Source organism: Urocampus carinirostris, chromosome 13 (assembly GCF_059441175.1).
Source record: "Urocampus carinirostris isolate Australia breed hairy pipefish chromosome 13, RoL_Ucar_1.0, whole genome shotgun sequence".
Lineage (NCBI taxonomy): Eukaryota > Metazoa > Chordata > Actinopteri > Syngnathiformes > Syngnathidae > Urocampus > Urocampus carinirostris.
The window spans coordinates 21,686,089-21,974,446 of NC_142361.1; the positions used below are offsets into that span (position 1 = coordinate 21,686,089).

At 39.2% G+C, this 288,358-nt stretch overlaps 9 protein-coding genes across 14 annotated transcripts in view; 4 read left to right on the forward strand and 5 right to left on the reverse strand.

Annotated features, from left to right (window-relative positions):
* Positions 1-2,235: 2,235 nt before the first annotated feature.
* opn3 (opsin 3) lies at positions 2,236-20,029 on the forward strand. The gene is made up of 4 exons (XM_088351209.1): positions 2,236-2,661; positions 9,742-10,061; positions 15,526-15,777; positions 19,708-20,029. Exons 1-4 carry the CDS (start codon positions 2,343-2,345, stop codon positions 19,972-19,974), a joined length of 1,158 nt encoding a protein of 385 aa, XP_088207335.1. The 5' UTR covers positions 2,236-2,342; the 3' UTR covers positions 19,975-20,029.
* Positions 20,030-24,132: 4,103 nt separating this feature from the next.
* On the reverse strand, positions 24,133-51,974 carry kmo (kynurenine 3-monooxygenase). The gene is made up of 15 exons (XM_088351307.1): positions 51,828-51,974; positions 51,479-51,548; positions 51,288-51,385; positions 47,776-47,865; positions 47,178-47,226; positions 42,957-43,044; positions 39,773-39,938; positions 39,635-39,706; positions 35,019-35,140; positions 32,826-32,973; positions 32,702-32,759; positions 32,551-32,633; positions 28,168-28,269; positions 25,843-25,902; positions 24,133-24,403 (listed from the first exon to the last, which is right to left on the reverse strand). Exons 1-15 carry the CDS (start codon positions 51,888-51,890, stop codon positions 24,218-24,220), a joined length of 1,455 nt encoding a protein of 484 aa, XP_088207433.1. The 5' UTR covers positions 51,891-51,974; the 3' UTR covers positions 24,133-24,217.
* Positions 51,975-55,120: 3,146 nt separating this feature from the next.
* Positions 55,121-84,299, forward strand: ide (insulin-degrading enzyme). 2 transcript variants are annotated; one of them, XM_088351669.1, is made up of 25 exons: positions 55,121-55,434; positions 57,606-57,790; positions 57,960-58,167; positions 58,653-58,822; positions 59,987-60,109; positions 60,228-60,340; positions 60,415-60,577; positions 60,652-60,744; positions 60,837-60,928; positions 61,030-61,110; positions 61,196-61,299; positions 62,690-62,792; positions 62,890-63,012; positions 63,244-63,326; positions 64,913-65,057; positions 69,395-69,505; positions 71,338-71,458; positions 71,544-71,635; positions 72,594-72,705; positions 76,168-76,335; positions 78,798-79,070; positions 79,143-79,204; positions 81,041-81,113; positions 81,187-81,254; positions 83,686-84,299. In XM_088351669.1, exons 1-25 carry the CDS (start codon positions 55,349-55,351, stop codon positions 83,779-83,781), a joined length of 3,048 nt encoding a protein of 1,015 aa, XP_088207795.1. In that variant the 5' UTR covers positions 55,121-55,348; the 3' UTR covers positions 83,782-84,299. The 2 variants fall into 2 exon arrangements, with proteins under 2 accessions (XP_088207795.1, XP_088207796.1); XM_088351670.1 differs by having other exon boundaries at positions 55,121-55,324.
* Positions 84,300-88,750: 4,451 nt separating this feature from the next.
* marchf5 (membrane-associated ring finger (C3HC4) 5) lies at positions 88,751-99,203 on the reverse strand. 2 transcript variants are annotated; one of them, XM_088351644.1, is made up of 6 exons: positions 98,801-99,203; positions 94,511-94,713; positions 91,925-92,055; positions 91,659-91,842; positions 91,409-91,575; positions 88,751-89,293 (listed from the first exon to the last, which is right to left on the reverse strand). In XM_088351644.1, exons 1-6 carry the CDS (start codon positions 98,842-98,844, stop codon positions 89,177-89,179), a joined length of 846 nt encoding a protein of 281 aa, XP_088207770.1. In that variant the 5' UTR covers positions 98,845-99,203; the 3' UTR covers positions 88,751-89,176. The 2 variants fall into 2 exon arrangements, with proteins under 2 accessions (XP_088207770.1, XP_088207769.1); XM_088351643.1 differs by having other exon boundaries at positions 91,409-91,593.
* Positions 99,204-100,878: 1,675 nt separating this feature from the next.
* Positions 100,879-154,621, forward strand: cpeb3 (cytoplasmic polyadenylation element binding protein 3). 4 transcript variants are annotated; one of them, XM_088351173.1, is made up of 11 exons: positions 100,879-101,020; positions 102,742-103,534; positions 116,402-116,486; positions 127,519-127,575; positions 133,848-133,874; positions 138,238-138,405; positions 140,075-140,164; positions 143,147-143,265; positions 144,036-144,150; positions 144,863-145,044; positions 149,479-154,621. In XM_088351173.1, the coding sequence occupies exons 2-11, from the start codon at positions 102,755-102,757 to the stop codon at positions 149,704-149,706; spliced, it is 1,851 nt and encodes a 616-aa protein (XP_088207299.1). In that variant the 5' UTR covers positions 100,879-101,020; positions 102,742-102,754; the 3' UTR covers positions 149,707-154,621. The 4 variants fall into 4 exon arrangements, with proteins under 4 accessions (XP_088207299.1, XP_088207301.1, XP_088207302.1 ...); XM_088351176.1 differs by having other exon boundaries at positions 100,883-101,007; XM_088351174.1 differs by having other exon boundaries at positions 100,884-100,935.
* Positions 154,622-157,362: 2,741 nt separating this feature from the next.
* Positions 157,363-179,417, reverse strand: btaf1 (B-TFIID TATA-box binding protein associated factor 1). The gene is made up of 39 exons (XM_088351420.1): positions 179,180-179,417; positions 178,982-179,060; positions 177,318-177,441; positions 177,051-177,165; positions 176,651-176,782; positions 176,281-176,468; positions 176,016-176,149; positions 175,387-175,516; positions 175,233-175,301; positions 174,613-174,702; positions 174,441-174,536; positions 174,159-174,335; positions 173,308-173,448; positions 171,744-171,868; positions 171,492-171,612; positions 168,729-168,833; positions 168,460-168,609; positions 168,230-168,372; positions 167,929-168,103; positions 167,643-167,846; positions 166,346-166,766; positions 166,049-166,233; positions 165,817-165,970; positions 165,464-165,573; positions 165,111-165,312; positions 164,882-165,030; positions 164,634-164,786; positions 163,739-163,860; positions 163,495-163,662; positions 163,335-163,412; positions 163,127-163,256; positions 162,915-163,056; positions 162,711-162,841; positions 162,511-162,633; positions 162,234-162,386; positions 161,203-161,411; positions 160,952-161,111; positions 158,979-159,149; positions 157,363-158,908 (listed from the first exon to the last, which is right to left on the reverse strand). Exons 2-39 carry the CDS (start codon positions 178,993-178,995, stop codon positions 158,759-158,761), a joined length of 5,544 nt encoding a protein of 1,847 aa, XP_088207546.1. The 5' UTR covers positions 178,996-179,060; positions 179,180-179,417; the 3' UTR covers positions 157,363-158,758.
* Positions 179,418-184,030: 4,613 nt separating this feature from the next.
* Positions 184,031-193,751, reverse strand: ccnj (cyclin J). Its single transcript, XM_088351874.1, is given in 7 exon segments — positions 184,031-184,743; positions 184,746-184,957; positions 185,070-185,229; positions 190,678-190,977; positions 191,060-191,270; positions 193,391-193,471; positions 193,539-193,751. Coding segments are annotated over 7 exon segments (1,032 nt in total). The 5' UTR covers positions 193,551-193,751; the 3' UTR covers positions 184,031-184,687.
* Positions 193,752-212,166: 18,415 nt separating this feature from the next.
* znf518a (zinc finger protein 518A) lies at positions 212,167-222,472 on the forward strand. The gene is made up of 3 exons (XM_088351872.1): positions 212,167-212,264; positions 217,125-219,161; positions 221,257-222,472. The coding sequence occupies exons 2-3, from the start codon at positions 217,139-217,141 to the stop codon at positions 221,892-221,894; spliced, it is 2,661 nt and encodes an 886-aa protein (XP_088207998.1). The 5' UTR covers positions 212,167-212,264; positions 217,125-217,138; the 3' UTR covers positions 221,895-222,472.
* Positions 222,473-226,619: 4,147 nt separating this feature from the next.
* LOC148354086 (uncharacterized) overlaps positions 226,620-288,358 on the reverse strand; it is a 173,043-nt gene continuing 111,304 nt past the window's right edge. The window contains exons 3-9 of the mRNA XM_088352004.1: positions 251,386-251,657; positions 234,623-234,657; positions 232,499-232,603; positions 232,316-232,387; positions 228,727-228,751; positions 228,617-228,636; positions 226,620-226,650 (exon numbers count right to left, since the gene is read on the reverse strand). Coding sequence (XP_088208130.1) covers positions 232,351-232,387; positions 232,499-232,603; positions 234,623-234,657; positions 251,386-251,657 — 449 coding nt within the window. The 3' untranslated portion in view covers positions 226,620-226,650; positions 228,617-228,636; positions 228,727-228,751; positions 232,316-232,350. The remainder of the gene's footprint in view (positions 226,651-228,616; positions 228,637-228,726; positions 228,752-232,315; positions 232,388-232,498; positions 232,604-234,622; positions 234,658-251,385; positions 251,658-288,358) is intronic.

Consider the following 288,358-nt stretch of genomic DNA (forward strand, 5'->3'; position numbering starts at 1 on the left):
ATTGAAAATGAAATATAAATAATTAAAGTATAATATAAAACAGAGATAAAATAAATAGGATGTCCTGTTCAGATGAGACCAAAGCTGAACTTGTTCGGCTAAATGCAAAGCGTTAACGTTAGGTGCAAAAGTAACACTGCACATCGACCTGAAAACACCATTCCCACTGTCGAACATGGTAGTGGCAGCATCATGCTCAAGGGTTGCTATGGGACTGGTAAGAACGTACAAGTTAATGGCAAGATAGATGGAGCCAATTACAGGGAAATTCTGGTAGAAAATCTTCCAAGCACAATATCTGTACAATTTTTGACATTCTTTTTATGGTATTTTTAGCTTTGAGTTTTTATGACATGCTGATCCTGGAGAACCATGTGTAAACAATGTGCACAAGGGCTGTTATCAGGGGTGGTCAGCTCCCACCCACAGACACGCTTTGCCCACCCAAGGGAAAATTGGATGTACTGAGAACATTTTGGGCACTGCGTAGACGATCCCATTCATACAATAATCTGTATGTCAGTGGACTCTCCTGTGTCCTTCAGCACACAGGGTGTGCCGTAGTCCCCACGGAGGGAGCAGCTCCTCTTAGCAGGGAGATGCTAACCCTCGGGGTATAGGCTGCAAACGAATCGCGAATGTGCCAAAACGCTCCTCGCACTTTACAGTGCAAAGTGTTTGCATGTGGGGATTTTTGCGTGTGCGTGCGTTTGCACGTGTGTGTGCGCGCTGCGCATGATGGAAACGCATCATTCTGTCGTAGTGAAGCGGCTTTTTAGCTCAGCTCAACAAAAGAGCGGGCTCTTTCGGCTCCCCAGATTGTTTTAGTTACTTAATTCATTTATTACCTATTCATATGTGACACAATGCACAAAATGATGTAAAAAGCGGGAGAATAAGGCAAACAACAAAAAAACAAAAACAAAAAACTCAGAAAGAACTATGAAACAAAAGAAGGAAAAATAAGATTAAAAGGGAAAAAGGAGGGAAAAAGAAAGATACAAAGAAAAAAAGCAAGAGAAAAGAAGTAGAAAGCTCGGGAAAAAAGAGACGAAAAATAAAAGATAAAATGTAAACCTGAGAAAAGAAAAATATCACACAAAAAAAGAAAAAGAAGAAAACACAAAAAAAGAGGAAAAAAAGGTTGAGAAATAAAACATGAAAATGGAAAAAAGAAACAAGAAAAAAAAGCACGAAAAAAAGGTACTTGGGGCTTTCTTTGATCAATATATGTATATATCCACTAATAGTATAATATTATGCACAACATGAATTCAGTAATATTTTGTAATATATTGTTCTACAAAATTATATTAGCATTTATTTTCCCCTTCCACACTGAATTTTCAACATCGAACCTTTGTATACTAAGCAACGTTAAATTTAAGCACCTGGAATCCCTGCGTGACACAACAAAATGTCAATTTAAAATAGTGACCTTTCTTTTCAGGCCTGGTTAGCACACAGACCCATGAGGTCCAGGGTGTAATTCCAGCTACCGCATCCTCCCCATGCAGAGTTTGCATGTTCTTCTCGTGTCTGCATTGGTTTTCTCCTGTGTCGGATTAGCCAATTAAAAAAAAAACCTAGGTTTTAATGAGTTAGTGAATTGTCTATCTTTTCGTACCCTGCGACTGGCTAGCTTCTAAAGTTGAGGGCGTCTTACTGCCTGAAGATGGTTGGGAGGGGTTCTAGCACCTCTGCTGGTGGGGCATAAGCAGTGCAGCAAATTGTTGGAAATAAACACAAAAACATATTTACTACAAAATAGAAGAATAAAATAAACTCTTTTGTGTTATTTTCTTTTGTTTTAAAAAAGCTAACTGTCAAACGAATCCCTGAAAAACACTAGAAATATAAATTAAAATATCTACATTTTTTTCTATTATAAATTTACAAATCTAAAAAAAAAGATACAATAAAAAAACATTTTTATTCTTTCATGTACACAACATATTTAAAGTCAACATCACAGAATCCACGGGAAAAATGCGTATTGACCAAGCGTTATCAAATGTTATTATCAATGACGAAAGACTATTCTAATTCAGTGCTAATCAAATTTTCCTAAGATGAAATAAATCGGTGAAATGGGCGAAATTATAGACAATGTCACTAAAGTGTGTCACGTAACAGTGATATATTGACCCCGTTTTTGAGGAGGCGTTACTCAGTTTTGTGGGTTGGTTTGAATGAGCAGAATGACGCTTTGCTGTCATTGAGCGGAGCGCGCGACGCACGAAGGACGCGCGCGCTCCATTCGCATCCAGGACCGCAACCGTGCGCAAAAAAAGAAAACCCCAAAACAAAATGTGCGTAAAAAATACGCCAACATCCCCGCGATGAATCCCTACAATGAAACCGGAGCCGAGAAAAGTGCCCAACATTACCTGTTCGGATTGGGCACCTACAAACTTCTCGCCTGCGCCATCGGAACCATCGGCGTGTTCGGCTTTTGCAACAACGTTCTTGTGATTCTACTTTACTGCAAATTCAAGAGACTTCGGACTCCGACCAATTTGCTGCTCGTCAACATAAGTTTGAGTGATTTGTTGGTGTCTGTGCTCGGGATAAACTTTACGTTTGTTTCGTGCGTCAAAGGAGGCTGGATTTGGAGCCGAGCAACATGCGTTTGGGACGGATTCAGTAACAGTTTATTCGGTAAGATTTGCATGCATTATTTTCAAGTATGCAAGCTTTTTGTAGTTGGTTAGGTGAGGTAATGATACCACAGTAAAATACCAGTAGTAATAATAATAATAATAATCATTATAATCATGAATATTCATAATGGTCATTCAGTTTGTCAGGTATAATAAAAAATAGCATAGTGTAATAGTAGAAACAATGATAATAATAAAAACATGAATAATGATCATCTAGTTGTTTAGGTATGATAACAATATAAAACAATATGATAAAAGTAACAAAGACACTACAGTACTGATCCATTCATCCATCAATTATCTGCACCGCTTATCCTCAGTAGGGTGTTGGGTGTGCTGGAGCCCATCCCAGCCATCTTCGGGCAGTGGCCAGGGGACACCCAAATCCAGTTGCCAGCCAGTCGCAAGGCACACAGAGATGTTCAACTCACTCGCTCATTTACACCTAGTGAAAATTCGACCCGGCCAATCAACCTGACATGCATGTTTTTGGAATGTGGGAGGAAACCGGAGTGCCCGGAGAAAACCTACGCAAACACGAGGAGAACATGCAAATTCCACACAGGAAGGTTCCTACAGTACTGAGCATCATCAAGAATTTGAATTATCAAGATAATCATCTCATAGGTTAGATGTGATAATGAGAGTGTAGTAGTAGTAACAATGATAATAATACTCATCAAGATAATCATGAATAATCCTTAAATCATATATATTTTTAGATATGATAAACACAGTATAGTGTATTACTAATAGCAATGATAATAATACCACAATCATGAAAAATCATAATAATCATCTATTGTTTCCAGCTATGATAATAATATTACAGTATGATAGCAGTAACAATGAAAATGATAAGCATCATAATCGTGACTAATCATAATAATCGTATGATAATGATAGTATAGTATAATGAAGTAACAATGATAACAATAGAATAATCATGAATACCATGCGGTATGCTAATAATAAAATAGTACAATGGTGGGAACAAAGAGAACAATTATCATAATCATGAATAATCCCAGTAATGACCTCACTGGTTAGGTATGATAATAATATTGTAGTATAATAGTAGTAACAAATAACAATCATGATAATCATGAGTGATCTTATAATCATAACATGGGTTAGGTATTCTATAAATAGTATAGTATAGTATAGTATAGTATAGTATAGTATAGTATAGTATAGTATTACCGTAGTAATATTGAAAATACTAATAATTATAAATATAAACGAACATAGTAATAATTTTGTTGGTCAGGTATGACAATAACATTATAATATAATGGTAGAAACAACAATCATAATATTCATCTTCGTAATCATATATAACTATTATAATCTTGCAGTTGGTTATGTGTGATAAAAATATAAGAGTATCATGATACTAATTACATAATTATATAATAATCGTAATAATGAATAATTTAATCAGAATTACAAAAAATATTTGAAAATTAAAAAATAAAATTATATACTTTAGATATTTAAAAATGATTCATTTATTATTTTCAGTACTACGGTTAATATCTAGAACACCCATATTTTTTATTAAAAATAAAACATACATATTTAATTGTAATAATAATACTATTACTTCTCTGATCTCAAACAGCAACAGTAATATCTAAAAACCATTAGATAAATGATTTTTTTAAACTCTTTTTTATTATAGATGTTATTTTTTTAGTATTTTATCTAAAACATATTCTAATGCATGCCTTCTTTTAAACCTTGAAAAAACCTCACTCAAACATACAGTAACTATAGGCTGTGTTGGAAATAAACGTAAAAAAAAATAACACAGTAAGGATCTGACTAGAAACCTTAGAGTTATCTGCACGTAACAAGTCAGCGCAATTTTGTTTGATAAAAAAAACCTAACCCTCCAAAAACTCAGTTAATACTGTGTAAAATTAGTACAGAAGTTCAAGGCAGTATTTCCTTAACAGAATGTTGCGAATGACACTGGTAATGACCTTCATGTTTGTCTAATAAAGTATGATTAAAAGAGTAAAGATTACAGATAAAACAATGTGAAACACAGCAACAATTTCTTATTCCAGTATGTAGGAAACATTTAATGTGTTACTTTTTTTTGCGTCATGCGCAAGTTGGCACATTCACCTTACCTCCAGTGTGGTGGCAAAGTGTGAATGGAAGCAGATCTTCCCCGACTGCAAGAACGATAGTTCAAGGGTAAGACTGATGTGTGATTATAGGAAACACCCATATGCCACTGTTATTTATGAGGAGTCATGGTGCTGCAAGCTTCTTCTGTGCATTCATTTACATTTTCTATTATCTACTGATCTGAAGGAAGCTGCGGTCCACTTGCCTTCATAATTGAAAACAGACGTGCGATTCCTATGATAAACACCGACACAGATGAGAAGTTATTTTCGGCGGGGTTGCTGGGGACCGGAGCTGTAATTTACATTTCCAATCACATAGAAGGTTTCTTCAATGAAATGACATTGAAATGTCCTGGAGATTTTGGCTCACATTCAGCTCAGATAGAGGTTCTGTTTTAACGAAGCTTTAGAGAAAGATTATACAGTACATTCATTGAAATAAGCCAACCACCCGTCTCTTATCGATCATTACCTGGATAACAAGTTATCCATCTATCTATCTAACAATCTACCCTGGTCATATCCCTCGAGAGGGGTGACCGACAGCAAGAAAAACACATACACAAAAACAAAGGAAAGAAGAAAGGAAAAATAAAAAGCAAAATACACAAAAAAGTTTACCATGGCCATCCGCAAATGCCCAAACACCCAAACAAGTTTAGCACCTCGGCTCCCAATTTGGTCATGCTTTCGTCCCTCCAGATGAAACGGGACACATGAAAGCTATGTCACTCGGGTCAGGGTGACATAACACGCTCATCTGTTCAACAGCAGGGCCCGAAAGCTTTCACTGGTTTACCCCTGCCGTATCATATAGGTGCCCTGCCCATCCCTTAGATCACGTCCAAACATCCCACTATCCTTTTACAACACCTCTCGACTCATTCCTATCACCAACAAGAGCTCTTGCTTCCACTACATTTAGACCTCTTTCATGCAGTGCACTCATAACACCATCCATCCACGTCAATCACTGCTTTCATCTTGGTCTCCTTCCATTTACATCTATAACAAGTTATTATTATTTGTAGTGATCGTAGTACTTGTTGTAGTAGTGGAAATGCATTTTTATCACAGTATTACAGTACCAATGCCAAAATGATTAATACAAATGATAAGAATGTATTATTTAATTCATTCATTCATATTAATACATGGAGTATTAATCATCAAGTTTATCACTTTTACCATTAGTAAAACTAACAATAATACATTTAAATAAATTATTTTTGATTTGCTTATTTATAAAACAAAAGTGTAATACACACTGTATTGATATCATTACTAAATCTAATAATATTTCCCAATGTTTTCATACTTTTTATTTACTAAAGTTTGTATCGGAAGTTTTGTTTACTGTAAAATACTATATAATATAATGTCATTTACTACTGGGTGGAATGGGTGGAAGTGGAAAATGGAATGCCTATTAATCTGTCAGGTTTGGTTTTTGTTTCTGGTTTGTCTGTCGTCAGGTTTGGTTTCAGTGTGAACATGTTATTTGTTTTGTAACTCATTGTTTGTTTGTTACTCTGCTCCTGGTTTTGTTATGTAATACCATCCTTTTTCAATCACCCCTGCCTCTTTTCCTGCTTCCATTTACTTGGGTACACTCGCAAAATGTGACAGTATCATTGCTATTTCCACGCCCATCCATCTCGTCTTTCGTTACCTTGTCAGGTTTTTTTTTTCTCGATGGTTTGGACACTTTGCTCGTTTTTCAGGCCTGGTTTGTTTTTGTTCATTGTTCCTGGTTTTTGTAGATGAATTTCCCGTCTGATGCCTGCTTCTGTTCCAGCTTACCTGCATCTGGGTCCACCCCCTGTAAAACATGACAATATTTTGGCATCAATTGATTTATTTGTATAAATACCCAAATATTTAAAATATTATATACTATTAATAGTATATTTTTGTAAGTTATTTATTTATTTATAACAGTTTTGTTTTTTATCTTATTCATATTCTAGCAAATCATAGTACCTCATGTTATATTCTAGGTAGGTGGTAATGCAGTTTTACATTGTCATAAAGATTCAGATTCCATTCAACATACAATTCAAACATAACAATATTACTTTAACGAAGTCTTGCACTAAATCGGTTTAAACTCCATTCTGCAAGTACCCGATGGAGTCTTCACACTGTGAACGAATCCCTGCAGGGAGAGGATGGCACAAAAAACAAATCACCTTCTTCTATTGTGCCCTCAAATGTAGGACAAACGTATTATTCGTGGACAAATATGCGATATCATCATCGCATGTCATCCAAAGAATTATACAGTGGAGGTCATTGACTGACACAAAGGAAAAATGGCTGTCGGTGATGTCAAAACACGTCTGTCCCTTTGAATTTTCTGAGTTGAAAGACCAGGGCGGCTCCCTGCAAAGCTTGTCTATTGATGTAGATTGAGAGAATTTTCCATTAATGAGGACAGTAATGAATGATGACAGATTTGACAGGGGTAATTAGGGCATGTCATAATAATAATAATAATAATAATAATTTCCTTGTATTGTCATTCTGTGTAACAATGTACACAGAACGAAATGTCGATTGCATCTGACCCGATGCAGCCGCAGCCAAGAGAGGGCGCCGCCGACCACTTTTTAAGTCTTAGGAATGACTCGGCCGGGGCGCGAACCCGAACCTCCCAGTCTCAAAGCGGGCGCCTTACCATCTATCGAAGAGACGTATAGATTTTATGTACTGTACATTCCTAGTTGTGTGTGCACAGTTGTGTGGATTAAAAAATGAAACGAATCCATTAGAGATACAATTTCACGATACTGCAGGGAGGATTGCAAATTTAGACATCTCCCACTGGATTTCACAGGACACAAAAAGGACAAATATTTCATAATGGAATCTTTTTTGTCTGGTCTATTTAGCTGTCAAAATAATGAAAAATGTGAAAAGAAGGCTTTTAGTATCTAATTATTGAATAAACTATTATAAATGACGTGACAGGGCGAGTACACTCATCAAACAATTAGACCTATTAGTTTCATAGTGTTCAATTTAAATTAGAATGCTTCCTTCCCCAACCACTCGAGGCACAAGCCTGCCAAACTTTTTTGGACCTTTATTGTTTGTTTTTCATTTTGTTTAATTTTTCCACTCGTCATAATGCTGACGTAGTTCCCATGGGCCAGATTGTATTGTAAAAAGCCAATGCATGCTGCCAGAAGTCAACTGGAAAAGAAAAAAGACCCGCCGTTTTGTCACCTCTAACTTGTTGCCAAACGTGATTCTGGTCACAGCCTATCCATTGCAACCTTTGGCTCAGATTGGAGATTATACCAGCTTGAAACTGTCTCCTGTGCTCTATATTTTGGGTGTTTTTTAATCTTCCTTGACCTCCTCCCTATTGGCTGCCTAAGGAGCTTCCTAAAACATCTATATTGATCTGGTTTGAATGACGACCATTTGCCAAATTGTTACCCAAAAAGTTCAAGCAAAATGTTATGTTAACTTTTGATGCGTTTCTCCATATCTAACATGTGGCTATGTGCCTCTTCCTCTCCACCCGTCAATCGTATTACCTAGGCTCAAGTAGAGACAGGATCGGGCCTTAAAATCTAGCCGAGCCCAACCCTAACTCAACCGATTAACTTAATTTGAGTGACAAAGCCCGAAGTAAACCCAAATCTTTACGTCAGCAACAAAGTCGAGTCCCTGGAATCAAGTGTGCACTTCGAAATGCAGCGGAAAAAAAAGGACAGAAATGGCAGCAAAAAGAAAATCATATTCTGCAGATTACAAAATGCAAAGAGTTAAATATTTGGCAGAAAAGCAGAAAGAAAGTTTATACAGATTGTAAGCTATTGACAAGAAGCGAAAATTACGTCTGACATAGGCCGCGCAGAGGTGGAAAGAGGAAGCAGCGTATCTTTTACCGTGATACCAAAGATGAAAATTTCTTTGGATTTAGTGATTTAGAGTAAAATTGATTTTTGTTTGCTAGGCCTGCTCTTTATTACTGTTATCTGAATAGCTTTGGCGCAGGAGTGCGCATTTTAGTGCCCAACTGCAGCGCCAAAGTGTGTTACTTAAAAAAAAGTACAGTTACTTCACATTTGGGGCAGCACGGCGGCGCAGTGGTTAGCGCGTGTGCGGCACAGTTCTGAGGTCGTGGGAACCTCCTGAGTGGGTTCAAATCCAGCTCCCGGCCTTACTGTGCGGAGTTTGTATGTTCTCCCCGTGCTTGCGTGGGTTTCCTCCGGGCACTTCGGTTTCCTCCCACATTCCAAAAACATGCATTTCAGGTGAATTGGCCGGTCCAAATTGTCCCTAGGTGAGACTGAGCGAGTGAGTTGTCTGTCCCCGTGTGCCCTGCGATTGGCTGGCAACCAGTCCAGGGTGTCCCCTGCCCACTGCCCGATGATTGCTGGGATGGGCTCCAGCATCCCCGCGACCCTACTGAGGATAAGCGGTGCAGCTGATGAGATGAGACTTCACATTTGGGCCAGGTTCGGACCGGCTTCAGGCCGGGTTCAGGCCAGGTTCAGCCCCGGACCTAAGATCATAGCCCCAAGATCATAGTTCTACTCTCAAATGTTTTTTTTTGTAGATTTGTAGTAATGTAAACGGATTATAGTGAATATTTGAGTGTGTTTGTCTTGATTAAAACATACAGAAGCATTCAGTGGAGAAGAAGCAGTGGGTGTAGCCACACTTTAGATTGTGAGAAAGATCATAAGGTTTTTCAGGCTTGTTTTTCCTAACAATAATATCTAAAAACTGCTTTGGTGATCCAAAAGGTGTGACAAATGCACTATAACACTAAGAGTAAATATTGAGTTCGCCTCTACAAACTAATTGTCAATCAGTTATTTATAAAAAAATATTTACTGACCTGCTAAATACGCTAAAATACCATGAAACTCAGATACATGATGATGATTATTTTTCGCACCCATGTCCAGGCATCGTATCCATCATGACGCTGGCGGCGCTAGCTTATGAGCGCTACATCCGGGTGGTCCATGCCCAGGTGGTAGACTTTCCCTGGGCGTGGCGGGCCATCACCCACATTTGGCTCTACTCCCTGGCCTGGACCGGGGCTCCTCTCCTGGGCTGGAACCGCTACACGTTGGAGATCCACCAGCTGGGATGCTCCTTGGACTGGGCATCCAGGGACCCCAACGATGCTTCATTTATTCTTCTCTTCCTCCTGGGTTGTTTCTTTGTGCCTGTTGGCATCATGATCTACTGCTACGGAAACATTCTCTACTCAGTACGAATGGTGAGATACTCTAATGTGTCTTTTCTTTTTAGGGTAGGTGAGTTTTGATACCTGGTAACAAAAGCTTGTTAATGCCAAGCCTTTTTTTGTGACTGATATCAGAACCTGCAACTATTTTGTGACTGTTCTATTTTACTGGGGAGCATACATGTCTAAAGTGCTAATAGTGTCAGTACTTGGGAGGTCGCTGGTTCGCGCCTCGGCCGACTCATGCCTAATTGGTAATATGGCGGCGCCCTCTGTTGGCTGCGGCTGCATCGGCTCGCTACAACGGGTCAGGTGTATCGACATTTCGTTCTGTGTACATTGTTACAAAGAATGACAATACAAAGGAAATTATTATTATTATTATTATTTAATGAGAGTATCTGTAAATAAGGATACCATGATCTTTTAACCACCTGGGTCATTGGGGTGCCACTTCCTGTGGTGTGTCTTGAGCAAGTACAGTCTGGCGGTATACATCACTCTCCAGGCTGTATTTTTGGGTTGGGGTTTGCTCACTTGCATGCAACTTAATAAAGACCTAACTTTAGTATTTTTACGGTAAATGCATTGTTATTTCATGTTTTGTCATGGATGGGAAAACTATGGCCCATGGGCCACATACAGGCTTTTTGATGGCCTAGAGAGGGATGGGCGCCACCAGGCTGTACTTGCCCAAAACACACCACAGGAATTGGTGCCCCTACAACCCTCGTGCTTAAGGGATCCAGCCAACCAACCAACAAACCAACCACTGAACATAACCTTAAAAAAGTACTACCAGTAGACAAACTATGTAGGAGCCACTCTTGTCCACAGTATACCTTTGTGACCATATCCACACAAATATGTTTTTCATCCATCCATCCATCCATCCATCAATTTTTCTGCGCAACTTATTCTCACTAAGGTTACGGGAGTCCTGGATTCCATCCCAGCAATCTTTGGGCAGTGGGTAAGGGACACACTGAACTTGTTGCCAGACACTTGTAGGGCACACGGTGACAAATGACTCACTCGCTCATTTAAACCTAAGGACAATTGGGACCGGCCAACAAACCTGAAATGAATGTTTTTAGAATGTGGGAGGAAACGAGTGCTCTTAGGAAACTGAAGCAGTCACAGGGAGAACATGCAAACTCCACACAGGAAGGCTGCGGTAGCTGTGGGGCTGCGTGATACCTGCATGACTGAAAAGGGCCTAAATTGGCCCCAGAGCCTCAGACTATACACCCACTTACAAAAGCATGAAGAAGGAGGCCTAATTAAGGGAATACAAACATTATAAGAGACCTATGGCGCAAGTTACAAGGTCTGTACCAGTGACGTGCAGTCGGTGGGTGGCGCATCCTCAACTGTCATCTTGGAAAGATAAAATCAATTGATGCCGTTCACTCAAAAAGAGCAAAGACAACACTTCATTGAAAAAAGCAAGGTGAGAGAATAAAACTTTTTTTTTTTTTGCTCGGCCAGTCGAATAATGAATAAGATGTATGTTCATTTATTAGTAAATCTGATTATACCTCACCAGACATGAACCTTACTGCACGCATTTGGTCTGTACTCTCATTACCTTAAATTTGTTTTTTTACAGTACTTTGACTGGGTTTCACTCCATAAAGTATTCCAAAGAAGTGCTCCTTACATATCCGATGATGAAATTTGAGTCATATTTTCTTTAGAATCTCGTCCTAGCTATAATGCACACACATCATAAACGTCCCTTTGGTGAGTTCTTAAATGACTTACTTAAATGCTGCCTTTCATTTACACCTCTATTGTCTTCACTAAAAACTTCTAGGTCGATTTTGTCTGTCGCCTAGTAATAAAAAGAGCCAAGTGTGTGGGCTGTGTCGATTATGATTATATACTTGTGTTAAGACTTTTAATTCCTCCGAAAGCGCTCGACGGATGTCTGATAGACCATTTGTGAATTCAGCCGTTTTGTAGTGAAACATGGGTCACCTTCAGTGTGGTCGCGTAGGTGGAGGCTGTTCAAGGTTTCATGGAATTTGCAAGCTCAAAGCTCTGACACCCTGCAGAGCTGCAAGAGCCCGCCCTGTCTGTTAAGTCTCAGAGGCTCTCACATGCATCAATACGGATCATTACACTTCACAGCAATTGGTAGAGGTGGTGGGAACATCTTCAAATGCAAGCACAGTGTATATTGTGAACCCTTACCATAGATGGAGAGCGAAATAAAAAATTTTTTTTTTGTATACTTGATAAGTTTAAACTGACACTCAAAATAAGGAGAGGGGACATCAATGGATTTTGAACTTGCAGGGAGGACAGGGAGAAAAGCCTTCAGATAAGAAAGTCCAACCTGTTCTAAGCCCTTACTTTTCTTTAAATAGACTAGGTTACGTAAGCAGATCCACCTTAAAGGGTGTGGAAAACAAAGAACGCGGCTGTGTTGTGAACCCATATTATAGATTGAAACAAAATTAAAATCCATTGTACTGTATACTTCATGAGTTTAACTTGAGAAGACACTAAACATCAGGAGAAAGGACATCAATGGATTTTGACCTTTCAAGGATGACAGGGGGAGAAGCCTTCAGATAAAAATAGCCCAACCAGTTCAAGGACGCTCCCCAAGCCCCATTTTTTCAATACAAATACTAGGTTACAAATGTAGATCTACCCTAAAGGGTGGGAAAACGGCAAAGTGATTGGCGGACAATGATGTAACAGTCAAAACAATGAACAACAGTGTGTAATGATAGTCAAAATAATGGAATGGCATCCTATGAAATCATCTTTGCTGGTGTCCAATATCAAAACAGAATAAACTTAGTAATACTGTAATTATAAACATATTTTCGAAAGGCTTTATCTATATTTGTATTGAGTTCAACTAGTATGATTCATTTATCTAAATATTTTCAATATAAAGGCAGGACTGCACAAATAAAGTTATATTAACTAGTTTAGGGCTGTCAAAGAAACGGATGGAAGGGTCAAACAACCCAAGGGCAAGACTTAATTATGCAGTCTATTGAACCTAATTGAAACTACAGAAAAGCTAAAAAATAATTTACGTTTCTGTCAGGACCAGAACGGAAACAGGACCCAATTGCGTAGTGTTTACTACAAGTTTTATTGAAAGAAAGAGGAAGGGCTGCGCCCACGGTCCGGTGTTCGCTGGACGCGGGAAGAAAGTCGCTCTCGTACTCGGATTGTGATCCGAACACGGAAGTGGATCTTCCGTAGCGAGCGATAGTGGTGTCAGGGACAGAAAAACTGGTTGGTAGGCAGCGTGTTCGGGGTCGTAAACGAGGAGAGTAGACGTAGTCAGGCACAAAAGAGGTCATAAGCCGAGCAGACCTGGTCAGGATCAAAACAGTTCGTAGCAGGAGACAGACGGGAGCAAAAAACGGGACAAGTGGGAGTCAGGGTCGAAAAAAGGCTTGCCTAGTATACACTAAGGTTCTCAGACGGACTGACAACAGGGTACTGACAGGACTGGGTTCAAATAGTGACAGGAGCCAATCACAACCCGCGGTGGTTGGCGCCACAAAACCAGGCACAGGGGAGTCACATCAGTAATCATGACAATTTCAATTTTATAAATTCAGCAATATTTGCATATGCCTCTGTCCATCATCTTTCATTTTTAACAGAAACAATAGACACATTTCCTTGATATAAAAATCCCTATTTAATGAGCATAAAATGAAAGAATTCTGTATTTTTCAGGTACCATCAGTACCCTATATTTTCTATTACAGCAAAAATGGATGAAAGTGCAAGGAGAAGTAACGTACATTTTAAACAAACAAACAATGATTCCTGGTTTATGAAACAATGATAAATCAAGATAATCTCAGGAGCCGAAGAAAAACTTCTTGAGGGCCGGATGTGGCCCACGGAGCCTTGACTTTGACATGACTGTATGTAAACTAGATCAAAGGAGACATGTTATTCATATGGGAAGACTAGATCGTTTAAATTTGTATTATTCCTTCATTATTTTACAGATCGCCTTTCGCGTCCTCAGGGTATTGCAGCTTTTATTCAATTAATAGGTTTCATGTATAAATTAATTCTTCGTGGCATTACAGCATCATTTAACCTTTACATAAAAACATTCGAGAATTGCTTTGTTTTCTAAGCTCAGTTTGGAGCAATTTGAATGAATAGTTTACACGTCTAGTGAATAACTGTCATGATGACTTATTACATTCACCTGTGGCCGCTCGTTTGGCACCAGTTGCTGCTGGCTACCTGATTGGTTCCCCGTCCTTTCACTCGCCTGTTGTCAGTCCGTCAGCGAAACTCTGTTTTCACAAGGCAAGCATTTTGACTCTGACTCCCGTCTGTCCTGTTTTGTCACCCGTTTTCCATTCATCCGTTCCTGATTTCCCTGTTTGTCTCCTACTACCACCCATTTTTTGACCCCGACCACGTTTTGATCTCCCGTCAGGCTAACGATCTGTTTTTCCGTCTAACTACACTACGATCTCCCGCTCCGGAAGATCCACTTCCGAAACCGGCGTTCCGATCCCGTAAGCGGCTTGCTTCCCGCATCCAGCGAGCACCGGATCACTGGCGCTGTCTTTCCTCTATATTTCAATAAACTTGTGTGTAACGTTACGCATCTGGGTCCTACTTCTGTTCTGTTCTTGACAGTAACCCTGTATATATGCCTGGGTCCTACTTCTGTTCTGTTCTTGACAGTAACCCTGTATATATGCCATGCTTAGGTCAACATTTACCGTAAATAGACATTGTTTCTGCATATAACTTTGATGATTTCATTCATGTCATTCATCAAAATAATTGAAGTACTGTGCTTGTTCATTTTTGCTCCAAAAGCCCATTTTTGCGCTTGTATGTGGCTTGCTGGAAAGCGTGGACTCACTATATATGGAAGGACACTGTGACATCCACTACATATGGATGGGTTCTCCTATAGTAAAAAAAATACAACGAAAATATATATGTCCTAAAGAAATCAACCGAGACTGAAAAGTGAAAGGGTTTTTTCCCTTTCTAGTTTGTTCTATACCCGGTCTGTGTGATGGTTAAAGTAAAACCTAAGCTGAGTAGTTTCTGTGAATTTCTCAGACACAAATGAGCTACAAGACCATGGCTGTAGGATTCATGAGTGTGCATTGGATGACAATTACTTTATATTGAGATGGCAGGCCCAAGGCTGAGTAAAAATGAAACTAAAAGCAAGCTGTAGTAAAAAAAATTCCCAAACAAGAATCTTTCGTCAAGACCAGTTCTAACAGCCACGTTCAACGACAAATTAAAACCCAACTGAAAAAATGGTGAAGCCTTACAATTGCAACTGAATAAATGAATAAGTTGATTATGACAAATGTAATGAAAAAGTTATAAACGAATGAGAGTTAGGAGGTTATAAATGAAGAAATTATATAATCATGGCTATATAAAGTATGTATTGACACATTTCGGTGTTGCAACAAGACCCGCAGGTTGATTTATTTCCACCTTTTTCTTTTAGTTGCGCTCCATCCAAGATCTCCAGACTGTCCAGATCATCAAGATCCTGAGATATGAAAAAAAGGTGGCAGCAATGTTCCTTCTCATGATCTCCTGCTTCCTAGTGTGCTGGACTCCCTACGCCGTGGTTTCCATGATGGTAGCATTTGGCAGGAAGAGCATGGTCTCACCCACTGTGGCCATTATCCCCTCCTTCTTTGCCAAGTCCAGCACAGCCTACAATCCGCTCATCTATGTTTTCATGAGCATCAAGGTTGGTAATCACATATCACTTAACTTTGGCGTGTGGAAGCACATTTGCAAAAATACATTCTTGTTTGATTGGCAGAATGATTTGCTTCATTAAAGGCCCAGTCACACAGCCTTTCACGGGCGTATCGAGGCTGAATCACGGCCAGAAGTTTCTGGCCGTGAAGCAGACGCGGTGGAAACTGTGCAAAATTGGCTAAACCCGCTTGTGTTAAGACTTTTAATTCCTCCGAAAGAGCTCGACGGATGTCTGATAGACGATTTGTGAATTCAGCCGTTTTGTAGTGAAACATGGGTCACCTTCAGTCCTTATCGCGGGTAACCGCGGCTGCATCGCGTTTGTTCGTGCTTACACGCGGTACACACGCTAATGTACGTGATAACACCGCGATTCAGGCGCAGAACAAACGTGCTATGACCGTGCTCCACCCGCTAAAATTTCACGTCCTACCCACGTGTAACCACGTCTTGGCCGCGGCCGTAGCACGTCCTAGCACGTTCGTACCGCGTCTTTACCTCGTGTGTACAACGTGTGCCGCCCGCGGATACCCGTGGTCTAAAGTTTTGAGCAGCGCAAAACTTTTTCGCGCGGCCAACCGCGTGTGAATTTCTTACCGCGTGTAAAGCACGGCTGTATCTCGTCTGTATCGCGATCTCAAAGCGTCCAACAGCGTCTGCTTCACGCGCAGAAATTTCTGGCCGTGATTCAGCCACGATACGCCTGTGAAAGGCTGTGTGACCGGGTCTTTAAGTACAGTGGTACCTCTTTATACTAGTACAGTGGAACCTCGGTTCTCGACCATAATCCGTTCCAAAACCCTGTTCGAGAACCGATTTGTTCAATCACTGAAATCATTTTTCCCATTAAAAATAATGTAAATCGTTTTAATCTGTTCCAACACCCTGAATGTTTACCATGAATGTTTAACGTAAACATTAAGCTAACCCAGGCTAATCGTACGTTCGCGTTATCGTAATCTTCCGTACGAAATATTACGCTAACATGAACGTGTAAAAATAAAAAAATCAGGTCGTTTACAAGTCATTTAGCACCACAAGTGGCTAGCACTTCATTGGAAAGGGGGCTCCGTTCCAACATCCTGAATTTTGGGCTCAGTTCCAACACCCTGAATGTTTACCTGAATGTTCAACGTGATCATAGAGCTAACCCAGGCTAATCGTACGTTCACGTTATTGTAATCTTCCGTACGAAAGATTACGCTAACACGAACGTGTAAAAAAAAAAAAAAAGATAAAGAAAATAATTATGAATAGGATTTCTTACTTTTGTGGTGGTCAGCAGAAGGTGCTTGCTGTATTCCCTAGCAAGATCGGAAACTCGCACACCTCTTTCATATTTAGCTATTATGTCTTTCTTAAAGGCAATAGTTGTTCGAACAACTTTTCTTTTTTAACCTTCCTGCTTGCACCAACCTTCTTCCGAGGCATAGTTAGGGGCTAAAACACTCCGTTCACCGATATTAAAAGCGAAAGCAAAAAGAGGCAAGTGCGCACGTGATAACAGTTGGTCACGAGGGGTGGGGGCGATCTACACGATCTACACCCGTACGCCGCTCAGCATCGCACTCTAGCGTATGCACTCACGCATTACCGGCGTTCGAACTCCGAATTTTTGACCGAACAGCGAAGCAAGAATTTCTCGAAATTTTTGATCGAACGCCGATTTGTTCGAACTGAGAGGCGTTTGAAAACCGAGGTTTCACTGTACCTCTACACAAGAAAGTTCTGATGCTCAAGTTTTTTATTTTCTTACAAGATCTTGCTCGCCTTATGAAGGAAAACTTATTTCACAAGCCGTCCCAGAAGCTACCACTAGATACCGCTCTGGACAGCTCACCGAATCCCGCCATTGGTTATATCTGCAGAATACCTTTATTCCGCAGCAAATTGGTCTTGATCACTTCTCTTTAAACACATTTTATGGCATCTCCTTTTAGTGATTTTTTTTTGTGACTTGAGCCTTGAGTTCTGAAGAGGGAAACGGTAAGGTTGTCAGGGAAAAATATGAGAATGATGACAATCAAAACAAACCAAAAAATAATAGAAAAAAAACTGGAGTGCTGTGTTCTTGTACGTGACCAAACACAGGAGTAAAAGCAGGGAGTGACGATCACAAAACCGCGAAAGAATTTACACTGCGCTTCTCTGCAATGAACAGAGTAAATATTAGTCAAGTCAAGTCAAGTCATTTTTATTTGTATAGCCCTTAATCACAAATAGTCTCAAAGGGCTTCACAAGTTATTACATATAAGAAGTTTAGGTTATTCGTATGCTATAGAGTAGAAGTGAGTTTTAAGCTTAGATTTAAACATTTCCACTGAGGCTGCAGATCGGATCTCAGGAGGAAGAGCATTCCACAACACTGGTGCCCGGATGGAGAACGCTCTCGAACCAGCGGAACACTTCTTGGCTCTTGGGATCACCAGGAGACCAGCGCTCTCGGAACGAAGGCTTCGGGCCGGGACATAGGGGGAAATCAGATCTGAAAGCTATGAGGGGGAAAGTCCATGTATGATTTTGTATAGTAATAGGTGAACCTTAAAATCACATCTTAGGCTAACAGGGAGCCAATGCAGGTTAGCCAAAATTGGAGTGATGTGATCGTACTTTTTTGTCCTAGTTAAAAGCCTCGCTGCAGCATTTTGTACCAGCTGAAGACTCTTGAGTCTGGTCATCGGAAGACCGGAAAGTAGTGCATTACAGTAATCGAGACGGGAGGTAACGCGTGAATTATGATTTCCGATAGGACCAATTTTAGCAATGTTACGGAGATGGAAGAAAGCGGTTCTAGTAATTTTCTTCACATGTGTTTGAAAGGACAGATCGGGGTCGAAAATGACACCTAAATTTTTAAGTGAGTCGCTCTGTGTGATGTGGCAATTGTCGATGTTCACAGCGGTTTTAGAGAATAAGTCACGGGACTTAGATGGACCAATAACTAACATTTCAGTCTTTTCAGAGTTAAGACGCAGGAAATTGAGTGACATCCACTCTTTTATCTCAGTGAGGCAGGCCTCCAAATTTCCACAGTTTAGTGTGGCAGATTCTTCCATCGGGAGATAGAGTTGAGTGTCATCTGCGTAGCAATGGAATATTACATTATTAATTAATTATACAATATTAATTGGAATATTACAGAATGAAGAAAATGTACCTGGTAAAAAATATTCTGACAGCAAGAAAAAAAGATGTAATAAAAAGATTATGGCACATATAACAGCACCCAACCCCGGAGCAATTCACTTTTTTGACTCTTTCTGGCAGACTAATACAAAGGGGATTCCCAGACCCTTTGCTTAACCCAGCCAAGGTTCGAACCAGCAACCTCACAGTGAGGGTTGGGTAGGGTTACTTTAACTTGATTAATCCAAACAGCTTGCCAACATCACTTTTGCCATTCCATTTATAACGTTACTCCCCAAGCTTGCACAAAATTTAGTAATTTTATTCATGTTTTGTTTCTTTTTTCTTTTATTAGCATATTTGGTATTGGAGTAATCCAAAAGTAATTGAAAGTAATAAAGTTAAAGTAACCCTACCCAACCCTGCTCACAGTCTTGGGGCGGGTGCCCTACCCCCAAAGCCACCGGGCTGATACTTAGGACGAGCAATATTTTATATAAATGGAGAGATTTTTTCTTAATAGTGGTGTATTCCTCATTCAAATTCATTCTGAGCATGTTTCCTTTTTTGCGGATTGGGATTCTAAAGTAAAACAAATCGATGACATTTCAAAAGGGTATCATTTGTTGCAAAAACACAGCCCACCAGATGTTTGAAGCACACAGGCTCAACGGAATGTGGGCGGAAAATTGTCACTTTCATTCGTTTCCGGGGAGGGGAGGGCGTAGGTGTCTTGTGCTTGGCATACGAATGAATGTGCGAATGTCATTGTTGCGTTTTCCTTTTCAGTTCCGCCGTTGTCTGCTCCAGCTTCTGTGCTCAAGGTTGTCTTGGCCGCAAAACAGCTTCAAAGAGCGACCGCTGGCGCCGGTGGAGCGCCCGATCAGGCCCATTGTGGTTTCTGGCCCGTGCGGCGGCAGGAAGAGACCCAAAAAGAGGGTGACCTTCAGCTCTTCCTCCATCGTCTTCATCATTGCTAGCGATGATTTTCATCGCTTCGACGTTACGTCCCCTGTGGATTCCTCTACTAATGTAATTCAAGTCAGGCCGCTGTGATATAGTCCCTAGATTAAACTTTTTATGCGCAAAAATCGGGAAGAACTTATGTACGATTTTATCATATACAGTCATACCTCTTTATACGAGCACCTCTAAACACGAAAACTTCGGTATGCAGGTTTGTTTTTTAACAACATTATTCTTTGCTTTTCTAAGGAAAATACATCCCTCAGTTAAAATGCTCCAGGTCCAGTTTTCATGATCCCCATATTTTCATACTTTGCATATACAGTAGTACACCAAAGCCTGACAAGAGGACTAATCATGGAAAATTTGGGATTTTCACGCTGAGGTTGTACTCACTTTTGTTGCCGTGGCTTTATCTTTTAATTGTTTTTTTCAGGGGAAAATAATTTCCACTGCGACGCATTCATTGCATCAAAGTGTCACTTCTTCCGTGTTGTCCCATGAAAATAGAAAAGGACTTATACAGAGTAAAGAAAATAAGTATTTGAACACACTGCTATTTTACTATTTCTCCCACTTAGAAATCAGAGGGGGGTCTGAAATTTTCATCACAGGTGCATGTCCGCTGTGAGTGAGATAAACTAAAAAAAAAAATCCAGAAATCACAATGTATGATTTATTTTAATCAGTTGTGTGATATAGCTGCAAATGAGTATTTGAACACCTATGTATCATCAAGTTTTGTTGTCAGATGAGACCCAAATAGAACCTTTTGGTCATAATTCCACTAAGCGTGTTTGGAGGAAGAAACATGAAAAGCTTAATCTGAAGAACACCAGCCCTACTGTGAAGCATGGGGGCGGCAGCATCATGCTTTAGGGGTGTTTGTCCTCACATGGGACAGGACGAGTGCACTGCATTAAAGAGAGGATGACTGGGGCCGTGTTGTGTGAGATTTTGTGGAACGACCTCTTTCCCTCAGTCAGAGCATTGAAGATGTGGCTAGGTCTTCCAGCACAACAAGGACCTGAAACACATAGCCAGGAAAATCTTTGGATGGAGCTCAAACTCCGTGCTTCTCAGCGACAGCCAAGAAACCTGACTGATCTAGAGCATAGCTGTGTAGAGGAGTGGGCCAAGATCCTTCCTGCAGTGTCTGCAAACCTGGTAAAAAACATACTGGGAACGTTTGATCTCTGTAATAGCAAACAAAGGCTTCTGTACGAAATAATAACATTCTTTTTCTCAGGTGTTCAAATATTTGTTTGCATCTGTATCACACAAATAAATTGTTAAAATATCATGCATTGTGATTTTTAAAATTTATCCCTCTCACAGTGGACATGCACCTACGATAAAAAATTCAGACCCCTCCATGATTTAAGTGGGAGAAATAGCAAAATAGCAGGGTGTTCAAATACTTAATATCTTCACTGTACATTATATCCAGAAATCTAAGGATTATGACTTACATACATTATATCCAGGAAGCGCAAGATAAATGTACTCATTTTTGTGAGGTATTATACATACTGTTGTTACAAAAAAATCATTAAAAGGATATTTTTACTACACGACTGCAATGCTTTCAGTATATTCATCAATTGAAAATAAATCTCTCGAACAGCCATCCGATTTTACAGCCTGTACAAGGAAGACCTCATACTAGATGTTACAGGGTCTGGACCTCAAGGTGTTGTCAGATGTTCTTTCATAACTTTGGGGCACAAACAAAACGCTCCTTATTTAATGTGTGAGTTGAAGTATGACCTGGTGATAAACATCCAATATCCTCCCCCGTCAAGGTGAGGAGTGTCTAGATAAATTTTTGCCTCCCTCCTAGCTCGGAGGGGTCATTGTGAGTACCAAATTTTGTAGCTGTGAATGAAATCACCATGACAACAGAGCTGCAGAGGATGCTGAGGGCATCCGCGAGGGTGTGTTTGTGTGTAACATCTCAGCTGGATTTTTTTTTTCACTTTGTTACAAACAGCGAATAATGATTTTTATATAATGCCTGCATGCATGTAGGTAAGTATTAGGTAGTCCCCAAAGAACATCTGAAAGTAGCTCACAAAGGATACATAATTGGTATTTTCTCGGTAATTTAAAACGTGAACAATAGAAAAGAGTAAAACCAAGTCTCTGTTAGAGAATCTTAACAACTGTCAACACATGCTTCACACTCCTAGCAATACCCAGTGCAATAATCTCTTGTTGCATTGTAGTTTACCTATTGTGGTTTCGTTACTTTTCTTTATGCATTTGTTCTGCAGCAGACAACAAACAGCAAATGTCATCATAGGGTGGGAGGCTGTGTGTGTGTGTGTGTGTGTATTGAGTAGTAGTGACTGCGTGTGTGACTGGGATAGGCTGGTGTGTGCTGTCAATCAAACAGCTGGGGTGGGCGGGCACACACTTCAATTCATTCACCACCCAAAACAAACTGCGAAACACAGCTGCAGCAAGTTGCTGTTCATTACATTGAAAATAAATTTATCGATAAAATTGGACTCGGAGGAAAGTCAGAAGGGTGCAAAGTAAGGTTTAGCAGCAACTGGTGATTTGTGGATTGTTATCGGGTCCAGGAAGAGACTGAAGCGGCGCAATGGCGGCTCCACAGGTCTGGCCTACTGCAGCTAGGCTATGTAACAACTCTCACAAGCTACTCTCGCCAAGCCATCATCTCACCAATGCCAGGTCCGTTACCCATGAAACGAATGACCTGGAGCTACAACTCGTGGGAAACCGACGTCTGTATTTTTATCAGCATGAAAACCTGGCTACATTTGAGGATCCCCTATGCTAGTGTGCAACTAGCCAGCCATTTTCTACATTGCTTCCTGCTCTGAAAGGAGAAGCCCTCCAATAAAAAGCATTCATTCATTCACTCAATTCTATGTTAGGGGTTTTGATTTGTAGATCTCTAGTTGTTGTTTTGTTACAGCGCTATGTATTATACAGTATATTTGCGGTTTACATATGTGATTTTAAATTTTGCGAGTGTTCATGTCTTGGGAACCTCCTACGTGGGTTCAAATCCAGCTTCAGACTTCCTGTGCGGAGTTTGTATGTTCTCCCCGTGCTTGCGTGGGTTTCCTCCGGGCACTCCGGTTTCCTCCCACATTCCAAAAACATGCATTTCAGGTGAATTGGCCGGTCCAAATTGTCCTTAGGTGTGAATGAGCGAGTGAGTTGTCTTTCCCCGTGTGCCCTGCGATTGGCTGGCAACCAGTTCAGGGTGTCTTCGCCAACTGCCCGATGTTTGCTGGGATGGGCTCCAGCACCCCCGCGAGCCTACTGAGGAAAAGCGGTGTAGCTAATTAGATGAGATGAGATTAATCTAGACATAATTTTTAAATCCTGAGTAAATTGCAAATATATTTGTTTTTGAGACAAATCTCTACCCATATAGGCATTGGGTAGAAATGACAGTAATGTGTAGCTTAGAATTTCGGTTAGGAAGTTCTTCTTGTAACAATCTATTACTGTAGAACAGTATCTTCATTTTTAATGTAGCCCATGATAAATGTCAGTAATTTATACTTTATCCTTGCACTGATACACATTTCATAGTGTTTTTTTTTAGTGTATCATGCACCTGTCCCTTAAGGCAAGACCTGTAGGAGGCGATGACACTTCAGAGGACAAAGGCGTACAAACTAATGCTAGTTGCAGCTAATCACGGGGAAGAAGAAATGCAATAGAAAAGCGAAGCCACCAGAGAGCAATGTCTGCGTCATTTTTAAGCAGACTTGTTTCGAAACAATTTCAAGCATTCACAAGCACTTTGTCCAAAATTCAAGCACTTTTTAATCCTTAAAAACGTCTTAGAATTCAACCATTGTCAAGGATTCAAGTACCGATACGGACCCTGAGTAACGAAGTAAACAAAATAACGACTTAATAATAATATGATAAATTATTTCAGAAATTCATATCAAATGTGTAGTCCTTTACATTCAGCAATATTTAAAATAGTTCTCAGCTTCACAAATGTTAGTGAAAGCTGCTTCACACCTTCAATATATTTTCGCTGTTATGTGACCTGGAACCATTGAGTCACTAATCGAGCAATTAAGAGTTCTAACTCTTTGTTTATCTAATCGTCTTATAATGTGTTCTTCATCAATCCAAATCTCTCTCCACTTCACTCTGTTGCATTGTACAAAATGGACCACATTTTTACAACATGCACGTCCGCGTTTTAATCAACGCCAATTTCACATCATGAACCACAATCACAAATTTAATTGAGCATGATTTATTGCGTTTTGAGCCTCGCTGACGTGACTTACTTAATTTAATTGATTTAATGATTGCGGGCGCATTTCTAATTGCTGTAGTTGGATGTGAGGAGCGTTGCCAAGTATTTAGCAGGTCCCAATGATGCGATCTTGTTCCATATGTTCTCAGTAGGGATGCTGAGCTTGCTGATGTTTGGGGGATGTCTAATGAGCAGGATAGAGACTCCCAAAATCCCTCCTGTGGCAGCAAATAATAGGCCGCGGTTTATCATCTGTTGGGAAAAAAGAATTTTAAATATTTGCTGTACATTGTTTACATTGTAAAAACTACTACATTCGTTTATTGCTGTGTTTTTCAACTGGTGACCAAGGGCTCACTAGTGTACTATAAGACGTTGTCTGGTGTGCCGCAGGAATTTTTCAGAAATCATCTGATACTGTCGTTCTCAGATGGTCTGACAGCTGCATCTGCATTTGGCCTTGCTCAACATGTGTAAAGAAAAAACTTCACTAGTCTTTTTTTTGGTGTGAAATGGCTGGTGTCAACTCGCAGGGCCATCTACTGTTAAGGAGTGTAATTGACTTTCAGTTTTTTTTTTTGCTTTCCCTGGCATTATTTGCCAAGGCAAAGGACTCCGACCCACTGAAAATGGGTCCGGGACCCACTTTTGGTTGACAACGCATGATCTAATGGGTAACAATATTCTATCAACTATTTTCAACTATGTCTTTCAATCTGTAATTCACGCATCAGCAGAGTGAGTATAGTACTGTAATCACTCACTACTTCATCAGTCACAGTCTCAGCGCATCTTTGTTTGAAAAATAATTGTTTAAAAATGTAAAATATATTAAACAAAATCGCAACGGCTGACAATCACTTTTACACCGGGAGGGTTTGCTATGACTGAAAATCAAACTTTTCGAGGTAGTGGAAAATTGTTTAAGCCATGCCTGGTAAGTACTGATAAAACTCAAGGCTTTCTCCTTTCTGAATTAATTGTTATATCAATAAGTTAAACAATGATATCAGGAAGTAAATAATTAAGCTTAGATGAATGAATAATCATGAAGTGGATTGATTACGAAAAATAAGTGAAAGAGTTTTACTGAAATGATAAAAAGGTTATGAAGAGATCATACAATCATGATCGTATATGCAGTTACACATATCAATGTTCCCAAAACCACAAACCCTCATTTTTATCTGACTTCTCCCGGCATAAAACATCTTTAGATGTTGTATTATCTCTTTTTATATTCATTCAGTCCTTTCATTAATCAAGATGAAACAACTTCTAAAAAGGATAAAGCTCAAAGACATTTGCTCTATCCATTAGCAAATAATCAATCTTCCAATGGGGAGTTCAACAAATGTTTAAAATGTTTCCTTTGCTAATGAGGTTCGGAAAAATAATAAAACCAATGGATGTATTTAACATCACACTAATTAAGATGGAAAACACAAGATGGGAAGGAAAACAGAAACGTTGGCAGGAGGTGAAGTTTGTCTCTCTTGTTTGCAAACGTCTCTGCTGTCCAAACACAACACAAATGCCACAGTTTTGTTCTTTGTTCCGTTGCAAGTGCTCACGTAGTTAAACACAAACCCCTTTCTGAGCTGACTTTTTTTTTTGTAAATGGGACCAGAAGGTGTTTACTTTCAGCGAGGAGTCTATTAATGAGCTGGTGCCGGAAAGTGGGAACTTACTTTGTCTTGCCAGTGCCAGCGATTCACAGCTTCGTGGTACCGTGTTCTTGTGAACGTCACCTGAGGCAAATCAAGAATACTCATTTTTCTGAAGTTACTGTTGGCTAATTGAGTAAGTCCTGGATTCCCAAAAAACCCCATCTATCGCTCGTCTTGGGATCAAGAGATCGCAGTTCGAATCCCGGCTCCTCCGAGTTACATGTCGAAGTGTCCTTGGGTAAGAAACTGAACCCCTAATGCCCCCAAAAACCAGGTTGGCGCCTTGCATGGCTGCAGGGCTGCTATTGGTGTGTGTGTGTGAATGGGTAGAATGTGAAGCACATTGTAAAGCGCTTTGGGAAGTCCTCATTGACTTGAAAAGCACTATATAAATGCAGATCATTTCATTTCATTTAATCTACGGGCTTTTAGATCAGGGGTAGGCACACTTTTTGACTCACTTGCCACCTTGGGTTGTTGTTTAGAGGAGCCAAGAAGAAAAAGTAAAGATTGATTGATTGATTGATTGATTGATTTCATTTTAAGTGTCTGGATCCAATACATAATATATAATTATCTTTGGAACACCAAGGATTAAAGCAAAATAATATAATACAGTTTGTCTATTTTAAAAAGGGCAGTGTGTTTTATTTGGCCGCAAAATTTCACTGTTTTGTTGCGTGCAACCGCAAAATTGGTGCTAAAAAAATACAAACTACAGAGACTCAATATTATCAAATTACATCATTTGTCTTTTCATTTTGAGCCAAGCCTTTCGCAAAGTTTGTGTTTGTTCAGGTAACTATAGCAGCAAGATGGCAGAAAAATATTTAAGCTCCCTCAAGGTGTGGCCTATGTTATTTAAAACAAATGCAAATGTCTCTGTCATGATTACCGATGTGAATCACCTGTGCCCGCTCATTTGGCGCCAACATTTGCGGGCTCTGATTGGCTCCCTGTCTCTATTTGAACTCAGTCCTGTCACTCCCCTGTTGTCAGTCCATCTGCGAACCTCTGTTGCTTCAAGGCAAGCCTCATTGACCCTGACTCCCTGCGTTTTGTAATAATAGTCTGTAATTTGCAATAATCTGTGGTCTGTGCAGCCCTTTGAGACTCCTCGTGATTAAGGGTTATACAAATAAACATGACTTCATTTGACTGATAAAAATGTAACAGAGAGACTTCTTTCATTCACAAAAATGCACAATATATTTGTGAGCTTGTTAAATTCTACCAAAGATGACTACACTTGCGTGTCATGAAATATTTAGAACTCATTCAAAACGTATTTGGAGCTTAGTACATTGCAGCTGCTAATTACCGTCATGATCGTTCTTTGACCTCACCAATCATGTCGATAAATGTTTATTGAAAGGGTAAGAAGTAAAGTTGAAACAGATTAAAAACAAAACTAATAACATAAATTTTGATGGTACTATCTGTCTGTGCCTGGAAGCCTTAATTAATGTCGTCTTGGTCACCAATCGTAGAACTAAGAATGGATGGTGTATTTCCAACAACATTCAATGAGTGCACATTCGTTTGTGATATTGTCATGTCTGGCGCAGTTGCCATGGCGCCCAGCTGGCCCCGCCCATGGACACCGGCTGAATCGCATTGACTGATTGCTTCTTGACAGTATTTAAACACGTTCCTTTGAAGGGTGCGTTGCTGGATCGTTTGGCATACCTGTTAAAGTCTGGTGAGACTTCTGTGAGATTTCTGCAAGTTCTGTTTAATTCTGAGAAATGCCTAGTCTGTAAATCTGCCTGCGTTCGATCCTGTTTTGTTTTTGGTCTGATCCGTTTTGGAAAACTTTTCTTTTTTTGGATTTCTAATCCACTCCGCAAGCATCGATCCCCGGATAGAGTGTGCCCACCCTCCTCATTGTCCCCCAATAAATTGTGAGTACGTCTACGTGAATTGGTCCTTATTTCCTGTTCCCCGCTCCGTTACATGACAGATATTGCATTCGTGTGTTGTACTACGTTGTGCTTTGAGTGCGTAGAAAACTATTTTTGTTTTCTTCTCACACTGAAAACAAGCACCAAATTATGCTACATTCACAGCTAATGTTTTCTTCTTTATTGTCAAAATGTGACGTAATTTATATCAATAATTTAAGCTCATTATTTTTTACATAAACCGCAAAGTCCAGTGTGACGAAAGTATGTTTTTTTCATTTGTTTTTTTAGAGTATCCCGCATGTTCCGTCTTTTTACAAAGGATTTCTTTTTTTTCATTGACTTAAGCAAAGAATTCTGACTTATGTGGAATTTCTGGTTACATCACCAACGTAGCAGAGAATTCGCTGGTAATCAAAGACTCCCTGCGTTTTGTACTTGCCATCGTGTAAAGTGGGATGATTGTCTTTGGCATGAGAATGTGGAGGATGTCGTCAACGTGCTTCCGGAAAATGAACCATTTGGAGTTGACGTGCGCCCGCATCTGCACAGCAAAAAGCAAGTCATTTTGTAAATACTAGGTATTGGTGAGTACCGATACCAGGTATTGCAATCTGTGTTGGTATCACTCTTTTTTCAAGGTATTCATTGAACAACAAGAACCTAAAATGTTTCATATCTTCTTTTTTGCAGGGGAAAGGAAATGTGATGTACTCAAAACATACTTATCAAAAATATAAGGAGACACATATCCCACTTAACAAATGTACATTCCCCCTAAGGGACAGTATGCTTTATGTAGCGCCTTCTAGAATGCAAACCCTTATTCTTCAAAAATATGTTAATTTTAGTAACAACCAAAAGTACATGAAATATTATATCAGCATTTCCAAAATACTCATAGGTTGAGAAATTAGTATTACTTAACATAAAATGAGCCTTGCCTGAAGGGAACTGACATAATTGTCCGCCATCTTGTTGCTACGGGTACTCAAAAACCTCAAAAAGGCCGGGGGGAAAAATGACAAGGTAATGGTGCGTTTTGGTCACTTTGAAGATCCGTGAATTATATTTTTTCTAGTCCTCTTTAGTACTAATTTTTGGTGACACCAAACCATACCAAAAAAATCTAGATGTTAAATAATTCACACTCTCCCTTTAGGGCTAAAAAGGGCTGTAAGTAGAATAACAAATCAACTTTACAGAGAACCATTCATTCGACTATTCATTTTTATTTGTATTTGCATTTGTTTTTTCCTTTTTTTAGTCATGTGCAACAAACATCGCATTACAGAATTGAATAAATCACATGAAAAGAAAAAAAGGATTTTGGGAGTCTCTATCCTGCTCATTAGACATCCCCCAAACATCAGCAAGCTCAACATCCCCACTGAGAACATATGGAACAAGATCGCAACATTGAGACCTGCTAAATGTAATTAAGACATCCAAGGCAACGTATTGATAAAATAATGTTCTCACTGTACGTAATTATGTTGATTGGATGGACATTTTCAAGTACAGAACATTACGCTAATTTCTGGCTTTCTATCAAGTTTAGCAACTTCAAACACCGTCATCCGATCCTGGTGGTCTCAGATATCTGAGACCACGTCCAAAGAAGCATGATCTAGTCAAGCCTCCCTGCTCCATATAAAAAGAGTAGCTGATCGGCCGCATGGTGTGGACCTGCACTGCGGGATTAAGTTCAGCATATGGGCCAAACGTTGCGACCATTCAAAGCATGAAACTAAAACTCCAAGACAACAAGGAAGGTGACGGCTATAGATTCAACTCCACGTTCTTGGAAATAAGCGTTTCTTTCTGTACAAGGGAATCGCCCCAAATCAACTAGCATTATAGCGGAAACTTTCTTTTTGTGCTGGTAACACCCAGACTTTTAGCTGTCGGAAAACTCCTAAAATCTTTGGATCCCCCACCCCTCTTTTTTTCCTTTCTATAATTTATTCTCTGTGTTAATAAATTGTGTGTCCATGTCAATCGGCCTGGTATGTTAAAGAAAAACACTGTAACTATGACCTTTGACGGGAGCAGAATACAAATAAAATCCAGATACTGTAAATAAAAAATATGTAAAAGAAGAGTAGAAGTTTTGATTTTGTATTGTAATTTGGTTGGGTTGCAAGTTTTACATTCTTTGCTTTTACGAACTGGAAAAAGTAATAAATGAAAATGTAGCCTTTTCCTTTTTGGACTATGTTTCTTTTATTAGATAGATAGATTGTCTGTCTGTCTGTCTGTCTGACAAATAGATTTGGGGGGAGGGCAGTTTGTATTTTGGTAACTTATTAATCGTCATTCTTAATGGTGTCATATATGGTTAAAATCAACATCCATTTCTTTTGATAGGTATGTGTGGCAAATAAATTCGATTTTCTGTTCATAGAGGTATCACTTTCTGTCGATTTATGCCGGCCCACTACAGCGATGTCCTACTTTACAAGACAAAAATTGCTATCTACCTTAGAATTTCACATAATTTAGTCTATAAGATTGCATTGCATAAATTACCATAGAGAATCATTCGATTCATTACGGTTCATCAGATCCACTTTAGCAACATCTGCTGTTTAGACACATCACAAATGATTATTTGATACAATGCATATAAAATGAGGCCGCTTTGTTGTGCATTTTATAGTACCTATATTTTAAAAATCACCGTGGTTGAGCTCAAGGAGATTTGTTGGTTGAAAGCTTGTAAAACTTGCTAGTGCAATATACAAAGCCCAGGGCAATGTAACTTGTATAAGGGAAGCCCATTAAAGAGGGACGGAATAAACTGTTGCTATTTTTCATGGCTCAATGAATTCAGTTTTCATTTTTCAAAATAAGGGTGGCTATTAGTTATGGCTATTGAACCACAACGTGCTGTGCTGTTGATTGCTGTATTATTAAAATGTGTCTGTAGGGATATGCCTCATAGTCCGGGACGTGCCATCAGAGGAGGCAGATGAGGCTTTACATTAAGAAGTATTTACATACACGAGTTGCTTCAGGAAATGTAAAATTAAAACTATATAAAAGTGACATAATTACTCAGTGTTAAAGTTATTTAGTCATTCAACCTTAATTTTTTTTTAATTACATTTTTCAAAATTGTTAAATTTCCACATTAGAATTAGAATGTGAGGTATGTTTGTGCTGGGGGTCCAAAGATTTAGAGATGGGGTCTCCAACCTGGTGCCTGCAGTCTACTTAACCCTACTTCCAATAATTACTCTGGTAAAAACATATCAAACCTGTTGCGCTTATTAGTAACAAGATGCAGCTCGCAGCATGAAAAAGCTTGGAGACCCTTGATGTAGAGTGAGGCACGCAATTTCCTTGCCTCATGACAGAGGACAATCGAGAGACCAAGGATTCTGATTTGGCGCACACTTCAGTCCCAAACAATGGAATTAGTGATAGTATTAGCAAGCAAACAGTAAGGGTGGGCAGAGTGATCCAAATATCAATATTATCGATACCTCGATTACTTGGATTGGATCGATATTATTGTCATAGAATCGATACTGTCTTCCCATTTTACCAGCACAAAGATAATGTTATTAGTAGAAGCTAAGAAGTTTCAAATTGGTGCAGTTGTGTTTAAGCTGTATTTGTATCTGATGACTTGATTTTCTAAAATACTGTTCTTAGGAAGGTATTTTGGTGTGTTGTTGACATTTTTATGCAGAATTTGTATTTCCGTTACAATGCTGCTTTTTTTGTTTGACTCTCTTGACTTTTGTTCTTAATCAGTTGTTTTGTAGTACTTTATTTTTCATACTGTTAATTTTTTTTTACATTGTATTGTTTACACCAGGGGGGCAGCACGGCGGCACAGTGGTAAGCGCATGTGCGGCACTAATCTGAGGTCATGAGATCGAACCTTCCTTTGTGGAGTTTGCATGTTCTCCCCGTGCTTGCGTGGGTTTCCTCCGGGCAATCCGGTTGTGAATGAGGGAGTGATTTGTCTATCTCTGTGTGTCCTGTGACTGGCTGGCAACCAGTTCAGTGTGTGCCCTGCCACTGCCTGAAGATAGCCAGGATGGGCTCCAGCACCCCCGCGACCCTACTGAGTCCAAGCAGTGCAGATAATGGATGGATGGATGGCTGGATGTTTCAAAGGGTTGGAGATCCCTTATTCCCTTTTGACTTCCGACCCTTGATTTTATTTTTTGAAACAGCTGTAAGTAAAGTATTTTTTCATACTGTTAACGTTTTCATTTTAATCAATTAATAAAAAGTCTAACTTTATGTCTGTGTTTAACTTAATTATAATAAACTAACTCAGGAGGGATGGTGGCATACCATTAATCAACAATCAAATTTCCAAGCAGAATGTATCAGTCTTGTATCTACATAAGCAGATACTACTCCGTGTTTAATTGGTATTAGATAAATACCAAAATCCCAGTATTGCCTACACGTAGCAAACAGCAGGTCAAGGTATCCAGTATTTTGTTTCTCGTTTAATTGACTTTTTTTTCATAATAGAGGTTCACCTCTATTGATGCTTTTATGCAAAATGAACAATGCATATATTTTCTTTAAAGGTTTTGGTAGGAAAGCTATAATTTTTGTTTCTATGCTACAGTTTTTATCATGCTTTGCCAGCCCGCCAATCAAATCACGAATACGATTTAGGTTAATTTATATGTAAATCTGACTGTGCCTCACCAGACGCAAACCTCACCGCACATCACTGCTCACAATATGAACGATGGTGAATATATATCTCAATATTGCCCCCTGTCACTGCTCACCATTTGACAATTTCATATCGTTTCAGTTGCATTTTAAAGTAAACATGTCTCACCTCGATATAGTTGTACATGGCCAGGTCTGCTATGGCGTGGTCATCGGGAACACGTACTCTACTATACTCGGGCAGTACAGCACCTGAAAAGGCAGGGGAAACTTTTAATCGGGAAGTATCACCCGCCGATGTCTGTATCAAGCATACTTACTGAAATCTTCATTGAACTGCTCCATGATTTCATCAAAGACAATGCAATCCTCAAAGCCCTTCAAAAAAGAATCAAATAGTGCATTACGAATATCTATTTGTTCGATCCTGGTGCAGTTACTTACGGCGTTCATCCCCTGCCCGTAAAAAGGCACCACGGCATGCGCTGCATCGCCCATGAGAACGCATTTGTCTCCGATATGATATGGGGAGCACTTGATGGAAACCATGGCCTGGGCAGGTAATCGGAAATAATCTCTTTTGAGAGCGTTGCTGGGAAATACAGATGGGGGGGAAAAAATTGCATGGAACTCGTTTTCTTTATTTGTTTCAACATCTTGCAAATCATTCAAAAAGAGTTAGCAGGGATAGTGTGTGGAGCAAAGGGCCAGGAAGTGTAATCAAAGTACGCATGATATTGTTTGCTCCTCACATACAAAATAACCTAATATGGCTTAAGAGTGCACTGATCCATTAGCCTTTTTTGTGTTTTTTTTGTTTTGTTTTTGGGCACTAAAATTCTAGGATGTTTTTTTTTAAAGAATAATTTAATGCTTCAGTTTGAAAGCAAAAAATACCAACATCTAATGTGTTTTTTAAAAAGGAGAACGATTAGAGGGGTTCTTCAAAATCATATTGGCCACACAAAATAATGAACTTCAGGAACTTTTACTTTAGTGTGTATTCACATTTGTTACCAGGGGTTTAGCTACTAATGGCTATATTTTGAGTTTTTTGAGGAGAAAAATACATTTACACTGCTATATACTGTAAGCTGTACACAAAGTTGTTATCATAGTTTCTATGAAATGGTCACGGTTGCCATGGCGCCCAATTGGCACCAGCTGCAGCTCGTTGACAGATACCCGTTTTTTTAAGCTCAGTACTCTCACTCAACCTTTGTCAGTCCGTCAGCGAATTATTTTTTTTTTTACTTTTACACTGTAAAAACGAATAATTTTTAAAACAATATTGCATAGTTTGTGACAAAATGAACAATTGGGTAATTTGTAATAAACCAAGGGCCACCAACATGGTCCTTGTGGGCCCCAGGCAGCCCCCAATAAACACCTGGTTCTAAAAATAGCTTACCTGTGATGGGTTGTTGTGATTTTCCAGGAAATTTGAAAAGGTATAAAGAAAGTTTGTTACAATGGTGTCTTCTGTTTTCTAACTGCCATAGGAAATACTCAATTTGATCAGAATCTTTACATTAATGATCAATTCTTGACAATAAATAGAAATGCATCTTTTTAGAATTAGTCCATTATGATATAAGTATTTGTCTTGTGTCCTGTTTGAGGTTGTTTTAATAGTCGACTGAACCACTCTTATTCATTTAGTTTTAATATAGAAACAACTGTCAGAATATTGAAATATGTCACTGCATATACAGTACTGTACTGTCATAACAGTATGAGGGTTTCAGTACTTACTGTTTGATCTTTTTATCATCACATTACTATTTTCATCATTTTATTATTTTAGTTGTAATGTATGCACCTTATGAGTATTCATTTATTGAAACAAAGTAGATCCACGGCCATGAGGATTAATGTGATTCTGCAAAATCATATTGGCTGTACAACTTAAGGAACTTTTACTTTCGTGTGTACTTACTTTTGTTACCGGGAGTTTAGCTACTAATTGCTATATTTTTTAGAGCCTGCCCCCACTCTGGTAAATAAAGACAAGCCAGTATTTAGTCAATTACCATGTGACATGCACACACAACTCATTCTCTACTCATAGGTCCAGAATTGATTGTAATTTGTTTTTTGCGGGAAACATGCGGAGGAGAAGATCGGCTCTCCTCCTTCACAACATAGTAATGAAAGTTGAGAGTTTGTTTTTTTTAAATCATATCAAACTGTTAGGCCTTTACACCAATCAGTAATAGAGAAGTGGCTTCTCGGTTCAAAAGAGTTGGTGACCCCTGTACTAAAAAAATGAAAAAAAACGTGTGGCAACAGCGTTTAAAAATAGGTTTGTTTTACACAACACAATCCAAAAAGTGAGATCAAACAACTTGGGTTATTTTTGACTCCCTGATTGGAGTCTGCGCTATCAGAAAGCCTGGGGCATTTGGTTCGGTAGAGCTCATGCTGTGCGAAAGCTGCCTGTCAGCCATGACACAAACGCTTCACCTTCAATTAAATGTACAGGCGACAGACATGCAAGAGTCAGACTTGGACTCCAGACTTCACAGACCGCATTTGTCTGGATGAAGCCGACCCGACGTGGTCGAACAGGAAAACAAAAGCAGAGGAGGATAAGATGTGAATGTTAAGGAGGAAAGAGGTGAGAAAGTGGCTTACACTCCTATCAGCGGTATGGCATCGGAAAAGTATTTTTGAAAGAAGTTAATGACTTCATCTCCTGTGGTGATCTTCTCAAACTCTTCAAAGGGCATGAAAAGAGTGCAAGTAAACGTCTTGTCCTATAAAGAATGGAAAAGATTCACATGGATTTCAGAGTGCTTTATTCAGGAAGAAGCTGTGTGTGTGCCACACACTCAAAGAATACTAAACTCTCTCATCAACAGTAAGGCTGCAGTTATATTGACAGCAAAAAAAATAACATACTGACAGAGTAGTAAACAGAACTACAGGCTTGGCAACAAAAAAAATGCTCACTGTCATATTTTAGGGATATTTGTGGATATACCGTATTTTCCGCACTGTAAGGCACACGTAAAAGCCTTTATTTTTTTCAAAAGCTGACCATGCGCCTTATAATACAGTGTGCCTTATATATGGATCAATATTAAGTCGCAACTAAGGCAAGCAGCCGCCGACTAGATTTTCCCCCGATGGCGAAGTAGTCCGCGATGTATGCTGGGATTCATATACCGGCGTTTCATTTCCTAACCAATGTGTCAATCATCATTTGAATCAGTCACCATTGGCTAAAGTTATTCGGAGGTAAAGGGGGCGGATCCTTTTTATCATTTACAGGCTCGCATAGGCTAAAAGGGCAAAACAAAGCCTGCAATTGGCCGAAAAAGATGAATGTGAATCACACGTTGGGTTGCACTACGGCATGGAGAGAACATTTTTTACTATTCTGTATTTGTAAATATTTTACTCTCCTGGATTTACTACACTCACGGTTGTAAAAAGACCATGGTTACGTATCATTATTGAACGTGATGGCTGCAAGAGAACTTAGGTGAGCTACGCGGCTTTATATTTTCCCGGTATCTTGTTTTAGAACGATCTTGATGTTTTTGTGATGGGTCTATTTTTAAACTAAATTCAATTCAAAGTGTTTATTGTCATATGCACAGTAAAGAACCCCGTTTCCCTGCACAATAAAATTCTTACTTTGCTGTCCACATAGTTGCCAGCAAAAAATAAAATGGAAACTAAGAAATGTTAGGCATTTCTTGAATCCCAAGACTTTAACCTTCCGAATGATATTTGGAACGATGCATTTGAGTGATTGGTGACATCGTACAGACACTGTTTCCGTACATGTCTGAGACACGTATTTGCTTCTTTGCAATCTTTCGGAATGTTAAGGGGGTAATGAGTTTGACTGAACTATCTGACTGTTTTGTCAACGTTCCCATTGTAGCGCCTTATAATCCGGTGCGCCTTATGTATGGAAAACATACAACCAAAAACTATTTTTTTGGGGTGCGCCCTATAACCCGGTGCGCCTTATAGTGCGGAAAATACGATACGGTACGTAAAGTATCCCAACAAGCACCCAATGCTTTAATTTTGGTGTGGTATTCTTTAGACTTTATTTAGTCTAAAATTGGAAGTCTCAATTTGGGTTTATTTATAGATTGACAAATGTGGTCCAAATCTAAGTAGTTGATAATTGGGTTGTATGCAGCTTCTCCAAAAATTCATCCAAATACTGTCATGATTACTGATGTGACGCACCTGTGCCCGCTCATTTGGCACCAACCGCCGCGGATTCTGATTGGCTTCCTGTCACTATTTGAACCAAGTCCTGTCAATCCCCTGTTGTCGGTCCGTCTGCGAGCCTCTGTGTATACAAGGCTAGCTTTTTTCGACCCTGACTCCCTCCTGTCCGTTTTTTTGCTCCTGTTTGTCTCCCACTATGACTTGTTTTGATCCCGACCACGTCTGCTCTTCCGTCCCGACTTACGACCCGTATTTGATCCCGACCACGTCTGCTCTCCCGTCCCGGCTTACGACCCGTTTCTGAACCCGACCACCTTTTTGCTCTCCTGTCCTGGCTATCGACCTGTTTTTCCGTCCTTGACACCGCCATCGCTTGCTACGGAAGATCCACTTCCCGTGATCGGATCACAATCCGAGTACGAGAGCGACTTTCTTCCCACGCCTAGCGAACTTTGGATCGTGAGCGCAGCCCTTCCTCTTTCCTTTAATAAAACTTGTGAGAAACGTAACGCAATTGGGTCCTGTTTCCGTTCTGGTCCTAACAAGGTTTGGGAGTACAGCAGCTTTATTTTTATGTGCCGTGTGTTACAATGCGGGTAAATGTTAAGTAAGTGTGTTGAATTTTAATACACTGAAAGTTCAATATTGTCTTAAGCATCATTTTTCATAAAATACACTTGACATATTTCCTATCTGTTTCCATGGTGAGTCGACATGTCTCTTTTAAATTGATGCTCCATACAAGGTAAGCTTCGGATCAGCTATTCGTGATCACAAGTTTAGAGGAATACAACTCAAAGTCATTTTAGCTTAAGGTGAAGTTTTGGTATCGGGTAGTCATAACCCTGTTTTGTAGTCACTGCACCTACTTAACCGGAATGTCAGCTCCAGGAAAACGGCAATACTGGCAGTACCAATTAGCAGCGCATGACATTTAAAATTCATTACTGTCCTTTCGGAAACTGGACGATGATGATGATAGACTGCAAGGAATTGCTGAAGTGCTGATGATGAATCCTCTGCAATGATCAGGGTTTGTTCCCAATCTATTAACCTTCATTTCACCTAGTAGGTGGAAAATAATTGCTGACACACCAGTGTAATGCAGAACTGTTATCATCAGAAGCTTGCTATACAAAAAATAATGGCATGAGGGAAATGAATTGAAAAATCCCTATTATTGTTTGTAAAAAGAAAGCTAATTTTAAAACATTAACATGGCATGTACTTAAGGTGAAATTTTTAAATAAGAATCTTGCTCAATAGTAGTGCCTGTCACGGTTGCCCATGGCGCCCAATTGGCCCCGCCCGTGTGGCAACAGCTGCAGCTCGTTGACAGATTGGCTTCCCTCCTATTTAAACTCAGTGCTCTCACTTTGTCCGTCCGTCAACGAACCTCTGCACCCGCAAGACGTGTGTTTTGACTCGGTCCGTCCGGTATCGATCCCATCTATTTCGTCCTATTTTGATATCGGTCTCCTGTGTCTGGTAACGTTCCTGACTATCTCGTTCTGTCTGATCTCTGTCTCCAGTCTCCTATATATGTTTTCAATCCTGTCAATCCCGTTCTGTCCGGTATCGACACCATCTATCCGGTATTGGCTCGTGTAACTGGTATCAATCTCGTTGGTCGCTGGCTTCCTGTTGTTCCACGCCATACTTCTGTCTTTCTTCTTCTGCCCAGCGATCGCCGAATCACTGGCGTTTGTGTTAATGTGCATGATTGCCCCGTTCCCATAAAATAAAGATTGTGTGAGAAACGGTACGCATCTGGGTCCTCCTCCCGTTCCCGTTTATGACAGTACTATGTTTTCGTTTTATTCTACAGTTTTTTAACATATATTTTAATGACAAAAGAAGAAAATTGCCCTTAGATTTTTAGCTTTTTAAATCATTTTTCTTAATTGACTATATTTCAGTATTTTTTAAAATAAGGATATTCCTTACATTTAAAAAAAAAAATCATATTTAGTTAATTTTTGAAACACAAAAGGTGTGACGTGTTTGCAATACAAAAAAAATAAATTAGAATATTGACCAAATAGCAGTACTCATTTTTCATTTTACTCTACAGTTTGTTTACTTATTTTTATGATCAAATAAGAAAATAAAACTTTAATTTGTATATTTTTGTAAAGATTTTTTTTTATTTTGGTTTTTGTAAAATAGTTTTAAAAAATTGGTAAAAATGACGAAATGATCTGATTTAGTTACTTTAATAACTAAACTTAATAATGTGTGACGTGTTTGCAATGCAAGAAAATCAAATAAGAATCTTAAAGAAATAAGTCAATTTTCTCTCCTATCGAATGCTACTTTTCATTTTATCATTCCCCTTTTATACATATTGTACAAAGTGAATGTGAATAAAACAGGCCTACTCCAAATTTTGGGAACTATAATTTCTTTGTGAAATTAAGAAAATGTTCTTTAAAATTGCAGATTTTTTTGTAAGTATTTTTCTAAGTTTACAACATTTCTGACTTTTTTTGTATCTATTGCAAAATAATAATAAAAAACATTCCTTAAAAAGAACAAAATTATCAGATCTGATGGATGTCCCATGGTATTTTTCCATTTCTTGATTTTAACCAAGAGGGAAAATACAAAAACACCATAAATAAATAATCTGATAGATGTTATCTGCTTCAGTCATAAGGGAAACATAAGGTATTGTTTTCATTATTTGACCGGAAAATGAAATTTATAAATTTAAGATGTTGTTCCAGGCTCAAAGAAAAATACTTTTGGGATTAAGAAAGACAGGAGAGAAAAAAGGGGTGTCCTTGAAAAAAAAAAATACTACATTGGAATATATAAAACGTAGGTTAGGCCACAAAGTGCAAAAACATTTTCCGGTGCAGCCTTTACCAATATTAAGTCCATAATGGTAAATAAGGATAATTAAACCAGTAAAAGCATCCTTGAAGGTCAAACATCACTCAAAAGTGTGCTAAATGATAATACTGAATATGCCAAGTTCAGGCAAATAACGCCAAGTAAAACCATTTTAAATAACACATCCTGATAAGAAAAACAGAATTCCCACTAACCAAGTTGGGAAGCGCAATCATCATGAACGTATTCCGGGGCCAAATGTGGAGATAATTGGGCTGCATGGCAAACTGAAAAAGGATGGGAAAATAAATGTGACTGCACAGTGTGATTTTTGATTTGGGGGCATGACTGACCTCCCCATCGACAGGTGGCATGGTGAGTTCCATGTAGCCGTGCGGGATGTAAGTCTGGCTGTAATTAAATCGACTTTGCCGAAGGAATTGTTTCCGGATGGCTGAGAAGGCTCCGTCGCAACCCACAATCAGGTCGGCTTCTATCTGCTTTTTTGATCCATCCGACCTAAAAGAAACCAAGGTGACTTCTACACATTTCCTTTCATATTCTATAAAGTATATTCCAGAGAGAGTGAGCCTATTCCGTAAGCATCAATGCAAACCCATTTGGAAATCCACCATGCTTTACGGATAAACTTGTGTATGTGTTTCAACCTGTGACTAAATGTGATAAGTAAATCATCTAAAGTTTGTTCGGATTTTTTTTTATTCTGCTTGCTTACAATAAAGAAAATAATTCATTTTTTTACTATTTAACATCTTCAAAGTATATCTCTAAATAAGCCGGAGTTGTTGTGTAAGGATCCAACACGCCGGCACCCAGTAGAGGTTGGCAGGGGACAGAATTACTCATTAAGCACTCCTACCGCTTATAAGGATTGCACGGACGGATCTTTAGCGTTGGATCACTAATGTTTTCTATGCGTCCATGTCGTTCATCTAAAACTCTCGAAGCCTACTTAGTGGCTAGTAAAACTTCTGTATTTATCCAGCCTTGAAATGTTTCGACTGTGTTTTTGTTATTTGTAATTAAATCTCCTCCCTCTGCAGAGCACCTTTTGTTATTTCCTTTGCCTCCATTTAAACTGTCAACATGGCGCATGTGTCTGCCTTTGGATCCTCTTCAAACCAGACAACATGTTTGTTATTTTTTCTATCTGTTGTTTGAACTTTTGACTATTATACACTGTTTACATCAATGTTACTATGAGACAATCATGTTGCTTTTCTTTGATTTCCACAACCTGTTGGGCTGATCTGCATTTGTAACCTGGGAGATTTCATGAATAGAAAATGCAGGACCTTTTGCCTGCTCTCCTTGCACGCTCAAATTCATTGACGTCTTCTCTCCTTTTTCCGAGTCACAACTAAATTATAAACTCATTACGTTGGTACTACTCATTACTTTGGTAGACATTAAACCTGGTCTTAGCAATTCTCACAACTATGCCTTTTTTATTCTTTTACAATTTGTTCTAAATATAATTGCTTATAAATGATTCTTTTCTTAAAATTATATGAACATTAGAGGTAGGACTGGATACGTTCTTGCACTTTTTTCTACTTCACTTGAATATGCAAGCTATGCTTGCACTTCATTTAAAAATTATTTTATTGTTGCCTTTTTTCATATGTTTAGGTAAATGAATCAAAAGAACACTTACGCCAAAACCGTCACAGGTTCCATTACTTTGCACATTTGAGAATTGGGTCAGTTTAAACAAAATGTCGAGGCGACATACGGTAAACACTTCATACCAGACAACTTACACGATTTTAAGGTTTTTAAATGATTTTATGCTAAATATTTCAATATGATAGTATTCTAAAATAAATACAATTTTCCGTTTGCATACGATTTTTTGGCCTACCTTATGTGAAAATTATACTTTCACAGTGGGACAAATGAAGGAGTTTTCAACACCATTAGTGCTGTCCTCCTGTAATTATTTTTACTCCTATCTAACAAAGTCCGCAAAGAGAAAAATAATACGTTTTTTTTCTGGCTTGACCTGTTAGAACTTACGTTACACAGGTTTTACAGGTATTCAAAGTGAGAATACAAACTGCTCTCAAAAGCACAATTAAACCAGGTTTACCAAAGAATCGTTATCTAATTAGCAGGTTAAGACCGCTTTAAATAGGATGAATAAAAACTATTTTAAATCATTTTTACATGAGAAACAAATCTTGGTAGTTAATGGCACACTTAATATGTTGGCAAGTTCATTCTGATATACCTTAAAATGACAAAAAAGTGTTACAGTAGAATCAATTGAATCGTAATGTAATGGTGGAAAGATTTACAAACCAAATACAGAGAGACGAAGACAGACAGACAGAGAGAGAGAGAGAGAGAGAGAGAGAGAGAGAGAGAGAGAGAGAGAGAGAGAGAGAGAGAGAGAGAGAGAGAGAGAGAGAGAGAGAGAGAGAGAGAGAGAGAGAGAGAGAGAGAGAGAGAGAGAGAGAGAGAGAGAGAGAGAGAATTAGGTGGATTAGTTCATAGATAGACTGACAGACGGACGGACAGACAGTCACAGATAGAGAGAGAGAGGTAGATGCTTTGGCAAAAGAAAGAGAGAGAGTTTGAGTGATGAAAGGATAAAGAGGTAGGAATGGCTGGATTAGTGGACAGACAGACAGACAGATAGATAGATAGATAGATAGATAGATAGATAGATAGATAGATAGATAGATAGATAGATAGATAGATAGATAGATAGATAGATAGATAGATAGATAGATAGATAGATAGATAGATAGATAGATAGATAGATAGATAGATAGATAGATAGATAGATAGATAGATAGATAGATAGATAGATAGATATTGTATGTACACACTACTTGCCATACTCAATTGAATCTTATTTCCTATACTTCCACGATTGATTGTCCTACCCTATTTTCCCAAAACAGAGGAAAAGAGACTCCTGTATGTATATTGTTATATATGCTAGAGACAACAAATTAGCCATCACTGTTGATTATAAAAAGTGAGCAAAATTGTGTTTTGTGCCTCAAGTTCGTTTGATGCTCGATTTATTACACTCCCAAGCTTCAATGTCAAACATCATCTGTATGTGACTCAATCCACATTAATGCCCGTCAAACAATACATCAACCGATGAACACAAACACACACAATGTAAAAGGATGAAGCAAGAATGTTAAACATTTTCAATCAATTAAACGTGTGTTCCCCGGTCGGTTGTGCTTAATGCAACTCCCCTGAGGTCTTTCACTGTTAATATGGTTGGAAATTGTATGTTGCATTTACCTCCGAAACAACCAATTTGATAGGCTACAAAGAGTCACTTGCTTCAAACCCCGCTAAATAATTACCGCACTCGAAAAAGTAAACACATTAAAGGCCAGGCTTTACATACGCTCAATAGAATCAGAGTTAGCACAAAGACTTAAACGAGCAGCACGCTTTCCGACATGAGCCTTCATCTTTTATGCATGAAAGCTTTTGTGCAGCTGTTCACATTTTTAGATGCACATCTGTTCAGTGATTTACCTGATAAAGGTCATAGCACCAGTTTCGGCACTCCAGTCGTGCAGTTTGTGCTCAAAGTTCAACTTGGTGTTTGCATATGTCTCAGCCTCTGTTGGAGTAAAGTTGTTTTTGTTTTTAAGCAGTCATGTATTTTGAAGGGCCACAAATATATCTGCAATCTAGATGTGCAATTTTTAATCTTGCGTGTGCCCTTATCAAGAAATAACATATAGATCTTGAGCAAATTGCGAAAATATTTGTTTTTGAGACTCTCTCCATAGGGCGTGTAGGCTAAAAATGGCAGTAAAACATAGCTTACATTTTAAGTTGCAGGAAGTACTATTCTCATTCCAATTTACCACTGGGAAACATTTTTTTTGCATGCGCCATAATGAATGTACTTTTTTGATACGTAATACGTGCACCAATATATATTTCATAGCATACGTCTTAGTCCGACCCATAAGGGACGATGACGCTTTAAATGACAATGCTGTACAAACTAATGCCGGCTGTAGTTAATCACGAGGGAAGAAGAAATGCAATGACAAAGTGAGCACTGTCGGCGTCATTTTAAACAGACTTATTGAGAATCGTGGCAACAATTTTAAACACTTTACCCTAAATGTATACATTTTTTAATCCTTAAACAAATAACACTGAAATACAAGCCTTTTCAAGGATTTCAAGCATCTGCACGGACCCTGCTTATGTCAAAACACACTGAAAAGCCAAAACATGTCGTAATCCTCACGATAGTGCAATTTAATGGTTGTACAATATTTTTACACCAAATACAGGTAAAGATGTTTTTTTATTACCACATGTTTTTTAAATTAATTTTGGTAAACAATTAGGCCGGATCAAATAGAGGGATGTACACATCCAACTATCTGTCCATCCATCCATTATCTGCACCGCTTATCCTCATTTGGGTCACAGGGGTGCTCGAGCAGGGGAGCCCATCAGCTGTCTTCGGGCAGTGGGCAGGGGACACCCTGAAGTGGATGCCAGACAGTCGCAGGTCACACAGAGACAGACAACTCACTCTCTCATTCACACCTAAGGACCATTTGGACCGGCAAATTAATGCATGTTTTTGGAATGTGGGAGGAAACCGGAATGCTCGGGGGGAACCTGCAAACTCCACACGAGGAGGATGCGGTAGCTGGACTTGAACCCTGAACCTCGAGCTGCACGCTAACCACCCATCCGCCGTGCCGCCTACACATCCAATTAATAATGTACAAATGAGTTGACTAGAGTAATTTTAACATGTGCAAAATGGATAATCAAAGTTGATGACTCAATATCCTCTGATTTACCAGTGGAAGTTAGGTTGACTTCACAGTTATGATGGTAAGAAAGGCATCCACTTAACATAAAATAAATCATGTTACGTCAGCATATGACCATTGAACAAACTTTACAATCAATAATTGCTTTGAATTAATATTGAAAAATCACGTTGGTTTAACAAATGATCATGTAATGTGTAGCACACAAAGATATCATTTTGAGTAAACACAACTTTAGTATGTGGAACAATGTCCACATTATTTTCCTGTAAATTCAACAGCCTTTTTTTTCAGTGCAGTGTTTTTTCAGCTTCTTTTCTACAAAGGCACATTTTTTATCGAAGAAAAATCTCAAGGCCCACAGCTCATTCAACGTGTAGGCTGAATTGTGGGCTTTTTTATTTTTTTCATACATGCTTTAAATGATTAAGACAGGCCCAAGTTGACGATAAATTTACAATTTGAATTGTTCTCTTCATTTGAGGCAACTCTGGCTTTGGCTAAGTCATTTTGGTAATCAAAAATCTAACGATATAATGATCATACGGTATAATCATTCATAACGTTTAATCGATTATTGGGTAATATTTGATCAGTATTATGTAGTCTAACCCAAATGATTTGGTAACGGGCATGTTATTTAGCAAGCGATTTACTAGCAGTTTTCGTATTTCTCGATAATTGCAGGCTTCCTTTCCATGGTTATCATGTCTGTGCCTCTCCCTTTAGCATCACATAGCAAATACAAAAAATTGCAATATTACTGAGTCAAAAGTCTTTATCAAGCACTCGATATTCTGAATTGAATGAAGAGATGGAAAGGCAGAGTGGGGCAGGTAGATGAGCCAATAGCATATCAGCATTTTCATGTTGTGACACAAACTAAAAGCCGACCAGCATTTTAAAGGGACTCTGTATAATATTTGACCACCAGATGTCAATGTATCACTACACTACACTGTAATGCAACTGAAAACGAGTGCTAAAACCGAACTACGGAGACTCAAAGTGACCAAACCGCAGCATTTTTCTTCTTAATTGTGTTGCACAAATTTCTTGACTGATGAGTAATTCAAGCAAATAAACATGTTTGTATGATAGTTCATGTATTTTTGCGTATTATTCAATTTGAAATTGTTTTTTTTTTTATTAAAGACAAAATGGCAATGTTGCAATGTTTTATTTAACAATGTTTTAAAACTGCATATATATATATATATATATATATATATATATATATATATATATATATATATATATATATATATATATATATATATATATATATATATATATATATATATATATATATATATATATATATATATGGGGTCATGAGATCGAACCTTCCTGTGTGGAGTTTGCATGTTCTCCCCGTGCTTGCGTGGGTTTCCTCCGGGCACTCCGTTTTTTCCTCCCACATTCCAAAAACATGCATGTCAGGTTAATTGGCTGGTCCAAATTGTCCCTAGGTATGAATGAGCGAGTGAGTTGTCTGTCTCTGTGTGCCCTGCGACTGGCTCACAACCAGTTCAGGGTGTCCCCTACCCACCCGCGAAGATGGCTGGGATAGGCTCCATCACCCCCGCGACCCTACTGAGGATAAGCGGTGCAGATAATGGATGAATGGATGGATAAATTCGCCATTGCTGAACTGTTTTGTTGAAAGTGTTTAATTACACAAGATATGTGTCTTTAAAAGGGACACTGTGCAAAATGTGACAACTACATGTCAAGTCAAGTCATGCTTATTTGTATAGCCCTTTATCACAAGGAGTCTCAAAGGGCTGAACAGACCACAGATTATTGCAAACTACAGACTATTATTACACCAGCCCCTGATCCTTTCCTTTTTATTGCATCTCATGTAAATTTATTGTGTAGTGCAACCGAAAACAAGTCCTAAAAAGAGCAAGTAAGCTTACAAACTACAGAGACTCAAAGCCTTTCGCAACTATTTTATTTTTTGGGAGAACCCTTAGCATCAAGATGGCCGACAATTATGCTTCCTCTAGTTGAGCCTTATGTTATGTAAAATAATACAAATTGCTTGGCTTATGAGTATTTAAAATATTCCCCTATATATGGTAGGTCACGTATATCTGCTAAAGAAAACACAATGTCCCTTCAAGCATTTAAAGAAAACGACATACACCAGCATACTTCCAAAGGCCCTTTGTGTAAAATAATCGTGAGTGATTTGTCTTGATAAAATCCAATTAATTAAAAGAGAGCCTTGCGCTGTCACACATTTTCTCAAAGCGGAGACCAAGGCACTAATTGGGGCTGCTAGTGTTAATGAAATTAAATTAGTTTTTAACTGATTTAAAAAGAAATAACGCTTGAAAGTTAAATTCACGAAGAAAAAAATTATAACATAAGTGCGTATGGGGATATTGCTGGTATTACTTGTATTATCCTGGAGAAATGTATTGTATATCTCAACATTCATAAATTATCATAATAAGTATACGCAGTTATGTCAAAACAAACCTTACATGAAGAATCTGACTTAGGGACATTTTTTCTAATTTATGAAAAACACTAAGTGGAAAACTGATGAGCATGTCTGCCTCAAAATATGTTGAGGTTGTGAGCTCAATTCCAAGCGCGAGCTGCATGAACTTTGCACTTTCAAAAGATTTTCTCCTGTTACCAAAATGTTCGACGTAATTGATTAATGTGTACGGTTGTTTGCCTACACTGCAATTGGCTGAAACTATTTCACTGTAACCCGCCTCCAGCTCAATTTGTGTGTTATGAACGTATTGTATAACTGAATGTTTAGCCTCCATATTCAATGTATGGAAACAGTGTCACAAATTCATACTGCTTTAAATATAAAGAGCTGCCCTAATGTAGTTTTTATTTTGACAGCAGTATTTTCTCATTTCAGTTTCAATGTATTTCTGCAGAACAATGGAAAGCCAGATAATGGTCTTACCTGTTAACAACTCCTTGTTCAGATTGGCTCGGTCTACTGACAAAATATACTGAAACGAAAACAATCTCTCATTATTTTGCATTTCTGAAGCCTCTGCAAATTTGTCAGAACATAGAAAAACAGTTGCCTCCAGGCTTCAATAAGTTAATAATGATTTCAATATCCGCGCGGCTTGCCACAAACAAACTTTGTTTTGGACAAGTGCATATGACAATTGTAATATTGTTACATTTTTTACTGTGAATGAAAGCAAAGAGTTATACATTCAAAAATGTTATTTTGGCATCAATAGCTCAAATGAAAAGCAAAAAAAATCCATCAATTATTCCATTTTTAAATTGGAGTAGAACGTAACAATAAACATTGATAACCACATTTCCCTGACAGTAATTTAAAATGACATGAATACTACTCAAAAATTTGATTAATATGATCTGTTTAAATAATGTTGAGAAAAAATAAATTATCCTTGTATTTTAACCTGACTGCCAAACCATTCTAGATAACACATATTGGATTCAAATTGTTCTTTTTGGGTAGAAAAGAAAAGCAGACGATATTATTGGCAGAACATGAAAAAAGAACCTGTACGACTCACCTGGCCCTTTTTTCCATAAGGTATTGGTGACTGCACACCATTAAGTGAATGGATCATTCTTGCATGCATAGGGATTCCCTGGGAGATGATCTAAAAGATGAAGCGATGCATTAAAAGTAGAAGCACAGATCATTCAAAATAGGAACTTGCATTCTGTTGCGTTTTATTTGCCACATCTATATTATTATTAAGCTATCAATTTGATACACGATATTGAAGCAGTACTCACGGATGGGCATACGTATTACTGAGTGTTTTCTCTTTTTTTTGCAGTTCAACAAAATATTTTTTGTAGATTCCTTATAAATATTGGATCATTGTGATTAAATATAGATATTTTCCCTAAAAATATCAAAGTTATTAAGCATCGTAACACTTAAGAATTTCCGTTTTTTTTTTTTTACTGATTTTATCTTATTTTCTGGAAACATGAGTATATTTGTACTTAAAACAACTAAGCCCCATCACATCTAGACATGCTAAGCCAAATAAAATCTTAATTCATGTGTTTCTTCCGTGTGAAAGAAATGTGTTGCAAAATATCTTTAAAAGCTTTACTAATTGTCAATATCCAAAGAAATTGAAGATGACTTCGGCTAATTCAGCCCCAGATGTTAGATTTTTTTCCCATTTACACCAGCCGATCAAACTGCCTTATTTTCATTTTACTCTGTTTACATTAGATAATAAAACTGTCACGGTAGCCCATGGCGCCCAATTGGCCCCGCCCGTTTGGCGGCAGCTGCGGCTCATTGAGTGATTGGCTTCCCTCCTATTAAAGGTCAGTGCCTTCACTCACCCTTTGTCAGTCCGTCAACGAACCTCTGCACCCACAAGACGTGGCTTTTGACTGTGTCCGGTTTCCTGCTTGTGTTTCCTGTCCGGTATCCTTCCCGACTATTTTGTCCTGTTTAAATCGATCCCCAGTTTTGTTCCCGGCTATTTTTTTCTGTTTAATTTTGATCTCCATTGTCTGGTATTGTTTTCATCTATCTCGTCCTGCTTGTTATCGGACTCCAGTCTCCAGTGCCTGATATCAATCCTGTCTGTCCCGTCCTGTCCGGTATCGACCCCATAATAATAATAATAATAATTTCCTTTGTATTGTCATTCTTTGTAACAATGTACACAGAACGAAATGTCGATACACCTGACCCGTTGGCGAGCCGATGCAGCCGCAGCCAACAGAGGGCGCCGCCATTTTACCAATTAGGTATGACTCGGCCGAGGCGCGAACCAGCAACCTCCCAGTCTCAAAGCGGGCACACTACCATCTGTCCGATATCTGCTCGTGCAATTGGTATCGATCTCGTCGGCCTCTGGCTTCCTGTCATTCCACGCCAGACTGCTGCCTTACGTCTTCCGCCCAACGATCGCCAAATCACTGGCGTTTGGGTTAACGTGCATGACTGCCCCATTACCCGTAAAATAAAGCTTGTGTGAGAAACCTCACGCATCTGGGTCCTCCTCCTGTTCCGGTTCTTGACAAAAACTTTCCATGATCAGTCATAACCAACTTCAGCTTACCTTTGTTCAATTTCACTTTTCATTTTGAGTTAGCCAATCCGACTGCCTTATCTTGATTTAACTTGATTTTACTAACAAATGAAATGGCCCCACTATTGCAAGTCACTGAAAATGATAATAAAGTATAGTGAGATGAATTTATGATTTTGCAAATGAACTGTCAATATGACTGACAATCACTTTTACACAAGGAGGGCGGGCTTTGCCAAAAATGAAAATTCAAAGGTAGTGAAAGAACGTGTTTAAAACTGGTCTGAGGAGTACTGATAAAATTCAAGACCTTCTTACTTCAAACTAAAAACCCTACTTGAATCAATGTAGAATGTAGAATAACAACTGAATGTTTGGATTTTCAGTATCAAAAAGTCATGTGGTAACACAAGAAGTAAACAATTGCACTCAAATGTATGTATAAAACGTGGTTTGCAATAATTAGGACTAAACAAGTGAAGGAGTTATAATAGACTGAAATACAAAAAAAGGTTATAAATGAAGAGCTCATACAATCATTACTGTACTGTACATGCAGTGACACATTTTAATACAGTATTTCAAAATAATATAACAGTTTTAGTTTTTTTTTAAATAGAATGTTATCTCAAAAGCTTATTTTTTGTGGTTTCAATATTAATAACTTAAATTGCAAATTTGTAAAATTGTTTTGCCATAAAAAGACCTCCACATAGAAACTGTTGTCTGGTACTGTGGTAATAGATCTGGAGAAAATACAATATTTGATTAAGTTTGTTGTTATTTGCTAACACAATTTTAAACCATTGGATCACTCCAGTGATCCGATATGACAGCCAATATTCCCCCCAAAAAAGAAATATGAAACATCTGAACCATAATAAACATGTCTATGAGTGTCTGACTTCAGGATAAAATCTTTTGACAGCCAAACTTGTTGGTAGAGTGATGGTCTGGGGCTGCTTTGATTGTACAATAACTGGACAATTCATTATATAATTGACTACAAGTTTTGAACTTTGTTTCTTCAACATGGCAATTATACAAAACCAAAAATAAGTTTACGCCTCAATGTGTAACATTCGCCCACTAGATGGACTGTGTTTTCTGGTCGAGCGAAGATCAGTGATACACGGCAGAGCGTGGCAGCAGGATGCCGGAAGAACATGGCGCAGATATAAATAGGGATTCCATAGTGAAAAAGAGGTACATACATCTCAACCTAAGATTCTATTTAAATAAAATACAACATTTGTATAGTAGTTTATGTATTTTCCCCCAGTATTAAAATCAATATATATTTTTTTACTGGATGAAGGTTTTTTGTACCACTAGGAGAACTCAATATTACATACACATTGTCCCTTTAATAAAGAATGTGTTTGAGTGGTCAACGATTACAAATATATAATAATCTTTTTTTCTTACTTTCTGTTGGCCCCCCAATGCTGTGCTACCAATATCGATGCAGCCACTGGGAGTTAAATATGCCGACGTACAACAAAATACTGCACCATTGATTTTGCATGGCAGCACGGCAGCGTGGTGGTTACTGCATGAGCGGCACAGTTCTGAGGTCATGGGATAGAACCTTCCTTTGTGGAGTTTGCATGTTCTCCCTGTGCTTGCATGGGTTTCCTCCGGGCACTACGGTTTCCTCCCTCATTTCAAAAACATGCATGTCAGGTTAATTGGCTGGTTCAAAATTGTCCCTAGGTGTGAATGAGCAAGTGAATGTTTATTTGTCTCTGTGTGCCCCGCGACTGGCTGGCAACCAGTTCAGGGTGTCCCCTGCCCACTGCTGGGATTGGCTCAAGCACCCCCGCGACCCTACTGAGGATAAGCAGTGCAGATAATGGATGGATGATTTTGCATGTTGATTGATCATTCACATTCGTAGAACATGGTCTACATGGGCAGTAACCCCCGATTATTCTTAGAAATTCTAATCAAATGACACCTCAATTTAATGTCCTTTCCTGTCAGTTCTACAGCGATGAATAAAATCAACAAACCTTCTCCTCCATTCCAACATGATTGAGCGACTGGCGGCCCCTGTGAGATAAGGCCAGGTTGATACTTCTCCCTTTGACTATTTTTGCTTTCCGGATATCTGGTGTAGAGGAGACACAATTGATTTTTTGGATGATGCTTCATCACATTAGAAAAAAATATTGATCTAAGGAGATTAATATATGTAACATACCATCTCTGGTTTCAAACACATGCACATCAAAACCTCTTTTGGCGAAGAAGCAGGCGTTCAGTGCACCAACCTAAAGCAAAAGATGGGCATATTTGTGACTGATCGACATGTAAAGATGTAAAGAATCTTTTTTATATGTTTTGTAAATTATTTAGCTCTTACAATACATGAGTGTGTCAGGAACATCAATACTATTCATAGGTAATTTTGAACCGGCCCTGTTTCATTTATTCATTTGATTGAAAAGAAATGAAACCTCGAGAATACCATGAGAATTACGTTTCAAAGGTTGCCTTTTTTGTCAATGTAAAACTCAAGAAAAACAAACAGAAGTTTCATTTTGTCTTACCAATCCACCTCCCACCACTGCTACAACTTTTTTTTTCTTAGAGCCGCTGGTTAAATTCTCCATTTCAAAGTCTTTTGTCCACTAGTTGTCCTCTCCAGAGTAACAGAACGTAAACTGAGCTCAGATTATAAAAGGGGAAGAGCAAAGTAAATGACATAAACGTAACTGTTTGCAAAGTAAACAAACACGTTATGTATGCTTGCCTCTTTGTACTTTGTATTGGGGGGGATCGTGACAGTGGCTTGAAGGGCCGCAGCAGAGGTGCAGCGTGGGTTTTACTTTTCATGCATGAAATACTGTATGCATTATTTGAAATATTATGTTCAGTCCTTTTTCCCCAAACAGGATACTGTACACTTCATTTGGCGTTCTCAGACGTCAACACAAATGACAGTACACATTGAAGGGTACCCTACATGAGGATTTGTGCGACTGGAGAAATGTCTCCATCTAGTGCTTATGTTTTCGCGTACAGTATTTACATCACTCAATAACACATTTATGAATGAATGAATGAATGAATGAATGAATGAATGAATGAATGAATGAATGAATGAATGAATGAATGAATGAATGAATGAATGAATGGCCTCTATTTTCATTGTGTGATAGTACAACAAAACTAAATGGCTGTTTACTACTCTGGTCATATCCCTCGAGAGGGGTGACTGACAGCAAGACAAACATATACAAAAAAATGAAAATAAAAAGGGGAAAATGAGCAAAAAACACACACAAAAATTTTGGGACCATGGCCAACCCAAATACTCAAACATCCAAACAAGTTAAGCACCTCAGCACCCAAGTTGGTAATGCCTTTGTCCCTCCAGATGAAACGGGGCAGGGTGACACAATACACTCTTATGTTCAACAGCTTTAACTGGTTTACCCCTGACGCATCACACAGGTCCCTTAGAACATGTCCAATCATCCCACTATCCCTTTACAACACCTCTCCACTCATTCATATCACCAACAAGAGCTCGAGCTTCCATTATGTTTAGACCTCTTTCCTGCAGTGCACTCATAACACCATCCATCCACGTCAATCGCAGCCTTCCTCTTGGTCGAGTAAAGACGAATCAAAATATAAACATGTGTTAGGTTTAATGTTAGGGTTAGTGTTGGGGTTTAGGGTTAGGGTTAAAATGTCAATATGTTCAAATGTAAATTGTAAAAAACAATGGCATATTAATTCTATATAATGAACATGTGTATATTCACAAATAATTTTAATTTAACTGTCTAACCCAGTGTTTTTCAACCAGCCCTGAGACGTTGTGTAATTTTGTCTGTGCAAAAAAAAAAGCATGCCATTGTTTTGTGTCTTTTATTTTCTTTTAGTAATGTTAACTTTTAGAGCTTCAATTCACTTACCCTACAGCTGGTTTAATTGCTGGGTTGTAATTAAAAGGAACTATATAAATGCAGACCATTTGCCATTTGACTTGACTTCTATTGACCAGCTGAATAACTGTAACATTCATTCATATCAGTAGGTGGCAGCAGATAATCATTGTTTTTTGTTGGATATACTAAGTACCTTAATACTACAGGAAAAATATATCGAATATCTTATTTGTTTTGATGCAGCTATTTAAATGAAAAAAAAAATGAAAAAAAAAACTTTTAGTCGCCAAAGCTTTTTCTTTGAATATTTGAAAGTTCCACCTGTATGGATGTTCTTTGAATGCCCCAATCCGGCGCAGAACTAAAAATTAATCAAATAATGGAAAAATCTTACACACACTGTTGGTAATTTAAATTATCATATTCTCTGCGACCGTACTGAGGATCAGATAACGGATGGATGAAATTATTATTTTCTCTTTTTAACAAAAATCAAACAAAACAAACAAAAATGTAATAGAAGGTAAAGTGCTGCTCGTTTTAAGTATTTTCTTTGTTTGAAATATAATGGCCTAGAACTTGAAAAATCAAGTTAAGAATAAAGTAAAATTAAAAAGTACAGCAAAATTCACCCATAATCTCGTTATAAACATGTTTACTAAATTGTATAAAACAAAAATAAACATTTCTATCCCAAATTAATTCATCTATCCATCCATTATCTGCACTGCTTATCCTCAGTAGGGTCGCGGGGGTCCTGGAGCCCATCCCAGCTATCTTCGGGCAGTGGGCACAGGACACCCTGAACCGGTTGCCAGACAGTCGCAGGGCACACAGGGACAGACAATTCGCTCGCTCATTCACACCTAGGGACAATTTGGACCGGCCAATTAACCTGAAATGCATGTTTTTGGAATGTGGGAGGAAACCGGAGAGCCCGGAGAGAACCCACGTAAGCACGAGGAGAACATGCAAACTCCACACAGGGGGTTCAATCTCATGACCTCAGAACTGTGCCGCACACACGCTAACCACCACGCCGCCGTGCTGCTCCAATTCAATTCAATTCAATTCAATTCAATTCAATTCTATTCTATTCTATTCTATTCTATTCTATTCTATTCTATTCTATTCTATTCTATTATATTCTATTAGATTCTATTCTATTCTGTTCTATTCTATTATATGTATTATATTAATTCATAATTACAAAATAAACAAATCTATTATATAGATGGATAGATAATAATAATAATAATAATTATTATTATTATTGTTATTATTATTATTATTACTATTACAGTATAACATTTTCGGTATGCCTCGACATTTTCTTTTCTAATGAAATAATTGAATAGTTGTGCCTCGGCTTAAAAATAATTGACAAACTTTTGCTCTAACCAACCATTTTGTTTTTATTTATGTTTATGTTTCCATTAAAAGAAGTTAGGGGCAGCACGGCGGCGCAGTGGTCTTAGGTCACAGGATCGAACCTTACTGTGTGGAGTTTGCATGTTCTTTCTGTGCTTGTGGGGGTTTCCTCCGGGCACTCCAGTTTCCTCCCAAAAAAAGGTGCATGTCAGGTTAATTGGCCGGTCCAAATTATCCCTAGGTACGAATGTGCAAGTGAGTTGTCTGTCTCTGTGTGCCCTGCGACTGGCTGACAACCATTTCAGGGTGTGCCCTGCCCACTGCCCGAAGATAGCTGGGATGGGCTCCAGCACCCCCGCGACCCTACTGAGGATTAGCGGTACAGATAATGGATGGATGGATAAAAGAAGTTATACTCGAGACCTGTAATACACAATCATAGACGATAGACAATGGGAGTATTTTGTAGTAATATTTGTATTATATCTTGTCCACGTAATTTATGACGACGATACATTAGAACATAATTCAAGAAGTACGTGACTATTTGTGCTACCCGGTGAACGCAGAGGACAAAACAAAGCTTTGACACCAGATCTGCCCATTACACTTTAATTTAATACGTTAGTACATATTTTGAACGGACACAAGACAACTTTTATTGTCTTTTTGAGTTATGCCATTTTTTGTGTGCAAAAGTTGACGTTAGGCGGAAGTTCTTGTCACGCAAGTTCGATTGCTTTGGTCTGAATCAAGATGGCAGCGTAAATGGCAAGGTTTGTTGTTCATGGGCGCAAAGTATGTTTAAGTGTTTCTACAGAACGACACAGTACTCGAGATATATTCACGCAACTGGAAACGGCCACTATATCAACAAAGTAAATAAGTAAGTGTTGATGGACAAACTATGCAGTTATAAGAAGTAAATCTGTTGTTAGTTAGCTAGCTAGCCTTAGCTACCGAACTAAAAAAAGACGCCGGTTAAGCCGGGTTGTTGACCTTTGCTTCATCCGAGTTTTGTTCTTATATTGTGTTTAACCCGAATTCAACTCAGGGCAGAATAACTCGGTTCGTCTATACATTTCCTTAAAACAGTGTAAACGATTCAATTGCCCTCTCCACTTTATTTCACGCCTGCTGGCCCAAAATTTATTGGTGATGAGTCAGGTCCTCAAGCCTTAGTGGGTGAAACGCCACATCATACACTATTGCTGGAATAATCGATTATTTTATCGATTTAGTCTACGTTTGATTATTTTTTCCATTAGAGGACGAGAACCAAATATTTTGTTTTTTGATATTTTAAGCAGTGCATGGATTCATTCAGTACGTCATCGTAGCCAACACAAATGTATGACAATTTAGTTACTGGTTTGGTCCTTGTCAAAAATGGCAAGGTATCGGGGCAAATGCATCGATCACCAAAATAACATGTTTTTCAACGAAATATTCGATTTAGCTCAGCTGTGAGAGGTTAAGAATAATGACAAATATTTACTGTCGAGAAGCTGATATTTTGGGGACTTATGAGAATTTCTGATTCAAGAGGTATCTACACTATTAATTGGGATCAAGAGGTCACGGGTTCGATTCCCAGCTCCTCCGTGTTATATGTCAAAGTGTCCTTGGGCAAGACACAGAATCCATAATTCCCCCAATGAGCAGGTAGGCGCCTTGCAAGGCTGACTCTATATTGGTGTGTGAGTATGTGTGTGTGAATGGGTAAGTGTGAAGCACATTGTAAAGCGCGTTGGGAGGTCTTCCTTGACTTGAAAAGCGCTATATAAATGCAGACCATTTACCATTATTACAATGTTGATGATTAATAGTGATTTGTTGTACACCCCTATTCTACACAGTGCAGTTCTGTCCTGTCATGCCTGATTAAATATAATATTTGATTGCAATATTGCAATGACAACATAGATGGTGTGGTCTTCGATTTAATTTTGGATTTGCACTAGCCCACCCTTTCTACAGTTTTCCGTGTTGTTCAAAAATATTGTTCTCCTTTGTAGACTGATGGTGGTAGATAGCCATTAAACTTAATTGTCATTAAAAAATTTCACACATAAATGTGTCTTTATTGTAATCCTCGTAGAAATAGCAATACTTCCAAGTGTGTGTTTCTGTAATGCCATAGTAGTAAATTCCGAGGCAGCCGCTGTAGAAAATATGAATTCAGAACTTTGTCAGGTGTTATAGCAGGATTTGTGATTGAGTTTGATAAAACAAAAGGAAGGTTTGAAAAACAAAAGCAGCCTAACATGTAATTAAGAAAATATTGTGCAATATTCGGTAAGAAATTAAAATAAAGTACTCAATGGTAAGAAAAAATGAACACGAATAACATTGCTAATATTGTGTCCTATCATATAAAGGATACTCCATTTTTTTATTTCTCATAGCTAGCCAAATATTTTAATTGGGAGACAGGTCCGGCCTGCTGCAATGCTATTCTACTCTTCACACGTTTTGGCCAACAACCACAATTTGGCTTGCTTAGTTTATTATAAATGTCCCTGAACAAGACATTGAATGTCCGCATAAATCTGTCCATCCGAACATTAATGGTTCATTCGAAAGTGAACTCAAAGGTGGACTCGTCGGACCACAGTACTGTTATGTCATCACTGTTGGATAAGAAGTTTGTGCTGGTACTTGGTTTTATTGACACACACAATGACCATAGTTTTGAATTAAAACTGAGAAACAACATCTTTCTTCTAAAGTATTCCAGAACTCCGATGTTAGTTTTGTTTAAAAACCATGCTAATTTTTAATGCAGCAAAGTATCATTGAAGGTAAAAGACATTTATTTGTTGTTTACAATCTTCAAACATTTTATTTGTGTCCTCAGATTATTGTGTGTTGATACTACTGGGTGAAAAAAAAACGGAATATAAATACGTTGAAGATTGTTCGCTATTCTACACATTTATTACACAATATGCTCTTCTTGTCTTGGACTCAATTGCATATAAGTTGAAAAGTATTTGTAAAAGGTCAGTGGTTGTTTATTTTTCATAATACATTTCATGTGGTTGATTATTACAGGCTGGTGTCATCTTCTCCAATCAGAATGATTGATCCAGCTCTTAAGAGTGTGGTCACGGACATAATTCGCTCACCCGAGGACAAGCGAGTTTACAGAGGCCTAGAGTTTAACAATGGCCTGAAAGCCATGCTCATCAGTGACCCGACTACTGATAAATCTTCTGCTGCTTTGGATGTCCACATCGGTAAGAAAACTGCACGGTTTATTACTAATCGTATATAGAGTCTTGAATAGGTTTTTGTCTTTCATGATAATAACTCCCCCATACTCTCAAAATTTATATTTGCTTCAGTACAACACATCCAATTTGAAAATAATGCAACCTTGTGATCATCTCTCTTGTTGAATTTCAGGATCATTATCTGACCCGGCAAACATTGCTGGCCTGGCGCACTTTTGCGAACACATGTTGTTCCTGGGGACAAAGAAGTACCCAAAAGAGAATGAGTACAGCCAGTTCCTCAGTGAGCACGCTGGGAGCTCCAATGCCTTCACCAGTGGAGAGCACACAAACTATTACTTTGACGTGTCTCACGAGCATTTACAAGGAGCTTTGGATAGGTATTGGGAACATTTTTTAATTCATATTTTATGTTTCATAACACAATATCTTTCGGCTTTACTTTTAATTTTAGTTATTTGTCTTTGTTTTTTGTACTTTTAATAATTCATAACAACTGTTTCAGACCAATGGGATGAAGCTGATGTTCTTTCCTCTTCTCACATTTCGGCTTTGGTGGTTGGTAAATGGCACTTAGTCAAATGGGGGATATTGGATTACCTTCTTTATAAATAAGCAGTATTCTAGCTGGCCTGTTTGCAGGATAGGCTTGTTGGCTGCGGCTGCTCTAAGGAGTAGTTTATCTGCTCCCATGAAAATCATGGAAGCTACAGTTGATGATGAAATAATAATAATAATAATTCCAACTTTTAGAGGCAGATTTGTTTATTTTGTAATTTTCTTTCACCGGCTGTGAAAAAAATGATTTTTAAGTTGTTGTCATTGTTAAATTAATATCATGATCACGTCTTGTTGTGATCTTTAGGTTTGCCCAGTTTTTCCTGTGCCCACTTTTCGACGAGAGCTGTAAAGACCGTGAGGTGAACGCCGTGGACTCTGAACATGACAAGAACCTTATGAACGATGCCTGGAGGCTTTTTCAGCTAGAGAAGGCCACTGGCAATCCAAACCATCCCTTCAGTAAATTTGGAACAGGTAGCATTTTTAGTGGGCACAAACTAAATTAAACTGCAATGATGGTCAACATAACAATATAGTGACAATTATAGAAGATGATCAAGCCAAATGATAATCCATTTTACAAAAGGCACGGAAAGTCCCAAAAAAGAATACCTGTGTATAAATTCACCAATGGGTTGTTATTTATTACGTGAAGGAAAAGGTAAGTTAAAAATTGTATGAACCCCAAATTGAGGTATAAAATTAAATAGTTTCCCAAATTCTAAAGCATACAAAATTTGAGAAAATGGTTCGTTTTTGTGCATGATAGCTACGTCATTGGTATATTCCAAAGGTTTTCTGAGATGATGCATTTTGAACCCGGTCTGTCTTGTCTTTGACTTCCTGAGCTCTGACGTCATGTGAAGCACACCAGCACCGTAGAAAGCCAGTCACTTTATTAGTTTACATATTTGTTGGTTTAATGTTCCAAAAGGTTATGAGTGTTTAAACCACGTTTTGGTAGTTTTTGTGGAGAAATACTAGGCATTGTGTCTCACTGGGTACAACAAATGGCTAGCAGCCAAAATGGGGTAAACTGGCAATATTAACACACAACGAGTTAAACCAGAAGGGACTAGACAGGGTAGCCGGCTGCCAGAGAGGATGAACCGGGACGATAGGCGGAAAAAAATTGGAGGCTGGTGGACCGAATACATGGAGCAAGCAGCCAGGACAACCGCGAGCCTACAACAAAACACTTCTGCGGAAACGACACAAAACCAGCCGAGAGAAAAAACATACCTTTAAGACAAGAAAGCCCTTAATGTTTTGCACCTTGACAGCATTTGTGTTGATGTTTTTTGTACTAATATTTGCAATACAAGAAAAAAAGCTAAATGTCAGAATTTGTTCTTGTCTTGACTACCTGACATTTAGGACTAGATATACATATATAGATAGATAGATAGATAGATAGATACTTTGTTCATCCCCGAAGGGAAATTCACATTTCCAGCAGCATCCCTGAGCTGAGAACAATCGAGAACAATCGAAAATAACACGGGAGCTGCTGGAGTGGCTGCCATTCGTGACGGCCCCGGAAGAAACGATTCAATTTGAATCATGTACAAACAAACAAACAAAATATTTATATATAGCTATTTAAGAAAGAAAGGTGATCCATTCCTCTTTTTTTAGGCAATAAGTTGACCCTTGAGACAAGACCATCTAACGACTGCATTGATGTCCGCCAGGAGCTCCTGAAGTTTCACTCTACATTTTACTCTTCTAATCTAATGGGTCTCTGTGTTTTAGGAAGAGGTAAGAAAGGAGAAAGTGTGTGTATACAGGTGTATATATATTTGTATGTAAATAATATTTATATACAGTTAGGCATGGTTTAAAATGTGTGTCTGAAAAACAATATTTTTACCTACAGAATCCCTAGATGAGCTGACCTCTATGGTGGTCAACTTATTTGCAGAAGTAGAGAACAAAAATGTGCCCATCCCAGAATTTCCTGATCACCCGTTTCATGATGAATATCTCAAAGTGAGCATCCGTTCTTTCACTTTGCTGTTGATTCTTTTTCCAACAAGTTACAACAAATTATTTTTTGTTGCCAGCAATTCTACAAAGTGGTGCCTATCAAAGACATAAGGAACCTGTATGTGACGTTCCCCATCCCAGACCTGCAGAAATACTACAAGTCAAACCCGGGCCATTATTTGGGACATTTGATCGGTCATGAAGGACCTGGAAGTTTGTTATCGGAACTCAAATCGAAAGGTAGCACTTACTGAATGATCACAATATTGATACATGGCATTTCAAAAATGTCCTGAAATTGTCTTTTTGGTAAGGATGGGTGAATACACTTGTCGGCGGTCAGAAAGAAGGAGCCAAAGGATTCATGTTTTTTATCATTAATGTAGACTTGACTGAAGAAGGTCTTTGTAAGTAGCACTTGATATTTAAACGTTGAGTGTTTTTAAATTAGTTTGTGCAAAAATTGTAAACATGCTCTTGATGTGTGTGTCACCAACAGTGCATGTAGAGGACATTATCTTTCACATGTTCCAATACATACAGAAACTGCGCACAGAAGGGCCACAGGAGTGGGTGTTTCAGGAGTGCAAGGTTTTTATGATGTAGCTCTCATTGAAATGCTGTTTCTGTTATCTGACAGTGAATCTGAGGTAGTGGTATGTTTTGACACCCAATTCTGTATTTCTCTGCAGGATTTAAACAAAGTAGCCTTCCGTTTTAAAGACAAAGAGCGACCTCGCGGTTATACCTCCAAAGTGTCAGGTTTACTACACGTGGGTGTCCTCTCCTTGTGCATGATACTGATAATTTTAATACAGAGGGCCTGATATACTTTGTTCTGTTAATCTTTATTTTCAGTATTACCCGCTTGAAGAAGTTCTGGCAGCAGAGTACCTTTTAGAAGACTTCAGACCAGACTTAATTGAGATGGTTCTGGACAAGTTGAGGCCGGAATATGTCAGGTTGTTACATAATCGAGCCATCTGAGAAGTTTCATTGATTAGCAAGCTGTATACATAATTTTTAGGACATTTTAACAGATATTATTTGCAATGCAAACAAGATAATTTTCAATGGAAGATTTCAAAACCTAAATCAATTCTTGAGCAGTCAGTAATAATGGAGACTACTGCCAGTAGTACATAAAATGGTTCCCCACATATCCCCTCAAAAATTTGGGATAAGTTTAATTCCCAACATTAAATGTGTCTTTAAAATGCATAAATTTAATGGTGATATATAATTTCTCTAATTTCTACTTTCTAATTTTAAGCTGGTTGCTAAAGCTTAGTCAAGTCAAGTCAAATTTATTTATATAGCCCTTAATCACAAAAATGTCTCAAAGGACTGCACAGGATTACAGTTACAAAATTACACAATTACCTGATCTTAAACTAGCAAACCAGCATGCGGGCAAGGAAAAACTCAAAAACCTCAGTGTGAGGAGAAAAGAGAAACCTTGAGAAAGGACCTCACATGTGGTAATCCCCCTTCCAGGTTTGAACAGGGTGAATTACAATTAGCATTACTGTACACAGAACAGTAAACACTAGGTAAGATGTTGAAAATGTCCGGAAAGAGCATGACATCAACGACGACGCCAGCTGGTAAATGCAGGGGTGGACATGCTTAGTCGATTCTTTTCGGACAATATTTCGAGTACCGATGCCTCGACTCCTGGGATCAATATGCATCTATATCCTTTTCCCTTGTCAGCACAAACTTGAAATACAAGAATTCTATGGCTGCAGTGAACTCCGCTCAACTCATTTCAGAACAAACAGTATTTTGAAAAATGTTAATTAGTAATTTTAATGACACCCCCTTAAAGATTGTGGCTTTTTATGTATATACTAATCAGACATGCACACAATTTTTTTGTCTAACACGGAAAATAAAAAAGCTTGGCCAAAGTACAAAAAGATCCACAAAATGTATAACAAAAAAATTACACATTTTTAAAAAAAACATATATTCTGAACTGATCTTATAATAAAGCACCTGTTCTTTTTGAGTATATTTTTGCGGGTATTTCATTTTTAACAAAGAATAAAAAGAAACTACAGAATCACTGTTTTTTGACTGCCTTTTTTTCAGGGGTGTTATTTCTCCATTTGCTACCAAAATTTCAGTGCTTCCGCAACGATCATTTTTTGTCCAATGTTGTCTCTTAAATGATTATATCAATACTTCGAAGTAACCTGTTTTTGTAAATGTTGTTTTGCTAAAAATAATTTAGTAATTGATGTATGAACTGATATGGAAACCTCATTTGACTGCAACACTCAATTGCACACAATGAACATGAATAAAAGTATGGTACCCTGTGTATAAATTATTATCTCTTTTTAGGGTTGTTTTGGTTTCAAAGTCATTTGATGGTAAAACAGACAAGACAGAAGAATGGTATGGGACTCAATACAAACAGGAGGCAATTGCTGAGGAGACCATCAAGGTGAATCAATGCAAATCAAATGACTGCTGCCAGACAAATACATTTTCTTATGGAGAAAAGCTTGAGATGAATGACATGATTGTGAATTGTGTTTCAGAAATGGGCCGGCGCCGACCTCAACGGCAAGTTCAAGCTACCGATGAAAAATGAGTTCATCCCGAGCAACTTTGAAATTTATCCTCTTGAGAAAGACTCTCCGTCTGTCCCTGCTTTAATCAAGGCAAGTGTGTTTTGACTTCTAAGTTACCAGAGATGACTGATAGTAGATGCAGATTTAAACAAAAACACAAAGTACAATGCAATACTGATTATAGTGGAAAGTTAATTTTATTATTCATTGAGGTCTTTTTGCACAAAATTGAAATTTAAAACTATGTGTTTGGGCATTTGTGATCACAACCAATTAAAATGATTCTCACTTATGACTGTGAATGTATTTTTTTCCTTCCAGGATACAGCCATGAGCAAGTTGTGGTTCAAGCAGGATGACAAATTCTTTCTTCCCAAAGCTTGTCTAAACTTTGAGTTTTTCAGGTATGTAATTATGCACTTCCAAAAAAGCAAACTACCAACAAAAATTCCAACGATTTAAGCCAATGAAGTATTTTAATGACTGATAAGCTGGTCATAATACTCTCAGCAGGAGTGTTCAATCCTTTTCTTATCATAACATGAGTGAATATACAAGTGAATGCATCATGGAAAGCTTAGAAAGACTACAAATAAGCTACTGTATTTTCATGACCATAAGGAGCACGTAAGAGTCTCAGATTTTCTTAAACTTGTGCGGCGCACCCTATGGTGCAGTGTGCCTCGTGTGTGATGTAAAGTGGCTGACGTAGCTGAGGACACCATGAGGCTGTGTGGGAAGTTTGGGCGTCATCGCCAAAGGGTGAGGTGTTTGAGTGCCAAAAGTATCTCGCATGTGCAGAAGAGGACACGTGGTGTCACACACAATTCACCCATTGTTTGTAGAAGTACTCATGGATGCTGACGCCGTAGCATATCTAGCAATTTGAAAGTTTTTGTGCTGCCAGTGGCTGAAGAGCGTTGTCCTCCCCAAATAAATATTAAATCCAAAACTTAATTTCCTTCTATTGAATGCTTTCCGTGTTTACGTCCGCTATGGTTTTCATTTGTACACTACGCGGAAGATATGGAAACCAAGCAGCTGTGAGAGAATTGAAGATTAATAAATCGATGGTTTACAACTGCAGTAAGCTAAAAACGTAGCTGAGCTTCTGCAGAAATAAGGCAAGGTGGCCCAAGTAGGAAGAAAGAGTTGCGCAGTGGATCATCAAGCGTAGCACAACAGTAAAATACTTTTCAGACCCTGTTGTGCGTATCGCGACGGTGCGCTTGTTTAAAATTTAATCCGTGTGTTTTACTTTGTAAACCATACTTGTTTTGCTCCTGTTGTATTTTTCAAAACACACACTGGTATGCTTGTCTGTGTTGTTGCAAGGCGGCTGCAGCAGAGGGCACCTGCGTCCTATCGTGCGGTGCGCCCGGTGTATGTTATAAATACAGTGATAGAACCAGCTTTCAGAAACCGCGCCTTTTAACCAGGTGCGCTATTTGGTCGTGAAAATATGGTATTGAAAAAAATAACACATTACTATGTGAGTCCGTTTGATAACTAAATCATACTAGTTCTCAATGCTGCTTCACTATAGATTTAACAAACACAACTATACTCTCCCTCACATATTACTATAGAGTATTTCTGCATGTGTATCACTGTGTGTATGAGAGTATAGCTGTACATGTATGAAAATATAATGTTATATGTGAAAGCAAGTATGATTTACATCCCAAACGGCTTTTTATACATAACCTCATTGTTTAGAGTGCCATTGCAAATTGAAAATATTTTGGAAAATATTTGCATACATTTAAAAAAATAAAAGTAAAGACACATAACCATAAAACGTGAAAAATTTTGCTTTTTTTATTACAATGTTTTTGATGCATATATCTATTATGGCCATAGAATGTAAAATCTTATGTTGGATCTAAATTCTTATAATACTTAAATTATATAGTGTGCATAATGTATATTCTCCAATTTTGTATTACGTGCACTTTTTTACTTTGCCACCTGCTATTTTTTGTTACAGCCCGTTTGTATACGTGGACCCATTACATTGTAACATGGCTTATTTATACCTGGAGCTCCTAAAGGACTCCCTCAACGAGTATGCATATGCAGCTGAACTAGCTGGCTTGAACTATGATCTTCAAAATACCGTCTATGGGATGTATGTAAGTATTGTGATTCCCTCGCTGTAAGATCTATGTTGCATCCCAAACCTAAATAACCACCTCTAGTTCACTTCCTAGACTGTAGTGGCTCAGCCAGGTTTTGATGGGATTCATTGAGAAAAATAACCCAAAAAATTGGTGGCAAATGTGCACAAAAAAGACCTGGCTGGTGTCAGTATAGCTTTTTTTCTATGCACATTCCCTCATTCTTCATTAATCTTCTCACTTTTCTCTCAAAAGACTCCAATAAATCGTATATGCTTCAGAGTCAGGCACAATTCTCTTGTTGTACCTTTTCTGTATAATGAGAAAGTTAGAATAAGATTACTCCAGATGTTTATGTGGTACATAAAGCCAGCCAAGGGCTGCTGCATATACATACCAGTACTCTTTTTCTCATTCTTCACTTAGTTATGTTTTGCCATTCCCATCAACTTTCTATTGTTTTTGTTGTTTTCCCCATCACTCTCTCTAGTCGCTACTTGTATGTAGATCCACTGCACTGCAATATGACCTACCTGTTGCTTAGGTTACTGAAGGATGATTTAAGAGAGTATACGTATGCAGCCAGCCTTGCAGGGCTGGTGTATGGCATTGCCTCAGGGATGAATTCCATCCTAGTAAGTAAGCCGGGAGTCCTGCAGGGAAGTAGAACAAGAGTTGTGTACTGTCCTTGTGAGGAATGTGAAGCGTGGAAGCACATTTGGTCGTTTGTCCCTTATCCCCCTCTTTTTTAATAAAGTTTTCTTAATGTTGCATTACAATTATTTTGTACTATAATAATATCAAACTAATTAAAAAATGAACAAATTACATGCACAGTTTTTTTCTGGTCCGATGTACCTTATTTGTGGAACAAAATTGTTCCCACATAAATATTTTTGAAGGTGTGTCTCACCTCAGGTGCGTCTTAAAGTTTGGAAAATACAGTGAATATAACTGAATATATAAAAAACTCTTCGTAAATATGCAGTACTGCACAATATATATATATATATTGCTCTGTTAGCAAACAAGTTTTCCCATATTAAGATTTTTTTAGTTTTTCCTTTCATTTAAATAATAAATGTCATAGGTAGTTTAGTATAGTAAGAATAAACAACGTCAAATAAGAAAAAAAATAATAAGGAGCAGAATTAAATGCCGTAACATAAACAATTTTGCAAATTTTTATTATTTACCTAATTTTTCTTGTCAAAATTTAAAAACACTTTCTAGTAAAAATTATTAAAAAGTTAATTAAAATGAGAAAAATACCTCGATATGGCAGATGGAAGATCATTTTGCTCAATATTACAAAAATGACAAACAACAATTGAAAAATAATATTTAAAAGACACTGTTGCCTATATGGTGGATAAATGTGTGCCTTTTAGGAACTATTTTTGCGATAAAATGAATTAAATAAGATGAATGATATGAGAAAAATATCAGGATTTAGCAAATGGAAGACAATTTTGCTCACTTTTACAAAAATGACATCAATGACAATTGAAAACTGAAATGTAATGACACTTGCCTTATACAGTGGGGACATGTGTTCCTTTTAGGAACTATTATTGGGTTGAAATAATCAAATATAATACTCAAAAGGAGCAAAATTGCCCACGATTCTTAATTTTGACGAGTTGGCCAATTTGATTATTATTACTGTTGTTGTTGTTTCATTTTTCTTTAAAACAATTTTGTATTTTATTAAAAATAATAAATACAATTTCCAAAACAGGCTGTTTTAATCAAGTTTAAAATATGGTAGCATTAGAACAAGAATTTAAATAAGGAAATTCATTTGAAAATTACTTGTTTTTTTGCTTTGTGCATAAAGTCAAACCTTTTGGAAAACATATTGACTGTCACTTAATTATAATAAAAAATAACCAAAACGAGATTTATTTTTTCCTAACATTTTGAGGGGATTATTTTCATAACTGAATCAAATATTTTTGCCCGACTCATACAACCTTTCCCTCTCCATCACTAATATTTTTTTTTTTTTATAGTTTTTACTCTTCTACTAATCTTTCGGTCATTGGTGTGATCATCACCAATAACTCTTTGAAAAGGATGGTGGTCTCTTCTGAGGGGAATAACTTAAGAGCATCTGCGGGCTGTTTGTAATTGGTTGGAGTCAGGACTATAAGGGTGGCAAGCGAGCCATTTGTCAAGGTTAATGAGATTAGAACAAATTACTTTTACCAAATGTCACTTAAGGGACGGTGTGTGATGTCCTGGGAATTGGTTGTTTGCTGAATCATGAGGAATGTAGTCAACACTGCAGTGTAGTGGCTTTAAAGATAGGACTTGTATTCAGTGTGCATTTGCTTTGGGGGGAAAATACGTTCCTCAAACCGTAGGGGTGCACTAAATTTTCAACATTGAAATTATTTTAGCCTAAAAGGGTGCAGTTTCAACTAAAAGAAAAAAGATGAAACAAATCTTCTGAAATAAGAATGTTGTGTTGACATTCAGCCTAAAGTGAGGTGAGCTGTGCAAAGCTGCCTTTCATTTGGGGGGGAAGAAATATGTGGATGGAGCGGCGGCTTATTTATGTTTTGTACACAAGAAGAAGCGAGGATGCTTTGCCCTTTGCACCCACCTTTAAGTAGCCACCAGTCATACTTTGGTTAATGTTTAATCCGGGATCTCAAACCCATTTACTTGTGAGCCGTCCGAGATTGGATCGGCCGAGGAATGAAATCAAGTTTTCCACAGGAAAAGCTTTGATAGGAACGTTCCACAGTTCTCTAATATCTTCTTAAAAATATTCTACATAACTAAAATAATATGAAAATTAATCAATCAGTTGTAAATTCTTCCATCATTTAGGTGGGCTGCACTAAAAAAAGTTTCATATTTAGGCAGTGGCCTCACATTATCCTCTCAAGCGCTGTTTACACAAAGCATCAATTTACAGTTTTATTTTGCAAAAACATACCTTCTGTGTGATATTCAGTCCCAGAAATATTGTAGTTGACTTTAAGTAGTGTGCAAAAGTTTGGTGTACTATTTTCTTACTTTTGTCTGTTGCATTAGACTGCACCATCATCATCAATTCTATCCTACTCCTGTTTTCTTGTCACTATTCACTGCTTTGTCCATTAAAGTTTGAAATACCCCAAACCAATATAATTTAAAAGAGGCAAGATTGTGCTGTGTAGCAGCTACACGTTATATTTCATTATAATCAGCCACTTGACTGGTTTTACATGAACTTGCTTAGTTATTTGAATTTTACATCCCAAAATTCAACAGTTAGTTGTACCTCTGTTTCACTTAGTGGTTTGACAGGATTCCTAAGTACTTAAATGCCTTTTTGGGTGTTTTATGGGTATTTGATAAATAAATCTCTTAAATGTAGCATCTAGTATCAGTTACCATCAGTTGGTTATCTATCATTTTATATTGTACCTTATTTAGTAAGTCAATGTAAATTAAGTACACCTGCCCCTCAACACACGAGATTGATTCATTCCCGCATCGAGTCTGAATTTCTCGTATCTTGAGCACATTTTCCTCATAAGACGTAAAAGGAAACTGATCAATATGTTCCCAGCATCCTAAAAGCATCCAAATGAACCCTAAATAGCTATGAAACACATTGCGGATCACGAAAAACACATTCAAAGAGTAATTGAACAAAAAAATACAGTCCTGTAATAAGATATATTAGATGATTTTAGCAAAATAAAATACACATTTACGATGAGCATTTTTACATAGGAAGTCTTTGGATGCAAAGGTGTATTTGGACACACATTTTTATAGCACTATTTTTAAATTAATTTATTTTTGCCTTTTTACTTTTTAAGTTTGGACATCACTTTCTTTTTCCCCTTTAGCTGGACTCGCAACACTTTCACATTTTAAAGTGCTTTAGAAAAATAACTTGTCCTAAGAGATTTTTCTCTTTATCCTCTTCAAAATGTTACAGAAAGGTTTCAAAGAGCTGTTTTAATAAAAAGCTGCATAATGAATGACCAGTATTACTGTATCGAGTGGTCTCTAGTGCTGTCTGGAAACTCTTGTAACTTGGATTTACTCTTGTATGTCAGGCAAGATTTTGCTCAAAAGATGTATCTAGAGTAGCTTCTGCGTGGACAGGCAACAATATTTACTTTCCTTTTTTTCAGACAAATGTTTTACGTTCTCAGTTTTGACCCAAATTTTAATTTAGGTGGATCTTAAAAACCGTGTGCAGCACTTGGTGTGTTTGTTCCCTTCCTGGCCGGTTGTATAAAATCTATTAGTCCATTATAATCCAAGAGATAACCATCAAATTCATAAATTAATCGGGCTAAAATCTGAAGATGTATTAACCCATCTGCTCTATGTTCCAGCTCTCTGTTACAGGATACAACGACAAGCAGCATATTCTTTTAAAGAAGATCATTGAGAAGATGGCCACGTTTGAAATTGATGAGAAGCGTTTTGACATCATCAAGGAAGCGGTAATTACAGCCTGCCATGTGCAGTCCTGAAAATGTCTCGCCTTATGGCAGAATTCGCCGTTTTGGGGTCAAAAAGGGTGACCTACGTGAACTGTGTAGATCCGAGGAGAAACTTTCAGGGGGAAAGAGGAGTGCTTTTTGAGATTTTACTGAGTGTGAACTGGGTGTGTGAAGCTGTGCATTTGAACTAAAATCAGTGACGTTTTACGGCCCAGGAGTAGTTGCCTGTTTTTTTTTATGATTATTTTTTGTTTGTTTTATTTTTATTTTCTCTTTTTGACAAAGGAACAGATTAATGGTAACCACACCTATACACTTCTGTTACACTTGTCAAAGACTTCTTTGAAACCATCTTTGCAAGTTTTTTCTTCACTTGAGAATCTCAAAAACAGCCATAACATGCATATTCATCAAAGCTCTGTTGGCCATGTGACAAGTACAGTGGAACCTCTGTTCTGGACCATAATCCGTTCCAGAACCCTGTTCGAAAACTGATTTGTTCAATCACCGAAATCGTTTTTTCCCATTAAAAGTAATGTAAAATTGTTTTAATCCGTTCCAACACCCTTAATGTTTACCACAAACGTAAACATGAAGTTAACCCAGGCTAATCGTACGTTCGCGTTAGCGTAATCTTCCGTACGAAAGATTACGCTAACACGAACGTGTAAAAATGAAAAAAAACAGGTCGTTTACACGTCATTTAGCACCCGGGTCTCCACAACAAGTGGTGAGCGGTTAAAGGATAAAGAAAATATTTATGAATAGGATTTCTTACCTTTGTGGTGGTCTGCAGAAGCCATGCTCTATTCCCTCGAAAGAAGGGAAACTCGCACATCTTCTTCATATTTTGCTATTATTTCTTTTTTAAATGCAATAGTTGTACGCACTACTCTTCTTTTTTCAACTGTAGCAACTTTGCTGCTTGCACCGACCTTCTTCCGAGGCATAATTAGGGGTTCAAACACTCCTTTCGCCGATATTAATGACGAAAGCAAAAAGGAGTGCGCGCTCACGTGACAACAGTTCTTCACGAGGGGTGGGTGCAATCTACACCCGTACGCCGCTCAGCATCGCCCCTAGCGTACCGGCGTTCGAACTCCGATTTTTTGAATGAAAAGCGAAGCAAGAAATTCTCGAAAGTTTTGGTCGAGAACCGATTTGTTCGAACTGAGAGGCGTTTGAAATCCGAGGTTCCACTGTATTCTTATAATTGGCATAGCAAAAAAACACATGGCCTGAAATCCATACATTTTCTACATGAATGGTGATAAAATGACTGTTGCGATCATACAGTCAACAGAGGTTTATGCATTTTTTATGCATGATAATAAATATAATGCACCATATAAAGAAAGTCCATGTAAACATTATATAGCCCATTCTTCACAAGATTGACAGTAGCAGTGCCAGATGTATTGCTGGGGGTAATCTTAGCCAAGTTATTAGCCTGGTCTGGAGCAGGTTAGCTTTTGAGAATACATAAATGTAGTAACTGAGCTCAGAGAAATTTAACTTGGTTTCATGCAACTGACATGAGGGCTTATTCAGCCAAGATAATTAACATACTGTGCATTAATCCCTTATCCTGGTTTCGTGTAATACCCCCAAGCTAGGGTTATATGTGTGTGTGGTGCCTCCTCCAGATCTCTGAAACACAGTGTGGGTCGACACACCTCAATATTTTGTCAGGTTGTACCATCAACAAAAAATATATCCTCTACACCCTTCTCACCTTTATAACTCCTTCCCCATTGTCATGCCTGCATGTTAGATTTTACGCTACCATAGTTGCTCAGCCAAAGTTAAGATTTTTACTCCTTTTTCTGCAGTACATGAGGTCTTTGAATAACTTCAGAGCAGAGCAACCACACCAGCACGCTATGTACTATCTCCGTTTACTCATGACAGAGGTAGCCTGGACCAAAGAAGAGCTCAGAGATGCTCTCGAGGGTGAGATTGAAATTGTAATTCTGGAAGGTATGTTTCTTGCAACAAAGTGCTGCTCTTTTAATGTTAGCTGTGAAATGTATTCCAGATGTAACTCTCACACGACTCAAGGCATTCATACCTCAGCTGTTGTCACGGTTACATATAGAAGCATTTCTTCATGGCAACATCAGGAAAGAGGTTAGTTTTGCAAAAATGTGTTCAAATAGCACTCTTCCAAGCCAACAATGATGGGTTGGCTGAATGTAAATTCTGATGCAAAAAAGGAAAATTCTGAGCCAAGCTGAATTCTATAATTTTTGCTTTTTAACTAAAACTCAATATGATTCAAAAGCCCTTTCATTGAAGTCAACACTACAAAAAAATAAATATAATAAAAAACTTTTTGTATATTGGCCCTGAATTGTTTTTTTTTCATTAAGTTCAAATGTTTTTCCTGAAATAAGTCAAATAATTACAAAAAAATATTTAAAACAGTTAAATTAAAGTCTACTTCAGTTATAAGTGCAAGTGATGTATACTTTAGGTTGGTACCTTTGAAAGAAACCTTTTTTCAACCCCATTAGCATCATTTTTGTTAATATATTTCAAAGATGTTTTTGTCATAAAATGAGAAAAAGCATCCTTAAATTAGCCAAGATCTTGATGACAACTTGCATTTTAAGATTATTTTTTTCTACTAATGTTACAAGATGCTTTCCTAAAAAGAGCAAAACGTTCTGTGATTTTGCTTATTTTAGGTATTTTTATTGTTAAACAAGAAAAAAATAAAAATAATTTTACACCATTGGCCAAAAATATTTTATTTTGACTGTTTTTCTTCCTAATGAAATACATTTTAACTTGTTTTAATAGGAAAATAATGTCTATTGTACTTTAAATTACCAAGACTTTCCTTTTGAGCTGATGGTAGATCTTTTTGCTCAGCCTAACTGGAAGGGGGATTACCCCTTCTCAAGGTTTCTTCATTTTCCTCATTCAAGGGTTTTTGGGTTATGGGTTCCTTGCCCTCATGTATGTTTTAGATCGGGGGATGGTGTATTGCGGGTCTGTGCATCCCTTTTTAGACTTTTTGTGATAAAGTTCTGTGCAAATAAACATGACTTGACGATGAAATGTTCTTCCACATCTGTTTTAGTCTGTCCTCGGCATGATCCAAATGGTGGAGGACACTCTCATAGAGCATGCACGTACAAAGCCCCTCCTACCGAGCCAACTGATCCGCTACAGAGAAGTGCAAGTCCCAGACGGTAAGTCCAGTGCGCCTTCGCACACCGGTGCATCCACACGTCACCAGTGACTCAAACGGACGTTGCCAAGCACTGCAATTCAATTGGACGTTTGTGGTCACCGAGTGCAAATTTACGTCACTGAGCTAAAAATGAAGGCTCGCACACAGGAAGTCACCTGTGATGGAAAGCTAAAGCTTGTATGGAGCCAGTAGGGGACATCCTGTGTCTCATTGTGGAATGGAGGGAGCTTTCCGGGCTTGCATCCAGGTGGCAGGAGCACAGAATTGAAATGCAAACGTGCTTTGTAAAAAACGTGGAAAAAATAAAAACAAGTTAATACTGTAATCCCTCACTGCTTCGTACTTCACGGACTCATTGTCTTGTGAGATAAGAAACATTCCGCTATACATTATTCCTGATTGCATATTGATGCGAGCGGGGACCGGCAAAGCGCATTTTTGTTGGGCTTCATGGCACTGTTTCTGATTTTTCACGTCAAATGAACTGCACTCGTGCAGCTTCGTTATCCCCCAATCCCATATTGCTGCAAGCGGTAACCAACAGAGGGCACTTTTATAGGACTGCATGGTCTTCCAGCCCACTTAAAACGAAATGCAATGTTGTGGCCACAATTCATTAATTCCCCTGTCGACCATTGCTGGAAGCAGGGGGTGTAAGAATGCTTTCTTTATGGTTTTGGAAGCTGAAGCGTGCCTCTGAGGGCTGCATAAAATAAACTGCACTGTTTGGGCCTCGATCCATTATCCACCATTTATTATTGCTGAGGGCGGGGGCTGAGAGACCAATTTTGTGTCAAGCCTGGGGCTCTCTTTCCCTGTCCTTTTCTAACTAAAATGAACAGCACACACGTGACTTGCACAGTTGACTATTTCTGGGATCTTGTGCCAAGAGAGCAAATTTATGTCATACATGACAGCTCATTTTCTCCGTCCTTTCCGCCTAAAATAAGCCACCCTAGTGCAGCCACGATCCATTATCCCTGGTTGACTAATGGGGATGTAAGAGCTCATGCTAAAAATAGAGGGTCCACATCATGGATTTTTACATATTGCAGAGGGGTTCTCGTCTCCATTAACCACAACAACTGAGGAATTGGAGTACAGGGAGTGCAGAATTATTAGGCAAATGAGTATTTTGACCACATCATCCTCTTTATGCATGTTGTCTTACTCCAAGCTGTATAGGCTAAAAAGCCTACTACCAATTAAGCATATCAGGTGATGTGCATCTCTGTAATGAGAAGGGGTGTGGTCTAATGACATCAACACCCTATATCAGGTGTGCATAATTATTAGGCAACTTCCTTTCCTTTGGCAAAATGGGTCAGAAGAGGGACTTGACAGGCTCTGAAAAGTCAAAAATAGTGAGATATCTTGCAGAGGGATGCAGCACTCTTAAAATTGCCAAGCTTCTGAAGCGTGATCATCGAACAATCAAGCGTTACATTCAAAATAGTCAACAGGGTCGCAAGAAGCGTGTAGAAAAACCAAGGTGCAAAATAACTGCCCGTGAACTGAGAAAAGTCAAGCGTACAGCTGCCAAGATGCCACTTGCCACCAGTTTTGCCATATTTCAGAGCTGCAACATCACTGGAGTGCCCAAAAGCACAAGGTGTGCAATACTCAGAGACATGGCCAAGGTAAGAAAGGCTGAAAAACGACCACCACTGAACAAGACACACAAGCTGAAACGTCAAGACTGGGCCAAGAAAAATCTCAAGACGGATTTTTCTAAGGTTTTATGGACTGATGAAATGAGAGTGAGTCTTGATGGGCCAGATGGATGGGCCCGTGGCTGGATCGGTAAAGGGCAGAGAGCTCCAGTCCGCCTCAGACGCCAGCAAGGTGGAGGTGGGGTACTGGTATGGGCTGGTATCATCAAAGATGAGCTTGTGGGGCCTTTTCGGGTTGAGGATGGACTCAAGCTCAACTCCCAGTCCTACTGCCAGTTTCTGGAAGACACCTTCTTCAAGCAGTGGTACAGGAAGAAGTCCGCATCCTTCAAGAAAAACATGATTTTCATGCAGGACAACGCTCCATCACACGCATCCAAGTACTCCACAGCGTGGCTGGCAAGAAAGGGTCTAAAAGAAGAAAAACTAATGAAATGAAAATGAAATGATCTGCATTTATATAGCGCTTTTCAAGTCAATGACTTCCCAAAGCGCTTTACATTGTGCTTCACATTTCCCAATAGCGGCCGTGATCTCTGCAGCCATGTAAGGCGCTAACCTGCTTATTGGGGGTATTGGGGGTTCAGTGTCTTACCCAAGGACACTTCGGCATGTAACACGGACAAGCCGGGATTCGAACTGGGATCCCTTAATCCTAAAACGATCGCTCTACCTCCTGAGCTACTGCCGCCCCTAATGACATGGCCTCCTTGTTCACCTGATCTGAACCCCATAGAGAACCTGTGGTCCCTCATCAAATGTGAGATTTACAAGGAGGGAAAACAGTACACCTCTCTGAACAGTGTCTGGGAGGCTGTGGTTGCTGCTGCACGCAATGTTGATCGTGAACAGATCAAAGCACTGACAGAATCCATGGATGGCAGGCTTTTGAGTGTCCTTGCAAAGAAAGGTGGCTATATTGGTCACTGATTTGTTTTTGTTTTGTTTTTGAATGTCAGAAATGTATATTTGTGAATGTTGAGCTGTTATATTGGTTTCCCTGATGAAAATAAATAATTGAAATGGGTATACATTTGTTTTTTGTTAAGTTGCCTAATAATTATGCACAGTAATAGTCACCTGCACACACAGATATCCTCCTAAAATAGCTAAAACTAAAAAAGCCCCACTCCAACTTCCAAAATATTCAGCTTTGATATTAATGAGACTTTTGGGTTCATTAAGAACATGGTTGTTGTTCAATAATAAAATTAATCCTCAAAAATACAACTTGCCTAATAATTCTGCACTCCCTGTATAATATAATTATAGGCAAATCATTATAGTGAAACTCCCTTAAAATTCTTCATTCCTGAAAGCAGTTGTATGATGTGTTAGTATACACACCAAATATTGTTAAGACTTGGGACTTACTGCAATGACTTTTTTGTAAACTTGGATTATGGATGTGCCCTTAAGCAAAACGGAGGCTTAGTCCTTTTATCTCTGTCCAGGCAATAAGAGCGTGATACAATCACAATATGCAACTCAGTTGACTCTTCACAACCTTTCTTTCACCTCACTTAAATTTCAACAGAATAACTAATTGAAACCGGATCCCATGGCAGTAAGTTCTATCAAATTCTCCCCACGCGAACGAAGTTTGAGTTTAAAAGAAGCCAGGTTACTCAGAATGTCATCATGCATAAACCTGAGTATACGTTCCTGTCAGATTAAAAGCTTTGTGAGAGCACAGGTTATGAAACTGGAGTAAATGCAAGGCAAATTAAAGTTGTGGCTGTACATAAAGGGAAAAAATAATTCAAACTTTTTTGTGTTACCTGCAGGTGGCTGGTACGTTTATCAGCAGAGGAACGAGGTGCACAACAACTGCGGCATCGAGATCTACTACCAGACGGACATGATGAGCACTCACGAGAACATGCTTTTGGAGCTATTCTGTCAGATTATCTCAGAGCCGTGCTTCAACACGCTCAGGACTAAAGAGCAGCTAGGTGAATTTTTCAGAACGATACCAATACGAATCTTTAACCTTTAAGTCCTCACCTTTTCCAATATTTATCGGCGAAACTTGAGATGGGTGACTATCGATACCAGATTTCAGTAATGGTGCCTGTACCCGCCTTATTTCGAACTACCTTCTAGTGGTAGTTTTTACAGTCAGGACCAGCAATTATAGGAATATGTTATTGTCTTGTTTTGCTATAAATATTCATTATAATCTTATGTCAAGGAATACATTCAATTTGAATCAGGCTTTTTGTACGAGAATATAGATTAAGTTTGGGTGATAGTTCAAAATAAGATCGTGAAACGAGATCATGATCTCAAAATACTTAATGTTAATTCTGTTCTAGCAGTCCATGGCTTAGATTTAGTCTATATTTACACGAGCTTAGCAGCGAGGTCAGGGGTGTCCAAACTTTTCGGAAAATGAGACAGATTTTGTAAGCCTAAAATGGAAGACGTCTAACTATTCAGCTTGGCATTTTTTAAACAGTCTTTAATAAATTCACCCTCAGCGAAGGGTTTGCAGTGCTTGCTGATCAGTGTTGCAACCTCATAGCTCGCCTTTGTAGCATTTTCATTTGGCTTGAAGGTTCTCGTGAAAAAAATTCTGCTTTAATGTTAAAACCTCTTCCAGTTGCTTCACCTCTTCACAGAGTTTGTCTCCAGTGAGCTTTTTGTAGTCAGCTAGTTTTGTCTGGCAGTGCCTCTTGATATTATATTCTTTAAAAATGGCCACAGTCTCTGGGAAAATTAGGCAGACTCAGTTGTTTCAGATTTAGGTGAAAAAAATAATCCAGTTTCCACTTGTCATGGAAGCGGCGGCCCTCACAGTCACCATTTTTTTTAATTCCCATGTTGGAAATGGGGTGGGTTAAGAGTCACAGAAATTTAAGGGCAAGGTGGCCAAAGGGATACTGCCATCATCCGGTGAAATGGTGATTTTATTTTTTGGTACAATTTTATTTTACACTTGGTCATCATTACAGCCTGGCCACTTGTTATTTTTATGACAGAGGCCACGGGCCAGTAAAAATTTGATCACGTACTTTGGTCATGTCTGAGCTAGCTGCATTAACAAATAGACTCCCCTCGGTACCTAGTGTCGCTGAAGTTTTTAATATCAACATAGAAGTTAATGGTAAGTAATTCAGCAATCAATGACGGTTTTATGGAACTTAACTACTGAACATAATGCTGGACTTCTTGAACAATTTTACACCTTTCCTACGTTTATTTTATTATTGATGTTGACTTTTGTGTATTGTTACCAAATGCAACATTTTATTGCAGCCTGGCTATCCCAGGAGGTGGTTCCCCTGTTGTCTGGCCCCATTACAGGGTTCTTATTTTCCCCATGCTGAGGTTTTTGAGTTTTTCTTCCTTGCCCGCTTGCTGGTTTCAGATCAGGTGATGGTGTCATCGTGGAGTCTTGTGTAGTCCTTTGAGACATTTTCTGATTAATTAAATAAATGTGTTTTGGCTGGCATTGTGGACACGGCTGCTAACTGTATATTCTAGTGTATTTGCATGAATGCCTCATGTCAGGCAAACTTTGCTAAAGTAAATGCTGCATTTCAAGAAAAGCCGTCGAATCTTGCTAAATAAAACCCCGTCCAGAAAGTAGATATATTTCCTAAAATGTCAACTTTTACCTAATTATTAAAACACAAGATAAAAATGTCCGAATGTTTCTGGTTAATTGTAAAAAAAAATGTCTTCCTTTAGTAAACATAAAAGGAAAATTGTCAAATATTTGCTTAATTGTCCTGATTTGATATTTTTCTCCATTATTATTATTATTATTATTATTTTTTTTTCTTTTTTTTTTTTTACTTTTTTTTTTTTTTCAAATAATGAGACCAACCTCACAAACAAATATTTGATTGACCATAAAATGCACCCTCTCAAAATTGTTCAGAAAACTACAACTAATATTAAATCATGTAGCTTCTGCAAGAAAAAATTTGTAGGTGGGACAGTGTCACAATTACAATGTTCTTTTGTAAACTTTTTGTTTACTACCCAATATAGCATTCTGCCATTTTTGTCAATAGCACAAGTGATAAATAAAAGCTTTTACTTCAAACTATTAAAGTGGATACTCCAATTTCACAATTTTTATCTTTTTAACGATTATTTTTCTTGTTTTATTAATAAAATGAATTTGCTTTATTTCTTTGCTAATTAATATCATGCCTGGCATCAGTATTAACTTTAAATTGTTTTATTTTACTCTGTGCCTAACTGAAAAACAAAGATTGAGCAAGAAGAGCTGCTCATTGTTGGCGGTCGTGGAATACACATATAAAAAAACAAAACTGTAAGAACTGGGATTTTTGTACTGTGATATTACAACATTTTTGCTTATCCAGACTCTTGTATTCTTATTAACCTCGGTTCCCAGAATGCGATGAGTTCTAAAAATTGTCTCCTACGCTACCCAAAGGTTACATCGTGTTCAGCGGACCAAGGCGAGCCAACGGAGTCCAAGGACTCCGCTTCATCATCCAGTCGGAAAAGGCGCCACACTATTTGGAGAGCCGCATTGAGGCCTTCCTGCGCACCACTGAGAAGGCGGTAGAGGAGATGAGCGAGGAAGCCTTCCAGAAACACATCCAAGCCTTGGCCATCCGCCGCTTGGACAAGCCTAAAAAGTTATCCGCAGAGTGCGCCAAGTACTGGGGCGAGATCATTTCGCAGCAGTATCATTTCGATCGAGGTGAGCGAGTGTCGTGCATGGATCGCAGGGCTTTCGATAACCCGCTTCAATGACACTCTGTGTCTGCTGCAGATAATATCGAGGTGGCGCACTTGAAGACATTAACGAAAGACAACATTATGCAATTCTATCGCGTAAGTTGATCAACTTTTGATTGTTGGATACACTCAATCTGGATTTGGCATGTGCTGAGATAGTCATTGCTTTTAAATGTCAAATATTTCAAATTGTTTCAGTGAATTTCTCAAACTTTTATTTCTAGTGATATTCAATCATGGTTATCTGTAAGAGCTTCATAGAGCCATCCTCTTTTAAATGGACATTTTGTATTATTCAAAAAACGCAAACCTTGTGATTAGCTGGGCAAAAAAGGAGAAGAAAATAATGTATTATTTCACTCCGTAGTTTTTATTCTTCTTTGTACTTTGTAGCACTTGTTTTCGGTTGCACAACAGCAGTTTCTAGTGGACATTTTTTATGCAGTGTAATTTTAAGAAGTTATTTTAGGGCCTCAAAAATGATTATTTTAAAATTAATATGTTAGTCAATCAAGGGATTAATTGGCTAAAATAAATATGCTCCCTTTGCTAACCCTGTACTAAATTATTTTTTTAAAACAACTTCTTCTTCAAGATAAAAATGTAAAAAAAAAACTGCATTTATTATTTAGTTATTAGTTTGGCCCGAAAAAAGTAGAAGCCAGCCAGCGTTCTCCATTCGGGCCACGGTGCTGCGGAGTGCTCTTCTCCCTGAGATTCGATCTGAAACCTCAGTGGAACTGTTTATATCTATGCTTAAAACACACCTCTATAGCATATGAATAACCTATATCTTATGTTGACAATATCTATGTATTATGTTATTGCAACATCCATTGCAACCTCATGTGCGGTCCCTTCTCAAGGTTTCTTCATTTTCCACATGTTGAGGTTTTTGAGTTTTTCCTTGCCCTCATGTAGGTTTTAGATCAGGGGATGGTGTAATGATAGTCTGTGGTTTGCAATAATCTGTGGTCTGTGCAGCCCTTTGAGACTCTTTGTGATTAAGGGCTATACAAATTAAAATGACTTGACTTGACTCCAAATTGTAAACTTCCCAAACTTTTAGTGATATTGAAGTTCACACTTTGGATGGGTTAACACATTTGTTTTGAACATTATATTGATTTAGGGGGAAACAATTCATTTGTCAAATTGTGATTCCTGAGGTTTTATTTGCATGTCAGCTAAATGTTATTTCTATCCAACACAGATGATCCTCTCTTATCGAAGACATTTTTATTTTTAAATCATAAATGTTAAGCTAAATTTCTACCGATTTTAAGAAAGTCAAAATCAAAAGGTATGTGAAATATTAATTGATAGTGAATTAGTTGCCGTTTTGCCCGTTAATTGCATCTTTCAAGTGTTTTTATTCTACATGAAATGCGACCAGAATAATAACAAAGGTAATCTTGTACAGCATTGTCTAAAGATGTAGATGCTGGGTGGTTCTAAAGTCCCCTCTCCTTTCACCTTTCAAAAAGGTGCCTTCTTGGAAAGTGTATATATCAAAAATATTTTGCACATAAAGTCTACAAATGTGTATGAAACGATGAAAAAATCTACATGTTCCAGATCAGGGGAAGTTGTAATAGCGGTCTGTGCAGCCCTTTGAAACGTTTCGATTAAGGGCTATACAAATAAACATGACTTGTATAGCATTGTCTGAAAAGACAGACACTAGCCGGTGCTAAAGTCCCTGCTCCTCTGAACTTTCAAAAGCTGGCTTTATCATTATTGTTATTGAGCAGTTTTTATCAGGTGTTTTAGAAATGTTTCACCATTAACTAAAAATGTCTACATTTCTTTCTCACTTTTTTCAATTATTCACTTGTAAAATATTGAAAACATATTACAAATTATATATATATCTTTTTTTTTACATAAAGTCAAACTCATCCCTTGCCTATTGTCCCTTCTCCCACACAGGATCGCCTGACGCTGAATGCCCCCAAAAGACACAAGATGTCCGTGCACGTGCTGTCCAGAGAGATGGATACATGTGAGTATTTGGAATCCCATGGTTGGTTACTTGAAAGGACACGATGCAGTTTCACCTCAAGTGTTTCTTTCAGGTCCCGTGGTTGGAGAATTTCCTGCTCAGAATGATGTCAATTTGGCCCCTGCGCCCTCCTTGCCTCAGGTGAGTACACAATTCCATTACAGTAAACCCACCAGGACACAACATACATCTGATCTTAAATGGGGGATCTTAAATGGGAAATTGCTCTGTGGTGGGGAATCAATACTGATGGTATTTGGTTAATGACTTTGAAACCCCCTGATACCCCTGCTAAAACATTAAAACAATACGTGCCCACTATATTAATATAACATACCTAAACACTGATCATTATTTAAATCTGTGGATAAAAGATTAAAGGTAATAAAGATCCGTAAATGAATAGTTTTAAACCATTTACTGTACCTTTAAGCAGCATTTCAGTGGCGGACACTCGTATACCATATTCGTATTTTGCAATCATTTTCTTCTTTGACTCGATGGTTGTTACTGATTTTCACTATTCCTTCCTTTACCATCAACTTTCCCGGGAAACCAGTATTATAGTCAAAAAAGGCAATAAAACACACTTAATCGCAATAAAATGAGATGTGGTCCCTCTCCAAAATTGGGTCCGCGCTGATTGACTGAACAAGAAGAAGAGATCAGGCGAAGAGGGGGCATGAGGGCATGGCCTTTGGGCGGCTATGCCTGTCTTACGCGCTACTGTGTTAGTTTTGTTTTATGTGCAAATAAGCCAACCCCCTGATTTCAGTATTGCATTTTATAGTTTTAAAATTAGCTAAAATGCTAGTATACATGGTACATACACATGTAGGAAACATATCAATATATTTTTTTGGTATGGCATTAGCTCAGGAGGTAGAGCGCTCGTCTTGGGATCGCAGGTTCGATTCCCGGCTCCTCCGTGTTATATGTCGAAGTGTCCTTGGGCAAGACACTGAATCCCTTATAAGCGGTTTGGCGCCTTGCATGGCTGCATGGCCGCTATTGGTGTGTGAGTGTGTGAATGGGTAAGTAAAGCGCTTTGGGAAGTCTTCATTGACTTGAAAAGCGCTATATAAATGCAGACCATTTACCATGAGCTGGTCGAGTGGAGTAGCAGATGGATGAAGAGGGGGAGAGGTCAACAGCAAATGAAAATAAAACTGATTTTGAAACTTGTGAGTGTTCCCTTGCCCCTTAGGAGACTTTGTTGCTTTGGTTCCCTCCTTATTTAGAATAATGGTCACGTTGATGTGTTACATCCATTTAACTTATTAATTATAGTGACGCATATGCTTTCTATGTAATTCTTTGGTGTGACAGGAAATAATTGACAGGGATCAGAATTTTCCGCGGATCCGCGGATTTCCGCTGTTTTTGAACCCCAAAGGTCATTCCCGTAAATCGTCTAAATTCGATGAGAAAATATTTTGGGGGGGTGAGGTATGATACGTGACTGTTTCATCACCCCAAGTTAGCATTTAGACCATTGGTCGATAGGTTCGCTGATAACCAATCAGCGGAGCTTTTGTTCAGAGCAGTGGCTTTCTCAAACATGGCGCTCCTTCCGGTCTTTTCAAACGATGAAATGAGTGTTTGAAAAAGTAAATATGAAAATACTAAGAAAAGAAGACGAGGCTTTTGTCTCCAAGATTGATAAAGGAATCAAGAATAAATTTAAGTGGTCATGGCTGGAGAAGACTGTCACAGTAAACGTTAAAATCGGCGCAAAGATCGAGGAAGTTACAGAAACTTTGAGCCAGTTCATCGCAAAGTGTGATTTTCCAGGGAAAGCAAAGTGTCTATACTGTGTCGATCTGATCAATTATGGTACGCGAGGTTGTGTGGCACTGATCGATCATGCTAAAATGAACAAGCACAAAGCAAAAATAGCTTGCCGGCGATCAAATTATGCACTCGGATCCGCATTTAAAATCGGCAGCCACCGGTTCAACATTATTGGCCGTTTCAAATCCTTCCACTTCAAATACTAGCAGCAGTCAACCACTGGTTCCCCTGTGTGACAGAAAATCCCAATCTGAGGTATTTATAAATCTATTTATTTATGAAATGATTTTTTGTGTTTATACAATATTTAGAACAGGATAAACAAAATTTAAAATTTGTTATAAACATGATTAAAATAGATTATTTTGTATCATCATGATCATGTTCAATATTACGAATGCTTTTAATGTCAATATATTATTATTTTTTTAATTTATATATATATATATATATATATATATATATATATATATATATAAATAAAATACATGGTTTCTGTTTTGTTGGATTTAATTCATTCTAGTGTAATTTTCACATAGCAAATAAGATAAATGCTGTTGACTTCAGGGGGGCTTCGCCCCCCTGAGCCCCCCACCGGGCTCCGCCCTGGACCCTGGCTATTTCAGCTGAAAATGAAAATCTCCATTCTGATCCCTGAATTGAGAAGCACTGCCGTAAAGTAGAAAAAAACGTCATGAGGCGCGAGACCACCACTGTCATGAACGAACAAAAGCACAGGGAGAGATTGACTCTTTTCACTGTTTTTCTGTTTCTCCAGCCGCTTTTGGTCCGGGACATGACGGAATTCAAGAGGAGCTTGCCCCTCTTCCCTCTAGTCAGGCCACACATCAACCTGATGGCAGCCAAACTGTAAGCGGGATCCAAGAGATTCAAAAATCGACTGAACCTGCATGCGTGTTTTTGTGTGTGTTTAGTGGAGTACATGCAAAACTCCACTAGAAGGAGACGCTTGGAAACTAAAAGATTCACAGGAGACTGTGTTTAAGGGTAGAGCCTCATGTTCAAGTAGAACAGGAGATGCAGCACTTGAAAAACGATGTCACCGTCTATCGTAGATTTCTTTTCTAGACGAGGTAGAGAAGTTCGTACTCATTTGTCATCGGCCTCGCCCCATTTTTTTTTTTAACTTTTGGGACCCTCTTGAGCTTTTTTAATCAGCTTACCATGAAGAACCTCGCTCATAGTTATTTATTGTTATTTTGTATTTCAAAGTCAAATGCTTCAAAAACACATCTCAGGGGTACTCACATGCTGATATTTTTAAACCTTTACTTTTAGACACAGAAATGTTATCAGTGTGTCATCTATCTGTGTTATTTTAATAAATGTCATCATATATTGTCAATAAAACGTGTTTTTTGTGACAAAGGGGTGGCACTGTGGAGGAATTGAGTTGTTTTTTTGGATGACATTGTAAGCTAAATTTCCCGATTTTATCTTCAATAAGCTCCCACTAAAATTATATTTGAATTACATTTCCATAGAATTAGCTAACTTGTTTTTGTCCAACTCAAATTTGAGACTCGCAATTGGGTTAAGGTAAAATCAAATTTGAGCTGCAGATAACGTCCAATAATGGTGCATGCCCCCCAAAAATAGTCATGATATTGTTCTCGTATATAAGGCACACGGAATTAAAACTACAGTTAAGAGCTAGCGTTGCATAAGAAATGCAGAAGTACCTTTAAATTGAAATAACATAATAAAACAAAAATTCACATAATGACATCTAATTATCCACAAAAATCAAATAATTCATTCAGTGGAGAGGTGTTGTGAAAGCATAGTGGGATGTTTGGACGAGTTCTAAGGGATGGGCAGGGCACCCGTATGATGCAGCAGGGGTAAACCAGTGAAAGCTGTCGAAGAGAAGAGTGTGTTATGTTACCCTGACCCGAATGACATGGCCGCTTTATTGTGTCCCGTTTCATCTGGAGGGACGAAAGCATGACCAACTTAGATGCCGAGGTGCTTAACATGTTTGGGTGTTTGGGCATTTGGGTTGGCCATGGTCCAAAACATTTTGGGTGTGTTTTTTGCTACGTTTTCCCTTTTTTAAAAAATTTTCTTTGTTTTTGTATGTGTTTGTCTTGTTGTCGGTGACCCCTCTTGAGGGATATGACCAAGGTAGATAGATAGATAGATAGATAGATAAAATGTTACCATATGCAGTAGCATTTATTTATAACTACGCATTTCCAACTTTATCCACTGGATTCTCTGGTCTATAAGCAGGGTTTGTACAGAGACTCCCCTACTTACGACCATTCGACTTACGTAAAAAGGTATTTTTGAACATTTTTTCCGGGATGTCGAAAAACATCCAGATATTGCTGTAAGTTACGTTTTGTATTGTGTGCACCTTTTTCCCGAGTACAGAACATTACTGTATAGCTTCTTTCTGCTGATACCAGCGTGTGGTGGTGCTGTGAGAGCTCACCCAGCATCCACCCCAAGAAAAAAATCCACCTCCTACTTCCTAGTTGATGTGTAAACATTCTATACTGTATTTCCAGCGCGCTAAGAACTTTGACATTTTCATTGTTTAGTATCTCGTGCATCCATTCAATATGGTTGGTGTAAAGTGTAAAGAGGCGTGCCGTTTCTCTTGAAATGAAAGTGGAATAAGAAAGCTTGATGCGGTTGAGAAAATGGTTGGACCGCTTTTTTTCGGCCATTTTCTACCACGGAGGAGGAACTCTTGAAGCACATCTCCCAAAAGTAAGTTAAATTCAACTTTATCTTTATAGAACATATTATTTTATGAAATGTTTATTTTATTGTATAAAACAATACAGGTTACTTATAGAAGCCTTGAACATACTTAAACATACTTATAAATCTTAAACATACAAAATATAGCACTGAAGCAACTTACGAACAAATTCAACTACAATCGTTCGTAGGTAGGGCAGCGTCTGTACACTTTTTTTAATGGACACATTCAAGCACTTTTTTAGACTTTCAAAGACAATTTTCCAATTTCTCCAGTACCATTAAAAGAATAAATCCACTCATGTATTTTGCTGAGCCAGAAAATATACATAATAATAATAATAATAATTTACAGGTGTGATTTCTTAATCTTTTGTGTGCATTGTATGATTTCTAAAGCTCTAGAAAATTCCAAATATATTTGTTTTTGAGAAAAATCTCCTCCCATATATGTTTTGGGTAAAAATGTTATATGTAGATTACATTTTCACTTGCAGGAAGCTCTTCCTATTACAATTTAATACTGGAAAATGCTACCCTAATTTTTAGCATGGCCCATTATAAATGTCTAATTGATACGACATCCCTGCACTAATACGTTTTATAGGTGTCACCCGTAGGCAGCAATATAGCTTCCTACGACACTGCCGTACAAACTAATGCCAGATGCACTTAATCACAGGGGAATATGAAATGCAATGGCAAAGCCACCAGAGAGGATTGTCAGCACCATTTTTTTTTAGCAGACTTCTTGATAAACATGGCTTACATTTCAAGTATATGCTAATACTTCACCAAAAATTCAAGCACTCGTCAATCCTTGAAAACAGAACGTTAAAATTCAAAGATTTCAAGCATCCATACGAACCCTGTATGAGAAAGCACATTGTCAAATTTCTGGCCAATTCGGGGTTTCTGAGTGCGCCTTGTAGTCCAGAAATTACGGTAATTTTCATTTTGTAGAATGAGTATCGTTTATTGGAGTGCCTTTCATGAGACTAGCGATTGGATAAAGACAAAGCTTGGCAAGCCGTTAAAGACGAATCATGGTGCTCCGGCTTTATGGTTCAGAGCCATGATTGGTCATTGGCTGGAGCCTGAGAGCCTGATTTCATCATCCCTGGACACCATCTCTCAAAATGGCCGCCACTAGAATTGGATAAGAATTTGAGTTTTTGCTTTATCCAATAATCTACGACGGGGGTCTCAAACTCAAATTACTTGGGGGGGCTGCTGGAGCTAAGGTTTGGGGCAGGTTTGGCCAAATAAGGTTTTCCACAAAAATTGCTAATAATTCCAATATTATATTTTTAAATTTCCTGCACAAAATAAGATTTTATATATATATATATATATATATATATATATATATTAATAATCTCAGTAATGAATGACCCATAATCCACTTGGCTGCACTTAAAGCCACAGTGAATTATTTAGCGACTCCTAGTGGTAATAAAAGCCCTTATTTATAAAAAAAATATATATTGATTAGAATAAACCAAAAAAACAAATTATGATTTGAACATGTTTTAATTATTCACAGGTCAAATAATTTTTTATGATTTGACTTATGAACCTTACCTAGATGGAAGCTGACATAGTTCACCATCTTGCTGCTGCAGGTACCCCAAAAAAATAATGCGAAAGGCTGGCCAAATAAGAGAAATGTGGTTTGTTTACTGTGAGTCTCTGTAGTTATTCTTCTTTGTGCTTTATAGCACTCATTTTCTGATGCTCGACACCGGTGTTTTTCAACCAGTGTGCCGCGAGACCTTGTCTGGTGTGCCCAATTTTATCTTTCCAAAAAATCAGGCCATTATTTAGTATTTTTGCTATCTTCAGATGAACTGTAATAGTCATCCATATCATTAGGTGGCAGTAGATTTTTATATACTAATTATCTGCTCATGAGGTAGCACAGTACATTTAATAACTTAATTTGTTTATCAAAGTAGTTTAAGATTGCACTGTAAAAATAAAAACAAAGCACAAAATTATTTTTTATTTTAAGTATCTTTTTATATACTAACTACCTGCTTATGAGGTTGTACTGTGAAATATTTGACATAACTTCATTTGCAAACATTGACGGTGTGTTTCGGATTTTTTTTATAAATAAGTGTACCTTGGTTCAAATAGGGTTGGAAAAACCCTGCTCAACACAATAAAGGGACACCTGGTCAAATAATACACTGCCCCTTTAAATACATGCTCAATTCTTTTTCTTTTTAAAATGAGCCCAAAATCTATGTATTAAAATAATTTATACAAGGCAGATATTTTAGTGTTTGGGCCTATTTGAACCCTACTAATTATGATCTAATAAGAAAATAATTGTATTTATTATTACATAGTAACAACTTTATCTGCTATCTTAAATCTGACTGGTACCTCTTATCTGACCTGGTTTATAATATAAACAATTATTCTGAAATTGGGGACAGCACAGCGACGCAGTGGTTAGCGTGAATGCGGCAGTTCTGAGGTCATGAGATCGAACATTCCTGTGTGGAGTTTGCATGGCTTCCCCGTGCTTGCGTGGGTTTCCTCTCACATTCCAAAAACATGCATGTCAGGTGAATTGGCCGGTTCAAATTGTCCCTAGTGAGGTGTCCGTCTCTATGTGCACTGCAACTGACCGAAACCAGTTTAGGGTGTCCCCTGCCCACTGCCCGAAGATAGCTAGGATGGGCTCCAGCACCCCTGGACCCTACTGAGGATAAGCGGTGCAGATAATGAATGAATTCTGGAATTGTTTTCCATTATTTTTGATCATCTTATAAGCATTATCATCACATTTCTGGAAATGTTAATATGACTAAGTGAAATTAGGATTTATAAGAAGGATTTGGTGAAATTGTTATCTGGCAACCAGGAAACTAAAAAACAGAAATTAACTTGGAAAAATACATTTATTCACACAACGAGATACCAAAAAGACTTAAGTGAGACACAGAGCGCAAATAAAGCTTGCCAAATGTACACGTGCGGATGAAATGTTTTCCAAGAATTCTTCTGACATTTTGCTGCCACGGCTCCGCTCTTGCAAAGGTATGTAAAAATCAAAGCTGTGAATCCTATCTGTGCTTATGTTTTGTTCTTGAAAATGGATTTGTCACAGGACGCTAAGATACCTGTCCACATTCACAGGAAAGTGACGAGCAGCTTAGGGAGAAGTCGTGTTCGAAAAAGTGATCATTACCTCTATCAGTTGTGTTCTTGTGTCCTTAAGCAATAAGACTGTTTACCAATCAGGGTGAAGGTTGCCGGGGTCTTCCTACACAAAGCGTTTTTTTCTGCTTCAATGGGTGGAAAGACTGCTCCCATGTAATCAGTAGATACTTTTTGGTTGAAAAATCAAATTCCCAACTTATTTCTCTGGCAAAAAGGGACTAATTCCAGAAACTGGTATAAAACAACAGTTTATTATTCATAACCGAAAAACCTCTGTGCTCTTTGCGTGCGTACACATGGTGTAGGGTCCATATATCAGCAGAGGTTTAAAAGTGAATGTTGCGGGATGGATCTCCTCAGGCTTCTTCCACGTTGGGTAGGTTGAGGATCTTGCGGTGGGCTTGTCTCATATACTGCTGCTGTTTGAAGTACACTTTAAAGGAGCCCTTGATGGCGACAAAGGCGATGCCTCCCTGAAATGAGAAGAGTTTGAACATGAACTGAAGATGTCCCAAAAAACAAAGCGCAGGAATAAAGACAATGTTGAATAGGTTTTGGACAATGACCAAACGCCATGTTTGTTCAGCCGCTACGCAGTGCTCTATGACACTGGCCCTCGCTCACACCAGACATTAGTGCCATCAAGTGGTTTAATGTTACACACTGGGGCTCTAGTACTAAAGTTGAATATCTTCCGTGGTGTTGCGATTGATTTCTACTTTCCGTTTCAGCCCAAAATTTTCATTTTAGTGCCATGAGATTTTATATATATAAATCAGTGTCAAACTCACGACAAAAAGTTACCAGCCCCACGTGAGACAACTCTGAAAAGTTGCCTGCCCAGCCATAAAGTTGCCAGCCTCATTTTTCACAACTTGAAACACAACACTACTCATCGCAAAAAAAAAAAAACATTGTAGCAAGGTATTAAGGATTGATAATCAGAATATATGAGAACAACACTTAAAAATTAAGTTTATTATAAATCTCCTTATCACATTCATTGCATGTATATGCAGGGATCAGAATGGAGATTTTCATTTTCAGCTGAAATAGCCAGGGTCCAGGGGCTGCAGGCCCCGGCCAGGTCCAGGGCGGAGCCCGGTGGGGGGCTCAGGGGGGCAAACCCACCCGAAGCCAACGGCATTTAACTTATTTGCTATGTGAAAATTGCACTAGAATGAATTAAATCCAACAAAACAGAAACCATGTATTTTTTTCAGTTTTAAGATGTTTAAAACAATTGGGGGATTACAATGTTACAACCATCACCATTGATGTTGTGTTTTGATGACGAAGATGGACCTTGTATTTAGCTACTAATCAACAATATATATGAAAATATATACATTAATAACCATTCATCATTAATTTGAAAATAGAATGCACAAACTGAACATGCTTAAAGAAAATACATGTCAGTCTGTGACAGTCTTCTCCAGCCATGACCACTTAAATTTATTCTTGATTCCTTTATCAATCTCGGAGACAAAAGCCTCGTCTTCTTTTCTTAGTATTTTCATATTTACTTTTTCAAACACTCATTTCACCGTTTGAAAAGACCGGAAGGAGCGCCATGTTTGAGAAAGCCAATGCTCTGAACAAAAGCTCCGCTGATTGGTTATCAGCGAACCTATCGACCAATGGTAGGAGTCGATCTATTTGTTGTGTGTTATAGATCTAATGCGCTGCGCTTCTTTTTGCCGATTTTTCTCGCAATCTCTAACTGCTAACTTGGGGTGATGAAACAGTCACGTATCATACCTCACCCCCCCAAAATATTTTCTCATCGAATTTAGACGATTTACGGGAATGACCTTTGGGGTTCAAAAACAGCGGAAATCCGCGGATCCGCGGAAAATTCTGATCCCTATATATGACATCGCTGTTTTTCCATCTGCCATCAGTATGTACCTGTATTTACTCATCTTCATACATGCAATGTTTCCGTTGCGTCATCTGCTACAAGCCACGTGAACTCCTCTTTACACGATGCTTTCAATGTACGTTTACATTTTGTAACGTCATAAATTTTGTTAGCTTCTTTTGAATATTTCTTCTGCAGCTGAGGTTTTGGCTTTATTCCATTTTTCTTGTGTTCTCTGAGCGTCTAATTTGGAAAATTATATGCAAATGCACAATTCCCACTTTTGATTCCAACTATTTTTTTAATTGTCACAAAACAACATTAAAGTGCAAAAGATGGAGTATAACTGCTGAGACATCGAAAATACAAAACATACATTCACATTCTTTCCTCTGGGAGAAACAAGTTCAGTAACAACCGAATCTGACCTCAACCTCCTGCTATGGACAGATTTAAGTTTGGTAGACCAAGCACCACTAATCATTAAACTCTGCTCAGACATATTTAAGTGGCAGCCAATCAACATAAGGAAGGAATGGACTGAATGGGAAAACACAACGTAAGAATTCCCACTAAGTTAGCGTTGTAAACCATAGCCACAATTCAGGTAGCAGCTACCGAAAACATGGTGGCAGAGGGTTTCGTAAAGCTCGGGTTGGTAAAATCTGAAAATGTTTCGTGCGTCCCTTATTTATTTCGTCATGTTTTAGACACTACTCACCAGGATAGTCCTCTGAAGGTTAGAGTTGACGCTGCTAAACATGAGCTTTCCCACGATGGTGGCAATGGTAGGAAACACCAGCGCGCCGCACAGGATCCGGGTGGCCGAGACGTGATCGGCCAAGGGGCTGGCCTCCGCCGGGATGCGAGGGACGGGGCAGCCGATCCCTACGGAGAAAAATGCCACTGATGACATTTGGGGATTTTAGATGCGATTCCAGTTATTTTCCACGTATGAGAAATATACTGACCTGGGAAAATACTGTTGAAGATTTGCAGTTTGTTGGAGTACTTCCTCCACAGGCGCAGGACGTAATCTTCCCAGCGGATCATCTTGCCGAGGATCAACATGACCGGGATGGTGGGCAGGCCGATGAGGAGGAAGAGCGGGTCGGCTCGCTCCATCACATCCAGGCCCTCCTTGTGGCCGACCACCTGCAGATTGGCAAAATATAAACAGCGCTATACGCCGCCGGACCTTCGCGTGAGGTTCTTTATTTTGGACTACTCCTCTGACCTGCATGACTGTGACGGCGCCATACGTTACAGCAGTCCAGTATATGGACCCCACCATGATTCCGGCAGCGGCAAAGGGGCCCGCCTTGGAGATGAGTCGGTCGGCCAGGTCCAGCACATAGACCACGGGCCCTACAAGGATTGAAAAAATATCAGTTTTACAGAATTAGGAACTATTGTACTACATTCTAGCATCTAGACCGGAAAAAATACTGGCAAGTGGTATGTCATTTATCCGCGATTCGCCAAAATTTTAAGATCTCACTGCTTTAAGTTGGATTTCTCTTTTTTTTTTTTTTTTATATATCTTTTGATTTTCTTCTTTATGTTGGCCACCGTAAAAACGCCACTAACGATAACTCCCAGTTTCATCCAGTATATGTTCCTTTCAAGCTGCAGCCCTACTAGTACAGTTCTGTTTATATTCAGTAATGATTGGATCAGGTAATAGCCGTCTTGTTTTGATGACAGAGTAAGAATCTCTTCCCTATTTTCTGAGCATTACATAGCCACAGCGGGATGAAAATGGGACTACCCCAAAAAGCACTGAGCGGAAAATTTAATTACATGTGCGGATGGGCAATTTAGTGATGAAGATCATTAAAAAGGCGAGAGGTAAGTGCGGCCATTGTGATATAGGTTTTGCGGACTGTCAGGCGGCTCTTTTTGCGCCGTGCACGGTGCAACCGAGGACACGCCGTCCTCCGAGCAGTGTTGACGAGCTGGCAGCAGGTGCTGATGGGAGCGCTGCAGAGCACAAATGCGTCTGAAGCTTCCATCGCTCCTTGCGCCACACTTGTAGCATAATAAACAAAGGCTGGGTAAACAGAAAGGCTGATACGAGTTTCGCAACAGGGATGCGGGATACAGAAGATTGAGCTCGGCGGTAACCCAGAGAGGAAGACACCCATTGCTCTAGTTAACACCATCCCTGAAAGAAAGCTGCCGCAGTGCTCGCAGGCTGTGAAATTGCCATAATTCAGATGGCAAGTTAAGGCACAGTGTGTGATGTCGAATGAGGACAATTTGATCATTCTGAAAAAAGCGAAGGAAAGGGTTGTTTGTGCTTACACAGATCCACAGTGATGTTCTCTAGCAAACATTTTTATTTTGTTCTCATCAGACTGCCGTTTACCCAGTACAAAAAAAAATACTTTTTTAAACGGCGCAGTATCCATGTTGCTGCAACATTAAGCAGTAGACGCCACAAAATGGTGTTTTGACACAAGGAATCAACTGATCGTCAAAGAAATCCAATGTTACACTTTTTGGAGTTATTGCTGGCCTGGGTTAGTCAGCAAATATAACACCTGGTTTGAGAGGTTTACCATACTCGTGATTAAGTAAATGGTAACATTTTTTAGGTCTTCTGATTTATTGAACAAAGAAAAATCACGAGAAATGATTATTTAAGGTAATTTATCAATAAATACAATTTACAGCTAATAGATCGAAAAAAAAAATTTATTTTAAACATGACTTGACTTCTTTTTGGTAAACAACTAGCCAAATGATTTGATTTTTACTCAAAACTGACATCTACACCCCAAAACATTATGTGTTGCTAACCACATTTTAGCAACAAGCTTTTCCTATTTCAGACACACAATATCACAAGTATTATCACCTGGAATTATTGTTCTTAACAGACTGCCGGGCATCAAAAAGCCATTGCAGGGAAATGTCTCCATATGATTTGGATTTGAATTTCAAACCATCTTCTCAATGCCCCAACATCCTAAGCTGTTAAAAATTGTCATGATTTATAAAGGCGTTTATCTGCTTTAAGGATAGCCTACGCTACTGGCTAAAAAGTCAATTGAGGTGCAGCGATGGCTGTTATCATAAGCTGACATTAGGAGTTAAAAAGTCAAGATTTGGTGTACACATGGTTTAAACATTTTCATTGAACACTTGCAAGCACTCAACCGCTTAATATTGCACATCATGTTGATTTAATCTGCACAAATAATCAAACTTGGAAATTACGCTTGAACTCGTTTGCTCAACTCAAACAGGAGCATTAAATAACATCGCCAGTGTTGAAATCGTTCCAGGGGTAATAATGAGTTCCTCGGGGACCTGAGCACTAATTAATTCTGGTGATTATCACTTTCATGTAAAAATAGCCAGCCTCCAGCCAAGTGCTAAATATCACATTCGCCAGGTTGTTTACTGGAGCGTAAGAAGCTTCTGCTTATAGCACCTGACTGAGTGACAGCGCAGCCTCGCTCTCTATAAATATAAATGAACCTTCTTCCACACAACATTGTCTTGAGGCCAGGTCTCATCTAACGTTGCAGCCTCTTGCACTTTAAAGATAAAATTCCAGCAGCCCAAAGGACTAATTCAATGTCGAGGGTGCATCATATTTCCACGATGTAGGGTGTAAAACGCGACTGCGGGATGCTTGTGACCAGAAAAATGAATACAAAGCGGAGTGTAGTGATAAATTCATAGTTAATGTATAAAAATAGCCAATAAGACAGGTTTGTGGTGAAGAACACTGCAAACAACACAGTTTACGCGTCAAGAGTTAGCAACCCAGCATCTACTTTACAATCATAATTTCCAAAGCGCCACTTACCCAGTTTGGGAAAGACAATAAGATACTCGGCATTACACTGCGGACAGGCTACTCGCGCAGTGCTGTTGCCTCGCTGCTTTTCGTCCACCCAGCGCTGGAGGCAGGCCTGGTGGACCCACTTGGTAGACCCCCGGCAGCGGCATGGACGCACCCACTCTGCAGTGCGGTCGTCCTCATCTGTTGCAAAGCATACCCAGCAACTCCTAAAACAAATAAGAGAGGCTACGTTTGAACTTCTCAGAAAACCTTTTGGATATCTTAAAAAAGGGATGTGTTTGGTCACAAGTAAATCATATAGACTAGTTATCAAATGAGGGTTATGTGTATTTGTAGGGGTACAAGAGATTTGAAATATTTTTCAAAAGAAGTACTTTTATTAAAATAATTCACAAGTTACTGATATACGTTGAATAATTTAGGAAATAGTAGACATGACCATAGATGTAATGTTCAGAAGGCTATTTTTGAAAACATTTGGAAAAAAGTGGACCCATACAATTTTGATTAGATTGATTCAAAACTTGGGTCTTTTCCCGCTTGTGAAAAATACAAAAAAAAAGGTAATTTGATATAAGACCAAGCCCCAAAAAGGGACTAAATATCAGTATTGGTAATATTTTGATAAACCTCCAAATTGGTGCAGTCAATAAAATCGGGCTAAAAAAAGCAACATGTTTTAGGGTTGTTTGTGTGGAGAAAAAAAACAATGTTCAAAAGAGGGAAAATTACTTTTCTAGTGTGATTGTTATTTTTTTCAGTGTGTTGACAATATCTACTTTACCTAAGTTAGAGATAAGCAATAAGCAATATGTGAATGTGTACTCTAGATTTGATGCAGCAGAAAATGGTCACATAAAAAATAAGTTAATTACTTGGATCAAATCAATTAATTTCGAAATGGCACAGCAAAACCTCTCTGTGACTAGCTCACAAGAATAACAACAGTAGAGGTGGGCACGGAGGGGGGTACTCAACAGTGTTTTGCAAATTCATTAACTAATTCAAGAAACCCAGCCTCACAGTAGGACAGGATTTAATAAACAACCACTGAAACACAATCCTACAAATGAAAATGGAAACTGGACCGTGTCTTGTTTCTGCAAAGACTAACAGACATCTGGTAAAAGTGTGCCTCTTTGTGCAGAAAAAATAAATAACGATTTGGCTCGTGAGATAAAATAAACATGAGAAATAAATAGCTTGTATTCAAACTGTGTGCAACTCAAAAAAACTAAATAAAGACTTGTTGCAGCAATAACAGTTATTGTGTATGAAACGCATCACTGTCAATAAACTCGAGGGCCAGCAGCGTTCATCAAAACACAGTCCGTCTAAATTATTTATAAGATATCTTATTTGTAAGTAAAAAACATGATAATAATAATAATCTACAGCAACATTGAAAACTCCACAAATGGTGTTATGTTCCAGCTGAGGGAGCCAGTTTGACAAAGTGAATGACTAAGACGCCAAAACAACCCAAATGACTGCCAGCATGTTCCAGCTTAAACAGTTCATAATTACCACCTTCCTCGTTATATGGCAGGCATAAATACAGTACATAACGTATTTTCCCCTTTTAATTTTGTTTTACTATTTGTGTTTAGCTATTTTGATGTTTACAGGAATTGGTAAGTCGTATTTATTTACCACATATTTAACATGGTCCCAGTAGTGATTTTTTTCTGACAAATAATCTAAAAAGACGAGTGAAGTAGCAGCATCACTTTAAGCTGGCTGGCAAAATGTGTGTGTTTTTTTAACTAAACTGAAGAAAGGTTTTTCTTTGTAATGTTTGAGTATCTGTGTGAAAATAAGTCAAATATTGTGGAAGCATTTGCGTTACAGCACTGTAGAGCAAATATTTAAATAGCAGCGCTAAGGGATTATCTTGCTCAAAATAACTAAACGTTTAAGTTATGAAGATTGTGAAAGAACCTGCAAAATGTGCCTCACTATCCAACTGTGAAAAATGGAACTGTGAAATTGAGTTTGCCGCCAGAGACCGGCTCAGATAAGAGCTGGTGGACTCTAATGTTTTAAGTTGATAGTGGCTAAGTACGCAGCTGCCAATGGCAAGGAAACATGATGTAACACTTTGTATCACCTTTTTTTATTTAAATATAAAGAATGTACCACTATAGGTATGCTAAACGAGGCCAGCATTTGTGAAGCTAGCGAATGTTGGTATATTAACGTCAAGGTTTTGCAGGTTTTGTTTGAAGGTGCAATAATTTGAATATTTTAATACTTATTCTTGAAACTCCAAGTTGTATTACAAAAAGAGAGCTAACCTTGGACAAAACTTGACAAGATCAACATTTTGGATCTGCACTTCACCATGATAAAGGCTTTACCACCAATTTATTTGAAGAAGAAAAAAACAAGTCTGTGTGCATGAGATGGAGTTGTTTTTTTTTATATATCATTTTCTCATGTGGATCATTGAGAAAAAATGAGAACTATTCATGTGCAAAATTAGAAAAATAAAACACATGCGCATGCCAAGCAGGAATCTGTAGTAACGGTAAACTATGAGAATACAAAACAAGGGCTTGACTATCTCAGTCCATTCAAAAATGTGTTCCTGGTTTAAAAGCATTCCTAGGCGACTCAACACATAAAAAGCTGTGCCATGTGGTTTTCAATGTTTTCACAGAAAACACAGCTAAATGATCCTTTGGGACAACTTTTATCATTCGTTTATGGGCTTTTAAGCTGTGTTTATATGTAAACCAACCGTTTGAAAGACAATTTCTATTTTGTAAACACATGGGCTACAGAGTTTCCCTTTAAAAAGTTTGATTTGAATCAGTAAAATTTGCAAAAATATATAATTATTAAAGTCATCGTGTAACGTCTCATTATTGATTTTTCCTTGACCTCCCAACCGATTATACTAAGAAAACTTAAAGAATGGCAGATGGAAGGCTTACAGCGATGGAATTATTAAAATGCAAAATCGGTGACTTGCGAGCTTTATATATTTTAATGAAGCAGAGTAGCAAAGTGATTTCAGCTTTAACATTTACTGTATGTTATAGTTAATTTCAGGTATCTACGTTCAACACAGCGCCGATCATTCACGCCAGTCTACAAGCACTACTTTGATAATATTGTATGTCATCATTTATAACTTTTTTTTATTACAAGTTTATCCTAGAAGGCCACCTTTAATCTCGTTGTGAACGATTACACGATTACACTAAATGTAATCAATGATAATAACAATTCTATACCTTTATTATCTTTCTGGGATATTTAACCTCCCAAGACTCGAGCTTAATGTTTAATGTGCATTTATGTCCAAGATTGTGGACACCAGGCCTTAGGATAGTAAACATTAAAACTTAAATCTTTTCTGATCAAAACACTGATCAACATAATTTTAAAAAAGTGAGCTTTTGGGATGGAAACACGTCAGTGGTTACTTGTCTATAAACAAAAAAATATTTTACTGCTCCTAATATACAAATTTGAGATTTAAAAACACTCACAGAAAAAATAATCAAGTCATGTTTATTTTGATAGGCCTTAACCACAAGAAGTCTCAAAGGGCTGTACAGACTCCAGGCAGATTACAGACTACTATTACAACATCCCATGATATAAGACTTACATGAGGGAAAGGATTGAAACAATATAATTAACATCACATGATCCCAATATTTTAGGGCAGCAGAGGCCTCAGAAGCACTGATGGCCCAGCACTGAGCAAACTCTGCTCTTGTGTTGGCATCTAAAAAGCAACGATTTGAATTGAACAACTTATTATTTTTGTGACAAGCAACGTATCTTTAAGGTACCGTGTGTGTTATTTGACTATTACACGTCATTGTATTGTGTCGTGCAACAGGAAACGAGTGCTAAAAGCACAAGGAAGAGTATGAACTACAGAGACTCAAAGTGACCAAACTGTACCATATATTTCTATTTTTTGATCAGCATTTTGCAAGGATTAGGTTTTTAGGGGTACCCGTAGCAGCAAGATGGTAAAAAATTATGTCAGCTCATTGAAGGTGATTTCCAGCTTATGTAAAAGTAAATGTCTTTTATTTACTACCTACAAGTATTTTTTATGAAATGCACAAGAATACGACAGTATTTTGGGATACAAATTAGAACAGTACTGTTTTTAGTTTTAAACACTCGGAAGTGCTAAATCATACACACTGTCCCAAAATCCTAACTTGACTTGTCAGCTGGTTTTGGCTAGCTAACCGTTGCGAAACTAATAGTGGTCTTGTTTCACTCTGTTAGCATGCTAGCTAGCTAGCTATAAACACTCACCTGTCGAGATTCTGTGACACGACCACCGCCTCTTCGTCCGCCATTATGGTGAAATTAGTCGTTCAAATACCGTGTTGGGACAACCGCTGACTAAATTCGAAGATAAACATAAAAGAAGGAAAAAGAAACGCCCGCTTGACCAGCGACACAAATGCTAGCGCTAGCTTAACTAGCAACGAGGGCCTCCTTGTTGACGTCAATAGTTGACCAGCCTATCTTTCAGTGATAATCTATTAATTCGTTGCTACTACGCATTTTACCGTTTCCCTGCATTCTGTAGACTGCAACGAACAATTAGCATCTTAGGTTTACTAGAAACCAGTAATGTTCCCCGACATCGCCGTGACCGCTTGAGTCCGATCAGTTGACAGTCGGATGTGAGGAAGCATGATTCGTGACATCATCAAAATGACCCGCTAGAAATGGGAATTGTAGTTTTTATGACTGCTGTCAAACCATGTTACTGTACTTTCGTGTCACGTTGGCGTAAAGCTTGATTAATGTATTTTTTTGCAGATTTTTCAAATTAATAATCACAAAATATAAATATAATTCAAATCAGAATCAATATTTTTTTCAGTATTTAAAGCTTGGTTTTTCAACATTTTTTGAGCCAAGTCACGCTTTTTTCATTTAGAATAGAATAGAATAGAATAGAATAGAATAGAATAGAATATACCTTTATTGTAATTGTTACAAAATGGGTTAACATATTGTGACAACAAAATTGGAAAAATTGAATTGGAAATCAATTTAAAGGATCTCGAAGCACAAAATTGTTCAAAAATATTCACAAATTAATTCCTGGCACCTCTTTCATGTGTGGGTTTTTTTCAGTTTAAATTATTATGTTGCCTGAATTAACAGTACAATGATCCCTCCTTTATCTTTGGGGTTATGACTGAAAAGAACCCATGATAGGTAAAATCCGTGAAGTAGAAACCTTTATATTTCTATACAATAAAATACTCTATAATACACTGAAACCAAAAGGCAAACCGTTTTACAAGTTCAAGTATTTTTTTAAATGAAATGAATGAAAACTTTATTCGAACATGAAAGTAAAAACAGAACAAGAACAAAAAGAATTACTCAACAACCAAACAAAAACAATTACTCAACAACAAAATAATGTTACATAATATGTTAGAAAAGGGGTAGTAAGAAGCCAATGCTTATTTTCCCTACCCCTTCATCTTCCCTATAAAATACACCAATGATACAACAACAATAGTAATCATATTAATAATAATAGTTATGATATAACTATAGCAACAAGAACACAAAGTTAACCATAGTTCTAGACACACCATTCCCAATCTCTTGGATCACTCATACCCCATTTTCTTCATCTCTGTATTCCGCCTGTAATGTTTTTTTTTTATTTAAATTTGAAAAAGTGAATAGTTGGACATTGTTTGGTCTTGTCTTGTAAATTGTTCCAAAGTTTGACTCCACACACAAACACACCCATACTTTTCCTGGTGGTTCTCACTTTTGGGATTATGAATTTACTACAGGCCCTTAAATTATAATGTCACTCTTTCCGAATGAATAATTTATGGGTGTTTTTTGGCACTATGTTTTTGTCAACCTTAAATAGCAGTTGTGCCGTGAAAAAATGTACTAAATCATCCAATTTTAATAATTTGGACTGCGGCAATGAAATATTAGTATTTTATTGACAAGTACTGTAAAAAACTTTGCTCTAGTATCACTGGTTGCTAATGTAGAACAGAATGCATGGTGCAAATCGGTGACGTAGAGGAACTATTAAATACGATTACTCTATACATTTTTCTTATCACTTGTGGTCACCTTGGCTACAGGCTATTCATTCAGGTTAGTCATTTACTGTAATGTTGTAATTTACTATATTTTAACCTAGTTTTATGTTCTAGTATTTATTTATCTTTTTTCTTTTTTTTTTAAATGACAAAAAAGGCTAACTGTATCTGCCAGTTGAACAAAATATGTTTTACTAGATTCTACATTCTAACAGCCAGCATCATGTCGCTTCTGTTGTATGCATCAGCGATGTGTTAAAAACTACTACTCCCAAGATTCCCTGCGGCATACTCCATGCGCCGCAGTCAATCAGCTGTTGAGGCAACTGCTGACTACCTCGGAACAAGGTTTGCTCGTTTGTCATTTCTAAACCTAGGCGAGGCATACAGAAATAAAATCATCTTCCGAATCTCCGGAGGGTGAAAAAGCAAGGTAAATTGGCGACCAACTCACAAACCGATGTGGTGCATTCTGCTCGTGTCGTTTTGTGTTAGAACTGACACGTTCACATGGATTAAAAGGGGAATTTCAGGGCAAAGCTGGTCCATAAAATGGGTCGCACTTGTTTGTTTTTGTAGCAAATGAACTGTTTGTTGTGGTAATGCGGTGGGTGAGGACAGTGGGCTGTTCTGATGACCTTGGAAGCGCACCTCTTGTGAGAAAAATTGCGGATTAACTGGTGCCTGGGTGTGTGCAATGCAGGCTGAGGCGATTATTTTGCCATTCATTGAGATCACCCAGCGAGATGTGTCGAAATTGTTTTTGTAGTTGTTTTTAATCGGGTTGGATTTTGTTCGTGCGTTGTTATCAATTGTGGTAAGCCTGCTGAGTTGCTGTGTTTATGTGTTATTTCTATTTATATACATTCGAAACGATTTTAATCAAATAATCCAACACAATCTATCTCTTTGCGGGCTTCCACCGGTTCATCGCCTATATCAGGGCACAACCAGAATCATGCGTATTAATAAACTATTACAGGCGCGTCGCTGTGCAGCAGTTAACACGCAAAAAAAAAGAAGAAAAAAAAGATATATTTGTGGCATTTTAACAAATCCCCACACATTTGATATCCCTTCTGGAAGCTGCCCTGCATTTACTGACATATGCAAATGAGCACAGGGAGGTCCTATATCCCCACACTCAGTTTTTATCTACTTTATTGAACCAAAACGCGCACACACTTCCATACAAGAAAGAACCACTGTGTATTCATTTATGGATCAATTCAGACGAATTTCCCTAAATTACATCTATTTGAAAATTCGATTCTACTAGTATTTTATATAAATCTAAACAAGATTACTCAATCGAGTTTCTTTGGGTGTGTTGGTTTCATTAGTGTCTCTTAACGATATATATTTGTTTTAAATTTCCTTTTTGGAGAACGCTACTGTTTTCTTGTTTTGATTTTGAATATGTCTTCCCTGCAAGACAAAAAAATGAAAAGGTGTTGGCACTTAAAAACTTCAGCTTTGGACACATGTTTATTTATTGTATATTTGTATTGTACCGCTGTTCTTTGTGCAAATAGGCTAATGATTATTGCTTAATTTTGTTAATTAATGATTGGTGGTGGTTTTCTGTGCTCTGCCTGAATAAAAAGCCACCACCAAACATTATAACCAAACTGTACAAACAATCCAAATGACAATAGAATATAAATAAACAACCATGCCAGGGGGGCAGACAAGTTACATCAATTACCAAAATGTTAACAGATAATTATAGTTTCAACGGGTTTCTGGTGGTGGGAAAATCTTAAGGACAAAAAAAAAATACTGTTTTACTTTACATTGAAAGGCAATGAAAGCGATTTATCTATGCGTACATTTCCACTGGTGAAGGTAGAATTTAGCTATAAGATTGACAACTCAGTTTCACATTGCAGTTAAGAGTTTCTGACGTGGGCGGGGGCAACGCAACGTGGCGAAAAGGGGTCACTATCTCCAGTGTTATGAGTGGGACATTTATCATGCTGACGTTCTAGGGAAGTGCGTTATGCTGTTGGTGAAAGTGGGTGATCATCCAGTGATTTGTACTTGCACGATCCCCTTAACGCCACGCCAGAGTTGCGACACTTGCCGCAATGTAGTTATTACACTGTAATAACGTAGTAATTACATGTGGAAATGAACGCGTCTGTTTTGCAGCTCTTCAAAAAACATGCAGGATGATTTACTGATGGATAAAAACACAACTCAAGTTCACCCGACACAAATAGACCCTCCTCCCTCTTCCAGTACCCCTCCGACCCCGTCATTGGATCCTTCGTCCTCATCCTCGGGGTCCGAAAGTCCGAGCACCGCGGACAAAATGTCCATGGAATCGCCGATCCTGCCGGGTTTGAACTTCCACCAGCAGCCGCAAGAGACTGGAGCTCCCGGTTCCTCCCCGTCCTCCTCCTCCTCCTCTTTCGGGGGCACTTGGTCCACGGGAAACGGCAACGTCGCGGACGAAAGCTTTTTCCAGGGAATCCCCTCCGTGAACGGGACGATGCTTTTCCAGAACTTCCCCCACCACGTCAACGCGGTCTTCGGGGGGCATTTCTTTCCGCAGCATCAACAAGCGGAGAGGCGATCCCCTCTTAGTCCCAACCAGGGCCCCTTTCCCCAGCAGAGAAACGCTTATCAGACGATCATGAACGCCGCTAAAGGATCGCCTGGATCTCAGTCGTCGGCGGCTTGGAATAATCAGCAAAACGCCGGTTGGAGCGCCGGATCCAACCACCCCTGGAGCGCTTTGCAGGCGGGCAGGGACCCGCGCAGGGCGGTGAGTGTTGGCGTGGGGGTCCCGTCTCCCGTGAGCCCGATTTCCCCCATGAAAAAAGCATACGGAGGAAATGTGATTGCGCCCCCGAAATGTCCAAGACCTGGTCCCTTCGCCCCCAAGGTCTGGAACGAGGACGCTGCCTTCAGGACTGACACCAATATGCTCCCTTTTCAGGTAAACACATTCTTGTGAAATTAATGTTCTGTTTTGTAAATATTGCTTTATGATTTAATCTATGTGCTATTGAAGGCATTATTTTGCTGTTATTTCAAGGTTACATTGCATTCATATAATGACGGGATATATACATCTAGGTTAGTCTTCTCAACCTTAATTAGTACAGGTATGCAGTCTCACTGGTAATGAAAATAATAATCTGAAACTATTTACAATGTTTGTCTAATGCCGTTCTGTGTAAATTTCGCTGCATGGCAACACTGTAAAAATAAAATAATAATAACAGTTGATATTTGGAACAGTTATCTTATTTTACTGTATTTTTTTCATTTATATTCGTAAGTAATTCATAAAAATGATATGAAAATATTTTTTTCTAAACTAATTTATAATTTTTCTTCTTTTACTAGATGCAATTCTTAAAATATATAATTATAATAATTGCTTTATGTTTTATTTTTTTCTAAAACAAATAAAATGCATTATATTTGCTCCTTAATATAATCTTGGCGGATAGATATTTTAAAATAATATTCTTCATAATTTTCTAAAAAAAAAAGTTTTTTAACATATATAATACATTTTTGTTTAACTCAAAAAGATATTGTGTATTATGCAGCGCCTTTTATTGTTAACAAATTATATTATTTAAATAACAATAAGTATTTGAATAATAAGCAAAAGTACATGGACCAACCCATAAATGTGCATTTTTATAAATATTCATAGGTCAAGTCAAGTCAAGTCAAGTCATTTTTATTTGTATAGCCCTTAATCCCAAAGAGTCTCAAAGGGCTTCACAGGTTATTACACAGACTATATTTTCAGATTTTACACCATCCCCTGATCTAGAACCAACATAAGGGCAAGGAAAAACTCAAAAACCTCAACATGAGGAAAATGAAGAAACCTTGAGAAGGGACCGCACATGTGGTATCCCCCTTCCAGGATTATTGGTTACATAACATGAGGCTCACCTAGTTGAAGCTGGCATGATTGTCAGACCTCGGGTAAAAATCTTTTTTTAAAAACTTGTGGACTGCTGGTGCGGTTTGATCACTTTGACTTTCCCTACTTTGTATTTGTGTTTGTGCTTTCGAGCACTCTTTTTTGGTTGCACCAACACCAGGGCTCTTCAACGTGCTGCTCGCAGGCACCTGGGTGCCCCCTAGGGATGGCTGAGGTGTCTGCATACCAGTTCTGAAATTAGTTCGGTCAATGTTATCCATCCATTCATTATCTGCACCGCTTATTCTCAGTAGGATCGCAGGGGTTCTGGAGCCCATCCCAGCCGTCTTCGGGCAGTGGGCAGGGGACACTCTTAACTGGTTGCCAGCCATTCGCAGGGCACACAGAGACATAACTCACTCGCTCATTTGCACCTAGGGACAATTTGGACCGGCCAATTAACCTGACATGCATGTTTTTGGAATGTGGGAGGAAACCGGAGTGCCCAGAGAAAACCCACGCAAGCACGAGGAGAACATGCAAACTTCACACAGAAAGGCTGGTAGCTGGATTTTAACCCATGACCTCAGAACTGTGCCGCAGACGCACTAACCACTCATCCGCCGTGCTGCGGGTCATTGTTATGTTCCGGTAAAATGATTTTTGTAGTGGTTGACTGAGTCTATATAACCCTACTTCCAATATTCAACCTGATAATAGTATCTTAATAACATAGTAACAACATGATACATTCTTATTTTAGAAATGCATATCAAAGGTTGGAAAAAAAATAGGAAGAAAAATTGTGCATTTTGATCACTTTGAGTTTCCGTAGTCTGTATTCTTCCTTGCACTGGTTTTTGGTTGCACTACACAATACCGCAACATCTAATGGTAAAACAAATACACACTTTCCCTTTAAGCTTGCGTTGTTGTTTATCAAAAGTTTTTTTCTTTGACTGTCATCGATTCCCATATTTGTAACTTAGGAGCCTTAGAAAATATTTTTTTGTCATGGATAATCAACCACAGACATGTTTCTGCCCCCAAAAGCTTGCATTATTTATTCTTTTGTTCAGTGTTATGCAACTTTTTGGGAGGCAATTTAAGTTTTAACATAAATATTACACAGTGTTCCTTTAAATATTTTTTCTTTATTCACAAATAATATTTTTTTTATAAATCTTACTTCTTTTTCATTGTAATATTTTCTAATTTTACCAAAAGTCTTTTTTTGGGAATAATTATCAATTAAAGAAGATACAGCGGCGCAGTGGTTAGCGCGTGTGCGGCACAGTTCTAAGGTCTTGGGAACCTCGTGTGCTACCTGGATTTGAACCCTCCTCCCACATTCTAAAAGACATGCATTTCAGGTGAATTGGCCGGTCCAAATTGTCCCTGGGTGTGAATGAGCGAGCGAGTTGTCTGTCCCTGTGTGCCCTGCGATTGGCTGGCAACCAGTTCAGGGTGTCCCCTACCCACTGCCCGATGATTGCTGGGATGGGCTCCAGCACCCCCGCGACCCTACTGAGGATAAGCGGTGCAGCTAATGAAATGAGAGATGAGTACTTACGATAAAATAAAATAGCCTACCATTGAGTGTAAAATTGACAAATCATTTGACATATGAGTTAAAAAACTACAACATTTTTAGTTGTAACCGTTGTCATAAAACATTGGGTACCTATGTCAAAGTCAAGGCCCGCGGGCCGCATCCGGCCGCCGAGCAGGTTTTCTTCAGCCCCTGAGATGATCTTCATTCATTATTGTTATATAACATTATCATATAACAAAAATCATTCTCTTTTAGTTTGAACAGTAAATTATTCCTCTTTGCACTTTTTTTAACCGTAGTCTAGTAAATGATAGAAAACTGTTTAAATTTTTTAACCCACTTTTATGAAAATAGAAAATCCAGGCTACCGGTGGTGCCTGAATAATGCCGGCTTTCCTTATTTAGTTTTTATGTAATGGGGATTTTTATGGGCAGCATGGCAAAGCAGTGGCTAGGTCATGAGATCGAACCCTGTGTGGAGTTTGTATGTTCTCCCCGTGCTTGCGTGGGTTTTCTCCGGGCACTCCGGTTTCCTGCTACAATCCAAAAACGGGTCCAAATTTTTCATTGGTGTGAATGAGCGAGTGAGTTGTCTGTCCCTGTGTGCCCTGCATCTGGCTGACAACCTGTTCAAGGTGTCCCCTGCCCACTGCCCGAAGATAGCTGGGATGGGCTCCAGCACCCCTGCGATCCTACTGAGAATAAGCGGTGCAGATAATGAATGGATGGATTTTTATATTGAGATCTTTTGTGCCTGTTGAAAATTAAAGATTACGGACAGAGCCATAAGAAAATATTGATTTATATCACTGATTGAATTGGAATATACTGTATGTGTGGGGTTCGCAGCAGGTTCCATTAGTTTCATGAGACTTTATGCGCCGATTTAAAATATTTCAACATTCGACCATTTCGGTCCTTGGCTTGTAGCTTATTCTTTTCACCCGGGTTCCTCTGTGATTCCATGTGAGCTGCAGTTTGCACCTAACTGCTTAACAATTACAGCCATAATTGGAGAGGAGTTATCACTGCGATGCAAGGTCAGGGTGCCACATGTCAAACGTGTTGTTTACTGAAGTAAAACTCGGGCGAATTGCTGAGCTGGGGGCCAGGCGGGGCCACGGCTGTTGCACCATATCACATGGGAAGCTCAGAGAGTGATGGGCTCCCAAGATCTCACCGAGGGTCCTGTTTTTTCAGTCTCGGCCTTTGGAGGTGGTATGAGTTACGAATGAATGTGGTTTTTGTCAACACAACAGCGTGTACAATTTATATGCCGACCTAATCATGCAACAATTTAAAAATCCCTAAATACACAAAATCATTTCATTGCTTCACCATATATATATATATATATATATATATATATATATATATATATATATATAAAATATACCTACCTGGTTACTGGTTAATTAATTTAATATTAAATTAATATTGCTAGTTTTAAAGTTGGTGTCCGCAACTTGAAATTTTGCTACTCTGCCGCCGTCTCCTGGTTTAGTCTTGATCGCAGCTACAGTCAGCTCATTCCTCAAGTATTAATAAACTCTTCTTCATATTTTTCAGGATTTGGATTGGCGTTTGCTTGTGTATTTGAATTTTTTTTTTTTTTACTTCTACTATTTTCAGGCTACACTAATATAAGAACCCAAGAACGAGCATGAAATCACTCTCCAACTCCCCCACACCCCTCCTGCTTCCTAATTTGTTGCGAGTCCCAGAACAGCTGTTCTAAAAGTAAGATAAAAGCAGATAGGCAAGATGGGAAAACAATTCTAAGGACTCTTTGAACTCAGTTGGGCATTGTTAACACACACCCGACCAAGACAATATTTTTTTTTCAACAACAAACAACGCACCCCACCTTTTAAGAACTATATTTTATTAACATTTAAAAAAGATAAAACAAATCTATTATTTTTAAAAGGGCACTCTGTATCAGCACCTCCTAGCAGTAAAAAAAACCAAAACTTAATTGTCATTTGGATAATGAGCAAAAATACATAAACTACAATATTGTATAAACGGTCATTTAAAAAAAATGATTGTAGGTCGAGAAATTTGTATTCATTTTACACAAGCGTAATTGCCGGGCATTCTACTTGAGCGAGGTTGTTAGGACCGCGTTTTTTTTTTTTGAAAAATCACCACGTAGACACTAGGGAGTACCAAGAAGCAGCATGACCACATGCAGGTTCAGAGTCGCTTGCACACGAAAGCATACGTTTATGGAATTTGTTGGTATTTATTGGGAGTGCCTTGACACAAAACTTAGCCTATACACTCCCAGAGGCCTAAAGTACTACTTTGTAAACTTTCACGAAAATCAGTTCAGGGGTTTCCGCTGTGAAAGGGGTTCAAAAAACTTTGAATAACAGTGGTACGGTTTGCTAATAGTTTGTATTTTTCCTTGCGATTTTTAGCACATGTGTTACAATTTGTAATACAGCGGCTTCCAGTGGTCAAATATTACACAGTGTACCTTTTGGCACATTTTAATGTTTTTTTTTTTTATGTTATGTCATTATTTTACCCAGGTGTGCTGTCCCAAATTTCATATGTTACACATGATTGGCTTGTATTTTTAACTGCTATGTATTCGGGATGATTTAAATCCATCGTTGTTTTGACTGAAACGCTTTGAGTAATCTTATCTGACCTGCTTTTACCATTGGACACATTAGCACTGTAATGGTAGCATTTAGCTTCTATTGTAATATTTGGCTTCTGTCTTTAGACACCTGGGTTGAGTTGAATCAAATGTGGTTTTGAGTGAAACCACTTGATTGATCTTGTCTTACCTGTTTTTACAATTGGACACATTAGCACTTTAACTGTAACATTTAGCTTCTATTGTAACATTTAGCTTGTATATCTATCAGCTACAAACGTGGGATAAGTTGAATTAAACATCGTTTTGAGTGAAACCACTTGATTGATCTAGTCTTACCTGTTTATACAATTGGGAACATTAGCACTTTAATTGTAACATTTAGCTTCTATTGTACCATTTAGCTTGCATTTCTAACTGCTACAAATCTGGGATGAGTTGAATCAAACATGGTTTTGAGTGAAACCACTTGATTGATTTTGTCTTACCTGTTTTTACAATTGGATACATTAGCACTTGCATTGTAAAATTTACTTTTGGAGATGGGCCACCCCATCTGGAAAAAAACTACTGTGGGTGATTCCAGCTTCAAGTGTCAAAAGAAGTTTTGTATGATACAATTTTAACGGGCTGACTGCTTCTTGTGACTGGATCTGATTAATTATTAAGTATATGTTACTTCTGTGTAATTATTTTCTCATGGCGTGTCAAAAATCTTCACAGTAAATCGAAATGGTCCTGCCAGCGCTTGCAAAATTTAGATTGTGGAAATTTTGCGTCTCTGGTCGACGTTGATTGTCCTTGTCCCCGGTTGATAGATCAAGTTACTCATTTGTTTGCATGAGAACTCCAGGTTGTGCCCAGTTTTTGCTTAAGTAAATCAAGCCCGGGGTGGGTTTTAAATGACACAGGTGGAATCTTCCATTCCCTGTGCAAGGACGCGTGCTGGTCCCTTTGAAGGCGAGGAATGTGTGGAATCCTTCTTAGCAAACCAGTGCGAGGCTTAAGTCACAAAGTCACATGGCTGGGATGGCCCACAATGCTCATAGATGGTAGTCGGTATCTGTTGTTGTTATCGCTTCAGAGGCGTCAAATGTTGTCTTGTCTTCATGCAAACCAAAAGAGATTTTTTGTGAACTGCAGGGTGTAACTGAGGAAATTTACATCAGCAAGTAATAGGGAAACTTGTTTTCCTGGATTTCCAGTTTGGCAGCTTAAGGGGACAGTGTGTAATATTTAGCACCTTTTAGTGGTAAAACCACACTAATCGTTAACTCATTAACTGCCATTGACGGCTTTAGATGACAACAAATCTTGACCTGTTGACTGCCAATGACGGCAACAGATGTGAAAGAACTTGAAGGGACAGTATACTGTGTTTGTATTAGAATAAATACTTCTTAAATAATTCTTTCCTACACAGAAAAATGTTAGCTATAGAGCTGTCATTTTGCTAGCCAAGGTCAAATAAATCGATGATGTCTATTGTTGTCAAGGACAGTAAATTACTTAAGGTTTGTTGTCATCCATAGCCACAAATGGCAGAGAAAGAGTTAAGGTTTGTTGACGTCTGTACTTGTCAATGGCAGTGAATGTGTTAAAAAATATTGATTTAAGATATGAGCAAAAATACTTTTACTATCATATGAACGTGGCCTTTTTAAAATACTCGTCGTTGAGAAATTTGCATTTATTTTACATAGAATGACCCTCACCTAAAGAGAGCTGATATAATTGTCGACCATCTTGCTGCTACGGGTACCCGAAAACGCACACAAAATTGTCAAAGGCTGGCCCAAAGATTTTAAAGAAAACGGTGCAGTTTGGTCACTTTGAGTCTTCACAGTTTGTATTCTTCCTGGTGCCTAAAGCACTCGTTTTGTGTTGGACAACACAATACAGTGACATCTAGTGGTCAAATAAAACTCGCTTTCTATTTAAGAACAGTTTTTATTCAGGGTGCTATCACGAGGAATTCTAGTATTTCAGCTTTTGAATTCCATTAACTCAAGAAACGATCCAAATCGATGAGCATGGAAGGGGCAAGGCTGAATACCACATGACCTTCAATGGCTTTGCTGATGCTTCAGACAGTTCCAGGGAAATTTTAAAATTTCTTTAAAGTATCAAATGAAAATTTAAATAAAGAAAAAAAATACTTTAAATGAGCTAAGTCTGCTGCCAATGAGTAAAAATATTTTTATTTTTGCTTCGTGCCACAGTAATAAAGATCTTTTTTTGTAAAATAAGAAAATTGATAATTAGAATGAACGAACTTGTTTTCCATATGCCATATTTAGTTTGTTTTTATTGTTAAATGAAACTATAAAAAAATAAAAAATAAAAATATAGATGAGAAAAAACCGTACGCATTAGGAAAAATCATCTGCGAATTGGGCGACAGTATATTTCTAGTTTTACTACTGATATAAAGAGTACTTTTGTTTTGTAAAAAAAAAAAATCAATACTTAAAATAAGCAAAATTGTCTTAATTTGTCCATCTTTAATTGATATCAACTCCTTGTTCACTCAGTTAATCAAAAATAATGAGTTAAAAGTAATCAAATACTGTAAGAAAGAGTTGAAAAAATCAAAACAGAAATGTAACTTAAAAATACGGTAAAAAAAAACAACTAACTAAATTCTACTGATAATGAGCAATATGTATTGCTATGTATAATATATTCCTGTGTAGAGTAGTGAACCTCGCTCCCTGGATGTATAAACATTTTTTTATATATAATATATTCCTATATTGGATAAAAATAACACATTATAAATGAGTATACGGGGAAAAAAAAAGTCAGGTAAAAATAAGAAAAATTATATATATAATCAGCAGAATTCTTTATTAACTGAAAAAGGACAAGAAAACTGTTTATGTGAGGGAAAATAGTTTTTTTTAATGAAGTTTTTATCATTTAAGTATTGTATTTGGTGTTTTTTAAAGGTGATGTAGAACAGTGGTAAGTTCATTTTTATTAATAGAAGTACAGAGATCCGTTGGTTTTCGCGGTTAATGGGGACCAGAACTACCTGCCAAAAGTGAACAAAGCGTTCTGTAGATGCATCGGCATCGCTGCGGGACACAAACTCTTCTCAGCGAGATGTAGAGGAACACAGAGCAGGTGTACGGAGCTCACAGTACAGTATCAAAGATGTTATGGTATGAATTGGCCAATCGTCATTGGCGATCTCAAGCCAAGAGGTGCTGGCCAGTCGGCATGAACTTTAGCTGTCCTGAACGTCCCTCGGCGGTGCGGGAAGCATTGTTTTACTGTCTTTTTTTTTCGTTTTTGTTTTTTTTCTGCGAAGTAGGTAACCAGTGTTAACTGAAGCGCAAAGTCGTGAGGTGCATTATTGATTTCATTGAGGAAAGACCAAGGGGTTATTCTGACGTCTTTGTTCCTTCTGTTCCATTAACTCCAGGATCTGCGTGGGAGACTATATTATATATAAAATCTGTTTAGGTCACTGAACCAGATTGAGCTAAATGACCTCGCCCCCCTTACTGTGCAAAGCGGAGAAGGCGAGGAAACTAAAAGCTCAGCGTTTTAAGTATTTAGCGTTTGTAGCAAGCGGGCAGATTTTTATCTGCGCGTTGCTGCCGGGTCCGCAGCAACTATGAATAACGCTTTTGAGCGCTCGGCCTAAAGCTTAAACAATACATCCGTGTGCGAACAAAGCTGTCCGAGTTTGGGCTGTCGAGCCTGCAGTGAAACGCTCTCGGGCCCTCACCTTTGGCATACATGTCAACCAGTCTAATGGGTGCGGCAAACTATGGCTCATGGGCTGAAACAGGCCCACCAACGGATTTAATACGCCTCGTGAGACAAAGCTAAAAGAAGCAAAAAGGAAAAATAAGCCCCTATCACTTCAAATAATGGACCTGAAATTTTAAATACGTCCACTCGATTTTACCAAAACTAGGAGCCATTCCTTAAGTTGTACTGGACTGTCTCAGAAAATTAGAATATTGTGATAAAGTTCTTTATTTTCTGTAATGCAATTAAAAAAACAAAAATGTCATACATTCTGGATTCATTACACATCAACTGAACTATTTCAAGCCTTTTATTATTTTAATATTGCTGATTTTGGCTTACAGCTGAAAAAAACTCAAAAATCCTATCTCAAAATATTAGAATACTTCCTCAGACCAAGTAAAAAAATAATTTTATAACAGCAAAACTAAATCAAACATTTGAAAATGTCCATTGATGCACTCAGTACTTGGTTGGGAATCCTTTTGCACGGATTACTGCATCAATCCGGCGTGGCATGGAGGCAATCAGCCTGTGGCATTGCCGAGTTGTTATTGATGTCCAGGATGCTTCGATAGCGGCCTTCAGCTCATTTGCATTTGTAGGTCTGGTGTCTTTCATCTTCTTCTTAACTATACCCCACAAATTCTCGATGGGGTTCAGGTCAGGGGAATTAGCAGGCCAATCAGGGACAGTGATGCCATGGTCAGTGCACCAGTTACTGGTGGTTTTGGCACTGTGGGCAGGTGCCAGATCATGCTGGAAAATGAAATCCTCATCTCCATAGAGCTTTTCAGCAGATGGAAGCATGTAGTGCTCTAAAATCTCTTGGTACACAGTTGCATTTACTCTGGACTTGATGAAACACAGTGGACCAACACCAGCAGCTGACATGGCTCCCCAAACCATTGCTGATTGTGGGAACTTCACACTGGATTTCAAGCAACTTGGATTTTGCTCCTCTCCAGCCTTTCTCCAGACTCTGGCACCTTGACTTCCAAATGAAATGCAAAACTTGCTTTCGTCTGAAAAGAGGCCTTTGGACCACTCTGCAACTGTCCAGTGCTTCTTCTCCATAGCCCAAGTCAGACGCTTCTTCCGTTGTCTTGAGTTCAGAAGTGGCTTGGCCATGGGAATACGGCTATTGTAGCCCATTTCCCGGACACGTCTGTGAACTGTGGCTTTTGATACCTGGACTCCAGCTTCAGCCCACTGTCTTTGAAGCTCCCCCAAATTCTGGAAGCGGCTCTTCTTCACAATTTTGTTAAGGCTGCGGTCATCTCTCTTGGTTGTGCAGCGTTTCCGGCCACATTTTTCCCTTCCAACAGACTTTTTGTGGATATGCTTTGAAACTGCACTCTGTGAACAGCCTGCTCTTTGAGAAATTTCTTTTTGTGTCTTACCCTCCAGATGGAGGGTATCAATGATGGTCCTCTGGACAGCAGACAGATCAGCAGTCTTCCCCATACTTGTGATTTAGTTTACTGAACCAAGCTGAGTGTTTTTAAGGCTCAGGAAACCCTCGCAAGGTGTTTCGAGTTAACGAGATGATTCAGGTGATTAGTTGAATAGCCTACTTGTATACTTTTTCATGATATTCTAATATTTTGAGATAGGATTTTTGAGTTTTCTTAAGCTGTAAGCCAAATTCAGCAATATTCAAATAATAAAAGGCTTGAAATAGTTCAGTTGATGTGAAATGAATCCAGAATGTATGACATTTTTGTTTTTTTAATTGCATTACAGAAAATAAAGAACTTTATCACAATATTCTAATTTTCTGAGACAGTCCAGTATTTGCTGACTATCATTTATCAACGAGAGAACATTTAAGTATACATACCGATGTTATTCTACTTAAAATAGAAGTGACGGACGCGCTGTTTAGGGCCAACAATTGCATTCAACTGGATTAAAAAATACATATTTAAAAGATAGATCTTGTGTCTTTGCAGAAATATCTTTTAATGTTTTGATGGCGGGCCGTCAGACCGTTGAGAATAAAGGCGTGTGTGTACGTCGTACACTGTACGATGTCACCAGTCTCTGAAATACGTCATGCCAAATATTTTTGGAAAGCTCAAACTTTTGGGATTCAAAATATGCATTTCAGATTATACTTATCACAGAAACATTACGATCAGTCCAAAACAAGTTACTCAAAAACTTTAAAGCCAGTGTAACTCACCAATAAAGTGCCCTGGTAGTGTGCTGATAAAATGTTTCTCTACCAACATGGTCTCATGACATACTACAGCCCAGTGAATCCAACGGTGTAAAATATTTAAAACAAAAACACACTATAATGCCGACAGGTTAAAAGAAATCTGCCTAAACGCATTTCTGCATCGTTTTACGTTCTGTGTTGTAAACTACATAAAACAACCTCGTAATATTTTTTCCTAGAATAGCCAAGGGCTCCGACCGTTCGCTTGACACCACTCACGACCAATTGAAAAGCTTCTTTTCATGGTCCACAGCCTGCAATAGCCAAAGAGGGCCTTTATTGAAACAAAGGACATGTCTTACTTTGGCTCTGAATAACTTCCAAAACCGTCCAGATTCTTCAAACAAGTTGAACAACAGCATTCAATTCTGGGTCCGTCTTGGATTGGGATTTTTGGTGATTGGCAAGAGGTTAAAGAAGCTTCAGCTCCTTTCTGCAATAGAAAAAAAATCTAACAGCAAAATTTCCGCAATTCGGGTAAACAGCTTCATTGAAAAAAAAATAAAAAGCAAATTGTATTGTCTACACTTGCCTTTTTTAATTAATTTTATTTATCAAGATACTAAATTTCATGCAATAAACTCCTGATGTAATCTTATTTCATTGTGTTTTTCATTGCGAAATAATCACATTTAGGGCTTAAAGAAGGGAGATATCAATTTGCTACTGCTTTAAATCAAGTTTTTATTTGTAAATAAATATATTTATATGTATATTCTGAGTGTTTTCAATTTTATTAGATTAAATAATCCCTTTACAAACAAATAGATGATGAAACATGACTTATAGGTAAATGCAACCAAGAAAAAACGTTTCGGCTTATGTTATCTCTTTTACTCATGCATTGTTGTTGTATCTGATCTATGAATCTCAATCGGCTTATCCCAACATTTTAAGTACATCAATCAGCCATTGTTTTCCTCGGGCCCGGCCCCTGTGCAATTTTTTCCGAACCTACACGGCCCACAACTTCAATTGTTTGTGGACCCCTGGTCTAATGCATTCATCGGCAGACAATAGCCGTTTGATCAGCTCTGAGCGCTGTCTTTAACCCAACATAGTATTAATAATTGTTGTGGTTTCCGATGGGGGAGGATGTGGACGTGCCTCACAGATCTTTTTTCATCACAAGGACGAAATATGCAGCACATGATTAGTCATCTGCGCTAACTAAAGACCATAATGAATCCTTCTATGACCCATGACAACTAACACTGATGGCGAATTCACAGTCTTCTCTGCTACATAGGGCGAGCCAGACCTTTACATTTTTATTTTTTTTATTTTGAACATAAAAACACAAATAATAATGACAAATGTGATAGATATAGAATAGACCTTGAAACCAAAAATAATACGAAAAAAACAATATACTATAATCTATATCTCTCGATCTGTAACTCGAGCTATCTCTTGATCTCTCACTATCTTGGTTGGTCTGACAGTCTGTTGGTTGGTCGGTCTGTCATTGATTTTGTTTATTTTTTTTTGTTTTCAACGTAGTTGTGAATCAACAATCAGCTATATTTTGAAAAGAAGCTAAATAAAGCTGTGAAGTTAAACATGGAACAAATAACATCAACTTACAATTAAAATGACATCTTAATCAGTTTGATAACCATGTTTATTTTTACCTTTCTGAATAAAGAATTTTGTGCATGTTGTTGATGGTACTGTAACATATCCTGTTTATTTTGTACTTGTCCTACCAGAAATAATGACACCTTTCCTTTCTGTTCTGTTTCTTTGTTTTAGGACCGGAATCGGCCCTTCGATGCCTTTAGCTTGCACTCTCTGGAGAATTCCCTAATGGATATGATAAGGACTGACCACGATAAAGGTAATGCTCACCTTGTCCATTGCTTTTTGGGAGAAATCAGTTTTCAGGTTCGAAATACTCTAAGATTACCCTTTCCAAATATTTCAAATTATGATAACTTGTGTTCTGACTGTTGTGTAACCTATGTAATGGGTTTGGATTTTAACCCATGTCTCTGTAATATGATTGATTTGCATACGAAAGAACCGAGAGATTCTGTTCTTAGAATACTTTTACAGTCATTGACTCAAAAAAATTCCATTCATTGATAAACCAATCAAGGCTGCCAGATAAACTATAGTTACCTTAGCTCTAGGTTAAATACCAAATACAGTTAAATTGAACATTTTTGATTGTCTTTGAGTGTGTATCTAATGGTTCCCAAGGGGAAAAAATAGTTCGAATTTAGATTTATAGTTGCCATCGGACAGCTGATTTCTGAAAATTCAGCATCTGAAAATTTCAATTCCACCCAAAACAAAAAAAATGTGTAATTTGGCATCTCTGTGTTTCTATCTATTATTTCATATCAGAGATGTCACCCGTGTTAGATTTCTCTTCTCTGTTCAAACCTTTGTCATGAGTTAGATTTATGAGTTTCGAGCTCAATTTTTAAGAAATAATCATCGTAAAAATGATTACAATTGGCAGATATTATGAATGATATTATGTTTTTTGCACGGTAAAACAATTACACCTTTGGCAGAAGATATAGTTTTTTTAAACTACTTTTAACCATTAAAAAATATGTTATTATATTTTGAATCTTTTTTCTTTTAATATTAGAATTAATCCTTAAAATGAGCAGATGCTCTCATTTGGGACATTGCAGAATGTTTTGCTAATTTCAGTATTATTTTTCTATCTAAGTAAAACATATTCTTAAAATATGCAACGTTATCTGTCATCTTCTATTATGTTGCAAATAATTGGGTTTCATTTTCTTATTTTATGAAAGCACTAAATCAAAAATATACTCCGGTAAGAAAAATAATTTGTTTTTCTTATTTCACTAGAGTGCTAAGTAAAAAAAACCTGAAAAATAAGAAAAACAATACCCTAAAAATGTGCTGGTAAAATATTTCTCTCACTTTACAAAAGCAGTAAATTGAAAATATTGTAGAATAAGAAATCTAATTCCTAAAATGAACAATATATTATGCAAATAGGGTGGAAGTTATTTTTTGCAGCGTCACACAGACACTTTTAGGATTATTTTTGTTATGTATATTACTGAAGATCAAATCTTTATGTAATATAATTCTAAACAAAAATAATAGATAAAATAAATATCTGACAGTGGGGGATCAGCAAATATATTATTATCATTGTTATTATTATTATTATTATGACCATAGTTATATTGCATATTTCTAAGTTTACACAGAATTATACTTAATGAATACTTACAAAAGTAATAGTTACCACTGGTATACTGTATTAGAATTATAATTATTTGTACTGACATTAAAACAAAAATTTACCACAAGATTAGACGTGGCACTCCAGAATAAACACGTAATAAAGACCTAAAAGAGGATACATAAGATAAAGGAATGTCAGGATAAATGGGCAAAAATATTTTGAAAGGTAGCTCTTTGAAACATTTGTTGGCCTGAAGAGGGATGGGCCCCAACAGGCTGTACTTGCCTAAGACAAACCGCAGGAAATGGTGCCACTACGACCCTAGTGGTTAAGGGCTACGTCTGTAAGTTTGAATCAAGGCGGGGTTTTTGTTTTTTCATCGGGAGCATAACACGCCTGGCAGGCACAACACATGTCAAATGAGCCGTAGCCTGTTTACAAACTGTCACGTTTTGCCACTGTTACGCGTCGTTGCTCCATTTGGGTCAAATGTGAGTGGACCGTGTCAAATTATCTTGGCCGTGTTGCCACTCTGTACATAAGGTAATCCAAATATCTCGACACATCAAGTTGTCCAAAAATATCGCGAGAGGAAGTCTGCGGAGAACTCTGCCCTGGTTTAAAGAAATGTCGTGCTAACTGAGGTTGCTAGCTTGATTCAAATGCTGTATGGAGGACCAAACCTTCTATTATGAAGAGATAGATGTATACATGAATATCTAGAATGGCTTTGCTCCATCAGGGCATCACTTGCGTTGGAACGTGAAACAATTTTATGATGGCATTTCCTTTTTTTCGCAAAATTATTGGCACGAGACAAGAGTCCAGATGTTGTGTTGAATTTGAATGTTTCTCTGGCCTGAAAGAGGGGAATGTCTTTCTGGAAAAACAGCTGAGTCAGGTTTTGGGGCAGAGTTTCCTACCTGATTGCTTGTGAAAGATTGTGATCCTGGCAAAACTTGTTTTGGCTTAGGAAGATAGAATGTATTTCTGGGAAAGCTGCTTATTCAGCAAAACCAAAAATGTTGAGTCGGCTTTTTTGGTAGTTTTCACATGTGAGTTAACCTACCTTACTGATGGCCTGTAAAATATGGTGTTGATATTCAATGTTGTCTGTCCTGGGAGAGCGGAATGTCTTTCTGGTAAAAACTGCTGACTCAACAAAATCAAAAGTGCTAGGTTAGCTTTTTTTGGTGGCTTTTTTTCACTTCTAGGGTAACCTACCTGACTGCCTGTGAAAGACGATTAAAGAGTTTGATTCCCGGCTCCTCCGTGTTATATGTCGAAGTGTCCTTGGGCAAGACACTGAATCCTTAATGCCCCCGAATTGCAGGTAGTTGCCTTGCATGGCTGACGCAGCTATCGGTTAGTTAGTGTGTAAAAAAAAGGGAAAAGGGGAAAAATGTAAAGCACATTGTAAAGCGCTTTGGGAGGTCTTCGTTGACTTGAAAAACGCTATATAAATGCAGACCATTCATTCATTCATTACATTTCATGTTGTCTGTCCTGGAAGAGTGGAATGTCTTTCTGGGGAACATGCATGACCGAAAGCACTGAATCACATTTGTTTTTGTCATTTTCACATCTGGGGTATCCTACGTGACTGCCTGTGGAGGATGGGGGTCATATCTAAACACTTTCCCACTTTTCTTGGGTGGACAGACCGACGAACAAACAAATAGACAAACAATCAAACAGATATACATGCTTGTATCCCAAACAAAAACATTATAACCACACTCGCTTTGCTCACGGGTGATGAATACCTACAAATATATGCGGTATAACTAAATGAATACATGAAAAAAATAATTATCCCCTAAATGTATGACATATATACAATTCATTCATGTATTTACTTTGTCATTTTTTTTAATCACTGTACTTATTTTATTGTGTATTTATTCTACATTTCGACATGTATTTTGTCTTGTGTTATTTCATCATGCCTGAGGTTTTTACTTATTTGTTGGTCGATAAGTGCACTACACCATAAACTACACTATGAACTCCATTACTAAATAACTAACAAAAATGATAAAACACGTGACAAAAAAGACAAAGTATGCAACAATATACAGGGCAAAATACACAACAAAATGCATGACCAAATGCACGTCAAAATACATGTGTCAGAACCTGAACAGACGGTGGACCCAAACGCATAACTTTTTCACACCTAGCTTTATTTCACGGAAACAGAGCTGTCATGCGGGGGAACACAAACGCCAGCAATTCTGCAATCACTGGGCAGAAGAAGTAAGTCAGAGAAGTCAGGCGCAGGAAAAGAGGAAGCCAGGGGCAGATGAGATCGAAACCGGACAGGACAGACGGAATCGATACTAGATACAGGACACACGAGCAGATACCAGACAGGACGGGACAGACGGGATCGATACCTGATACAGGATGCACGAGCAAGATACCGGACAGGACGGGACAGACGAATCGATACCGGATACTGTATACACGAGCAGGATACAGGACAGACGGGATCGATACCGGATACAGGATGCACGATCAAGATACAGGACAGACAGGATCGATACCAGATACTGGATACACGAGCAGGATACCGGACAGGCCGGGTCAGATGGGATCAATACCGGACACTGGATACTCGAGCAGGATACCGGACAGAGTCAAAATGCATGACTTGCAAGTGCAGAGATTTGTTGACGGACTGACAAGGAGCGAATGACAGCACTGAGTTTAAATAGGAGGGGAGCCAATCAGGCATCGAGCAGCAGCTGGCGCCAAATAAGTGGGCACAGGTGAGGGCAATGGGCAATCGTGACAACATGACAATATACGACAAAATTCACGAAAAAAACCATGGCAAAATACACAATATAATTTACAACAAAATACACGACAAAATACATGACAAAATACATGACAAAACAACATTCGTGACAAAATTCATAACTGTATACCCAATAAAATACAAGACAAATTACACAGCAAGATAAACGAGAACAAAAACAATTAAATACTTACATAAGAATGACCATATAAATGACAAAATGCATGAAATAATGAATACATTACATTTATGTCATAACTTTAAATGGTTTTAAGTGATTTATTTGTATATATCTGTTCATTTATTTAAAAGGCATATATCTGTAGGTGTTATTTATACATTTTTTTTTCTACACATGGTGGTATCGGTCCTCAATAACGCAGGACATGACCTTGTGACCATTTATCAAGATCCAGAAATGATCACAAGAGAAAAAGGGAAGTCCCTGTACTTTAAACATCATTTAATGACTGTAAGATAAGATGAATAGCTTGGCTGTGTTAAAGGTTAGACTGCAACCAATGTCCAATAAACTTCCAAGGGTGACTGATTTGTGTTTATGATAATACGCTATTATCACCTAGCACCAACACAGAATTGGTTAGTCCAGACTTCCTACTCTCTATTGTGTCGGTAAATGATTTTCACTATGTTGGTGCTAGTTTGCACAAGAGGAAGTAGGTCATGCTGACAAATACGGAAAATAACTCAGTCTTTCCAGCTGTGTCAGGTGCCTCTCACTAGGTATTGTTTTCCTTTTTTCCGTAATAAGCCATGGATGCTGAGAAGCCTGATGCAGCTTAAGGGAGCAGTGAGGCCTCATTTTTTCCATTACACATTGTCCCAATAACAGAGTTCTTTTTCTGCGGGGGTGAATGCAAAAATTGACATGGCAGGTGGCATATAATAACAATTATTATAACATTCTTATTAGGGAAAAAAAAGTTTTAACATTGTCACATCTGGCAGATGATATTTGAAATGTTGTGTTATTTTTCTAATTTAAAAAGAGATGAGCAAAATTACTTCCCATATGTAATTCATTGCAGTAGATATAATTCTTACCCAGTTGGCAGAAGGTCTTGCACAGTTTGAGTATTCTTTTTTGTTTGCTAAGATCTAAGCCTATCTCTCTCTCTCTCTCTCTCTCTCTCTCTCTCTCGTTCTCTCATTCTCTCATTCTCTCATTCTCGTTCTTTCTCTCTCTCTCTCTCTCTCTCGTTCTCTCATTCTCTCATTCTCGTTATTTCTCTCCCTCTCTCTCTCTTTCTCTCTTATGTATGTATGATGAAAAAAATCTTAAGAATGAGTAAAAGTTGTTGCGTGAAGCAGACGGAAAATATTTTGTTGTTTATTATTATTATTTTATTTTCATAGTAAAAACCTATTCTTAAAATGAACACTTTTTGGCCATTTTTGTTTGAATTACGAATTGCATTTGATTGGTGTGCTAAATTAAAAAATATAGTACCCTGCTATGAATGAATTAATCGCCCATTGGCTGAAAGTGTTGATCACTTTAAGTATAATACTGTAATCCTTTGTTTATTACAGTTAATAGGGACCAGAACCTACCGCGATACGCGGAAATCTTTGAGGTAGCCCCTACACCCATTTTTAACTTGAACTCTGCCGACCCCCGATCACAGTAGTTGTCGAATGAGGATAATGGATCGTGGCCACATGGATCCTGTACGATTTAGGCGGAAAGAATGAAAAAAAAAGAGCCACCATGCGTGACGCACATGTAAATGTAAATGTTCTGCATTTATATAGCGCTTTTCAAGTAAATGAAGCCCTCCCAAAGCGCTTTACAATGGGCTTCACACTTTCCCTTTTACACACTAACTAACCGATCGCAGTGTCAGCCATGCAAGGCAACTACCTGCTCATCGGGGTCATTAGGGATTAAGAGTCTTGCCCAATCACACTTCAACATATAACTCCGAGGAGCCGGGAATCGAACTCTTTCTGATCACCCTGTTTAGCAAAAGCCGACCGGGGATAATGGACTGCAGCCAAAACATGGAAGTTTATTTTAGGCGGTCCACAAGATCACACCTTAGGGGCCGGAAGTGGTCTGCTGGCCCCTGCTCTCAGCAATAGTGATAATGGATCTCAGCCATAACAGTGCATTTCATTTTTGGTGGTCCAAAACAGCACGCTTCCCGCTGGCTCCGCTTGCAGGAATATGAAATTGGGGATAATTTATTGCGGCCGCATAAATTCCAAAAAAGAGCCACCAGGCCGGGCAAAAGTGCGCCACTTTCAGTCCCAGCTGGCGGCAATATGCCAATATGCAATTGAGGACAGTAAATTGAGTTTAGTTCGCATTTTGGTGGACAGAATGGTAAAAAGAGCCGCGACAAAAGTACATCCAGACGGCCCTGTTCGCAGCAATGTGAAATCGGGGATAATGGATCGCGTAATGTTTTTTCAAACCTTAGATGTACTGAGGTCAAAGTACAAATTGGGAAATAGCGAAGGGATATTACTATTTCTTATTATACGATAAGTAGACAAATCCTCAAATAAAATAATTCTATCCATTGTAAAAATGTCTCCTCATTTTAAGAAGTATCTTTTCCAAAGTTAACAAAGAATAATTAAACTGTTCGAAAAAAATCTACCATCTGCCTAATTATTTAAGTAAACAAGATATAATTCATAGAAGAAAGCAAAAGTATGTTGAAACTGAGTACAATTTTAATGCCAACAGTTAAATAATTTATTATTTTGCAGAATAACAAAATAAACAATAATAATTGTTCTTATTTTTAGATATTCTTAAGTCTGTTAAGTTACAAAGATAGTAAAATAAGAAAGCAAATCCACAACAAATTTGTGGTGATTGTGGCGACTCAAAAATAACAACAGCAGTAATTGCAGATTTTAAACAGCAATAAATCAACAATTCGTCGATCCCTAATGTAGTGTGAATCATCAACTTTTTCCGATTGTCCAATTCATAGGCTTTCAAACTCGGTTTGCAGCGAGCCCAAGAAGGATTTCTCAGAAAAGGATTATTTGCAGAGCAAAGAAAGAGCGGTGCTGTTTCCCGGGCAGTAAAACTCATTTGCCATCCAGGCTGGCGATTGTGTCATCTGTATGGAAGCCTTGGCAAGGCATCAGTTCCAACTCCGGGGGGCCCCCTTTGGCTTTTCCACTCCACTTCTAGGGGCCCAGATGGCAGACGGCCAGAACTATATTAAGGTGTCAGGAAACAAACTGCCCCCTCAAAACGAAATTACTATTATGAAAGATGGACAGACAGCCACAAAAGACAGTGATTGCTCTCACATAACCTGTGTATTCTTTTGTACTTTATTCTGCTACTTTCTGAAGTTCATTGAATAATTGGTGTTCAAGTACCTGAATACACATAGGCTCATTGACATCATATATCGTATATTGTATATAAACAATAGCAGAATAAGAATAGGTATTGTCTTTATTGTCATTGTTAACAACACGGTGAACATTTACATCTTGTTTACAACAAGATCAGACTTCAGGATAAACATGCAACCAAGACATGAGGAACAAAAATAAGGTAAACGAGAATGTTTGGATAAATAGTCAAGTTGAGAAATTAAGTCCTGTTTACTTGTGCAGCCCTTAATCACAAGGACTCTCAAAGGGTTGCACAGACTATTACAGACTACAGAATACTATTACACCATCCCCTGATCTAAAACCTACATGAGGGCAAGGAAAAATTCAAAAACCTCTTGCATAAATAAATCTTTAAAGCTTTTAAAGAGATACCTCCTAGTAGTAAATAAATAATTTGACTCATTTTAAAAACAATTTAGATTTGAATAATTAGTAATAATAAAATAATACAGGACCTATCATATCAACGTGTATTTTTTAACATACTCATAGGTCAAGAAATTTGTACTTATTTTACATAACATTTGGAAAAAGAAATTCATGTTGACAATATCTGTGTACAGTATTATTTGTTATTGCAACATCCATTGCAGCCTTGTCATCCTGGAAGGGGGATTACCTCATGTGCGGTCCCTTCTCAAGGTTTCTTCAATTTTCTCATGTTGAGGTTTTTGAGTTTTTCTTTGCCCTCCTGTAGGTTTTAGATCAGGGGAGGGTGTCATAATAGTCTGTGGTTTGCAATTATTTGTGGTCTGTGCAGTCTTTTGAGACTCCTTGTGATTAAGGGTGTCACAAATAAACATGACTTTACTTCACTTGACTTAATTTTTCAACTGCATTTGGTAAAGTGAGAATATAAGTGGTATAGCAAAATTATCTGATTTGGCAGACTGATAATTTAAGGCTTGTTTTTTTTTTATTTTACTGACAAAAACAAGTTTAAATTAATCATTTTCTCTTTATTATCAATCTAATTTTCTAACAATGAAAACTAAAGAAATATAAATATTCTTATTTTACTGTAGAAAATGAGTTAAATGGTATTAACATGAGAAACATAACACTTAGAAAGTGTTAATGTCTTTAAAAACAAGTTTAGAAAATGGTAAAATAAAAAAATAAAAACTTTAAATTATTTACCAAAGGGATAATAATTATTTTCTATAGTTGTGAGAGGGGAAATCAAGCCTCAGGGGTTCTTGCTCCCCCCATTTGCGATTGATCGAAAAAATTTACATCACATTTGCACATTTGGGTAACTTAGGAATCTTCAATAAGGAAATGAACACCATTTGCACCTTAAACCTTTTCAACTTGCCCTCTAGAGCTGAAACATGAAATCCTCATCGAACATATTTGGTGAAAGAAGAGAAGAAACTCAACTGAATGCTTCTTTTGCACATGCCTGAGGCGTGTGTCACTATTTCACTGCTCTTGTACGCATGGCCTCAATCTAAATTCTATGTGCAAAGTGGATTATGACTTGCAGCTCCCTTTGCCTTTCCACTCTATTGTCAGAACGATTTGCAACTCAGTGTTTGGGAATCATGCCCGCAAGCCAGTAGGAGGCCATCCTCTCTTTACAACCGCGTCAGATGCCTTCAGGAAAATTCAGTAACTTTAAACGTGCCGCCTTGTTTGCACAACGTTGGCCTTGAACTTGCAGCTGTTTCAGCTCCCAAAATCCACAACAACACCTTTTAATCCGTCCTCTGTTTAAGGGGAAAACAACAAACATTTTACGGGCACATTGAATGGCCGCTGATTTTTGACATTCTATCCACCAAAAAGTGTACTGCACTTGTGCGGCCGCGATCCATTGTCTTCAATCTCATAAATTTCTTTTGGAGACAGCAATGATAATAAAGATGACGGTGGAAATCGTGATGGCGGTGATAAAGATGATGATGAAGTTACTGTGCATCCACAGAACCTATGTACCGTAAATTCCAGACTGTAGAGCGCACCTGATTATAAGCCGCACCCACCTCATTTTAAGAGGAAAACCGATGTTGTACTTACACAAGCCGCACCTGTATATGAGCCGCATGCGCCCACATTGAAAAATGTAACACAAACACAAAATTAACCCAAACCTGACTTTAAGTCCCGCGATTGAAACTGAATGTCCTTCATAAAAGTACACATTCCAAAAATCACAGCCGGCAAAATGAACGGAAAATGATACCGGTACTTAAGGTTTGATGCAGACCTGCAGAGTCCGGGTCCTGTTGAAAGTAATCCAAGGAAAAAAGTGTATATTTCCAAAGGTAAGGGTGGGAAAAATATATATCCACTATTGTCCGCCGTGTCCACAAACACTCACCTTTACTGGTCCCCACTTCCCGTCAGCCCGCGTTTGTCACGTCCCTTCTTTTTAATTCGCCCATGCAAAACATATCAGAATAAGTGTCCAAAATAAATACAAATACATTACAAAAATATACAGTTGCAAATACATATTAGACATGGTTACACATATTTACAAAGAAAGACGGTACACCGAGAGAGTTTTCAAGGCTTTAATAATAATAATAATAATAATCTAACTTTTATCCCAAACGGTGCCTGTGACAGGGCAGTTAATGGTAGCAACACGCTAGCAACACGCTCGCAACACAGCAAACGGGTCTGTTAAAAAAACATACCGTACTTGTAAAAAATCACGGTAAACCGTCCTCGTCTTCCTCCTTAAAACTGAAGCCATCAAAGTCGTCTTCCTCAGTGTCGGAAAGAAACTTTGTCATATAGACGTCGTCCCACGCTCCCGCAGCCGGACTCGCGCTGTCACTGTCGCTTGAACTCTAATCCACTCCTGATTCTGTGCCCTCCTCTCCATCACGCAGCAGAACGGCTTTTTGGAACCCGTTGGTGATGGTGGATTTTTTGATGGGCCTTTCTTTTTGCATTTTGCATGATGAGGGTATGTTTACGCTAATTTAATTAATGCACAAGCCAAGAAGTTGCAGTCTTCCTTGGCGCATATATTCCACCGGTCTAAATCTTACCTTTTGTACCCGAGCGCCACTGGCGTCCGTTAGAAAAATTACATAAACTGGCCGCATCACTGAATAAGCCACAGGGTTGAAAGTTTGAGAAAAAAGTAGCGGCTTACAGTCCGGATTTTACGGTATATATGTTTATTCATGAGGTGTTTGTAACATGTAAATACACAAGAGATCTATCTGTAAGACAATTAAGGAAAGATTAAATGAGCATGTGCTTCTTCCTATTTGAAAAGGCTACGTTAAAATCCTTGTTTTTTTCAGGCATTCTTTTATGATTGGAGTAAGATTTACACGTGTTCACAAGAAATGTAACTGCCTTACATGAATAAATTTTGATCAAAGGAGGAACCAGTTTATCTAAACAAACACAAAGTTTTGGTCACAGTAAATACAAATATAAATAAATACAAAAATCAAAAAACACAATTCTTATCAAGCCTTTTCTTAGTTCATGTCTGTCTTTTCTCCCTTTCACTAGGACGTATGGGCATTAACTTCCATCATCCTGGAGCTGAACACATAATGCCACTCAACAGTAAGTAGAATTTTACTTCCCAATTATCCCTTTCCAGGATTTAAGCTATCAAAACATATTTAGTGATCCATTCGCATTGCACAAATATTGCATTTCCATGTACTGGTGTGTATTTATTTATTTATTTATCGACAAAATGCCCGAGCTGTGTATTTGCGGAAAAGCGTCTATTTGCAGTTGGAAGGTATGATCAGTACAAATGCTTAAAAAATGATTTCACATAAGATTTATTAATAATAAGAATATATCATTTTATCCACCCGGGGGAAAATATCAATGAGATACAGTGATGTGGAAATTCGACTAAACCTTGTCCTTTGAAAGTTACCCGTGTAAATCTCAAACAATAATCTCATTGACCTTAGATGGGCAGCTGACGCTAACTCCTTTAGATGAATCGAAATTTTAATCGCAAAAACAAAAAAAAATTATTATAAATTATGACAGAAAACATTACAATTCAAACTGGCTTATGATGAAGTAGAGAGGAGACACAACCAAGCTGTGTTACATGTTACAATAGAGAAGCAAGAAAATAGGCCGGTATTGAATTGTCTTTTGATTGTCATTGATATCAACGTTATGAAACAAGATTGGACATGGCACTCCAGGGTAAACGTGTAATAAATACTAAAAGGGGAAAAAAGAATAAGACTATCAGGATGAACGGCAGATAAATTTTTTTTCACAACATAGTGCTTAGAGACTGGCCCAAGTTATGAGAATAGTGTGTGTTCAGAAAAGATTTTCAATGACATAGCCCAGGTATAAAGTAAGAAACATACAAAGTTTTCCAACAAGAAATAAGAGACAGGAAACAGGAAACAAAGCTGCTAGGACCATAACAACGGCAATGAGCCGACAGCCTATGCCAGTGATCATGAGTCAGGTGTGATGGGATTGAATGCAGGTGTGCGCAGTTCCTCCACTCTCCCATTTTGCACCCTTTGTGAGTAGGTGGCCTGCCAGATCCTGACATCATTTATTTATTCGTTTCACATTAACATCAGTCCGGCGTGGAGGGTTTTCCTTCACTTTCCACAAATGTTTTGTTTTGTTCTCATAGAAAACCTTTTTTTTTAAAAAAAAGAAAAAGATTTGAAAGATTTATTTTGTAAATAGCAGCAGTAATTGAACGGGTCATTTTTCTTATTTAAATATTATTTATACAATTGATTTTTTGATTGTTTTGAGTGAAATTAAATAAAAACAATTTTAAATGAGCCAGCCCTCAGAAGTGTTGTTTACCCTCCTTATTTCATTATTTTATTTGATAAATTTTACTTCTGATTCAATCAAAAAAGAAATATACTTACAATGAGTCCATAGGAGAAACGTTTTATTCCAAGCCAATACTTCAGAAGCATGTTTACACAAGATTTTTCTTTTTTACACTTGTGAGGCACCAGTTGGCATGTGCAGTCAGGGGAGGCAGGCGAGGCTGTGCCTCACTTGACATCATGGTAAAGTTAAAAGAAATTTATATTTATTTAGTGTTTAAGTTAGTTGTTGTTTAACATTAGAATTTGAGGATTCTTTTTTTTAAATAGCACAATTTTTACATTATATTATGAATTTTATTAGTACAATTAATATGTAACGTATTCCTTTGCTAAACGTCTGTAGGTGCAGAGTCAGAAACGCAATTCTCTTGCCTCGTGGCAGAGGGCGTTAGTGAGACCAAGGATTTTGATTTGGTACGCACCTCTGCTTCAAACAACAGAATTAGGATTCTGATTTGGCGCACCTTTCCACCCCAAACAATAGAAATAGTGATAGTGTTAGCAAGCTTGTCGAACCACTCAGTAATTTATTTTCTTGTTGCATGGACTTTTTTATCATGAAATATTCTATAAATACTTTTACTCAAAAGGAGCAGCACATAAACTTCATTTATAAGTTAATATTTTTTACTATGTAAGAGTTTATACTGTATATTGTTTTTTTATTCCCTGCCAATCAAATCATGAATAATTTGTATATTATTTTTGTGAAGTTATTTGCAAATCTGTGCCTCACCAGACATGCTTGGAGAAGTTACATAGACAGACAATACTAGATCCATATTTTTATGAAAACCAAAGTTTTTTGATACTTTTTTTACAAACAGTCCTCTGTCAAGTGGATGACAGAAGTGCAGTAATTATGAGGAAGTCAATAACAAGAAAAATACAATCTCTGACCAAATGTTTTCCACTTCAAAATAATCCCTTATTTGCTCCGTGCTAGATATTCGATGCACCTGCTCAACCTTTATTTGGCCTCGGCTTCCCTGACACCATAAACCAAGGATGAACCTTTAAGCACCGTTGACCTGTGAATAGCGACCCTTTAAATAGAACGCAACGTAAGACCGGGATCTCCTAGTCCGGGTCTATCAGCGTGCAGATGAGCACTCAGATAAAGAAATCAGTTTTTCAGTCTCACTTAACAGAATAATACATGTCATCAGCATTCCTCAAGTCCAAACATTGAGATGTCTTCTCAAAGTCCCTGACTTATCTTCATCCCCCTTCCTGCGATGTTCTTGCAGTCTGTTTCCCCGGTTGCTAGGTGACTTTGTTAGAGCCGAAGCTGAGAGAAAGAGGGCAATCCCACAGACAGCCAGTCCAGGTTTTTAGAAACCGGAAAGTCAGAACTTGTTTTTAATGAAAACACCATAAAGAGGAAGAGCTTCAGAGACCACATATTCTCTGAGAATAATCCCACAATGCCCCCCCTTGCAATGTAAAGTTCTTGTTTGTTTTTAAAGGCAAGAAGTCAAAAGAACTCACTCCTCTCCCACTGTTAGCGTTTATTACTTTTCAGGGAGCAGACAAGATGAATAGAATTCGATTCATCTTATGAGGAAATTTCCACCACTCGCTTTCTTATGTGGTCCACTCGCTTTCTTATGTGGTTGAGAACTTAAAAGTTCTCATCTAAATAATTAAGATTCACATATGAGCTCTTTTGGAGTTTTTCGTCGACACTATTAGACTAGAAACAAATCTGCGTTCGGATTGTGTTATAAAGAGCGTTATTAAATCAAAGTACTATAGCACAAAGCGGCTACTGATTTGAAAAAATCTTCTAGTATTTTGCTTTTATCTTTTTATATGTAACTGTTTATATGTTTTACATACTTTCCCCAATTCCACACTAATCAGTCAATGATATCACTTAATGAATACCTTCTAATCTTTATTTCATCTCACCAAACTATTTACTGTAATCCCTCGCTATTTTGCGCTTCGTAATTTATGGCCTCAGTGCGTTGCTGGTTGAAAAATAGAATCCATTATCCCAAATCACATTGCTGCAAACGACAGAAGGCACTTTGTTGGGCCTGACTGCTAATTTTTCGCTGTTCTGTCCACTAAAACGTGATTCCGAGATCCCTGATCCGATATTGTTGTGAGCAAGAACTGATGTTTGCCGGATTTGTCTAAAATAAATATGTACATTTGTGGACACTATCCGATATCCCCGGCTGAAAATTGCCAAAGTTTTACATGACATATCAGTCAGTTATTCCGATTTCAACTACTATGTGTCTTTCATGAAATAAATAGAAGTAAAATGTAGAAAAAAATTTGAAAATAATGCAAACGAAACAAAGTCATATAGGATTTCACTGCACAGCTAGCTTCCAATAGAGGATGATGCACTTTGAAAAAATGAAATACAAAAAAAAGTTAAAAAAGAATGATTTTTTTTTTGCCTTATTTTATAAAGTGGGTCATTTTTGAGTAAGCAAATTTGTCTTCCAGTGGAACAAGATATTTTTTGAGGTGCATACTTTTATATTTTTGTTTGACGTTTTATTGTTAATGAAATAAGAAAATTAATACTTAAAATTAGCAGAACGATCTGCCTGTGGAACAAGATATTTTTTTCTATTGTGTCCTTTTATAATTTAATTTAGTGATTTTATTTAAATACTATGAGAAAAATATAACTTTAAATTGGAAATCATATCTGTTACCTGCCATATCTGATTATTTACTTTAATTTCATTAATATTGTTGTTTACTTTAGAACCAAGGAAAAAAGTAAGAAAAACAAAACAAAAAAAACAGGACATACATACATACAAACATAATGCATGAATCAAATATGAATTGAGGTTTTCTTAATATGAAATGTTAAAGGTCAAAGCGAGAACCTTAACTTTCCATCGATTAAACTCGAGCTTTGAGGCTGCTGCTTGTCCTTCTCCATTCTGCACGTTCTGCACGATGACTCCCCTTCTCGCCCTTTCTTACATCCCCTCTGGCAAGTTTCCACCCTGGCTCCACATCCAAACCAGAGAGTGATATTTCACCAAAGTCATGATAATGACTAACCAGGCCTACTTGCTTTATCATTCCATTTGTGAAGAAACACAGAAGATTAGCATGAACGCTAGCGCTTCCCGGTTCAGTAAGCTGAGACAACAATGCCCGATAATGCGTAAGGTTGCTAAATATGTCCGCCATTTCTATGATTAAACCTCACCTGGGAGAAGGGAGGGGTATATTTCCGATTCTTAAATCTGATGTGAAATAATCATAATCAATTCATCAACGTCCCACTTTTGATGATTAAAATATGTCAAATAACACAAAGACCGGGCCAATATAAGTAGAGAGGAACAAAGAAGTGAGATTCTCTTTCCACCTGGACACTTTAAGCTGAACCACATTCTTGTACAGGCCTTTGTTAACAAACAGTTCCTGTGAAAATGGATCTGTGACGAAGCAGTTTGCTTTCTGCAATGTCGATTGCCGAACACAACTAGACATTGACATAATATAGCAAATTTGTAGCGCCAAAATGGAGGCGTTTGATTGATCAACTCGAAGCCTGCCATTTTACTCAGAAAGAGTGTGTGCTCAGGGAGGCTATACAACCTTAGGTTATTTACTTGAAGTAAGGGTAATGGAGACGCAATTCAAGGCCACTACGATCGCACTCACCGAGACATATTATCTCTGTAATTGAGGTTTTTATCATAGGCAATTGAAAACTGAAGGTTTTTGCCTGGATTAAAGAAAATAATTGTACCTTGCTGCCTTTACAGAAGTTTGAACATTTTTCGGCTTCATTTTATGATACACACAACATCTAAAACAACGTTCATCAACCTTTTTGAAGCCAAGAGCTAGTTTTTCGTGTTAAGAGCGAAGGCATACCTGTTTCATTTGCAGTTCTGAAATAACAAATTATCATGTTATTACCATGTTGTAGTTGTTCGACGTAGGATTAGAATAGGCTCAGTGAACCACTGAAACATCTGCATTGTGTAAAGACAACGAGCGATTTACATATGTTAATTATAGGCTAATTTTACAGAGAATTTTGGAAGAATTGATCATGTATTTAAATACACTGATCATTTCAATGAATTTTCATGCCAGTTAGAAGTCAAATATACCAGGAAATCACAATAACCCATGACTGGTAAGATGTTTCTAAAACCAATCCGCGAGCTACTCATTCTGTTCTTATACTGTTGGTCAGCCCTGAGACTGGGAGGTCGGTGGTTCGCGCCCCGGCCGAGTCATTCCTAAGACTTAAAAAGTGGTCGGCGGCGCCCTCTGTTGGCTGCGGCTGCATCGGCTCGCTACAACGGGTCAGGTGAAATCGACATTTCGTTCTGTGTACATTGTTACACAGAATGACAATACAAGGAAATTATTATTATTATTATTATTATTATTATCTATAGGGTGATGTTCACAAACTCAGAGAAGCTTTTTGTTAAAAAAAAAGAAACACAATGAGCTATAAGCTTCAGATTCTAACGCAATCATTTGGACTTACCCGGTAAATTAGTGTTTTTTTGCTATTTTGTGAATTTGCATTAACGGCACAAGAAATAAATTCAATACTGTTTTTGCTTTGTTACGAATGTATCCTAACCCCTAGCCCTTTAAACTTAACCCCTAACCCTATGAAAGACTACAATAATTATAGCTTAGTAAGGGGGGGAAGATATAGAAAAATCTCAATGAATGTTGCATAATTTGAATTGAACCCTGAATCATAATCGAATTGTGAGGTGCCCAAAGATTTCAAAGCCTACCTATTAGCTTGCCGCTATGCTAGGTGCAGTCTAAAATTGCTATTGCTCCTCTTTCTGTTGCACCAGTGTACTTTTCCTGTGACCTTACCTTGTCACCTTTGCAATGTTCCTGGTTTGGTGTTGTCTCTCCAAAATGTCCTTGCATCTCTGGTATACCTATGCTAATGCCCCGACCTGCCTTATGTCTCTCCTTTGTCTTTGTTTCCTTTACTTTCCTGACAAGCAACCCGGAACTTTGGTCGCAGAAGAGGTAAGCTGGAGCTCTCATTCAGGCTCCTGCTTGCTCTGCCAGCATTTGTTCTTGTGATTTATTAAATAACGCTCACAGTTCACTGCTTTTTTTTGGATTGCAATGATCCCGACTCCTCACGAAACAAAGTGGATTTTCGCCGTCCGAAAAGCTGTTCGAAGTCACCTTGTATATCATCCAATTTTTATAATAGGAAATTGGCATTGAATTTCATCCTGATGGATGAGCTGGGACTAAGGTCAACTGGGATAGGTTCCAGCTTTCCTGTCCCCCTAATCAGGACACACTTAAAAAAAGAAAGGATGTGTCAGCCAGTGAGGCATGTAGTTTAGCGTAATAATTCAATTTTTATCCTGCCCTGGATGCTAATCTTGACGCATAAGAATTAGAATTATCCTCACGGCTTTTCTTTCACTCATTGTTGCCCGAGTTGAATCTGAAACAAGAATGTGATTGACTAATAAGTAGGGATGGGCAAGTATCAATTCCAGGTATGAATGAAAACTTTATTTTACGAACATTAGAAAACAAAAACAGGACAAAAACAATGACTCAACAACAAAAATAATGTTAACATAACACGTTCGAAAAGGGGTAGTAAGAAGCACACGCTTTTTTTCCCTACCCCTTCATCTTCCTTATTAATTACATTTCACAGATAGCTCCTCTTTTGTGTCTACATATAACAAAATATCACGGATATACATGTTACATAGGTCGGATAGCAATAATTATAATAATAACAATAGTCACATATGTTATATACTAATCATCGTAGTACCCATCTATTAACGTTACAATGCTACTAGTCGCTAAATATCAATGAAACACCAATGATAATAACAACAATAGCAATAATAACAGTTATGATATTATGATAGTAACAATAACAACAAGGTTAACTATAGTTGTCAACCATCCATTTGCTACGTAATATTTCCAATCTCTAGTATCACTCATACCCTCTTCATCACTGTATTCTGCCAGTAATGTTTTTTGTATTAAAATTTAAACACGTGAATATTTGGACATTGTTTGATCTCGTCTTGTAAATTGTTCCAAAGTTTGACTCCACACACAGACACACACATATTTTTTCTGGTGGTTCTCACCATTGGTATTTTGAACTTACTACAGTTATAACTTCCCTCTTTCCGAGTGAATAATTTTTGGATGTTTTCTGGCACTATGTTTTTGTTGACCTTAAATAGCAGTTGTGAAGTGATATCTTTTTACTAAATCATCCAATTTTAATAATTTGGGCTGCAGGAATAAGATATTAGTATGACCACGATATCCTACCCTGTGTATGGTTCTAATTGCACGTTTTGGGAGGATAAAAAGGGGCTGTAGTGAACTTTTGTAATTATTGCTCCATACCTCTGCACAATATGTTAAGTATGGCTGAACTAGAGAGCAATATTGTAAATACAATGCATTATAGTTTAAAAGGAATTTGGCTTAATTAATTATTGAAATGCTTTTAGATACCTTAGTTTTTATGTGTCTGATGTGTGTTTTCTAGCTTAATTGAATGTCTTTTATGACCCCTAAAATGTAGTTTCTGATACAGTGTCTATTGCAGCACCATCCATTTTTACGTCTAAATCTTGATTAGCTTTGCGATAACCAAAGAATATTACTTTGGTTTTATTTGAATTTAAAGATATATTTTTTTATACTTTTAGGTTAATTAATTCATGATGAATACAGGTTACTAAATCAATATAATTATCATTTGAATAGAAAATGTTAGTGTCGTCTGCAAATATTGCGACTTTTAATAGTTTCGAAACATTAGAAATATCTCTGATATATAAGTTAAATAAGTTCGGACCCAGGATAGAACTCTGTGGTACTCCACAACAGATGTCCAAGTATTCAGATCACAACTCTCCCATTTTCACATATTGCTTCCTCCCCGTCAAATAACCATGATGCCATATATTTCCAGTTTTTTAATAGTATATTATGATTAATGGTATCAAATGCTTTTTTTAAGGCAATCAATAACCGAATTGCATATCCCTTCTTTTCTATGCTATGGGTGATTTCTTCTACTGCATCAACAGCTATTTTTGGTGATCTGTTTGCTCTAAAACTATATTGACTTTCATTAATCAATTTATGTTTATTTTTCCAGTCTATTATTGTAAAGTTTCTCTAATATTTTAAAGAACTGAGGAATCAGAGATACCGGTCTATAGTTTGTATAGATGTGTTTGTTTCCGTTTTTGTATATTGGTATAACTTTTGGTGTGGGTGTCACAATCGTCCTATAAACAACACGATTATTTTCATTGAGCCCTTTCACGCTAAACTTAAGCACTGATATGATTATATTTTAGATGTGACAAAATGGCTGTTGTTGTTTTTCTCCTCATAGAATAAAAGTTATTTTTGTGGATACGATTTTCACCAGGAAGTATGACGTCGTTTTGACATAAAAAATATGCCTCCCCAAGCAAAGGAAGCCCAGGCAAGACTCATAATCGGAAGCTTCAAATATACGAAGTTTGGGCTGTTCTTTCCAGTTACATTCTAGATCTATGACATCTAATTACCTTTTTTAATAATCACATTTTTCTAATGAATGTCACTCATAGTATCACAAGCACAATCATGATTGAGAAAACAAATTTACAGTAAATAGTCACAACATGGGACGAGGAAGTAAGGAATTTGCATTTTAAAATGGTCACAAGATTCAAAAATCTCATTGAGCCATTGACTTTTACTTTAACCCCAGAGAACCAAAGAACCCTTTTCTTTGAAAAATCATGACCTATGGGTTCTCCTGGGTTATATTAGTGCCCTCAATGGCAACCGATACCAGGGTCTTCTGCCCTCTAGCATTCTAAAATATTTTGTAGGGTAAAATCGAAAATGTTTTTTAAAATATAAGACATTTGTGTGCGGAGGTTAGGGTTTTTTCTAAATCTTGTGTAGTAATGCTAATGCTATCAATGACAATTTACATCTGAGTATCACTATCGGTATCTGTCTGAAAAAAATGGTATATCAAATACCCCTAGAAAGTATGCCTATATTATCCCTTTGTCTTGTTTTATTTCCACTGTGTGCAGTAAATTTGACTACCATCAGTGTATTTTTCGGATTACGAGTCTCACTTTTCTCATAGATTTTCCATTGCTGTTGTATATGTAATCAAGAGCGACTTTTTACTTTTGTCTTGTACTTTGGAGAAAGCGTTAGGTACATAACAGTTGCATTTATAACCCTTTCCTCCAAAGTTTTTACAGAGAGTCACAAGCGGACACTCTTAACATAAATACAATAACAAGCTAAGCAAGATGAGATCATCACAGAGTACATACTCAAAAGTCATTTTTAGTTTCAGGAACAAGGAACCAAGTGCTAAAAAAAATTAAACTGTTAAAATTTGCTTGCGAGTACTACATAAAGGACATGACTCCACAGTTTTTTTACCTTTTTAAGCGACAGACAAAGACTGTGTCGGTCACTGTTGGCCTTAAAGGGACACTGAGTTTTATTTGACCCCTAAATGTCACTATATTGTGTAGTGCAGCCGGAAACGAGTGCTAAAGATCACAAGGAAGAATACAAACTACATAGACTGAAAGTAACCAAACTGCACCATTTTTTATTTTCATTTTTTTGTGCCTAGCCTTCCTCAAGGTTTTTGGGGTACCCTTAGCAGCAAGACAGCGGATAATCATGTCAGCTCACCCTAGGTGAGCTGCATGTTATTTTAAATAGATAAAAATTACTTAACCTACGACTATTGAAAAATATTTATATGATAGTTCATGTATGTTTGCTTATTATTCAAATCAATATTGTTGTTTTCTCTTAATGTATGAAGTTTTTACCACTAGGATGCGCTACATGATACACAATGTCCCCTTCAAAATTGGGACAAGTGGTTGTGGAAAGTTAAGGAGGCGCGGTCTTGGAGGTCGGGCTTAAAACACAGCGCCCTTAAAGCCACTGTGCTCTCTATTCGACTTATACACCAGTGCGACTGTGTGTTTGTTTTATTTACCTATTTATCTACATAAAGGAGAAATAATGTAAGAGGAAAATTTGCTGTATGGAATGAGCTCAATATTTCCTAACAGAGACATAGCTTTTGGATTGTAAAATCCGAAGCTATACAATCCACTCAATTTTTCAATCTCGAGGGGCAGCCATTTTGACACATCAGTTTGGCAAGCACGACTACAACTGGGCCTCACTTTGTTTCAGGGGGTTATGTCAGTGTAATTTGCAAGCTAAGATAGATACTGTGATGTTAGTTTGAATTAACAAAAAATGGTGCGTATCCCTCAATTTGTTTTCTCCCAGTCTGATTTGCTGCTCTCCCCCTCTCGCTTTTCAGGTCGATCCTACCTTTTCCCCTTTGAGGACGGTTTACTCGACGACGGCCACGGCGACCTCTCTTTTACCCCCGGCCTCAACTCTCCGACCCGTTGTCAGAACGGAGAGAGGATGGAGCGTTACTCCCGAAAGGTCTTTGTCGGAGGCCTTCCCCCAGATATCGATGAAGGTCACTTTCTTTTACTGTTGTCATTTGTGGTTTGGATTTGGTTGTAGTCAAGACTTATATGATTTTCATGTTCTCATAGGTTTTAGTTACTGAATAAGGTCCTCAACTATATTGCTATATTGATATAGATAGATAGATAGATAGATAGATAGATACTTTATTCATCCCCGAAGGGAAATTCACTTTTCCAGCAGCATCCCTAAGCTGAGAACAATCGAAAATAACTGAGAACAATCGAAAATAACACGGGAGCTGCTGGAGTGGCTGCCATTCGTGACGGCGCCGGAGAAACGATTCAATTTGAATCATGTACAAACAAACAAACAATTGAATCATGTACAAGAAATGATTCAATCTGAATCATGTACAAACAAACAAACAATTGAATCATGTACAACAAACAAACTGTATTGAATGGAACTCTACCTCTTTTGCAGGACAATTTGCTTATTTTAAGTGCATTTTTTGCTGTTTTTGGGATATTTTATCTTGTTTTTCATCTAAAATGAGCAAAATGACCATACCTAGTAAAATATCATCATCTTGCTGATTTAAGGCTCTCCCCATTTTGTCAAATTGTACTGTAAAATGGACAAAGTCATCATTTTTTTAAATATATTTTTAATCACAAGAATATTTACAACCTTTTCTGCCTATGGGGTAAAAATGTGTTTATTTTCTATTTCAACAAATAAAATTTTTAGAAAATTGGCAAAGAGTTTTCGTTTTCAAATTAAAAAAAAAAAAAAGTTTTTCTCTTTAAATACCAAAATATCCTCAAACTTTGCAAAATTGTCCCACATCTGTTCCTTTTTTACACTGTAAAAAAATCAATCTTTCTTTTGCAGTAAATTGTGCTTAGTGTAATTTGCGTGTTTTATCGTGTATTTTTTATCATTTCTCTATTTTTTTTCTGCTTTTCAACTGAATATAATTTTACGCCATTAGTGGAGAAAAAAAAACATTTAAATGTATTTTTTTCTATTTTTAAAACATGTTCATCTAGTAAAATGAAATTGTGTCAAGATTGTTTTTACCTTAGTAGGTTAGTAAATGCAATTTGTACGAAGATAATTTAAATGTACTTAATCTATTTTTTTTACCAATTGGTTGAGATTTTTTTGTTAGATTAAATTCTTATTTGTTTTATTTTAAGTGTGTGTTTTTTTACTATGATAGTAAAAAATACTTAATACTTTTTTTCTGTCAATTGGTTAAGATAATAACTTTACATTTACATTTGTATTTTTTTTATTTTAAAATATATTTATGATAAGGATAAAATATTTAAAAAATTAAAATATCCTGCCAATTGGTAAGAGTTTTGTAAAAATCATTCTACTGTACATTTGTAAGTGTAAAAAGATTATTTTTTGACTATGATAAAAAATACATACCGTACTTAAAATAATAACAATTTTCTGCCAATTGGCCTGGACTTTTCAAAAGATTTTAATACAATTGCAACTGTTTTGAGAACAACTTTTTTATTATTATAAGAAAAAATTACTCAAAAGAATGCAAATTTCCTTCGGATCGGTTAAGATTTTTTTCTAGTGTATTTCATCACTGCATCCTTTATGTTTACATTCAAGAATGAGCAAATAAGTGATGACAAATGAATATTAATAAAATCCCTCTCCGCCTTCTGTTTCCCTAATTTTCACAGATGAGATCACCAACAGTTTCCGTCGCTATGGCCACCTGGTAGTGGACTGGCCCCACAAAGCCGAAAGCAAATCCTACTTCCCACCTAAAGGTAACGTCAGTTTGTCCGAACAAAACTGTGATATTCCCATCACTCATCAAAGTCTTCTCCAATAAATATCACCATCACGGGGAGCCTCAAACGTTCACGTTACCCAGAACCTGAAGCCAGTTCTGAGAGAGCATCATGCTGTGTGCTGATCTGCAATTGCAGTCATGGGAAACCGTGAGAATTCACCCTCACGGTTGTTTATGGCAATGACAGCCTGAGGCAGGTCAATGTTTGCTTCTAAAATCTCCTTTTTGCATGAGACGCCCGCTTCTTCTCCCAGGAGCTGCACTTTGTCATATTAAGAAAGCTGTTTGGATGTTCTGGAAATAACTGGCATTCCACATGCACTTGATAATTTGCCACATCTGGAAGACTTGCCTCCTACTCTGATTCCTCTTTCCTATTATTTTTCCTGAACTGGGAAGATTCCTTGGGAGGAGGCTTAGTCCACTTACACCACACCCAGGAGCAAAAATATAACAATATTTTAAGGGTGGAGCTTGGAGGAGCTAGGAGAACTTGGGGGTTCTTCAGATGAGACACACTCAATACAAATTAAAATGCACTCTATTAAGTTTGTGTATGGATTTGGATTTATTGATTAATACATGCCTTTTAATGGATTGGTGTAGTTTGCAAAAGAAAAAGAAGCTGTCCAGGGGAAAGTGTTATTGGAAGGAAAGCCAGAGCTAGCAAGCGGCTAGCGGCGTTATAAGTCTTCGGTACCATCCGTAATCATGGTAAATGTGAACTCACGACCAAATAAGATCATCGAGTGCTGGTGGAAAACATCGAAGCGTACAGGTGGCTCACGTTTAGCATTCCGGACGCTAACGTGTAGCAACCCGGAGCTACCCGGAGCAATCCGGCTTCAACGCCGCTAAACAGAGACACGAAAGCCGGGGGGAATCGGAGAGGAGGCGGACTTGCTAACACGAGGTGGTGTATCCCTGGATTTTCACAAAGAAAAGTTTTCCATCTGCCGCAGGGATGTCGAATTTTTTGACTGGCGCGACGTCATCCACTTCGCTACAAGCACCCCTAGGGCATCATGCTCATCTGTTAATAAACAACGGGGTAGACTGCTGGAAGTGTGAATTTCCCTACGGGGATGAATAAAGTATCTATCTATCTATCTATCTATCTATCTATCTATCTATCTATCTATCTATCTATCTATCTATCTATCTATCTATCTATCTATCTATCTATCTATCTATCTATCTATCTATCTATCTATCTATCTATCTATCTATCTATCTATCTATCTATCTATCTATCTATCTATCTATCTATCTATCTATCTATCTATCTATCTATCTATCTATCTATTGCTGTTTGTCCGTCTCTGTCATTGTCTGTTTCTGTCTGTCGCTGTTTGGTTCTATCTCTGTCCCTCTATCAATCTCTGTCTCTTTCCTTCTATCCGTCTCTCTATCTCTATCCATACATATATATATACCTCTCTATCTACAGTATCTCTATCTATACCTTTCTATCTATACCTATCTATACCTCCTTATCCTCAGCTATACCCAACTATACCTACAGTATCTATCTAAATAGCTTTATGAGCATGACTACAACACAGCCTTCTTTTGTCCGACGTCATGGCAACCAAAGTCTTGTCACGATGGTGATGTCAGGTACATCCGCCCTATATCACACAGCACCGCCATCATGCTCAATGCCGCAAATGTTAAGGAGCTATTTTGGTCGGCGGCTGGGGTTGATCGAGGGCGCTGAGTAGTTTGATGGCTGAATATTGCTCCCAGGGTGAATGAGGACATCATAGTTGTTTTTAGGACGGAAACTGGTTTGCAACATACGTGTTGTTCTAGAATGTGTTCTGTAGATGTAATCGGACTAACAAGCATCAGGTGTATTTTGTGAAGGTGATTGTTTGAGCTCAAATCAGGCAAAAGGGAGTCTTTAATGTTCATTTTTTTGTGTAGGGTGGAGAATGATGCTGCAGCCACATCCCCTCCATATCATTGGTCGTATAATTCTGCAGCACAAGTCCCTGGAGAAGTGTTGTGTCATTCCCTGACTTCAGTCTCCGAATGCATGCAACAAGAATTCAGGGCAAATTTTACTTCATTGTAATATATCAAATGAAACACTTGCCAATGTAGATTCCCCTAAATGCATTAGTATTTGTAAATCTATTTGTACTCTTTATAGCTACAAAATATGAAAGGCTATGAATGAGTAATTTATCTTTCCTAACCAAGGCCTGTGTGCTATTGATTATCCGCCTACTTGTATAATGTTCAGAAGTGACATATTTTCAGCAAAAGAACACACTCATAAACATATGCTCTTTGTGCAAGACCGATGTCACTGTTATTGTGTTTGTAACAATATATTGCCATTTTGTTATTACTAAAAAACTAAGTATTGATTGATCGATTGATAAAGTCGGCTATTGGTATTGGTCTCCTGAAGCAGGATTTTTTTGGTTATTGTTAGGATAAAACAGTTATATTGCATCTTTACTCTCTTTTGCAATCACTTTTCTTATATAAGAAGCAAGGAAAATCAAATCTGGTTATTTAATTTTGACAACGCGACATGATGATATCCTAGTTGTGGACACCGATGACGAAATTCGCTCGGATTTTGCTTCAAGTGCGATTGTCATTGCTTCTCTCCATGCTGACCTCGGCGAAACGTCTGTTCTCAGCACTAAATAATTCATTGGTGGAAAGCAACTGAGCCATTTTTGTTTGCCTCCAAGCATTGCTGAATTGTACCTGGCCGTCTTCCAGGAGGATCAATTTTGTATGTTTTAAAGTGACCGGTATAAAGCACCTGGGTTTAATAATTGTGTGATAGAATTTGTAGCTTTAGAGGAATAAAAAAACTAGCTCAAATGGTTTGGATTTTGAAGGTTTGAATTGAAGAAAACTCAAGGATGGAAGATTAGCGTTTTATTTTTAAGTGCTAATTTTAATCTTGATTTCATGTACTCCATTCTAGGTTACGCCTTTCTGCTGTTCCAAGAAGAGACCTCAGTTCAGGCCCTTATCGATGCTTGTATCGAGGAAGACGGCAAGCTCTACCTATGTGTATCCAGTCCTACCATCAAAGACAAGCCGGTGAGCAGAGTCACAAAAGTAAAATGTAGATATCAACACTCACACAGGATGCATATATTCTTTATCCTCTGTGGGAAAACACAGAATAGCTCAGCAACCATGTTTTAGTAATCGAAAGTTTGAGGGTCTGGAATGGTTTCTTTGTTTTTTTTGTTCAATTCGATTTGGGGGTAATAATAAGATTAAATGTCAAGTTAAATATGGCTGCACTTTTGACAAAACACTATTATTTGTATTTTTTTATTTTAGCAACACTATCAACTATCATGGTCATCACACCTTCATAAACATGCTATTGGACTTTTTACACTGCAAAAAAAAACCTACCCCGTTTTTGCACATTTTAACCATGATTTTTTGTTTTGTATTTTGTGATCTGATATGTAACAGGAAAAATTATCCTTAAACTAAGTAAAATTTGTTCTAACAACTTTTGAAAAAAAAAAAAACACACAAAATAATCTACCTCAAGGGAAGTTATTTTTCAAAGATTATTTTTTTCTTGATTTACTAAAATGTTGTAATTTAATAAATTAGTGTAATACTTATGTGAAATGATAATACATGGAAGATGAGGTATAATTTTACTCATATAATGTTTTATATGTTATAGCTGGGGAAAAAAAGTTTTACGAATTGCTCATAAAAACCAAGGTTGAGAAACTCTCATGTTCAATATTTCCTCTCAAGAGGAAGTGGATGTGGATTATGACAAGATTACCTGTACCTGTACCAGTACCAGTAAGACTTGCTTTGCCTCCTCCTAATAGGTCCAGATCCGTCCATGGAACCTGAATGACAGTGACTTTGTCATGGACGGCTCCCAGCCTTTGGACCCCCGCAAGACCATCTTTGTAGGCGGGGTGCCAAGACCCTTGCGTGCAGGTAGCCAGGGCCATCTAATCCAGGGGTTGGGAAATGAGTTTATTTTTTGTCAGTGAGAGCCACACCATACATTTTAAGAAATAAATCAAACAAAGTCATCAAACCTGATCTACAGACAAAGGCTAATTCTTCAGCGCATTTAATTTCAGATTTCACAGTCGCATTTGCATTTTGATAGGCTAAGAGACCTAGAAAAAAAGCTAATGACACTTCTTCTTACCAGTATTATAAATTGACAAGCACATTGCCCTGGTATTGCCGGGCCCATTAAACATTGGATTCAGGTGCTTGGAGTGGTTGGCGGTCGGGAGGTGTAGTACCGAGTTTGGCTGCCAGAGGCTGTTAGAGACCCTATGAAAGCAGACTACACAAAAGCAGATGTTTATCGATTTCTTTGGTACTTATTGGAGGTGCCTTGACATGAAACCTAGCTAAAGACACCTGCATAGATCTAAAGTACAACTGTGTAATTTTTAACACAAATCAGTTCAGCCGTTTCGGAGGCTATAAGTCACATACAAACACACACATGAAACGAGATTTATACACTACTTTAGATTAGATCAATTTAGCTAGTGGTTGACACATGATGTCCTGTGTTTAAAAAGTGAACTTTATCTTTGAGCCAGATGTTTTCATGAAATGAGCCCGACCCCTCAATTTCTCAACGATTTCGGGTCGCTCATCCTCCATCTTTTATCTCGACCCCTAGTGGAGCTGGCCATGATCATGGACCGGTTATACGGGGGCGTCTGCTACGCCGGAATCGACACGGACCCGGAACTCAAATACCCGAAAGGGGCCGGCCGCGTGGCTTTCTCCAACCAGCAGAGCTACATCGCCGCCATCAGCGCTCGCTTTGTCCAACTGCAGCACAACGACATCGATAAAAGAGTGAGCGCCTCATTTTGTCATACCATCATTGCGGGTTGACACAGAAATGCACCATGCCTAAATTATAGTTCCCTTCTCTATACAGTTAAAGCCACCCATACTCTCTAGTAGCCTTGCTTATTTGAGAATAGCTGTTGTATAGGATTTGAGCAAGCAAGACTGGTTGTCAGACAGAACATCTGGCCTCTTTGGGGCAGGGCCTCTCAACGCCTCACCATAGTAGCCTACGCAGAAACACAAACACGAAAAAACCTTTGGTTGTTGAACTCAAACAAAAACAATAAAATATGCACCAAACACACGGATTCCAGAAGATGACCAAATGTGTCTGGGAATCTGTACTGGGAGACGGGAAGGGGCATTTCACAAACATTATTCAAAAACTTAATTTCTTTCAAACAATATTTATAATGTACTGGACACTCACAAATAATTTACCAAGCAGTGCCATTTGTGTGGGCTAAAATCAGTGGCGGGCTGTGTTTTCCCCACCCAGGCCTTCAGCAGAAGTAAGGTCTTAAGCCCGACCCGACCTGAAGTTCGGCCCGGGTCGAGGTAAAAAAAATGTCGATCAGCACATTGGAGAAAGGCCTTGCTTCTTTGTCCCTAACTAATTTATTTATTGTAATTATCCACCAGTCATTGTTGTTCTAGATAGATAGATAGATAGATAGATACTTTATTCATCCCCTAAGGGAAATTCACATTTCCAGCAGCATCCCTGAGCTGAGAACAATACAATAATAAAGCCAAAAGAATACAATATACAAATACCCAGTGTGACGTGCAAATGCCCACTTTAGCATGTTATATAGAGTAACTAAATAGTGCTACACAGAACACATAATGCAGTAAGATTCGGTAATATCCAATGTAGGTGGTGTGGTTTAATGTGGGCCTTTACTCTGCCGGGTGGAGTTAAAGAGCCTCATGGCATGAGGAAGAAAAGATCTCTTCAGTCTGTCCGTAGTACAAGACAGTGACAGCAGTCTGTCACTGAAACTGCTCTTCTGTCCGGAGATAATGCTGTGAAGCGGATGCGATGGATTGTCCATGATTGACCTCAGCTTTTTCAGTGCCTGTCTCTCAGCTACTGTTGTTAGGCTGTCCAGCTCTTTGCCCACAACAGAGCTCGCATTCCTAGCCAGTTTATTGAGACGAGAGGCATCCTTCTTCTTGACGCTGCCTCCCCAACACGCTGCCGCATAGAAGAGGGCGCTTGCCACTACTGTCTCATAGAATATTTTCAGGAGCTTTTTGCAGAAGTTGAAGGAGGCCAGCCTTCTGAGGAAGTAAAGTCGGCTTTGCCCTTTCCTACATAGAGCTTCTGTGTTGGCAGTCCAGTCCAGTTTGTTGTCCAGCTGCACACCCAGGTATTTGTAGGTCTGGACAAATTCTACACATTCTCCCTTGATGGTTACAGGAACCGGGTGAGTTCTGGTTCTCCTGAAGTCCACCACCATCTCTCTGGTCTTGGTGGTGTTTAGGTGCAGTTGGTTTGCGTCGCTCCATCGGACAAAGTCCTGAATCAATTTCCTGTACTCCTCCTCCTGCCCGTTTCTGATACATCCCACGATCGCAGTGTCATCTGCAAACTTTTGCACATGGCAGGACTCAGAGTTGTACTTAAAGTCCGATGTATATAGAATGAATAGGAACGGAGAGAGAACGGTCCCCTGCGGAGATCCTGTGCTGCTAACCACCATTCTTTGTCTCTCTGCATCTCTGCATGCTGCGTGTCTTGAGAACATACTGCTGCTGTGGTTCATGGTCCAATTTTCGACCTGTCATAATTACAGACGGCCATTAAATTTTCCCGTCAAATCTTTAAAAGATCCGACGATGATAGAAAAGTGTTGGTTGAGATTACATCCGCCGACACAGAAATTTAAAAGGTGTAAACGTTTAAGAGGCGTGTTTAACTCAAGTTTCCCTACAAAACACAGGTTTTACGTGTTGCGCATCGGCGAGGCACCCTGGTGTGTTCAAAAAAAAGCCTGCTGATTGTTTTTTTTTTATATTATTTATTGTTTCTTTTTGTTGCACTTCAAGTGTAGGATACATCTGTTGCTGGTGGGAGGCGATAAATATTACAGGGTTCTATAACTACCTGTGCTTCTCTATTTAACTGACTTTAATGCTAGTCAGAAAATGTCCAATTCCTTAACATACAACCTCTTTTTAAAGCAACGGAAATAGTTACTTTCCCTGGTAACTAGTTACCTTTACTATAGAGTAACTCGGTTACTAATGCAGTTACTTTTTGGAAGAAGTGGACAGTAATTATAACTAATTGTTTTTTTAAAGTATCTTGCCCAACACTGCATGTTACACATCTAACAAAAACATACAGCAATACCTTTAACTTGAGAAAAATCTCATATACACCATCTAAAAGTCCAATCTCAAAAGAGAATATATGAGTTTCACAGGACAAAAATCTCACACAACAGCAAATAACATTTTCATAACGTTTCATATTCAAACAACCAGAAAACTTCTCAGAAGACCTTCTCATTTTTCTCTCTCTAAAAATCACCAACAATTTTCTCACACAACAACAGAGATAACAAATGAAACGTTTCTCAAATACTCCTCACAGTGCACACCCAAAAACTCATTCATCACAAAAACATACACGTAAACAGAGACAAACTAAACTCTCTTCCCACACCACCAAAGACATCATTCTCAAAAGAACCACTCATATTAACATTATCTTTCAGAAAATGTTTTACGAAACAGCCACAAAAAAACATAACCTCTCATGGTAATATACCCCAAAATCTCACACATACACCCAAAAATGTTCTTAAACACACGTCATCAAAAAACTCTCTCAGAGAAGAATCACTCTTGTTAAAAACACACAAGAAAATACCTCACAGTATACACCCCAAAAAAGCTCTCACAAAAATACCCAAGTCACTCTCACAACAGCATATGCATATTAATAAAGTATCTGTCTCACACTACCCAAAAATTATAATAAAAAACTTTAAATATCACACAAAATTAATTTTAACCGTAGCACAGCAACAACAAGAACATTTCATAACCCCTCACAGTGACATGCCTCAAAACTCTCTCTCAAAAGACCTTTACATATTGCACTTTCACACGACAACAATGCAAAAAACATATTCCCAAACTCATTCACACATACACACAATAACTCTTCTAAATATACCACCAAAAACCTTAGTCCCCAAAGAACCTGTCATATTAACACAGAAAATACCATCTTTCTAACCTTTCATATTTCCAATATTTTAAATTGTTCAAAAAGTCCCTGACAGCAACGGCACAGCTTCCCATCTTAGCCGGCTGGTCGATGCAGATGATGACGTCCTTCAGGTCAAGGTGCTGGTCCGCTGACTCATCCCAATTCGTCTGACTCCCTCATTTTGCCCCCAACCAGGCAGCCGGAAAGGACAGGACACTTTGGCATTAATCATAAGCTATTGAATAGAAGTGGGTTTTAAGTCTAGATTTAAAACTTCCAATGAGGTTGCAGATTTTATATCCGGAGGAATAGCATTCCACAGCACCCGGGCCCGTATGGAGAACGCTCTCTGGCCTGCAGATTTCTTCTTGGCTCTTGGAGTCACAGGTAGACCAGGATTTTCCGAGCGAAGGCACCGTGCAGGAAATCAAATCACATATCAGAGGCAGCAAGTCCATGCAAACATTTGTATTTTAGTAAGAGAACCTTAAAGTCACATCTTAAGCAGACTGGGAGCAAGTGCAAATTAGCTAATGTAGGAGTGATATGGTCAAATCTTATTGTCTTTGTCTCGCTGCCGCATTATGAACCAGCTGCAAACTTTTGATGCTGGACATCAGAAGACTAGAGAGCAATACATTACAGTTATCAAGCTGAGAAGTAATCAACAGCATGATTTAGAGTCTCAGCATTTGATCCCGACAGCATCAGGCAAATCTTTGCAATATTATCAAAAAGATAATATAGAAAATTAACCTTTCATATTCTACACAGCAAAAAAAATTTCACACAACAGTATTTTTTATAACCTCTCAATAGATAAACAACCGCAAAAACACTACACTTGGAGACCTAATCATTCAAAAACTTTTTTCTCACACGACAGCAACAGAGAAAAACACACATATTCCCGGACCTCTCACACAAACACAGAAAAACTCTCTAAAACACACCCGTAGAAAGCTTTTCAAAGGAACCTCTTCGTATTTAAAAACACAAAAACGCCAACATTTTCTCATACAACATTTCCATAACCTTTTATAGTCACACGCCAGCAAAAACCCCCAAAACAGACACATAAACTCATAGTGACCAGACCCTCATCTCTTTCACTAGTCACCTTCTTTAATGGATGAACAAGAATTAAATTCCTTAGAAAACAGAACTTCGGTCTGATCGCGGAAGATTTCTCCTTCGTTTCTCCTCAGGTGGAGGTGAAACCATACGTGCTGGACGACCAGATGTGCGACGAATGCCAGGGTGCTCGCTGTGGTGGCAAATTCGCCCCGTTCTTCTGCGCCAACGTCACCTGTTTGCAGTACTACTGCGAGTACTGCTGGGCTAGTATCCACTCGCGGGCCGGACGAGAGTTCCATAAGCCGCTGGTCAAGGAAGGTGGCGACCGTCCTCGACACGTGTCCTTTCGCTGGAGCTGAGGGGTACCCGTCCCTAGATGCAATTTCAAAATAAAATGGCCTCTTAATCTATTAGCAATCACGCAGAAAAAGTATTGTAAGTAACAAAAACGAAATATTTAGGACATCACTTCATACTACTTATTTGTTTTTTCATTGACTTGGTCCTGCTGAATACCCTCCATCCTCACTTAGTGGTAAGGTTGGACTGTATGAATATTAAAATAAGTTTTTTTTACCCAAGTATACATAGGTATAAATTATTTTAATATAATGTTAAAAGCATGCACTTATTTTCAAATATATATGTACGTATATAGTGTGTGTGTGCACGTATGTGCAGTATAACGCATCTCACAATCAAATACTTTGTAATTCTAAAATGTAATACCACAACCATAAGGTGAGTTCACTGTTGATTTCTACGTCTACGTTTTTCTCAAAACACAATTCTGCAAACGATCCGCTGCTAAATCGATGGTATAAACAAATACCGGCGTGTTAAAAGAAAAAAAAAAAACAGCGCCGCGGGTACTTTTTCACACCAAAATGGCTGCTGTTGAAGCGGGTGTTGATTTCAAATTGCTGCATGCAGTGGATTCATTTTTATTCTCACCCTATTTGCACAGCCTGAATTACAACTCCAATTCGGTGTCAAATAACCATGACCAACTTTTTTTTCCAGTTTTTGTAATCGTGCAATCTTTCAAGGCGACAAATTAATTAGGACTCAGGGGTCAGCAAACTAAAATGTTAGAAGAGCAATACCAGATTTAAAAAACGAATATGTGTAGAGTTGCAAAAAAAAAAAAAAAAAATCACACAAAAAGGGGAGCCATACATAATAGTTACTCAGTTAATACTTATTTTAAAAAAAATGTACAGCACTGAAAAACATTACGAGTGTTTGTTTCGTGTCTGTACCACAGAAACCAGATTTAAAATCTAGATTTCCCTCCCGTGTTTTTGAAAAAGCTCTAAAGAACCAGCCACTAGGGCGGCGGTAAAAGGACGCAAGTGGTCCTAGAGCCGCAGGTTGCTGACCCTCGAGTAAGGTTACAGTATGTACAGGCTGTGATCTGCTTTTGTTATTGTTCATGTCTAACAAAAGCATACATACTGTATAAATACACATACACACACTGATAGACTGTGTATATATATATATATATATATATATATATATATATATATATATATATAAAATTACATATGGAATTTTATCAATTGTTGGTACTTTTTTAAAGAAAAGAAAAAGAGTAGTAGTGTATAAGAACTCTCAAAAACACAGTGGTTCAACTCAAAGACCTAAACATGCCTGGCAACAAGAATAACAGTAAAATTAAGTATTTTGTTGAAAAGCAAAACATACCCGAAAAGATTATTGTGCAATTGAATTTAGCGGAACAGCTTGTTTACGCTTTGTTTTATGAGCTACCTAGGGCTTTTTGATCCTACTGTATTCTTTTACAATGGACAAAAAAATGTGTTTTATTTTTAGACCTGTGAATCAAAACACACATTTACTCAATTTCAACTCCTAGCTCTAAAAGTACCAACAATTCTACCTTTGTTCGGCATACAAATATTAAAAAAGAAAAAGACGAATACATTTTTAGACAAAACGTCTAACAAGGTCGGATTTTTTTTGGTAGACGTCAACCAAAGAGATAGTGAGCGTAAGCCAACAACCTAGCATGTGGAGTTGAGGTCCTCCCTCCCACAAGGGGGCGCTGCTACTCATCTCACAGTGTAATAGAAATAAATGAAGGTTGACAAACGGCACATGCTTTCTAGATTTCGTGAAAAAAAACAAATCATATAGCGTTCGAATTAGGGGTAACATTTATAACCCCTGTTTATTTTGTCCTGCGAAGCTTGAAGTAGCTAACCGGCTAGCTGTTTATTTGTGTTTTGTATGGAAGGTTAACGGAGCAACACCGTTTTTTTGATTTATTAGGACAATCCACGGCTTTGCAAAACTTTTGCAAAGTGACGATGCTGACTTTTTATTTTTGTTAAGGGGAAAATTGAGAGCTTGTTTTTTATGGAGGAGTAATCCTGTCATATGTAGAAATATACATATAAATAAATAAATACTTACAAATAAATGCCATATAAATAAATGAACACATATACTGTATTTATGCTTTTTTTTTTTCATTTATTTCAGTATTCATTTTGTTGGGTATTTTTTCATATACTTCATTTTGTCGTGTATGTATTGCTTGCTTTTTGTCATGTATTTAGTCTCAACAAAATGCTATTAAAAGAGGGGCGGGTCAATCCAGTTGAGCTTTTCACCTATTGGTGGTAAAGGCTAGCAGTTGCTTAGTCCGCTTCTTGATCAACCAATAGATGAAAGGCACAGACAGTTTGACCCGCCCCTTCGTTTCAATAACATTTTGTCATGACAAAATACATGACAAATTATTGCTGAAATACCCTAATTTATGGAGTATAAAGCACATTAGATTACAAAGTGCACCATCCAAAACAGTATTTTGTGAGTTATTTTTCATGAATAAGGCCCATTAAATTAAAAATGCAGTACTGTAAGAGTTAGGTGAAAATAAACATCTGAAGAATGTTTAAAGCATACATCATTGGACCATCATCATAAAATCTGGTATCACAGCTATCGAAATATATTGATTGCTTTATAAATGGTTACCGTACGTAGTTACAATACGTCATAACTTGTTTATTTCACATTTCATGAATTGAATTCTCCAGGCTATAAATAGCACCGAACTTTGGGGGTTATTAGGTGAGGCTTATTGTCCCAAAAATACAGTAAATGACAAAATCCATATAGAAATAAAGAAATGTCAACATGAATGACAAAATTCATAACTATATAAATACATTGCATTTATATCATATATTGAGATATTACCCGATTTATTTATTGTCCCCTTTTGACCCGCCCCCCTCATTTGAATAACATTTTGTCGCGACAAAATACACGACAAAACAAATACTGAAATAAATTACAAAATGTCAAAATAATTCCATTTGTGTCATAGGTGTTACGTGATATATTATTCCCTTTTGACCCGCCCCCCATTTGAATAACATTTTGTCATGACAAATGACACCGCAAAATAAAAATGACGAAATACATGACAAAAAACAACAAAATAAATATCGTAATAGATTAAAACATACACAACAAAGTAAACGACAGAATAAATAGCGAAAAAAAACGACAAAATACACCACAAAAAATACAACAAAACAAATAGCGTAATAAATTCAAAAATATACGACAAAATAAATACCGTAAAAAACGACAATACACCACAAAAAACACAAAACAATTAGCGTAATAAATTCAAAAATATACTACAAAATAAATACCGTAAAAAACGACAATACACCACAAAAAACACAAAACAGATAGCGTAATAAATTCAAAAATATACAACAAAATGAATAGCGAAAAAAACGACAAAATACACCACAAAAGACACACGTGACGAAATACACAACAAAACAAACAACAAAATACACGGAAAAAAATAAACTACAAAATGCATGAATAAATGGATGAATTCGATTCATGTCATATATTTATATTGCATAAGTTTGTAGGTATTCATTTCTTTATATATTTATTTCTAAACATGGCAAGATTGGTCCTCTACACCTTTAGTCGCAAACTTTTGTTTTGTTGTCTGTTTTCGAAAAAAGTTTTTCAGTGAAAAAAAACCATTTAACCACGAATCATGTGTATCCCTGAGAAAGTGAATTTAAGGTGTTTGTTTTTTGTCTTCAGAATAGTTTGTGATGCACTACTTGTATCGTTTTCCGCGGTCGTTTTTTTTTCATGTCGACAGAAATACGACATAGCTTGCTTTTTGACTGACACGATATTTATTTCATATTTTGCAGTACCTCAATTTTCAAATGTAGGAGATAAACCTTTTCAGGATAGTTTTGTTCAAGAGGAATTATTTACCAGATGCTTGATCTTTGTATTTGCTTATTGACTTGTTTTTGTTGAAGGTTTCCATATTTTATATTTAGTCATCTGAAATTGAGTTGTGTAAAAGCACAGCAGCCTTTGCTAGCAGTAATACTGGGAAATATGTCCTATTTTTACTTTTATTTTATCATATCATCTCCTTGTTTTGTAATAGGTTTTCTGTTTATCACGTTTCTCTTTTTTTAGACATGTTTTCTATTTAAAAAAGAAAAAAAATACCTCTAATTGTTTTTAATTACAGATATAAATTAGAGCCTCATTACTAAAGTGAGGAAAGGTAAGAAAAGAATGTTCCTTAAGTGAGGTGGGTCAAGACTGGTGGCCTTTTGCTAGCGCAACACTTGAATTTGTCCCTTTTTGCTTCCTGTAGCTAAGACCCTCTTCGTTGTTATGTGCAATACTGTTTGTACTATTTGTTAAAAAAGAAAAAAAAGAAAGCGTAAAATTAATATTTACTGCAAAATTATTTTCATCGTGATTCACAAAAATAATTTTCTACTGCGTATTTACCGACTACCTGCTAATACCTTCCAGTAGGATGTAGCCTTTGTACTGAACGTTTTCTGTATTTTCTTTTTTCATGACTTTATATATTGTTTTCAAGAAAAAGAGACTAACATATTTCTATATATTTTTATTTAAGTGATTACTTTGAGATTTATTTTGGAAGACCTTATATCGGGCCGTTGTCATTTAATATATTTACTATTTCTACTTTGGAATAAATTAATTTTGTGATTGTAATTTGTTCTAAATCAGATTTTTTTTTATCACTTTATTTTTTAAGCTGGATTGTTTTTAAAACAATGTCACTTATGTGTGGAGTATAAGTGCTTAGCTTTGTGTCATTGTGGAAATGATCACCAGGAAAAAAAATATTAAAAGCTTGTTGCGAATTGTTATCTGTGATGTAACAAATTGGCAATAAACCCTACCATACTTGTGTTTTGTTGCACGTGATATAGTTTGTTTTTGTGTTTTTCTTAACCTTGTTTTTTTTAACTAAGGCACAATTTTTATGTTATTTTTAACCAGGGTTCCTACTCTCATGATTACAGATTTGAATCACCTGTACCCGCTCATTTGGCGCCAACCGCCGTGGGTTCTGATTGGCCCCCTGTCAACCCAGTCCTGTCTGGCCCCTGTTGTCAGTCCGTCTGCGAACCTCAGTGTATACTAGGCAAGCTTTTTTTAGACCCTGACTCCCACCTGTCCCGTTTTTGCTCCTGTCTGTCTCCAGCTACAACCTGTTTTGATCCTGGCCACGTCTGCTCTCCCGTCCCGGCTTGCGACCTTTTTTGTCCTCGACTACGTCTACTTTCCCGTTCTGGCTTAAGACTCGTTTCCAACCCCAGACCCGGCTCACGACCAGTTTTTCCGTCCCCTACACCGCAATCGCTCGCTACGGAAGATCCACTTACGTATTCGGATCTCAATCAGAGTGCGAGAGCGACTTGCTTCCCGCGTCCATTGAGCATCGGATCGCGGGTGCTGCCCTTCCTCTTTCTCTCAATAAAATTGTGAGAAATGGTTACGCGATTGGGTCTACACAGTGTGCTGGTTGTACACCTACAGCTTAAGGCAAGCTCAATATAAGACTTTTTAATGCCTTCTGAAATCAAATTTAAGACCCAGGCAACAAAAATAAAACAAAGAAAACACATAACCATCCATCAATTATCTTCTGCTTATCCTGGGTCGGGTCGCGGGGGCAGCAGCCTTAACAGGGGAGCCCAGATGTCTCTATCCCCAGCCACTTCTTCCAGCTCATTCCACGGGATCCCGAGGCTTTCTCAGGCCAGCCTAGTGACGTAGTCTCTCCAGCGTGTCCTGGGTCATCCCCGGGGCCTCCTGTCGGTAGGACATGCCTAGAACACCTCCCAAGGGAGGCGTCCAGGAGGCATCCTTATCAGATGCCCGAGCCATCTTAACTGGCTTCTCTCAATGCCGAGGAAGGGAGTCCCTTCCGGATGACTGAGCTTCTCACCTTATCTCTGAGGGGGAGCCCAGCCACCCTGCAAAGGAAACTCATTTCAGCCACTTGTCTCGGCACCGTGTTCTTTCGGTCATAACCCACAGTTCATGACCACTGGTGAGGGTAGGAACGTAGATTGACGAGTAAATCGAGAGCTCTCCCTTTCGGCTCAGCTTCCTCTTCACGGTACAGCGTCCGCATGACGGCAGACGCTGCACCGATCTGTCTGTCAATCTCCCGATCCACCCTACGCTCACTCGTGAACAAGACCCCCAGATACTTGAACTCCGCCTGGGGCAAGATCTTCTCCCCAACCCGGAAGAAGCATGCCACACTTGTCTGAATCATTATTTTTGGGGGTTGTTCCACACAAAACAGGCCTGTTAAAAGTAAGAGAAGAGCAGACAGGCGCAATGGAAAATAAAGCATAAAGGCTCTTTGAACTCAGTTGGGTATCAACGCAGACTTAGAATATTTAACTTTAAACTTTTTCAGGAAACCTCAAAACTACGCCACTCACCTATCTTGCTTCAGTGTGTATTATATAGCCATTGCTATCAAAACTCAATTTTAAAAAAATACAATTATTTCAGATAAGTAAAACAGATGTAAAGAGAATCGTTTGTGGATACCGTATAATGCAAGCAATGGTGGCAAAGTCTTGTGATGCCAACATCTTGGACTTTTTTGCTCACCATTTCCTTCTCTAGCCACTTGCGTTAAGCATTTGGCTGGAGACGATGGTAATCTACATTTTCTAGCTGCTTTGTGTAAATAAAGCATGCTTCTTCCTTGAGCTTTACTTGCATTCCACAGCTAGCCATGCAAGCAAACTTTGCCGCATTCCGTTTCATTGAAATCTCTTACTAGCCTTTTTAGAATCTTCTCCAGCTAAGCTGTCAAGGTTCGCCACTTACAGTCTGACCAACTCCAGCTATTTGTTCTTTTCAGCCACTTCAAATTCATCCTTGCTTATTGACAGCAAAATTCCGAAGCAGTTTACCGTATATACACCGTACATTTAAGATTTATACTTTAGGCATCCTTTCAAAGCTACAACTACCGCTATTGGTTAATATTTTACACTTTAATGAATTTTTAATTAGTGCCTCCTAGTGGTTAAGAAAAATCAATATCAATTCAAATTATAAGCAAAATTATCATGTAACTGCAATTTTGTTAAAAGAATAATTGTATGTTGAACAATCTGCATTTATTACACCTGGAGCATTGAAATAAGTACCATCTTGCTGCTACGGGTAAAAAAAACTGATTACTAAAAGCTTGAATAGAAATGTGAAGAAGAAAAACTGAGGTTTAGTCACGGATTCCTCATTGTTACTATTCATCTTTGTGCTTTTTGACATCATTTTCAGTAGTACGACACAATACAGATTGATTTAGTGGTCAATGTTTCCCCTTTAAGCATTTAGAATAATTAAAATTTATCGACATAAATCTATATATATTTTTTTTCAAATAATCAACATCAATAGTTCACTATTACAAATAAAATGTTAGCTTTCTCAAGAAATCTAATTGTTATTAGTAGGATTCGTAGTAGCACAGGGGCAAATGTTAAAACCTTTTTTAATGGTACAAGTCTTCAAAGTGCACGTTATTAAAAAGCTTTAAAATGTTTACCCTAAAAAGACTTAAGCATTTGTTATTTTATACATGGATTAAAAAATATATATATATATCTTCATGGTGTAGTTTAAAGGTATTGCAGAATTTATTCCAATTCCACTTCCATAAACAAAATTGAGCTATTACAGATATATGTACATGTCCATCCTTTTTAAAATACTTGCCACGTGAAAAACCATTTCAAGATTGGCCCCTGAAAAAGGTTCAGTCTGTGTGACGAGGTCATTTGAACTTGTTAATAAAGTCCGTCCCGTTTCAGTATCCCAAGATTTTATAACAAAAACAATAGTGCCATCTGGTGGCTGGGAGGAGGCCCTTGATGTCTCATCAAGGGGTCATTGAAGTTGCTGACAACCTTGAGACTAGTGCGCCTGATGCATAAGTTAATGGCACGGTGGGGCAAATGTAGCAGCAAAAGTCTGGAAACAAACAATTTGAGCTACGGCGACTACATAATGTAAACTAATACTGTATTTTCCGCACTATAAGGCAACACTAAAAACCCCAATTTATCAACTAGTGTACTTTAAACCGCAGAATACGGCAGATAAGATTGTAAATGTACACAGTAGTTATTGGTTTTCATTACCATACCAGGTTTTACAGTAATACATGTGAGCGATGATTGTGCCGTGATTGATCCAATTGATAAAAATGGTCGACTTAAAACCAAAACATTGTTGTATGCAATGGGACTCAAAGTGGGGGCGGTGAAAGTGCAAACACTTGACAGCAAAGCCCACCAAATTATAAACAATGTATTAGATTTTATTTTCACAGTATTTAAACCATTATGACAAGACCACAGATTTGCATAGTGCATTCTGATAGGTTAATCAGTCTCTCCACCTGACCAAAAAATGTTGAGAATAGAGAAAACAGTCTTTCAACAAAATACTACTTTAGCTCTTATGTAAGTATACATATTAAACAGAGGTTGTTGACTCACACATGAAAAAGCAGACTTTAAATCTATCAGAATGCACTATGCAAATCAGTATTGCAGCACTGCGAGTAAAAACAGTGTTAGGATGGGATGAGTACTAATGCCTTTTCAATAGTGAATTGGTTATGTATCTGCGCTCTCACTGCCACTACTCGGGTTTGATTCCCATTGCTTACAGTGTCTTGATCAGCAGCACATATTAAAGCATTGCTTCAATGTGTTGCTGTACACTCTGAAGCTCTTGCTATAGTTTCAATTTTATGCGCCTTATAGTCTGGTGCACCATATGTATGAAAATACATAAAAGACTAATTTGTGGGGGGTGTGCCTTATGGTGTGGAAAAAAACAGTACCTCTCCACTTATCTACATGATTTACTGAGGGCTAAAAATAAATGGAGATGCCAGAGGGAAAAAAAAGTCTTGCAGGGTTCCAGGGTTTTTGCCAAATTCTGACCAGGTCCTGCTTGGCCAGTCCACATTATCTTGAGCTCCACGAGAGTTTTAAGTTGCTACTGCAGGGAGTGGATGAAGCTGTCCAGGTTGTACTCGCTGTCGTACTGATGCTGATCCCAAAGCTCTCCAAGCCCATCCAGCACAGATTTCATGGAGGCCTTTCCGGAAGTGGACGTGGACTGCTCAGCCCTGTCGCCTTTGTCGTCCTAAGAGGGCGAAAAGCACACGTTTTTATTCATCACGGTTTTGAGTTTCCAAAAACTGTAAAGGATTTACTTTGTCGAGCGTGAAGAGGTTGAGGAGTTGATCCGTCCCCATGCTCTGCAAGCTGGTGTTCTCCTGGCTGATTATAGTGTTTGCGATGTTCATCTTGAACTTCTGCAGGCCCATGATCTTCTCCTCCAGAGTGCCTCGAGTGATGAGCCGATAGACATTCACCACACGTTTCTGCATGGTACAAGAGCATTAGTTGTAAGATACCATTACATAAAAGGAAAATACACTTTAAGTATAACTTTTTTTCAGACCCACACAACAGTCAAATCTTTTGAATTCATAGATATCACTACATGGAATTCCTTCCATCCATTATTTTGTGCATTGCTTATACTCATTAGAGTCACAGGAGTCCTAGGGCCCATCAAAGCCATCTTTGGGCAGTGAACACCCTGAACTGGTTGCAAGTCAGTCATAAGGCACATGGAGACATACAACCAATCACACACAGGGACAATGAGGACCAGCCAATTATCCTGACATGTTTTTGGAATGTGGGAGGAGACCGGAATGCCCGGAGGAAACCTACACGGGGAGGCTGCGATAGCTAGAAATGAACCCAAGACCCTTCGCACTTTGGGGCTGCCCGAAATTCCTCCCCTTACCCAAAATATGACTTATTTTACCACGGAAACATCTTTAAAACACAACATTTTGTTCTTATATATATAATATATATTAATAGTAATGTAATATTCACCAATGTATAGTTTATTATTTGTAATATTTGACCACTAAATGTCACTCTATTGTGTAGTCACCACACAATGGAGGGACATTTAGTAACCAAAACAAGTGCAAAAAAACACAAGGGAGAATACAAACCACAGGGACTCAAATCCGCAGTTTTTTTTTTTTGCACAGCCCTCCGCAAGGTTTTGGGGTTTTTCGGATACTCGTAGCAGAAAGATGGCGTACAATTCAGTGAGCTTCTTACAGGTGAGACTCATGTTATGTAAAATAAATGCAAATATCTCAACTTAAGTATTTAATAAAACGAACATAGTGAAAGTATTTTTGCTTATTATTCAAATCATAATGTTTTTATGTCGTTTTCTCGCCACTAGGATGAGCTGAATTATACACACTGTCCCCCTTTTAAGCAAACTGCAAATTCAAAAAGTTATACAATATCACAAATTTAAAGTGTAATTAAGTAATATTTAGAAATTTATAGTAAAGAAAAAAATAAAATTATTAAAAAAAAATTATTGAGTACTTCACACTGTAAAAGACATTTAAAAAAATGTTATAATGAATATAATACTAAATAATAATTAGCAAAATTATCTACCAACACAGGTTTTGGGGGGCAGTGTAAATTTCAATCTGGCAGCACGTGTTATTTGAAATAAACCAATTATGTTGTAATGGCACGTTTTAACAACTATTTTTTACGTCTTTTGTAAACATAATGAATGACACCAGGATCCGACGCCCTCATTTACCAATTTGAAAATCAGAAAACTATTATACAGAGAAAACAATTGGTATCTTATTTACATAAATAACGATATTTGAAAACGGCACACTTTTAGTCCCGTAATCTGATGTGAAACCGCCAATCTGCTTTTTCTCTCAGACTACTTTTAGCGCAGTATGATATGAATTTGGTGAAATACAAGGCGCAAATAAAAAAAAATGTAATGCAGTGAAATTTTTAATAAGGCACGCCGGATTATAAATCGTCAGAAAATGAACAAACTTGGTTCAAAGAACCTTAAGTATTAGTAAATATGGTTTCCCCAACTAAAACGAATCGATTTATTCGGAAATGGTTACCGTATTTAGAAGCGTTTTACCGAAATTTTCCATTTCCAGCTTTATTCACCATCTAAGGCACACCTTTTTATTTTCTGACAAAATTTGGGGATTTTAGGTGGACCTTTTAGTCTTGAAAATAGGATTGAAATGCATCAAATTAATTAGGTTATATTATTTAAGAGGAACACATAAGCATGACTTTGGAATACCTGGCCAATCCTATGGGCTCGGTCCATGGCCTGCAGGTCTCTCATTGGGTTCCAGTCATGCTCCACAAACACCACAGTGTCAGCACCAGTCAGGTTAAGACCAAGACCACCCACGTGTGTGGTCAACAAAAGCACGTCAATGGACGGGTCATTATTGAACCTAGAGAAGAAAAAAAAAAACAGCATTCCAGATGTCAAACCTCAGCCAAATAGCCGGGTATTGAGTTTGTGAGGCAGTATCGAGCACTCACCGAGAGACAATAGAGTGGCGCAGGCCTGCCTGCACGCTGCCATCCAGCCTTAAGTAAGTGACTGAGGGCATCTTGGGTTTCAGGAGGTCATGTTCAACAATATCTAACATACTCTTCAGCTGGCAGAAAATGAGCACACGATGTTGCGCCACAACAGACTCTGTGCTCCCTTCGGAACTGCCGCCACCCAGGCCACAGTCCAGAAGCAACTGGATAAACACAAAAATCCTTTATTAGAACCAGAAACGAATCTGGTAGATAATTAAAAATTACATGAGAAAATGCCCATTTATCCGGGGTTTTACACATTGGATTGTTGTTTGAGAGTTAAGGACAATGAAAGAAACTATCAGAAAGTGAAAAATATGTACTATAGTTCAAACAATGTAATAATTTGTATATCAGTGGTCCCTAAACTACAGCCTGCCTCTACATTAAGCAAGGCCTCCTGAACAATACTAGAGTATTTTGGCACGCATTCTTTTTTTTTTTAACCCAAAAAACATAATAGGATATAGATGACAAGGGTTATTTATTTGGTTATTGCGGTATCCATTTCATAGATAACGTTGTTAGTCTTCGGACTTTTGTTCTGTCAAGAATCCACAAGTGTTATTTGACTGTGCCTTTCTGGAAAACAATGTTTTTTTTCTACAGTTAGGCCTTTCTGTAATCTACACACTGTTACAAACTGTCCCCGGCCCTTTATCAGAGGAGGAAAACGTTTGGGGACCCCTGGTGTAAATTGATTATCAAATGCCTGATACAATGACATAAGACATGATAATGAGTTTAAATGATCGATAGAAGAAGGGTCTGAAGTTATTTTAGAAACTGGTCTCATCGGCCTTTGGCCTCAACCTGTCCTCCCTTTTTTCTTACAGGTTATTTGTTCTTTCTGTGCAGTGATGCTTGTGGTTACATGCTTGTAATGAAAATATAAATGTGAAAAATACAAAGTACAAGAATACAAAAAAGACCGATACATTCGGATTTTCAGTGTTGTAATGTAATGAATATGATTAGCTCACCTGTTTTAGTGCAGAAAGTTTAGGAGCGTGCTGAATGTCTCGCAAATTGGAGTTTTGGCCTGCTAGCTGCTCTGTGATGCGTTTGTACTCTGGATGCTGCGGAGTCAATACCAAGCTTGGGTGGTTGCAAAGCTTGCGCAGGTACTGCAGGGCCTGAAAATTGAAGAAGTTTACAATAAGTGACTAAAGAGTACCACTTATCCTTAATTTCATAAAATAGTCACAGGATATTGCCCAGTACTTTATAGGCCTGGTGGAATTCAATTTTTTTTGGTACCTGGAAGACATGACCAGTGGCCTTCAGTTTAGGCTTTTCCTCCTTCTCAACAGAGGAAACACAGACGCTGTCGTCTATGCTTGCTTTAGCTCGAGACTTGGCAAAGTCTTCATACAGTTGAATCTGAAAGTTTGCATGAAAATATAAGCTCACACACAATATTTGGCATCTGATAAAGTGATGAAGGCTTGGTGACCGACCTGCAGTACACTTAAGTTGCAGTAATAGTCCTGAATGATTTTGGGTGGAAGATCTTGCAACACATCTTCTTTCATCCTTCTCAAAAGGAAAGGCAACACTTGCCGATGAAGCGCCTCCATCGCCAGCACACCTAGAGAGATTGAAAGCTTGGTGGGGGAGTAATCATACCAGCGTTTGGAGAAATGAGAATGGAGCTGCCGTACCGGCCTCCTGTTCTCGTGAAGAACTTTTGGCATCACGACTGGCCAGGATGGGTTTGCCGTAACGTGCAGCAAACTGGCGCTCCGTCCCCAGGAAGCCCGGCATGAGGAAGTCGAAGAGGGACCAGAGCTCCAGAACGTTATTCTAAAGATGATTTGAGGAAGGAAGGTCTTAAAAATGGATTAAGAAATGGAAAAACACAGAAGAATCTCACCTGAATCGGCGTTCCTGACAAGATGACACGGAAATTGGCAGCCAACTGTTTAATGGCTTTGGAAAGTTTGGTTTTACCATTTTTGATAATATGACCTTCATCAAGAATACAGTAATTGAATTTTACATTTCTGCAAAAGTGAAAATGTAAAACCAGTTAATAAAAATCTACACTTGAAACCCTTTTATTAAGTATTAAAAGTACTCACTTAAAAAAGTCAATATCATTTCGTACAACATCATAAGAAGCAACAACCAGATTGTGTTTCTTCACTTGATGCTGCAACCTAAAAAGGACAAAAATTCATTTGGATCAAGCACTGCACATTTAAGTGAACAGAAACATCCCACACAAATGTATGTGCTTACCGCATTCTCTCTGTAGGTGGGCCCGTGTAGTGCAGCGGATTGAGATACTCTTTTGCGCAAAATTTGCCCACCTCGTCCACCCAGTGACCGGTCAGCGTAGGTGGGCACACCACAAGAGAGGGTAGCGGTATGCAATCAGCTGCCTTCGTTTTGGAATATTCCTGAGATCTGAAAAAGCAACGACCATTTACCCCACATTAAATCTCAATCAAAGTCCACATGCACATAAGACTATGCTCACTACCTGAGGTAGTGATCTCCTGCTAGAATGCAGATGGACTGCAGAGTCTTGCCAAGGCCCATGTCATCGCACAGAATACCGTGTAACTTGTACTTGTTGAGGAAAGAAAGCCAGTTCACACCATCCTGCAAATGAAAAACAAAACATTTCCACTTATCACACAAAATCCATGTCAAGAGTTAAAAGAAATATTCATGCAAAGCAGAGTTCTGCACATAGCTCTAGAGAAATGTTGGGACTCTTTCATATCTAATGTGAAAATAATAAAATAAACGGAACATTAACAGGGCTATTCACAGGTAAAACGGTGTAGTGCTTTGAAAACTATTGGCAGCTACCTTTGTTTAAATAAAAACAATGTTAATCGAAAGTCAGAGCTGTGTTGACTTCAGGAACACTTCTGTGTGTTCCGTTTTTTTCTGCGTTATTTTATTGAAATGATGAACTAAACATTTGACCATCTGAATAATTAAAAAAATTTAATAAAATACTGCCAAATTAATTCCTTTCAATTAATTATTTCATAAATATGTTGTATGATTACTTGAACGTGATATGAGTATATTAGATTGTTGAGGGCTTGACATGGTCTTAAAATTCTGAATGGTTGTCAAATTGTATTCAGTGCTTATTCCATTTAGTTTTCAATAGCTGCGGTCCTGGATGCAGTGAATATTTTAGTCCTCATTTTCCCTATTCAAATTGCAACTGGTTCTAAATCCTTAGCTCAGTGACAATTTGAGTAGATTTCATCTTGTGTTTACCAAGAGAAAATGGTCTGAAATGTGCATTTATTTCCCAAAAACATTTAAACAATTCTAATGCTGCAAAAAAATAAGTGATTTCAATGTTGGAATATTTAAATATGCAAAAAACATCAACAGAAAAGGGCACATACCTGCTGGTACTTCCTTAGCTCTGCTTTAATTGGAACTGGGATGTTGTAATTCTCCAGTTTTCTGCCATCAAGCAGTTGTTCCAAGAAATGCCGCTCTCTGGCCTTCTGTCTGATCAAGTCAGCAGACATGGCAGGAGGGTCTGGTATGCCTGCCTGGGAAAGAGGAAACAATCATGGGGGGGGGGGGGAAACTTGTCATCAAAACCACCTATCCCAGAAACAATTAGGATTCATATGTGTGGTTCTACCTCCAGTGGTAATAGGCGAATGAGCGTAGCAAAACACTGTGTGGCCATGAAACGAATGCTATCACTAGGATCGCTCATGCGCCCCAAAACTGGCACCACCAGCAGCACAATGTAGGGCACAATATCCACATCCAACTGCTCCATCACACCTAAAAAGCGCTCAGTCAAGGAGAATCTCAACCATAAATGTCTTAAATAGAGAAGTCATTTGATAGCGTGTGAAGGATACAAGCCAAAGCCTCGATTGCCCCCTCCTGTTTGGTGGAGTCATGAATAGCAGCCAACCAGGGCAGTACGCACTTCAGAAACATATCCATCGTCTCTAGCATGGAACTCTTACCAAGAATGCCTACACATCGCGCTGCCATGTGACGCACGGCTGTGTACGGATGTTGTAGGCAGGTAAACAGATGAGAAAGGTGTTCCAGAAGCTAAAAATCAAAAAGAAATAAATTACTAAGGTAATCATGGTACGACTACATATTTAAAGCCTGGAAGTGGACAGCCAAAGGAAACTGTTAAAATTATGTAATTGGGTAATTGCAAATACAATCTAGAACAGCCATTTGGATTAAATCATACCAGAGGTTTGAGCTCATGGGACATAGCCCCAGCCATGACTTCAAGCACTTGTAGCGAGTTGACAAGATCTTGAGCTGCAGCGTCACCTCTTTCCAACTGCATCTGCCTATCTGGAACAGGAAAATATACAGGAAAGTCCCTTAACCAACACACAGACATGAGTCATACTATCGGACAGTGTTTATTGGAATGGCTGAGGCCCAGCCTAATTATTCATCTAATTCCAAATATTAGCATAAATAATTGGCAAAACCGATTATGCCTATTGAACGTTTTGGCCTCTGTATACAAGTTGTACGTTAGATATCTCTATCTTGCTAGGCATAAACTTAGTCTGTTATGATTCAACGTACCAATAACATTATTTTCATTAACTGCTGCCCTCAGAGGTCCTATCATGTTCTCCCAAAGGTATGGTAGTGATTTGGTAAGGTCAACACCAAAGTGCCTTGCAATCGTAGTTAGGGAAAACTCTGCTCCTCTTCTTTGAATTAGAAAAGGCTTCCTCTGAAACAGGAAAAATACTGTTTAGGCAAAACCAGATGCGTGTCCCAATACGAATTCTGAACTCTCATCGCCTCATACCTCCTCATTGTCCATGCCAATGGTGTTGCCCGGAGTAGGGTCTGAAGCATGAGTTTTAGATGATTTAGGGACTGGGCCCCTTTTACTGGTGATTACAAAAGCAGCCCTTTGGTGACGGTACAGAGTCATGATGCCGCAGGTTTTGTTCACCTTATGATGCAAGTATTCCTTGTCCAAGCCAATTCCTGGTATAAAACGTGGGAGAGAATAAATTCATCCCAAAAATGTATGTCATACTTAGCTAGAAATGTAGGCCAACATTTTATGGTTTGCTAGTTTTTTCAATGCTTTCATTACCTTTGGAATTTTCTTGTACGGGCGGTACTGGACAAGCTGACGAGGGTGTAACCGAGGAATCGGCACAGACTGACACACAGAGGTTTTTGATAATCTTAGGGTTGGGGCATGGCGAGCGTTCACAGCACTGCTGCAGCAACTTAGCTATGAAAGAGGCAGCATAGCCCTGAATAAGAGTGTTCTCCTCCCGTTTGACTGATTCCATCAAAGGCCGGACCAGCGGGTTGAGTTTGTCAGGAAGTGCTTGCAAGTTGATCACGGCACAGGCGGTGAACATGTGGACACGGAGATGGAGCTGCTGCCATTCATGGCTGGTTTCCAAGACTGTGGCTTGTGCTTGCTGCCGTTTATTGTCCAATGCCTGCCACGGTTTTGTCTTCATATTCAAACTGGAGGTTGAGTCGGTGAAGACGGTAGTTAACTAGGATATAAGTGAGATAATTTGTTGAAAATAAAAGATAAGTGACCTTTAGCATAGTTGATGAGCTGGGTGCAAGTGTATTTTTGTCTAGTTGCGTACTTTTTTTGTCATCTGCTAAACATGCCTTTTCTTTTGTCAACATATCAACAATGTAGTTGTGATCCACAAATTATTAGTTTAAATCCATTTGTGTGCCAGACCTTTCAATTATCTTTAGTGGCAATTTTACTTGGCAGACAAATTTATCAGAGACAAGAGTTTCATTTTCTAAGATTTTGTGGTGGACAAATACCCTTTGGCACTTAATTCTTGACAGAACTAGCACAGGAACAATCCGTCTAACACTGGCTTTTCTTCAGAAGCAATTAATAGGAAATCAATGGGATTAATAAGCTTTGATCAATCAAATAGGGCAGAAAGTACAGTTTTTTTTTTAATAAAAAGGAAAACTTCCAATATATAATTTGTTATAGAAATTACAGGATCCAAAATGTCCATATATGTTGCATAAAACACATTTTCAGATGAATATAGAATTCAGTTGTATGCTATGTGCTGCTTAAGTAAGGGTGGGCCTCAAAAAGCCCCGGGCCTGATTTTGTACAACATTCATAAACATAATGACAGGTCAGCTCCAGGGATTGTATCAAACTTAACACTGTACTGTTTTTACTGGGAGCGACGCTCCAACACAAATTCCTTGGGACACAATGACCCTATCAAAATAGAAACGCCAACTGTACACCCCTTAATGAGGCAGATGTGAATATTACAAAAAATAGACTGATCATTATACGCATTATTCATCAAATATAAGTATTTAAATGTGTAAATATACGCATGATCATGTATTGCGCGGTGTGTTGGTGGTCATACCAGCTCATTGGCTTGATCTATGGTGAAAACACTGCAATTGAGGCGATCTTGAACATCTATATGAGCCTCTGACAGCAAGGCGATGAACTGCTTGCATTCATTCTGCATACGCGTGAAAGGGATTGCAATTTCATCGTAATACAACTGCTCCGAGAGGATAGCGAGAAGACGAGGCTGCACAGTATTTGACACCATCTGGCAATCCTGAGAAAGAATGAGAAAGTAAATCAATAGTTGATCCAAAGAAAATAAGTAGTGACCTGCATAAAGAGAAAATACATTTTACCTTTTGAAGAGCAGCCCACTCGCATAGTACAAGCGCTACAGCTATCCGCTGGAGCGCAGACTTTGAATTCAGGTGAAAGAGCAACAACTGGCCCAAAGACTCAGCAGGACGTATCTCCTGAGATGAGGCATTGAGGTGAGGTTCACAAATACACCTACACAGAGCACCGAGCAATCTAAGAAGAAAGATCAAAGAAAATCGTTTCCAAACTAAAAATAAACTAGTTCAAATTGATGAAATATAAACACATTGGTCAGACGAAAAGAGACATCAGTGTACTAGTACAAGCACGCCGGCTTACTTGGCAGCCATCAGACGAGCACGCATGACCACATAGTCTCTTGATACTGGGTCATCAGTCACTGTCTCTGCCCCTGCTATATACTCCTGTACCGTTTCTTTAACAGTGTTGGCCCCTTGCCGTGCCTTTGAAGCAGCTTTATCCTATTACATAAACACAAATGTTCTGTGAATGGGAAGTAAAATAATGCAAAACATTTGATTTCTGATCAAATACAGGGAAAGAGCAACCTTGGATCGGGACTTGACTTCAAGCAACATGTTGAGGTCAATAGGAATGTGTGAGGCCTGCATCATAAGACAAAGCCAGGAGCCCATCCATGGGCAGCTGGCAGCTACCACATACTGTTGCGGAGCCTGAGTGAGCAACTCCGTCCACACCTGTAAATAAGGCGTACAATAAAGATACCGCAATACAGTGCTGGAAACAAAATACACAGATTAAAGAAAAGTGATTAACTTGCAACAGTAGCAATGGTTTTCCATTTAATGTGACAAACCTTTTGGATCAGATCCAGGATTTCCTCATTGCTTTCTAGGATACAAGACTGGAAAATGTGACGAAGCATATCTTGGAGGATGGGGTTTATCCACGTTGCACATTGCTGTTTGACAAAAGTAACATTATAACTAACGTTACGAATGTAACTATGGTTTTATGACTCCTGTACGACCGCCAGACACAGTGATTCAAACTCTGAGTTTTACCTTTGTGCATGTGCAGTTCGAGAAATGCGTACCAAAATCACAGACAGCGTACCCCTGAAGGCAGGATGTGACCATACGCGGCATAATACAGGCAACAGTCTCCTCAATCCAGTGGGACAAGCATCACACAGACAAATAACACTCCAGACAAGCCGCCACACTGACAATTGATGACAGGACGAATAAAAACTCTCGCAACAAACAAGCAATGCAAAGTACGCACGAGGCACAAGAGCCCCACCCAGGGGAGAGCCGGGACTCATAAGATGTTGTAACCAGTGAAAAAAAACAGGGGCCAGAAGGCACTTGGGGACTGAGTTGGCATTTGGCCACAGCAAATAGTCAGCACCGTCTGATCGTCACTGCAGGCAGGCAGGGCCAGCAGATAAGGGGTAAAGCTGACCAACGCTCTCAGCAGAAGCCAAGGCAAGTAATAGCACAGCCCTACAAGTAACCGACTAAAGGGCCAGCCTGAGCTAGCGGCACAAAAAAAAAAAAAAAAAAAAAAAAAAAAGGGGCCATCCCACACCAGCACGGGGACAAAACCGTAGTGTACCCCCGATCAAGCAGACAGCACCCAGGCGCCAAGAACGGCGTGCCTGAGCTGTTCAGCACAAACACCCAGTGCCGAACACACGAGTAGAAGGAGCATGGGCCAGAATGCCAACCTGCCCCCTCTTTGGGATAACAGTGCCCACCTTTGACAGGCCACGAAACACTTAAACACAGCTGGCACAGAAAGGGAAACCACGTTCAGGCCGGCAAATATAGGGCTAACAGCCATAGTGGGCAGCCCACCTGTTGAACAACAAGAAGCACAGACCACAGGAGGGCAAAAACCTTATGTAAGTAAGCTTGATGGCCTGTAAGTGCGCCAGCCCAACCAGGCCCAAAGGGCGGTCCACAAAAACGAGTGAGGAACCACTAAAGAACAATCGATCATCATCCCGGAGGAAAATAGGCCTACGCTGGCCACGCTGAACCACCAGACTCACAACATCAGGATGAAGGCACCGTCAATTAGGGAGACCCTGGGTGGAAAGGCAACTGACCAGGCAACTTTAAACGCCGGGCAGGCACACGGTCCTCCAAATGTAGGCATCCCACCAAGGGAAACGGTCGTCTCGCAGCAATAGCAGGGCAGACAGTACACCACCTTAGCAGCGCGTGTGAGACAGGCACGATGTCAACAGCTGCAGGCAGTCAAGAGGAGCCCACACAAAACAGCAGGTCACAAACCGTAGGGCGAGGCAGAGCCCGTAGGGGAGAGGGCAAAACAGGTAGCGACAGGCATCATAGGCAAACCAGGCAAACGCCAGTTCAAAGGGGTGAGCTAGACCTGCTCGGCAGGAAAAAACAAAACACCTGAACGTTAACTACCTGGCGAGGGCAACCTGGCCACATCTTGAGAGCGCCTCCGTCAAGCGTGTCTGTGCCAGCCACACCTGGAACAAGCGCCAGTGTCAGAAAAGGCGGGACCTCCCCACCCCAACCGACCTGCAAGCAGCCAACCAGGCATCAATTCAAGGCTAAATGCCAACCTAATACAAGGACTGCAGCCACAACAGGGCGAATGTCAAAGACCATATGGAAAGCCACCAACAGAAAGATGGGGCAACTGGCACAGCGAGGCGTCCACCGAAAAAGGTAAAGTAAGCCGAGGAAAGGATGCGCCAAAACCACCCACGCAGTAAATGCGGCCGCATACACAGCACAAGGAAGCATCTATTGCAACCAGTGCAACAGGAACAGCGCGCAGCAAGTAGAAGGAAGGGGGCGCCAACGCCACATATGCAGCAGCACACACACCACAAGGAAGCATGTATCGCAACCATTGCAACAGGAGCAGCGGCAGGACAAGGAACGCAACCTCCACGTGGTGTCCTGTGGACGGCCACATGGCCGACGAATGCGTCTCCCACCCGCTACACGAACGCTTCGGTACAAGTTACCCAAAGCTGACCTCATCCGCTTTCGGAGCGGCCAATTCGCGGAACTCGTAACACAACCGAAGCGTTCCATGTCGTTCCTAAAGATCATCTTTAGACGACTTGAAGCGATCTAACAACAACAACAACAACAGGAGCAGCGCGCAGCAAGTCGAAAGAAGCAGGCGGGAACATGGCAAATGCCAAAGGGTGCACAGTAGAGGGAAGCATTCAATTCAATAAAGCACAACAGCAAAGGGACACTGTAAGCCGGGGGAAGGGGGCACCAACGCCGCCTGCATGAACCCAGCAGAGAGGGTCCAATGTAAAAAGCGAAACAGGACTAAGCCAAGCGAAAGGGGCGGAAATGCTGCCTGCATTGCAAAGGTGTAAGCGCACACAGGCCTCCGACATAAGAGGCGAAACAGGACAAGGGAATGCTACCTGCAAGGTAAACGCACGCAAATTTCTGATTGCGAGACTAACTTTGGTATGCATTTTTCAAAGTGCACATGCGCGAAAGGGAAAATTCTGTACTTGAAAAACCACCTCTGGCGGTCTGTATGGACTAAAGAGAACTAAATACTCAGTTACACAAACTTTTTAATGAATGTATTCACATTTTACCTGGTCAGATTTGGACAGCAGTGTGTAAAGCGTTTCCAGTGCCGCCTTTCTTACTGATGAGATAGTGTGTCTTAGGAAGGGCCAAACCCGCGGCACCAGCACCGTTAATGACTGCTGCATACTATAATGGACCGAGAAGGCGATCAAAACAATTTCAAGTGTAATTATTAAATGTGTCCAGCAAAATAACAAAAGGTTAAAATAATCTTTTAGTGTTGGATTAAGAAAATAAAAAAGTAAAATAATAACAACCTGCACTGTCGAACTTGCGGGTAGGTGAGCAGTGACGATATTAATGTCATGATGCTGTTGGTGGAGGCAGTGAGGTCGTCCAGGTCCAAAAGAGCATCCCACAACGTGTTTATGATGAACGGTACCTTTGGTGCACAAGGAATTTCAATCCCAACATTGATTATGTCAAATATGCATGAGAACCAGTAGTTACACATTTTGATTCAACATTATAGAACAAGCTATGAAAATAAGCAGTACAGTGGTCCATCTACAAACAAGATTACATTTTCCTGGATTTAGCTCGTATTTAGAATTTGTTACCTGGAGGAATTTTTCCCATTACTGAAAACCAATTAATATGTTCAACAGCCTGCCAAAATCAAAGATAACCCCAAATAGCTAACAAAAGAGAAATAAAACAGCTTCCTGATTTCGAAAAACATTCAAAGAGTAATTGAACATAAAAATACAGTAATAATATGAATAAGATGATTTTAATGAAAAAAAAAAAAAAAAAGAAAAAAGTTTATTATGAGCACTTACCATGGGGAAGTCAACAGTTAATAACGAAGGTGTGTGCAGTGGTGGAAGAGAGAAAAGGGGAACAACAACACTAGAGCACTGCTTTAGGTCTTTATGAAGGGTCAAGTCAAGTCATTATAAGTATAGCCCTTATTCACAAGGAGTCTCAAAGGGCTTCACAGACCACAAAATGTCAACACCTAATGTGTAGCTTTGTTTTTCAGTACTATCCTTTATCATTAGGCCGGCTTTGTAACGTTATAGAGGATATTATTTTATTTAACGTTTATTTTTCAGTTTCAAAACGTCCATTCCAGGCAGCAGAGCAGCGCATGGCGCGTGTGCGGCACAATTCTGAGGGCATGAGATCGAACCTTCCTGTGTGGAGTTTGTATGTTCTCCCTGTGCTTGCATGGGTTTCCGCCGGGCACTCCGGTTTCCTCCCACACTCCAAAAAACCCATCAAAGTCAGGTAAATTGGCTGGTCCAAATTGTCCAAAGGTGTTAATGAGCGAGTGAGTTGTCAGTCACTGTGTGCCCTGCGACTGGCTGGCAACCAGTGTCCCCTGCCCGACGATAGCTGGGATGGGCTCCAGCACCCCTGCGACCCTACTGAGGATAAGTGGTGCAGATAATGGATGGATGGAAACCATGCATTCCATACAAAATATAGTACTGGAGCAACTTACAAAAAACTTCAACTTACCAACGATCGTCCGTTGTCTCGTTCCCAAGTAGGGCAGCGTCTGTACTACGAATATAAAATGGTTTGAAATTTTGCGTTTAGACTACAGGAATTCCTAGTTTTTCACAGAGGTTGCGTTCCAAAAGGACCCGCGGTAATGAAGAGACTTGACTGGGATGAAATGATGCTGGAGGCGAGCAATCTTGAGAAAATGGCCCTCTAGCGATAGAATTTAGAAAGCTTCGTAACTTGGACTTTCTCTTGTATGTCAGGAAATAATTTTGCTTAAATGACATCTCGTATCTCGAACTTCTCTTAACTATAGTAGCTTGTAAGTAGAGGGGCCACTATACTGTGTCTGACTCAAAAACTAACCTTGCTGGGCAGAAGTTGTACCAAGCCTTTCACCACTGGGATGAGAGCTGCAGCGGCAACAGCCCTTACATCATCATCAAGGTCCTGAAGACCCACAGTGATGGCAGGGAGCAGTCGTGGGAGTAAAACTGAGATCAGGTCCTATGGGTCAAAATGGACAAAGATTTAATGCAGAGACAGGATTCCTACAACTTAAAGTTAACTTCAAGACTTTTAAATGCGTTTTGAAAATTAAATTTAAGACAAAGTAGCCAAAGAACACATTGAACCCCAAAAAACAAAACAAAAAAAAACCCAACATGAGTTAAAGGCGATTTTAAACATTTTCTTTTTAAATCACATTTTGGTCCGGCTGAAAAACAGCACGTTCCAAAGTTTTAGACATGGAAAACAATATGGGGTAAGGAGAAAACACGTAATAATTTTTACAGTAAATCATGGATCCTCAGTCAAAGATAACTACTAATGCCAAAGAACTCTTTTGCTACATTCATGAAGCATTTTTTATAACGATGCATGGAAAATGAATTTAACAAAATATTTTTAGTAAACACAAATATAAATCTTGTCTTGATCACATTTAAAATTGGATTCAAGACATTTTAATGTAATTCAAGACCTTTTTTTTTTAGAATAATGAATTCAATGCTTTCAAAGAATGTTGAAGGATCCGCAGGATCACCAGGACATGTCCCTCCAAAAGAAACACTGCTTTATTTGTTAAAAAAAATATACCAATATGTAAAAATGTGTTCCATTTGTCTCCACCCATCATAACCAAGCATATTCATGATCATTTGGCGATCTAATCCGAATTGATTGTCTGTACAGCCAAACAGAACGAGTGGTACCTGTCGGACTGCGAGGGTGTATTTGATTCCTAGCAGGCCTCCGTGACGAACCTCCCACTGGTCCTCTTTGAGCAGCTTCAGAAGGACATCTACAGTCATTGACACACCCATCTCATTCATGTGGCGAAGAGCCACGCCAAGAGTTTGAGCACACGTCTCCCGGACAGGGGCAACTACCTGGTTAAGAGATTACAAAGGATCAAGTAAAATATCTTAAATATATTTGATATGTGCCATTTTATACAAGAATGATGATACAGGTAAATCAAGTTGAAGACCAACCTCATCTGACACAAAATCTCCAAAACGGTCCAAAGCAAAGACACAAAGCAAACGAATGACAAGGTCTTGTATCCACTCTTCATGCTGCCGGAACATCTTCAACACAATTTCAGACAGAAAAGTATAATGACCAGCCAAATATGATCAACTCACATAAAGAATTCTCATATACCTGTTCTGCAGAGCTCCCCACAAGCTTACCACCTCCTTCACCATGGAACTTGAGGATTTCCCTAAGACCAGTGCCTGCACCGTGACGGATCTGTCAACAAACGTGTCTGTTAGTGATCAGCCACTCACAGAATTAATGTGGTCATCTCCGAAAATTAGAAGAAATAAGTTGGAACAAGTATATTAAAATAAAATCTGCTTCAGCAGCTTACTTTTGATTTTCATCGGTGAAAAATTCACACTCATTTCCCACTTTTCCTTACTTGTATGCGCGTTCGGGCATCATAAAGGATATGTATATTTTATCGCAGGAGTAATTTTTTTTCATCGCAGTGGAAATTTGCTATACCTTATTTATATTGTGATGGATATTTAATGACAGTTACAGTGTGACAACCAAAACAGAAAAAAAAAAAAAGAGAACAATACTAAAGAGATTTGCATGTGCCCGTTTTGCATTCACCCATTCACATTAGGGCACAATACCAGCAACGCTCTCATTACAGTTAAAACCACATGCACAACTATCAGATTTGAAGCATGGCATTTTGACATGATTACATTAAGAACCTTTTTTTTAAGCCAATGACTTATACCTCTCAAGTCTGAATAAAAATTTACCTCCCAAGAAGGATTAAAGAGGTCATTGCAGAGTTCTTCACAGAAGCTTTCCAAAGGCCACTCCTGCGTCTTAAAATAAGATATTCATAGATCAACACATATTCACTACAGTAGATCTTGAAACGCCGTCAGTAAATGCTTTGCTCTATTATACCTCATCCGAGAGACTGACATTATCGGGGACTTTGTTGAGTAGGACCTTATTCTCCGTTGTTGGTTGGTCAATACCCAAGGTTGTGGTTTTCCTTCGTTTTTCTTCGGGCTCACCTTCAAAACTGTCATTGCTTCAAAATAGATAGAAAATAATTTGCATATCTTTAAATAAACTGCATGTAAACCCATTTTTATCTTTATATGCATAACAATTGTTAACACCTAACAATCCTTTAATATTAAAAATATTGGCCAATAGTGTAGTTTTCTCTCGAAAAAGTACATTTGGTCAATGCTATAGCCTCGTTTTTGATCATATTCCCAAAAATGTCCAATCAGAGATGCACTTCGAGCAGGTCACCCTGCCACAACACTGAATTGGTTCTCCAATTATTATGAGCTGTTTCTTTAGTGCCGACACAATAGAAGGTCAAAAACTTAATACCACCAATTTTAGAATATTAATACCCAATAAGATATGTATAGATTACATACTTTGGTACGCAAAGTGGAGTGACACCAAAAGCAATGTCCTCGTTTATCATACAATATTTCATATTGAAATTTTTGTGTGGGAAACAGAAAAGCAACAGAATGGACAAAACAGTATACATTTATGCTTTGTCTCACCTTTTTTCATTCGGATCCAAGTCTCTGGATTTCTGTTTCGCAACAAGCTTCGCCAGCCTTTTTGCTTTATTCTTCTGGCGATTGCTCATTCCTGGCCGGAATTCTGAATCTATAAATTCTGACGCTTGAATAGGCTGAAAAGTAAAAATATATTATTTCATCAAACAAAATCAGTTGTTAGTTGCATCCTATACATTTGCTGCAAGACAACAAGCATTTTACACTTTCCTTATTTCAAGGCACAGATCCTGAAATGAGGACTTACATTATGATAATGAGAGCTGGATCCAGCAGTGATCTTGCTTCCTTGAGGCCTTGAACACGTATAGTCCAGGTCCTCATCATTAAAGAGCTCCGCTGTGTCCATGCCAATCGCAGCACCTATGTCAAGCCCCAACTTCTTCTGAAGGAGCTTTCTTTGGCAGGCCAGACGTTCCTTGGGGTCCATCTCACCTAAGAATATAAAATGGTTGGCAGCCTATAAACCAATTAAGTATTGTCACAAAACAAATTCTCAATGCTTTGAAAATATATTTTTTGTTTATTTTCTAATAATTGTTGAATGCCTTGACTTGTGAATAAGTGTCTTAAGAACATTACTGACATTATTCTTGTGGCAAGATGGCCTGACTTACACATTTTGTCATCCTGCAATTCAAACTCAGCCCCCGCAGATCCCAAAAGAGAAGCTCCATGTTTGAGTAGGCGGGAAATGTCAAAATGGTAAAAACTAAGCCTGTCAAATGCTGGATCCTCTGGTGAGGTTTCTGAAAGAAAGAACATTAGTTTTATAACAAAGTAATAATGTGAAAACAACAATTTGGTCTATGATAGCCTTTTGTACTATAAATTATCTTAAAACTTTAAAGAAAAAAATACTAGAAAAAGCTTTGCGTTTATCAGCTTTGATTACTATTCAATTCTTAAAACAAAAGTGTACATAAGAGAAAGAAATATTGAAGTTTTTTTCACATTGGTTTTGAATACACTGAGCATTTATTTAACCTATGTTGTCCATAGCTTGGTAGGACCAACCTTCTTTAGGGCTCGGGGCAGGATTCCATTGCGGAATATTTTTCACAATAGCCTCTACAGCTTGTCCTGCAGCAATACGAGTGTCCCAGTTGGGACTCCTTAGATATGTCAAGACCTGAAAATAGACAATACCATTTCAATTGAATAAATATTAAGAGGTCATGCAAACAGAAAATTTATACTATGTCAAAAACAGCAATTTCGCATCGTTTTTAATTAGCATATCACACCAACTTTAAATATTTGGGGTACAGCGATCACTTATACCTTGTTTAATAAATTATTGAGCTCATGTGGGTGGAGTTTCACCACTTCCCCTAGCTGCTGTGCTGCTGCTTTCCTAGTGACTGGGGTTGTTCCGGTGTCAAGTAAAATAAACAGCCGATCAAGCCTGGAAACAAAAGTGTACAAGATCAACACACAAACAAAACAAGTGACATTACAGTGGATGCATAAGTTTTTTCTACATTTGCAGCAGACTAGTCAGTGAAGCAGCGATTACATGTAGATCAGTAAATCAGGATTGTCCCCCACGTTTAAAATTGCAAGGTGAACGCTTCCAGGTTTTTCAATGTCGTATACAAAGAATAGGATCGGTTGACATTCAACAAAATCAAAAAGCTCCACCAGATACCCTTTTTCTGTAGTTGCATTGTTGCACCACCATATGGGCTCCAATGAAAAAAAGCAGAAAATAGCAAATACCAAAGAAAAAAAATTGAAAGCCAGGGTATTTCCTGGGTTTAGTCTTTAATTCATTTTCCAACCACATCCTTAGAGGGCCGCGGTGATGCCAAAGCCCATCCCCGCTAACAATGAGCAGTGGTCTGTGGACACCTCGGATTTGTTTCCAACCAATCAAAGGGCACATGAAGACAACCATTCACGCATATATTGACTTCCCAAGGACAATTTTAAAATCACCATTTGACCTGGCATGCATGTTTTAGGGATGTGGGAGGAAACCAAAGTGCCAAGAAAAAAACCCACAAGCAGGACATGCAAATTCCTCAAGAGAGAGGCAGGTAACTAAAACTGAAAACACGACCGCTGAACTGTGCTGGACGTGCTAACCAGTCAATCACCATGCCGCAGAGTGAAAATCATGTCTACCAAAATAAGTTATTTTAGAAGAAAAGGCACTACATTGCTATTAGTAAATACATAGATATAATCGTAGTATTGCCTTGTGTGAAACCGCTTGAAATATACTTGTCATGATGAGCCTTACTTTGTGTTAATTCAGTCACAAGAGGGTGGCGGCCGCTGCAAGTACAGTCTCAGTATTGACAACAATACTTGATATTGATACTCTTATCATTAGTTAGGATGGTACCCTCTCTGCCTCCATTTAAACCAATGAAATAAAAACTATCACTTCATATGAGACAGCAGGCCCTTAAGATCAGGTTGGTTTTGGTGCTTTACTTAAGCAGTCTAAAAATAAAGTGGCATGGATTAAAGGAGAGTAGATTTTGCATCCTCCAGTGAAACTACCGATAGAATCGCAACTACAAAAAGGATCGATTGCACAGTAATTGATGACCACTGTCATGCCAAGTGGGCTCAGAAAAAAATAACAATTGGCCACTGAGAGGAAAAGCAGTGTGCTTTTTAATATTTCCACTTTGTATTTGGGGTGTAAACCAAATATCTCAGTCATCACATAATGATCATTGCTGATCCATTCAGCAACTTAACAGTAGAACAAGCAGAATTATATATGCAAGAAGTAATATGCAATCGGCGTCAACACGAACGTCAAAGTGTGCAACGGTGAGTTTTATCCTAACGTCACACTGGGTTTGTAAACAGTTCCTTCTGATCGCTCAGTTCGATTCTCTTTATACGCCACACCGTTATGTATGCTAGCTAGCCAATTGTTCAAGTAAAGTCCGTCACATAAAAATCCTCTGGCATTGCGTTCTTACCTTGTTACAGCCATGTTCAGGAATCCTTAGCTACGTCCCGTCCCACATTCAAATTGAAACCAGGAGTTTGGAAGGATTCCTGTGAGGGAAAAAAAAGGTTCCGAGGTGGTGAATAAATAGCAGGCGAAGTCAGGAGCTAGTTAGCAGCTAACAGCTAGCAAATCGAGGGCCCGGCCCGTCTGCGTTTATGCTACTGACCGCCCCGAGTGCTTCGAACCAAGACGCGGAGTTCTTGATCAATTCATGGCTTCAAAAGTTGTCTCTCTCGCCTCCGTGATATCTTCTGGCACCGAATATCACCGACAATTCCACGCATATCAATCTATAGCTTACGTCACCCTTCAGAACTCGTTGCAGAGAGATATAATAAGCGAATTAAGTAGAAAGAGTTATTTTGTGGCGCTACCGGGGCGACCCAGAAGACTGTTTTTATATGAGGGGCCATCTTGCATTTATTCCTTCCTCTGTGGTGAGCGATCGCTGATTGGCTACACACATCACAGCGAGCCAATCAGTGCATAGTTTAAAGGAGCGACGAATAAAGGGGAAAAAAAGACGTGAATGGACGCTTTTTTTAACCTTTGACGCGATAATTTGTTTTATTTTGCGTGTCTTTGTTTGAATTTTGAAAATATTAAAGCCATTGAAGTGAAACATCAATTTGCCCCTTGTACATAAAGCGTACATACGACACTTTAATAAGTTTTGTTTTTTATGGTATGTATTTTTAGAAGCGATTCATACATCAGACAATAATATACTGTTTTAGCTCTATGTTTTCCATTCGTTTAATGGTTTTGGTTAATAATGGTTTAGGTTTAATTAAGCGTGGCTTGAAAGATGGGGGAGTTGACAATAAATAGAGCTGACCGTGGTGCTGAACACGTATTAATTTATATTTTTTCTAGACGTGGTAAAAAAGGATAAAAAAATCAAGTGTGGACGATGGGCCAAGGGTGGAGGAGTGGTCTAGACAGTTGAGGGGACATAACGCCTTTTTAACTCATTGACTGCCATAACATGTACATACTTTTTCAGAAGTATGGTCCCTGAGTGTCAAAATGTAAAACAAATATGTTTTTTTTTTGTTTTATTAAAAAAACTATGCTAAAGGCTTCGGCACTGATGATCAGTAAGTATCGAGCACCTGGGAATAATTTCAGTATGATAAATAACTACTAGATGGCAGGAATGGCTTTGATCAGATCTTTGTCCACACGTTGAGAAGCACCCATCTTGTGTTGCTTTCTCTATCCAGCGCCTGAGAGTGTGACGCCGTTCGATGAGTGTCCAAAATCGTGTGATCAAATCACCAGAAACATCCGGTGCTGAAAAGTTCTTGCAAAGTTCATGCATTGTTTATGCATAAGTTCAGTGTTCTTGCCATAAGATGATATTTTGCAAGCAAAATGCCCTTGCTTTTATGGAAAGCATTGTTTAGATATTGGAAGTATTACAAATGCAAAAAAAAAACCCACAGAAGTGAAAGTTCTACTTGAAATGCATCCTTTCACAAAAAGACGTTATTTACATACGTTTTCTTGGAAACGAGTATTTTTAAGGAACTTAAGAAAAGTCAAATGTTGTTTAGTAAAAGCTAGAAATACACTTTTTCTAATGAAATATGAGGGTTCAAGTATTCCTTTTTTATGTCATATGTCTATTCACAAAAGTACATTTTCTTTAAACCTTCAACAATTAGTCAAAATGGCAAAAAGTGGCTGCCAACCGCACTTCCCATTTGAGATTAACGTCTGGCATTGAATGAATTAAGTGATCACATGATATTTATGAGGACAAAATAACAATTTTGGTGGAGAACTGTCCCCTACATCCATGACAAAATTACACCCCTTGGTGTGGACAAAGCAAAAATCCCCATATGTCTTTGTGAATTTATTTTAATCTAAAACTGATCTTAGCTTGTACTGCTCATGTGTTTCTGAAAGTCAAATGGGACAGTTTGATATGCTTTATTTACCCTTTTAGGATCTCATTGCCTGGCAATAAGGTGGTTCCAACAATCGTATTCGATAGCCATTTTCGGTTTTAAACACAAATAGGTTGTTTGGTTGTTTTCTCATATTCTGGAAAAAAAATGAGCACGATAACATTTACTGCTTTTTTAACATAAAAGGTTGGTGCCTTGCTGTAGAAAACCTCAAGCCTTGACTTTGCATATGTTTAATCTGCAGTATTTTCTGAAATGCAATATATGCCAGGCCATAAATACTGCCTGACCATTACCAGTGCTACCAAATACAACAAGTCAAGTCACATCAGGTCATGTTTATTTGTATAGCCCTTAATCACAATAAGTTCTAAAGGGCTGAACAGAATAGACCGTGTATATATATATATATATATATATATATATATATATATATAGTGTCTTGCACAAATCTAGCCTTTATGGAAGAGTGCCAAGAACGAAGCCATTTATTAAAGATATCCATAAAAAAGGTAGTTTAAAGTTTGCCATAAGCCACCTGGGAGACACACCAAACATGTGGAAGAAGGTGCTCTGGTCGGATGAGACCAAAATTGAACTTTTAGGCATCAATGCAAGACGTTATGTTTGGCGTAAAAGCAGCACAGCTCATACCCCTCAGCACACCATCTCCACAGTCAAACATGGTGGTGGCAGCATCATGGTTTGGGCCTTCTTGAACATCTTTTCAACTATTTTTAAAAAATGTGATCTGCAACCTTAGTGGAACTGTTTAAACTGAATTTATATTCCATAGCTTATGAATGACCTATGTCGCATGTTGACGATGTCTGTGCATACAATTCATTTCAACAGATTACCTTATTCCGACACTAAAAAGTGCACCGGATTAAAAGGCGCACCTCCAAAAACAGTATTGTAAAAAAAAAAAAAAAACAATCACTTATGAGGTGCACCGGACAAGTATTACTTCACCCGTTTATAGCAAATTATGAATTACATATTTTCTGTTAATCCTGCGAAAAAAAATCAGGCAACGATATGAAACCTCAGTGGAACTGTTTAAATCCAGGCTTAAAACACACTTCAATTCATAGCTTACGAATGACCTACACCAGCCCAACCTCCTAAACAGAAGGAAAAAGAATAACTTATTGAGCTTCTCTAAGAAATGCACGTACTTGCACTCGCACCATGAACAAGCTGACTGAGGTTACAATGATGACACAAACCAAGAGATGATGGCACTAAGTAAAAAAGTAACAAATTCTATAGGGCACTTTTAAATGAAATGCTGATTTTTGGATACTTTACACAAAGGGGCAGTTCTGTTTGCTAGCTTAACAAAAACATTTGGTCAGAGAACAGACCAACTGTTGGGGACACTATACATTATAGCAACCATTTAATAGCCCTATGGCAGAAATAATAAAATAATTTGTATTTCAATGTTTTCCTTTGTGGAGCAAGATAGTGCCTCTCAGAGGTCAATTGGTCAAAACTGGCTTAAAGGACATAGTTAGGGGGGGCTATAATGCCCTTGGCTTTGTGCACCAGCCGTTGCACCACAGAGCTTGTAAGTCAGATGACCTAAAAGTATATTTTGCAAATGTCGGAAGCACGTTTTTGTCCTTCATTGATAGGTCATCAAAAAATAATATATAACAGCTTCAAAAAATCTCAATGAGAAAAAAAAAGGCAGACAGGACAGATTTGGAAATAACAAAAAGAAGTTCAGTTTTTCCAGCAGGAAAACTTTTTTTTTTTTTTTAGTTTTTTTCCTTTTTTTGGTAATTAGTTTTTGCAGTTTGTGCTGCATGCTTCTTTAATTTTTGTTAAAGCCTCCCCATGCTTAGCCATGCCTGGCCATTGCTCTGTTTGCAAACAAAAGCTTGACATATGACATTTAGTATCCAGTTTGAAGGATGTGATTGATATCTGATTCAACTTCTCATACAGGACCTCAGCCAGTCACTGCAGTTTCTCAATCACATCCCACGGTAATAACGGCATGACCTTTCTCCCAACAGGCAGAGCTGGAGCTGCCACTTTCTAATGCCATCCTTCCTTTACTACTCTGTTAAGGAGTTTCAGAACGAGAACTTATTTTGACAAAGTAGTTAACAGTCAATCTGGTTATCAATACTGCTATCAAGCCATACATAAGCTAGATTAAACCATTGTGATATTCCCTTTGTTTCAATATTGAAAAGTAGTTGTGTTTCTCAATTTTCTATTTTTTTTAGATTACACTGTTCACCCAAGGTCACAAAGTTTCAAAACCTGGATGTAATTTGAGTGTCTTAACCATTATTCTTTCACGTGCAAGGCTCTTGATGAGGCCCAGGAGTACCTCAGTCATGACCTCAGCAAATAATGTCACTCTGACATATCCTCCCAACTTCCGTGTCACCTTTAGTTTTTTAACTGATCTCTTTCTCAGGTCGGAACAGCAGACTCACAGGTTTTGTTATAGGTTAAGTCACATCTGTCGTCGCTGATGGCAGCACATGATTAAGTGATCATTTCTGAATCTTTTTTCTTTCTTTCTTTTATAATTGATTATTGCCTCACATCTTAAGCAACCAAATTATAAGAGTAACCATAAAACTAAGTTATCATCCTCCCTTTATGGTATTTGTCCAAGAAAATGAATTCTACGTTTACTTTAATATTCAGCAACAACCATCATTGTATTTTTTTTTTCTTTAAAGGAATACTATTTAATCAAATATCACAGCAATCAAAATCAAAGCGATAAGAACGGAAACAACAAAAAGGCATGCTGGTTTAAGATCAGGGGATGGGGTAATCTTAACTTGTGCAGTCATTTGAGACATTTTGTGATTAAGGGCTTTTCGTTCTGTGTACATTGTTACACAGAATGACAATACAAGGAAATTAATTATTATTATTATTATAAAATAAATGTGACATGACTTGACTGACAAGTTGAAAGCTTATCGCAAATTGTTGAAGTCTCATTAAAACTGGCAGACATGACGGGAGCTGTTCATATGCTAGACAAGGCTCTTTGGGATAGTATTATGGTACAGTAATTTAAAAAAAAGCACAGAATAGCCAAATTGAGAAGAAAATAAGTTGAACAGAAATGTGCATTTATTTAAAATGAGCATTCGTGCAGAGCACTGAAATTATCCGTCCACACAAGAGTAATAATTTCCACATATAAACTAGTTCCCAACACAGTTCACAGTTATGTAAACAAAAAACAATCTGTGAACGTAAGGAAAAGACCACTCTGTCCACACAAAAAAATAATTTACTACAATGGGCATTACTCTTGTGCTGTTAACGGCTTAAACTTAAGTCACTAACAACACAGGTCAACGCCACTTCTTGATGAATACTTATAAGGTAGTTTGTTTCAAATATATACAATTTTTGCTTGTTGCAAAAAATGATAGTAACACTAGTAATACAGCAGCACAAATCAGACACTTGTAGTACCAGTACAGTACTTATATAAGTTATGAATTGAACAAAAATTCCAATACTGGCTCTCCACAGAAAAATATTACAAAGCATGTATATTGCACATCGCTTAAACTTTAGGGTCCAAAGTGTTGCAACTGTCCCATCCAGTCTTCTTAAATTAAAAACATGCTTTTTTCTACTAATGTAACACTTTTCGGTCGTCTTTTTCCCCCTATTAAATCTCAAATGTCCATCACCTGTCATAGATTGGGGCACAAGTATAGTGCATACCAACTTGGTAAGCCCTGTTAGTAAGGTTAGACTTTGGCTCTAATGCTGCACTGATGGGTTGGGTACTGCCCTGAGGTTGGGCATTTGAGACCTGCATTGTGGCAGTGTGGGCAAGATAGGTGGCAGGCATGTGATTTGATGTTACAGCTGGCTGCACAGCTTGCTGGGTATACTGCATGCTGGGCCTGTGAAGGTATTGGGCCACAGTCGCTGCCTGGCTCAGACCGTGGTAAACTGTCTGACCCTGCTGCTGGCCTTTCTGCTTGCTGGCCTCTTTGACGTCACTGTCATGTGCACTAGAAGAAAAATAAGGAACACAATTTAATTACAATATTATATTGCAATATACATTTGCTTTACAACTGCATCCTGCATGTTTGATGCATGTTTCTATTCATTTGTACGCACGTAAGGAGCTTCTCAGCACATGGGACCAGGTTCTCCCATGTATAGCTTGTGAGTTGCTGCATTCGGGGTGGCCATGTAGGGGATACATGCAGGATGAGGCGTGAGGTAGCCACGCATGCAGCAGCCACCAGGGACGGAACAAAACATAAAAACAGATGATCTGGGAAAAGAACAAATGTCCCAAAAAATGAAGAAGACATTCGAGTGGATGAAAGAGGAATGGTATTGTACATGTTTAACAATAAGCAAATAATTTATGAAGAGCTAATAAGGCTTGCACAAAAATAACTACCAGATTTCTCTTTTTCCTATTTTTTGCTTTCTTTTCCATAATCAAAAACTGAACAGTTACAGTTGCCCAGTTCAAATAACTCATTGGAACATTGGAATGGATGGAATGACTGCGTCCCAGTTCCCGGACGTACCAATTCGCCATGTAACATAATGACATCTGATAACATGGAGTTTTTAATGTAATTAAAACATCCAATGGAATGCATTGTATTGATAAAATAATGTTCTCATCTTACGTAGTTATGTCGATTGGAGGGACATACTCAAGTACGGAACATTACGCAAATTTCACACTGCTTTGGCTTTTTAAGTTTAGCAATTTTGAACACTGTCATCCTATACTGCTGGTATCAGGTATCACCACACCCAAAGAGGCATGATCTGGTCAAGCGTCACCGGTCCATGTAAAAAGAATTGGCTGAGGAATAGCAGTAGTCTTTTTTCCTGCTCGGCTCGTTTGTCTCGCACAACGGTCGCTTAGCGTGTCAGTGCAGGGGGGGTTTTGGGGTTTTTAAGGGTTATTGATCTATCTTCGTTATTCATTATCCATTATCCGTTATCGGTCAGTTCATAATACGCTACAAAGCCTAGGAGCCAGGACACTTACTCTCAGCCAAAAGGCCAAACTAAGGTCCTAGCACTGCGGCCTTGAGATCAGCACGTGGGCCATACGTTGCCAACATCCGGAGCCTGAGAACAAATCTCTCTACGACGACAAATAAAGTGATGGATTCAGATTTAACTCCATTAATGCTGGTTCTTGGGAATGAGCGTTTTTTTTCTGTACAAGGGAATTTCCCCAAACTGACTAGCATTATAGCAGGAAACTTTATTTTGTGCTAGTAACTTTTAGCGGTCGAAAACTCCCATAATCTCCGGCTCTTCCATTCTCACTAGTCTTCCGATATTGGGCCCTTATCGGGTCAAAGTAAGATACTATGGAATGACTCTAACATGGGATCCATTTTGTAGCATTAATAGGGGGTGAATAAATTATTTGGACAAATAAAACTATTGATTAATTAAAATAAAGAGCGAAATATATTATTTTCAAAACTCGTCTAGTCTTTTTGGAGCACCACATTTGTTATTCAGACAATTATATCGGGTAAACAGAATAAAAAAAAAAACGTTTCAGTCTCATAATTTGGAGGATCAGCTACATAGCAATTTTAAGTGAATAACTTTTTATCATTTTTGATAATTCACTATACTTTAATCAAGACACACCATCTCGGATTTATGGAGTTTTCTTTTTACTAATAATCTACTGAAAAAACACCCCACAGACAAAGAGAGAATAATAAAAGAAAAAGATCAAAGTTGGAATGTGGCACCATTTAAAAAGAAAACAAAAATGGCTTGATTATTTCATTATTGTAATTGGATAGAATTCCCCCTTAACGTCACATTAATATCAATACCTAATACCATTAGATGGATTGTGGTTATGGTTTGTAAAGGCTCAGTCTGAATGTCATTGGCGGTCGAGCGTTGAGGGACAATCAACGCTGGGGACCTGGTCTGTACGAGGACCACGGAATGCAGTGCTTTGAAACAGTCTTTGACTGTGGGTGGTTGGGGGCTTCTTTGAGGTTGCTGGCCTTCTCGATCAGGCTTGGGCACTGGCCAGCAAGGTTCTCTGGTTGCTTTTTGAGCTGGGACTGGGTCAAAACCTTTTTGGTTGCATGCAGGCAAGGATTTGGTCCTGTTCTGCAGTTACTTTGACGTCCTAGTTAACTACTTCGGTCTGGCCGGCCCCCTGGGGGTAAGTTGTCACAGCGACCTTTGATATGCGAGGATATGTGAGGTAGCGCCCCACCAACCCACATTCACCCAGTATCTGCCAGAAAATTAAGTTAATGTAATTGAAATAAAACAGCATTCACTTCACATGTTTTGACATTGTATGATCATTTTCTGACATTGCAAAGGGTGTATTTGTATTAGGTACTGATCATGTGTGGAGTCAGCTGAAGTCATCATCCTTGCATTGCAGATGGAGGAGGATGGGGAGGGAAAGAGAGGGAGATTGGAAGCAAAAGCGGTTGGAGAGAGCAGCTTTTGTCTGCCTGAAAGAACAATACTGTCCCAAAGTTCAGTCCTCTACCGTTTCTCCTAAGACTTCGTGAGGGCATTTTGATGTTGTAGGACCTTGGTTTCTGAGCTGGCCTTGTAATGACCCCAGGTTGCGCTGTGTTTTTTACCTAGACTTTCTGTCCTGGCCGCAGCTCCTGTCTCTGCTGTGTGCGGTGTCTTTTGTTAAACAGGACGTTTTCTTCTCCTTTAATTTTAAACTTTCTCCCTGAAAGCTTGCAGGTCAGGCCACCTCGGTTCTAAATTGACGTGCAGGGGTGTTATGATGTTTTGACCCAGAAGAATTTGTGCAGGAGAGGTGCCTTGCACCAAAGGTGTGGCCCTGTAAGCCATGGGGGGTAGAGTGGAATTTCTCCCTTCCTCAGGAGAGATTTGAGTGTCCCCACAGCTTCTGAATTCCTCTAAGAATAGCTGAGGTTGCTAGTCACATGTTTGAAGTCATACTCTGGCGAAGTTTGCAAGGTCTAATGACCAAAACTGATGACCACAGTCAGTGACCAGGACTTCGGAGATACCGTAGCGTGCGAAAATAGCCTTGAGCTTCTCAATTACTGAGGCTGATGTAGAGGATGTGAAGTTTGCTACCTTTATGTAGCACAGGAATTGGTTCACTATCACCAGGTACTAAGGCGATTTCCACTGAAACAGATCAGTTCCTACCAGTTGCCATTGTCTGGACGGCAGCAGTGTCGAAATTAGTGCCTCATGGAAGGTATGAATGGAGTGGGGTGGCTAAAGACAACAAATACTGGCTGTTCAGTTACTTGCCCTTCTTATTTTATTGTGCTATTTAACTGACCTTTCGTCCGAAGAACTTTGGCAGTATTTTTGTTGCAGTAGTGAGAGGACCATGCTTATTCTTTGAGTAAACTTCAGCTGGAATGGCTGTCACATCCGCTCCTGTGTCCAACTTAAAAGTGATTTGTTGGCTGTTGAGTCTTTTGCCATGTTTGCGATTGGCCACTGGCTGACACACTTCCAATGAGAATATTATCAGCCTCCTCTTCTTGGCTCTTCTGTACACTGCTCAGCTTTGTTTTGAAGAGGGCTGCAAAGTGTAAGGTCAAGTCATTTTTATTTGTATAGCCCTTAATCATGACTCTTTTTGTGGCCCTTTTGGCACTGCACTGCATTGCAGCACAATCAGTGGGACAGCGCTTTGCCACAACCATCCACAGGCTATTTGTTGTCTTGGCGCTCTTTCATGTTCCCTTGATCCCTTGAGTGGGGGGCCTTCATTGTGTTTCTAGAATTATTTCTTACTTTCCACTATGTCCAAATTAGCTTTATTTAGTGACTCAGAATCTGCTATTTCTTTATTTTATGTCGTCTTATTTTTAAGACAGTTTTTGCCAGTGTTAATTCAATGTCCATCTTCAGGCTATTAGACAGTCCCTGGTGTTTTATGCAAACCACCAACCTGTCTCTGATTATTTCGTCTTGCATTGCATCATTGTTACAGTGTTTTGCCAGTTTATAAACTGCAACGTTGAATGATATAGTCGATTCACCTGGCTTATGGCTCCTTTTGTTGAATTTGAACAGTCCATCAATAACATTCTGCTCACAAACAAAATAAATATCAAAAGCCTCTTTGATTGGCTTATATTTCGGTTTGTCTTCATCACTTAGCTCCAATATGCTTAGAATATCACAAGCTTTATCACCCATGGTATAAACTGCAACTGGCTGGAAACCACTTGAGGGTGTCCCCTGCCCACTGCCCAAAGATGGCTGGATGAGCTCCAGCAGCCCCGCAACCCTTGTGAGGATGAGCGTGCAGGCAATGGATGGATGGATGGATTGTATAAACTTGAATTGGTTTGATACGCATCACCTTTTGGTCAATTCCAGCAGCAACTCGAAACCTCTTGAATCTGTGAATCCAGTTTGGCCAACTTGCAAAGAGTGATAAGTCAAAATATTCTTAGGTGGATTTTTTGGGAAAAAGAGAATCCGTCTTTACCTTTCATCATCTTAATCTGTTTTATTTTTATTTTTCATGGCAGAAAAATATTCAGGATCAATCTCAATTAAGCCTATATCAGAATTAAGTCTATTCCAGCTTGTTTCGGTTGTTATGAGCATACCCCTACTATTACAGTTTTTAACTTCTAATTAGTTAGCCACTTAGCTCCATGCCAGCATTTGTCAAAACGTCTAATTATGCCTTGAGGAAACATCTTCTCTCCGGCTTCCAAGTTGTGGTGTGGGGACTCACATGTCAGCACTCACTTGTCAAACTGTCGGTTATGCTTTGTGGAAAAGTCTTCTCTCCGGTTTCAGAATCATGGTGATGGGACTTGGGACTTCTGACACCATGTAACAATGTTTAGTACATTGTCTATATGACTAAGACTCATAAAAAGAGAGTATATTTTCATGCTGCTTTAATCATACATCCAAGCTCATTGGCATCTCACAACATACTGTCTCGAAGAATGGGCGTTACTTTAAATGTCCCTGGTCAACTCCTAACACGTGCACATTGGTTCCTACCAATATTCCCACAAACGAAGGCTAGTTATTGCAAAGTATTTATATTTCACACTGAATCTCGTTATTAATAAATCTTTTCAAATTAAGGAGCTTAACTCTTGCTACAATGCTGCCAACTGAGGAAGAGCCAGATAGATACTGGTAACATCTTACTTGACTTGAGATCACGGCCAGTAGATGCTCATGTTTTCCAGCAGATACTCATTTTTTTAATTAACTGTCTGACACCACAGCTTGTAGCAGCCTGGCAATGTGTACAACATTTTTTTTTTTCAACCAGCCGGCACAACAATCGAAGGGCACAACAATCGAAGGCTACACTCTGTTGTTAGATACCATCGCGTTACCAGATTGCGCCAATGTATTTACGACTAGTTGGTCTGAACAGATCCCGGTCATTGATCGAAAAGTACCTGTAATATTTTTCGCGAAAGTTGGTATCCCCAATAATAATTTTGGACTGTGCTAATCTGATCTGTTTGGAAAAGGTGGTATATTCCGTACAATGTTTAGAAAGGACTAGGTAATGCAACAACAAGTTGAAGACTACAAAAGTAATAAAAATAGCATTTTCAGGTTAAAAAAACACTATTAAACAAAATCATGAAGCTACTCAGCTTTTTTTTTTATTTTAGGTAAAATGTGCCGCTTATATTTGCTCAGATAAGATGAAATGTATTAGGCTATGAGACTTATCTTTATCAAAAAATGTTATTACCTTGCAGGGAGACTTCTAGGAAGTAATCAGCATATTTGGCCATGTAGAGTTTTGTTTTCTTTAGACACGTAACAGGCCAGCCATCATGAAGATCTCCCTCATGAACAGCGATAGAGAGGTAGTAGTCTATGAAATGAGCTGCTGTGGGCAGGTACAGGTTCCACTGGAAGGATTCAAGCAGGAACAGCTCCATGTGCAGTAGAGCCTGCTTGGTCAAAATTATGTTCATAGAGCTCATGCACCTTAGACTGTTCAGAGTATCCAATTTTGGAACCCTGTCCTCCCGTTCCTCAAATTTACCTGCAACGAGAAAAATAGCACATTACTGCCAAATGCTGAGCGGAAAGAAGTATATGTTGGAACAGTTTCATTCTACACTTACTGGCTAAAAGGAGACATGAGAGCGAGACCATGTGAAGCTGCTGCACAGTGACATCATAGCGGTCCATGAAGAGGTCCAACAGGTAGACGGCAAGGTGCCTTGCTGTGGGACACAACCGGAGGTGGTTGCTGATGATGGCTATCAGGTCTGCAAAGTATCGCCTCAGGTTGAGTTGAGGGGACTGGCCTTTGAAGGCGGGTAGCTTGAGCTCCTGAATGACAACATTTAGAATTCGAGAATGGAACTGTGGTACTAGTTTGACCCTTACTCTGTATTCATTCTGAGCGTATTTTGTGAATTCTCTTGACACAGGCTCATTAGATTATGCAATTATGCAAATCATAAGTCACGTTCATTTGTCACATAGAGTCTTTAAAAATGCATGCAAATGTTCTCAGAACAGTTTGATCACACTGTTGCAGCTGAAAAGGACAAGGACCCGTTTACTTATTGTGAGTCATTCAGATAACAATTAAGAAAGCAAACAAATTAAAACATTGTGAGGCAGTTCAGAGACACTTCGTAACATCAGTATGCTCATACAGGTTTTGCGTTAAGTTGATAGTTTAGTACACACTCAAAATTAGGAGAGAAGACATCAATAGATTTTGAACTTGCACGGAGAACGGAGAAGAGCCGGAAACTCACAAAAAAAAATCCAACCTGTCATGCAGTGAGGTATCTATCTGGCGGGGAAGTCAGATTTACAAATAAATTTACCTACATTCAGGGATCAGAATGGAGATTTTCATTTTCAGCTGAAATAGCCAGGGTCCAGGAATAAAGCAGGACGGAGCTCCCCCAACTCAATATTGACGTATGCCACGAGGCAAGAGAATTGTGTGCCTCATTCCGCATCTTCAGACGCTCAGCCCAGTGTTATGTTACGTACTATTGTATTAATAATATTCAATGTATCTATCTATCTGCCCTGGTCATATCCCTGGAGAGGGTGACCGACAGCAAGACAAACACATAATTTGAAAAAAATAAAAAAAAATTGGGGGGGACCATACCCAACCTAAATGCCCAAACACCCAAACAAGTTAAGCACCTCGGCAATTAAGTCTGTCATGCTTTCATCCCTCCAGATGAGACAGGACACAAGAAAGCAGCCCTGTCCCTCGGGTCAGGGTGACACAACACACACAACCGTCAATCTCAGCCTTCCTCTTGGTCTCCTTCCATTTACTTCTGCTCTGTAGATCCTCTTAAACATTCGGTCCTCATCCATCCTCTCCATGTGTCCAAACCAACCGAGTACTTTCTTATCCACACGCTTGCTCAGTTCCACGACTACTCCAGTTCTGTCTCTCACAATTTCATTTCTCAATCTATCCAAATTTGTCACTCCTAACATATTCCTCAAACATTTCATCTCAAAAACATTAAATTTCCCTCTCAAATATGCGTTCAGGCTCCAAGTCTCTGCACCATACAACACCGTCGGGACAATAACAATCTCATACAGTCCCCTCTTAACATCCATACTCATACTCTTGTTGCTAATCACTCTCCTCAGAGCACCCAAAACCTTGCTTCATTGATTCACTTTGTGCAATACCTCACACTCCATTCCACCAACTGCAGCCACATCACAACCCTAGTACCCAAAGCTTTCAACTTCTTCCAGCACCTGTCCATCCAACCTTATTTCTGACGCCATGCCCACTCCATCACGTGAACACTGCGTCACCTTACTCTTCCCAACATTCACACATAACTTACGCCCATCACACACTCTTCCAAACTCAATTACCAACCTTCTCAATGTTTCCTCAGAATCAGCCACAAGCGCTGTGTCACCTGCAAACAACAACTGACTTACCTGCCCCCCCGGTCCACTGTTATCCAATATTCAAAATATAATGTGGGAAATTCTGCAATTTTGATAAAGACAATCCCAAATTGGCAAAGTTAAATGAGGAAGAAATTTAACACTGAATACATGTACACATTTGAATGCATTTTAAGTCCATGATGACAGGTGAAGCTTTGCCACACTTGGCTCCCCTGACTGCACGTCACTGAGGTATGAATGTTTTTAAATCTCAAGTAGCTCTTGAAATGGATTCAAAGGTATTACACCAATTGGAGAACACTCAAGTGTTATACGTTTCAATGTTGATTTATGTGACGCCACTTTTAATGTGAACGCACATGAAAAAAGAGATGTTCATTTAATTTTAATGCCTAAGCAACAACTAAATCCAAATACAATGCATTGGATCCTACTAGCAATATTGACAACAACACTACCGTGTGGAACTTTGACAAGCAAAACAAAAGGCAAATGCAAGGAAACACTTAAAGACCGTTTAGGTGACTCACATTACTTCGCAGCGACTGGTGAATATCTTTAGCCAGCTGTCCATTCCACCACTGGTCCTCTAGCTCCATTTGAAACAGGGGCTGAGGAAAAATATGGGGAAACTGAGCGTAATCAAAACCAAGAAAATAAGAGAAATTACATCCTAACAATTTTGCCCATGCATTTCGCTCCTTGCAAGTTCGAACAGCTGATTAAGGGAGACACGAGCAGCAAGAAACCTGTTCACGCTAGAAGTTAATGTTGTTCTTTGACTTGTTTCAAAACCCTTCATATTCTTTGAAAAAGCGAACTTTCACATAGGGGAGCAGATTAAGAAAAGACGATGACTTGTTTAGCAAAAGTAGTAATTTGAATTGGCTAAACATGTCTCACCGTACGGGTAATCAGTGAAGCCCAGTCCTTTTCCCCAAGCGCAACACACGCCGATGGGGCCTTCACCAGCACCGGAAATAACAAGCATATCAACTGCGTGTTGAAGCACACCCCTGTTCTTACTTGTTGAAAGGTTTTGTTCTACTTTTATTAACGTAAAAATGTAAACATTAAGGTTTGTTTGCTGAAGAGGATTATCCAGTGAGTAAACAGTATCCTCACTTCACAGGGCTGTATAACTAAACACATTTACAATATGTCTGTAAACGCAGCACCCTTCAAAGCCTCTTCCTCTAAAATGTGCTTTAAATCTAAAATTAAAACACGTGGATATTAGGTTGTCTAATACTGCTTATTAAATGAGGGGACTGATTCATAAAGTTTTTCTGTAATGATAATTATAAAAATGTATAAACATTGAAACATAAATGGAATATGAATGGAAACATATTTATTTAAAAAAACTTTTGGAACTAAATCACGAAAAAAACATGATATTTTAAGTTAAATCAAATATAATTTCGACGTTTTTATGTTATTTCTTTAAACAACACAGAGTCAACAGTACAACATGCGGGTTAAATGTTTAACATAAAATAACAATTGCATACCTGTCAACCTCCACGGCTCCATACAAACTGTCGTATTTTCCCTTACAAAATACGAAATAATCTTATACCATATTTTTTTTCAAACGTGTTTATTTATGTAGTTTAACATGTTATATTGCACATGTGTTTTGTTATATCATATATATTGTAACATACATACAGGGTTGGGTAGGGTTACTTTAACTGGATTACTTTCAATTACTTCTGGATTACTCCAATACCAAATATGCTAATAAAAGACAAAATAAACTAAATATGAATACAATTATGAATCACAACACGTGGTAAGCTTTCTCTCCTGGCTTTGATCTCTTTGATCTCCGGCAAAACTAACATAAAATGCGACAGAAACAAAATGAAAATAAACACAATGAGCCTGCCAACATCATTTTTGCCGTTCCATGTATTCCATTACTCCCCAAGCCTGCACAAAATTTAGTAATTTTATTCATATTTAGTTTCTTTTGTCTTTTATTAGCATATTTGGTATTGGAGTAATCCAAAAGTATTTTAAAGTAATCCAGTAAAAGTAAACCTACCCAACCCTGATATACATATATATATATATATATATATAAGCACTCAGAGGCAAGGTCAGGTGCTCTGTTTAGTCTCAGCCAGTAGTCATAGGGGTCTTCCTGGTCTTTGGGCAAAGTTGAATAAAAGTCAGCTAAAGGGACAGCAGAGTACTTGGTACAGCTAAAGTATTTCCTGAGAAGACTATAAATCATGTCAGGGCGGGTATAGACGTCTATATTACTGTTTCTAATGCTAAACCTAACTACATCTTTAGCTTTTCCTCTCAAATGTATAAGGATTTCCTCTGCTTGCTCTTCAAGTTTCACATCACTCCTTTTTATAAATGTCCTCATTAGATCTTCCCACTCATGTATTGTTATTAAGTCTGAGCCATCCCCAATAAATGACGGCGGTTCCTTAACCTTTCTCTGCGTTACCACCTGACTCAATCTGTTTGCTTCATCTTGTGTGGCAGCAGCGTTAGGAGCTACTATATTATGTGACTGTATATTTGAGAATATGCTATCAGCCAATTTATGTCCTATCTCCTGAATAATATTTGTCATGTGATCAGCTAAACCCTCAGAAATTTCACTCGCGGAATTTGGCGTAGATGTGGGTCTGACCTGAGGTGAAGGTAGGCTAGCATGTTGGTCAGCTGCATTATGGGTGCTCACACTGGAACTTGCCTCTACTCTATGTGTCGCACCACCTGGGGTAGAACTATTATCAGAGGGGATGGGGGTAAACATGCCCCTGCCCCTGCCAAAGTGAATAGGTGTGTCAAATTGTGGAGCTAACACATTGCTCTGATTAAACATGTTTCAAAGATTAACAGAAAAAAATGTAAATAAGTCAAAATCACAAAATAAATCAGCAGCCTTCGTATCACTGTGACACTGCACTGTAATGAGCTAAACAATATCGCTCATGTAACTAAAATTTCAAATACTGTGAGCTCATGTGGCAGGTAGGACAGTCCTCGGTTCGGCGAGTTTGATAGAAGTCACGGGTCACGGCACCAATGTAACCGCGTTGTACGTGTCCCACCAAAGATCCACATTCACGCTGGACTGGATGATGAGGTTTTTATTATTACAGTTCTGCAAATGGATGAGTCACAACATTAGCTTTTTTCTGCTGGGTTTGATCTCTTTGATCTCTTTGTAGTACTCTGGTTAAACTGACAACAAAGCATATCAAAGAGCTGTCTTTTCACTTTACAGAAAATACATTTTAGAATATCACAATACATTTATAAATCTTTGCATTTTAACAAGATACTTTTAACAAGAGATCGTATAGTGGATTTTTAACGTTTACAATGAATTCAACATGTTTTTCTTTACTCTGAATTTTAACCAACATCATCCTTTTTTAATGTATATGAAAAAATAGGAATAAAAACAATAATGAGTATAAAAATGGGTACAATTTACCTGCAAATGGATGAGTCACAACGGTCATGTGTGGGTCATCGCCTTGTTACCGAGCCCTATACTTCGCTCTTGGACCAAGTCAACAGGGTGAACAACAGTACTGTGCAAGAGGTGTTCAGAGTATCCAACAATTGTCACGCTGTTGTAGACGAGAGTGCTGGGACATCAGACGAGTCAGTAAAAAGGGCAATTCCATCAGGCTCCAATGGTTCTGTGACATCAGAAGAGGTTGCTGCTGTCTTCAGTGCTCAGTCCACTGGTGGCGTGGGTCAAGTGATGGGAACAGACGCCAACTTCAATCTTCTGCAGAAGGGAGATCAGTCAACGGCACTCCCACAGAGTCAGCTTGTTGGTTTACAAGAACAGGACAACACAATAAGCAGGACCATGTACTTTGTGCATAGACACAAGAGACCTACCAGGCGTGAGAGAGCTGTCGAGTCGCCTAGTGTGATGAAACTACTGAAGCATTGGAGCCGACTCACCATACAGAATGGCATGCTCTACAAAATAAGGAAAGATCCTCACATGGCCAAGAAAATCTTCCAGTTTGTGGTGCCTGATTCATTGAAACAGAAAGTCCTTCAAGGTTTACATGACTCAGCAGGTCACCAAGGCCAGAACCGTACTTTGTCTCTGGTGCGGCAACGATTCTTCTGGAATGGCATGGAACGTGATGTTGTGAATTATGTCAAATCCTGTCAGCGCTGTGTAGTAGGGAAAACACCGGAACCACACAACCGTGCACCACTCAAGAACATAGTCACCTCTGAGCCTATGGAGTTGGTCTGTATAGACTTTTGGACTGCTGAGCAAGAGAACAAGTCTGTAGATGTCCTGGTCGTAACTGATCATTTCTCCAAGATGGCGCACGCCTTCCCTTGCAGAAATCAAACCGCCAAACAAGTTGCTCGCCGTCTGTGGCAGGATTTCTTCCTTGTCTATGGTTTCCCACGGCGTATCCACTCTGATCAGGGAGCTAATTTTGAGAGCAAACTGATCAAAGAGCTTCTAGAGATGGCAGGGGTGCAGAAATCCCATACCACTCCGTACCACCCCATGGGAAATGGCATCGCAGAACGATTCAACCGAACATTGGGAGATATGATCAGAACCCTTCCCCCTCAGCCCAAAGCAAAGTGGCCACAAATGCTGCAGCAGCTCACATTCTGCTATAACTGCACAGAGCATGAGACAACAGGGTTTGCACCGTTTTACCTAGTGTTTGGTAGGATCCCTCGTCTCCCTGTCGATGTCATGTTTCAACATGCTAATACCAATGATGCTGTTGTCAGCTACTCTGACTTTGTACGCCATCTGAAGAAAGATCTACATGAAGCTGCTCAGATTGTACAGAGGAATACTCTCAGAGAACAGACTCGTCATGCCAAGCTGTACAACCGTAGGGCCAAAGGATCACCTCTCGTCGTGGGAGACCGGGTGTTGATCGCCAACAGAGGTGTCCCGGGGAAACGCAAAGTTGCAGACAAGTGGGAGTCAACCCCGTATGAAGTCATATCAGTCAAGCCTGATCTCAATGTCTACAGAGTCAAGGATTGTCTGACGGGCAAAGAGAAGGTAGTTCACAGGAATTTGCTGCTCTCTGTTAGCTTCTTGCCCTGTGAGGATGATCTGGCCAGCGAATCTGAACACTCAGAGTCTGACGCTGCTATGCATGGAAGTGATGTATGCCCTGATTTACCTGACGCGGTTGAAGACAGTGATGTCCGTACAGTAAACTGGGTGATACAGGCAGGTGAAGAGCAAGTTCATCCAGAGGTAGAGGATAACTCACTAGACAGCAGATCTGATGCCCAGTCCGACTCTCGCAGTGTTGATACATCCAGCCGAGGAAGTCAGCACATCCCCGAACAAGATGTTGACCATACTTCAAGTGACAATACGGAAAGCCCATCACAGTGCTCTGAAAACATGATCCCTTTGGGTATGGGTCTCCCAGACGAGACCCCATTGAACACTGACCATCTGGACGCAGACTCCCCTGATACTGACTGTTTAGACTTGACTGCCCCAGACCTTCAAGCTCAGGTTATTTGTGCTCAACCTAACCGTTATGGTCTTAGGGTCCGCCAGTCCATCAGGCCTCCTAGTCGTCTTATTTGTCAGATGAATGACCATGTGGTAGGTGACAATCATCTGTCCGCAATATCTGCAAGTTCCTAGTTTAAGTTCAGTAGAGATGCACTTTCAGTTTGAGTAACAAAGCTTGAGTAAGAAACAAGAATTGTGCCTATGTGAGCACTTACAACTACAGGAACAATGTTTGATATTTCAGAGATGTAACAGGCATCTTTGAGTCTGTGCTTAGTTAGGAGTTTGCTCGCCTCCTTTCTTTTCACACTCCGTTTGGGAGAGTTTTAGAACTGACATGCACTTCAGTTTGTTCCTTGTAATACTGTACCAGTTTTCGTGTCCTCTTTTTCATCAGTATTTGCCCAAAGACCAGGAAGACCCCTATGACTACTGGCTGAGACTAAACAGAGCAGCTGACCTTGCCTCTGAGTGCTTGAGAGAGCAGGGCAAAACATTTGACAACCCTGAAATAGAGGTTACTCGCATATTTATTAGGAACTGCCCATGCAAGGAACTGGCACTCACTTACAGATCAAAAACCATCGAAAAGTGGTCAGCATGTGAGGTACTAGAGGTGCTGAATGAATACCACGCTGAGAAGAGCTACAAAGCAGATTCCCTACAACAACCTGCGAATAGAGCGGAAATTGCCGTACACAAAGCTGAGGTGAACCATGGTCCAACCCTCGTGCACGAGCCACCTCAGACTTCGAGCCCACAGTATGTCTCTCTAACGGACGTTATTAGTATGTTGGAGAAAGTTCTGATACGTGTTACCTCGAACCAGTTTCAAGAGAGAGGGGGAGCTCCAACCAGGCGACCTGGAGCCAGAATAAATGGTTTCACTGCCAAGCCATGTATCATTTGCAAAGAAGTCGAACACAGTGCTCTCTCTCATTGCCGAGACAAAAACCTTTGCTTTCACTGCCATGCCCCAGGGCATTCTCGACGTGATTGTCCAGTGACGAAAGTTGTCCCGCTGCCTCAGGGAAACTAACTGATCTGCGCTTAGGGGAGAACAGTGCAGATCAACTGAGTATACCTCCCACCACTAATGTGAAGCCTGACATGCAAGACAATAAATCAATTTATGAGTTGTATAGCAACAAGATACCTCCATCGAAGAAGCTGATCTTTCAGGGGTTTCAGAGAATAGCGGAGACTGACGAAATGTTTTACACACCTGTACTTGTGCAAGAAGGCCCCACTTTCAGAGCGCTGTTGGACAGCGGGTCGATGGCTTGTACAGTAAGTGAGGACACAGCTAAGTACCTCCTGCAGCAATTCCCTGATATGATGAGTTACACGGCCGATGATTATGTCATTGTAGGCTGCGGTGGACACCAAGTTTCTCCCAGAGATATGTACGACATTCACGTCACAGTTTACGGGTGCCAAATGATAATACCAGTAATGGTGGTGCCAGGCCAGACAGAACAGATGATCCTTGGCAGCAATGCCATCAAATATATTTTGACTCAATTGAAAAGTACTGATGGCTATTGGAGATTAGTTTCCACTCCTGACAACGGTCTGTCCGATAACCACAGTCAATTCCTGTCAATGCTTTCCAACACAGAGAGATGGAGAGGTGATTGCATTCCAGACAAGGTAGGGACAGTAAAGATCAAGAGTTGCGTGACGCTGAATCCACGGACCGAGTACGTTATTTGGGGCAAGTTACCTGAGTTGGCCGGGGCATCAGCGGGCAGCACAGTGGTCGTTGAGCCAACCCAATCTAAGGCTGCGCCCAGACAAGTCCTTGTCGGACGAGTTGTTACTCCACTCTGGGGAGATGGATGGGTGCCTGTTAAATATATATATATACAAAGACATATATATATATATATATATATGTAACCGCGATGTACCTGTCCCACCAAAGATCCACATTCACGCTGGACTGGATGATGAGGTTTTTATTACAGTTTCTGCAAATGAAATGATTCTCAACATTAGCTTCTCTGCAGGCTTTGATCTCTTTGAACTCATTGGCAGCTCGCTCTGTAGACTGCCCAAAGCATATCAAAGAGCTTTCTTTTCAATTTACATAAAATACATTTTAGAATATCACAATACATTTTTACATCCAGTAACAAGATACTTTTAACAAGAGATCGTATAGTGTTTTTTTTAACGTTTACAATGAATTCAACATATTTTTCTTCAGTCTGAATTTTAACCAACATCATCCTTTTTATATATATGAGAAAATAGAAATAATAACAATAATGAGTATAAAAACGGATACAATTTACCTGCAGATGAAATGAGTCACAACATTAGCTTCTCTGTTGGCTTTGATCTCTTTGATCTCTATAAGGGGAATTAACATTTTAGCACAACAGAAACAAAACGAAAATAAATCCAAACAGCTTGACAACATCAATCACATTACTGTGCATGTTGAGAGATTTGTCAGCTGTGGTTATAATGTTTAAAATTAACTTTTTTTGTGGAACACCAAAAGATGTGTCTTACCGTTGGCAGCTCGCTCTGTAGACTGCCAACAAAACCCCGCCTTCCGGTGACAAGTCAAAAGCCAAAACAAACTCTACCCCATACCAGCAGGTGGCACTGTTGGACTCTGTTGGATGCTTACCAAAAACTATACACATATTTCAGCAGGAATTTCAATAAAACTAAAGTTGTTATTACACCCGTTACATATATATATATATATATATATATATATATATATATATATATGTGGTTAACGCGTGTGCGGCACAGTTCTAAGGTCTTGGGAACCTCCTCTGTGGGTTCAAATCCAGCTACCGGACTTACTGTGCGGAGTTTGTATGTTCTCCCCGTGCTTGCGTGGGTTTTCTCCGGTCACTCCGGTTTCCTCCCACATTCCAAAGACATGCATTTCAGGTGGATTGGCCGGTCCAAATTGTCCCTAGGGGTGAATGAGCGGGCGAGTTGTCTGTCCCTGTGTGCCCTGCGATTGGCTGGCAACCAGTTTAGGGTGTCCCCTGCCCACTGCCCGATGATTGCTGGGATGGGCTCCAGCACCCCCGCAACCCTACTGAGGATAAGCGGTGCAGCTAATGAGATGAGATGATATTTTATATATATATATATATATATATATATATATATGTATATATAAAAATAAACATTTTGTTGTGAGACACTGAGTTGCACGACATTGGCTGCGGCTGCATCGGCTCGCTACAACGGGTCAGGTGTATTATGAATGAGGTTTATTATAAAAAAAAAATCTGAAATAAAGTAACTTGGACGTTCACTGTAGAAGGAAAAAATACATGCAAATATAATTAGATAGATAGATAGATAGATAGATACTAAGTAGAATAATACATTTTCTTATTCAAATTATTATTCATATTCTGCATTAAATTATTGTTGGCAATATACTGATTAAAGGGATAACCAAAAACCTGACTTTTTTCATTTTCTTCTTTTATACTGTACTTCCTTTTTTTCTTAACTTCTTTATACAACATAATAATTCGTAATATAATGCATCAAAGCAAGTGAGCCGTTTGAGAGCCGGCTCTCTTGGAAGAGTTGAGCCGAAAAAGCCGGTTCTCTAAAAAGAGACGGACTTCCTTTCACTACACAACTACCACATGAAATCCGAGGGGGCAGACGCATGCGCACAGTAGCATCAAACGCTCGCTTCGTTTGCAACGAAAAAAACGATACCGAGATAGAGGCTACGGCCTCAAACTCGTTTGGCTTGATTGATTTGCCAGTTCGTGATAGTCGGTGAATACCGGTGTATACCAGATGGTACCCATAATTGACAAATTTGCGTTTTTCCATACAGATTTTCATGTACGTCATACACGTCTTAAAATGCATAATAAACGTACTTTGCATGGCAAAAACGTACAGGTTGACAGGTATGCAATTGGAAAAAAATATTCAGCCAGAGAATAATATACAAACAATAATACAGTATTGTGGATTTGTGGAACTGGAACCCAAAATAGCAAGTTGAGTGTTTAAATCGTTTTTACCCGTTAAAAAGATTTAGTTGTATGTTTCATATACGTGAAAGTGAAAACATGACACTTGAATCCATAAAGAGGATTATCCAGTAACTAAAGAGTGTCCTCACTTTACTGGGCTGCATAATTAAACAACGTGTCATCAAACACAGAATTGTGCCGTCTTCCAAGTATCTTCCCAGTGGAGAAAAAAACCTTTTTATAATCTTAAATTAAAACTCGTGGACATAAATAAAATTAGGGGATGTATTGATAAGCTATTGATGTAAGAATAATTATGAAAACTAATGAACAGCAACAATGGGCTGCTGTTACCCACAGGACACAATTCATTATACCGTATTTTCCGCACTATAAGGCGCACCTAAAAGCCTTTATTTTTTTCAAAAGCTGACCATGCGTTTATGGATCAACATTAAGTCGAAAAGTCTTCCAACTAACTTGCAGCCGCCGACTAGATTTTCCCCCGAACGCCAAGTAGTCCGCGGTGTATGCTGGGATTTATTTACCGGCGTTTCATTGGCTAACCAATGTGTCAATCATCATTTGAATCGATCACTATTGGCTAAAGTTATTCGGAGGTCAAGGGGCGGATCCTTTTTATTATTTACAGGCTGGCATTGGCTTAAACGGCAAAACAAAGCCTGCATTTGGCCAAAAGTGATGTGTCAATCATCAGTTGAATGGATCACTATTGGCTAATGCTATTCGAAGGTCAAGGGGCGGATCTTTTTTATCATTTACAGGCTGGCATTGGCTTAAACGACAAAACAAAGCCTGCAATTGGCCGAAAAAGATGAATGTGTATAGCACGTGGTTGACGGCATCCAGAAAGCATTTTTTACTATACTGTATTTGTAAATAATTTATTCTCCTGGATTTACTCCACTCACGGATATAAGAGGACATTGGCTGCACATTATTATGAACACAACGACTTCGGTGAGCTACTCCGGCTATATAGTATCCCTGTATCTTGTTTCAGACTGAACTCGATGTTTCTGTGATAAGCGGTGCAGATAATGGATGGAATGGAGTGTCTATTTTTAAATTAAACTCAATTCCAAGTGTTTATTGTCATATGCACAGTAAAGTTGCGAGCGAAAAAGAAAATAAAAACTAAGGAATGGTTGGCATTTCTTGAATCCCAAGACTTTAACCTTCCGAATGATGGAACGATGCATTTGAGTGACATCCTACGGATACCGCATCCGCACGTGTTCTCGACACGTATTTGTGTCTTTGCAAGCTTTCGGATGGTTAAGGGGGTAATAAGTTTGACTGAACTATCTGACTGTTTTGTCGACGTTCCCATTGTAGCGCCTTATAATCCGGTGCGCCTAATGTGTGTCAAAAATAGGACCAAAAACTATTTTTTCGGGGTGTGCCCTACAACCCGGTGCGCCTTATAGTGCGGAAAATACGGTACTTGGCAGAGTTTGCAGAAGTGAAACAGTGATTTTTTTTTTACTCCCATATTGTGGTTTGTATTAGAAATGAAAGAAACTTTTAAATGTACAACATAAAATGAATTGAGAGTTTTGAGGCGTCCTTAAAACGTTGAAAAAAAATCGATTAAGTATGTGTTAAAAATGCCCAATTGAGTTCAAAAAGCCAGTATGCTTCATTTTCCATTGTGCCTATTTGCTCTTAGCTCACCTTTATCAGGCCTGTTCGGGGCGGAACAAACCCCCATAAATATGAAAAAAGAAGAGTTTATTCGAGCCTGTCTAAGAATACACGCAAATCATGTGTTAATCTTTTGCCATTTTCTGGGTTAAAGTTGTGATTACGTTTTCAAATGCCGCACCGCTCCTTCAAGTTAAAAAGCAAATGTGAGCCAGCAAAAATAGGAGACTCTGTGTGGGTCCTTGGGTAAATTCGAGCTACAAACCTGCCTGCGCCTGAGTAGATTTTCTGTGTCCATTGCGGTTTCTCCCACGTCCCATAAACAATGCATGGCAAGTTGATTTGCAGGTCCATATTGTCCTTGGGTATGAATGAGCGTATGGATGGTTATCTTGTGTGCTTGTTTAGGAAGGTGATGACCCTGTTAGTCCATGGGGAATCTGTAGCACCCATTACAGCAGCAAAGTGTATTTTTAAGACGTTAATTATTACATTGGTTTTCCTTTAATAATTCAAATCCAGCTCCAGACTTCCTGTGCGGAGTTTGTATGTTCTCCTCGTGCTTGCATGGGTTTCCTCCGGGCACTCCGGTTTCCTCCCACATTCCAAAAACATGCATTTCAGGTGAATTGGCCGGTCCAAATTGTCCCTAGGTGTGAATGAGCGAGTGAGTTGTCTGTCCCCGTGTGCTCTGCGATTGGCTGGCAACCAGTTCAGGGTGTCCCCTCTCCACTGCTCGATGATTGCTGGGATGGGCGACCCTACTGAGGATAAGCGGTGCAGCTAATGAGATGAGATGAAATTGATACTTTGGATCCAAAGAGAAAGTAATGGAGTCTTTAAGCTTTGATAAGTAGTCAACTAGTGCTTGTTTGTGTGCCGGCGGAAATGGTCCAATTTTAACTTTGCAAAAAAGTATGCGATTGACCATTGTCTTTTCTTTTTCCTGGTGACATTCATCTATATAAATAGGGGGGAGCAGAGTACCCCCAGCCCCCCTTTTAATATACTAAATTGTCATGATTACCTAAGTGGAGCCACCTGGGGTAATAATCTGGCGCACTGGAGTGCGCCTTCTGATTGGGTTATGTTCGCTATTTAAGCATTCTACACCGAGACATGGGTGTCTGAGGATAACATCTGTACCCCGTATGACGCTCCCGATTACCTGTGCCTTGTTTACCTGATTCTGCCTGCCTGCCTGCCTGCCTCCGATCCGACCTGCTTCCGTCCCAAGCTACGATCTTCTCTTCAGTCCCGGTAAACTCAACCTGCTTCCGTCCACGCTACGATTGGCTACGTCGTCCGAAGTTGTCTTCACGACGTTGCTGCTGAGTTCGACGGTCATCGTGTTTCCCGCTAACCCTTACTCTTTCCCCAAATAAAAGACTTGTAACGAACGCTCTGGGGTCCCCTGCTCTGTTCTGGTCCTCCCTGACAGAATCCTCAGACCAGAATGGACCCCGCGTTCGTACAAGTGCCCCCTGACGACCATGAAAGTCAGAACCAGCAGCCCAATCCCCCTTTAGAAGGTGCAGTTCGGCAAGTAATTTCTGACGTGGCGGAATTGGCTAAGCAAGTGAGTCAGTTACGGCTCGAGTGGGATCTGTTAGGTCAGGACTGGTCCTATCTCTCCAAAGTAATAACCCATCAAGCCACTTCATCGGCGCCCGACACTGACCGGCCACCTTCGGCCTTTCCCAGTTCATTCAGCGCGGGATTCGCTGAGCCGCGAGTGGGCTCGCCAGAAAAGTTTGGGGGAGATCCCGCTCAGATCCGCCCATTCATAGTAAATTGTAGATTAATATTTGATCTCCAGCCCCGCAATTTTGCTACGGAAGCAGCTAAGGTAGCGTTTGCCATTAATCACCTCACGGGAAGAGCGCGTCTTTGGGGAACGGCCGCCTACGAGAGAGGTGCTACGGCGTGCAAGTCATTCAACCTCTTGGCTCAAGAGCTGATTAAGGTCTTTGACTCTGGTTCCTCATCGGTCGACGCGGCCCGCTCGATCATGAACATCCGCCAGGGGAGACGTTCCATTGCCGACTATGCTGTCGACTTTCGTACGCTAGCAGCACAAAGTGAGTGGAATGAAGAGGCGCTGGTCGACGCCTACCTCCACAGTCTGTCCGGTTATCTCAAGGATGAATTAGTCTCCCACGCTCCTCCGGCAACACTTGACGAAGCTATTGACTTGACCGCCCGGATCGACCGTAGGGTTCAGGCGAGACACCGAGAGAGGGAGGGTCCCAGCCAATCCGTCACCAGGCAAGTTCAAGAAGCTAATAATGTACCAAACCCCCGGGTTCTGTTCAGCCCCATCGTAGAAAGGATGGAGGTGGACCAGGTCCCGGTCATCCCCAACGAAGAAAGGATGGAGGTGGACCGGGTCTCTCTTTCCCCCGAGGAACGCTGGCGAAGATTTGTCAATCAATTATGTTTATACTGCGGTGGTAAGGGACATCGCGTGGCCACCTGTCCGGTAAAAGGCCAACGCTAGTCGGACGTAAGGGGCGTCCGATTGAACTCAGTCCTTGTATCTGCTCCCAAAGACGCTAGACCCGTTATCCAGGCTTCTCTCTTCCTCCCCGATTCTACGCAGACATTCCCAGTGTAACAGAGTTGAAATTTGATTGTTTTGAATGTTTTTTTGAATTCTCACAAAATCTGTGTTTTTGTTGTATTACTGTTAATATTCCGGTACCTCATTCAGTTGTTAAGTCATGGGCGTCTGCGACTGTTTTTTTTCGTTTTGCACTTTATGGGCTTCAGCGCTTGCCGTAGCTTAAGTGATTTTTGTAAGCGTTGAAGGTAAGCTGTGCCCAATATCAGTTGGATAAAAAAAAATGCATATTTTGCTAGACATTTGAGCTGCTTTCGAAATTATTTTTGTATATAAAGATATATAAGTTGTTCTAAATGATGTGTATTAAAAAAGCACTAAATAAGAAGTTAATACAGCTTGAAATGAAAATGCAACATGTTTTGATGCAAACACGCCACGAGGTGCGGCCTGTTGAGTGATGACCCGTTCTTTTGTATCTTCAATATTTTAGATAATTGCAGTCGAGAACAGAGACCCCTGACTTTTGTATTGTTTTATTTACTGAATGCAGGTACGTGGGAAAGTTATGTTCATTGTTATTATCGAAGTTTCATTATTAATGTGCTCGCATGTTGTCTGCTTGCCGTTGCTTAAGTGATTTTTGTAAGCGTTGAAGATAATTGCAGTCGAGAACAGAGACCCCTGACTTTTGTATTGTTTTATTTACTGAATGCAGGCAATAAACCAGAGATTGTGAAACCTTGTGTCGTGCATGAACGAGGGTCGCTACACCAGCCCTGATTAACTCTGGCGCTGAGGTAAATATCCTTGATCTGTCCCTCGCACGCAAAATGGGGATACCTGTTAAACCCCTTCCTAATCCGATATCTGCTCGGGCTTTAGATGGTCACCTGTTAGGCACCGTGTCTCAAATAACTGAACCCATAGAATTACAGCTGTCTGGAAATCACCAAGAGAAGATCCGATTCCATTTACTCCACTCCCCGAGCCAACCCCTCATTTTGGGTCATCCATGGTTGGTCCAACACAACCCCCATTTCGACTGGCGCACTGGGTCAATACTGGAATGGGGCAGGGACTGTCACCAAACCTGTCTGCGAGCCGCTCCTTACCCAGGTCACTCCACTTCCATAAGAGCTTCACACAATCTGTCCAAGGTCCCAGTTCGTTACAACCACCAACGGGAAGTCTTCAGTAAAGCTAAGGCCCCTTCCCTGTCACCCAATCGGCCTTATGACTGCGCAATGAGTCTCAGGCCTGCCTGTTCGTCTCCCATGCCTGCCTGTTCGTCTCCCATGCCTGCCTGTTCGACTCCCATGCCTGCCTGTTCGACTCCCAAGCCTGCCTGTTCGACTCCCAAGCCTGCCTGTTCGACTCCCAAGCCTGCCTGTTCGACTCCCATGCCTGCCTGTTCGACTCCCAAGCCTGCCCGTCTGACTCCGACTCTCCAGCCTGCCACTCCGACTCCGCTGCCGGCCCTGATTCTGCCTGTTCTGTTTGCCGGTTCGTATTCTGCTTGCCCTGTTTTTGCTGGTTCTGATTCTGCCTGTTCTGTCTCCGCCTCTCCTGTCTTGCCTGATCTGATTCTGCCTGTCCTGTCTGAATTGCCGGTCCTGATTCTTCCTGTTTGCCCTCCGGACCCACCCTCTGCCGCCCCTTCGGATGCTGAGGAGGGGTTTCCCTCCATTCGGAAGGATTCTGAGAGGTATTGTGCTGTTACATAGTTCCCCGATTACCTGTGTTTCCCTGTGACGTGTCTTGGGTTAAATTTATTTTTTTTTTTTTTTCTGGGGGACTTCTGGAGCCGTCCCTTGAGGGGGGGGGGGTTCTGTCATGATTACCTAAGTGGAGCCACCTGGGGTAATCATCTGGCGCACTGGAGTGCGCCTTCTGATTGGGTTATGTTCGCTTTTTAAGCATTTTTCACCGAGACATGGGTGTCTGAGGATAACATCTGTACCCCGTATGACGCTCCCGATTACCTGTGCCTTGTTTACCTGATTCTGCCTGCCTGCCTCCGATCCGACCTGCTTCCGTCCCAAGCTACGATCTTCTCTTCAGTCCTGGTAAACTCAACCTGCTTCCGTCCACGCTACGATTGGCTACGTCGTCCGAAGTTGTCTTCACGACGTTGCTGCTGAGTTCGACGGTCATCGTGTTTCCCGCTAACCCTTACTCTTTCCCCAAATAGAAGACTTGTAACGAACGCTCTGGGGTCCCCTGCTCTGTTCTGGTAATCCTCGTGACACTAAATAACATAATATTTAAAATCATATTTTATTTATGGAAGCTATTTAGGAGATTTTTAATTTAAGGACTTTTTTAGGGTCATTCAAACAGAGAGGTACTTTTTATTTTCATTTTTTTACTAGTTAGCACAAAGGGCACCTAGTTTGATATGCATTTCTAAAATAACAACTTATCGTGCCATTACTATGTTGTTTCTATGTTATTACCACGTTGATTATTGGAAGTAGAGTTAAATAGTCTCAGTCAAACACTTAAAATCACATTGGCCCAGCACTGGTGAGCTATTTTTAGAACACTTCTGTGGGCACCTCAGCTCTCCTTATGGGGCACTCAGGTGCCCGCAGTGTCATGGTCGCCTTGGCGACCGGTCTGCCCCGCCCCCTGGGCACCAGCTGAAGCAGTTCAACTAATCGCGTGTCTGCTATTTAAGGCTGGATTGTGGGCTTTGCGGGTGCTGGCTCATTATATACACATTGTCCATTCTGTTATGGCTTGTCCTGTTTTGTTGAGTTGGAAGAAGCCTGTGTTTGCACGTTTTGTTAAAACCTGTTTGTTCTGTCTTGTCCCTGAGTTATGGACAACTTTTATTTTGGTAAATAAAAGTGTTGGATCGTCACGCAATTGAGTTCTCCCTTCCTGCCTCCGTTCTGGTCGGTTCACCCCTTCCACTCCACTCCGTGACACGCAGGGACCATCTTGAAGACCCATGAATTAAATTGTTCCATTTACGAATACCTTTCAGGTGGCACAATAGCTTTTAAATGTTGTGTGAGACTATTGGATTTTTAAGTCAAGTCAAGTCTGTAACCTAAGAGGAAATTAAAACTGAAAGATTTGAGGGAACAAGACCATTCATAATTTTGTATACCAACAGAACCTTAAGATCATATCTTAAGCTAACAGGGAGCCAATTCAGGTTGGCTAAAATCGGGATGATGTGATCAAACTCTCTTGTCTTAGTTAAAAGCCTTGCTGCAGCATTTTGTACCAGCTGCAGGCTCTTGATTTTGGACTCCAGGAGACCAGAGAGTAGTGCATTACAGTGATCGAGATGGGAGGTAAGTGTGGATTCCCCTGAGAAGATGAGTGCTCTGTAGAGAAGCAACTTTTGAAAATTTGATGGGAGTTGGTGCTTCCTCACTTTTTATTCTATTAATGGGGATTTGAGTTCTTCAAATTTCAACATGTAGGATCTTATCAAAATGAAATGATCTGCATTTATATAACACTTTTCAAGTCAATGAAGACTTCCCAAAGCGCTTTACAATGTGCTTCACATTTACCCATTCACACACACTTTCACACACCAATAGCGTCCGTGCAGCCATGCAAGGCGCCAACCTGCTTATTGGGGGCATTAGGGGTTCAGTGTCTTAGCCAAGGACACTTCAACATGTAACTCGGAGGAGCCGGGATTTGCACTGCGATCTCTTGATCCTAAGACGAGCGCTCTACCTCCTGAGCTACTTATGTTCTTTATACCCAGCGTTATGGACAATTCTGATAGCTGTCTTCTGTAATCAAATAAATGATTCTTGATGTCTCTCATGTGTACAGTAATATTACCCCAAATCTGGATAGTCAAGTCAAGTCATTTTTATTTGTATAGCCCTTAATCACAAAGAGTCTCAAAGGGCTGCACAGGTTATTGCACAGACTATTATTTCAGACTATTATTACACCATCCCCTGATCTAGAAACAACATGAGGGCAAGAGAAAACTCAAAAACCTCAACATGAGGAAAATGAAGAAACCGTGAGAAGGGACCGCACATGTGGTATCCCCCTTTCAGGATTACCAGACAGCAAAGGATGTTCCAATCACAAATAATACAGAGATATTGTCCACGAAAAGTATAGGTTATTCATATGCTATAGAGTAGAAGTGTGTTTTAAACTTAGATTTAAACATTTCCACTGAAGTTACAGATCGGATCTCAGGGGGGAGAGCATTCCACAGCACCGGTGCCCGGATGGAGAACGCTCTCGAACCAGCGGAACACTTTATGGCTCTTGGGATCACAAGAAGACCGGCGCTCTCAGAATGAAGGCTTCGGACCGGAACATAGGGGGAAATCAGATCTGAAAGATTTGAGGGAGCAAGTCCATGTATGATTTTGTATAAGACTAAGAGAATCATAAAATCACATCTTAGGCTAACAGGGAGCAAATGCAGGTTAGCCAAAATCGGTGTGATGTGATCGGACTTTTTTGTCCTAGTTAAAAGCCTCGCTGCAGCATTTTGTACCAGCTGAAGACTCTTGATTCTGGACTTCGGGAGATCGGAGAGTAGTGCATTACAGTAATCAAGACGGGAGGTAACAAACGCATGAATTATGATCTCCGCATTTGACTGAGACAGTATAGGACGAATTTTAGCAATGTTGCGAAGATGGAAGAAAGCTGTTCTAGTAATGTTCTTCACATGTGTTTGAAAGGACAGATCGGGATCAAATATGACACCTAAATTTTTAACTGAGTGACTCTGTGTGATGTGACATTTGTCAATGTTCACAGCAGTTTTTGAGAATAAGTCGCGGCATTTAGACGAACCAATAACTAACATTTCAGTCTTTTCAGAGTTAAGACGCAAGCAATTGAGTGACATCCACTCTCTTATCTCCATGAGGCAGGCCTACAATGTCTTTAAAAAGGCAACATTGATGTAATAAACATTATATGAAGTTTTTTTTTTTTTGTTAAATGTATGTTTGCATCTACTCATAACTGTCATGTTCTTTGCTCATTTTGATTGTATACTATTTATTTGGGCTCTCCAGCTGATATCATGACTAATACTCACTCAGATAAACCAAAAACTCTTTACCTTGTTCTATGTAAAGAATGAATAATAATCATAACTGAGTGGTAACCTGTTTAGGTCATCCCTTGCCCACTGCCCGAGGGCTGGAATGGGCTTCAGCAGCCCCGCGACCCTAGTAAGGATAAACGGTGCAGGAAAGTGATGGATGGCTAATAATCATGGAAAGTAATACAATAGCGCTTCCCACAGGATTCGGGTATTTATGCTTGGCAGATTTTGCAGTATTTTTACTCCCAAATTGTATTTTGTGTAAAATAAAACCACTTTCCTCGACGTAGACTTCACAATAACAACGCTACCAAACCCATTTAGCCAAATAATAATGTAAGAGTAATGTAATGATCTACGACTAGATTTTCGACTTTTTTTTAGAGGGAAAAGTTTAACTGAAGGATTGGTTTGTCTTCAGAAATAAAAAACATGTTTTTGATTTATCGTCATAATTAAATAAAACCCAAGATAGGGCAGACAGTGCTTGGTGGCATCAGGCTAAAGGCTAAAGGGGCTCACAGCTTGTAATCCCCGGATGATGAAACCATCATGGCTGCCACTCGCTGAGCTGTCAAGTTCTCGACAAAAGAAAAAGGTAAAACCCTTTATCATTCAATCAACAAATGCTTTTCTTTGAATTCTTGCAACCGCCCCGCTACAATTACAACTCTTTCGTGACGCTACGCTAAAACGTGTAATCATCGTAACTTTTGTCGCTAAGCGTTTAATGGCAAGTTAGTACGTGTTTGCAAGCGCTTGCGTCACGTTCTTTTTTTAAATAACCCAAAACCTACTCGTCGACACATTTTCGCCAATTTCTCTAATGCAAAAGTACAAATTGTTTCTTCCTGTGAAGTTAAAGCAGTGGCGATGTGTTTTTCTCGGTTGCTTTTAAATCGTCACTTCCCAATTCCCCAAGCGTCGGTCGCCCACAGTCTTGTCGTCACTTTGGTGTAGATAAGTTGTTTTACAATGGCCGCTTCCATTCACCACAAGCCTGCAACAATATGATTCATTTAAAGCCCATTGTCATTGTTTAAAATCGTGCATTTGCAAACTCCGACGAGCATTTTGCTGCCCCTTCTCTCGTGTTACCTACTGTCTTCGGTTAACTAGCAAAACTGGGCTTGTATAGCAAAAGTGGAACAACACCTGGTTGAGACGAGTTCCGCATTCAGTTTAACACAAAGTATCACATTTCCATGCAGAACAAGTAAAGTGTAGCCAGCAACAGGTGGACATTTTGCAGGAATATGTGTGCATATTTAAAGTGGAGGATTACACTACTTGGTTCATACAGCTGCTTGAAATCCATGAAAATGCTCCATAAAGCTGCTTGCAATCCTTGAAAATGCTTAAATTTTAATGTTGTTTTCAGGGATTAAATAGTGCTTGGATTTTAGGTGAGATGCTTGCATATGCTTGAAATTGTTGTCATGTTTCTCGACACGTGTGCTTAAAGCCCCAGTGTGCAATATATAAACACTAAGTGGCGACGTTGTTTAATGCTGCTACTCTGTGCTCTGTGGCACTGGTTTTTCTTTCGCAAGACGCCAGACAAATATGGCAGCGACCTCTAGGTACGGATTCCACTATGTAAAAGAAATGCAAATTTCTATACCTATGCTATGTCATGAAAATTAACATTAATATGATAGTTCAGGTATTTTTGCCTGCAATTGTGTGTGTATATATATATACCAGGGATGGTGAACAAGTTTCACTCAGAGCTGAAATTTTTAACTGCGAGTCAGAGCCACACCACGCACTGAGCTGCCATGACAGACAAACACACACAATTAAAAACATAATATTCCCCATAACACACTCCTCTCCTTACAATACAACAAGTATTGTTCTTGTGTTGATTTCAAGGAAAGTGTCCACCCTCAATACACACACACGCAAAAAAACATGAACAAGTATATAGAAAATCTGATGAGGCAAAGAGACGCATTCGCGTCACCCCTGATAAATACTTTTTAACTGAATACATTTTTTGTACCACTAGAGGCACACAATTTTACGCACTGTCCCTTTAAAATTACACAAACACTCCTCTCTGGTGGCTTAATTTTGCGATTCCGTTTCTTTTTCCCTTGTGATTAACTCTAGCTGGCATTAGTCTGTACTGCATTGTCTATAAAGTGCCATCGCCTCCTACAGGTCACGCCCAAGAAGGCGAGTGTGTGGTACACCTAAACTGGTCAAGTCATGTTTATTTGTATAGCCCTTAATCAGAAGGGGTTTTCAGGGGCTCCACACACCACAAATTATTGCAAAATACAGATTATTATTACACCATCCCCTGATCTAAAAGCTACATGAGGGCAAGTAAGAACTCAAAAACATTAACATGATGAAAATGAACAAACCATGAGAAGGGACTGCACATGAGGTAATCCCTCTTCCAGGATGACCAAGCTGCAATGGATGTTGCAATTACACATAAGACAAGGATATTGTCATCATGAAATATTGGTCATACATAAGCTATTGAATAGAATTGCTTTTTAAGCTTAGATTTAAAGCATTTGCAGATTCAATCTCAGGGGGCAGAGCATTCCACAACACCGGGCCCCAATGGAGAATGCTCTTGAACCTGCGGTTCTCTTCTTGGCTCTTGGGATCACCAGTAGACCAGCATTTTCAGAGCGAAGGTTCCGGACCGTAACCTAAGAGGAAATTAAATCTGAAAGATATTAGGGAGCAAGACCCTGTATGTTTTTATATATTACCAGCAGAACCTTAAAATCACATCTTAAGCTAACAGAGGGCCAATGCAGGTTAGCTAAAATCGGAATAATGGCATCAAACTCTCTTGTCTTAGTTAAAAGCCTTGCTGCAGCATCTTGTACCAGCTGCAGGCTCTTGATTTTGGACTTTGGGAGACCGGAGAGTAGTGCATTACAGTGATCGAACTCTGGAGGTAACAAACTCATTAATTATAATCTCCAGATTGGACTGGGACAGCTTAGTGCAAATTTTAGTAATGTTGCGAAGATGGAAAAAAAGCTGTTCTAGTATTATTCTTAGTGTTTGGAAGGACAGATTGGGGTCAAGTGTGACACCTACATTTTTGACTGAGTCACTCTGTGTGATATTACATTTGTCAATATTCAGAGCAGTTTTTGAAAACAAGTCACGACATTTAGCTGGACCAATAATTAACATTTCGGCTTTTTTATTTAGAGTTGAGGCGCAACAAATGAGTGACATCCATCTTTTTATCTCAGTAAGGCACGCCTCCATGTTTCCACAGTTTAGTAGGGCAGATTCCTCCATCGGAATATATAGTTAAGTGTCTTCTGCGTAGCAATCGAAACTGATATTATACTTGCAAATGATACAACCAAATGGAAGCATGTAAATGCTGAAAAGAACGGGGCGAAGTACTGAACCCTGCGGAACACCACAAGTTACCACTAAAGGGCTCATGTGGTTTCACCATATTTAACACAATGCATCCTATCCGAAAGGTAGGATCTGAACATTGCATATTTGTCAGAATCGAAATTTTGTTCCTTACATGGAACACACAAAAAAAGACTTGCAGCGGTTCCATTTTTTTGTCTTTTTTTGTTTTGTTCCTAAAACGCGATGAATATAGCACATTACATGAAAAACAGTCACCTTATTTGATTTCAAACACTTGATAGTTTCTCAGTCAAGGGGACCTCTTGACATGATTACAGTAGAATGACTTTCAGAAAATAAGTCTAAAAGGAGGGGGAACACCTCCAAGATTGAAGGTGGGGCAACAAGGTGAAAAAAAGGTATTGGTGCATTCACACATGGTAATTCGTTTTCCACTTTCTTACTTAAAGGGGCAGAACAAGTAAAACTATTAAAATCATGCTTGTTTTGAATCATGGGGCAACAGAATCATTTTATAATATCTCATAAATCAGGCCTGTGGTGACAACTTCCTTTAAACTCCAGTTTTTTTTTCTTGTAATGTCGTTATTTTAAATAAAATTTAGGTGGCTTCTTATTTTTTTCTTGCTCACGAGAAGGAAGGGATACAATCTTAAAACGGTAGCTCTTCCAAGCTTCCACCAACAAGACATTTTTTTAAAGTTTGTGTGTTCCTTTGCTCTCACGTGTTAGTTAGCCGCTAGGTGGACTTTGGCTTCTGTTGACAGCACTAACTATCTACAGTTGAGTAGTTTTAATTTTGAAAACATGTACTCAGTGTGGCTTTGTTCATCCCCAAATCGATGGTAGATGATGAACGATGTGCAAAGAGAATTTCGTTTACTCTTATTATTTATTTTGACTTAGTATGAATGTGTGACTGTTGCATTAATCTGCACCGACTACTGGTGTTCTACCAAAATGCGCTAACTAGTGGAGATGTCCTAACGTAGTCTAATCTGACAGCGTATTTCGTTTCTTTCTTATAAAGTAAAACTAGCATCACTGAAGCTGAGCTGCATTGCAAACATAACGTTTACACATAGCCTAGATGGTAGTGTGCCCGCTTTGAGACTGGGAGGTCGCTGGTTCGCGCCTCGACCGAGACATACCTAATTGGTATAATGGCGGCGCCCTCTGGCTGCGGCTGCATCGACTCGCTACAACGGGTCAGGTGTATCGACATTTCGTTCTGTGTACATTGTTACAAAGAATGACAATACAAAGGAAATTATTATTATTATTATTATATGACGAGGTTTGCGTGATTACCGTAATCAACAAACACCATGCTAAAAGCTACCACAGAAAAACAGGACAGGCTTCAAAGCTACGTCAGAAAACAGCATTTTAAGGCAGTGAAAGTGTCAAAAGAATTAAATCAAAACAAAATGTTTTAGTACTCTCCATAGGAAATCGCAATCAGCCTCGTGCACATGTGCACTAGGCATTGGTAGGATGTCTACCCAAGGTAGGACGTTCAGCAGAACACTGCACCATCATCTTTGTCATCTGTTTACTTCCATTTCCTGGTTATTATTCACTGTACCAATATATTCAGAAATACATTTTCTGGTTTCGAATGAAATGAAATGTTTTATTTGAGTTTTTTGATCTCTCAGCAGTTTTACTTCAACTAATACACATTGTTGTCCAACAGGAATCTTTTCTGAGAGCACTTAAATTCCTTTTTTGTTTTTGTGAGAATTTCATAAAAGTATAGTTTTAGAAATCAGCAGCAAGTAATAAACTGTTCAGTTATGTATCCTTTTATATGATGTATTTTAAACAAATAAAAAAATAATGTTTCAAATCATTATATTTTATTGTTTTGTTTGAAGGGGATAATTGTGTTGCACCTTTTTGTTTTTGTCCCAAATTTTCATTTCGGTGCATCCTTAGTTGTTTGTGTTTGTCAAAATAAATTTGAAATATGAACAAACTGGGTCAACTTAATTTTTTCCCCCAAATTCAAAGTCTTACAGTGTTTGAAAACATAAAGTACACGCAATTCAAACCAATTTTTGCTTTCTCTTAGACACCTGAAAGCCAATGGATTTGGCGGTGACCAGCAAAGTTAGCCCTGCTGCAAAAAAAAGGTGTGGACGCAAGAAGAATAGAGTTTGGAACAAACGGCTCCGCCGAAGGAAACATACTGTTCCCATTCCAACTATGCAACGTGAGGCTAAAAATGGACCAAAGAAGATACCGGAGGAACGCAAGCAAAGCACAGAGTGGCCTTCATCGAACAAGTCCCTTCTGGAAGCGCAGCAGAGCAAACGCTGGACAAGCCAATGTACGGCTATGGATGCACTCAGGTTCACATGCGCCCAATGCAAGGACAGTCTGGAATACATCCCCAAGGACTTAATGAGACATGTTGAGGAAAATCACAGAGGAAGCTCACCTATTTTCTCTTGTCATATATGTCCGTTTGATGCACAGGACTTTTCATACCTTCAAGTTCATCTGCTGAACCATGAGGACACCTTTTCCAGCTGCAGCCTTTGCAATGATGGCGTGAAACGCACATGGTCAGAACTGAGTGCACATCTGGCAATATGTCACTGCCAAAATGGCAACTATTCATGTGAAAAATGCCACGCATTCTCAACCGGTGACGTGACTGTGTTTCTAGAGCATATTTATGTACACCATCTTGGCCTCCAAAGAGCAAATGGGATTCAACTTCACAAGGGCAATCCATTCGGACCCTTAACAGAAAATCAAACTTTATGTTGTCCTTGTACCTGTGAAGCCTCTCACAAGTGGGCGCTGGCAAAGCACATCAATGTAAACCAGAAAGGTGACCGGAAAAAGAAACAAATCCGTTCCATACCAAGGAATTCAAGGTTAACAAGAAGCACAGTGAGGGGAATGTGCTGGTTAACGCAGGACTGCCTTTCCATTCCTGGTAGAGACTTCCTAGATAAATACTGTCATTTGCCAGATCCCCAAACTACCCTAGAGAAGACCAAACAGTTTTTGATGACATCAGTCGCAATGGAAAAAGGTGACCAAAAATGGACCAAGGCTCTCAAATCTGTTTTCTCTAATGTCCCACAAGATAGCAATGTCAATCCAAAGTCAGAGAATGACCTTGTGTCCAATTCAGAAGATCTCACAGTTCTCACAGTCCAGAACAAGATCACTTTGGCTCAAAATGGTGCGACCTATGCAAAACGGCTGAAGATGATGGGGAAGACTGAAACGGAAAGTCTTTGCTCAGAAACTCCTGCTGGTGATGTTGTCGACCAAAAAGGAGGTCTAGTCATTTTGAATGATCACCCACGCTGCCTTGAGAACGAAACAAAAGTGAGAAAACATACTCTGTCTTTCACCTGCAATGATTCACCCGAATGTGTTCAGATCCTGGAAAATGAAAAGAACCAGGAACTAAGGAGCATTGATCCAAGTATAAAGGCTGAAGATGTTCAACCCAGTTTAGATGTGTCCGCTGAACCAATGGTCACATTTGAAAGCCAAGAGCAGAAAGCTATTAAAACCCCCAGAAAAAATAAGGCTATCGGAAGAAGACGGAAAAGGAAGGCTAGATCAAAAAAGGTAAAGAAAGAAACTTCAGAATTAGCCTTAAAGATTGTCTTGAAGAAAAACCCTGTTAAAGAGAGGCAGTGGGTGTCACAAAGCCCTTTACTTGAAACCGACAATCTTCATGTGGAGGATCAGGACAAACTACCACATCTTCACAATGAAGAACAAGTGACTGATCAGCATGCGCCACAAGAAGTCTTCCCACCAGCGACTGAACTTTCTCCTCATTTTATTGAAAAGCCAGGTGACCCTAATAATGTCCTCAAAGAGCAGCCTGCCGGGTTGGATAATTTGCTTTTTCCATATGAAAAAAACTCGGACGATGGACAGAAATCACCCACCTTTTTGGAGACCATTCTAGACAAGGACATATTGTCAAATTTAACAAAGACTGGAGTTGAAGCGTCTCCAGAGAACTCACATCCCGCCGTCTTCAGCGTCTTCCCAGAATGTAGTACTTCAGCCACTCAAAGCAACCACAGCAGGTCGCCCCCTCATCCTCAACCTGCTATTACTCCACAGGGTAAGCCTGCAAATTATGGTTCGTATACATTTAGAAATGACTGGGGGTTCAGCTGCTCTTTTTTTTTTTTTTAATTTTGGACCAAAATAGCATCTGATTTTTTATTAACAATAACTAAAAATGACAGCAAAATTTTAAGTTTGTTTATCACATATACATAATGGATAATTTATTTTCTTTTTTGATATGTTATTTAGAATGCCAATTGGTACTAAATTAATATAGCGCTTTTACATAGGTGCAATCCTGTCCAACTGGAGTAAAAATTACTATCTAATCTTTTGCTTATCAGAGAGCTATTACCCTTAGATTGCTACCAAATACTACAAATAATTTATTCGCCAGTTTGTAGCAAATTATAAAAAACACATTTTTTATGAACATTACGAAAAAACTCAAGCAATGCTCATATTTGCATTTACAAAGTTGATCCCTATTTACGGTGCAATCGTGCCATTTGTGGACGAGTGCAGCAAAAGCATGTTTGATGTTTTTTTTTTTTTTTTAGTCTGAGACCCCCTCGAATTAAAATGTGTGCTCTTAAATGCTTTGACAAAACCAAAATTAAATTTTAAAAATTCTTTTATTTCACTCTGAAATACGATTTTCAATATTTGGCAACCCTGGAATTACATTCTAAGTAATACATTTTAAAACCGGCTGTGTCAATCAGCATTTTCCCAACAAAAAAGCGCTCGTTTGTATGTGTTTATGCCCCGCGCACCTACTAAGCTAGTAGTGTTATTTTGCTTATCAGAGAGAATGTCAGCTTCGGATTGTAGCATCGTAGGCCAGTGTTCGATAGCTATCATTACGAACTAGCATCGCGGTCGCTATCAATGCCGTTTGTATTTGTCTACCATATACTCCCCTAAAACTGCTTAAAATAGCCATACAGTATATGGTTCTTGGTATGTTATGGTCTATTAGCGTCATGAGCTGGAGACTGGCAGCAACCGCATTGTCAAAGAACCACTTTTGTCTTAAAAATGTCACTCTTAAATGGTTATACGAAAACATTTTAAAAATCAATAAATCAAAAGGCAATTCTCCTCTCCCAAGGTTTGGCTGCTCTGTGATATGAACAATGAACATTTTTGTTGTGTTTTATTCTAAATTCGGCTTGGTTGGTTGGTTTGTTCCCAGTGTTGGGTAGGGTTACTTTAACGTGATTACTTTCAATTACTTTTGGATTACTCCAATACCAAATATGCTAATAAAAGACAAAAGAAACCAAATATGAATAAAATTATGACTCACAAAACGTGGTAAGCTTTCTCTCCTGGCTTTGATCTCTTTGATCTCCGGCAAAACTAACATAAAATGCGACAGAAACAAAATGAAAATAAATCCAAACAGCTTGCCAACATCATTTTTGTCGTTCCATGTATTTCGTGACTCCCCAAGCCTGCACAAAATGTAGTCATTTTATTCATATTTAGTTTCTTTTGTCTTTTATTAGCGTATTTGGTATTGGAGTAATCCAAAAGTAATTGAAAGTAATCCAGTTAAAGTAACCCTACCCAACCCTGTTTGTTCCCTTAACCACTAGGGTCGTAAGGGCACCATTTCCTGTGGTGTGTTTTGGGCAAGTACAGCCTTGTGACGCCCATCCATGTCCAGGCCAACAGATGTTTCCACCCGGTCTCGGTTTACATGCGAGTTTATACGATATTGACTCAAAAGAAGGGAAGGTTATTCACACGATCATCTTTCAGGATGACTTTCTGTTTTTCTCAAATCTAAAGCATGTCTTAGGTAACGTGAATAAAAGTAGTATGAGAAATATATCAAAGCTAATGCCTTTTCTACATCACTGGTGGTCTAGTGGTTAGGACTTTTTCGCTCTCATCGGGTTCGATTCCCAATGCATTAAATGTTTTACGATTGTGGTCAGGGTTATTTTTCGACTGATCAATAATTGCACAAATAAAGAAACACACAGTGAAACTTTGTTTATGGCGCAGACAAAAATGTTGAGTTATTTTTAGGTAAAAAAAAAAAGCTTTATGACATAACCAATGTATAATCTTATAGGTTTTGAGTTTTATGTTCCTCATATATTTCTGAACGAGTGTAAAATTGAATCTTCCAGATGTGATCAACTCAGAAGGAGCAACGCTTGCGGTCTCTACAGAACAGAGTGACCATCATGTAGCGGTGCCTCTAAACCTCAAACCAGACCATCTCTGCAATCCCGACCCCCTGCCAGAAAAAGCCATTACACAGGAACCTCGGCCGGCCTTTTTATGCTGCCGGCAACCCGCGCCCAAAAACCTGCAAAGAACCCTAAAATTGATAGCCGTGAATCGTTCCCAGCTTGTAAAGTGTCCTGTTCGAGACCAGCCAGTCGTTGTACTTAATCACCCAGATGCAGACATCCCAGAGGTGGCCAGGATCATGAACGTGGTCAGCCACTATAAAGGAGAAGTGCAGAAGGTCATCCTGTCGCAAAGGACTCTTGCCGCACTTTCAGCTTTGACCAACGGGATTGGCGAAACGAATTACATGGACGCTCTGACGCAACCACCGTGGCAAGGGGAAAACTTGGTCCAGGAGAGGTTTGTTTTGAAGCTCCGGCTGCGGAGGTTGAGCCGGAAAAAGTACAAAGTGGTGGGTGATGTTTCTCCTGAGAAGAAGGCGGTGAAGAAATTCAGTTGCTGGTTTTGTGGCAGGGTTTTTGAAACACGCGAGGTGTGGATGGCCCACCGCAAAAGACACCTGATGGACTAAAAGACCAAACTGTGAATAAATGTTGCGTACACTGGAGCGCATAACGCATCTGGACACGAGAACAATCATGGAGGCAGTGACAATCAACTTTTCAAAAGTCTTAATGAATTATTGTTGCACATACTGGACAAGCTCAGGGGTAATATTACCTGCCGTAATATTTTTTATTATTCTTTTTTTTGTCTTGTCCAGTTTGAGGACCTCCTTTCAAATGTCAAAGTTTTCTTTTTAGTGTTTGTCTATGTATTTTCTTTATTTAAAAAAAACAAAACATAACACTGTTATATTTGAGGGAACACTGTAAATGAATATTGCCACACAGTTTGAGTTCATGTGGCGTTAAGCTGGTATCTAACGTATTTATGTTTTTCGGCAGAGCTGCCAATACTTACGATAGTCAAACCTACCAAAAACTGTATAGTTTAGAGAAGGAAAAAATGCAATAAGCTTTTTTTTTTTTTTTCAATTCAATATCTACGGCTCTTGTGTACAAACTTTATTTTGGAGCCTACGAATTAATTTTTGTAAATTTTCTGCAAATTCCGAATAGCGATAAAACCTTTTTGTTTTCTGTCACATATTTTTGTACGCATGAATCTAGCCCAGGGGTTGTCAACATTCAAAATAATGATGGGCTACATCAATAACGTTGAACTTGCAAGGAAAACGAAGAAGACCCAACGAAACTCTCAGATGTGAAATTCCAACCTGTTCTAAAAGCCCTCCCCATAAATCTTACAAACCAGATCCTCCCTAAAGGGTGTGGATATCAAAGAACAGTAACATTTTTGGCTGATAATGACAATGATGTAAACATTGCATACTAGTCAAAAGGACAGTGTGCATTAATAGTGAAAACAAATGAAATGGTATCCTATGCAACCTCTTTTTCAGGTTTTCAATATTAGAAACAGAAACGGACATAATGACATTTCTTCCTACCAGCCTTAAAGGTAGAAAAGCGCTATAGCGCTCCTGCCTGGTCCAAACACGTAAAAAAAAGTGAATTTTGTCTTGGAGCCATATGTACTCATGAAAAAAAAAAAAAAACACGGATGGCTCGCGGGCCATATGTTCTTGACCAATGATCTAGTGTGTGCTGATATTCTTTTAACATGCTACAATTTTTGTAAATCCAAATTTTTGTTTTATGATGACATTTTTGGGGTCTGATTTAAAGTTCGTTTTTAATCCTGAAATTAATTGTTTTTTTACTTGCACTATTACAGAAGATTTGGATATATTCACACAGTTAAGGGAATATGAAGCTTCACTAAGCTTGTAATTATATGAAAAAATCTTTATACTTCTTGATATAGTGCAATGGGTATCAATGACAATGTACCTGTCAAGTTTTCCCTGTATTTCGTACAATTTTAGATCATTTCAAATTGTGTACAATATATATATTTTTTTTCAGGAAAAAATGTTTATTTGAAAAAAGATTTTTGTTATACCAATCTTGTCTTGCCCATTTCGGCTCTAATCCTGCGTGTCGCAGTCACTGGTAGCAGACGACAATTTAATAGCAGTATTCTACATAATACTGTGAGTATAAAGGTGGCGCCTTCTGTTTGTAAGGTTAATGATCGCTTGATTGACTGAGTTTAACAGGTATGAAAAAATTTCACAAACATGCTAGTTAGAGGTGTCCATTACAGGTGCTTCATGAAGCTTCATCTTCCCATTGTTACCCTTCACCTCACCCCAAGTCGACTACAATTTCAACATGTATCCTCATGATGTTCCCGGAACATCCATTAACCATTGACATCACAGAATATGCATGGTTTTAGATGTCATTCCAGAAGCATCCTTGTCGTCGAATAGCCAACCTTCAGTTCAAGTGAGAGCTTTCTTAATGCGTCAAGTCCAGCTTGTGGTACTGTCTGAATAGTTCCCATTAAGTGCCTTAATTGGTTTTGTTGTGCAACCAATCAGAATGAGTTTTTGTGTCTATGTGTGTGGGTTTTGTGCTCATGGTGACATGATCAAAGAGACCTAGTTATGTAGTGCTTTTGATTTATTTAAATATAATTTGCAAGCTGCTGTCTAAAAAAGTCCTGCTTCTGTTATAGCTCCACTGTCTTAGCCTTGTTTTTTTTTGTGTTCATTTGAGCACTGCGAAGCATCTCAATAAATGTGTTCTAAGGCACATGAGTGTGGTGATTTTGTGCCGCGTCGTGTGTATCACAGGTTGGAGAATTAAAAAATGTGGCGTTCAGTTCCAGATTTTTTTTGTTTCATAGGAAACTGCAGCCTGGAAGCATCTCTGCTTTTGCTCTGGCTGTTGATCGACGACAGAGGGATCCTCTGGTGGTGCTCAATGATGTGGGAGATGCTGTGGAAATTCTGTCAGGGAATAATAAATAGTGAGCCATTTTCTAGTTTCTTTTCTTTTTGTTCACTTAGCTTTGCTTTCTTCTAGTAATTAGCTGAGTAACTAACCATTCATCCATATCAGTCTGTGGCAACAGATTAAATGGTAAATGGTCTGTGTTTGTATATCAGTTTTCAAGTCACTGAAGACTTCCCAAAGTGCTTTACAATGTGCTTCACACTTGTATATCCACACACACACACACACACACACACACTCCGATAGCGTTAGCAAATTACAATTTTTTTTCTTTTTATTCTGTATACTAAATACCTTCCCATGATGTAGCACAGGATAATCCCTATTTCACTGGGGAGAAAAAACAAGTTAGAACCTAGTAAAAACATTTTTCTTCCGCAGTAGAGTATTTTGTTATTTTTCTAGAAAAAACAAGATATAAATGTATTTCTAGGAAAACCGGTTAAAATGAGGTAAAATCTAAACATAGCCAAATAGTGACCACAGATTATATGAAATACTTAATACTATCAATTTAGTCAACCAAAATCAAACCTGGAGCCCAAAATGATTTTTAAAACATTTCCTATGGACGATGTGCCTCAAAATTATTTGAATAAGAAACACTGTCTCCAGATAACATTTTCTTTTCTCTTTTTTTTTTTTTTTTTTTTTACAAAATTGTCTTTTTGTGCTTGTTTTCCACACTTAGTGGACTGCCAAATGGGGTTTTACTTGATATACAGACATCCAAACGTCAAGATACATCCATCCATCCATCCATTATCTGCACTGCTTATCCTCTAGGGCCGCAGGGGTGCTGGAGCCCATCCCAGCTATCTTCGGGCAGGGGACACCCTGAACTGGTTGCGAGCCAGTCGCAGGGCACACAGAGTCGTATAAATCACTCACTCTTACACACCTATGGACAATTTGTCTCTCCCGATATTATATTCTTCACAAACACCCAAAGTCTCTTGGCAGTTTAGGTAAACGCGGTTGTTTTCGGATTTTGGTGTGATAATACTCCAATTTCCATATGTCCTGGAAATGGCTGCCCTCACATTCAACCTTCATTTTTTTAATTTACAGTCGCCATGTCTAAAATGGAGTGGGCCAAAATTCTCAAAGAAAGCCAAGGGCAAGGTGGCCAAAGGGCTACAGCCTACTGCCTTCATCCGGTGCAACAGTGATTTATTTTTTTGTGCAAATTTATTTTACACTGCGGTCAACCATAATGGCGGGCCACATAAGAATTTTCTGAGAATGCGGGGTAGTAAAAATTTCATCACGGACCACATCTAGCCCCCGAGCCGGTCTATAGGCATGGCTGCTTTAGTGTATCTGATGATGAATCGGATTTTCCATTTATTTACACATTTCAGGACAACTTTTTGTTTTCTCCATTCTGGGACTGTGAGTAAAATAGTGTGATAAGGAGATAAAACCCAATACCTGTCATGAACAGGATCAGGACCCAATTGCGTGACGTTCTAACACAAGCTTTAATTTTACGGGAAATGGGGAGTCATGCACATTAGGCAGCAGTCTGGCGTGGAAAGACAGGAAGCCAGAGACCGACGAGATCGACACCAACTGCTCCAGCATATATTGGACCGATGGGGTCGATACCGGACAGGACGGGACAGGCAGGATTGATATAGAAACAGGATATCGAAATTAAACAGGACAAACTAGACGGGAACGAAAACTGGAGAGAATAATAAACAGGACAAAAATAGACTGAAACAAAACTGGAAAGCGATATTAAACAGGACAAAATAAACGGGAACAATACCAGACAGGAAATAGAATAGAATAGAATAGAATATGCCTTTATTGTCATTGTTACAACATGGGATATGCTGTGACAACGAAATTGGACGACTCCAGTTCCAAATACCAACAGGCAACAGGACCGGGGCAACTGTGACAATACCTTTTAAATTTTTTTTAAGGGCGTCTACAAAAATTGTACAATTACACTTCTTCTCCTTTATTTTCGCTTCCTAGCGCCTATCACTGTCCTGGATTGGGATGTTGTACAATCTCCCTTTATAATACACAACCAATGTGTAAGGCTGGCTCGAGTCCTGCCCGGAACCTTTTCTCACCAGGAAGACCCCGCCCTAAAGCAAACATTCACTATGGGTCAAGTAAAAGTCGATGACTATTTAATAGTTGAAAGAGTTATACTTTATTTGCGCGATACAAAAGTCGCTCTGCGGTCTTGCAGTCGCATTCCCCAGCGAACCAGGGCTTGTTATTGATCTCTGTATCCTGAAATAAACAATAATTTCAACAATGGGTCAATGGAATGGTTCAATTGATTGCGTTGAGTGTATTTTTAACTCTATAAAAGGACAACCTTGTCCTGGTCCTTGGCCCCACTTTCCTGAGAATCGATGTCAGTTTGTCCTGTTGTACAAAGATAACCTTAGTGGCAGGAAAAACAACTGCAAAGTGGTGTGCAAAGACGTTTTGGGTGTGGCAAGTGCTTGGGGAGACAGACAAAAGAGTAAGTGTGACTTGACAAAATAGAAAGGGTAAATTCATATGTATACATCACAGTAATCACTTGTTTTTATTATGGTTTTATTATTGTTTTTTTTACAGATGAAGGGTTCAAAAAGTGCCTGTGATGGGTAGAAAGCAATAAAACATATAATAAATATTTCTCTTCTTGTATCTTTCTTTCGTTCTGTCTGTCGTTTGTTCTTTCTTTCTTTCTCCCTTCTGCCCCCTCTCTTTCTCTCCATCCTTTTCTCTCTTTCTCTCTCTCTCCTTTCTTTCTTTCTCCTGCCCCATCCCTCCACCTCTTTCTTTCTTTCTTTCTTTCTCTCTTTCTCTATCTCTTTCTCTTTCTCTCTTTCTCTCTTTCTTTCTTTCTTTCTTTCTTTCTTTCTCCCTCCTGCACCCTCCCTCTACCCCTCTTTCTTTCTTTCTATCTCTCTTTCCTTTACTTTCTTTTTCTCTGTTTTTTATTTCCTTCTTTCTTTCTTTCCTTCCTTTCCAGTTTGGGTATTAAAGGACAGACTCTTTCTTTTTCAGCGTGTTAGAGACAGGTAAAAACAAGCGCTGGAGTGAGCAGTTTGAGATCTTTATTACTCAAATCAAATAAATAAAACGACATTCTGGGCTTGTGAGTACAGACTAAGGCTGTAATGTTTCACAAGTGCCCTTTCAAAGGTTCGACAATCATATATATACCAAAGGGGCGCAATCCAGAAGTTAGTGGAAAATTCCCGAGCGATCAGTTTCACACCAGTCCTTCGACCAGACTAAAACCTGCAGGTGGTTTTACAAGTCTCAAGCCCTCCCTTCCAACAGTAAATCAGGACACCACTTAGAGCATTGTAGAGACTGTATAACGAATAGATAAATGGACGTATTATCGCGATAAGTGAAGAAAACAACTAGTAAATAGGCAAATAAGTAAATTTGAATTTATAGATCATCACAAGATGCATTAATTACCACTAAATGATAACTTGATTAAAATATTGCTGTACTGATTAGATGTGACAATTACGACTATATGCAGTGACATATTTCAATATTTGAACAGTATCTATTTCAATTCAAGATTTTTTAAATTATAATCATTGTAAGTAGGTCTAATAACAAGTATTTGTCACAGTCGCCATGGCGACCAGTCTGCCGCGCCCCCGAACTCAAGCTGAAGCAGATCAGCTGATTGCTGGTCTGCTACTTAAGGCTGGGTTGTGGGTTTGGCGGGCGCTGGCTCATTACACATTCCCCGGTCTGCTATGCCATGTCCTGTTTTAGTTTTTAAAACATTTTCCGTCTGTAATGCCCTGTCCTGTTGAGTTCGTGCCCGAGGAACTCTGTACCGTTCTGTTCTGATTGTAAGAATGTTTTTGTTTGTCTTGTCCCTGACTTTTGGACAACTTTTATTTTGTTAAATAAAACTTATGGATCGTCACGCAATTGAGTTCTCCCTTCCTGCCTCCTGCCTCCGTTCTGGTCCGATCACTCCTTCCACTCCACTCCGCCTCGTGACAGAATGAGCCAGCACCCGCCAAACCCACAACCCAGCCTTAAGTAGCAGACCAGCAATCAGCTGATCTGCTTCAGCTTGAGTTCGGGGGCGCGGCAGACTGGTCGCCATGGCGACCGTGACAGTATTACGTTTATTTCCAGATTCCATTGTTGATACCAATCTATTGTAGCATCGGAAAAACAATTACTGCACATTCTCATACTTGTTATTTACATATAAAAATACTAACTCTCAAAGGCCCTTTGCTTTTTGTCTTCTGCCTGTCATTTGAACAAACATACATACTATTTTTTAAAATCAAATAACAAAAGTAAGTATCAAACATCAATGCAATTGCAAGAACGGATTAGTTGCACCTACCATTGGAAGGTTTTGCAAACCTGGTCAAAAAGAAAATGGGCCATATAAGAGCTTCCGTCATTCATTATGAAATGTAATATACTTGTAATAAACATTTGAGTGTTACATACCCTCTTAGTAAAGGTTTGGGTGGCCCTGCAGGAGTGAAATGAAAAGTTAACCACAATTAGAAAGCTAAAGGAGAATCTCTCTTGTATTTATCTCAGTTATCCTCTCGGTGGCGCTACAAGCTTAATTTTGATATGCAGTTCTCGCTACAATGAGAAATAAGTGGGTTTTTTCTACCCACGTTCATCATGATCCCACACTTCATGAGTCTTTTTCGGCAGGGAGGTCATAGACGATCATGCACACACAGGTTAGTCAGGTTTAGCTTCAGTTTTTGAAAGAATGTGTTCAATAGATAACACAGCAAAAGGGATTCCTGTTGATATTGCTTTTTGTTACTTTTCCAAAGCCAGCAGCTGGAACAAATTGCTGCAGCAAGGCTTTCAACTAAGAAAGTTTGGTTTTTAGCTAACCTTTGGCTCCCTGTTAGCTTAAAGTGATTTTAAGGTTCTGTTGGTATTATAGAAAATCATGCATGGACTTGTTCCCTCATATATTTCGATTTAATTTTCCCCCTATGTTTCGGTCCGGAGCCTTCGCTCTGAAAATGCTGGTCTACTAGTGATCTCAAGATCCAAAAAGAGCTTCGCAGGTTCTAGAACGTTCTCGATTCGGGCCCCGGTGCTGTCGAATGCTCTTCCCCCTGATATTTGATCTGCAACCTCAGTGGAACTGTTTATAGGCTTAAAACACACTTCTATTCTATAGATTATGAATGACCTATATTTTGTGTTGACAATATCAGTGCATTATTTCTTCATTACTGCCTGGTCATCCTGGAAGGGGGATTACTTCATGTGCGGTTTGTTCTCAGGGTTACTTCATTTTTCTCATGTTGAGGTTTTTGAATTTTTCCTTGCTCTCATGTCAGTCTTAGATCAAGGGATGGTGTAATAATACAGTAGTCTGTAATTTGCAGTAATCTGTGGTCTGTGAAGCCTTTTGAGACTCCCTGAAATTTGGGAATATGACAAACAGTTCTTAGCGTGATCTTTTGCAAGGCACATTATTTATGTTGTATTTGAGAATAGGTTTGGAATTTGTAAGAGTACTTGTTTGGTGAGAAACACTCCTTTGGAAACCATAAACGTCTCTTTGATGTGATTTGTTGGGAAGATGTTTCAAGACGGGGCGGGACAGCGCAGCCCCACAGTGCAAAGGGTCAGGGTTCAAGTCCAGGCACTTGAGCCTCCTGTGCGGAGTTTGCATGTTTTCTCCATGCTTGTGTGGGTTCCCCCTGGGCACTCCAGCTTCCTCCCACACTCCAAAGACATGCATGGGTGAGTGAGTTGTCTGTCTCAGTGTGCCCTGCGACTCGCTGGCCACCAGTTCAGGGTGTCCACTGCTCTCTGCCCAAAGACAGCTGGGATGGGCTCCGGCACCCCCCGCGACCCTAGTGAGGATAAGCAGTGCAGATAATGGATGGATGGCTGTTTCAAGAAAATCATGTTATTGGATTTTTTTTTCTTCTTTGACCACAATAAAGAAATTACTCACTGAAAAGGAGATTTGCAATTGAAATCATTTTGTATTTTCCTGGTAAGATTTTTTTCCTGTAAAAAGCCATCCAGAGGGTTTGGATGAATCGTTTTCCTGCACGTCTGAGCTTTAGCACAATTTGGAAAATTCTCCCATGCGTGTGTGGGAAGATTTAGTGTAAGAAAAAGTGCAGAATGTCATGTCCTACACGGTTGTCATGGCGCCCAGCTGGCCCCGCCCTTTGACACCGGCTGACCTGCATTTTCCTGATTACTTCTATGGGTACTTAAACTCGCCTTTTGGAACTGCCTTTGGCCAGATAATTGTTTACCCTTGTTGAAAACCTGTTCATGCCTGTTTGATACCTGTTTATTCTTGTTGTGCTTGTTGGACTTTGTTGCACTTCGGTGTAGCATTCTGAGGGATTCCTGCAAGTTCTGTTTAATCCCGTTAAATGCCTAGTCTGTAGTTTTGCCTGCATTTGAGCCTGCTTTGTTTGGTTTTTGGTCCGTTTGTGTGTTAGACAACTTTTCTTTCTCAATTAAAGTGACAGATCGTCTACGCAAATGAGTTCCAACTTCCTGCTTCTCGACCCGCTTCCTGACACAAAAGCCCGAACCGTGCAATAAAATATGATCTACAACAGAAACTTATCACATGCGGTAGTATTCCATTGGGTGATTACATCACTTTATTGCTATCTTTCTGCACAAAGTCGAATAGTTTAATAATTATTTTCTCAGATTTTGTTTTTTTTAATAATGTAATAATAGCAGTTCTCAAGCTAATTGGGCCCAAAATTAACATTTTAGCAACGTTCACTCAAGATAATTGGTGATATAGGATATTAATTTACGACAGGGGCAATATTAAGTCCAGAGCTTTGGGGGTGCTCGGCACCCAGTCTGTCTGGCTTGTTATTTTATATTTTGTTATATTTATTTATGTTATTGTCCAGGACAGTGAAAGAAACATAGAAATAGATAGATGTTTCATATTGAGCATTTAGCTAATTCACAATTCTTGTCCCTAGATGTGCTTTTTAGAAAGGAAGCAGAGCTGAAAACATAGCATAGCAACAGTGTAAAAGAGCAAAAAGCACATATATCACAATATAGATGCACATTCACTATTTTCCCACCCAACATTACTTTACTTTTTACATTACTTTTGCTACTTTACTGAGTTGTTCACACCAAGGTTTGCCTCAATTGCAGCTCACTGGTGAAAGTAATCCAGTCAGTTGGCTGTCCAATGGTAACGGTGCGTGAGAAAGCCAAATGGCTTGACTGTGGTACTTTTTGTGAAAAGCATCGTCTTTGTGGAATATGAGTTCAGTTTACTTTGTTCTATTTGAATAAATAATACATTAATAATTATATTATGATGATTATATTATATTATGATTATAATATTATTATTATTGTTATATTATGATATAATCATAATAATAATTAATAATACATTAATAATTAATAATTAAAAATATCACCACCAGTTTTTGTCGAGACGTCCATCTTGCTTTCAATTGAAATTCGAATCACAGGTATCAGCCAATCTGTCTGTCTGTCCGTCCGTCCGTCCGTCCGTCCGTCCGTCCGTTACATACAGATCGAAATCTGAAAAATCAACTGAGTAAAAAAATAGCCCACTTTTTTGTCAGAAACTTCAGATCTATGGAAATCTGTAAAAAACATACATTCAAACTTGAAGCTATGGCTTTTATATATGGTTCCCATTTTTAAAATTGTGCTCGTTTTAAATGTTCGGGTGATTTTAAAATAAAAAAAAACCTGCACAATATTCACAAGTAAATCATAGTAGTGTGTATTTTTAGGAGCTCCTCTCCATGTTTAAAGATGCCTTTCTGTATAATGAATCAAGGTTGTTAACATAGGGCGATTAGCATTTTTGTACCTCCCTAGACTAAGTCAATAATTTTGAAAAAATTGTTTTGCGTTCATTATACAATTTTCGAGTGTGTTGATGGTGGGGATAAAAAAAGCAGTATTCCTATATTTATTATATTAGTATTATTCCAAACAATTTCTATTGCAAGGGGTATTCTATTTTTCATTTTTGCACTTGATTTGAGCTTTTGATTAGGCTTACCAGGAATGCTGTCATCTAAGGCTTGTATATAGTCGTCATCCGGATAACTGCGTTTGGATTGACGTAGTCTCTCTGCGGAGTCGCAACAACAACACACTTAACAAAAATAAACAGTTGTTGTGAACACTCTGCAGGGAGTATTGCGTGAACTGACGAGTGCAGTCTGAAGGTTCTTCATCTTACATTGTTATTGTCTGTGAGTGTGGGTTCAGGGGGCAGTTGTCTTGATTGTTTGCCCCCTCTTGAAGGCCTTTCTGTGTTTCAGGTTCAGCCCGATGTGGCAGCTCTCTGTAAAGGAGAAGCAAAGTGTCAGCATTTGCATAATGTTCTGATCCTAACAACTCCCCAGGTGTTTTTGCTTCTATTTAAAAACTTCACACAAGCCACCTGATTCTACTTGCTATGTAATGTGAGGACATACTGAAACTAAGGAAGTATGCTCTGTCCTTCTCAACTTCAGTGGAAAATGTACATAGTACAGTAACATGCGTCTAGCGGCCTGCTCTACTTTGAGACCACAGCTAGCAGGTGTCATTTTGAATGTAGCATGTGCATGTAAGATGGAAAAAAGGTGAGACAATAGCTTAATGCCCAACCTGGTACTTTGTCACCTTTAAATACAATCCGAAAAACTAAACATTGTATTTTCCTCATTTTTCTAAAGGTAGATCTAGGCGTTTCCAAAAGTGATGATTTGGAGACGACCATTTTACAGCTCTAAAACCTTTGTGACTGTGTATTTTACGTTGACCGATATTTTACACACATTGAAAGAATTGTAAACGTTTGACTTTCCAGAAGTCAGTCAATGATTTTGCACACTTGCGCGTAATAATGGTAGTAAAAATGAATCATGAGTGCCGTAATGCACATTTATTTTGACATCTAACTTGAATATACATTGTATATCTGCATATTGCTCTTTTCAGACTTAATTTGGACACCAACGTGTCAATCATTATTTGATTCGGTTTCTTCAGGCTAAATATAGTCAAAGCTCAAAGGAGGTGATGTCAGATTTATCTATCAGGCCCTTAAAGGCTAATGTTGGCTGTGGAGCGTAAAAAGAAAAAAAAGTTCTGCTATTGGCTGAGAGTAGTGTCATTTGAAAGGTCAAAGGCTAACAGCCATATTGGATATGATTTTATTTGTAAACGGAAAAGTATGGCGAAACAGGCCTATTGCAACATAGAATATACAACAATGCAGAAATGCTTTTAGGCAGATTTTTTTTTTTAATCCGTAGATATTATTGTGTGTTTTAGAGTGAATATTCAACATGGTTGGATTCACTGGACTCTCGCAGATGTAACGAAGCCATTTTTGCGGACATTCATCTCATTTGATGATTAACTAGTGGACTTGTTGGTGAGCTAGCCTGTCTCTATCGTTTTTGGGTAAGCTTACGTTTTATGGTTTCCAAACTCCTCCATAGACGAGATTCACAGGTCGAAGATGTAAATTTGCCTTCCTCTTTCAGACTGATCGTTTGTTTTCTGTGGAGACCGTCGAAACATTAAGAGGTTAACTGTTTTACTGTAATAAAGAAACTCAATGAAACTGTTCAACTCCAGCACTTGTTGGACCCATCGCATCAGACGACCCGGATGTTAAACAAACACGTGATGAACAAGTTTTTATTTTTCATAAGAAATAAATATCATAAAATAAAAAACAAAGATGATTCAATTTGTAAATATGAGAACTTCCATCCAACCAATATCTGCGCCGCTTATCCTCAGAAGGATGTCGGCGGTGCTGGAGCTCATCCCAGCTGTCTTCGGGCAGTGGTCTGGGGACACCCTGAACTGGTTGCCACCCAGTCGCTGGGAACACAGGGACAGACAACTCACTCACTCATTCACACCTACGGACAATTCGGACCGGCCAAATAACCTCACATGCATGTTTTTAAAGTCTGGGGTGGAAACCGGAGTGCCCAGAGAAAAATCACGCAGCCATGGGGAGAACATGCAAACTCCACACGGGGAGACTCCGGTAGCTGGACTTGAAACCTGAACCTGTGCACTGTGGTGCTCGCTCTAACCACCCATCTGCCGTGCCGCTGTATGAGAACATATACTCAGCCATTATACGTTCGTCACGACTGACCGAATTAGTTTCCCTTCAGGAATGATGACGGCGGTGTTCGGCCGAAAGCTTTCTGACTCGTTGGCAGCTCATAACTGATATTGGGCTCTCGTGGGTAATCATACATGTCATTATCCTGCGGAAAGCATACAGTAAAATATGCCAGAAAATGATAAATCTGTATAAATAGCTTCACCGTATGCTTTACAAACTTACATATTCCAGATCCAACAAATCTCCTGCACCCTCATCTGCAATGAGAAAAATGTGCTTCAACTATAAATTTCCCCAATTAATCTTTATACATACATTACTAAACCAAATACATATTTAAACAAGCTTGGCATACGTTTAAATCAGGAATAATCTGCATTGCCACATTGGCATTATGAATTCATCCATCTAGTTGCTGTAATGCTCAACCTTATAATGATCCTGGCGTATGAGCCGGAGTCCTATTTAACTCTGGACGATAGGTGAGCTGAACACCCTGACCTCGTTAATATTCTTTTCACATGCATTTGAGATTTTTATTTTATTTTCACATACTTTTTTAGGATAAAACAAAACCCGCACACAACATGCAAACCCCAGTAAAAGCCTGTGATAAGATTCCTTCAAACTTTCAAGGTGGAAAGTATACCCATCCTAATACATAAAAACCAAAATATAGAAATCAGTAATTATCATGACGGATACGTTCATGGAAAAGGCAGTACTTCTAATTTAACATTTTATTAACTTATTAAAATCTCACCCCATGGAAGAAAATCTTTCTTAAATTATTTCATTGTTCTTCATAAGAAAAATCACAAAATTGCTTTCAATGGCATGTGGGAAATTGATTTTGTTCATATTGTTTTTTCATTTTGCCTTATACAGTATACCACGAAGTACGGTGGAGAAAATTAGATATGCAAAGTTACGATTAAATTATCCTGCATACAGTAACTTTTCTGGCAGCACGGCGGCACAGTGCTTAGCGTGTGTGCGCCACAGTTCTGAGGTCATGGGTTCAAATCCAGCTACCAACCTTCCAGTTTGCATGTTCCCCCCGTGCTTATGTGGGTTTCCTCCTGGCACTCCAGTTACATCCCACATTCCAAAAACATGCATGTCAGGTTAATTGGCCGGTCCAAATTGTCCCTAGGTGTGAATGAGCGAGCGAGTTGTCGTCCCTGTGTTCCCTGCGATTGGCTGGCAACCAGTTCAGGGGACACCTGCCCACTGCCCGAAGATAGCTGGGATGGGCTCCAGCACCCCCACGACCCTACTAAGGATAAGCGGTGCAAATAATGGATGGATGGATGGACAGTTACTATTCTACCTTTGATAAACATAAAGAGTGGGTTTGAGTGCCCTCTTGTGGTTAACATGTTAATTGTTTGTCTCTAAAGTTAACGTTATCTGTGAAACCAGTTTTCTTCATGGTAATTTATTTTCTATGAAACAAATTATTTCAATTTAAATGTGTTTATTTAATTCCATGCAATCTTACTGTAATTTTGAATTTTGAATATGATGCCCCTTATAGTTCAATGCGCCTTATTGTGCAGAAAATATTGTAATAGGCAATAGCAAGATGGAGAACAAAACTTTAAAAATCAAACGAGAAAATAGATCTTTTGAAGCTTAAAGAGAAGTCGACACACCAAATGTCCTCAACATGAATATTATAATTAATATTGCGCATGTAAGCTATGATTTAGACGGAAAACATAGGGTTTGCATGGTCGTATAGAATACAGTATTTCATATTGTTGGCGTGGAGAGGGATGGGTGCCACCAGGCTGTACTTGCCCAAGACACACCAGGAGGCTCCTTTTTCACAGAAGAATATCAACCATTTTTTATCACAATCTTTTGGAAGATCTTACTCTTGTAGTCTCTAAAAGGTACCTCAGGAACTTTCTGGCTCCTCTGTCTGCCGTATGGAGAGAGAACAGTATTTTAGGTGGGTCTACCAGATCTTATTTTAAAAGTCAAAGTCCAACTGAGGCCAGCTGTTGGTAACATTTTTGGCTTGGTCGTCTTCGGAAGTGACAGCAAAAGCAAATTCTTTTCCAACTCAGAAATTCATTTTTAGTGCAATTCAAATTTGGTTGATTTAGTAGTGCCACTAAGGTGACATTCACATACCTGTCAACCTGTACGATTTTGCCGTACAAAGTACCCTTTTTTATGCATTTTAAGACGAGTATGACGTACAAGGAAAGCTGTACGGAAAAACGCAAATTTGTCCATCGCATGCGTCTGCCGCCTGGGGATTTCGCATCATAAATCATTCAGAAAAAAAAGATATACAGGTAGTGTACGATTATTTTGTATGGGAAAATACGACAGTTTGTATGGGTGTGGAGCCGTGGAGGTTGACAGGTATGCATTCACTTTATTTTTCATGCCTGAGGAGTCCAAACTGGGTCAATCGTGACCTTGGTTAAAACATCCTCCAAATTATCCCTGTTTTCTTTTTTATCTCTGTCTTTCTTTATTTCTCTCTCTCTCTACATCCATCCATCCATCCCTCTATCTATCTATCAATGTCAATTATGAAAAGAGCTTTGAAAAATTATGGCAAATAAAAAATTATAAAAAATAAAGATATAGAAAAAACATCTCTCCCTCTTCATCCCTGTTCCCTGTTTCATCAGCTCATTATACGTCTTCCTAATGAGCTGCATATTTTGGTGGAGGATTTGTAGCTCCGGTTTTGCTCATTTTTGTCGTTTTGTCTGGTTCAATCAGTCAGCACATGTTGTCCCGCTCTTGTATAACAATGCATTGAATTCAATAAGAGGAGAAAGAAAGAAAAAAAATAAAAAATAAAATGAGATTAGGAATTATTCAACTCTTTGACCATATAGAATGCATTGTTTTGTATCCTCCAAAACATGCAGGAGTGTATGATTATAATTTATGATTGAAGACTGCACATTTTAACGTTTGTTAAAGAGAGATATAACAAAATGATCGTAATTAACTTACGGTCGATGGTGAGGGTTGAGCTTGATATTTTCCTCATCTGACATGTTCTGTTAAAATATAGATATACTGTAGCTGATTAAATAAGAAACTTACTTTCCACATGTGAGCCTATTTTCAAACAGTTGATGGCAGTATTTTACTCTATTTTCTCCATGCGCTCTGCCTCTATTGAAATGAGCTCCATCCAACATTTAGGAGCGATACAAGGGTCACTGGAGTGAATGTCCGGTGCACACATTTATTTCCATATTTTATTAAACATCACTGCAGCATTAACGGCGTCATATTGAAAGCAGCATCATAAGAGAAAGCGCCTGTGACGGTAAAGGGCTTTTCAATTTTGCAAAACTGGTTCAAGGAAGTGTACGCAGCAAACACCTAATTGAAAACATTCTGGAAGGTAAAGTAAAATAAGAAAGGTAAGAATGTTCTTATTTTGTCAGACATTTTCTTTTTTTTTGCAATACTTAATTCTTGAGGTACTGATACCTGCTCCACTCCTACAAAGAATAAGACATCCTACAAATCCCCCAGTACTTCTATAATTTTATAACTTCATGCAATAAATTACCAGTGTATTTCAAAAACCTCTGGTTCTTGATCGTAAATCTGCTACAAGTCTTCCCGATTACGGATGCCCTTGTATATTATTTCGCCACTAGATGTCACTGTGTGGTGAAGTGCAACCAAAAACGATTGCTAAAAAGCACAAGGAAAAATACAAACTAGGGAGATTCAATTTATGCATTTTCGTATGATTTGGAGTAAAAAATTTTCACAGTTGGATTCTATGGATTGTTCTTCAGGTAACGAAGCCTTTTCCTGGACTTTCAAAGAAGTTGAAGACGGTCAGGGGACGTACAGCTTTATAGTTTTCGGGTGTCTTGTTTCAGACTCAAGGTGATGTTTCTCTGATGAGTATATTTTTGAATCCCAATAGTTTAATCTTTCCAATGATATGTGGCATGGCATATATCAGTACCTCCATCCATCCATCCATTATCTGCACCGCTTATCCCAGGGTCGCAGGGTTGCTGGAGCCCATCCCAGCTATTTTCGGGCAGTGGGCAGGGGCCACCCTGAACTGGTTGCCAGCCAGTCGCAGGGCACACAGAGACAGATAACTCACTCGTTCATTCACACCTGGGGACAATTTAGTCTGGCCAATTAACCTGACATGCATGTTTTTGGAGTGTGGGAGGAAACCGGAGTGCCCCGAGGAAACCCACGCAAGCACGGGGAGAACATGAAAACTCCTCACAGGAGGTTTTGATCTCATGACGTCAGAACTGTGCCGCACACGTGCTAACCACTGCGCCGACGTGCTGCCCCTGTGTACCTTATATTATTAAAACTCTTTCTGTGTTCTGTCTTTCTTTGTAAATATCTCATGTTTCAATACGGGCACATGCGGCTTAAAGTGAGGCGCAGCTTATGTATGTACAAAATGTTTTTTCTTTTAAAAATCAGTTATTTTTGGATGCAAAATAAACCTTCTTTTGAAAGAATATTGTTCATCATTTGCTGCCAGTTATTGGTAAAAAAAAACATATATATTGATTTGAATAATAAGTAAAAATACATAAACAAATATAAAATACGTGTATTTTTTAAATACTCAAAAGTCAAGAAGTTTGAGTTTGTTTTAAATAACATAAGCCTAACCTAGAGGGAGCTGAAATAATTGTTAGTCACCTTGCTGCCCGAAGAAAACAAAAGCTTTTGAAGAGCTTGACAAAAAAAACCAAAAAAAAAAACAAGAAGAAAAATGATGTGGTTTGGTTATTTTGACTATACACAGTTTGTATTCTTCTGCTTTGCAGCATTGGTTTTCGGTTGCATTACACAATACAGCGACATTTAGTGGTCAAATACGCACCTTGGGGCGGCAGTAGCTCAGGAGGTAGAGCGCTCGTCTTGGGATCAAAGGATCCCAGTTCGAATCCCGGCTCGTCCGTGTTACATGTCGAAGTGTCCTTGGGTAAGACACTGAACCCTAATACCCCTAATAAGCAGGTTAGCGCCTTACATGGCTGCAAGGCCGCTATTGGGAAATGTGGAGCCCATTGTAAAGCGCTTTGGGAAGTCATTGACTTGAAAAGCGCTATATAAATGCAGATCATTTCATTTCATTTCACCTTCCCTTTAAAGTAAAATAGTGTATTTTGATCACTTAGATTCTCCATAGTTTATATTCTTCCTTGCATTTTTTAACTCTTGTTATTGTTTTGTCCCTTTAAAGCAGTGTTTTTTAACAATTGGGTCAAGACCCAAAAGTGGGTTGCGAACCTATTCTCGGTGGGTGGTAGGCCTTTCCCTTGGCAAAATAATGCTAAGAAGAAAAACAAAAAACAAAGAGGCAAATACAATCCTTAACAGTAGATGCTGGTAATGACCCTTTTAATCTTTTCTGGCGCTTCAGTATATCAGCATGTTTGAAAGGGACCACATCTAATTTTATTTTGATTTCATTGATTTTATTACATTTGTCTACCCATAATAAAGGGTCCTAAGAAAGTTAGTGATAAGAGGAAAGAAAAGTGGCAAAAACGATCGAATTGAAGAAGGAAACAATTGTGAAATACGAAAATTGTGTAATAGTGTCTACCATTGAAGCGATGCTGGGAGGTACAGAAAATAGTTTAAGCCTATGACCAATATATTAACCTTTATTAAGTACATTATTATATAATTATTGATGTTTGGGTACATTCTTTAGTAACAATTTGAACTTATTTTAGTATGTGGCTATTTTAGAGCAGTTTTAGAAGGTCGCTTATTGTATTTGTGATGTATATTTATATGCGAGTGTATACACTACTTTCAGTCGTTTTGGTCTTGCTGGTCATTTTGCTCTTGGAAAAAAAGGTGAATATATTTATTTATTTCTGTCATGATTACTGATGTGACTCAGCTGTGCCCGTTCATTTGGCGCCAACCGCTGCGTGTTCTGATTGGCTCCCTGTCATTATTTGAACCCGGTCCTGACAATCCCCTGTTGTCAGTCCGTCTGCGAACCTCAGTTAACACTAGGCAAGCCTTTTTCGACCCTGACTCCCACCTGTTCCGTTTTTTTGCTCCCGTCTGTCTCCAGCTATGATCTGTTTTGCTCCTGACCACGTCTGTTCTCCCGTCCCGACTTATGACCTCTTTTTGTCCCCGACTACGTCACTCTCCTGTTCTGGCCTACGACTCGTTTCCGACCCCGACCACGCCTTGCTCTCCAAGTCCTGGCTACCGACCCGTTTTTTTCCGTCCCTGACACCGCCATCACTCACTACGGAGGATCCACTTTGTGTTCGGATCCCAGTCCGAATCCGAGAGCAACTTGCTTCCCGCGTCCAGCGAACACCTGATCGTGGGCGCAGCCCTTCTTTTTTTTTAAATAAAACTTGTGGTAAATGTCACGCAATTGGGTCCTGTTTCCATTCTGGTCCTGACAATTTCTGCTTTATCCTGCACAATCCTTTCTTTGGATAAATTTGCCAAGTGGAATTTATTTCCTGATTTGGGACATAGCTCGTCATTAGGGTGGAATGGTGGGTGCTGAAGTCAGACCAGTTAAAAACCAATGCTCGAAAATACATTTCCATGCATTCATGTATTATTTTATGACTGTTTTTCTCTGAGTCATGGGTGCAATTTTAGGTAGTCCGTTGCAAGGCACATGTAGGCAAAATAACAATCTCACATGCACACCTTGTGGGAATTTAGACTCTTCGAGTAGATTTCAAAAACTCGGCAGGAGCTTCAAACTACACACAAAGATAGCTCAGGTTGATCGTCGAAATGGCCATGGGGAAATGATACAATCAACAATAAATGATTTTTTTTTTGCCGTGATATATTTTTCCTAACTGTAGTTCCATTCAGCAGCAACGCAATCGTAAATGAAAGCTAAATGATTACCATAAAATATGCAACAATACCAACTAAATTATGTATTCCCGTCTTCATTCATTATTCATTGCTTCAGGTCATTCTTTGCTCCGACTCGCTCGCTTTCTACCAGGTCTTTGTTTTAAATTTGTCCTGATGTTATGGAACTCGGTCACAGCCAAACGCAATACAAACAAAATAGAATATAATAACATCAAGTTGAGAAAATCTATTCATGATTTTACCGAACACCCCAAGGAAACTTCTCAAATTTCCAAACATGACCTTTGTGTGAACGTAGGAAGCTCCGGGTAACAAACGGCAACCCAAAATAAGTGCAACGTCGTGCCCCCTTTAAAAGCAGATTCTCGTGATTTAATCATTTGTAAATCACAAAGTGAGATAGCTTAATATGAAAGGCTTATACGCCTTCAAAGAACGTGAACCTTGACCCTCGCACTTCATCACCATGCGTCTTACGGCAGGGAAAAAGGTGTCTGTATAAATCAGACTTAGCCTTCTGACACGGAATAAAATATCAAATAATCCACCCCAGTGGAAATTTAGGCAGCGTCCCAATGTTGAATTATTTATAGGAGTGTCTGTGCTTGTTCAAATGAGACACAACTTCTCTTTGAGCCGCAGTGTATCTTTTCCTTTGTATTGCACGGTGGAAGGCTCGTGTAGAGCCACTTTCAAATCTTAATAACTCGCCAGCTGTTAGGGCGATTTTAGTCCGGCGTTCTTGAGCAGTCCTTGTGAGCAGGATTTTTCCTTCTATGCGTTTGCGAATATAATTAACTTATCATCTGTTTTTAGGTGAATCAATCAGTCCCCGATAACTATTTACCAATCTTTTTTTGTCCTGTTGCGGGATCTAGTTACCAGTGTTCGGACCAGTGTTGGGCTCGTAACTAGGAAGGAAAGGTAATTAGTTTTTCAGAACGAGAACAGACAGTAGAACCAAACGCGTAACGTTTCACACAAAGCTTTATTGAGGAATCGGGGAAGTCGGGCGCGTTGGAACAAACGACAGAGATCCGGTGCTCGTTGGGCAGAAGCAGGAAGCCCTCGAGATCGGAGCGTGGTTGGACGACGGAAACAAGTCAGGCATCCGGGACGGGAGATCGGAGCGTGGTCATAGGACGGAAAGAAGTCCGGGAGCCGGGACGGGAGATCGGAGCGTGGTCATAGGACGGAAACAGGTCAGGAAGCTGGGACAGGAGATGGGAGCGTGGTCAGAGGACCTGAGACAATCGGGAAGTCAGCGACGGACGAGCAGGAAACAGGACAGGATGGGAGCCCGAGTCAAAAAGTGCTTGCCTTGCATGTGCGGATGTTCGCTGGCGGACTGACAAGGAGTGAATGAGAGTGATGTGTTTAAATAGGAGGGGAACCAATCAGGAAACGAGTGGGCACAGGTGAGGGCAATGGGCAAATCATGACATAGTTAGAGTTACTAATTACTCCGGTTACCACCCATATTATTGACACCCAAAAGTGGCGCGTCAATCTGAAAGTAACTATTTAGTTGCAAATTACCTCATGTGGGAATATTGGTAGGAACCAATAGGCGGAACTGTGCCTGTTAAAAGCTGCCTGTCTGTTGTGAGATTCCGACAAGCTTGAATGTATGATTAAAGTAGCATTAAAATATACACTTATCTGGTGAGTCTTAGTCATACAGACGATGTATAGAACATTGTTTCAATATATACCTGCATTGAAGCCGACCCCCTGAAGTTGCTTTTAAATAGCTACATAATAAAAGACAGAAAAAAACGGGTACATATTCCTTTAGAAGCAGTAAAGCCGTCATATTTATTTGGCTGACTTTTGGCAATCTTAAGAGCATACAAACTGACATTTAACAGAGACACTCCATATCCATAATCATTTTGGCTTCAAACCACACAAAGATTTACTTCTCCATTCCTAGGTCCTGTCCAAAATGCTTTCTTTTTTCTCCAGGGATGGTATATTGCAAATGTAATTTTACAAATAAAAACACCAAAATGTAGTTTTTAAATCACAAAGATTGCTGTGTCCACTGACTCTGTTAAACGGACATTTTCAAACCTTAATCAAATAAAAACTTATGCCAGGAATATGATAGAAGAGACTCAACTTTTAGCGTTTGCTTCGATGGAAATAGAAATGAATTTCCTGATGAAACTGCTACGCACGGAAAATCTCTATGACAGACTAACTTAAATCTTCATGAAGAAAGAAAGGAGGATGGATTTGGCCACAAAAACAAACAACTTTGGCGAACAAAATGTTGCTATATTCCTAAATACTCATGCAACTTTATGAGGTTGTTATCGATGTATTTTATGTGTCACAGCTGTAGCTGCAGTAAATGTTTTATGGCCATAAAATACTTTTAAGGGTTGGCTCAATTAAGGCTATTCAAGGCCTAGGTGTGAAATGCACGGCCTGTCACTGGGGATTGCACTGATAGCTCATAGAGGGCAATTTGCATTGTCAGAAGAAATGATGGAGTGTTAAATTATCTTGGATCAGGCACTTACTTTGTGTAGATGATAGAGATAGCATAGCCTGGTGATGAATCATATTGAAGGTGAGGAGAAGGGCTTTGTCTCACTGTATTTCGTTTCATGTGTTGTGTTGAGCCTGTTCCCGGGCTGTTGATGTTCACTTCCTATTGTCTTGGTGGAATTTTTAACATTTTAAAATTGGGTTAGAATTATACAAGCAAAGCAAAAAAGGCTGTTTTTGCTTACTACTTTATATTACACAACACTGCAACTACTTTGCCAATTATCTATTTTTTGTATAAAGTAATCAGTTGGTATGATAATTAAATGAGTGAATATGTTTGCATTTATTTATGGTTATTCAATATTTTTTGTCTATTCTTAAAATAACATTCATTATTATTATTATTACTATTATTATTATTATTAATATCATTATTCAAAGTGTTTATTGTCATATGCACAGTAGAGAACCACAATTCCCTGCACAATGAAATTCTTGTCCACACAGTTGCCACCTTAATAAATCTAAGAAACTGTCATGATTACTGATGTGATTCAGCTGTGCCCTCTCATTTGGTGCCAACCGCCGCGGGTTCTGATTGGCTCCCTGTCACTATTTGAACCCAGTCCTGTCTGTCGCCTGTTGTCAGTCTGTCTGCAAACCTCAGTGTATTCTTGGCAAGCCTTTTTCGAACCTGACTCCCACCTGGCCCATTTTTGCTCCCATCTGACTCCGGCTACGACCTGTTTTGATCCTGACCCCGACTACTCTCCCGTTCTGGCCTACGACTTGTTTCCGACCCCGACCAAGCCTTGCTTTCCTAATCCCGGCTACCAACCAGTATTCCCGTCCCTGACACCGGCATCGATCACCATCCGAGTACGAGAGCGCCTTCCCGCGTCCAGCGAACACCGGATCGTGGGCGCAGCCCTTTCTCTTTCCTTCAATGAAACTTTTGGTAAACGCTACGCAATTGAGTCCTGTTTCCATTCTGGTCCTGACAGAAACTATATACATGTACACATAAAAGAATATTTCGAGTCAAGTCAAGTCAAGTCAACTTTAATTATATAGCCCTTAATCACAAAAATGTCTCAAAGGACTGCACAGGATTACAATAACACAATTACCTGATCTTAAACCAACATGCGGGCAAGGAACAACTCAAAACCTCAGCGTGAGGAAAAAGAGAAACCTTGAGAAGGGACCTCACAAGTGGCATCCCCTTTCAGGATGACCAGGGTGAAATAGATTTAGCATTACAGTACACAAAAATAGTAAACACTAGGTTCGAATATCAAAAGATAAAAGATTAACTCAAGATAAGTTAAGGTAATAAGATAAAAATAGGATAAAACACAGTTGAAAGTGACTGTAGTGCAAAAATTGTCCAAGTATGGTTCAGTTTAAAGTGTCTGTAGTGTGCTGAACATGTCTGTGGTGCATTGTGTATCAGCAACCGTTTAGGAGTCTGATAGCAGAGGGGTAAAAATATTTCTTTTTAACGGGTTGTCCTGCATTTCACACTCCTGTACCTCCGTCCTGAGGGTAGGAGTGTAAACAGTCCGTGTTGTGGGTGGGTGGGGTCCTTAATGATGGAAGCAGCCCTCCTGTTGACTCTGCGGTGGTTGGTATATGCTCTGCAGAGAGGGCAGTCGGAGTCCTGGTGATCCTCTGAGTGTTATTTACCACTCTCTGCAGGCGTTTGCCGTCCATGGCTGTGATACTGCCGTACCAAACAGATGCAGCTGGTCAGGATGCTCTCCATGAAGTTGCTGAGGATCTTGCTTGACATTCCAAACTTCGTCAGCCTCCTCAGGAAGTACAGTCGCTGTTGAGCTTTCCTGATCAGCTCTATAGTGTTGAGGGTCCATGTGAGGTCACGTCGTTGAAAAAAAATCAACACTGTCCATTCTATATGAGAATAAATTACTGAGAATTATGGACACATTTTCGGGTCTAAGCTAGCATGTGTCGTGATTACCTAACCGGAGTCACCTGAGGTAATCAGCTGGTGTGCTGGAACGCGATCTCTTGATTGGTGGAAGTCTACTACATAAGCTGTCAGCGTCCAGAGATGGACGTTCGAGTGTCTTCCTCATTTCCTGAGTGAACCTCCAACATTCAAGGTACCACAAGCCCATGTATATTCCAAGTCTGATTCTCGTTGCCTGACCCTTGTCTGTTAAAAGTTTTCGATCTACTCTTCCGTCCCGGCCACCGACTTACCTGCTACGTTTCGCCACGCGTTTTCACCACGGAGTTGCCATATCGTCCCAAGAGGCTTTCCACTGCCAAGGCTCGACGTCCCAAGCCTGCTCCACCGAATCTTGTCACAATAAATCCTTTAACTGACGCTATTGGATCCGAGTCCTTGTTCTGTTCCATGACAGAACACTCGAACCAAAGCATGGATCCAGCGACAGTTCGTCCCACCTCTGAGAGATGCGGAAATGCCGAACAGGAATCCGCGCTACAGCGCCTACAACACACCGAAGGCGCAATACAACAAATCGTCCACGACGTATCCACACTAGTCCGGCAAGTACAACGTCACCAAGATTTTTTTTGAACAGTGCGAAGCTTCCCCGGCAACACGAGCACGAGATCCAGTTCCGCCCTTTTCTGATCAGGTCGGCAGTGTTGAACCACGAGTAGGTTCGCCAGAGAGATTCAGTGGAGAGCCCGCCCAGATCCGCCCCTTTCTTATAAATTGCCGACTAATTTTTGATCTACAACCGCGAGCCTTTGTGAACGAAAAGGCGAAGGTGGCTTTTGTGATAAATCATCTGACTGGCAGAGCCCGCCTTTGGGGAACGGCAGAATACGAACGAGGGGCGACAGCATGCACCTCTTTTAATTTGCTTAGCCAGGAAATGATTAAAGTTTTTGATTCTGGAGCCTCATCAGTCGATGCTGCTCGTTCAATCTTGAACATTCGCCAGGGGAGACGCTCCATTGCCGACTATGCCATTGACTTTCGCACACTAGCAGCCCAGAGTCACTGGAACGAAGAGGCGCTGGTCGACGCCTACCTCCATAGCTTGTCCGGTTATATCAAAGACGAATTGGTTTCCCACGCTCCTCCGGTAACTCTTGACAATGCTATCGAACTGACCGCCCGGATCGACCGTAGGGTTCAGGCAAGACGCAGAGAGAGAGAAGATCCCAGACAACCCATCACCCGGCAAAGTCAAGACATTAGTAAGATACCGAACCCCCCAACCAATTCTACCGCACCTCATGAGATGATGGAGGTGGACCGCACCTTTCTCTCCGTCGAAGAACGCCAGCGAAGGCGTACCGAACGGCTATGTTATTACTGCGGCGGCCAGGGACATAGGGTGGTCAATTGCCCGTTAAAAGCAAACGCTCGTCGGATATAGGGGACATCCGATTGAGCTCAGCTTTATTATCGTCCCCCAAGACTGATAGACCTGTTCTCCGGGCAAATCTCATTATTTCCGGTACATCTCAACCCTTCCATGCCCTCATCGATTCTGGCGCCGAAACAAATATCCTGGATTTGTCACTCGCACACAAGATGGGGATACCTGTTGAAACCCTTCCTAACCCGGTATCAGCTCGGGCTTTGGATGGCCACCTATTAGGCACCGTATCTCAAATAACGGAACCCATTGAACTACAGTTGTCTGGAAATCACAGAGAGAAGATCCGATTTCACTTACTTCACTCCCCTAACCAACCCCTTGTCCTGGGTCATCCTTGGTTGGTGCAACACAACCCCCATTTCGACTGGCGCACTGGGTCGATACTTGAATGGGGCATGGACTGTCACCAAACCTGTCTGCAAGCCGCTCCTTACCCAAATCATCCTGTTTCCACGAGGGCTCCACCCAATCTGTCCAAGGTCCCAGCCTGTTACCACCACCTACGGGAGGTCTTCAGTAAAGCTAAGGCCTCTTCCTTGCCCCCTCATAGACCTTATGACTGCGCAATTGATCTCCTGCCGGGGTCTGCTCCTCCTCGGGGCCGCCTCTACTCCTTGTCCATTCCCGAGAGGAAGGCCATGGAGGAGTACATTTCCGATGCCTTGGCGGCTGGTATCATTCGACCCTCCTCTTCTCCTGCTGGGGCGGGGTTCTTCTTTGTGGGAAAAAAGGACGGGTCACTCCGGCCCTGTATAGATTATCGGGGTCTTAATGAAATCACGGTTAAAAATCGCTATCCCTTGCCTCTGCTTGCCTCTGCATTTGAGCTTCTACAGGGGGCCACGGTCTTCACTAAACTTGATCTGCGCAACGCCTACCACTTAGTCCGAATCCGGGAGGGTGATGAATGGAAGACGGCATTCAACACACCCAACGGTCACTACGAGTATCTGGTAATGCCGTTCGGATTAACCAATGCTCCAGCTGTTTTCCAATCTTTGGTAAATGACATTTTACGAGATGTGCTTAATCGTTTTGTTTTTGTGTATCTGGACGATATCTTGATTTTCTCAAAGTCCCTCGATGAACACCGAAAACATGTCCAGCTGGTTCTCCGTCGTCTCCTAGAGAACTCTTTATTTGTTAAGGCAGAGAAGTGCGAGTTTCACGCCAAGACAGTCTCGTTCCTGGGCTACATCGTGGCGGAGGGGACCCTTCAGATGGATCCTGCCAAGGTATCAGCAGTCACCTCTTGGCCTGTCCCTGAGTCTCGGAAAAAACTCCAACAATTCCTTGGTTTTGCCAATTTCTACCGGAGGTTCATCAGGAACTACAGTTCGGTGGCAGCTCCCCTCACGCTTCTTACCAGTCCTAGAGAGCCATTTCGGTGGTCTTCCGAGGCTAATGCAGCTTTCAACCGTCTAAAAACCCATTTCTCTATGGCCCCCATACTCCAGGTACCGGACCCTGCACGCCAACTGGTAGTGGAGGTGGACGCCTCAGATGTGGGAGTGGGTGCTGTCCTGTCCCAGCGGTCGGACAAGGACCAGAAAATGCACCCGTGCGCCTTCTTTTCCCGGCGGTTGTCCCCGGCCGAACGCAACTACGACGTGGGGGATCGTGAGTTGTTGGCCGTCAAGCTAGCCCTGGAGGAATGGCGGCATTGGTTGGAGGGGGTAACGGTGCCGTTCATAGTTTGGACTGACCACAAGAACTTAGAATATATTAGATCGGCCAAGCGGCTCAATCCTCGCCAGTCACGTTGGGCCCTGTTTTTCACCCGCTTTAACTTCACTCTGTCCTACAGACCCGGATCTCGGAATGTGAAACCCGACGCGCTGTCCCGACAATTCCAGAGTTCCAATGACACACCTCAGGGTCCCGCAACGGTCCTTCCAGCTTCCTGTATGGTGGCAGCAGTCTCCTGGGATATCGAGTCCCGAGTCAGAGAGGCGATACCCGATCAGGCGGGTCCCAGCTCCTGTCCCGAGGGTCGACTATTCGTCTCCGAACCCTTACGGTCCGAGGTCCTCCAATGGGGGCACAATTCTCACTTTTCTTGCCATCCGGGGTCGGCTCGGACTCACAGTTTCTTGTCCCGACGCTTCTGGTGGCCTACCATGGCCAAGGACGTTAGGGAATACGTCTCCACCTGTCAAGTGTGCGCCCAGAACAAAACATCCCACCAACGTCCGGCCGGTCTGTTACATCCACTTCCGGTTCCCCGCCGCCCATGGTCCCACATCTCCTTGGACTTTGTGACGGGGTTGCCAGTATCCGAGGGGATGACGACTGTACTAACTATCGTGGACCGGTTCAGTAAGATGGTCCATTTCGTGGCACTACCGAAGCTCCCCTCCGCCAAGGAAACTGCATTGATAGTCCAGCAGCATGTGTTCCGCCTCCATGGCATCCCTCTGGACATTGTTTCTGACCGTGGTCCCCAGTTCTCATCCGCGTTTTGGAAGGAGTTCTGTCGTCTGTTGGGTGCCTCTGTCAGCCTCTCATCAGGGTTCCACCCTCAATCCAATGGTCAGTCTGAACGAGTGAACCAAGATTTGGAAACGGCACTTCGCTGCATGGTCTCTAGTGAACCGTTGTCCTGGGCTCGGCAATTGGCATGGGTGGAATATGCTCACAATTCCTTGGTTAGCTCATCCACTGGAATGTCCCCCTTCCAGTGTGTGTATGGGTACCAACCCCCTATGTTCCCTAGTCAAGAAGAGGAAGTAAACTGCCCGTCAGCTACGGCGAATGCACGTCGCTGTCGGCGAACTTGGGCTCGTGCTCGGGCCACACTCCTTCGGGCTAGCAAGACTCATGCCGTTGGGGCTAACCGACGGAGGAGTCCTGCTCCGAAGTACCAGGTGGGCCAGAAGGTGTGGCTCGCATCAGCTGATCTTCCACTGAAGGTTGAGTCGAGGAAACTGGCTCCTCGGTATCTTGGCCCGTTTCCTATAGTAAAAATTATCAACTCCTCAGCAGTCCGTCTCCGTCTACCAAGATCTATGAGAGTGCACCCCACGTTTCATGTTTCCCGAATCAAGCCCGTCAGCCAGAGTCCGTTGGCACCCATTCCACCTCCTCCCCCAGCTCCACGCTCCTTGGACGGGGAGCCTATCTATACAGTGCGCCGCCTGCTCCGCTCCCGACGCAGGGGTCGGGGCTTCCAGTACTTGGTCGATTGGGAGGGATATGGTCCGGAGGAGAGATCATGGATTCCCAGCAGGCAGATCCTGGACCGATCTCTTGTGGCAGAATTCCATCAACTGCATCCTGACCAACCAGCACCACGCCGTGGTCGTCGTCGGAGGTCCGACGCTGCTGCTCTTCCACCGGCAGACCCACCCGCTACCACCCCTTCAGATGCGGACGAAGGGGCCTCTATCCACTCGGAAGAATTCTGAGGGTTCATCGGACGACCTCTGGGCCCTCGATTTTTGGATTATTGGTGATGTATTTTGGGTTTTGGGGAATTATTTGTAACTGGCCTGTGATTTTTTTTTCCCTTGGATTACCGGTGTTGCCATGTGACGTGTTTGGATTTATTTTTATTTTTCCCTGGGGGACTTCTGGAGCCGTCCCTTGAGGGGGGGGTTCTGTCGTGATTACCTAACCGGAGTCACCTGAGGTAATCAGCTGGTGTGCTGGAACGCGATCTCTTGATTGGTGGAAGTCTACTACATAAGCTGTCAGCGTCCAGAGATGGACGTTCGAGTGTCTTCCTCATTTCCTGAGTGAACCTCCAACATTCAAGGTACCACAAGCCCATGTATATTCCAAGTCTGATTCTCGTTGCCTGACCCTTGTCTGTTAAAAGTTTTCGATCTACTCTTCCGTCCCGGCCACCGACTTACCTGCTACGTTTCGCCACGCGTTTTCACCACGGAGTTGCCATATCGTCCCAAGAGGCTTTCCACTGCCAAGGCTCGACGTCCCAAGCCTGCTCCACCGAATCTTGTCACAATAAATCCTTTAACTGACGCTATTGGATCCGAGTCCTTGTTCTGTTCCATGACAGCATGTATAACAGGAATGAACAAATGTTGTAAAATTAAAATTATGACTTATTGATAGTTATAGGAACGGAGATGGGACCCAATAGTGCTCGTTTTCTCAGTTTTTATTGATAAAAGAGGGAGAAAAAGGCTTGCTTCCACAATCCGCGGATCGACGAACACGGATAGCAGGTGGCGGGAACGCGGAAGTGGCACTTACGTGTCTGGCGAGGAGGATCGGAGACAGGCGGGAATAGCAAGTCGTTGGCCGGGGCTGGAGATCAAAGGCGATGTCATGTTCGTAAGCGGGGTCGTAGGCAGGAGGCAGGCAGGTAACGAGGCAAAACAGGTCAGGTAACAGGAAGCAGGCAAAACGGGCGTAAGTCAGGTCCGGAAACGGGTCGGTAACAAAAACCAGGCAGGGAAAAGACTTAGCAAAAACGTAGTTGGACGAGAAGGGTAACTGAGCTGAAAGCAACAGTTCACAATGATCTGACAGCCACCAAGAGGAAGAGGGGGTTTAAAAAGGCAGTGTCCACCAATCAGCTGTCCGGGCTGTTTGCGCCAATTAAGCTGCCGCAGCTGAGCTCAATCAGCAATCATAACAGTCAGCTCCTAACATAGGCACATTAGTTCCACCTTGAAACAATAGAGAGGTTGTGTATGAGTTAGCACCTCCAAGTGGCCCAAAAAGAATTTATTGTAACAATAAAAAAATATTGATTAGAATAATTAGCAAAAATACATAAATGGTTATATAATCGTGCATTTTTAAAAATCCTGGCTAAAGTACAACCGTGTACATTTTTACGAAAATCAGTTCATCTGTTTCAGAACCTATAAGTCACATTTAAAAACACGCAATGTTACAGCTCTAGTCTGGGACCACTGTGTGAACAACCTTTGAAAATTATTAGATAAACATTCCAGAAACAGGAAAATGATCGCTTGTTTGATTTTGCTTCGAGCCAAGAAAAAGACTTTGCTGAAAATGAACAATTGTGGCAAGATCAGTGGTCTGTAACCTTTCTTAAGCGCCGAGCTACTTTTTGTTGCTAATTATTGCAAAGGGCACCCAGTTTGATATGAATTTCTAAAATAGCATCTTCGCTAGATGTCTTTATAAATAGCTAAAAACTTAGCTTGATAGTTAGCTAGGAGGTTAAACAGGTGAGAAACTAAAATTGAGCTAGATAAATCACAAATAGATTCTCATTCTACTCTCATATTAATTGCTTAAAAATAATTATCAATACTTGAATAGAATGTTGTCTTTGAAGCTCAAGGCGTCGGATAGAAAGCTAAAAACAAAGCTAGATGGTGAGAAGGCCTGAATTTAGATAGCATGCAGAAATGTAATAAGCTAGCTGTGATAGCTTGCTAAATAGCTAAAAAAGCTAAGAAAATAGCTTTCTACAAAGCTAAAAAGGTAACCAGATAGCTAGCTAAAAAAGAATCTGCAAGTTTGCTCATTTGCTTTAAAAACACTCATAAATTGATCTGGAATTCATTCATTTGAGTTTCTAAAATGACTACTTATCATGATATTACTATATTGTTACTATATTATTAATTGGTTATTTATTACAAATAGGGTAAATATATTCACTCAACCAATATAAGAAATCATTTTACTTGAAAAATCACATAGACCCAGCACTGGTGAGCTGTTTTCATAAGAGGTCCGCGGGCACCCTAGCTGTATTATACACATTTTTCTAATGGGTGGTAGATATTTCCAATAAAGGCCATTTGGAGACAACAGGTTTACAGCTCTAACAACTCTGCAAATGTGTATTTTACTTTGGCCAATTTTTTAGACATTTATTTGGACAAGAGTTGTGAATGTTTGACTTTTCGTTCCAGGGAACACCCAATGATAGTGCACACTTGTGTTTAATAATGGTACGTAAAAATGAATTAACGAGTGACGTTTAGCATGTTTTTTTTCGGGTCTGATTTGAATACATGGTGAATATGTGCATACTGTTCTTTTCAGATTTCATTGGCTAACCAATGTGTCAATCATCATTTGATTTGGTCACTACCGCACGGGTGTCAAACAGGCGGCCCGCGGGCCAAATCAGGCCCGCTAAGGGATTGAATCCGGCCCGCGAGACAACACTCAGAGAAGCGCAAGAGAAAAACAAGCTGCAGGATGTCAACTTGATGTTGCCAAAGCCAGGTGCCTCTCACAAAGACACTGTACTTTTATTTCTCTCTCTCTCTCTCTCTCTCTCTCGCTCTCGCTCTCTCTCTCTCTCTCTCTCTCTCTCTCTCTCTCTCTCTCTCTCTCTCTCTCTCTCTCTCTCTCTCTCTCTCTCTCTTTCTTTTCCACCCCTTTTCTCCCACTCTGTCTCTGTCTCTCACTCTCTGTGTCTCTCTTTTTCTCTTCCTTTTTGCTCTTTGTCTCTTTCTCTCAACATTTAGAGAAGCACAAGAGAAAAACAAGCTGCAGGTTGAAATATGTCAACTTGATGTGGCCAAAGCCGGGTGCCTCTCACAAAGACTGTACTTGTTTATTTCTCTCTCTCTTTCTCTCTCTTCCACACCTTTTCTCCCTCTCTGTCTCTGTCTCTCACTCTCTGCGTCTCTCTTTTTCTCTTCCTTTGTTGCTCTTTGTCTCTTTCTCTCTCTGTGTCTTTTAACCTCTTTTGCTCTAACTTCCTTTTTTCCTTTTCTCTCTTTCTCTTTCTCTCTTCATACCCTTTCCACTTTCTTTTCTCTTTTCTCTCCTTCTCTCTTTATATTTCTTTTTTGATTTCTTTCTTCCTCTCCCTTTCTTTTCCCCCTCTCTCACGACTTTTTATCCTTTGTTTCTCACACTCTCTCCCTCTCTCTCTTTTTCTTTCTTTGTCCCGCCCTCTCTCCTTTTCCCTCCCTCTTTCTCTTATTTCTTTATCTCTCTTTTTCTTTGTTTTTAATCTACTAGTCCGGCCCCCGACAGAATGTTTGTTCTTTCGTGTGGCCCCCGAGTTAAAAAGAGTTTGATACCCCTGCACTACCGGCTCAAGATGTTCAAATCCAAAGTAGGTCATGAAGTTGTTTCCAATCCAAGCCCTCATAGGTTGTCAGAGGCTGTGAAAAAAGCTTGTAATTGGCCAAGAGTCGTGTCAATTACAAGGTCAGGGCCTGATGGCCATGTTAGAAATTATCTGACGAGTGTGTTTTTTTTTTAAGGGAAGATTTGGAGCGAAACAGACTGATTACAACAAGGATCGTCAAACAATGCAGGAATGCTTCTAGGCGGATCTTTTCAGAATTATTGAGGGTTTTGGAGTTAGTATTTTACACGGTTACATTCACTGGATGGTGTTGGATGTAATGAGTCCATTTTTGGAGGGAATTCTCTGATCAATTGGCGGAGCTATTCCGGCTTTATAGTTTTCAGGTTTCTTGTTTCAGACTGATTATGATGTTTCTGTGATGAGTACATTTTGAAATCGTCTTTATATCTTGAACCCCAGTGCATTGAAAAATGAAATCCTAAAATGAATCTATAAATAAAATACAAATACCCAGTTTTTCTGTAAATAGGCTAGATATATATATTTTCACAGTCTTGTACACTTGTTTAGAGTGGTGAGAATCTTGGGGAAGGAACTGTCGCCACTATTTTGACTGTTATATGATACAAACTTAGGCATGAATAAATAGTTGGTTCACTTTGGTCAATTCAGAAAAATAACACACTAAGTTTGTATCTTTCTTGAAAAGTGGAAGCAGAAGTTCCAGCAAATGGCCGCTGATTACATCCTCCTGAATAAAAATGAGAAGTGATGCAGCCCAATGGCTTTAAGTAGATAACAATGACCCGGCCTGTGTTCATTTTAAAATTGAACAAGATAAACATTGGTTGTATTCAAAAAACATATTGAAACACGGCAAATTGCAAAACACTACACTGAATGTCCACAATCGCAAACTGCCTGTTAATCATTTTTGACAAACAGCCCATTTGTATGTAATCAGTGTTGTGTTGTAATAGCATAATCCTATTTCTTGCTAGGATTTGTCTATTTGGAAGCAATTAGAATGACAAACTGAATTGCAGCAAGCCAGATATAACCCCCGGAACATTAAAACACTATTGCAATTGTTGTATTCAAGTTGAAACAAACAAACAAACTGGGAGCTTATGGGAGTTGCACTCAATCACTCAATCTGTTTGCTGGAACAAAACTTTGCATATGTTTCTCGTGGGAATTAACACCCAAAGATGACATATTGTCATCTTTTATATTTTTCCAAATAACCATTTACCGTAATCCCTCGCTTTATCGTGGTTTACTTTTCACGGTATTGCACCTTCTTGGATTTTCATCGTGCATTATATTCTGTATTCTGAAACTATTTTTACACCAAAATTTTGTTTCACAATAACATCCACATGATGGCTACAACATATAATCTAATGTAGATGCTTTTGGAATATTATTTAATGTAACGATTTGTCAATTGCCATCACCTGCGCTCACTCTTTCAGCCCCAGCTACCACTCGTTCCTTAATTAGCCCTCCTCCTATTTAAGCATGTCATTATTGTTCACTCCTTGTCAGTCCGTCAGCAAACTTCAGCACATGCAAGGCAAGCACTTTTGACTCTGTCTGCCGTTTTGATCCTGACCTGTTCCTGTATCCTGCCTGTTTCCATCCCCTGTTTCCTGTATTGATCCCCTGTCCCTGGCTTCCCGATTGTCCCCGGTTAGCTGACTTGCTTCCGATCCACGACCACGCTTCGTTCTCCTGTCCCGGCTACCTGACATGCCAAGGATCCCCCACCACGCCCCGTTCTCCTGTCGCGGCTACCCGACTTGACACGGATCCCCAACAACGCTCTGCTCTCCTGCCCCGGCTACCTGACCTGCTTCCGATCCACAACCACACTTCGTTCTCCTGTCCAGGCTACCCGACTTGCCATCTGTCACCGGTCGCGAGGGCTTCTTGCTCCTCCTGTCCAGCGAGCGCCAGATTGCTTTCTTTTTCCTCTCGCCCTGACTTCACCGATCCCTTAATAAAGCATTGTGTGAAACGTTACGTATTTGGATCCATTGCTTGTTCCGGTCAAGACATTTAATTAACTTTCAATAAGACCTTAGAGCAAAAAATGTCAACAATAGAATTATAATGTATGGTTACACTAAAACCATAAGTGCATGACTCATTTTTTTGAGCCCATTTGAGATTTTTGCCTAAATCAGGTTCCCATAGACAGCGGCTTTAACTGCAAAACTGCTAAAATTGGTCAACTGTATTTCTGATAACCAATAAAAAATGCAATATATAAGGCAGATTCCATCCATCCATTATCCGTACCGCTTATCCTCAGTAGGGTCGCGGGGGTGCTGGAGCCCATCCCAGCTATTTTTGGGCAGTGGGCAGAGGACATCCAGAACCGGTTGGCAGCCAGTCGTAGGGCACAATGAGACCAACAACTACCTCGCTCTTTCACACCTAGGGACAATTTGGACCGCCAATTAATCCAAGCATTTTTTTAGAATGTGGGAGGAAATTGGAAGAAACCCACGCAAGCACAGGGAGAACATGCAAACTCTGCACAGGAAGGCTGTAAGCTGGTTTTGATTCCATGCCCTCAGAACTGTCCCGCGGACGGGCTAACCACTCACCCGCCGTGTCGCCAATAGCAAGATTTATTTTTAAAATGATAATTTGACAGTAAAAAAGTTATTTGTAAAAAAAACATATATGGTACAATAATTCTAATTCTTGTTTAGAATGTTCTTTTTGTGCCACATTTCTGTTTTCCAATAGCATAAAGATAACTAAATATAATTGGAAATGAATTACATCAATCAATAGTGCAATAAAGTAGAAATTTTATTTTTTTAATTATATTATGACAGTACAAAGGTTTTATGTATCTTTTTCTTTTAAAGTAAGGAAATGACTGTCTCAAATACAGTCCAAATGCCAACACAAACCCCAAAAACGTTAACAAAGGAAGAGTTTATTCGAGCACTTCTGAGAATTTTACATACTTGCACGCACATCAAAAGGAGCTGCAATGATGATTTCTGACAGAGGATTGCATCAGCAAGTACAATATTTTGGTGTTACATACACCACATTTAATGTGCATGTCAAAAACCAAATAAATCTAAATAAGATAAAGACTTCAAGCAAGATCAAGCAATCAAAATGAATACTTACATAATCTGAATATTGACACAAAAATATGCAAAGTCCATTAGCAGACAAAGCACCATTAATATTTCATAAAAGACGTAACTATAGAGTTTGATTTTCAACAAAAATATGAAATCCACAAGTGTTGCAATGCAAATTGTGTTATGGAAATGTGAACAAAACAGGCCTATTGGAAATTACAGAACACAATCAAACACAGGTTTCTACCTCGCGGGTTTTGACTATAAAAATGAGGGATTACTGTCATAAAAATAGCCTTATTTAGAGAGCAAAATAGGTCAACAGGAATTCTTTGCATCCATCAGCACTCATCTTAACGTCATTGTTGTTCTTATCACTCACCTAGCTCATAAATAAGACCCCTTGGCTCTGGTCCCACCCAGCGTGCTGCTCCCTGGTCGACAAGTTCATTTCAGTCACAGCGGGAGGATGAAGTGTGTGATTTTGTCGGATTGTGTGATTGTGTGTAGATTGTGTGATTGTGTGTGTTGTGTGAGCGTGTGTGCTCCTGGAAGTACAGTAATGGACTGACTTGTCACATCCTGCAGGTCCGGCTTTCAGCTTCGGTGCAGAGAAGTGCACAGTGGGAGGTCATTTCATGATTAGTCTCCCACATCTTTAACTAATGCAGCAATTTTCAGTCAAGAACCTCCACTGTTATTGGACTGATGTATCCAAGGTTGGAAGCAAGATGGATTTTTATGAGGTTTATTTTCTGTTCTTCATATGATTTGTTGAAAATAATTAGTATGATTTTGGGTTAAATTATAAGTATAAAGACGTTGTGCTTTGGTATTTTTTAGTTTTAAGGGATAACTACTGTAACATTTTGGAGCTCTTGGCTAATTTAAAGTACCAGTTCGTGAAAGGGCCACTGATTCATATTTGACCTCAATATGTCGCTGTATTGCATCCAGCAACTGAAATCAAGTGTATGAACTGCAATAAAGAATACAAACTATGAATGGTATGGTTTGCCTGAGAGGATCCAAACTCAGATACAGAAATCAACTGTAGAGCTTTTTTAGGGTAAAGGGTCGAACAAAAAGCGCTCCAAATAGGAAAGATCGAAATAAACTGGCAATATTCTACTGGCTGGTAGAATAAAGGAAGTATTTTGAGGGTATAGTATGGGCATCAAAGAGTTGGGAATCAGGCACCGCCAGGAAGGAAGGGCATTTATAAATAGAGTAACAATCCAACATAGGAATATGTCAGTGCAGTTGTGTTACACAAAGTTGTACCTTGTTGGCAGGTGTGAGGATTCTCTAGTCTGTTAGCACCCTCTGGGGGAAGGGTTACATGCTGGATCATTAAAACGGAAAAAAAAATCACCACACTGCACTGTTTATTCTCATTTTCAGCCTTTCGCAAGGTTTTTGTTTTTTGGGATACCTGTAGCATCAAGATGGCAGACAATCATGTTCTTGACCTACGAATATTCAAACACATGGACATTTACATGATATGGATGGAATATTTGCTAAATCATGCTAAATAATATACTTTTGATAAAAACACAGACAACATAGTGTTTTGCTTTTCTCGCTTTTTGTTTAAATTTAGGAAAGTTACGACTTTGTGTCAAGTCTTTGAACACATCACAAGGCCACCCCTGACACAACAGGTAACTACCTCTGGGTGAGATCTATCCATCCATCCGTTATCTGCACCGCTTATCCTCAGTAGGGTTGCGGCAGGGCTGGAGCCCATCCTAGCTATCTTTGGGCAGTGGACAGGGGACACCCTGGTTGCCAGCCAGTCGCAGGGAACACAAAAACAGACAACCCACTCGTTAATTCACACCTATGGACAATTTGAACCGGCCAATTAACCTGACATGCATGTTTTTGGAATGTGGGAGGAAACCGGAGTGCCCGGAGGAAACCCATGTAAGCACGGGGAGAAAACGCAAACTCCACACAGGAAGGTTCGATCTATTGACCACAGAACTGTGCTGCACACACGCTAACCACTGCCCTGCCTGGGTGAGATCCGTCTAAATAAAAATAACTTTTATTTAATGAAGAAAAAACATTGCCATTGGGTCAAAGGCCTAAAGCCTGATATAAAAGGGCTTAAAATCAAAATAAGTTACTTTAAAAAGTAAAATTTACAACACTAACGCATTTTTGAAGTAAGTAATTCTTAGACTGAGCGTCCCTTCATCAGATGCCATGTAAAAATATTTCTATTTACATGTATTGCTTTCTGAATTAAGGTGGATGAAAAATTGTAAAAATATAGTGTTTTAGAAGAGAAATGAATTTAGATATACTGGACTGTCTCAGAAAATTAGAATATTGTGATAAAGTTCTTTATTTTCTGTAATGCAATTAAAAAAACAAAAATGTCATACATTCTGGATTCATTACACATCAACTGAACTATTTCAAGCCTTTTATTATTTGAATATTGCTGATTTTGGCTTACAGCTGAAAAAAACTCAAAAATCCTATCTCAAAATATTAGAATACTTCCTCAGACCAAGAAAAAAAATTTTTATAACAGCAAAACGAAATCAAACATTTGAAAATGTCCATTGATGCACTCAGTACTTGGTTGGGAATCCCTTTGCACGGATTACTGCATCAATCCGGCGTGGCATGGAGGCAATCAGCCTGTGGCATTGCTGAGGTGTTATTGATGCCCAGGATGCTTCGATAGCGGCCTTCAGCTCATTTGCATTTGAAGGTCTGGTGTCTTTCATCTTCTTCTTAACTATACCCCACAAATTATCGATGGGGTTCAGGTCAGGGGAATTAGCAGGCCAATCAAGGACAGTGATGCCATGGTCAGTGCACCAGTTACTGGTGGTTTTGGCACTGTGGGCAGGTGCCAGATCATGCTGGAAAATGAAATCCTCATCTCCATAGAGCTTTTCAGCAGATGGAAGCATGTAGTGCTCTAAAATCTCTTGGTACACAGTTGCATTTACTCTGGACTTGATGAAACACAGTGGACCAACACCAGCAGCTGACATGGCTCCCCAAACCATTGCTGACTGTGGGAACTTCACACTGGATTTCAAGCAACTTGGATTTTGCTCCTCTCCAGCCTTTCTCCAGACTCTGGCGCCTTGACTTCCAAATGAAATGCAAAACTTGCTTTTGTCTGAAAAGAGGACTTTGGACCACTCTGCAACTGTCCAGTGCTTCTTCTCCATAGCCCAAGTCAGACGCTTCTTCCGTTGTCTTGAGTTCAGAAGTGGCTTGACCATGCGAATACGTCTGTGAACTGTGGCTTTTGATACCTGGACTCCAGCTTCAGTCCACTGTCTTTGAAGCTCCCCCAAATTCTGGAAGCGGCTCTTCTTCACAATTTTGTTAAGGCTGCGGTCATCTCTCTTGGTTGTGCAGCGTTTCCGGCCACATTTTTCCCTTCCAACAGACTTTTTGTGGATATGCTTTGAAACTGCACTCTGTGAACAGCCTGCTCTTTGAGAAGATTCTTTTTGTGTCTTACCCTCCTGATGGAGGGTATCAATGATGGTCCTCTGGACAGCAGTCAGATGAGCAGTCTTCCCCATACTTGTGATTTAGTTTACTGAACCAAGCTGAGTGTTTTTAAGGCTCAGGAAACCTCGCAAGGTGTTTCGAGTTAATTAGATGATTCAGGTGATTAGTTGAATAGCCTACTTGTATACTTTTTCATGATATTCTAATATTTTGAGATAGGATTTTTGAGTTTTCTTAAGCTGTAAGCCAAATTCAGCAATATTAAAATAATAAAAGGCTTGAAATAGTTCAGTTGATGTGTAATGAATCCAGAATGTATGACATTTTTGTTTTTTTAATTGCATTACAGAAAATAAAGAACTTTATCACAATATTCTAATTTTCTGAGACAGTCCAGTATATAGCTAAGAAAAATGTTACTTAACTAAGTAGAATGCTCTGCAAATGGAGAAAAGTGGTCCAGCGTAATGAAATCAATGCATTTTTATCTAGCTCTTACATTTTTATGTCTTTATGACCTACGTGCAAAATCAAAATGGATACAAACACTCTTTTCAAAATATGTACTCTGCCACTTTAGAGATATGTGACAATGTGTAAATATAAGTGTTATACTTGTTCTTACTATTTTGTTGACCTATATTCTGACGCAGTTTTTATGAGTGTCCTCTGGGTTCCGACTGGAATTCCACACAAAAATTTAAAACCTTAAAATTTGACTCACAACACGTGGTAAGCTTTCTCTCCAGGCTTTGATCTCTTTGATCTCCGGGAAAACTAACATAAAATGCGACAGAAACAAAATGAAAATAAATCCAAACAGCTTGCCAATATCATTTTTGCCATTCCATGTATTCCGTTACTCCCCAAGCCTGCACAAAATTTAGTAATTTTATTCATATTTAGTTTCTTTTGTCTTTTATTAGCATATTTGGTATTGGAGTGATCCAAAAGTAATTGAAAGTAAAAGTAACCCTACCCAACCCTGCACTTAAGCTAATATGTTGATTTGTGGTTCATTCATTTGACGATGGAATTATTAATTTAGTCAGGAACACACAAATTGATTGATGAAAAAAACTGTGTTTACTCAAATTATTATCAATAAAACCTTAATTTGGAAAGTAAGCAAGTTTGTATTCCTGATGTCATACGATGAAGTGGAACTGTGTGGTGTATTTATATAGTTGAAACCAACTTCTCTCAACTGAAAGCACAAACCGCATGTTTCCCTACATAGGATACTCCTCGAAGAAGAAGCCATGACGCAACCCAATGGTAAACCAACAATCCATCCATTGTCTGCACCGCTTATCCTCAGTAGGGTCGCGGGGGTGCTTAAACCCATCCCAACTAACGTCAGGCAGTGGGCAGGGGACACCCTAAACTGCCTGCCAGACTTACAATTTACTCGCACATTCACACCTAGGGACAATTTGAAACGTCCAATTAACCTGCCACGCATGATTTCGGAAGGTGGGAGGGAACTGGAGTGCCTGGAGGAAACCCACGCAGGCATGGGGTGAAAATGCAAACTCCTCAAAGGGAGACGGTAGTCGCAGGAATTGAACCCTTTGCGCTCACCACCCAGCCGCCGTGCCGCCCAACAGCAGATGGGCATCTTCTGAGTTGAACGAAACAAATGTGATTTTCTCAAATTCCAAAATGGGGAACCAAGTTGGGTTTTTTGGATTTTTAGGAGTAAAAGATGATAGAACTTATTGACCAATCAGTCTCATAATTCTAAATGCTTCTACACTTCTATCTTCTTTCGTGGTTCGGTCATGAACACATACATGGCTGTGATTCAATGAACCGTGTTAAATCAAATCAAAATCACTAAAATATATTTTAATGTGAAAGAAAGCAAGTTTCTATCCTACATTTAAGTTATGTTGTTAGTGGAAATGTGTGGTGTTAAGTGGAAATGTGTGGGTGGACATTAGAAGGGTTAATTCATCATTATTCCGGAGATCCTGGTGCAGAAACTCTCACACCTAGGATTCTCTCCCTCCATCTGCCACTGGATAATGGACTTCCTCTCAAACCGCCCACAGTCCGTGAAACTCGGTAACCACGTCTCTCCCACCCTAACACTGAGCACTGGCTTCCCCCAAGGTTGTGCACTGAGCCCCCTGCTTTTCACCCTCTACTCCTCCGACTGCTCACCGACCCACCTCACAGACACGATCATTAAGTTCGCCGACGATACCACCTCGATCGGCCTCATCTCGGAAAGGGACGAGGCGGCGTACAGGGATGAGGCGGAGTCACTGTCAACGTGGTGTTCGAAAAACACCACAAAAACAAAAGAACTGATACTGGACTTCAGAAGGAATGGCAGGAATCCAGCACCACTCATCATAAAAGGAGACTGTGTAGAGATCGCCATGTTGTATTGAATGGAGCCGTGTTGAGTCCATTCTTTCAAATTTCTGGGTGTGCACATCTCCGACGACCTCTCCTGGTCTACAAACACCAGAGCGGTGGTAGGGAAGGCCCAACAGCGACTACATTTCCTGAGAGTGCTCAGGAAAAATCATCTAAAACAGCAACTGCAGGTGTCCTTTTACAAAGCCACAGTGGAGAGCATTCTAACATACTGTATTACGGTGTGGTATGCTGGGTGCACAGCAGCAGATAGGAAAACACTCCAGAGGGTCATCAAAACAGCCCAGAAAATCGTCGGTTGCTCTCTGCCCAGTCTGGAGGACATTGCCTGCTCTCGCTACCTCAGCAGAGCAGAAAACATCATCAATGACTCTTTTCACCCTGGCCACCACCTCTTTGACCTGCTGCCTTCCAGCAAGCGCTACAGGTCACACAAAACAAAAACGAACAGACTCAGAGACAGTTTCTTCCCCACAGCCATTACCACCCTAAACACACACCGCACAAAACACTGAAAACTCTTGCATACACACTACCTCATACAAACGTAAAATGGTACTCATGTCTATGTTTCTTGCAAAATGTTGTATGTTTACTGCTCACCTTGCACAATGTTGACTATTTTTTTGCACTATGTTGACTATTTTTGCACCAAATGCATATTGCACAAATCCTTACGATACCAACTGTATGTAACATCCTGCATGCCGTCATTTATTTGTGTAAATATTGTGTAAATCATAACTATAACGCTATCCTCCTTGTTTTATAACGTTATCTTCTCTGTTCCTTATCTTCTTGGTTTCTTTACCTCACTGTGAATGTGTGAAACTGGAGTGTCATGCCCAATTTTGTTGTTACAATATGTTAACCCATTTTGTAACATTGACAATAAAGGTATATTCTATTCTGTTCTATTCTATTCTATTCTATTCTATTCTATTCTATTCTATTCTATTCTATTCTATTCTATTAATGACCAGAAAAGGAAATGATACTTATTATACCTGGGAGTATTTATCTAGGCATGCCTAACCTGTCTTGCCCGAAAGCACTATAAGCAGATAGGCGCCTAGCATGGCTGTCGCAGCTATCGGTGTGTGAGTGTGTGTGTGATTGGGTAAGTGTGAAGCGCATTGTAGAGGTCTTCAGTGACTAGAAAAGCACTGTATAAATGCAGACCATTTGTCATTTAAAACAGCAGTTTTTTTTCTGCGGACTATACCTTTTGAAGAGGAAGCCGTGAAGCAACCCAATAGCAAACCAGCATCTTACGTATATGACATTGCTCAATAGCAGACATGCATCTTGGCGACGTATCAGGCTGTCTCTCTCGCAGTTTTAGTTTTTATTACGTTTTTGGGCACATATAGTGGGGAAAATGCCGTAAAAAGGGGCCAAAAAATATTGTGAAAACATCGTATGCTGCGGACACCGTAATCCAGTCCACTGTTCCCAGAAAAGGAGCATAAAGTTTATGCTATCTGTAAATGTAAGGGACCAATTAGTTATCGTGTTGGTTTTGTTTGAGTAAAACTATCTAAAATTGTCTTGTGGTTATGTCTTGAAATAAATCAGTTTAAATAGCTAAATTCTTCTTTAATTTTTATATGCCCTTAAAATAATTGCTTCGTGAAGTTGCGAGTGTTGTTATGTGTATGGACCTGGATGGGTATGAGATTAGAATGTATTTTGTCCTTAAGTGACACTGTAGCTCTAGAGGAGGGAGACAGGTAAAGGTGAACCCACAGTTTTTGGTAATTAGGAAGCTGTTTGTTTGACGCTGAGCCACAAAAGGTTTGTTATCTATGTTCCAGCTTAAACGTTTACCTCATTTGCACAAAAAGGGACTGTGAGAGAAGAAAACATGAACATTTAAGCATCTTTGGTGAGCGCAGTAAGGTATGTTTGTTTGCTTATTTGTCTATTTGGTATATTTTTTTGTGGTAACATTGTGAGTTTGTATTATCATGTATGTAATACTTTGAATGAATGAACGCTGGGATTAATATTGACGTAGAATTATGTTTGTACCGTAAAGACCGTATGGTGACTTGTTTTCATGTTTGTATACCCTGGCACACAGTTTTCACGGTGAACCTGATTGCCTAACCCTAAGCATCAGTCAAGACTCTGGGGATCCAAGGGCTGCTACAGTAACAATTTTGAAGACTGTTACTGTTTGTGTTTTATTGTTGTGGCAATGTTAGTTAGTCGAATTATTGGACGTCGTAAAATGTTGTTCGGTGTGAAAAGTTGTTTGTGGGGCAAGATCTTCTCAGTTGAATTCCAATGGGGATATCTTGTCGTTCAAGCATGACCCTAACAACAGTAAGCTTATGAAAAATGTATGGAAGGACAGACTTCCGCTTGTCAGTTCTGTTCTGCTGCCATTTTTTTCTTATGTGGGAATATTTCAGAGAAACTGTACAATGTCCATACGGATTATTCAAACTAGAACCATATTGGAGTTATTTACTACAAGAGAATGGGAGACGATTGTGTGCTGGTGGTTACTGTTGCGTTGAATAATGTCGATTGAAATCAGTCAAATTGAAAAAAAGCACACAATGCGGACCATTGTTTTCCTTTATAGCCTTTGTGTGCATTGACTGCACTGTGTAGAAGGGAAAAATTGTCTTCTTCAAATAACCTCAGCTAATGACAACTCAAATTAGTTGAGAAGGTTTTACAAATGCTGCCATTGTTTTCTCAACCCTATATGGTGCCAGATAATGACATCCACATTAAGAAACAATTTAGTAAAAACCGAAATATTTCACAAGTTTAAAGTTTAGAAGCCACTCAAATTGAAGAGAGACAAGGTATGGACAGGGGAGCCCAAACCTCAGTTAGGATATCTCAACTTGTTCTGAAGGCCATATACTAAGCCTATTTTTTTCCATTTCCCAAGTTAAAAAGCAGTTCAAACATAAAGGATGTGGATATCAAAGAACGGTGACACGATTGCCTAGAAGTGACAAGGATGTAAATAGTGCATAACAGTCAAAACAACCGACAAAATTGTCCAATAATAGTCAAATAACAAACTGCCATCCAATGCAATCTCCTTTGCCGGTGTCCAATATTAAAAACAGAATGAACTTCTATATCATTCCCAGTAATTTTTTAATTTTTTTCAGAGTGACTGAAAAAATATTTACATACAATAATTTCTCACACAAAGCGTTGTTGTTCTTTTGGTATATTGCTTTTTTCAACTACTATTTGATTTACTTACTGTACATTTTTTGAAATTATTTATCTTACTAGTTTTTTCCTCAATACAGTAAATGGTTGACAATAAAGTCAAATAGAAAAAATAGAAGAATTATTATTTGACAAGAGAATTATTTATTTTTGCATTCACATTTAAAAATTTAACTGCATTTTCTACAAAAAAAATTCTTTTTTTTACCTTTTTAAAATTATTTGAATGACAACACTGCAAAAACCCATAATTACACATAATGGACAAGTATTACATCATCATTTTATTTATATTTTCTTATTTGAAAAAAATAAAGCAATACCAAGTATAAAATATACTTGTATCAATTTAATTCTCAGTCATAATTCTGTGTTTATTCTTGACAAATAATTGAAATCTGATATCTTTATATTTGAATATGTAAGGAAATTTGTCAATACATAAATCATCATAATTGTAGTGGTTTTCCAAATGTATCCCCTTCATTGTTTGAATCATCATAACAATATTTTAATCACGTTAAACATTTAGGTAATTAATACATCTGTATGATGACCCATCTAGTTAAATACAGCTATTAACCTATTTACTTTAGTTTTATGCACTTGACGTTTCAATGTAGCCATTCATAAAGTGTACAAGTGGCGTTCTGATTTACTGTTGTAGATGAGTCAAGTCAAGTCAAGTCATTTTTATTTTTGTATAGCCCTTAATCACAAAGAGTCTCAAGGGGCTTCACAAGTTATTACACAGAGTATTTTTTCAGACTATTATTACACCATCCCCTGATCTGGAACCAACACGAGGGCAAGGAAAAACTCACAAACCTCAACATGAGGAAAATGAAGAAACCTTGAGAAGGGACCGCACATGTGGCATCCCCCTTTCAGGATTACCAGACAGCAAAGGATGTTGCAATCACAAATAATAAAGAGATATTGTCCACGAAAAGTATAGGCTATTCATATGCTATAGAGTAGAAGTGTGTTTTAAAAGGAGGTAAGGAGGCCTTGAGAGTTCTGCTTCGAGTCTTATCAAACCACCTGCAGATTTCTGTCTAGTCAAAAGAGTGGTATGTAGCTAGGATTTTTGAAATTTTCCACTAAATTATGTTTCGTTTTTGTCATAGCCTTCTTTGATCCACCCCTCTGGTATACACATGATTTAAGACATTCTTAAAGTAAACCACTGTGGTTTGTTTCATACTCACTAGCCCATACTATTTAGTTTTATTTGTTTCATGTTTAAATTGTAATAAAAACATCAAAGGAACTGCTTCACTCAAGGGTTTGTTTGTACCGCCGCATCTTGCAACCTGGATTTTAAACGTGCAAACGGAGGAAAAAGAGTCCGTCCTGCTTTAAAGGCTTTATTAATTTCCTTTTTCTAGAGTGCACTTTCCTCTTCTGAATTTGATCCTGCATCCATAGTTACTTTACATTTATTCTGTAAATCGACTTTAACTCTGTGTTGAATTCAGGAAAACAGGGCATGGTACTTTTTATAAATGCACACTCAATGCATCACAGAACCACATACAAGTGGCTGAAGAAAGCTATTTGATGTCAATAGATATGAAAAGGAGTTGCTGTAGGGTGGTAGCTCTTTATACAAGCAACTCCTCACCACTAGAATTTCGGTACATACGCTGCCCTACTTATGAACAAATTGAATTTATTCTTAAGTTGCTTCAGTTCTATATTAGGTATGTCTAAGGTTTAAGTAAGTATGTTTAAGGCTTATATACGTAATCTGTATTGATTTGTCCTTAAAACTAAACATTTCATAAAATAATATGCTCTATAAAATAAAAAATGTGAAGTTCAACTTACTTTTGAAAGATGAGCTTCAACAGTTAGGCGACTTCCTCCTCCGTGGTAAAAAGTGGCCGAAAAAAAAAACGATCCAACCATTTTCTCAACAGCATCAAGCGTTCTTTTTCTGCTTTTGATTTAAAAGAAATGGCTCTCTTCTTTACACCAACCATATTGAATGGATACACGAGATATTGAACAATAAAAATGTCAAAATTCTAAGCGCGCTAGAGATACAGTATAGAATGTTTACACACGAACTAGGAGGAGGAGGCGGATTTCTTATTCTGAGTGGATGCTGGGTGACCTCTGACAGCGCCACGCGCCAGTAGCGGCGGAAGGAAGCACTACAGTAATGTCCTGTACTCTGAAAAAGGTGCACACAATACAAAATCTAACTTACAGCAATCTCAAAATATATTTTTAATGGGTGATCTCGGATATTTCTCGACATCCCGAAAAAAATGTTTGTGTGTACGGTTTTTCTTGAGTCGAATGGTGGTAAGTAGGGGAGCGTCTGTATATGAGTTTTATTTACAAGAAAAATCTTGCTCGCCATACAAAGGAATATCTAGTTCAAGTGCAGTCCCAGAGGCTACCACTAGAGAACGCTCATACCGCTTGCTGCTCGTGACTGCTTACCACCAGCATCAGCTCGCCCACTTTGCGCATGCAATCTACTACGGGCAATAAAACAATAATTTGCTATAAAAAATCTTTATACGTTGATTTTAAGTTACAATAACTTTCATTTTAAATGTACAGTAAATGCTTGCGTAAACGATCTGGATTAGAGCCAAAATGAGCAAGACAAGATCAGGCTTTTTCGATGGTTTTTCCCATACAAAATTGTTATACGACAAACACAATTTGAAGTAATGAAAAAAATGTATCAAATACAGGGACTACATCCAAGTTCACAAGTATGGATTTTCTGACACTCTTCCTTGCAAATGCTCCCACCCACTTTTTTTTCTGCACGTCACGCAAACCTTCTATACGGCGACTGGTAAGTGCTCATAATAAACTTGCATTTGAAATCGTTTTATCCATCTTATTTTTTTTAATTTGTAACTACTATTTTAATGTGTTTTTAATGATCAGGAAGGTGTCTTATACTGTAGATATTAAGGGTTCTCTTTGTTGTTTTCGGGAGGTCGGGTACTAGACAAATAGTTTTACAATATTTCATATCGGGGAAAATTCGCTCATTACACGGGCAATTCGAGTTACGAGCACGTTCCTGGAACGATTTAAACTCACATGAAAAGGTACCACTGTATTTGTGTTTGTGTGCTTACATAAAAGCTGATATCATCATCTGTTACCTCATAATTGTCAAAACGCACATCACTTCAAACACCCAGAACCTTTTAACAAAGAGAGAAAAGGCGAGCCATCTGGAGATCTCTGTGGCCAAGAACTAAAACCATGCCAGCTATGTGAAAGGCTGCAACTCATTTGTCTAGAGACGAAGGTTTGGATCGGTAGAAGGAGTCCAAATGGTTATTGGACGATGTCACTCGGCGTCCGCATTTGGCTGCCAAGGGAAGTCAGTTGAAAAATTGGGTTCAATGCAATTCCTGACATTGCTGCAAGGGAGCAAAGTCGTTTGTCTTAGCGATATTAAAATGTAACGGTCCACATTTTGACTGGAGGCCGAGCACCTTCACACCCTGCCGAGTAATTGAGGTGGGGGGGTAAACTGTCAAATTAGTCAACTATGCTCCACGACACCCGTTAACTCACAGAAGGCTGAGCTAGGTGAGAGCTGTGTAATAAATTCAGTCAAGCTAGTTGAAGCAAAGGGAACGAAATGTTTATTAGATGCATCAATGAGGCAAGAGGTCGGTCATGAGTCTTTACTCCTTTAATGTTATGGATTGATTTACAATCTATTCAACACACTAAAAAACTACACCTTACTTATTGTGTATAACTCCGCCTCACATTTGTAAATTGCATACTGCACTGATTATAAAATACACTTACAAGGCATATGGTGTACAAAAATAGAATCTTTGCAAGTTTCTCGCCGCAAAGCAATTGAAATTATGATATTTATTTACCTTATTTTGGTGTTTTTTTTTTTTCAAGTTTGGTTTATTTCTATCCAGCAAAATACAAAAATGTCTCATCTAGCAGTTGGTATATTGTTTAGCCATTAATTGTAAACATTTTCCTTTAGTAAGACTAAAGAAAAAAAAGTAGAAAATGTCTTGGAAAACAAAATTACTTATACAAGACAATCTTGGTAATATTAAAGATATTGATGTGGAGATGCGTTGGTTACTGTCTTGATCACTGTAATGTACTACTCTCCGGTCTCCCGAAGACCAAAATCAAGAGTCTGCAGCTGGTACAAAATGCTGCACAGAGGCTTTTAACCAAGACAAGAAAGTTTCATCACATGACCCCGATTTTAGCTAACCTGCATTTGCTTGCTGTTAGCTTAAAATGTGATTTTTAAGGTTCTGTTGGTAGTATACAAAATCATGCATGGACTTGCTCCCTCATATCTTTCAGATTTAATTTCGCTCTGAAAATGCTAGTGATCCCAAGAGCCAAGAAGAGATCCGCAGGTTCGAGAGCTTTCTTCATTCGGGCCCCGGTGTTGTGGAATGCTCTGCCCTCTGACATTCGATCTGCAACCTGAGTGAAGCTGTTTAAATCTAGGCCTAAAACACAATTCTATTCTATAGTTTATGAATGAACTATATTTCATGTTGACGATATCTATTGTTGTTGTAGCATTCGTTGCAGCCTGGTAATCCTGGAAGGGGAATACCACATGTGCGGTCCCTTCTCAAGGTTTCTTTATTTACCTCATGTTGATGTTTTGAGGTTTTCCTTGCCCTCATGTAGGTTCCAGATCAGGGGATGGTGTGTGGTTTGCAATAATCTGTGGTCTGCAGCACTTTGAGACTTGTGATGAAAGGCTATACAAGTAAACATGACTTGACTTTTTCTATTCATCTCAAGAAGAGATACACATCCTAAAACAAAAATGTACCTAAAATTAGCTAAATCCAAAAAAGGGTGTGATTATATATTCTGGTAGGCGATACAGCCCTAAAAAAACAAGGACTATCATGCTCAAGGGCCATCACCACCCTAAACAAGCACACACGACTAAATCTTATCTTTCCTATGAATAGCAATGTGGTAATCATATTTATTGTCTTATTTTGTAATTGCTAAATGTTATTTCACTATTTTTCATTGTACGTACAACTCTTTTATCCTATTTTCTCTTTTAGACAGGGGTCTCAAACTCTATTGAGTTGGGGTCCGCTAAAGCTAGGATCTAGGTGAGGTTATTAGGAATAAAAAAAAAGCACAAATGGGAGAAAAAAATAAAAATATTCTCTCCTTTTCATGTTTTTCTTTTTCTTTTCCATTATTTACCTTTTTTGTTTTTTTGTTTTTCCTGGAATTTTAGTTTTTGTCACATCTCTTTTTTTCCATATTTTGTTTTTCTTTTTTGTCCCCCTTTTTGTTTTATTTTTAATTTCTTTTCATATTCTTAATTATCTTTTCAAAATTAATAAAGTGCCTTTTGGTCACTTAGTCTCTGTATTTTGTCTTCTTCCATTGTGGTTTTAGCACTCGTTTTCGGTGGCATGACAGAATACAGTGACATCTAGTGGGGAAATGACACATACCGTACCTTTAATATTTATATTAAGGTGGGGGGCTTGTTTTAGGTCTTTATCTGTGAAAAATATATATCTTGCCTATGTTTAAAAAAAATGGTTGCTGATTAATATCATTGCACTACTTTTTCATTGCACTGTTGATCTGATGCACTTACAACTTAGGCCAGTCTCCAACCACACCCTTTTAAATAATTTTTCTCATTTATCATGACATTCCTTCTATCTTATTTTTCGCTTTCAGGTCTTCATTACGAGTTTATCCTGGTGTGCTATGCCTAATTTGTTGTAAATGATGTTCACTACTTATCAATGACAATGAAGATAATTCTGATTTCATTGCATTGTAGCAAAGATGCATACTACATGTCAGTATCACCAAAACCACACCGAAAACAGATGGTTCTAATGAGTAGGATGTTGTCTATTTTCGTGTTTTTGACCATAACGTGGTCAGTTGCTGCTACCTGCGTCCGCAAAAGTTGTCGACGAAATCCCATAAAGACTCATTTTTGCGACAGCATGCTAATTAAAGTGGCGCAGCAGATGGTGCTGACTGGGTCTGGACATAATGTGCGAGCAAGTAGCAAAATGAACTGGACATGGCAGGACAGCTGTGTGAGGTGACCAGAATTCCGACAATTCCCTGGAGAAAAGTTCCAATGCAGTCCAAGATTGTGTAGCTACTGGTAACAAAGCTTTTCTGTTTGTTGGCTGTTAAAAATTGTCGTCTTTCTTAAGCTTATCTTTGGGGCAAGCAGGGTTCTCGCTAAATAATATATGTAGAAATAAATTACACTCATCTTTGCAGTAATATTCATGGTAAACTCCAAAACTTCAGTCCTTAAAGACACACACTGGCCCTGTCCACAAACTCCATGCCTAGTGTTTCATTAACCCCTGCAATTCATTTTATTCTCTTTCATACATCCCAACATTTTCTATTATTGATGTAATCCGTGTGTAGTGTTCCGCTAATGAAAGGTCCTCACGAGTGTTGTATAAGCGTAATTGTGTGTGCGTGAGTGTGACAGCTTGGCCGTGGCAACATTCCCAGAAATGGCTTGAACGCTGCCTCGGTTACACTCTGCTTGATACAATATAGTTTGAAAGCAACAGTGGGAAATGGAGCGTGCACGCCTCAAACTGACATTTATTCTGCAAGCTGACACCTCCGACGTCAGCTGCCGTTTTACACGCTGCAATAATTCAGATTTTTATTGTTCGTATTATATTTAACAGGATTATTTTTTGTAGTATGATAATAGGGTCACCAACCTTGTTTGGGACTGGTCACAGGAGTGTATTGGTTGGATATACCTCACCCTTTAAAAAGATATTTTGATCAGCAAACCTTGTCGGGTTATTGTTTTCTTCTGCCATTTTCATCCTGTATTTTTTTTCCCCATTTCATTTCCAGCTCCATGTCCGTTTGCTTTTGGTTTCTTTGTTACTTTACTCCTGCTGTGTCAGCTTTGGATTTGTTAGGACATTTCATTGTTTTGTCTACCTATTATTTATTTGTTTATTTTGTTCCTACTTTTGTTATTAAATACGATCCTTCTTCTGGAGCAACAGTTTCTGCCACCCCCACGTGTCCAGTGTCCTCCGAACATGTAAACAGTATGACAGGACCACCAAAGGACCCTGACGGAGGCTTTCATATCCCTGTCTCGGCAGCAGTGAGAAGAAAGCCCCTTGGCCGCGCCTAATATCCTCTAACAGCGAGGAGAAAACCCCTCTGACATGCCTTGTTTCCTGTCCTGGTAGCAAGGAGAAAACCCCTCAGACAGGCATGGTTTCCTGTCCTGGTGGCGAGAAGACCCTCAGCCGCGCCTGGTTTCCGGTCCTGGCGGCGAGTGTAGAAACAACCCACATTTATAATTTTACACAAGTGGAATGAATGCCCCCTCAACATATGGTTGCAGGTAATTAGAAAGGCTCTCTGTAGAGAGTTACATGCACCCTCATGTATTCACCTTATTCCCAATTTGCTTACCAAGTTCAAAAAAACATAAATCCATGTGATGTTTAACCAGAAATGTATTGATTGTATATACTTCATTTATTTGATGCTGCATATTTGAAGAAGAGACCACACAGTGCCTCAGTTTATTTTCATTTAATGATGTGCTCATTTTTTCTCATTCAGACGGAAATCGAAGCTAGTGGTTGAAAAAAAGCGCTGCCGAGAGTTGACCACAGAGAATTCTCCATATCAAAGCTCTCTGACTTCTATGCGTCCTTGCAACTCGGCTCAGTTGCGCTCATCCTGGCAAAAACAATTCCGCCCAATACTGGGCTTCTTGTCTTGCTCATTTGCACATCACTTTGACTTTCAGAAAGTAACCACATTTTACAAATGTTTGCCTGTTGATGACTTTTAGTGGACATATTACTCTGCTTTTAATCATTTTAGTGTATTTTGCTCTATTTTCTTTAATGTCAATGATAATAACCTCCTGAACATTGTTTACAACGAAAATAAAAGTGGCAGTCTAGGATATACACGTAAGAAAGACTTAAAAGCGAAAAATAAGACAAAGGAATATTTTTTGTGGTGCTACTGTTGGTTAGCCTGCGGGTAAGTCCCAGCCACTGAACTTCCTTTTGACAGACTCCACAGTTATTAGTGGGACTACATAGACAAGGATAGGCCACAAGACTGGGCAGAATGGAATGCTGGTAGATACAGGTTTTAAATCCACCTGGCAGGTGAGCCATGTTCCCAGTTGTTCACTCGACTCCTTGATGGCAGTAGTCTTTCAGAGTTACGTCTTTTTCACCACACTCTAAACCAGTTGTTCCAATATTGTTGGGATCTAAGTTCCAGAGAGTCAAAACCGGAACTTGTTTAACATTTTCCCCCTCTTCAGAAACAAGGACCTTGATAAATAAGACATTTGGTTTATAAATAATTGGAGAACAGGTATTGGCATACTGCTAACAATTTCAAAATGATTCAGGGTGAACGGGTTACAACAGTTTTTTTGCAGACTATAAAACTCACCAGAGTATAGTCACTAATAGTTCTTAATTACAAAGGAAAAAACATGTATAAGTCGCATTGATGGGGGAAAAGTTGGATAAAATCGAACAACAAACAAATGTCATCTTGAAAGGCAATTTAAATCAAAATAAAAAACAGGCTGAATATGTTTGTAAGGAATACCAACATTACATGATTGGCATGCCTGTTACTTTCAGTAACAATATAAAATAAGAGTTATTCAGATGACTCCAGCATAAAGAACATGCTTACCAAACTATCAGCTCCACTCCAAATCACGAAATCCAATGAAATATTTATCTTCTGTGTCACTTTTACCTGTAAACAACTCCAAATCCAGAGGTAGACCATAAGCCGCTTTGCCCTCCCACAATCAGGCTGGCAGGGTTGAAATTATCAACACAAGCATAGAGCGCCCTCTTGCGTTTTATTGTGAAAATAACATGTGAAATGATATTAAGTACCGATAATAAAAAAAATTAAAACTCAATGATATATTACCATGTTAAAAATTCACATATAAGTCAGACCGAGTATAAGTCAAACCTTGGCCAAACGATGAAAACAAACTGCGATTTATAGTCCGGAAAATGCGGTACTAGTAAAAAAGACTAATATATTGATTTGTTTTGCACATGAACATTTTGAATCCATATGTCTGAGGTACACGCATGTTGCATGACCTAATTTTAGCACAGGGCGAAAGGGATGAGTCTGACCTTGACTTGCACTGCAACTTAGCTGACACAATGGAACATAACATTGAAGTCATTCATCTTCATTTACTGGTCACGTGGTGTCTGAAGACAGCACGCATCATCCCTTTAGGTGTGGCTGAGGGGGTGTGGCTAAAGGGGCGTGGCCTAGTCAATCTTTTCAAGATGCAACTGCTGATTGGCAGTTGGTTCATAAACAGCATGAGTGTGGGATGGCCTGCTGAGGAGACACATCGTTCTTGTAGGGTTCATAAATCTAAACCAGGGAGAACACACCTTACTTTTAATAGATTACAAAAACAACAAAAAAGGATTCTGTTTGGGATCCTATAAACAATTTTTGCAATGACAGTATTAAATAATAGTAATAAATCATCTTTTGAATTTGATGAGTGGCACATATTATACTTTTCATTCAAATTTGAGTTCCTTTTTTTGTTGTTGTTTTCTTATCCTTATCCAAAAATTAGCACCGTTGTGGGAGTGAACACAGCCGATTTGGATGAATCCAAAAACATACGTTACATTGTCTTAATTCTTTCCTCATTAAAGGTGATTTTTTGTTATTGTTAGAAAACAATATTGTTTAGCTAAAAATGTGGCACGTTAAGTATCATTTTTTAATTAGTTAATTAGTATTTTTTAACCTGTTTTCAAAGAAAATTGATAGTAAAAATAGGCTACATTTTGAGCCATCCGTCATTTGGGATAATTCAGCGTATTGCAAGCAGTATTTTTGTTGTTTTTGTAGAAATAATTCTGAAATATGTAAAATGGATATATAAGAAAATCAATACTTACAATTTGCAAAATTAAACTAAAAGTAAACAACACTAGTTTCTGGCTTAAAAAAAAATGGCCCAAAAAGTTTTCAGCATAGAAGAGGAGGCTAGTTTTCAGCATAGATAAATACTACACTGATTTTTTTTGGGGGGGGGGCAAAGAACCAAGCTAACTTAAAAATAATCAACACTGGTTTTCATAGCAGAAATGAAGACGATTTTCAGTGTCAAGGAATAAAAGGCAAGATTTTGGCATGGAGCAAGAGATTAATTTTTTTGTATAGTATAAGATGTAGCTGATTTTTGGCATAGAATAGTTTTTTAGTTTAAACTAAGACAACACATGTTTTCAGCATGTAAGAAGCTAGTTTTTGCATTGATAACTATGACAATGATTTTTGGCATAGAAAATAACTGCAGCTTAAAAAAAGGGACAACAGTTGTATCTTTGGCAGAAAAAGAAAATTTTCGGTGAGAAGACAATGCAAGTTTTTGGCATTAAAAAGAGGCTGTTTTTATTTATAGAAAAAATTGTTGCCGGTTTTTGGCGTAGAAGATAACTACAATATAGCTTTCGTCTAAACGAAGAAAATGCACGTCTTTAGATTAGATATTTATTACACATATTTTTGGCATGGAAAAAAATGCTAGCTTTTGCAGCAGAAAAAGAAGGTTTCGGTATTGAAGTAAACAATTTGAATTTTTGGCACGGAAGAAGAGGCTCGTTTTTTTTTTCTCTCATCGATAGTGACATACCACCTTAGACAATTTGCCACTAAAAAATACTTGGAAAGGATAATATTTTACTTATAGGAAAAAAGATTTCGAGCTTGACTTTTTGCATTGTAGCCAATGCGTGTCATTAGTCCAGAGCAAGTAGCAATTGTTGACATTTTATTCAATTTGTAGAAAGTCGTTGTATTTCTTCTGATAGATGTTGTCAACCATCAGTGTTAATAAAATGTTTTATCGACATTTGACTGCTAATGTTTTGGGGTGCAAGAACATACATCTGAATATTTCTAGCCCTTTAACTCCATAAAAATCTTGAAACTAACACTCCAGGGTTTTATAAGGGGCTTTAAAAAGATCTTTATATGTGGACGAAACATTGCAATGTTTCCCTTTGGTCCTTTTCTTCTTATTTTCTGGCTGAGAACATAAACACACAAAACAATATTTGTTTGCCTCTATTACAATAGGTTGTGCAATAACAGTTTTAGACCTCTTAGGATACAGCCAATTGCAATCACATTTCCAACTGCTCCCATGCTGAACCATGATGAAAATTGTTAGTTTGGTACATTGCTACAAAGCTACATCCTTGTGTTACAAATGAGGTATTTGCAATTTGTTTTGGGATGTGTGAGCTCCTGCTGGCTTCAAGTTATTCCATAAAGTGCAAACATTGCAAGCACAGAAATATTATTCAGTTTCTGTAAAAAAGGATGTTTAGCCTTAAAAGTATTATGTGGTAATCTCGTTGAACTTTTTCTTGTTACCATCATGAGGACAACTTTCTTAAAATATTAAGCTTTCAAATGGGTACGCAAATATGCATATGAAACCAAATGTAAGAAAAACAAAAGGCCTCTGATGTTTCCTAGGATTTTACATTGTCTGTGTGTCAGCTGTCACAATGACACATTTAGACTTTCTCACTAAATCATTCGGAAATTGCCTTTGTCTTCCTTTTTCCTGGCACATAGGCATTGTTGCTGTTTTCCAGCCCACCTTGTCATTAAATGACAGTGCTAATGATGCCATGCTGGCATTTATTGATTTCTGTCCCGAGGGGGCCATAAACCCCCTCCACCTCTTGTTTGGTGATGCACGTCTTCTGCAAACTGAACAAGGGAGCATGCAGTGTCAATCGCGTATAAACGATAATCTCATTTGAGCTGCTTTCACATAGCGATAAAACAAAAACACGCCTGATAATAGGTTGTTGCTCAGGGGCATTGAATGTTTGGAAATTGGGTGCATTTTATGTTATAAATGGTCCACAGCATTTCAAGTTATATTTGAAAGTATATATCTCATTGCGATGCAATTTTTGCAATTGGTCCACAGAGGCGCATGTACGGTGTTTGTAAGTGAAGGGCTGATGTAAAATTCAAGATAAGGTGGATCTTGGTTTTATTTTCTCTTCGTGATTGCAAAAGGGAGTGGCAAATCATCAAAATGCTTGGATAGTGTTTTTCATGATAGTCCTTTAATGGCTTATAAAATATCCATTATCCATTATCTGCACTGCTTATCCTCAGTAGGGTCGCGGGGGCTTATAAAATATAGTTGTCTAAAAAGTATTGTTTCTAAATGTCCATCCATCCATTATTTGCACCGCTTATCCTCAGTAGGGTCACGGGGGTGCTGGAGCCCATCCCAGCCATCTCTGGGCAGCGGGCAGGGTACACCCTGAACTTGTTGCCAGCCAGTCGCAGGGCACACAGAGACGGACAACTTACTCGCTCATTCACACCTAGGGACAATTTGGACCCGCCAATTAACCTGGCATAAATGTTTTTGGAATGTGGGAGGAAACCGGAGAGCCCGGAGAGAACCCACGTAAGCACGGGGAGAACATGCAAACTCCACACAGAAGGTTCGATCTCATGACCTCAGATCTGTGCCGCACATGCGCTAACCACTGCGCCGCCGTGCTGCCTGTTTCTAAAAGTGATAATATTAAATTGATTAATATCTAGTACATGGAATTAAATCTCCAACATTTTGGGGGAATAAGGGTTTTATTCACCCTCCTGAAAAAAATAATTATGGAGATAATTCTTTTCACGTGATAAAAGGTGTCACTGCCCATATTAAGTTGATTGTATTTGTTTTGTAGCCAGATGTGTCCTTGAGTCTTTCAGTAGATAAGAACTCTTCATCGTTCGCAGCCTGTACTTTAGATAACCAACATTCTCATTTTCCCATCTCATCTCATCTCATCAGCTGCACCGCTTATCCTCAGTAGGGTCGCGGGGGTGCTGGAGCCCATCCCAGCAATCATCGGGCAGTGGGCAGGGGACACCCTAAACTGGTTGCCAGCCATCACAGGGCACACGGGGACAGACAACTCACTTGCTCAGTCACACCTAGGGACAATTTGGACCAGCCAATTCACCTGAAATGCATGTTTTTGGGATGTGGGAGGAAACTGGAGTGCCCGGAGGAAACCCACGCAAGCACGGGGAGAACATACAAACTCCGCACAGTAAGGCCAGGAGCTGGATTTGAACCCACGCAGGAGGTTCCCACGATCTCAAAACTGTGCCGCACACGCGCTAACCACTGCACCGCCATGCTGCCCTATTCTCATTTTCTTATATTGTTAAAGAAGGAAAATAATGCAACCCCCCCAACAGTAATATTGACAGGACAATGAAAACATATATATTCTTCAGGCTCCAGCAATGGCCCGTGAAGTGGATCGAAAAATCTCATTCATTCATTCATTCATTCATTATCTGCACCGCTTATCCTCAGTAGGTTCGCTGGGGGATCGAATAAATATAAACACAAAATACAATTTTAGAAAAGTATTTATTTCCAGAATCAGAATTGTATTGGATAGTGCAGGGAAACAAATCAACTAAATGATTTTCAGGATTATAATACATCAAAGCTCTAACAAAGGTTTAGCAACACAACCCTGCTACATGATGTCCAAAGACTAACTACCACCAAGATCTAAATGAACAAAACGCGAAAGAAAGAAAACACAGGATATGCAGGATATTTACACAATATTACAGGCATGATTGTTCAAACTGTAAAAGTAACACGAAAGAAAGAAGACATAGGGAATATTTTTGGTATATAATGTTCAGCAGCAAAAGAGCTCTAACAGAACAAAACTTGAAGAAAACAACACATAACATATAGAGTGCCATGACGTCAAGACTCTAAAATACAGAATTTACCAGACCAAAGGCATGATGGCGATGAGCCATCAGGAAAGACATTGTGACTGGGAGGAAATAAGGTAGAAAGAGGGAAAAATATTTTGAGTTAGCTGTGGAAACTGTGAGAGCCTTCACTGATGTATACTCCCTGTGAGACCATTTCTTTATGACATCAAAGTGCAAAATTTCCAAATGAAAGCTCCAAAACACACAACCCAGCAGTACGGAATATACAGAAAATGACAATATCATCTTCTTTAAAACATACCTACTTCATTCCTAAAGATACATTTCACTATGTTAGTAAATGAGACAAGTGTGTCATTATAAAAATAACCAACTGTGCTTTTAAAACTTAATAATAGCGTAGCATGTCACTGACCTTATTTAGTCATGATTATAATTCTTTAATTATTCAGTCATTCAAAACTCTGTCATTTATACAGTCGTGATTATATAACTTTCCATTATTCCATTTGTGCATTGATCATAGTCAGATTTATCCTTGAGCGTTATCATTTTAGTACCTACTGGCTTACAGAGATGCTTGTTGTGCAGTGGAAGTTTCCACCACTGTCCCAAAGTTTTGCCTCGGTTCAGTGCAATCTTCGCACTTTTGGGCTTTCATCAGCCATCGTTTGTGACTCATTTGTGCACAGAATATTATGTTAATAAATCTTTCCAAAGAACTGCTTCAGGTCTCTATCTTTAATATTGATAATCTACCTTTTCACTACTTACAATTGAACAAACACACGGAGTAAGAAAAAGTTGTTCCGTAACAATGTTTTTCAACACTTTTGGTCGTCTTTGTAAAAGGTCAAATATACAATGATGCTTGACACTGCCGTGCATGGTTTGACACATAGCCTTTTTCTCCAGTCTCACTCTCTGTACTAAATCCTAGAATAATTGGATGTACGCAATATTCTCCTTGTGATGTCTAATTATCTAAATATATTTTATTATGCCCTTGACATATATTCCACAAATGTTGAACCGTTTCTTCACAGTTTGAGAAAGGCAATTTACAGGAGGCAAATTGGATGATGGCAAGCAGATTTGTAATGCCACGGATTGCGCGTCGTAATGGATTTGGATGCCACCAGACTGTGAGATGAGTGTCATTAGCCTGTTGCCCCGGAGACATGCAGTTATGAAATAACTTCTCCAAGGCAAATGGTTACATTTTTATATGATTCAAGTTTGAGCTATTGGGGGATGTAGCCTAGAACGCGTCACAACTTGGAAACTTTGGAATAAAATAGACGAACACAAAAGCATTATGTGAGATATACCCATCAGATAGATAGATAGATAGATAGATAGATAGATAGATAGATACTTTATTCATCCCCGTAGGGAAATTCACACTTCCAGCAGTCTACCCCGTTGTTTATTAACAGATGAACATGATGCCCTAGGGGTGCTTGTAGCGAAGTGGATGACGTCACGCCAGTCCAAAAATTTGACATCCCTGCGGCAGATGGAAAACTTTTCTTTGTGAAAATCCAGGGATACACCACCTTGTGTTAGCAAGTCCGCCTCCTCTCCGATTCCCCCCGGCTTTCGTGTCTCTGTTTAGCGGCGTTGAAGCCGGATTGCTCCGGGTAGCTCCGGGTGGCTACACGTTAGCGTCCGGAATGCTAAACGTGAGCGACGTTTCCGCAAAACACAGCAACTGCGCTCCCTGTGTGCTTCGATGTTTTCCACCAGCACTCGATGATCTTATTTGGTCGTGAGTTCGCATTTACCATGATTACGGATGGTACCGAAGACTTATAACGCCGCTAGCCGCTTCGCTAGCTCCGGCTTTCCTTTCACGATAGGCCCCTTCATCACGCCGGCACGAGAATTTTTCAGGGCAAGGAGTTGAAATTCCTTGAATACAAAACCCATGTCCATAGGATAGAAGTAATCCATAGTGTAGTTGTCAAAACGGGAAGAAAAAACACCGAAGATAGGAGCAGACAATAAAACAATAGGGCAGCTTTGATATCAGTGTCTATTCCTTAACACAGTACCACAGTACACACTGTCTGCATTGCAAGGTGGATCGACACGCACTTCTGTGCCAGAGGCAGACCTGTATAAACAACAAAAACAAAATTTTGAGGGTGAGAGACTGCTCACTCAATTACAAGTATGTATCTGTAAACCCTGGGTGACAATATATTGCTCAAAAGTTAAGCAACTGTTGGAGGACTATTTTCTGTGTGTTCTTTTTATTTCAGGTAGTCAGAATGATAGTATAAAATTACATGCTTGAAACGATGAACATTTTCAGGCATGATTGTGTTACAGATAATGGCTATAGCAGGTCACAAGTGCAAAGAAGCAAATACCTTGCAAACATATGCTAAAGTTGCAGACCAGAAGCTAGAACAAGACCTAAACTGCCTTCACAGGTATCAACGGGCACTGATGCAATGACGCTCAAGGGCACATTTGGCCACAAAACAAAGGTCAACTAAAATTCAGGTCAAGTCACATTTGTTTGGATAGCCCTTCATCACGAATTATTTCAAATGGCTGTGCAGGTTACAATTACACCATCCCCCTGATATTAAACAAACATGTAGGCAAGGAAAAAAATTAAAAGCCCGATCATGAGGAAAATAAGAAATCTTGATGTGGGGCCTTCTAAGTGGTAATCCCCCCTAGATTTTGCATTGGGTAACAATACACAAAACATTGCGAACATCAATAAGAAAAGCATAGATAAGTTTTAAAATTTGTCCAGAAAGTGCATGACAGCAATGACTCCACGACCCTGTAAAATGTGTAAAAAGTCTATGACAGCAAGGACCCAGCTTCCTATCTCTGCCAGCTGGTCAATACAGATGATGACATGCTTCAGGTCCAGAGGCTGGTTGGCTGACTCATCTCAAATCGTCTTTGTCCCTCATATCACCACCAGCCAGGCAGCCGGAAAGGAGAGGAAAAGAAAAGAATGAGGTGGGCATCGACCATAAGCTATTGAGTAGAAGTGGGTCTTAAGTCTAAAAACTTCCATTGAGGTTCCAGATCTTATTTCCAGAGGCAGAGTGTTCCACAGCACCAGGCCCCGGATGGAGAACGCTCTTGAGCCTGCAGATTTCTTCTTGGCCCTCAGAGTCACAAGTAGACTGGCATTTTCTGAGCAGAGGCTTCTTGCAGGAACATGGAGGGAAATCAAATCAGAGTGATAAAAGGGTCAAGTCCGTGCAATCATTTTGGATGTTAGTAAGAGACCCTTAAAGTCACACTTTTAATGGACTGTGAGCAAGTGCAAGGTAGCTTAAATAGGATTGATATGGTCAATTTTTTCTCGCTAGCACATTTTGAATCAGCTGCAATCTTTTAATGCTAGACATCGGGAGACCAGAGAGCAATACATTACAGTAGTCAAGCCGAGAAGTAATAAATGTATGAATTACAGTCTAAGCATCTGATTGCAACAGCATCAAGCAAATCCAATTTTACGGAGGTGGAAGAAAGCTATTCTAGCAATATTTATTTAATACAGCAAGTATCACAATGATGCATTTTTTTGCAATAAACAACACACTTTCCTCTGTTCCTGCTTATTTGGCATTGTTAACCACCACTGAAGTCATTGTTAATTTTATTTGATTAAAGTATATGACATTTTCCTCCACTAATGATCTTTGGACAAACAAAACACGAAGTTTATCTGTTCAAAATCAAACTATATGGATAAAATCTCCCTTAGATTAGTTGCTATTAGAAGCGAAATGACTCCCTGCTATATTTCCATTTTCACCTCCTGGCAGAAGTCCTCTGTGTGGTGACGCTAGCTTCGTTTACTCCATACTCCCCATCAACCACACTTTGGAATATACTCCACAAAATGGGTTCAAGTGGAAAATGAGATGCTTCTGGGAGCCTACCAGTTGACATGTTCACAAACCCGTGGCACAGAGCTGGCACGTACATACCCGCAGGCGCTGGATTGGCCAAGTGCTTGATGGACATGACAGTCCCCTCAAGAAATGATGAATCTATAACTTTGTGGTGAAGGGCCGAGGCGGACGGGGAAATTGACGTCCCCATAATACGGTTTTGACAAGAATACAGATGAGTGTTTTAGGACCTTTCAAAAAGAGGAAATGGTGATTGTTTTTTAGTTGCAAGTTTGCATGAACTGCACCTCACAGAGCAAATAATATAAATACATGTAACCTATTAATATTCCAACCAAAAACTTTCCCTTTCTGACCAGAAACGTGTTTTTGTCCAGTTAGTTCCGTGCCCTGACGTGGGACCTAATTGCAATGTTAGCTTCCTAATGTGTGTTTTTGAATAACTTAGGGAATTGTTCTGTTTAGTTTTATGTCCTAACTGAAATTGAATTTATAATTTCAGGATCCTAAAGTGAAACTTGTTTTTGTTATTTTCTCATCAGCGAGTTTCAGGTCCTAACACAAAACGTGTGTTCTTTTTTACATCATAACTGAATAGTCTGCATTTAGCAACATTTTTTTTTGCGTTGGCTTTGCGTTATAATTGTTAATTCTACATTTTCAATAGAAAAAACGTCTTGGATGTATACTCTAGTAGATTATATTTATTTTGCCCAATCATCAATATCGGACAACTATTATTTATTCAGTGTTACTTGCATGGCATCTGTACATAATTTATAATTTCACGACTCATTTGTATAAAATGACAGGTCATAAATCACTCATAATTTATCAATGAATGTCAAGAATTTTAGACATGGAAGCAACACATATAAATACAGTTAAAAATCATCAGGTCATAACTCATTTGCGTACATGTGGCGGGTCATAAACATTCGGAAATCAAGAGAATGTTAGGATTGTGGGGGTCATAAAGCAATGAGACCTGACTGGTTTATGACCCTTAAGGTGAAAGCTAAATTGTTACTTTCTCTGTTTATTATATTTAATATAGTGTTTATGTATCAATTTACTTATTTTTCCCTTGTTTTGTTGCTGTATATTTTAACATGTGAAACCAATTTTAAAAATGAGGTTTGAGAAATAAAAAAAAAATTAAGAAATATACTCAAAACAATTTCCTAATTTTTTTTTTAGAATACAGTATATTAAACCCTATAGTAACATAAGAGTGATTCTTAAAATGAGCAAAATCATCTCTTAAAGGGGCAGGGTTGGTGTACACAAGTCAGGCAAGTCCTGTGATTTTGCATTGATGTATTATTACTCCCATTGGAGAACTAATGGCTTATAAAGTGATGCACAGGATGAGTTATTCATCAGACGCACACAAAATAATTCTTCAAAGAATACAATTGACATTGGTACAAAATATGCGGTACTTGGATTGTTATTGTAAGTACCACTCTCAAATAATTATATACGTATTTTAAAACCCTATCCTCCAAAAATAATATTCCAAAATGTCTCATGCATCTAAAACTATCACTATGACCAAATTTTAGAAATCTAAATCAAAGAAAATCACAGGAGTCTCCCTTTGAAGTGTTCAAAACATAGAATCAGTGCTACATCTGCTAAATCCGTGAGACGGATTCCCCGAAGACCCCGGGTTCCATTGAACCCTGGTTAACGATCACTAGACTAGGAGGAAATAAGAAAAACAACCAAAACCAGTAGGAAGTGTGAAAATGAGGAAGTAGACTGTGCTGAACAACGGTCTCCCAGCATGTGCATCATCTCGTTAGCATGATCTCAACCTCACATTTCACAGTCCGCCACCACCGGCTTCCAATTTCTGTTCTTTTTGCACCTTGTTCTTACCACCTTGCACCTTTTCTAGTCTTGTACCACCGTGTAGAAATAAAACAAGACTTTTTTCTCTTGTCATTAAAATTGTGTAGCGCCATGTAATCCTTTTAACGAAAATCCAACATTGGCAGATGCAAAAATTGTCATTTATGTCTTGAAGGTTTGATTTGCTGCATCAGATACATATCCACAGCAGAATCGATTTTAGCTACCCAAGTCAAAAAGGTAGTCCAAAGGCCCTGAGATGACTTTGATTCACTATGTATTGTACGTAAAGAATCGTGTATTATTTTATTACTGTACCCCTTGAATAGTGTTTATTGGTTAATGAATTTTTGCACTTTATTGTATTTCAATTCAATTATTTAAAGAAAAAAATCAGTTGAATCAATCTTAGACTATTTCTATTATTTGTCTTTCTTTAAAATAATCTCAACTGACTTTTGTTAAAATAGAAACTAAAGGCTGATAGTGTCTTCTTTCTTTTAATTTTAATGTTGTTGGGATTTTTATACAAACTTGCATACAAAATAAATTGAATGTTTGGACTTTTGAAAATTGAAGATTACCGACGGAGCCATAACGATAAGGTTATATAGTTTAGTAGACATTCAAGATAAGGAGAGAAGACAATAATACATTTTGAACTCGCAGGGAGAACAGGGCGGGACTGCTCAAGAAACGCTTACAAATTACAAATCTGTTCCATAAACCCTCCCATGAGCCTTTTTTTTATGGTCGTAGGTTACAAAAAGGAGAGCTGCCCTCAAGGGTGTGGTGATCAAAGAACAGCAACATATTTGGCTGACAGTGACAATGATATAAACAGCACTTAATAGTCAAAATGAAGAACACTGTGGTATACTTTTCAAAATAACAAACTGGAATCCTATGAAATTTCCTTTGAAAGTGTCCATCATTAAAAACAGAATAAACTTGGCACATAATAAGAGACTTCTTCATTTACCTGATCATATTGGGAGTTTTCATTTGGCTTAATTAGCTTTACTAGACTACTCTTTCTCAACTGGTGGGTTGGGACCCAATTGTGGGGCCTGTGCCTTGGCAAAATAATGCTCAACAGTAGATGGCAATAATTCCCTGCTTGATCTTTTCTGCTTGTTCAGTCAATTAGAAAGGGACCACATCTCGTTTGATTGTGATTTTGTTGGTTTTATTACCTTTTCCAGGTCATTTTAACAGGTCCCCAGAAAGTCAGTGGTAAGGGGAAGAGAAAGTGGGAGATAGTGACAACAACGATCGAGTCAAAGAAGGAAACAATTGCAAAATACATAAATGGTGTACAGCAAATGGTTTAAACATGCTGTATTTTTAGCTTTTTACCAGTATTTTTAACTTTATTAATTGCATAATAAAATAATTATAAATGTTTAGATATGAGCTTAATTCATTTCTAATTTATTATAAGGCTATTTTAAAGCAGTTTTAGGGAGATGCTTATTTGCGATGTAGGCTTATTTGCAAGTATATTTGGTACGATTTGCTAGTCTTTTTGTTTTTTTTTTGAAAAAATGTGAATTCCTAACTTCTTTAAACTGCAAAATCATTTCATCAGATCCATTTGAGAAGTGGATCTTTACTTGATTTGGGTCACAGCTTGTCATTTGGGTGGGAATGGTGGGTCCTGATGTCAGATGAGTACCACAGCACTAGACTATATGCATCGTTTTAGAAAATTTCAAAACATTCGATCGGTCCGGCCATCAGCTTGTAGCCATTTTTTCTTAAATTCGTCCCTCCGTTTATTTGACTTTGACACTGCAATAAGCTCACTATATTTGTTTTTCAGGCTCAACCCACCCAAGTGCCTGAAGCACTGGATCAGAACCAATAACAGCTATTGTATTAGTTTAATTGCGTATAATTACATCTCATTAGTTTCCAGGGCTGTTTTTGCTCATTCTTGGTACACTTGAAGCAAGGCAGGTGGCTGTGGGAACATGAGTCACAGGGATGGCCACAATGCAAAGTGGTGGGCGGTAAATCGGCACGCTGCATCAATGTGCCTGCAGTTTCCCCCCCAATGAGCTATAATTCCTCGCTAATAAGACGAGAGCCTGTGTGTGTTCGGTTTGTTCACTATGCGGACTCCATTATGCTGGTACAGTAACATACAATTATAGACGGTTGCCTGGTTGGTAGTGCTTAAAAGGTAAAACAGATGTAAATCTTTACAAAAAGATTATAATTAACTGTTGTGTTAGTTTAAATAGACCATGGATTTTGCAGCTGCTACTACAGTCGTTATTCATAATACTTTTTAACTGGGAAAACTACAATGCAAAAGGTGAAAACATTTGCGTATTACGACAACATGT

Bases quoted from the DNA above. Each gene is read 5' to 3' on its own strand.
- ide (XM_088351669.1), top strand. From the start codon at position 55,349: ATGTTTAAGTGTTTCTACAGAACGACACAGTACTCGAGATATATTCAC. The intron at 62,793-62,889 runs GTGAATCAATGC...ATTGTGTTTCAG, and splicing joins TTGCTGAGGAGACCATCAAG to AAATGGGCCGGCGCCGACCT. The intron at 81,255-83,685 runs GTGAGTACACAA...CTGTTTCTCCAG, and splicing joins CTGCGCCCTCCTTGCCTCAG to CCGCTTTTGGTCCGGGACAT.
- cpeb3 (XM_088351176.1), top strand. From the start codon at position 100,883: ATGCGCCGCAGTCAATCAGCTGTTGAGGCAACTGCTGACTACCTCGGA. The intron at 138,406-140,074 runs GTCACTTTCTTT...TAATTTTCACAG, and splicing joins TCCCCCAGATATCGATGAAG to ATGAGATCACCAACAGTTTC. The intron at 145,045-149,478 runs GTGAGCGCCTCA...GTTTCTCCTCAG, and splicing joins ACAACGACATCGATAAAAGA to GTGGAGGTGAAACCATACGT.
- marchf5 (XM_088351643.1), bottom strand. From the start codon at position 98,844: ATGGCGGACGAAGAGGCGGTGGTCGTGTCACAGAATCTCGACAG. The intron at 91,843-91,924 runs GTCAGAGGAGTA...GCCAATCTGCAG, and splicing joins GCGCCGTCACAGTCATGCAG to GTGGTCGGCCACAAGGAGGG. The intron at 91,594-91,658 runs GTCAGTATATTT...AAATGTCATCAG, and splicing joins CTTCAACAGTATTTTCCCAG to TGGCATTTTTCTCCGTAGGG.
- opn3 (XM_088351209.1), top strand. From the start codon at position 2,343: ATGAATCCCTACAATGAAACCGGAGCCGAGAAAAGTGCCCAACATTAC. The intron at 10,062-15,525 runs GTGAGATACTCT...TTTTTCTTTTAG, and splicing joins TTCTCTACTCAGTACGAATG to TTGCGCTCCATCCAAGATCT. The intron at 15,778-19,707 runs GTTGGTAATCAC...TTTCCTTTTCAG, and splicing joins ATGTTTTCATGAGCATCAAG to TTCCGCCGTTGTCTGCTCCA.
- znf518a (XM_088351872.1), top strand. From the start codon at position 217,139: ATGGATTTGGCGGTGACCAGCAAAGTTAGCCCTGCTGCAAAAAAAAGG. The intron at 219,162-221,256 runs GTAAGCCTGCAA...TGAATCTTCCAG, and splicing joins ACCTGCTATTACTCCACAGG to ATGTGATCAACTCAGAAGGA.
- btaf1 (XM_088351420.1), bottom strand. The intron at 174,336-174,440 runs GTTGGTCTTCAA...TCTCTTAACCAG, and splicing joins GAGATTTTGTGTCAGATGAG to GTAGTTGCCCCTGTCCGGGA. The intron at 167,847-167,928 runs GTAAAATGTATT...ATTCTTTCTCAG, and splicing joins AGTGGGCTGCTCTTCAAAAG to GATTGCCAGATGGTGTCAAA.
- kmo (XM_088351307.1), bottom strand. From the start codon at position 51,890: ATGGAGAATTTAACCAGCGGCTCTAAGAAAAAAAAAGTTGTAGCAGTG. The intron at 28,270-32,550 runs GTGAGACATGTT...TTTGCTGTGCAG, and splicing joins CCATGTACAACTATATCGAG to ATGCGGGCGCACGTCAACTC. The intron at 24,404-25,842 runs GTAAGTTCCCAC...TTTTCCCAACAG, and splicing joins GCTGGCACTGGCAAGACAAA to ATGATAAACCGCGGCCTATT.